The sequence below is a fragment of the Rhinichthys klamathensis genome, unplaced genomic scaffold, assembly GCF_029890125.1.
Source record: "Rhinichthys klamathensis goyatoka isolate OS25496 unplaced genomic scaffold, OSU_Roscu_1.1 h1tg000165l_1, whole genome shotgun sequence".
In the NCBI taxonomy this organism is placed as follows: Eukaryota; Metazoa; Chordata; class Actinopteri; order Cypriniformes; family Leuciscidae; genus Rhinichthys; species Rhinichthys klamathensis.
In genome coordinates this window covers 3265892-3554249 of record NW_026606697.1, presented here as the reverse complement: position 1 = coordinate 3554249, position 288358 = coordinate 3265892, and the positions used below count along the sequence as shown (strand labels likewise).

The window sequence follows — 288358 nt, the reverse complement described above, 5'->3', positions numbered from 1 at the left end:
GAGCACCCGACGGCCAGTTTCTTTACATTTTATTGAATTTAGGTGACAAATCTGTGCCACTTCAGGGTATAAAAAGTGCAGAGAATATGACAGCTTTAATGAAATAAAAAATATCTTCTTTTGAGTTCAACAGAATAATGAAATTCACACAGGTTTGGAACAACTTGAGGGGGAGTAAATGATGACAGAATTTTCATTTTCGGGTGAACTATCCCTTTAAGTGAGCATATAGAGTTGAATAGCTGTATACTCAATTCATTGGCTTTTTAAAGGCACCCTAATCACCTTCTCTTTCACAACTATTGAAAGAAGAAACATTTTCAGCAGAAAACTGACATTCCACAAATTGTCAGACAACAAAGCTAGCTGTCAGTTTTATAACACCAAGGTCGTGCGATTGCATGAAACGTGGTGCTCTTAGCTCAAACTCAAACACTGACATTGAAAAGCACGTTCCAGAAACTACACACAGAATCACGACAAAGACCAATAACCTCACGACACCACAATTGAATAATACACAAGAGCCTCAGCCTACCCATAACTTATCCCTAAAAGCAGAGGGAAATGATGGTGAATAACACTGATGTAGAAGCACCTAACCAATGGTTGCAAGTCTAAACTTGACAGAAACTGTAAACTTGTCCCTCAAATCTGATTGGTTGATTGGACTGTTGTTCCAGGATCAACAAACATGTTGTACTGTGAAATCAGGTTCGCCGGTACTCTGCACAATGACAACGAAATACCAAATTAAATATTATATTAGCCTTTTATATGATCTAACCAGAAGTTCAAACAGCAAACTATAATTTAAATAATATTGCAAGAGCAAATAGTATCAGGCATAGATGAGGACAAGAAAACAGTGAAGTATCATTTAGAACACAAAGTCGATCAAACAGGAGTTAATCTTGAAAAGCAGAAATTCTCATTTAAAGGGGTATGACATGTATTTGCCCGTGTGACGTCTCAGATCCAGCTATATTTAAAAAAATGAAGTTTTTGGAGCTTGATTGAATAAATCCTTCGTTTATGATAAGGAGGACATTTTAAACTATGAAAATTGCAGGATTTTTTAATGGTACAAAACCCTCTTATATGTCAAAAGACCCCGTCATGTCATGACCCCTTTAAAAGAAAAATGGAAAAAGAAAAACTATCAAATGAGTCACTAAAGCAAAAGTAAGGCAAAACAAATGCTAAGAAATACTTAAATATCACGAGTAACATTTTACAATAAGGTCTCATTTGCTGACACTAACTACATACCATAACATGAACTAACAATGAGCAATACATCTACAACATTCATTATTCTTAATTTCAACAATTACATTATTCAAATCGAATCGTATCGGTTAACATTAGTTAATGCATTATGAAAAGTAACACAAACAACTTTATTTATATCTTTAACATTATGCTAATAATTAATACTACATATTTCATAAATTCTGTAAAAACTCATGTTAGCGAAAATGTTAACAGACTTTATTGTAAAGTGTTAACAATTCATTCATCTTTCAATTCAATTTTTCACTCACATTGTTATGCTGACAATTTATAATGCAAAAAAGGTATTAATTTAATGCAAAATAGAAGCATTTTCACAAGTGGACTGAAGGCATATAATTAAACAAGCCAAATTATTTAATAACCAAACAGACAGGGTCAGGAGGTGTAGTGGTTTGTGAATAATGGGTAATCCAATGGTTTATACCTCAATACCTCAACTGACAAATATGTACGAAATACAGACATGACTTCATGCGGCAAAGGCAACCGAGAGCGATGGGCTCACAACGGTGACACTGTCATTATTTTTCTCCGTGGGAAAGAACACTGCCTAGAGATAATGCCTCGTATGCCACTGTAACGAAAAAGCATAAAACAACAACGGCTGGAAACTCTTCCATCATCGTGTCCCTCATTGCACCGTCATCAGAAAGGCGGCAAATACCGTGAAATGCAGCGCTTCAGTTCCTAAAGATAAACTGTCTTCACAGACTGTGAATCTATTAAGATCTTGGGAAATGTGCACTCAGCAAGAGCACCTTCATTACCGACAACACGGTCTCTTCCACTCCTTCAATATCACCACCGTCTGTTTTCATACGACAGCACAAGAGATATAATGCTGCTTTTTTGGGGGGCAAAAAATAGAGTGTGAATCACCACACAATAGGAGGCGATATTTCAAACTTAATGGGAAAGTTAGAGGACAACTGAAAAGAAATCAAGTCACACTTAAAAATGTCTGAATGCCATGGCATTAGATACAACATTTCAAACCAACTGGCTTCTGCAAAACAAATGATTGTAACTTCACTCTTCTGAGCCATTTTACAATTACTTTTAAACAACTGGTCTCAATGTGATGCTCAATTTCAATTTAAAAAGTACACAATGAAACTGTTTGTTCAAAAATTTAAATTTAAATAATAAGTCAATACGCCTGTGTGTCTCTCGTTATATCAGTAAATATAGATTTTTTTTTTTAATAAAGTAGAGTAAATGGAGAAACTCCGGCTATGTGGAGGAGAATCTGCTGGTAAAAACACGACAGAGCTTGTAATAAAACAAGAATCAACATTGGCTTTGCTTTTCGGAGATGGCGAGAACTGAGGAATTTGAGATGTTGTAAAAGTGACACGGAGATGATGGTGTTTTTATTACTCAACAGGTGAGAAAGGTATTTTATTGAGCAGATAAACTGCCATATGTAGCTCTCTAATTTCATTGTAAAGCATTATCTATCGTGAAGGGTCGTTTCATTATGATTGTTGTAGCGCTGTGCTGCCTGAAATTAATTTATTTTTAAGAAAGTACCGTGTCTATTAATGGGTAAAGCTACAGTAACGTCTTCAGCTAGTCAGCTTGAGATCCTTTCATCTAAACTGGTTATGTCTCTTACTCTTTAGCCAGAATATCAGTTATTAAAAAAAATTTGCAATATGTTTGACCATAAGTCTGGCAATCGCCATGATAACTTTGTAACATCATTCATTTAAAAATGTCAGTGTTTCCAATAAGTCAGACCAGCAGCATAAAATATTGCACTTACATGCTCTAGATGTCATCATTTGGGGATTTCCATGCGTTGCCGCGAACCATATTCATCAGCAGCGCCGAAGCACAACCAAAACAATGTTCTTCTGCAAAATGCATGCAGTTTTGCTAGGGCCAAAAGTTACATAAGCTGCGTCCCAATTCAGAGGCTCGGATCGAGTGTTGCGAAATGGGACGGTCTGGCTTGCGGAGGACTGCTCTTGTCTCCATAGCCAGAGACGCATTTGGCCTTCGAAGGATGCAGCCTCTGAATTTGGACACCGCTATTGCGTTTCTTTAATAAAATTAAATGATATAAAATGGAAAAACAATACGTAAAAGCATTATATAAAATAAAACAACATATGAAGTGAAAACAAAATATAAACTTAAAATATAAAATAAAAACAGTTTCATACTTCGTTATCCTTAGATCATTGTGTGACATCATTGTCCAAATACATTTTCAGGCCCACTATACACCAGGGCTAAAATGTAGCCTTTCAAATAAACTATATTATAGATTTAGTTATAGTTTTAGTTTATATAATATTTTCTTCCACTGTAAAATAATCACGTATGTTCATAAACATATTGCTAAAGACTTTAAAATTACTGTAATTTGACGCACAGGCAAATCTAAGCGTTCCAGAGACCCGTCTGCTGAAAGGTCACCGCAGGACAACGTCCAATGAGCTCCTTCCTTAGAGAAAGTTCCCTGAAATCTACTTCCCCAAACTGTGCAGAAACTCAATATCGAGCCACACTGGCAATTCTACAACTCTCTCAGGACTGTTGTGGTGGTAGAATATATATATATAGTTTCAATGTCAGTCTGCATGAAACATTGCATTTTAGCCTCGGCTTCCCTTGGTATTCATGTATGCAGAAACAGAGTACAAACAAGAGACTGATAGAGAAAGCAAGAAAATATCAAATTTAAACAGATGGTGTATAGCCTCTTCCAGGTGTATGAACCTGGTGAAAGACTTTTCAAGCTGCATTCCTGGTTTTCTCTCAGCTTCATTTTCTGAAAAATCAATGTCCTCCCTTTTTAAAAAAAAATTAATTTCGAATATAATAAAATAACTGAAAGAATATGACTAGTCATATGCCCTGTTTTTTATAAGAAGGGCCAGGTGTGATATTTAAATACATGAATTTACATGCATTCTCTTGTGTGATCACGTTCAAAAATCACGTGTCTAGTATCTGTAAAACCTAATTTTTCCATCTTAAAAATATATCTAAATTACGCCACATGCTCTCATTGACAAATGCGGAACAATTAGTTCATGCGTTCATGACATCAAGGCTAGATTATTGTAATGCTCTACTGGGTGGTTGCCCTGCATGCTTAATAAACAAACTACAGCTAGTTCAAAACGCACGCAGCAGCTCGAGTTCTTACCAGAACCAGGGAAATATGACCATATTAGCCCGGTTCTGTCAACACTGCATTGGCTGCCTATTAAACATCGTATAAATGTTAAAATATTGTTGATTACTTAGGGTGTATTCACACCAGGAAAGTCCGATAGTTCACTTGCTTTGGTCCGGACCAAAAATTTTTTTTTTTTTTTTTTTTTTTTGGTACGGTTCGCGTTCACACTGCTCTTTTTGCAAGTGAACCAAAATTTGTAAACAAAACCACACGTGTGCTAAGGTCGTCCATTCATTGGACAAGGATTCTCAAGTAGGGAAATCAGGAAGTGCAAAAAAGGCTTAACGTAAATTAACGCAGCATCATCCTTGTATTGTAGTAACTATTACATTATATGAACTGCAAATGCTTTTTTTGCATCTATGCGCGATTAGACTAAAGAGAACGCTCTGTATGTGAATGTCCTGATGCACACACTCATTCATTCATTCCATTCCAATGTTGATAGTTGTAGGTTACAGTTTGACAAGAGTTTACAGTGTGACAAAAGCATGTTGTGTTTTATTGCGAGTGTACACAAATATAAGTAAACACTTTGCAGGTTTAATGATATGTATGAACAAAATGACGGAGTATGTTTTTTATGTTTCCACTGTTCGATCGCGCCCGCGTCTCTCTCTCTCTCACACACACACACACACACACACACACACAGTTCGATCGCGGCCGCGCCTCTGCGCACACACTCCAGCATTGCAATCTTGACATTGCAGCCTGTTCATTATGCGGTCACACCAAACGCGAATAGAGCGTCAAATTCGCGTCTAGTTCGACGCTAGTCCAAAGCGAATAGGACGCGCGTATAAAGCAAACGTTTGAAGTGAACGCGCGTTCGTTCAGAGCTAATAGCCGATGGTACAGATTATGTGTCCCTAAAGAACCCGCGTATCTAACAGTAGTTCCGCATTACATTAATTAATTTGCACGCGAGTTTTATTTATTTTAATACCGTGTATTCTCCGTGTAAATTCGTGCACCGAACAGTGACGCCCGTACCGTTTCGGTTCAATACGAATACATTTACTGTCAGTGGCGTAGCGTCTGGGCATGCAGGGTATGCACGTGCAAATGGGCCCGGGCCGATAGGGGGCCCGCCCATGGGGAACTTTTAATTAAAACGAGTTAATTCATTTTTAAAGTGTAGCCACAATAAATATATTTTTTGTATGCATGTCATTTGTAATAATTTCTTGTTTCTCCATAATGTCTAATTTCTCCGTCATTTCTTTTGTGCATTTATTATGCGTTTATTATTTTTTGCACCCCGCGGCTGCTGAGAACTGTACCGTCATTTTTTACGGCATCGCCGCGACAAATTAAAAAAAGAAAACACAGTGTGAGAGAGGTTACTAGACGCTAGCAAATTGAACATTAAAGGATGGAAAAATACAAACATAAAAGTGGGGCCTTAAAGAGAAAAAAGAAGGTGGAGAAGTTAGTTGCGACGCAAAAACTACCTAAAATAGACCGGTTTAGTTCTCTTTCTTACCATCTCTACTGTTGCTTCAGCGGAGCCCTCATTTTCAAAACTGAAGCTAATAAACAGACTATCGGGACTGGCAATTATTTCCATCGAGAATGCACAAAGCCATGAATTAAACACCAATGACATCGTGCTCGTGGATGAATTTGCCGAAAGAAAGGCCCGGAGAAGGCAACTAAATGAGTAAGTAGGCTAGTTTTATGTTTTTTACATTTTGGGCCGCGGTGCCAAGATCAGTAGTTTATTATTGACATTGGCTGAGCCTTGGTTGGTTTTAGACTTGTTTTTGTTCCGTTCTGGTTGTGAAAAGTTGTTGGGTAGAGTGTTTTTTATGGTATTGTTTGGTATGGTATTTTCTTGATACACTACAGTGAACGTCTATAAATGCAACATGACATCATGACTTTGCGTAAACATACACGCCACTTTCAAGTCAAGTGGCGTGTTATCTATACGCATTTTGAGCTATCCGCGTGTAACGTTATGTCCACGCCGAAACGAACCGTCATCTTTTGCGTGTATGTGTACGCCGTTAAGTGTCCGAGCGAAACGAAGCAAAATTAATATCTACATCTGTGGAGCAATATTTTTTTTCCTAGGATGGTAGGGGAAGACTCATAAATGGTATTAACCCCAGTGACGGGTAGGTTTAGGGACGGGGTTGGGGTAGGTCATATATTTATATACAGTAATATAACGTTAAGTCAACGGCGTTGATAAACACGCTGAAAAGCGATTATGCGTGTTGAGCACGCCAAAAATGGAAATACGAATTGGCGTGTCATGCATACGCCATTTCATGAGATCAGTCTGATAAATGAATCTCAATGTACTTCGGGGGCAGGGTAAGGGGGGCCCGTACAATTTTTTTTTGCATATGGGCCCGGGACTGACACACACGACGTGCAGAAAGACGCGCAACAGATGTAATGTAGTAGGCTACAACAGATCACTTTCCCATAACGCAACTCCGACTACGGAAGCATTTTAACTCAAAGGCGCAGTGCTTTCTTGCAATTGGGTCGGTTCATGTTTACACCGTAAACGAACCGTACCAGAGTTCATTTGGAACCGTACCGAGACCACCTCTTCAGCTGGGACTCGGTTCGGTTGTTTGGTCCGCACCTGAGTTCGATTGCTGTATTCACACCTGCCCAAAAGGTCCCACTAAGGGGGGAAACGAACTAGAGTTCGATTCAATCGAACCAAACAAGGCAGGTGTGAATACACCCTTAGAAAGCACTAAATGGTTTAGCTCCGCAGTACTTGAGCGAGCTCTTAACGCATTATAGTCCTTCACTCCTATTGCGTTCTCGAAATTCCAGCCAGTTGATAATATCTAGAATATCAAAATCGACTGCTGGCGGTAGATCCTTTTCCTATTTAGCACCAAAACTCTGGAACAATCTTCCTAACATTGTCCGGGAAGCAGACACACTCTGTCAGTTCAAAGCTAGACTAAAAACACATCTCTTTGGCTTAGCATACACATAACACACTATAGACTTCATTCAAAATTAGGCTGCACAGTTTAGATCAGCCGGAACCGGGAACACGTCCCGTAAATCCTGATGTACTTGGTACATCATAAGAAGGATGGCGTCTACGCTAATATTAGTCTCTCTGTTTATCCCGAGGGACCCTCTATGGTGGACCTGCGCTTGGACCCATCCCAAAGCATCCTGAAGTGCCAGCCTCATCAGCCCTGTGAAGGCCTCATCGACACGACAGCCATCGGCACTGATCCTCAACAACTCGTCTCCATACCGGTGTGATGACTATGACTTCCAACCAGATGGAAATGGATAAATACTCTAAATGTTCCGATCCAATCTGACTTGTAATGCTGCCCGAATCATGCACTGTTCCTTCGTTGGCCAGAAGAGAACTGGCCCCCGACTGAGTCTGGTTTCTCCCAAGGTTTTTTTCTCCATTCTGTCACTGATGGAGTTTTGGTTCCTTGGCAATGGCAAACGTTGCCTTGGCTTTTGGCTTGCTTAGTTGGAGACATTTAATATTCAACAATATTATTGATCTGCCTTACTTAAGGTGGACGATGATGCAATTTTCTTCTAGAAACAAACTTTGTTGTATTATTTTCATGTTATCACTGTGAAGCTGCTTTGATACAATCTGTATCTAAATAAAGGTGACTTGACTTGAATAGCATCACACGAGAATATGAATACACCAAATGTTCATTTCTGTGCATTTATTAGCAACATATTAATTTCTGCCGAAATGTTGAATGATCCAGCTGACAATTTGTTCACTTACCGTATTTTAAAGAATAAGCCAAGTTATATTTTTCAGTCATCTAAAATGTGCTGCGACTTACATGTTCCAAAGTGACTTGTGTTTTTGTATAGCGCATATCCCACACGTGGGTAGTATTGGTTTAGGCTTGGTTTGTTTGTTTGTTTGTTTATTAAGTTAACGCCATGTTAGCATCAAGGCTATTTACATGGCAAACACAAGGTCAATATCACAATCCATAAACTTGACATTTCAACTTGACATAAGATAGAAAATCTAAAATGCATTTGGGTGACGCGTGAAAATTCCATGTAAACATATTTCTGAATAAAAGCATTTTCTGTTTATAATTAATAATTAAATGTTTATGATTGCCACTATGTTTGCTTTGTACTTATATTTCTAATTTCTGTTCTGATTACCGTTAAATTGAACGAATTTGTTGGAGTGATTAGAACTATATTTCATTTTATTTACCAGTATTTAACATCATTTCTGAATGTATATACTTTTATACTAATGCAACTACTTTAGCGTTGTTGTTTTTTTCTCTCAACAATGCAATTTGAAACAAAAGTTGCAATTGTCTTTTCTTCCCTGTTGTGACAAAACCCTGTGTTTTGCTTCTCAAACAAGAAAAAAAAAAGAAAAGAAAAGAAAAGAAAAAAGGTAGGGTGGGACTTGATTTTGTCCAGTAATTGATTGTCTCGTTGGATGGTTGTGGTTTGCTATTGGTCGATCACATGTGAGGAGGTTGTCCCGTAGTAAACGCATCATCAGTCAAGTTATTTTTATTAAAGATGACCAGGGCACATGATTTTTAATAATAATAAAGCGCACACATAAATCATTTATAATAAATACTGCAATATTCCATAAAAAAAGAATGGCAATTTTGATTTCATTGTGACTAAGATTTCACACTTTCACAGATTCCACACTTTGATGACATAATGCTACATTTACAAATAATAGCCTACTCTGTTGTGAAGGCCGCATTAAAGCAGCCTCGGCAAAAAGTCCACGGAGAGCACTTAAAAGCACCCTTCTGAAACCCATGACGACAAATGGGACACTAGTGTTTTTATCTTCACAGTCAAGTACACAAAGTACACTATTTAGGACATTTCCATACTTAGGAGGAACGGGATCTTCTGACTTAGGTCAGTAATCAACCATGCACCTACAAAACCAATGTTCAATCACTACTCTTATTATGCCCAAAAAATATGCCTGAATAAAGATGCAAATTCTACCAGGTCCAAAAAAAACAAAACAAAAAAAAGCCTGATGTTTATGTTCATCTATCCAAATGAATCATTACCAGTTCCTTCCCTACAGGTCGCCTGCAGAGTTTTCTTCACCCAACAGGTCGATATTAATAACAAAAATTGCAGTCTTCGGTTCATTTGCTTGCATTGATACTTCATGTCAACAATGTACTCTCACCGGGTTAAATCAAGCATGACAAAAGCAGAACAGCTTTACTCATCAAGATAAGCACTCGCATTCATTTGGATTTAATTAAGATTTGACTAAGAGAAGCTTTCGTGACAATTCATGCAATAGATGGAGTTTTGCTTCGTTAATGCATTTTTTACAGCTCTCCGTTCAAAAGCTTTGGGCAAGCTTTTGAAAAAGACAGATGCTCAAAAGAGATAGAAAACAGACCGACAAAAAGAAAGCAAAGCAAAGCATAGAACAGTGCTTTGAAATACAGAGCCGAAAAGCAAAAGACCTCTCCATACTGTTTCAATGTGATTTACAAACATCAAATAATGATAACTATAACCGCTTAAAAGATTCGGGCGAGTAAGGTTTTTCGTTTCTTATTCAAAATCACATTGAATGGACACAGCACACACACACACACACACACACACACACACACACACACACGCAAAGGTTTAGGGTAAGTTAGATTTGAATTTGAACTTATATAAATTACATTAAAATATAATACAATATAATTTTTTTTAAATCTAATAATATTTTACAATATTACTGTTTTTACTGTATTTTTGATTTATAAACTCTTACCGACTCTATTTTCCGATTTGTTAAGTACACCTGTATGAAGCAAGAGATAACATGCGATTCAGTGTTCTGTTAACAGTATCTGTATCTTCTGAAGAATCCCAAGCCTGCAAAGAATGATTCTATGGGCACAACCTCTAAAATATTCACAAGATCGAAAAGAAAGGGGAGAACAGATACACGTCGTGACATGCTACTGTGGCTGAACAAGAGACCGCAATGGTACTGTCAAATCCTCAAGTGTTCTTGCTTGGCCCAGTTTTGTCAACGCTCACAAATTTCAAAAGATGAGCCGTCAGCTTACTTGTACTGAAATGAATAAATAGTAGGGTGCGTGAACAGGAAAGAATTTCAAATACAAACGTAAATGTAAAATCTTTATATCATAACACCTCTCCCTGGTGGTCAAACACTGGAAACACAATTTAGAACAAAAGGAGAGGACATAGGCTACTTCTTCAAGTGCACCTATTATGCTTTTTCAGACATTACCTTTTCACACAGTGTGTAATATAGCTGTTTGTGAATGTAAAAGGTCTACAAAGTTTTAAAGATCAAAATGCACGAGAAATAAGGTTATTGTCTCCAAAAAGAAAGAATTGATTCTGAAGTGCTGAAACGAGTCGTCAGTAATTCGTCTCTCTTCTTGTTACATGCCGAAGTAACAACGTAACACATTTGCATAATGCCAGTCTATGGTCTTCATTGGCTGTCAGCGAACGTCGGCTACTTTGACTCTCAAACAAACACTGTAGTTGAAGCTGAGACTGGAAGAGCATAGTTCATGTTGTCGACGTGTCGAGACGACGCTGTTTTCAGCGCTGTCAATCCACTTTGATTCACATCAAAAGGATCAGGGGCCTCATTTATAAAACTTTGCGTAGGATTTGCGTCAGAAGTGGCGTACGGATTGAAACATAGGACGTGCGTACGCACAGAAATATTCGGATTTATAAAACCGTGCGCACGCACATCCTACGCATTTTTCCCTTAATAAATCACAATCAATTCTAAATTTTGTGGCTTCATGTCACGCCCATAGTTGCCCATAAATAGTCCGTGAAACGCCCATAAGTTAATATTCATCGATTGCAAAATCATGGCAAACATAGAGAGGAAATCAAAAAAACGTAACTTCACTCAATGTGAAGTAGAAGTTATCGTTGGCGAGGTGGAAAAGAGGAGTAAAATGTTGTTTGGAGGGCACAGTGTGGGCATATATAGGCTACTAATGCCAAAAAGGCACTTGAGTGGCAAAAGGTTGCAGACCGTAAATGCTGTAAATGCTGTAGCCTCACAACCTCGGACTGTGGCCGAAATAAAAAAGAAATGACAAGCTACAGATGTCGGTTATAATCTACTTGGAAATGGGAAATAGTTCAGCGCAAATGTAATTTCTTGGAGCTTTCTGAATGGATGAGACATAGGTCTACGTCATACGTTATTTTATCAAAAATAAAACAAACTAAAGGCATATGCATGAATACCATGATTTCGTAGCTGATGAAGTCATTTTTACTATGAAAACAACTTTCCCCAGTGGACAAATAATACATCTATCTATCTATCTATCTATCTATCTATCTATCTATCTATCTATCTATCTATCTATCTATCTATCTAATTGCATCTATATCTGCTCCGCCTGACGGACACATTGGCGAGAATATCAGTTTTGTACATTATTTCGTTCTGTTTACCATCTTATTTATGAGGATGAATTGTAAAATGCCAATATTATTGCAGAACATATTTCACTTTTATTTTTGCAAATATGTGTTAATTTGCATTTCTGTTGCAGATCGATCAAACGGGTGTTCGTGTAGGCTGTTAATTGTAAGACTTGCTTTGTGAAGTTATTTATGATTTATGAGAGGCAGTATTGCCATTTCTTTTACACAACGGTCTACAGTTTCACACACTTTCACGTGTTTCTTCCATCTGCCGACGGTGTCGCCATTTCTCAGTTCACCCGTTTTTGTGCGTACGCCTGGGCCTGGGTCAGAGCATAGACAGTAAAAGAAATGGACAGAGCGATCTCATTGGAACTCAGTTGAGACAGTTGAAGCCCACTTTTAGCGATTTTTGAGAACTTCCGTTCCTGACGCGCAGACTCAGACCGACTCAAACTAAGCTTGATGACGTGAGCAACCTGTCTGACAGACGTTAATCTTCTAGTAGCTGTGCGTGAAAATTGCCAACGTTAATCTTGCAGAGACGGGGAACTTGAGCAAAGAGTCCTTTATCGTGAGTGAGCAGGAGTAAGTATTCCTTTGCTTTTATGGACTCATTATCTATGGGCTTCTCCCTTGACGGGACGTCCCCCCGATTGCCTGCGAGCTTCTCCTCCTGTCTGTACGGTAATTTCTGTACAGCGCGACAGAGAGTCGAGTGGTTATGACGCAATCGTTAGCCTATTTTTACTAAAACTGTTTCTACGGGGCCATAATGTAACATAGAAGGTAATGGAGCCATTTATACATTGTCGTGTTTCTTTAGAAATAAATAATGGACAAATGGAGTCTTTAAACGCCTCAGATGTAAAGTTATTCGCTGTCAAAGTGACGCCAAAATGAATGGTAGTCAATGGAAATGCTAACGCAAGTGAAGTTCTGCTACAAGATGGCGGTACCCGGCCGGCTTCAACTTCCGGTCGATGGATTACCCCCTTGGGTCAGAGCTTGCGTGAAGGACCGCACATTTTACCGTCAAGTTTGCTTTTTATAAATACCAATTATTGCGTAGAGAGCGGCGTACGCCTTCTTTTGTGCGTACGCAACGTTTATAAATGAGGCCCCAGGACTCGCTGGAATTTATACGGAAATACAGACGCCATCGTTCCTGTTCGTATCAAGTGCTGAGGAAGCCTCCGGTTCTGAAATTTAGGTATGTTAATTAGGGCTGTCAATCTTCCTCTATAATACTATTCGAATTCCATTCCTTATTTAATTTAATATTCGAATAATATTCGAATATTAAATGCTCAAATTCATCCTATTATTAATATTTACGACATTACTCAGGCTTATGGATCGCCAATGCCAATAGCATGTGGTTGTTGTTACACGTTCTGTCCACTAGAGGGATATCTAACATTACAATAAACATTTTATTCGTGCTGAATATGGTTGAAGCGCTACCGATGGTTTTCGGCTAATATCTCCGCTAAAACACCACCAAAAATTCTGAAACTTATATCGTTCTTTTCAGTTCGACTAGACGGTTCCAACGAGTTTGGTGCTCACCGAATCCGTTGAGTTTTCACCAAGATATTTGCGCTTCACGGGCGCTCTTTTACGTTGTTAAACATTTACCATTTTTGACAGTAGGCCTATTGTTATGATGATACAGCGTGGATAACGTGCACAATTGTGTTACGATTCAAAAACGTTATTGTTCATCAGACGAAACAAAAGCATTTTATTTTCACATGTGTGTAAGCCAAGGTGGCGAGAAAGGCAAGATTCCATATAAAAAAAATTAATGAATGGGAATAGGAGCAGGCTTCACTCAATGATTAAACTTAAACTTTAAGAATGCTGGCCTGATGATTAGAATATATAACGTTAAACAGGAAAGAGGCCGCACTATGCATACATTTTTTTATTTGCACAAACGCGTTTCGGCGCGTGCCTTCTTGAAACGCGTTTGTGCAAATAAAACAATTTATGCATAGTCCGGCCTCTTTCCTGTTTATATATATAAAAAAAATATATATATACATAAAAAAACAATATTCGAATAGTAACTTCAGCATTCGAATAGTATTGATTTTTTTAATATTCGAATTATATTCTAATTTCGGAATTCGTTCCAACAGCCCTAATGTTAATAGGCGTCTGTTTCTGACATGTGCTGTAAGTGGTAGACCAATCACAACACAGACTGGGGCCTTTTGGCCAATCAGAGCAGAGAAGAGTCTTGGAAAGGAGGGGTTTAGAGAGACTGAATCTTTGAATGAACCGTTTTCAGACTCTCTGAGAAATGAGGTGATGTGCAATTATGGCAAGCCGTTTAACTTTTATTCATTTCCAGGATATGAATCCTTGACATCAACAATTAAATTTTCACTAGTTAAAATGATAATTATTGATATCAGGAATAATATTTCTACTAGTAACAATTATGGCAAGCCATTTTAGCTTAAATTGTACACAGCCTTACTCGTCGTAATTACGTTTTTATAAGTAAGAATTCAATTAGAGAGCTCTACAATTCAATTCTTACTAGTAACAACTCAATTGCAGAGCTCTTTAATTAAATTACAGAGCTCTGCAATTATACATATCTTTAATTTGTTTTTTTACTAGTAAGAATTGAATTAGAGAGCTCTGTAATTGCATTCTTACTAGTAACAATTCAATTGTAGAGCTCTGTAATTAAAAATGAATGGAAGTCAATGGAGACATGACTAGTAAAAATTAATTTGTAGAGCTCTCCAATTGTAATTGTTACTAGTAAGAATTGAATTAGAGAGCTCTGCAATTGTAATTCTTACTAGTAAAAACGTAATTACGACGAGTAAGGCTGTGTACAATTTAAGCTAAAATGGCTTGCCATAAACAATGGCAATTTTGGATATCAGGAATTACATTTTCACTAGTAACAATGCTAATTCTTGATATCAACAATTGAATTTCAACTAGTTAAAACTATAATTCTTGATATCTGTAATTGTATTTTCACTAGTGAAATGTCACCATAGGCTGCCATTCAAAATCAATTCTTGATATCAAGAATTGATTTCTTACTAGTTGAAATTCCAATTTCACATATCAGAAATACAATTCTTACTAGTAAAAACCTTTATTTTTGATACCAAGAATTAAATTGTCACTAGTTGAAATGTCTATTCTTGATATCAACAATTGAATTGTTGATATAAAAAAATGTAATTGTTGATATCAAAAATGTAATTCTTGATATCAACAATTCATATCCTGGAAATGAATAAAAGTTAAAACGGCTTATGAGAAGATTAAAGTGTTTTTGACCTTGGATGCATGTAAACCTATTGTAGGAGACCTTCAAAATCAAATTAGGGAACCTTTTAAATAGCATAATTGGGGAATTACATTGTGTAAACATATTCAGTTTCTACATTCAGCATAAACAAATTCAAGCACATTTCCGCATTAAAGTAAAAAAAAAAAAAAAAAACAGGTAATTGTGAGATAAAAAGTTAATAAAGTCACGTTGTCACACTTGCGAGAAATACATTTCCAACTATGAGAAAAATAAGTTACCTTGTGTTTGTAAGATATTAAAGCAACTACAAAATATAAAAGCTGCCATTACAATAAATATAGCCACAATTACCTTTTAAAAGCCTGTAGTGGAAATGCTTAAATAATTCTAATATCACTTAAAGCTGAAGAGTTTATCTTTTCCAATGTCATACAAATGTTCTTCCACACATATATATATTTCAGATGTTGATTTCCTCTGTAGAGCTTTAAAAACATTGCATTTATCTGAGCTTGAGTTTAAGGCAGGATTATCTGTTTGTCTGAACAATGGCAGGAGTGTTTGGGAAAGAAATTGCACATTGCATCTTTGAATAGATACAGAAATAAAGAGAATAAAAAGAAAACACAACTCTAAGTGAGGCGTTTAAAAAAATCATTCATTTATTTACAAACGGCAGAGTGGATTGAAAGACCCCCAGAAAGATTGTCAAATTGTCATAAAACATTTGTCCATCAGTGAATTGCATCGCACATTAATCCAAAACAACAAGCATGCACATTATTCTCTGACTCTGAGTCACCAAAATAGATTCGATTATAAAATATATCTCTCAGTATAAACATCAGACTTGTTTGTAATCACAATCAACATCTGTGTAGCGATTCTCGTGTTTACAGGTGATGTTTCAATAAGCTAAACAGTGCTCAGCTACTTTTTTCACATTTGCAAAAATAGATTTGAATGTCTTGCTCCTCCACACTGTTAATATGACGTTCAATAAACGCAAGTCAGGTGCAGATATTTAGCTTGCAACTAACTAGATTAAAGAAAGAACACTGAACTCGGTGACAGAAAAAAAGAGGAAAAAACCCCTCTCTAGTAAAATTAATGAATGCAGAAACTTCAAAGAAAGAAAGTGAGAATAACATATTGGACAGGAATGGGTGACAAGCTTCCGACACATATTCACTAAAAACATTCTTCATCTAAAAGTTACACCAGCAATCAATCACAGCGCTGACAGCAAGCCTGTCGTCACCAGAGCACCTGTGTGTTCAGCTTTCCTTAAACATTCACAACTCAACATCCCATAGTGCAGTGTAACCACCCAGCATCTCATGACTCTATCAAACCAATCTGGAACAATGAGTGAATTTCCACAGATAATTTAAAAAGTTTACCTTCTTCAACATGTATTTTCAGTATCAGGGCATTTTTTTTAATAATAGTTTAATTAAATTATCTAATAACAGGATTACATATGCAAAGCAAAGCAAAGCGGATAAATAGATGAATTAAAAACACGGGAATAGGAAAGAACACAAACACAACAATGGCGCCCTCTGTTGACCGTAACGTGCGCAAGCAACTAGACTAAAGCAGCATTCAGTGTAGCCAGTCACAGGCAAACAGTGCTTACATCCAGCATTCTCGAGGTGCAAACACGTTGATACAGTCATGTTCACTATGGCACACTTAAAACACAGACTTCTTTCAATGCTAGAGACTAGTAAACCAGATCACTGTAGTACCTTGGACAAGTTGCGATCAATTCCTATCATAACTTTGGCTGTTCAACTGAAGATAAATGTTTTCTTTGTAGAGAGCCAAATAAGAAATTATTTTGGGAACGAATAAAATAGACACCCCAAAACAAACCTCTTACTTGGCACTAGATGGAAATCCCTGATTTGATCCTGTTTGTGAGACTATTGCTTAAAATGTTTGCATGGTCTCTCACAACACAGATCGACCCTATGCTACACATAATGAATGTCAGGGCAAGCCATACCAATATATTAAGTAGATGATAGCTCTATATACTGTCTCTATATACTCTGCTTTCACATTTAATGAGAACTGAAACCAAAAACAACTACATAACATTTTATGTTCTGCACAAAGCAGCCTCTACTCTGAGTAGCAAGCCGCATTTGCCAACTTAAAGGGATAGTTCACACGAAAATTAAAATTAAAAAATGTACTCACCCTCATTTTGATCTTTCTTCCATAGAACACTAAAGATGATGTTATAGAAATTTCCAAATGAGGTAAATTTGAATATGTGCCACACAAATGAGTGGAATATAGCACATATGAACTATAATTTTTCACTTATATGGAAAAAGCAGCATGAACATTCTGACTAACATCTCCTTTTGTGGTCTTCTACAGAAGAAACGACATGAGAGTGACTAAATATTAATAATGTCAGAATTTCATTTTTTTGGGTGAACTACACCAATAAGCAGTTATGCGAGTTATATTTGGTGATTCTATATCAATCATCATCCGAACATCCATATGTCACCAGTGTAGCAGCATGCAGTTCAGTGGTTTGAGTTTTCACAAACACTCCACGGTGAAGGAACCCACTTAAAAAATTCATGAGATCATGACTATCTCCTTTGTAATGTATAAAAGATCTATAAAAAAAGCTTAGCATTTCGATTTAGAACGTAAAACGTATCGGTTAAAGAACGCACGGTTTACTTCTCTGATATAGGTAGTTGCAGTTTGTTTATGACTACACAGTAACGTCTTGAATAGAAAGTGTTGGAATTTCCACCAATTCTAAAGCACAAGCGTTGAATCGACCTCAATATCCTCCAGTGCTACCAACTAAATTAACAATGAAATTCCTATGTTGACGTAAAAAGAATATATTTAGCTCTGCATTAAATATGAATGAAATACCATTGGCCAAAACCTATCACTGAATATCCTGAAATTGTACAAATGATCTCTATACAGTATAAACAGTAATTGGTATTAGGGTGTTTTTTTTTTGTTTTTTTTAATGAAAGAACGGCCATAGCAGGACCTACCAATGCGCTAAAAAGACCTCATTATTTGAAACGTTGTGCTTGAGGCCACAATTCTGTCTAGACTTACACAGAAAGCTGTGTGCTCAGGGCAATTCAACTTCTGATACACACTCACTAAATCTTGTTATTCTAATAGGTCAAGGTCTATTGCTCCAATAGTGTACCTAAACACATTTATCTAAATTTAAGCCTACTGAATTGAGTGATGCGATTTCTAGACAATAAAAAACAAGAGTAAAACAAACAAAAACATATCTGTAACGTCTGGAAAAACAAATGTCGTCTTCAAGTAAGGGCACCAGACCAATGTATGTGTATGTGAGCAAGATTCTAATATCAGAACAGAAAAATAGGGAGTTTTGCATTTAAGAAATGCACATTTCAGTGTACAAATCATCCCAGGAAACCCGTAAAAGTGTCTGATCTTTATCCCCAGCACCAATCTCATGATAAACACATGGAAATGTTGTCATTTAAACATGCAGACGCATATAATCAACTTGTCTTTATCAAACGCAGGCCTGAAAGTCACTTGATAACGCAACGTCGGCTGAATGGTAAAAAGAACTTCCAGTGAAACCTGAGGATGTTTTGCTTTCCACCGAGTTCTTCCCAGCACCTCACGGAGGCCGTGTATTTTCATACCTGTTCTCCAGCAGTCCCTCGCTCTCCTGGTGAAACCAGCAACTAAACCTTTTCAAATGGCTGGAGAGAAGGAATGGATGCAACGCAGGATGGAGGTAGGGACGGATCAGGCACAGATGGATCCATGCGTGGAGGTCAGGGTGCAGACGGGTGTGGGCAAACCGTAGAAGAGCGGGTCAGTCATGCGGAAGAGGAGGAGGAAGAAGAGAACGACCCCCAGCACGTAGAAAGAGAGAATCGTGACGCGGTTCGGGTGGTCCAGGGCCGTGCCGAGAGCTGGAAAACCCATGTAGTTGCAGAAGGAATGGCACAGCACAGGACCCACCAGATGACCTAGAGACACACAAACAGGAATAGATAGTTGCATTTATTTACAATTCGTTTGTCACAAATATAGTTATATCAGAACTACAATAAATGTTGCCAGGTCAAAACAATTTCCAGGTCACAAAAAAATAAGAAATTAGATTACACAAAGAAAACAAAGCATTGTATATTATTTAAATCATTTCTTCCCCAATTACTATTACTGTCTAATACAAACTAAATTGCAATTCTCAATTTACAGAAAGAATTTATCATGTCTTCACACAATTATATTTTTAATAAAACCAGCATAAAGGCGATACCACAAATACTTCCTTCCAGCATAATTCCTATCTAAATGATGATCACTGTCAGTAATACAAACTAAAAGTTATTCTTATTAACTGTAATTCTCAATTTACAGTAAGAATCATCATCATGTCTAGATGTAATATTTTTAATAGAAGTGGCATAAAAGGAATACCACAAAAAAAATCATGATGTATATTATATTATTTTTAAATACAAGACAATTTAATGCATATACAATTTTAAGTGCATTGGTCGTGAGATTTTTTTGCATTACGCAAGTCAATGTGCTTAATTGTCACAATACAAAAATGATCTATCAAAAAATCAAATTAATTTTACTTTTACTCCTCTTGTGAAGTAGTATTAAAGATAAATCACAGATGCACCTGTCCTGATGAATATAAAGGCGGTATAAGCTCCAAATACTGCCGTGTAGGAGAACTGGAACACTGAAAGGGACACACAAACAAACATAGACATGAGTAATTATGTCTCGCGGGCGGCATTACTCGCACTAAGGATGATGGTAAACTAATGACTCGGTTACCTGCAGAGAGGAAAATCCCTGAGACAGTGCCCTGTCTGAACCGAAGGAGCTCGATTACATGGTGAAAATGAGCTGCAGTCACACGCAAACAGAGAGAGAGAGAGAGAGAGAAAAACAGACAAGACAGACGGAGGAAGAAAAAAAGGTTAACCTTACAATAACAGTCTACAAAGCAACGCAAATAAAATTTGATGGTTAGCCAAATACACATTAATAAATAAGACACATAAATAAGACATGAGTGTGTTGATTTTCATGCTCAGGTTCCCAATTACCAGGCATCAAGTACCGAGTATCTACAATAATTTCCCTGGAGTTTTCAAATCTGCTTTTAGTAATTGCTATTATTGCAGCAATGTTTGTTACATTAAAACTTGCAATGAAATAAAAATGTAACAGTTTGGAATAATTAAGATTTCATGTTATTGAACTATGCCATATAACTATGGCTGCATTTATTTGATTAAAAAAACCAGTAACATTGTGAAATAGTATTACAATAATTGTGAATAAAATAATACATTTTATATTTATATATATTTAATTTATTGCTTTGATAATAAAGCTGAATTTTCAGCAGCCATTGCTCCTGAATGATTTCTGAAGAATCGTGTGACAGAAGACTGATGTAAAAGGCGGTTGAAAATTCAGCTTTGCCACAGGAATAAATTACATTTTAAAATATATTAAATATTATTTGGCAATATTTTCCTCATCTGCATGGCCTTGACAAAAAAAGTCAGAGAAAGTTATTACACTTGATAAAAAACTAACAAGAAATGCTCTGATAAATAGATAACATTAAGATGTGTATCAAGAAAGTAGATGACTAAAATCATTAATCTTTAGCGCATGAGTCCCACACACTCTAAAGATCACATTGCTTAATCAGCCATCAATAAGTTATATGGATTAAATTATTTATCAGCAATTCATTGATTGTTGATTAATCGTTAGCATCCCGAGTCACCACTCACCAACACCAAAGAAGAGCGGGCATGTGAAGATTGCGGTGGAGGGGCCGGCGCAGGGGACCAGCATGGGAAGCATGCATGCCCGAAAAACCAGCTCCTCTGTCAGTGGCGCTACAACCTGGTTCCTCAGCCAGCGCATGTCGCTCAGACACAGCGTCCAGAAGCATGGGTCTGCAAAAACATGACGGATCAATCACATTTACAACAATGACACTAAAGCCTTTCTGATTCTTTTACGGCAACAAAGATCAATCTAGTTGACTGATAGTTGGCCGCCTATTCCACTTCCCCAAAACAGATTTTGAATTTATTTAAGGGTACAGATTCAACTCCCTGACAGTAATCATTTACAATAGTTTAGCATCATGACGGCTCACTAACATTATAAAAATCCCAAAATAGCTTTATAAATAGAGAGATTCACAGGAGAACTCACTGGAAGAGGAAAAGGCTGCTTACCGACTACAACTTTTATCCCATCAATGAACCCCCAGGGGCAATCCATGGTTAGCTGGATCAGAGGGCCCAGAAACAGCACCTGACAGAGAGGAAAGTGATAAAATGATCAAATAAAACAGCAAAAATCTGCCAGGTCAGATGTCCGATGTAATCTCTTCTGCAATTTGAAGGAATTTGGATAACACTTTGCTTTAGGCCCAAGGAAAACTGTTGTTTGCTTGTTGTTTAATACCAAGTACAGACTTTGTCATTTACTTACCATGGTCAGTACGAGCGGTAGGATGACAGCAGGAACGAGCCCCTCCAACCGGATCCCCATAAGGGCCAATAATGAGGGACCAGGCTATAGGGGAAATCAAACACGTCTGATGTTTCACCATCAAATGAGATTAAGCGCAAAGCCAAAAGCAAAATGTTTCACAATAAAATAATAAAAAATAACGTTTTATTTTATTATAACTATATAAACAGGATTGTATGATGCAGCGAGATCTTGAACCACAGATCATATAATAAGGAAACAATGTCAGAAATTTCAAATTGATGTTTTTACTCATCTGATTCATTTGGTTAGCATTTCAAAGCTTTAAAACAAGTCTCTTTACAACATCCCTCTATACCCAACACCTTTTGACATATTAAAGTTCACATAACCTGAAATGTTTAAAGTCGGCATGAAATATAGCCGTTACACTCGTAAACAGCTTCGCGAACAAGAAAAAAATGAGGGGCGGGACTTGATTTTTGTCCATTGGAAATTGATGTTTTAAATCAGCACAAATTGAAATTATGGATAAGAAAAAAGGTTTAAGCCACCAGGAGTCTAAATTAGGAAAATGATGAGGGGAAACCTGCAAAAAATAAAGATATGTATGCAGCGATCATTATCATCTCATTATGAGTATAATTTTATGCATATACCTAAATAGGCTAATATCAGTTATGTTGCTTGCTATGCAATTACACATAGGGCAACAAAATTCCTTTTTCTGTCCAACTAGCTTACGCAACCAGACAGAAAAATGACATGTTTGTAACATCATAGTGTTATATTTTTTTAAACAAACGTAATGTCACTAATTATATTCATATTTTTACTTCACTGTTGTGCATTTTTGGGGGATTTATGTTTTTTTTTTTTTTTACTTTGCCTCAATTTGTAATAATTTAAATATATACATTTATATAAAATAGCAAAAAACAAATGTTTTGTTAAATTTACTTCTCAATTTAATTTTCATTCATGGCAAAGTGCCATGGTTAAAATTAAAATAACATGAATTTTCAACTACAGCCACTAGATGACAGCACTATTCTCAAGTTTATCATTTAGATGTATGTTTATACATTATAAAATCATTATTATAACAACAACATAACATTTTAGCATATTTTTTTTTACTAAAGAGTATCATTTTGTTGTAGTTATGTCAACATTGGAGGAGTTCTGACCTAATGGTTAAAGAGTCGGCTTGTTATTTCCTTTATTTAACCAGGAGAATCACATCGAGATATTACTCTCTTCTTCCAGAGAGACCTGCGACCTTGTAACCTGAAGGTCGCAGGTTCGAGTCTCAGTACCGGCAGGAAATGTGGGTGGGGGGCGCTCTCTTACACTCTTATTATCCACAACTGAGATTGGCACCTTATAATTAATAATTAATAATAATAATTCATTACATTTATATAGCGCTTTTCTAGACACTCAAAGCGCTTCACATGGAAGGGGGGAATCTCCTCAAAACACCACCAATGTGCAGCATCAACTTGGATGATGCGACGGCAGCCATAGTGCGCCAGAACGCTCACCACACACCAGCTTACTGGTGGAGAGGAGACAGAGTGATGAAGCCAATCAGTGTATATATATATATATATATATATATATATGGGGATTATTAGGAGGCCATGATGGACAGAAGCCACTGGGCAAATTTGGCCAGGATGCCGGGGTTACACCCCTACTCTTTCGAAAGACATCCGGGGATTTTTAATGACCACAGAGAGTCAGGACCTCGGTTTAACGTCTCATCCGAAGGACGGTGCTCTTTGACAGTATAGTGTCCCCGTTACTATACTGGGGCGTTAGGACCCACCAGACCACAGGGTGAGTGCCCCCTGCTGGCCTCACTAACCCCCAATCACTCCCCAGGCGCCACAGCAGTTTGACCGGGGTGCCATACAAGCTAGAACCGCCACTGATAAATACTACAATATTCCATACAAAATGTGAATTGTCAATTTTAATTTCAGCAAACACATCCAGCAACTGTAAGATTAAACATCTGTGTTGCAGTACACTAACCTGGATGCCTGTGAATTCTTTCCATGCCCACACAAACAGTGGAGACAGAGCTGACACAATCAGTACACTAGTGAAGCGCCTCTTTATCACTGCAGGATGATCCCTGTGGGTGCAAACAACCATACAAAAACAGGCAGTGTTGTTTTAATGCATTCCTCAGTAATACGTTTGCATCATCTAACCAGCAGCTTATGTTACAGTAGGGGTGGGGAAAAGACAAGCTTCACATACGGCTGCCACAACAAATTATCGACAAAAATAAATAAATAAAGACAAGAAATATAGCTAAATAAATCGTTTAGAACGCTCCATTCGACCTGCATTTTTAACATTCTATTCGAACAGCAATATTGAAATGTTTTCGACTCAAACAATACTGAACGTTCGATTCATGCTGTATTTGAACATTCGATTCAAACGGTATTTAGAACATTCGAATTATATAATATGATTTAAGCGTCGAATCGAACGATGATAGTCAAACAAGATTGTCTAGTTAGGGACCTCAGTATGTTTTGTGACACAGACAAAGTCTACAAGCCACATACCTTGGTAAATCGCTTTTCCAAACGTATAAACTTCCGACATAGGAGCACGCGAGCAGTAAACAGGAGAGGATTGACACCCAGCAAAGCCCATCAGGAACAGCCGCCACATTAGCATGGAGTTGTTGAATTGAATGAAACCCTGCCGTCAAACCATCGTCGTCTTTCATGGCGAAACCGACAGGGGCTGAAAACCACAAGACGCGCTGAAAAACTGCAGGTGTGGGTGACACATTAAACACCGCACACGGGATTTTGTTTTTAATCCTAGATAAGTGTATGTCCGCAATGGAGGTATTCTGGAAAGAAGCTGAGAACAGACTGTTTTGGCGCCACAGGATGACGCCATCAATGCGAGACGGTCCTGCTGGCCCATATCCCATATTTCCATTCACAACTCGTGACAGCTGCTGATGATGATACAGTCACTGTACATTAAATGGGGTAAAGGAAAACGACGGATAGTTTATAAAACTCATAACTGGGACGCTATGACGCTATAACCTAATATGTTTTGAATAAATCAATTTCCCACCGTGCAATAAAAAAATATTTTATAATTATATAGGCCTGCATGTATGCATTCTGTATCCTACGCCATTCCTGGCATAATTGTATCTGTATAGATTATTTGGTGCATGCATATTTTGACTGCTTGTCTATGTCTATTGTCAAGTGGTCTCCCCAAAACGTTTTTGGATTTCCATAAAGACATAACTCTTGTCAACAAGTCACACGTTTTTAGCTGTTAATTAGCTATTGATTCTGTTGTGAAAATGATATAATGATATTATAATTATTTGTTGTTGTATTATAAAATGTATAATGGTTTTATTATTATTATTATATGCTTGCAAACCGTACAGAGTTGAAATTATTTGATATACAACTTTGAAAATTATAGTTATGTAGCTTTCTTGAATAACATGCGCATCATCGCGCAAAGATTGTCGTCTTAATTAAGAGGTGAGTGACAGCACTGTCACTAGCACTGCATATATTACAGGTGTAAAGGACTGTTCCACAGGTGTAGGGATACACCGTGTATCCCTAAATGTGGAGAATGCGGAGGATTCCACGAGCTGTCAGATCCCTCGCTCGAGCGTCACTGAGCGCGTATTACTATTAACAGCAGTGCTGTGTGGCGGTGCCAACCCCACGAACGCCATCCTGAGGTGAAATCACGAAGCCTACGCTTAACTCATGAATATTAATTACGCCGAGTAATCTTCTAATGGCGAAGCCTGATTTTAGAATATGAATTAGCCTCTGCTGACGTCGCGCTTTAACAGTCCACTGGCGAGGGTTCTGCTCGTGAATATTAATAAGCCTCCTACCGTATTAGGATTCGTTAATTCACTTCCGGGGGCGGGGCTTAAGCGTGTCGTGGCACCCGAGGCGCATGATGTGGGCGAGGGCAAAACCCTTCCTCGGATTTCTCTACCGACAGAGAGAACTGCGAGGAAGAGATGAGATGGGCGTGACAACGGAGTGTCTGGACTAGACTGAAAACACTCTTCTCCTGGATTAAGATCCGCGCTGGTTTCCGTGCAACTGATGACAACGGAGTGTGGCAATGCAAACCACACGACGTGATGCGCGTGCCATCCAGTTTAACACCGCGAGTGATGAATTAACAGCACGACGCCCAGTTTTACGGCCACACGGGGATTGACAAGCCAAGGATATTCAAGGCAGGGGTCTATAACATCATCAGGTGCGTATTCGGATAGTTTTTCCCCCCTTGTTCTGGCACCAAAATATTTTCCTCTTTTTATTCGATCACTTAAATAGTCCTCTCGTTCAGTGTCCATGTCTAGATGCGTGCGTTCTTCTGTAGTTGGTTATTATTTTATTTCTAAGCAATAATTATTTTTTATTTAAAGTGTTTTATTTAAATTATACGAATTATAATGAAACTGTACTATTTATAATGAATGAAATCAATAATGTATTTATTTTCTGCGGAATCCCTTGTGTACTTCCCGGGCCTCATATAGGCAGCTGTGAAATGGCTCAGTATAAAAAGAGCATCTCAGTTCTAGTGGGATACAATTGGCTTGTAGTGATGATTCTGATGAATAACAAATAGGTCTAGTAGGCTAATATGTAACATGCATTTTTTTAAAACAGTCTTTACTCACGGATTAAAAATTAAAATGGGAGTAATGCAAGTGTGACACTTACATCAAGGTGACACCTTATAAATTAATCATTATTAAAAAAAAAGTATTGCCAGACCTTCACATTTCATCTATAGTAGGCTAAACGTCTCGCGTGCGTGCGTGCGTGCGTGCGTGTGTGTTTCCCGGGGTGAATCAGTAGGCCTAAGATTAGGCTACGTCGTGAAATTCGAATTAGACATCGAACTATAATTCGGATTTTAGAATTCGAATCTTTGGATTCAGAGACGCAATCCGCTGCAATCTGTCGTGTGAGAGCACGGGCTGGTCCACGGGTCACGCTGTCTCGAGTAAATGAGCAGAATACGAGCAATGCAATTACATAATCCTGCTTATAGTTTCTGATGTCTCACTATTGCTTTTTCTATTGTTTTGTTTGTCATTCAAATAAGTTGTAAGAAAGATAGCTCAGCAATTGTTTAACTAAAATTAACAAACCATCCAATTAATTAATTATAACAAATATTATAATAAAAAAAATACATTCTCAATTTTTAATGTTCACTCAACATTCTGTGATTGAATTTAACCACATTGTTGTGCAATTTAGATTTTTTTTTCATTATCTGTCCTATAAATGTAAGAGATTATTGTACAGATAATGAAAAATGAGGGGCCTGTTGTAAATCTTTGCACAAGTAACATCACAGAATGTTGAGTGAACATTAAAAAGAAATAATGTATTTGTTTTTAAATCATTGTTATAATTAATTAATTGGATGGTTTTGTTCATTTTAGTTAATAAATTGCTGGGCTAGCTATTGTTTACAACTTTGAATGACCAATAAAACAGTAGAAAAAGCATTAAATAGATAGACATTCCGATAAGCACAGCATAAATGAATCTTTCAAATAATAAACGATCAATATTTGTCTCATAAACCTTCAGGTAAGCTACAGTAATTTGTTCATGTTCAGATCAAAATACATGCTTAATCAATCTGATCTCATAAACCTTTCCCATTTACTTATTGTCTGACACAACATATTGAACATTCATTTAATAAAAAGATGCTTTGATTTAGATGTCTCCTTCATTCTCTGATGTTTATGGATGGGGAGTAGCCACATCCAAAACCAAAAATAAGTCTTAATAATAATTTAGATTTCCAGCCAACATCTTTAAAACAATATAGGCCTACTGCACATTTACTAGAAAAGGATAATGAGTTTCCAGTGAAATCTAGAAACAATATCTTGTTATTTTGAATGTCAAGTACCGGTAGATCTGTTTTGTTTTAAGGAAAACGAGACAAACATGATGATGATTAAGAAAACGATTTTGTTTTTCCCATTGTCAGCCACGTCTGAGAGGAGACATTTCTCAATTATCATTAGTTTGAAAGGGATGAGTGCTCATTTAACCGAATTGAACATCATTTTTAAATCTAGTTATTTCTTAATACTTCTTAATGTCTGAAAATCCCCATCAATCCCTCAGACTCTTTGTATGGATTTTTAGAAAGTGATGTTATGAGGTTGGGAAAGTGCAACGAAGTTTGCTTGTGTTGTTGAGGTGTGGGAAAATTATTACATGTCTGTTTAGTGTGCGCCTCAGTAATGCTTTTTTAATATTATCAGTTTGAAGTTGAAATATTCCTTTTCATTCATCTGTAGTGATTGTTTATGACTTCCCAGATTGTCTTTATGCGCTTCATAGTAATGCCCCTTGGAATTGAGAATTGGAATTGTTGGAAAAAAAACATCATTATTATTCATTTGAATCATTAACGAACGTCTTTGCAATGTCACATAGGTGACCCATATACGATTTTGCTGACGTGCGCCTGTGAATGCTGATGTGCTGTTAGAACAGGAAGGGTGTAAATGATAGAGCTTCTGCGGAGGTCCCTGCTCTGAAGGTCACTATCATGTTTCACAATCACGGGGAGACGATGCCAACGTGTTCTCGCTCTTTCTCTCGTTCCCTCCCTTCGGTGGCTGCAGCTCTTTCAACCGCTCGTCCAGACAGGAGCAGCGGGGTCAGACAGCACTGTAGGACACTCACTCCATCATGAGTCGCACACACACACACACCTGCTGCAGACCACAGCTATGACATCCATTCAACAAGCTGCTGCGGAGTCGGAGATAAGGACATTATATAGTGTAGTGTGCAACACTGTTATATAGATGGTGTTTTCGCATTAATTATGCAATATGCACCACTGTTGTAATGGTGCAGACTGCAGTCCATTCAGCTCATCACCAGAACAAATAAATGGTGTTATTCTGTTAAAAGACAACGCAAAAGACAACATGGTGCTAATGTAGGACATAGTGTACTGTGCATACAAGAGATTTCTATCTTCATCACAGTATTGCAAATATTTATTTAGCCTAACGATTTATAAGAAAAGCCCTCAAAGATAGAATATACATAACTTTTTTGTCTGATTTGTTTATCTTGGAAAATGAATTGCGAAAGAGAACGTCACAAGACACAAATATTAAAATTAAAAGGTACACTAGCATGCAAAAGTTTGGGGTCAGTTATTTCGAGCAGTTACGGTTTCCACAAAAAAAAATATTAAAGTGCCCATATTATGCTTTTTCAGCTATTACCTTTCATGCAATGTGTAATATAAAGCAAAAGGTCTGCAAAGTTTTAAAGATCAAATTGCATAAGTTATTGTCTCACAAAAAAAATGCCGAAATGAGTAATTGGTTTTTCATTAGTAATTCCAGTGTTTCTTTCGTAACTTACATACATAACGATGTAACACATTTGCATAATGCTCACCTATGCTCTTCACTGGCGGCTCGTGGACAACATCTACTCGACCTCAAACACTGTAGCTGGTTCGTGTTGTGTACATGTCGAGAAGATGCTGTTTTCTGCTCTCCAAAAGCAAATTCTCTTTGTAAAGTATTATAAAGGATAAGGATGTGAAGAGTCAGTGGTTAAAATGACCACAGTGATACAACACCAGTATAATCTTCTGACGATTTTAACGATCGAAATGGGATTTACAAAATGCTTATCCAATAAAGATGGGACATAACCCACTTTATTTGGACCAACTTGCTCCTCAGAATCCCAGCAACCTGTAATTATGATCAATTATTGATGTGTGTAATTTCTACCGGTTGTTCAAAACACGTAGTTTTGTGTTTTATATTGTGAAGGTCTCCAGCTAACCGGCTAACTCACGTTATTACGGTCTTACTGAAACACTTCTGTGGGCCACTATTACCTAAAACTGTCTATTTATGCAAATTTTCCATTGTTGTAACTGTAATGATAAAGGATGGAGCAAGATTTGATGGGCTAACGTATGGTTATTGATACAGTTAATACAGTTCCCACATGTGCAGCGCAATAAATTAAAAATATATACATCGGTTTATTGATGGAATTAATCTGGAATTACTGAATTACAGGAATTACTGATGGTGAGGAATGACAGCTGCAACATCTTATAATGTACCTCATACTGAGTAGCGTATCACTGAGAAAGGTCCTGCTCGAGTCGTCCTTGCGATGGAGGTTCGGGTTTAATAAATAGTTCTTCCAATCGGACTCGCGCTCGGATTGATATGGTAAAACCGACGCCATCGTTACTGTCTTTACAGTGTGTGCAATCTCTGAGGATTTAGAAAGTCTCCGGAACCGAAGTTCAGTGACGGTAGTGGGCGTTTAGTTTCTGACACACGCTGTAAGCGGTTGACCAATCAACAACCTGTAAACCTGTTGTAGGAGATCTCCAAAACAAAATTAGGAACCTTTAAATTAGCATAATAGGGGCACTTTAAGCAGCACTGTTTAACTGTTTTCAACAATAATACCAAATGTTAATTGAGCAACAAATTAGTGTTATGGGTAGTCAGGCGAGGGAGAGGAGATTTGCATCTAAATGCAGCGAAATGACTAACAAAACAAAGAAGAAAATCAACAGCTAATAAACAACAGCTTTACAACACACAAAGACAAGAACTGACAAAACTGAACTGAAAACACAGGTTTAAGTACATTGGGAAGGTGAGGGATTTGTCCTCTCCATTTAATCCATCCAAGTTATGCACACACATTAGGAGAAGTGTTTCATGAGAAACAAAATAGCAGAGGAAACCAAGGGAACAAAGAACACAGGAACTAGCTAAACACAAGAACAGAAACCGAGAACTAAACCTGACCATTGGCATTTGATTTCTGAAGGATCATGTGACACTGAAGACGGGAGTAATGATGCTGAAAATTCAGCTTTGTCATAATAGGCATATATATATATATATACACAAAAAATGATTCCTATTATGACAAAGCTGAATTTTCAGCCTCATTACTCCCATCTTCAGTGTCACATGATCCTTCAGAAATCAAATGCCAATGGTCAGGTTTAGTTCTCGGTTTCTGTTCTTGTGTTTAGCTAGTTCCTGTATATATATATATATATATATATATATATATAATTATATGTATATATATATATATATATATAATTATATATATATATATATATATATATAGGCTATATATTAAAATAAAAACAGTTGTTTTAAATTGTAATAATAATTCATAATATTATTGTTTCACTATATTTTTTTAGCATTAGAGACTTAGGGTACATTTACACGACTACAATGTACTAAAAACTTTGCGTTTTTTTGCTTTTAGAGAGGACAGTGTTGTCAAAACGACCCCCGGTCACACGAATGATGATAACCATATGTTTTTCAATAACTTGCTCTTTGAATCCCGTTTTCAAAAGTTTGCGTTTTCAGGCAACCAAGATGCCATTGTTGTGTAAATGAACGTCCAAAACACATAAAAAGTGTTTAGTTGAAATAGGTGTCGTTGTAAATGCCCCCTTATTTCAAAAACATTTAAAAATCATACTGACCCAAGACCTTTGAATGGTAGTGTATATATATACAATATAACAGGCTTACAGGGTTACAGTGATGGACAGTCACTCAGCAGACATTTTAAACAATATCTAATAGCTATTATAACTATAAACCTCAAGTAAGGGTTAACGTACAGCGAGTCATTATTACAAAATAAAACCGTGACAGGGTAATCGGGACGTACCATCTTGAATTTATTTTGCAATAATGACATACTGATTGTACATACTTTACCTAAAAAATGTTTTATGTGGGGACATCTAAATTTGAAGATTTTATTTAAGTCAAAAATATTATTTAGCATCACTAAACCACCTAAATAAATTAGATTACACCAATAAAACTAAAGGGTTAGATCAGGTAGAAGTAGTAACAATGGTAGGTTTCCACTTTTTACTACTTTTTACTACAATTAAATAAACAATATTACTCTTATTATGTGTAGAACAAAGAGACCACTGAGAGATTTCAAACCTGTGGAAATTGCTTGTTATACAAATATATTTGACCATAAATTGGTGCAATTCAGAAGCAAGTACTCCAGAGAGCTGTGCAATCATAAACAATAAAAGACCATTGTAGACACATATATCATTGTATCATTGGATTTATGAGATGCCAACTGACTCCTTCACTTTACAATAGAATCTCAAATGTGTAAAAGCATAACAGAAATACTATTGTTTGCAGACAGAACAACAATGCAGACAGAAATTTTTGCAGCCCTACAAGTATTCAAGATGTGTCCATTCCACAAAAAAAGCTGCGAAATAGCTAATGATCTGCTGAAAAGCAGATATAGATTTTGAAGAATTGAGTTTGGCAAGTCCGGACTCGAGTAAGCCTCATAAGTTATTCGTGAGATCATTTCCTTGCGCGTGTATATTTAGAACTCACTTCATCTGGCTCCTGATATAGATGGATGAGGCAGACTCGCTCTCTGTCTACCCCGCTCACACTCATACACACGGTCTCACACACCACACTCGCTCACCCCGCTGCAGAGGATTGTGGGAATAAGGAGAGAAGGTGATGGGAGATGATACAGTAAGACATAAAATCAGACCGAATGGAGGATGTGGTGATCTGAGAAGGGTAGATGAAGGGAATAAAGAAGGTGAAGTACCTGCACTATGGGACTTGAGCCTTTTAATAAAGGCACTAGAAGTAAATGAATTATTAATAAGCGGCATAATAATGTGTAGAGAACAGTTAGAGCTCAGAGACGGTGCTTGTCATTTTATTACCGCCATGCACTATACGCTAAAGTTGTTGTGTCTGGAAAGATCTCATTCCATAATGGCGCGTCTTCACCTGCATTCCTGTTGATCTTCTTCCCTATATCTCTCTCGTTCCCTCTTTCCTCCCCTAGGTTGCGGGCTGATTAGAAATTGCGTGGCACAGAACAGGCAATCCATCACCCTGCCAAACCTAAGCACACACACACACACACACATGCGCAATCTCTTCGTAACAGTGCTTGTTCATCTCTAGTAATCTTCTGTTATCTACAATCTGCTGTTTTGTAAGCACTATATATGTAGTACACCTTCTCCTCTCCCCTTCATCACCTGCACCACCATGCTTTTTCTATTTTTGTCCTCTCTCAATTTCCCTCCCTCTCCTTGCTCGCCCCCTCATCCTCCAAGTCCACCTCTCACCATTGCACACCCACAGTCATGCAGTGCCATAATAGCGCAGAGATTGGCTCATCTGTGCTGTCCGTCATCTCTAAACCAGTGTGATTCCTGTGAAGGCGAGGTTCAGATTCATTTGCTGCATAAGGGAGCCTGGAAGAAGGAAATGGACATATAACCAGTTGCTGTAAATGTTTGTGCACTGCAAAGGTTTTACATAATTGTTTTATATTGTTAATTTACTTCAACTCTACACAAACAGTTCTGCTAAAAAACAAAACAAAACTGCACCGCAAGATGCTTATAATTAAAAAAATGAATAAGAGTGAACATACAATTGCATTGTTTTTTTTTATTTTATTTAGTGCTACAGTGAGGAAGCTTCTTATTAGACATTTTCCAGACAAAAGTAATTGAAATTAGACTGTAGATCCTTATCCTCAACAGGGTCAAGTTCAACTGATATTTATGTTTTTATGAATCATTTTCTTAGGGTACGTTTACACGACATCTATATGCTTAAAATGGAGAAGTTTTTCCTTTGAGTTTTCCGTGTATTGACGAAAATAACTAAAAACTGTATTCTGCCGCCAGGCCGTTAGATGGCGATTAAACACTATAGACTGAACATGTAATACGTATGTGCATGACGTCATCCCCGTTTTCAAAAGTTTGCGTTTTCAGGCATCCACTACGCCGTTCTCATGTAAACAAACAGACAAAACGCATACAATTTTTAAGTTTTTACTTGACTTGGTGTCGTGTAAACAGCCCCGTAGACAAGCGAATCTACTGAAGGCTACGTAATAGCTAGGTAGTTTATTCATTCACAAAACGTGCACATTCAAAATGAATCTTATGCTTAATATGATGAAAATGGCTTTGTTAATGTTTCACCTCAACACATTGACAGTTACGAATTAAATTGCACGATTCACAGAAATGATATTTTTTCAATTCAAAATAGCGAAATAAGACAAACGTTAATTAGTTTGCATCCCTGATTATTTCTGTTGGTTGTTTAACATTTCTATTGTAAAACAGCTGTCAAATATTAATTGTTTAGTTAAGCTACGTCTTATCTCACACTTTTTGACCGTTAACTGAAGTGTGGCACTGGATATCGATACAATGGGGAAAAACCGCCATATAGATATTTTTTATATTATCTCATAATTTATTATGCTGCTGTCACTTTAAGAGCTGATGCACGGATCCATTATACTGTTACACATACTTTTTGTTTCATTCACTTGAAACATAATTGAATGGTTTACATGAATACTGGTCAAGACCAGCATATTGACATTATTTTGTGTGTATTTGACTGTTTAAGCAAAATAAGCAGCGAAAAATAACTAAATTTTGTACTGAGAGGCGGCTTTATATGTGCGAACTTTGGGTGTGAGCACAAAATCTGCGGGAATGTGTAAAATTATGTGTGCACAATACATTCAATCCCACATCAAAAATTAAAGCCCTGTAAACCAACTATATTCATCCAGAACAAATGAAATGAGTGAGAGAGGAGAGGCGGTTTGTGTGTCAAATCGCTGTCGGAGAGATGAGAGAATTATTATTATTATTATTTTTTGACAGTAGTCTTTTTCCCTGAACATAGCACATACCAAACCGTACCGAAACTGAGATACTGTGATAAAAACGGGAACGTGAGTAATTTGAACAGTTACACCCCTTATTGGGCAGACAGACTGAGAAACACGGCAACAGACAGATAGATAGATAAATAAATATATATATATATCAATGTTTTCCCCCAAATAACACACATTAGGCACTTAAAGTAATGACCACACCAATTTATCTAACAGTCAGTATCGAACCATTGAAATGCCACTGCTATGACTGTGTTTCCAAGTCTGTATGAAAAACAACAATAAAGTCCTTTGCGCTGGAGCACTGTGTGTTTGCAGAGAGGTTGTTACTCTCCTGGGATTGGTTAAATCTCCTGTTCCCGACAGGTTGTCAATTGATGGTTGGCTGCTCGTTGACTTCAAAACACTGCAGAGACAGCCACACTATCTCAGGCTGTTCTCACAGGATCAGCCGTTACATAAATACATAACAGCTGATCCATGATACGCCTGTTATTGTTCGTTACAGGTGAAGTAGCTGGTGTGGAGGAAGGGTTGGGAGGCAGATAATAATAATCATGCCGTTTTTCCATTTCCTCTCCCTATTGCGCTTATTAGATAAAGTTGTCATTTCACTGTGAGAAAACAAGAAAATGTGAACAATAATCTCAGTCTCGCATTCTTCCCTTCGCTGTCTCTCATAGCTGCGAGTTGTTCTTGTGGATATGGTTTTGGAAGGGAGCTCCGAAGCTCTTTGCCCTCCTCCGTCCCTGGAGCTGCGCCCATCATGCAACAAGAACCAGCCGTCTCCTCCTCTGGGATCAGGATCTCAGTCCCATGATGCTCTCTGCCCTGAGGACAAGGAGCCCATCAAGTACGGGGAGCTGATAGTGCTGGGGTAAGACAAAGTCCACAGCAACCCCTGAGGGATTTATAGTAATATTAAAAGGATGAAATTAATTAAGCTATCTATATATCTATATATAAAAGAAGTCTCTTGTGCTCACCAAGGGTGCATTTATTTGATAAAAAAAAATGATATTATGAAATATTAGTACAATTTAAAATAACTGTTTTCTATTTGAATATATTTTTAAAACGTTATTTATTCCTGTGATGCAAAGCTGAATTTTCAGCATCATTACTCCAGTTTAAATGTGTCACATGATCCTTCAGAAATCATTCTAATATGCTGATTTGCTGCTCTAAGTAAATGGGGTCCAATGTAGCAAAGTATCTTCTCAACAAAAAAAAAAGAAAGTCATAAAGACATGATGTCATTTACCACAGAAAATTTCAAATTTCAACTTAAAAAGCAAACATTGTAGTAGCCAATACCATAAGGCAGGAGGTAAAGTCTAATAATAAATAAATAAATATTAAAATTCACATAGAGCCACGACACCTAAACATCGTCCATGTTAACTAACTTGAGTGATAGAATTGACTACTAACCTTGTAAGTTATATCCATTATTACATCATGATCATGTAAAGCTGGTAAACCCTGTAACTTTGATGATATGCGGAAGGATAACGGAAAAGTTGGTGAAGTTAAATCACCTAAAACAAAGACAATGTTTTAGACAAGTCAAGTAATACATTTTTATCAATTTTCAATTCGTTGCATTAACAAAACAAAAAAAAACATGACATTAGTGCTTTAAAACTCTCTGTACTCTCTTGCCTTAGATTTCCATTGTTAGTGCATTAAAATGGTAATTAATCAAAATGATTAATATTATACCAAACAGTTTGTTGAGTCCAGAACATGCATTGTTGCAAATAAAAGGACACCATAAAATGATTCCAAAGAGATTAAGTATTTAATGGATTGTGTCTGAACATAGTTGGTTCTGATTAAATAAAACCGTTGACATCAGCAACATCATTCAGGTTTTAACTGTACCCACACGAGTTAGAACTGTACAATACTGTCTCAGATTCCTGAAATCCATTTATCAAAATTACAGCTGCTCCACTCAGCCAGCGTTTTGCTGAATGCAGGAGTTCAGTGGGAGTTCAAGGGTAAAATTACCCTCAAATAAATATGACTTCAATTAACATCTTTTCTCACGGATGAACGAACACCACGTCATCCGGGCCAATTGGTTCCCCTGGTGTACCTGCAGCCGGTTTCCCTGCCTTATCTTTAGATTTCAGCTGCGGATGCAAAACACTTCATTTGACTGCCAACAAAGATGTCATTCAAATCACACAGCCATGGAGCGGAGCAGTGAATGTTTTCAGTGCCAGGAAGGGGAAGAAGTTTAACCCCTGAGCTACAAGAAGTGGGAAAGAGAAAGCACATAGTGATGCTTGTATTCCCTGCAAACGTGTTCATCTGTTTTGAATCTATATTCAAATATGTCAGGGAAATAAAATCTTCAGTAAAATTTGACAAAAATGTTTGTTGACAGACTATCATAATATTCAGAAATGTTTCTTGAGCGGCAAATCAGCACATTAGAATGATTTCTGAAGGATCATGTGACACTGAAGACTGGAGTAATGATCAGCTTTGCCTCACAGGAATAAATGACATTTTAAAATATATTCAAATAGAAAATAAAAGATACAAATCTTACCTACCCCAAACATTTGATCTGTAAGGGTAAATGAGGTTAATCAGCTACAGTAAAGTAAACCCAAAACAAACATAATATGATTATTTACATTTGCAAAGACAATTAAAGGTGACATAATTTACATAAATTAAAGACAATTTTGAGGTGAACTCAAAAGTAAAATTAGTCTATCACAGCTTGACATGTTTTTGTTATTTTTGCACATTATCAACAATTTTAAAATGATGTTTTTGCAGGCTAAGATTAACTAAACTGGCCTGCATTTCTCAAAAGCAATCGTGAGCCTAAGTTGATCGTAGAACAATTGCCACCAATGGTCTCCATGAACTAGGGGTGGGGGAAAAAATCGATTCTTAGATGCATCGCGAATCGCGATGCGGACGTGGACGATTCTGAATCGATTTACAAATATCAAAAATCGATTTTCAAAAAAAAATTTGTTTTATATATATATATATATATATATATTTATAATAACGTAATATTGACGGAACGCAAAAGACGGAATCCTAAAGCGCGGAAGTGCAGTGCCCGGACCATCTGTGGGCGTGCACATAACAGAGACGCGATGGCTGAGCGCGAAATCCAAAGACCCTCCTCGTTAAAAGCAGACGTGGAAATATTTTGGCTTCTATGAAGTTGAAGGGGGAAAGGAGCTGGACAAGAGCCACACTGTTTGTAAGCTTTGTAAAATAAAACTAAAATATCTCGGAAACACGACAAATATGAGAAGCCATATGGCACGTTTCCACCCAGAGGAGGAAAAACACTCGGCTGTACCGGTCGTTGTTATATTATTAATTTACTACAAGTATGCTGCTAGTTCAGGCACACATTTATTTTCCTGTTGGTTCTTTGTAATGTTAATAAAATATATTGTACGTTAATTCTTTATGGGTCATTACTTGGTACTTTTAAACCAAAGTATTTTTACTAGTCACACAATCACACAAAAAAAAGATTCAGATAATCGATAATCGCTTTAGCATCGAATCGCAGCCCTCTGAATCGGAATCGAATCGTGAGGTGCCTAGCGATTCCCACCCCTACTATGAACAATTTAGGCTTATGATGCTTTTGGGAAACTCAGCCTTGGGCAAATTAGCGTGAGAACGCAATTCCAGAAAAGCTAAAAGCGCCGACGGGAGTGGAAAATTAAAGAACACAGACGCAGCCGGATCATTTCCATAATGACCAACCCGATCTACCAAGAGCAGTGCAAATTAGTGTCTGGTTTAAGACAATGCTTTTTTGGGCAGTAAATAATGGCACAAATACCAGTAAATGGACTAGTGCAAACCTTAGTGAATCACCTTGAGTGATTCATTTAAATACTCTCCTCCCATAAATGTTACGTCTGAAAGGGAAACTCCTACTAATGCATATGCAATAACGTCAGCCACAAAAATAACCCTGTCCACGCCTTTTCAGCGCTCATTTTTCACTGCGTGCCTTACTGTCTTTAGTAACTCCTGACAGTATTTTTTTAACGGCAATAGAGGGTTTGCGCTGGTGCAAGCTGTTAGTAAAATTTTGGCCGATAACCCTTTGTATTTGAAAGCCGATGTATTGGTGAAAAATCTAAATCCAATTAAATAAAAAAAATTGACAGCCTGATTAATTTTTTTTTATAATTCTTACCATTAAAAACCATGACCCATGCACACAATTATAATGTTCTCATTATAATTTTATGTAGCCTATATGACAGACTTAACCTTATTTTCCTTTTTGAAGTGATTTCAATCATATTTCAAGCAATTCAAAACCATCATGGCGAACGGTGCACATCTAAAGTTTCTCAGCTGAAGGAAATAATCCATTATTTATCGGCTTTAATATATCGGCCAAATTTTCTTACCGGCCCGATAACGGTAACATATATCAGCGAATACCAATATGGTGGCCAATATGTCACAAGATACAACAGCTGAAACAAAAAAACTGTAAAAATTAACACTGCCTCCCAGTGAGATGAAAGGAGATATAGAGAGCTCATTTAAGTGTCTGGACTATTGATCGTTGTCTAGATGAATTATAAGATGGCTTCGCCTCCTCATTGACAGACTCTCAAAGGCCTGCATCAGCCATTTTGTGGACGGATCATGACTCCTGTCATAGTATCGACGGAGAGATAGATTAATGCCACTTAATTATTTTTAAGTACACGCCAATGCTCTTAAGTGAAAAGAAGTCATTCATGCCTAGTTTTTTTTTTTTTTTTGCCATCCCCAAGACAATAGTCTGTCCTCAATCTGTCAGCTCTATCAAAATCAGACAGCGGGCGAGGTGCTGCTTCTAAATTAAGCATCAGATGTGTTTTCATTAATTCATTCTATATTGTTCAAAGCATTTGCAAAGCTTAGATTGTACTATTGTGGATTTGCTACCCGCAGGCATAATGGTTCGCTAGCTAGCGGGGATAAGGGCCGCAGGAGGAGTCGGCTGGCCCTTTACAAACGGCCCAAAGCCAATGGCGTCAAACCTGATGTCATCCACAATGTCTCCACACCTCTGGTGTCCAAGGTAAAAGCTTTTGCATAAATTCCTTGCTATTTCTATGCCTGGTTTAAAAATATAAAAGTGTTTAAAGTTAAATAAGTGCCCCTATTATGCTATTTTACAGGTTCCTCATTTTGTTTTGAAGGTCTCATACAATAGGTTTACATGCATTCAATGTCAAAAACACTTTAATTTTCTCATAATATACACTGCACATCACCTCCTTTCTCACAGTGTCTGAAACGATTCAATCAAGGATTCAGTCTCTCTAAACTCCTCCTTTCTAAGACTACTCTGCTCTGATTGGTCAGATGGCCCAGTCTGTTGTGATTGGTCCACTCTGCTCTGATTGGTCAGAAGGCCCAGTCTGTTGTGATTGGTCTACTCTGCTCTGATTGGTCAGATGGTCCAGTCTGTTGTAGGGGTGTAACGGTACATGTATTCGTATTGAACCGTTTCGGTTCGAGGCTTCCGGTTCGGTACGCATACAAACCGAACGATTCCCTGGACCATTTTTCCTGCCGACAAAATTCGCGCTGGCGCGATCACCACAACGTTGCGCAACATCAAATGGCAAGCGTAATGAAACCGGAACGAAACTGCGCTATTGTGCTTCACGGACCGTTTATCAGTTCGGAGCAGAGCAGCAACATCTGTGCAGCGTGAGCCGATCTCGATCAAGCGACACTGTTACAACTGTTACAACACAGCGCCAAGAGATCCAATAAAGAAAACATTTGAGTTCGCCACTGAAATAATAACATCGCTGCGAGATCTAGTGAGAAGCATTCAAATTTCTCCGTTATTAACCGTAGATCTCTATTAGATCAAACAGCGCTGACGTGGACACCAGGAGAAACATTGTGCCGTGAATGAACTAGTAATACTTTACGTCCACAGACCAGCAACATTCACCATGGATTTAATATAGTAGGCTAACACTAACTGTAACCAGTTTGGCTGGAATAGTGAAATGCTTTCAAGTATCAAGTATTCAACACATCTTTTTCCAGCACTTCAAAACTCAAATATTATATAAATAAATAGCCTATTGAAGAGTTCAGATGCAAAAGCCTCTATAAGTGCCATTTGAAATTTTCTTCTAGAAATTAGAATGATCATTTTTATGAAGCTTGTACATTTAAGTTCAGTAATTTCACTCAAAAGACAATTAATAGGCAATCTTCATTGCCATTTGAGTGAAATTACTGAACTTAAATATACAAGCTTGATAAAAATGATCATTCTAAGAAAATTTCAAATGGCTTTTGCATCTGAACTCTTCATATATTTAAATGTTATTTTTAATGTGATGACCAAAACATTATTTGTTCATCCTTCAAAGATGACACCCATTTATAAACCTGAAAGTTTCAAGATGTAGGAAAACTCACTTATTTAAAAAATATTTTTTCTTTTAACAAATAGGAAATTTCTCTGGCATTTCTTACTTTTTGGCTGTATCGAAAACGTACCGAACCGTGACTTTAAAACCGAGGTACGTACCGAACCGTGATTTTTGTGTACCGTTACACCCCTAGTCTGTTGTGATTGGCCTACTCTGCTCTGATTGGTCAGATGGTCCAGTCTGTTGTGATTGGTGTACTCTGCTCTGATTGGTCAGACGGCTCAGTCTGTTGTGATTGGTCTACTCTGCTCTGATTGGTCAGATGGCCCAGTCTGTTGTGATTGGTCTACTCTGCTCTGATTGGTCAGACGGCTCAGTCTGTTGTGATTGGTCTACTCTGCTCTGATTGGTCAGACGGCTCAGTTTGTTGTGATTGGTCTACTCTGCTCTGATTGGTCAGACGGCCCAGTCTGTTGTGATTGGTCTACTCTGCTCTGATTGGTCAGACGGCCCAGTCTGTTGTGATTGGTGTACTCTGCTCTGATTGGTCAGACGGCTCAGTCTGTTGTGATTGGTCTACTCTGCTCTGATTGGTCAGATGGCCCAGTCTGTTGTGATTGGTCTACTCTGCTCTGATTGGTCAGACGGCTCAGTCTGTTGTGATTGGTCTACTCTGCTCTGATTGGTCAGACGGCTCAGTCTGTTGTGATTGGTCTACTCTGCTCTGATTGGTCAGACGGCTGAGTCTGTTGTGATTGGTCTACTCTGCTCTGATTGGTCAGATGGTCCAGTCTGTTGTGAGTGGTCTACTCTGCTCTGATTGGTCAGACGGCTCAGTCTGTTGTGATTGGTCTATTCTGCTCTGATTGGTCAGACGGCTTAGTCTGTTGTGATTGGTCTACCTCTTACAGGGCGTGTCGAAAACGAAACGTCTATTAGCATATCTGAATTACAGCTTCAGAGGCTTCCGCAGTACTTAATCCACAATGATACGAACAGTAAGAATGGCGTCAAATTTACCGGTTCAATTCGAACCCAAGTCCGCATCCTTTTGAAGTTCATGGGGTATTTGCTTTCACAGTGCAGAAAACAGTGTCTTCTCGACAGGTTGACAACATGAACCACACTCTTCCAGGCCTCATCAGCTACAACTTCAGTGTTTGAGGGTCAAAGTAGACGTTGCACAAGGCACTCAATGCAGACCATAGACTGGCATTATGCAAATTTGTTACAAACCTACGTAGGTTCGTACAGGAAGTAAGACTGGAATTACTGACGAGTTGTTTCAGGAGAAAATAACTCCATTTATACTTTGATATTTAAAACTTCGCAGACCTTTTACATTCACAAACAGCGATATTACACACTGCATAAAAGGTAATATCCGAAAAAGCATAATAGGGGAACTTTACTGTCTTAATACTGACACTTGATAGGACAAAATACTATATCTCACAGAAAAAACTTTGGATGCCATTTTTTATGTCTTCCAAAAGATGTGAAATCTGTTCCAGCATAAGTGTCCTCTTGACCCACCCACTAAATTCTGTAAGAGTTATTGCATAACATTGCAACCAACCAAGTGTTTTGCCAATCTATTGCATAAGGTTAGGGAACCTGAAAGTACCTTATGTTCCTCTGACTTGTTAAAGGATGCATAATGCAACAAAGGCCATTAGTCAAAGAGTTGTTTGTTTGTGTGTGTGTGTGTGTGTGTGTGTGTGTGTGTGTGTGTGTGTGTGTGTGTGTGTGTGTGTGTGTGTGTGTGTGTGTGTGTGTGTGTGTGTGTGTTTGCAGGCCCTAAGCAACAAAAGCCAACACAGCATCTCCTACACATTGTCCCGGAGTCATTCTGTTATAGTGGAATATACACATGACCCCAACACCGACATGTTTCAGGTGAGCAGAAGAGAATTCTTTCATTAAATATGTCTACAAATACATTTAAACTAATTGAATACTGTCTTACTATATTTGTGGCCTCAATGATGTACAGTGTCTTTGTTTTTTCAACAAATGTTCACCCAAAAATGAACATGTTGGCATCATTTATTCACCCTCATGTCATTCCAAATCTGAATAACTTCCTTTCTTCCTTTCTTTGAGACACAGAAAAGAAGCCAAAAATCAAGCTGATAATAATAAACCTGATAATATATAACTGATACAGTAATAACAATATGTAAATATTTTAATTCTACATTTAAAAAAAAAAAAAAAAATTAAGACCAAAAAATAAAATCAATATTCATTCAGGCATTATAGCCTTACAGTATGAAAGATGGATGTTCATTTGAAATTTGCTGAAGATTATGTTTAACACTGTTATTAAATAATTATCAATAATACAAATTAAATGTAAGTAAGCATTAAGGTGTCAGAAATCAAAGTGTAAAAATAGGAGGAAATGAGCATGCACAATTAATATCCAATATTGATTGATTGCAATAACTTTACAGTAAGGCCCTGTTAGTTAACACTGGTTAATGCATTAACTAACAATATAAGCAACACATTTGTTACAGTGTTTATTATTCTTTGTTAATGTTAGTTAATGTTAGCTCAGGTCCATTAAATACTTCTAATTTAAACAATGCATTAGTAAATAATTAACATTACCTAAGATACTCACCGAGGCTGCATTTATTTGATCAAAAATACAGTAGAAACTGTAATATTGTGAAATTATATTTACATATTTAAATATGTTCAGATGTAATTTATTACTGTGATGGCAACAAAAAATGTTTCTGAATAATATCTCTCAAAACAACAAATCTTTGGAACCGAGTGTGACGTGTTAAATTACAGTGAAGCTTTCAAGCTTCAAAAATAACACCGAAGCACCAAAAACACATCATAAAAGTAGTTATTTAAATTGCACGGAAAAGAGAAACCAGAACATTATGAAACATTTTTTGTTTGTTTGTGTTGTTTACAAAGGAAAGAAAGTCAAAAACATAAGGCTGAGTAAATAATGAGACGAATCCTTTTATATCTCACTTACTCTCGTCAATGTTTCTTTAGATCGGCCGTTCCACAGAGAGCATGATAGACTTCGTGGTGACAGACACAGCAGGCAGTGGCACTGGAGGACAAGGGCAGGGGGGCGCAAACGGAGAGGGAGGACAGTCGGCCCAGAGCACCATCTCCCGCTACGCTTGCCGCATCATGTGTGAGCGTAGTGCTCCGTACACAGCACGAATATATGCAGCGGGCTTTGACTCTTCCAAAAACATCTTCCTTGGGGTGAGTCATAACACGGCCTACTGAGTCATAACCACGATTTCTAATGCATGAATCTTTGCCAAAGTATAGAAGACAACTCGGCTCAATATGATTATTTACACTGATGTCAAAGAAAGTCACACAGACGAAGAGGACACATTATTTTCCTACTGTTTTGCATGTTGAAGTCTGTTTGTGTTGCCTTAAAGGGATAGTTCACCCAAAAATGAAAATTCTGTCATCATTTACTCACCATCATGTCGTTCCGAACCCGTAAGGCTTTCTTTCATCTTCGGAAATGATGAGTAAATGATGACAGAATTTTCATTTTTGGGTGAACTATCCCTTTAATAGGCAATGAGAATTAGGGTGTGTTCACACTTGGCAGGTTTGGTTAGATTAAAACGAACTCTGGTGCGATTGCTCTTTTAGTGCGGTTCATTTGAATGTGTGAACGCTGCCATCCGAGCCCTGGTGTGCACCAAACAAGCGGATCGAGTTGAGACCCACGGAACCAAAGACATCTAAACGAACCAAAAACAGGATGTGATGTCACAAGATGTGACCTTAAAAGTGACAGAATGCAAAAGCATACATGGACTGTGTCCGAAACAGGTGGTTGCCAGTCAGAAGAAAATAGCACACCTCTCCTCTACAAGCATCATTGCTGTCCATAGTTCAAACAGTGTTTGATGGGTTACTTAGTGCAAAGGGTTTGTTTAAACAGGTTTGTTGTCTTAGCAAACACCGCTAATTACATTCTGTAGGTCTATATTTACAACATTAATAGATGCATTTACATCACAGACATCAGTGTAAACATTCTCAGTGTAGCTTATTGTTTATTGAGAAGCAACCAGTGAAAGCAGATAAAACCATCCATCATTCATGTCCTCTCAACCGTAGATATATTATACATTAGCGGTGTGAGAAACTAGATTGAGTTCATGAGAACGAGACAAGATTTTTACACAGTGTTTTTAAGAAATCCTCGATTACTAAATACATAGAAAATAGTCTGCAGGTGCATTTGAAATGTTTTAACTAATCATCTTGTAATGAATGTCATTTCAGTTCTGCTTTCTGAGTATGAATTATCATATGCAGTCAAAGACAACAATACTCAAGCACTGTAAAAGGTTTTGCCACAAACTCGACAGACTGTCTCCTGTATGATTTCACACGAGTCTCTTCAGACTTAGAACTGTACATGATTTATGAGCTTCTAAAACTTTTGACCTCCTACCTAACTGAACTCCTTTCCACAAATTAGGGGCTTTCGCACAGGAGGAACATTTTCATAGTTCCGAGAACTATAGGTGGAAGTTCACGGTTTTGGGTGTGTTCGCACCGCAGGAACTAGGAACTAAAATTTTTTGTTCTAGGAACTCCTTTTGGGGGAACTAATTTAGCTCATACTTCAGAGTCGGGTCTAAACCAGCACTATAGGAACTACCAGTGACATTAGTGTACGCTGATTGGCCGAACACACGCGGAACACCAGCACCCGCCATTTAAAAAAAAGATGTGTAAACACACAGATTATAGCCTATATATTTACTCCAGAAACTAACTCTACGAACATGTAAAACAGTGATAGATGGGCCTCTTAACCTTTACGCTGAGGAGAAAATCCAACGCAACTTTGAGGAGACCAAAAAGGGAGACACTGGACATCAACCACACGGCATACGCTTATAACTTTTCATTACTGTCTACTTTCTATGTATAACAGTTCTATCTAATAACGTAATAGACAGAACTGTTAGACAGATCGTAAACGAGTGAACATGGAGGATGCGAGCACTGTGAGCTCAGGCTTTGCTATTATCAGCGCCGTCAGAATAAAGGTCCATCGCGCTGTCAAAATAAAAGTCACAACAACAATTGCGGCTTACACGTTACTTCATAGTTCCTACTGGCGGTGCGAATGCAACCAAAAAAAATTTTCCTAGGGGAACCATTAGTTCTCGGAGAACCACCCTAGTGGTTAGTTCCTAGAACTATCCGGTGCGAAAGCCCCTATTGATCATAGAAATAAATAACAGTCTTAAGTGCAAACAATAAGTGCAACCACAATCAAAGTACTCTCTCAATATTCAAAGTGCAAAATCTGCAAATAGAGACCAAATTTTTCTTCAAGCATGATACAAAGCTAAGAGATGGTTACGACTACACCGCCCAGCCTAAGATAGCTTTCATATTGGGAGATATTTCTCTTTTTAAGTCATTAGAGGATATTTATATGGGCCTCTCTACGCAAGCCATCCGCCATATTGGAACAGTCAAAGCCAGTCGATGAACATTCGAGAGCAAAAATGACCATAGTATAAAAACCTGTAATATTAAGTTAATACATATAAAAACACAAACCAACACATTCTCACCATCTTATTTCTTTGAGAGTTTAAATCACGGCGGTTTCACCCGCAGAAGATGCCCAATAATGTGCCATCATTGATTCTTGCTGTTAGTGACGACACGTTGACCGTTCCAAGATGGCGATGTGCCGACGTGTCTGGAGCGGTCGAATGCGGGATCTACATGCTCACAACCACCAGGAATTGAAACACTAGAACATGCAGATACAAAAAAATGTGCTGAATTCTGAAGAGACGTATCATTTATAACAAACAGCAGGCACATTATGGAGGTTTACACTTCCCGCTGTCACAGACGGAGATGCTTAAGATCAAAATGACTCATTTCCCACCAGGCCACATCGCTACTCACATTTCATGCGCTTAATTAAATGATCGGCAAGTTTATGTGACTCAAAGCGACAGTTCACCCAAAAATTAAAATTCTGCCATTACCTAATCATCCCCATGTCAATCCAGATCTGTATGACTTCTGCAGAACACGAAACAAGATATTTTGAAGAATGTTGCTCGTACAATTAAAGTCAATGGGGTCCAAGATAACACTGAACCCCATTGACTTTCATCGTATAGACAAGAAAAATGACACGAGGTTGTAGGAAGTAAGAATATCTTGCATTAATCCATTAGTATTTGTATGCTTTCATTCCAGGCCTTTTCAAATTGTGACCTTAATATTTCCTTTGACCTTGATTTAAGGCCAATTCAATAGTGAAGATCTACGCTTCTCTTTTACTCTGAGAAAATACACGGACACCTCGAGGACGGTAATGGTCCAGTTGACGGCAGTGATGCATGACATATCAACACACGGCTTCGGCCTCACACAAATGTCCTTGACAGGCTCTCTGCCCACTGCTGTTCTGCGGAGGTGGAAAGAGAACGAGAGAGAAAGAATGGATACTGTATTCCAGTCGGGTATAAATATTTTAGACTCCCACTTTATAATGCAACTCCAAGTAGTAGGTGTGTTGTGTAATAGCCAGCGGCTATAAACGGAAAGCCTACAGTGTCTGTCTGTGCAGTATAATCCTCTAAGCTTGGTTAATAGTCAGTGATTTATTATATAACACACGACTTATATTACAAACAGAACCGTTATTAATCTGACAGTAAGACACGACACGATTTGAGTTCATCTTGATACTCTAGAGATTAGTGAAATCCTCTTGATGTGCTTGATTTCCAGGAGCGAGCTGCTAAATGGAGGACCTCAGATGGTTTGATGGATGGACTAACAACCAATGGGGTGCTGGTAATGCACCCGGCAGGGGAGTTCGTATCCGAGCCCGCTCCAGGGGTGTGGAGGGAAATCTCAGTGTGTGGGAATGTGTTCGCCCTTCGAGAGACACGGTCCGCCCAGCAGAGAGGAAAACTGGTGAGAATTTGCTAATATCAGTAATGTATCGGCAGTAAAAAAGTTTAAAAGGTACACTGCGGAACATCTGCGGTTGAAGGTTTGAGGTCAGTAAGATTTCTTTTGAAAGGAATTAATACTTGTATTCATCAAGGATGCATTAAATTGATCAAAAGTGACTTTTGTAAGACACTTTCGAATTCTATATCAAATAAATGCTGTTCTTTTGAACTAAGTATGAATTAAAGAATCCTGATTTTTTTTTTTTAACAAGGATTCCACAAAAACATGAAGCAGCATAACTGTTTTCAACATTGATAACTGTAATAAATGTTTCTTGAGCAGCAAATCATATTAGAATGATTTCTGAAGGATCATGTGACACTGAAGACTGGAGTAATGATGCTGAAAATTCAGCTTTTTTGATTTTTAAGATATATTAAATTGTAAATAAATTGTAATTATTTATATTTCACAATATTACTGTTTTTACTGTATTTTGATCAAATAAGTGCAGCCTTGGTGAGCAGTAGAGACTTTCAAAAACCGTAAAAAAAACCCAAACTTTTGAACAGTACTGTATATAAAACAATGACAAAATTTTTAGGGTGGCATTTCAACTATCCACTATGGCCGATACACTTTCAAACGTGAAGGCTTTTTAAACGTTGCTTAATCCAAGGTTAAAGAGGCCAAGAAAGGGAATTCTTGACCAAGTTTGCTCGTCATTTTAATTCTAGTTTCTTACAGACACATTTGAATAGCACTTCTTCAGCATCCTGTTTGCTACATCAGACTCAGGAATTCAGTTTGTATTTTATTCTCAGTTTCTATGATTTCTGAATGTCTGAGCAAGCAAGTAACCAGAACTGTTTTTCTTTAACTGAAACGAAGCAAACACGAAAGGATGTAAGAATACAATCAAATCGAACATGACAACTCTGAATAAGGCAAGAACAGTTTTGAGTCAAGATTTATTAATTTCTAACAAAAAATTAAACCAATTTATCTTTAAGTTTACATAAATCATTTTTTTTTTACATTAAACGTGCACTATGTAACTTTTGGCCCGCTTGTGGTAAAAAAAGAAAACTGCATGCATTTTGCAGAAGAACATTGTTTTGGTTGTGCTTTGCATGACTGTGTGGATGAAAATGGCTATCCACTGCTCACAAAACATTCACTACTATAAGAGATATGACCAGTTTAGATGGAAAGGATCTCAAGCTGACTAGCTGAAGACGTTAGCTTTACCCATTAGACACAGTACAGCACTACAACAACCTAAATGAAATGACCCTGCTTTACAATGAACTCTGTTAGAGAGCGACATATGGCAGTTTATCTGTTCAATAAAATACCTTTCTCACCTGAGTAATAAACACACCATCTCCACATCGCTTTTACAACATTTCAAATCCCTGTTTCTCGCCATCTCCAAAAAGCTTAGCCAATGTTGATTCTTGTTTTATTACGAGCTCTGTCGTAATACTAAACTTTAAAAAGCTTAGTGTCTGAAGTAGCATGGCTCTATCATCTGTTAAATGGCACAAATGAGTTGGATATTATGGCACATTAGCTGCCAGTTTCAGGCTCAAAAGTCAAGTCAAGTCAAGTCAAGGTTTATTTATATAGCACAAGTTTAACACAACCGTAGTTGATCCAAAGTGCTTTACAGTATAATAAAAATAAAATAGAAAAAGAAAAAGAGAAAAGAAAAAGTAGTAAACAAAAGGCAAAAAATAGATAAAATGAAGGATCAAACCATTCAGTTTATACAAACAGCACATACATAACGTAGAACACCAAATTATTTAAAATTTACTCAAATGCGAGAGAGTAAAAATGGGTCTTTAAGCTGGATTTAAAAGCAACCAGAGATGGAGAGGTCCTAATAGTTAAAGGTAAATTGTTCCAGAGCTTTGGGGCAACTACAGAGAAAGCTCGGTCACCTTTTGATTTACACCGAGAGCGTGGGACAGATAAGAGTGACTGATCACAAGATCTTAGTGACCTAGAGGCTGTGTATGGCCTAATAAGATCACAAATATAATCTGGTGCCGAACTATGTAGGGCCTTGTATGCAAAAATAAGGATCTTAAAATCGACTCTAAATTTTATTGGTAGCCAATGCAATGAGGCAAGAACAGGGGAGATGTGATCCCTTTTCCTAGCTCCTGTCAACAATCTGGCTGCTGAATTTTGAACCATTTGTAACCGAGACAGTGTAGTTTGAGGTAGGCCAATATACAGAGAATTGCAGTAGTCCAATCGAGAGGAAATTAGCGCATGAATCACAATTTCAAGGTCTTTACTAGATAGAAAGTTTTTCACTTTTGCTATAGATCGTAGTTGAAAAAAGCTACTCTTTACAACTGCATTTACGTGCTTATCAAATTGGAGAAGAGGGTCAAAAAAAGACTCCAAGATTTTTTGCATGATTGTGTAAGTTATTACTTAAAGGACCTAACTGTGTTTTAATGGAGTTGTTGGTAGCAGCAGGACCCAGTAAAAGCACTTCGGTTTTATTTTCATTCAGTTGCAGTGAGTTATTTGTCATCCAGGTCTTGACTTCGTTAAGGCATGTAAAGAGGTTGTCTAATGAAAAGTCATTTCCTGATTTGATTGGGAGATATAATTGGAGGTCGTCGGCGTAACAGTGATAATTTATGTTATATTTTTTGAATATTGAGCCTAAAGGTAACATGTAGAGGGAAAACAAAAGGGGTCAGGTCACCCAAATATGTACATTCTGTCATCCTTTGTCATTCCAAACCTGATTTTTTCTTTCTTTCTGTGGAACACAAAGCATGTCCTGAGTGAATATATATGTGTGTGTGTTTACCTCACAGGTAGAGAACGAGTCAAACATGCTGCAGGATGGTTCTCTCATCGATCTCTGCGGGGCCACTCTGCTTTGGCGGACCCCTAGCGGTCTTCGTCACACCCCGACTCTCAAACAGCTGGAGTCTCTACGTCAGGAACTAAACGCAGCCCGTCCCCAGTGCCCCGTGGGCTTCAACACGCTCGCCTTCCCCAGCCTGGCACAGCGCGCCACCATCGACAAGAAACAGCCCTGGGTCTATATGAACTGCGGACACGTGCACGGATACCACAACTGGGGCTTTCGTAAGGAGAAAGCGGGATCCTCCGCGGTGGCATTAACCGGAGGAGGAGGAGGCACGGCTCCGGCTACGACCGGAGATCGCGAGTGTCCCATGTGCAGAGGGGTTGGTCCCTACGTGCCCCTCTGGCTCGGGTGCGAGGGGGGCCTGTACCTGGATGCAGGGCCCCCGACACATGCGTTCTGCCCCTGCGGTCACGTGTGCTCGGAAAAGACGGTGCAAGGCTGGAGTCAGATCCCACTGCCGCACGGAACGCATGCCTTCCACGCTGCTTGTCCTTTCTGTGGAACGTGGCTGACCGGGGAACAGGGCCACATCAAACTCATCTTCCAAGGGCCCGTCGACTGAGAGGAGCAGTGAGATGTCGAGACTGAATCACAGAAACTGAGAGTTTGGACTGTGGAGGGTGGACACAAAAGGAAGAGCTTGTGAAAAAGGCAAGGATGACAAAAAGGGAATATACTTTGTTATGCGATGGAGAATGTGTAAATAAAAGTGATGAAATAAAAGTTGAAAACATGGAATCATTGTGTGTAAGAAGAAGTGAATGGAAATACATATGCATACATTTGCATATGTAAAATCTTCTTGGATGGCCTTCAATTATATAATGTGTCATATGTTGACAACGCAACTGCAGTCAGCATTCAGCAACTGGGTTAAACACATCTGGGTCACGTTTCACCCCCTAAATCACGAAGAAAGAAGTATTATAGGACCATTAAGACTTTGCATTGTGGCATTTGAGAAATTGAAAATAGAAAAAGCACATTTCCCATTTCCCAAGTAATTTTTAATGAAATATGATCTGTCCCTGCACTGAAAGTCCAGGTAACCAAAAATTAAAAGATCCAAAAAATGTCATAAAGACATCATAAAACAAATCTGTATGAACCAAGCAGTTTAATCTAAGTCTTGTGAAAAGATACGGTTGCTTTATATGATGAACAGATTTATTTTAGGCTTTTATTTACATATAAAAAATAAAAATAAACTTATTTTTTTGAAATATATTAATTTGTGTTTCAAAGATGAACCAAAGTCTAATGGGCTTGGTACAACCTGAGAGTAAATGACATTTGTGGGTGAACTATCCCTTTAAGAGTCCTAAAAATAGCTTATGCTTATTTCTTTCTTCTATGGGGTGAAATCTGACCCAGACAAGCTTTTGATAGTGAAATTCACATAATCAGCAATTCAAGATTTTGTGCTAGAGAGAAAGCGAGAAAAAATAAAGAGGAAAAAGACAAAGCTATCAACCAGCTCTCAGCCAGAAAACAAGTTTAAATTTAGCATCCATGTGTGTGTGTGTGAGAACTATACAGGAATGCTCAGATCTCTACATTTTTCAGGGTCTCACTTAGGGATTCTGATGAGCTGGCACAATGAGAAATTAGGGAGAGGGATGCTGCATTCGCTCTTACCCTCTCTCTCTCTCTCAGGGGAGTCTGAGCAGAGCGGTACAATCCTGCATACTGACTGCAGCTACTCTAACTGCCTATAAATAACTCAAGGTCATTTGCTCACCCCTTCTACACATGCACACGCCTCCCTCCAAATGTGTGTCTGTGCACAGACAAAAACTGGCTCACAAGATATAGTAAATCCATCACTAAATCAAATATGACTTCAAATGGTTTCTATTTATGATGTAAAGTCATACTGTGAGTCTGTCTGGAACAGTGTTGTTATTGTTAACTAGTACATTAATCAATTAATCTATCCACTCTCCATACCGCTTAGGGTCACAGGAGAGCTGCCGCACTCACATGTTTACAGTATTTTTCCAATTCATCTGCAGTTTATTCCATGTTTTTGTGAGAGAAACTGAAGCATCCGGAGGAAACCCACGCTTGCAAAGGAAAACATGCAAACTCGCTATTGAAATTGTTGGATACACTTTATTTTAAGGTGTCTTTGTTACAGTGTAACTATACATTTAAGAACCAAGTAATATTAATTAACAACATGTACTTACTATGAAATGAGGGTTAGTTGCATGTAATTATGCATAACTAACTGTTATTAATACAGTAAGGACATGTAACGTGTAACAAGGACATGGTAAAATAAAAAGTGTTAGCAAATTGTTTTTGGCAATTGAAATGAAGCCGAAATAAAATAAATATTAGATGAAAAACGAATTCTAAAAATTTTATAAAAATTAAAGCTATATAGAAAGCTATATATATATATATATATACACACATAAAATATGATATATATGAAGTGTGTGTGTATATATATATGTTTTTATGCACATATAATATATATGCACACATTTCATAGATATTTATATATATATATATATATACACACACTTCATATATATATATATATATATATAATAGATATTTTGTGAAATGTTCATTGATTTTTTATTTTTACATTCTGACACTACTTTCATGACAACTATCCACATTTCCTCACCCAATTCTCATTACAATAATGCATCCAGATGTTTTAATGTTGAGTTTGTCTGTAATTCTCATTATTCTAAATAATGGTCTTCATTACTTTCTACATTATACTGTAATTCAATGATGTGAATCATCCAGTCCAGACAAAATGATTTGTATCATTAAAATCGCCATGAATATTTTGTGCTTCTGGGGTGAAACATGCCACGTTCATGTTCTCGACAGGTTTTTATGAGATTCAACTTTCAAAAATGAGCAGTCATCACATTTCCAACTAGCACAGGAAGTGATACTTACCTCACCACCCACACAATAGTACTCTTCACACAACAGAAAAGCAAGCAGGAAAAGTCATCTTTAAGTCTCATGTTGATCATTTTATTATATATATTTATAATATGTACAGAGAAGAGAAAACGAGATCAAACCCAGCTATGAAACAGCACCGGGTTGAGCAAGCAAAAGGGGGGATAGAGAAAGAGCGTGTATATTAGACAGGGAAACTACTAAAGAGCTGCTTGCCATTTTACCATCGCCGTGTCTTAATTCAAATAAATGAGATGTGCAAATGACATGGGTAAAAAGTAAAAATGAAGACGCACATTCATAAGCAACGACCCCCCCCCCCCCCCCCCAACCCCCATAACCCTTCATCTTTCCTCTAACCCAACACATTACCACAAAACTGTAAATTCATAGATCAAAAGACAGCAATCCATCTGAGAAAACAGAATGCATCCAAAAAAAGCACTTGTTTAGTGTGAATGAACGCAAATGAGACTTTCATATACTGCTTATTTTCACGCAGATGTAACGCAGGATCCACAACGGCCCCGTTTTTAAAAATCAAAGGAATGTTCCCAAACGCAGTTTCTGCAGTTGCCCCTTCCCAGCCATTGCACGCGCACCCATACCCCTGCTACTGCTCCCTCCAACCCGACAACACCAGTTCACTTACAAAAAGTACAAGCAAATCCACCACACAACATTAGTGATGAGAATGTGCGGTTATGTTAGCATTAGCAGATGTCAGTGGTGTGAGAACAATTACACTGGCTCAGTGAGTGAAAGTGATCTAATGCCACGATGGCAAGACTATCCTAATTAAGACAGAGTGACGCACTAATACTAGTGAAGTTCACAAACTATCTACATTTTCTAGATCCACGTTGTACATGATAAAAAAACATTCATCAGGCCAATCGTTTGCAAATAAGAGGTCGAACCATGTGGAGGGGCTTTAGGTTGCCATGTGGGATCCATAAGAACCTCTTGGATCGCCAAAGGCAACATCTGAATGACACCCTTATTTTAAGAAAGGTCCATCAGTAGGTAGATTGGAAAACTATAATCTATGTGTACGAATATTTTTCATTAAAGAACATGGGAGGTCATATCCGGTCTGCGACACTGGACCAGTCAATCCCAATACTCCTAGATGTAATACACAAAATTCCCACACAAACACACAGCACACTGAACCGGATGCATGGAACAACCACGCTTTCATTGGTGGCGAAATTAAGGCCCTTTACAAATATATTTACCGTATGTAAATAAACACAAAGCACACGCAATGCATGATGGACCATTTTTGGCAGCAGCGAGAACTACGGGTTGGCTTTAATTGAAGTCTGGCTCAATGTGATGGTAAAATTGCACACTTGAGGTTTCAAACCGAAGCCACAAAACTTGCTGACCACAGGAGGAAACGACCTCAACGCGAGTCAAGATGGCGTTCGTTCATTCGCTTTGAACTTGTGATGGCCGAACACTCAAAAGTAGCAGAGGTCGTTGAGGTAATAGAGGGAACAGTAGCTTTCATCATCGACCAACCTAAAGCCTAGACCCCCGTAATCCTGATTATGATCAAAAACCCAACTCTATCTGTATCGTTCCCCAACCAACAATGCCATTGACAGCAGTAAGCCTTTGTACAAGCCTTCATTAGAAAAAAAAAAACCTAAAAGAAAAAAAAACAAACAAACAACAAAATCAAATCAGTCTTAAAAATCACCATAATAACGATAATATACTAGTAGGATGTGAACAAGTAGAGAATATTGCCGACTTTGTATGCGGTTGACTTCCTGTCGACTCAGCCTCAGAAGCCATGCTTTCGCACACAAAACCTCATTCAAGTGACAATGTGTGAGAGATTTAGAAATACTAGAGAGATAGGTAAACTTTCTGAACGCAACCTCGCTAGTCGTTTTAAAAGGAGGATTTGAGGATCGCCCCTAGATCTGCTCTCATTATAGACATCTATACATGGACATATGGCTGTACCAAAGCTCCACTTTAAGTACAGGGGGGCGTGACTCTGGATGTGGGCGGGGTTATTCATGTGCACAGGGAGGAAAAAGGGGTGAGGTGTCTTACAAAAGGGGATAATAATAAAAACAAGAAGACTATGATGTCATAAATGAAGCCATAAGGCTGTTAGAGGTTGGCTCTTAATGCAGTGGTTCCTCCCGTGAGAATGCTGTTTTTTTTGGTGTGTGTGAGAAAATGTGTTTGAGGGGGAAAGGGATGGTTTTGTGTGCATGTGTGTGTGTGTGTGTTCAGGCTCTTCAACAGCAGCCGCCGCCAGACTGCCGCACAGGAGTGCTCTCGATCTTCAGGTTGGGCTTGTCTCCTCCAGTTGTGGCTCCAGGGCCCATGCGCTTCTTGATCTCGGCAGCCATAGTCATGAAGGCCTGCTCCACATTTGTGGCATTCTTAGCGCTCGTCTCAAGGAAGGGGATTGCTAAAGAGTCGGCAAATTCCTGGAAGGTAAAGAGAACCAGAGTGAGACACTTCAGAACGCTTTTTTATTTTGCCCAACCTCATGCTTGGCACTTCTGTAAAAAGGCCCATTCATACCAAGCATGACAATACTGTCACAATTAAAATACATTTTAAAAATACTTCTAAATGTAAGAGAATAGCAGAGTCCACACCAGAACTATAATGATAACGACAGAGATTTTCACAATGATTTTTTTCCAGCTGATGAATGATAAAAAATCTTGGCAGCCAATCAGAATCCATCCTGCTTTAAAGAGCTTGAGCATTTAAAGTGACAGACGACATAACTGCAGCTTACAATAAACAGAATGATAACGTGCGTTGGACGCTAATACAGTTATAGTTATCTTTATAGTTATTGTTCTTGGTGTGAACAGGCCCACTGAAGTGCCTTGAAACGCGCAGAGGTATTCAGTGTGTGTGTTGGGTGTAATTACCACTGAAACATGAAGACAGGGTGGGACATGGAGCAGCCCCTCCCCTTTTTTAAAATAGCCAATAGCATTTCATTTATATCACAGCTTGGTCAGAGCCGTTGAGGTTGGCAAAACCACATTTGACAGCTTATGAAAGCCACAGTTTAATAGAGTCCCCTTTTAGATGTAATATGAAACTGTTACTAACAACACAGTGATCATAATCATGCTTTATGCTGGTGCAGTGCACGATGTTCTCTCTTCTACTCGTCAGTGCTGTTTCTAATGTTGAGTCTGTCCGGAACAGCGTGTGCGCTGCGGCGGTTTGCATGACACTAACCTGACACCAGACTTCACTCGCATATTTACACTGTCTGAATCGTTCCCTGTCCCCTATATAGTGCACTGTGTGCCATTCACCATGTAGAAAATAGTAAATGTGTGAACAAGTGACCGATTTCAGCAGAAGCTTCAGCATCTATTTATAATGTAGAGGCAGAGCTTCAGACAGAATCTAGAGAGCATTTGATTGGACAGAAAATCTGATGAGAAGCTAAAGTGCAGAGTGATGTCATTAAAATCATCCATATTGGCAGAAGTGAGCGACTAAGTTTTAAATGCTTAAATCTTCTAAATGCACATTTTGACATGGTTTTGAAGCACAGTGAGGCTAACGTTCATACTAAAAGTCAAACAACGTACATTGATTTCACGAGGACTAGCGCTAACGTTATTTAAAAGTCGCCAGCCAGAGCCAGCATTTTTTATAGTTTTCACAAAGTTCTCATGCGACATTTCATTCAGTAGTTTATGTCTGTTCATAATTTCCCACCATAAAATGTTGTAAGTGGTTGCGAGGGTGTTGCTATGCGGATGCTAAAATGTTCAGAGTGGCTGTTCATGCATTGCCATGCTGTTGCTAGGGTGCCCTGGTTGGTTGCTAGATGGTTACTTACTGGCCAAAACCAAAATGGGCTCACTGCCAAGTCTTCATGCTATTCTGGCCTCTAAACAAGTGTGGTTGCCTCTTTCAGTGCAAGGCTATGGGATTTTTGGGCCTGTTTTTATCTGCTACCAGGTAAAGTCATAAATCCCAACGCTGAGAACAAGCCCCACAATTTGACATATAATTCACGTTCGTAAAACAAATGGTGCAAGACGGGTAAAATATTAGGTTGGGGGTTTATTCAAATCTCCAACAGTTAGCATGAAAAGCAGGATTAGAGATGGAAAGTATTATGCTACCAATGTCACAAAAATGGGAAGCAATTGGGCTTGTAAAGGTCACTAGTTTTGATAAAAAAGAGAACAGATATTTAAACTCAGCCACTAACACAGATTAGACATGTCTATTTCGACGGATTAGTACCTTGGCTGTTGTGTAGTCCACTACTTTCTTGGTGGTGAGATCACATTTGTTCCCCACCAGAAGCTTGTTGACATTCTCGCTTGCATAGCGGTCTATTTCCTGTAGCCACTGTTTCACATTGTTATACGATTCCTTTAGAGAGAGCAGGACAGAGAAAATAACTTTCATGTGATGATAAAGCAATGTTGTTATTGTTAACTAACTTGAAAAATATCAATAAGTATTTTAATAGTACATAAATGATACTAAACTAACACTGGTATATTAACACAAATTTCTTTGACAAGCAGGTCATCAAGTAAGAGAGGATAACATCAGCACAGTTTGCACAGCGATCAGTACCACAGAAATATGTGGGAAATATCTCTGTGATTTGAAAATTTCCATTTTTATAGATGTCAAGACATCAGATATTTTCACTACATGGTTTTCATAATAATGATATATCGCGACATCTATAGAAATCTTGAAAAAAGATCCTCCGGCGTCGAATATGAATGAAACATAAATGACATGTGAGGGTTTAGCTCTCCATAATGCTCACGTCGCCCTATTTGGGGTAAAAATAGAAAAAACACTGTCCTCTAAAAATATTTGTCCGAATGAGCACACGAAAAGCCCTGAGGGATGTAAATATAATAAAACGCAGAAAGGCGTCAGCATTTAACGGTTAATGTAACATTTCCTGTTTCAGGACTAGCAAAATAATGGTAACTTACTCTCTGTACAGTGGCCGAGATAAGAGACACAGGTTGGTGAACAGTTTGGTGGTATTGTCTCGTTTTGCGGCAAGTCCTGCATACTAGGGTGATTAATGAGTAATTTCCACGGAACCAAAAAAACTTCCACACCGGTGAGCCATAACTTTCTTAGAGTGCGGGTAGAGCGTCTCATCTGTCATATCCGACGACATGCTTTTGCGTGGCAGTAGCAGCTGCACTCTGTGACTGCTTGTGTTTTATGACAGGTGGCAACCAGCCTCAGGGTGCTATACTGACACCTACTGTACGCTGAGAAGTCAACCAGATACTGCCGCTTGATCATTTACGGGCCACATTATCACACGTGTACTCTTCATTTGAAATATTACGGTTATCTGCTGTGTGAGAACTGAACTGAGCTGGACGATGACAATTTTTTGCAGAACTGCTTTATAGATGAAATTAACTAATTTGATGATCTTTACAACGGAACTGAATCGACACTGAACTGACTTCAGATGAACAGCAGCCGAAATGCATAATTTTCCTGTTTTCACAGTAAAGGCTCGTACACAGCGGGACGAATATCGGCGCGCGTTATTCGGCAGCGTTTTTCAACGCGTTTTTTGTGTTCACACCCAAGCGATTTTGGCTGACGATGAGCCGAGTGAACATGCAAATTCATTCCCTGACATTAGATGGCGCCCATTTGCTCTGCAATACCACTCCATAACAGTTCTCTTTTATCAAGGTTTTTGTAGTCGCTGTCGCGTTTGTCATATAGTTCTTTATGTTCCGACACCAGCAGCTCTACATTCATCTTGCCTTGCATCTTCCTCGTCTTATTTCTTCCCGGCAGTGTAGACGCTTGGCGTATATCTTCTTCGCCGTTACGTATGTGTGCTCGGCAAGACCGTTTTGTGTTTGAGCGCCCCCAAGTTGTGTTTTACTGTAACTTCAGAAGCTCCAGATACGTGAGCAAAGGCGCCAATCTCATTGGTCGGATAGTTTTTGACGCGGCGCGTCAAACTAAAAAAACAAACCCGAGGCGTTTTTAAACAAATGACGCTTTTACGCGTGGCGTTTTTCGTGTCGGTGTGCACACTCATTGGCGCGCGTGAAATTCGTCCCGGTGTGAACAGGCCTTAAAGCTGCTCTGAAACTATCTGTATTGTATAAAGCGCTGTATAAATAAAGGTGTCTTGACTATGGCGACACCCCTAATTAACGCGATAAAGATATTTAAATTTTTTAAATATCACGGTTATCGTCAATACCGGTATATCACAACACCACTATAGACAGCAATTCATTATTGATTCTGTTGCAAAGTGTGCCTTGTTAAATTTGGGACAAACAAGGAAGGAGAACATCTGATGATGTCTCACCTGATCCGTGACATCATAAACCACAATGATACCGTGAGCCCCTCGATAGTAACTGGAGGTGATGGTTCGAAATCGTTCTTGCCCTGCAGTGTCCCACTATGAGAGAGAAAGAAAAAAAAACAAAGAAAAGAAGATAATTTATAGTAAAGTCAAACCATGCATGTTTGTATTAAACCATTTGGCCACATTTTCACATGTACAATGCAATGAGTTACTAGATTTGTCTATTGTTCCAAGAAACAAGGTCATCCTAATGTACTGGTGTGCATACTAGTGACTGTCATGCTGTTGCAGAACTTGTTAAAAATGACTATTCAGTGTGTAATTTATGGACTTACAATCTGTAGCTTAATGGTTTTGCCATCAAGTTCAATCGTGCGGATCTTGAAGTCCACGCCTATGGTGCTGATGTAGCTCTCGGTGTATGTGTCATCCTGCAGGATCAAAACACACACAGAAAAGAGAATGAAAACTAATCTGTGCAGTGTGCCTATTTACATTTGTGGATATAAAATAATCTACTATAAATACATTCAGTCAATTCTATAGCATTTCGTAGACTGCATGACTTCCAACGATCTTTTAATTGACATTTGGCAGCAAAAGCTGACAAAACAAGCCATCTGTGCCTTTACTCACAGCAAATCTCAACAGAAGACACGACTTTCCAACTCCAGAGTCGCCGATGAGGAGCAGTTTGAACAGGTAGTCGCTAAAATGGAGAAACACAATAGCAGTTTATTAAAATACATCAACAGGAATATATACAATTTCAGTTTCGGAACAAATTTAACCTTCTTATGACATTCACCGGTCAGATGAGTTATCACATTATAGACTTTATTCACAGCAGCGCCATCTATGATTTGTAACGGGAATGAAAGTGAGGCTGTGAGGGATAGACATCTCTTCTTCAGTGGGTTGTACTGTTATTTCATGACTTTTTGGATTGTTCTGCAGATGAAATATCTTTACAAGACATTTCAGAAGAGAAAGAATCCCAGACAACATGAGGTGTGGAAAATTATAAGTGATCTAGAAGAGTTATATTACAGCGGCTGCCATTGAAAACACAGTAAGTTTATCCCTCACAGCCTCGCCTCATACCTGTCATGGCGCTGCTCTGAATAAGGTCTAAAAATACGTCAGGTTTTATTGCATCACTACAGTACACTCTTATTTTAGCATTGTTTAAATAATTATTTTTAGCATTATTTTACTATTATAATATTTGATGATATTTTGAATTAGGTTTTATTTTATTTTAAAAGTTTTTGAAATTTTGTTATGCTTTTTTTATTTTTATATATTTCTATTTAGTTTTATTTCCGTTTTAGTTACTGTAGAACTTCAACTTATTTCAGTTAATTCGGTTTCAATTCTAATTTGTTTACATTGTTTAAATGAACTTTTGTTTTTCATCAAATATTAATACTTTTACTTTTCACTATTTCAGTTCATTTGGTTTCAAACAATACTAATTTTTGTTTACGACGTTATATACATTTACATTTTTTTTTCCATCTAATATTTATGTTTTATTTCTGCTTCATTTCAATTATGGAAAATAATTCATAATACTTTTATTTTTCATTATCAATGACAGCAATGCTACAGTAGTTCCATTACTGATGATAGCCTAATTAAACATGACAGATCTAACAGGTTGTTTCGCTCATGTGAACATTAAACTAATTCTCTTCTTGCACACACACCTTAAGACCGACAGCAAACATGTTGGTATTGTCAAGAGTTCTGTGTGTAAACGGACTTTTAGGAATGGTGTTAGTCCAGTTATGTTAAAATATTAACGACACTACATCTCATAGTATTGAAATAATCATATAGCACACCACATCTCGCTCTTAACTGATCTAATAAATAGGTGCCATTAGTATTGCTATAATGTTAACTGGTTTGAAAAGACAACTACATCAGATTACAAGTTGCAAAATCAACAGCCATTTCCAAGAACTGATGGTGAAGAAGGTTCAAAACAAAATCAGCATATAAACAAAGTATCCCCTGCCACCAGCTCAAAATACAGCTGAGAGAATCTAATTCCAACGATGACAGTCTGTCGCAACGGTTTCTGAGTTCAAGTACTAACATTAGACGAGCTGAGAAACGTTTTATCACGTGAAGCAATCTTGACTGAGTCTATGTCAAGAGGAAAACAAGGTACAAACAATAAGAAAAACCATCATCTCAGACAAGAAAAGCATTTATTTTATTGTTTTAACAATTGAATTTTAAAGCAAGCACTCTGGCAATGAAAACAAACTGGATAGTAGTGGGTTTACAAATGTCAATGGCCAGTGATGATCCAGATATATTTTGATATATAGGCCAATACAATTTAAATATTGACTTTTACAAATTAGGCAACTGGAATGTAGGCCTACTTATTAATATTGTAAAGTGTATTAACTTTGCCATTCCACAATACAGAAATGAAGTGAAATTGTTTGAGAATCCTGACAGGGTCTGACAGAATAACATCAGCTCAACCAATGGCAGGAGCTTGAGGCGGGGACTATCTGTTCAACTGACCAATGGCAAACAGGGGAGTGTTGGAAACATGTTTGTGGTCTTTGTTGCCAGTGAATTAGCATTTGAAATAGTGCTGATAGATATAGAGACCAAGCAATAAATCTCGGTTTTTCCATCACTGGGTAGTGGGTATCCATGCAATATTCATAATTAACTTCCCTTCAATTCATAACACGTCTTCATTTATACAGACCAATAAAGTTGGCCACATGCTACTAAGAAATCAGGAAAAATACGAAGCTTCTCCTCTTCGTGACCTCTTCCAGCTGTAACGCTGACTTTCAATTCACAGGCCTAGTGAAAAACACATGACTCTTGAATGCCTCACAATGACAAGCTCGAGTCGTGTATGGTTCAAAGCACCGTGTGCATAATTATGCGATATGCAATATTGACAGCTGGATTCAGCCTCACTACAGACTAATGACGTCACTCCGTCGCAACACACCACACCAAAAATTACGTCACGCAGTACGGCAAATGCAGAAATTACGTGCGATAAAAACCAAATAGCGACGGTTTTTAAATTAAGACGTTTAATAATGAACAATGTCATAATTTAGAGTAGGAAACTTTCTAAATAGAGGCTTTAAATGGGTAAATGGCCTCTGAATTCGCAGTTAAAACACCGGACGTTGTTAGCCGTTAAGGCTAGACAAAGCTACACGCACTGACGCTTCATGATTATGCAAACACTGACATCCGCAACACAAGTCTAAGCGTCAAATACTCACTATTCTGGATTCATGGTGTGTTTGTGTCGTTGTCGTTGTGTTCAGCAGGAGATCGGACTCTTTTCTCTGCGAGCAGACGCGATAATGATGAAGAGGATGACTTGTACGTCTGGAATACCGAGAAACTGGGGGCCGCTTTCTCTGATTTACCCCCTCCAATCACACCTCAACACTGTCTTCTCGTTTGATTCAGTCACTTGACGGACATTACTGACCATATAACGCAAAACACTGTTATTTTGTTCTGCTTTCTTCCTTCCTTCCGATCTGCCCCTCGCTCGAAGTACAAGATGGCTGCGCAGGTGCGGCAGTGACATCAGATGACGTGGCATTACGGACTGATCTCAAAGACACATCCCAGAGATTCAAGATATTCTGGAAATATTTCAACTTGGATTTTTTTTTTTTTATTGCATATGATTACATTTCTAAATTACCCACATCAATTGGTGCTGTATCATATTTTCATATTTTCCCACCTCAAACATTAAAGACCTTTTATTATTTATTTATTTTTATTCTCAACCCCATGGCGAGACAAACTTTGTTTAAAAAGGATTTTACACAAAACTTGTTATAAAACAAGCATCTACCTACTGCTCATGTGTCCCTCATAACAATTGAATGACTTCAAATGTAACATTTATGCTAATTTTCATATTTGTTCAAAAGTTAAAAATGGATAAATTGTGTGTGTGGTCTCTCTATTTTGTTTTTTACCCTCTGAGCCCCTTCATTTCTGGGTCACACTTGGTACCTTTGTGCTCAAAAGTGACGGAAGCCTTGAAATGTAACTTTTTTTTATCTCCAGGAAAATCAATGCAATATTTTTGTTCAATAATATTTTTTGATTATTATTTAGAATTTTGAGGGGATTTTATAATGCTATGCAATATTTATAAAATTGTATGAGCTATTTTTTTCCATTAAAATTATTTAAAAAATTTAAATTGTTGATTTTATTTTACACATTTGCAAGATCGTGCTCTTACAATTTAATAGAGTCTGCTCTGTCTATTTTGCACGTAAAATGATTAACCCCTTCGTTGCTGTGTTTTTTTTTTTTTTGTATTGTGGTTGATTAGTAGTTTGCACCACCAAAAGATTCTCTGAGTTTTTGTATTTTTTTTCGTATTTCTCATTTATTTCCTGTCTGTCATTTTTGACCTCGAAAGTCATCCCATTCCAATGAAGCAAAACAACCAATGTCAGCTATTTTTGACCGCAAAGTGTTACTTTTTATTTTTCACGATTCTCCCACAATTCTGAATTGACAACTAAACAAAATAACATGACGCTCTCATTGTAATAATAACATTGATGAAATCTGAACTCCTGCAATCTATTTAAAAATCTATTTACTTCATTTTTTTTAAATCGTTATGGGTGATTCAATGACTCGCTAATACAGACTTCATAATTGGTTTCATAAATGGATGAATCAGTGATTTTGATGATTCAATGACTAATACATTTGTTCAGAAGTCTTGTCGCCACCTGGTCTAACGATGTAATCAATCTTTATTTGAAGCAGTAACTGTCAAAAGATGATTTACTCCATTTCTTTTCTCAACATCAGTGTTTATATCAAAACTATAAACTTTTGTCCCACTATATCTGTGATAATTTGAATTATTGTAAGATAGAAGTAATGATACTGTGTGTTTGAATAGACTGTTTGTGAAGCCGTTTCATAAGACAACTCTCTCAGGTTCAACAGCAGCGCCAACACAGATCTCAATGTTCACTGTGATCGTACTTGTCAACAACAACAACAACAAAAAATCATTTTCATTTTCTTAAAATTTCCTGAGCTGTTTAATTTGTGATGTCTGGCATTTTCCAAACCTTTCAACATTTGGTATCTTTTGATATACAAATCACAAAAATACAACATTTACAGTGTAATAAAAATATGAATCGCAATGAATTAAAAACAGTTCTCTCGTTTCCTTCTAGCAATGGAAATGATATAGTTTTATATGCAAAGTTTTATGTCATTAGAAGAACTGAAATCTCATCGTAATACTTTAATATGGCCTAGTGTGGATCACACACACTTAATTGCACCGCAGACGTCCCTCCTCATCCAGGGACACGCACAGCCACCAACAGGTTACACCTCAGTCTCCAGGGCCTCTGTGCTGTCCCGGTGACCGCTGGCCTCCTCCAGCCCCAGGCTGATGTCGTGGGACTCCCTGCTGGCCTCCAGGGGTGGAAGAGCAGACAGAAGCGCTTTGAGGCTCTGGCCCAGCTCTCCAAAACCTGGCCTCTGAGAGGGATCTCTGTGCCAGCAGCTCAACATAACCTCATATCTGACAGAGAAAGAGTCAAAGGAAAAATGTAGGGAAAAAAAGAAATCATAAAAAGCACTACAAGACTGAATCATCTTCCAGATCTGCAGTTTAAAAACTACTCTTGCCATTTATGTTTCTAGACCATGCACAAAACATTATTATATATGCCCTGATTTAGTAATCAGCTTCATAGGCACACAGTAACTGCTGTGACGAAGGATTCCTAACAGACCTAAACTGTACTTACTAACCTTGATTTCATTGTAAGTCTTGCAACAGACAATTGTTGGTAAAGACTTAGTCACAGTTTCCTGATAAAGAGTAGTCTAATAATCTTTTTTTTTTAATGTAAAATAGGCAAATTCCTTACAATTTGCTGTCAATGTCCCCTTGTGTGAGACGGTGTCCTTTTTCCAGGAAGTCCAGGAGCTCATAATTGGAGACACCTGGATAAGGTGTCTTCCCCCTGGATGTGATCTCCCACATGGTTATTCCGAAAGACCACTGTGAGACATAAGGAAGATCACAGTTGATAAAATTGCTTGAAGGATGTTGGTGGGTGAATCTCACAAAAAACATGACCGGGTCATACCCCCCCAAAAAATCTATTTCATTTCAACTTTAAAAAAAATAATAATTCTGTTTATAGGACCATTTCCACCCAAATAGTTCATTTTTCTTTAAAAAAAAAAACAAGTTTGTTAATGTTGTAAAATGTTTTATTATATATACAGTATACACAATATTTATATATAAATTGCATTAATCTGCTCAGTGTTTAATATTCAAAATATAATTTCTATGTAGGCTACCCCATGTTCTTGAAGGGTTTTTGAGAGATTCACCAGTGGGGAATTTGTAAAAACATAAAGTACCTATTTCCCTTATTTCTACAATAAAGCAAAAAAACAAAAAAAGAAAGAAAGAAAGAAAGAAGGAAAGAAGACTTCATGTCATCAATAGTATTACACAAACTATACGTGTGAGTGTTGAAAAGTAATGTATTAAAGGGGCTACATCTTTATGTAAGAGTTTTCATGTATTAATCGCTTTCTTACTGCCAATGTATGAACAGCTTGTAACAAAACTTAAAAAACGAGAGCCTGTCTATGAAAGACTCTAGATGATTTTTATGTGAAAGACTCGTGACGTTTTTGCCGGGAAAATCAGATGTGACGTTTGCACTCAAGAACGTCTCTTCCATTCTGACACATGAAATGACTTAGGCTTACAATGTTAATGTTAATGTCGAAAGAGCTATTCTGTACTGTAATGTCAATTTGTCATGCAAAGAAAAGGGATTAATTCAAACTATAGTTCCACATAGTCAGATCTATATAGTCTCAAATATACTTTAGAATCAAATTATCATAAACAGTGTCATTTTAATTAGGCAACTTCATCTGTTGACATGATGCCGGTGAATTGCAGAGCTTGTACAAACATATTCACATCGCTATGATCAGATGCTTTCTGAACCGCTGTCTTTTTTGTTGTGTTTATATTGTTATTGAGAGGACAATTAGGCTACAGCACAATTACAAATTCATCTAAACGTAGCTCTCAGCAGGACGGCATCGGGCTGTTCGTTAACAGTATGTCGCTGCAAAGGTATTTCCAACTTCTTTCATTTTACTTATAGGCTAAGAACGAAAAAGAACTTCGCCGCGAGTATATCGGGGCTTTGAATCATGTTCAGTCTCTTGTGTGCAAGTTTCTGGCTGCAGTTCACTTAACGCCCACTGGTGTCGCTATTAGCAAGGGTTTCTGAATCTACACACAGTTATAGCCATAGATATACATAATAAAGGCTAGATGTCTCGTCCGCGCTGCTGGCCAATGGAGGTCGACGTCCGCACCTGGCGGCCATCTTGTCACGGGCAGCTCGCTCACTCGTAACATTGTGTTTTAATGGTGCATGTACTTTTTAAATAACCATAACTTGCTCAATTTTCTACCAATTTTCAAACGGTTTGGTTTGTTATAAACGTCAAAGATGTAGTTATGACACTGCACACTTAGTGTATCAATTAGTGTATCAATAAATAATCATCCAGAATTATAGCCACGTTCATAACGTTTGTAAGAAACCAAACCGTTGGTAAATCCGTCAAGATTTCAACGAGATAAGAGTATTTGTGTTCGTGCTGATCACTCATCTTACATCAGGTACCACAGAGCCCGCCAGAAAGCTTGCCTGTGACAAGATGGCCGCCGGTGATGACGACAGAGACTCCGCCGTAAGACATCTAGCCTTTATTATGGAAATCTATGGTTATAGCCCCTTTAATACTGTATTGGATGAGAAAATAGGACTGACCACATCACTCTTGGTGGTGAATATGTTGTCAGACACACTCTCTATTGCCATCCACCTTACAGGCAATTTAATGGTCCAGTTCTTATGCCTATAGTAGTTACTTGAATAGATCTGCTTAGACAGGCCAAAGTCAGCCACACAAACACGCAGGTCATCCCCCAACCTGTAAAAAGTGATTTTGGGATTTTGGGAAACAAGGGATTTTGTTCATTAGGCGTGGCTTCTCAAAGACAATGGGAGTATTAACAGGATGTTGTTGTAAAATGTGCTCTGTGTTTCCCTCCTGTGGACTCACATGCAATTGCGGGCAGCCAGATCTCTGTGTAAGAAACCCTGAAGGCTGAGATACTCCATTCCTGCAGCAATGTCAATCATAAAATGTAGAAGTCTCTGATAAGGCAAACACTGCAGAGAAGAGGTCAGTTTAAATAATAGGAACATATATGATCAGATTTGTGGTTATTTTACACTTAAACTTTTATATAAAAAGCAAGAGTCAAAAAGACAAGTCCATAAGAAGGGGTTGTAAATGAGTTTTTCTCGGTATGAGAGACTCACCATGGGAGCATCTCCATAGCGGGTTGCTTTGAGGAAGCTGTGTAGGTCTCTGTGCTTCATGAATGGAAGAATAACAAGCGGTACAATGATGGAGGACTCTGGATCTCGCTCTAGCGCAACCCCTGTTGGACGCAATAACCTCATAAAATCTGTTCATCTCTAGAGAAACTCCATGATGGACTTATAAACGATAATACTGTCTTATCCACCTTATTTTGCGACGTGAAAGTAAGCTATTTTCTGTGAATGTCCGAGACTTCTTATTCATTAGCCGCTAAATCATATGTCTGTACTTAGATGCCACATTCGACCACTCAAGACTTCGCCATTTTGGAACAGTTAAAGAAGTTTTTTGACTTTTAAGTATTAATATGTGAGCCTACTGTTATAAATAAGCTAGTGTGCTATAAGGTGAAAAATAAGGTGGATACATGCACTACAGTAACTATCTAGCTCTATCCCTCCCAGTCAAAAGTGACCCTGACTGGCTGCTGATTATCACAGTATTGGAAAGATGCCAAGTACATTATTACACATTAGAGTTGCCATGATCCATTTAACTCTTACAATGATACAATTATAATTAGTTGATATAATTCAGCAGGTCAAAGACACACAGGAGGTAAAAGTCAACCGAATCCCACTGTTACTGTGGAACTAGTGGAAGTTCACACTTTGCCCTCAGCTTGGACAGACCCACAGGCCCACAGATGACCAGTTGCCATGGAAACGGCTGTGCCATTTGAAATCAGGTTATCCAAAATGTTCCACTCCCGCTAGACATAAATTATACATTTTAGCCTAGATACCAAACAGTAAATAATGTAATTCAACAGAGACATACCAAGCAATTTAACGACATTCACATGATCAAAATGCTTCATAATTTCTGCCTCCTTGAGGAAGGACTCCAGGTCTTCTTTACTGTAGATGGGTTCTGCAATTCAACAGAAAACGCATGAAAGAGGTTGATTTAATAACCGTGTAAACGACATTGTCTCAAGCTAGTGATTTATTCTAAATAAAGACAATACTTTGTAATGTATTATCAGAAATGTTCACTGTCACTTGCTCTTTGCACTACCTTTTGAGGTTTTCACAGCCACTCTGATATCTTGTCCTTTTTGAGGGGAAAATATGCCTTCATAAACGGCCCCAAATTCTCCTGCAGATATATAGAGAAACTCCAGTATGAGAGTCTAAAATTAATTTACAGACTGAAAGATGACACTCAAACAGTTTTCCAATTGAATGTGAACCTTATGCAACTTAAAATAAAATAACTTTTATAATGATAATAATAAATAATAAAGTTATTACAAATATTTGACTTTTTTTATAACTTATATGAATGTATATGTGGAAGTGTAGGCCTACTACCAATCAGTTAGGACTCTTAAATAAATAGAAAGTTGAAAAGAAGAGCGTTTATTTGAAATGGAAATAATTTGTAACTAGGGATGTCCCGATCAGGTTTTTTTGCACTCGAGTCCGAGTCCGAGTCATTTGATTTTGAGTATCTACCGATACCGAGTCCCGATCCGATACTTATATAATACATAAAAAAAAATAAAGAAGAGAGAAAAAACAGATCCAGGATGTTCCTTATTTTTTTATTTAATTCACCTTATTTTAACATTCAACAACTCTGTTAACAAACAGAGCACTTCTGTGAGGTAGCTTGAACAATCAAGTAATAAATAACATAAAATCTTCACTTTTGGACTTTAGTGCAACAGTAAATATAGAAAAAGTCTAATATAAAAACAAATAGCACCTCAACTTAAAATACCCGGCAGGCATGTAAACAAAAAATAAAAATGTTTTAAAAGTGTATAAAAAAATAATGAGAATATAATATAGGCCTACATTCAGGGACGTGCACAGGAATTTTGTGGGGCAGTTGCTCTGACCTGAAAAAGGGGCACAACCCCCCCCCCCCCCAAAAAAACTCACGGGCTATATGAAGGAATATATTAAATTAAATTTTGCCCATACAAATTGCCTTATCTGATCGTGTTTATGTCCAAACGCAATGCCTCATATTATGGTCTTATTATTATTTATGAAGATTGCAAAACGTCAGAGATGACAGGTTTATGATATACAACTTTGTAAACAGTATACAAAATGTATTAACAATATGTTAAATGTCACCAAAATACACATGAGAAAAAGAGTTCCTCATATTATTGTTTATTGTCTTTTTTAATTATTATTATTTATTTATTTTTTAATTTGAAAATAAATAATCTGGATTGAATTGACAGATGGGGAAAAACTCGCTTCTAATAAAAATAAAAAAAACGCTTAGATTTCGGGAAAAAATACAATCCTTTTTTTAACCTTTTGGCTTCCCGTACATTCAATTGTGCTTTTTGCTCGAATTCAGTTCTGATGGTACGTATGGTAACTGGGCAACTACGCATGATTTGTAGTATGATTGCGTAAAGGGAACAGGAATTCCGGTAGGGAACAGAATCGACTGCTAAACCCAGTGCCGATCCTGACCTCCCCCTGGGGCCCTAAGCAAAATTCTGCTAAGGGGCCCTCTACCTGACCCGTGATGTCGTGAGCTATGTAAACCATTTGCCATTGCCACAGTCGCACCTGACACTTCAGTGCTCCCAATACAATCCTCCCTCCTTTAAACAAAACAGTCAAAGAATAAGTACAACAATAGTATAGAACAGAATGAGGTTCAAACAAACAATATTTATTGAATAGAGTATTTTCTATAGAATGTTAAGATAACAAGTGAATATTATTAAGTAAGTGAATATTAACGTAAACATAAATAAGAAGAAAATAATAAATTATAACCCTGAGCTTTGGCTTTTGGGATTAACTTTGGTTCTCTCTACAGCCTGGGCACTTTCGGCATCAGTATGATTTTTTTATTTTTTATTATGCATGTTGAAGCAATTCTTGATTTATGGTTATTATTTACTGAGGGATGTGCATCCATATTGACCAGTGTGTCCAGCTAATCAACATTTTAAATTCAATATAGCCTATAAATCAATAGTCAATCAATGTCAAATTGTCAATACATTGCTTTCTATCTTGCATAATCAGTGTAGTTGTTTAGTTTAACACTGAGACTAGATAATCAGTGTCTTGTTTTAAAAGTATAATGTGTACTTTGATTGGGAGTGCCATCATTCACGTGCATGTATTGTACAGTATGTCTGGTCTCCACATATTTCTGCTTGAAAAATGCGCGTTTCATTTCATGCACGCGCATTTGAACGCACGATAACACACACGACGTGGTTATGTGTTCTGAGCTGCAGTAAACAAACACCGTTGCACTTTGTCGTTTATCAAAAACAAACGTAATAAATAATTGTATTTTACTCTCACTTTTGTCAGGCACAAAGTGATGCAAGAGATGCACTGCCTGCCCAGCTAGGTTAGCAAGACCGAAAAACATCAAACTTTGCTGACATCAAACTTAGAGAGGAGAGAACACAAGTTTACCTGATTGTTGTTCCCGCAATTCACTCTCATGGTTTTTTTCTTCTTCCTCTTTTCGTGACCAGAAGGATAGTTTCGCTTCATTTTGTCATGGATGTTGTACACATTAATTGACGCGCTATGACACGAGATGGAGGCGGGGCCTTAAGTAATTTGCGTGGCCCTACGCCGGTCTCGTGCAGTCAATGGTCGCGTGCAGCGCTACAGCCATGTAAACAGTTTGCCCTTCCCTTACTGACTTTCACTTTCGGCGAATGGAAGTGAATGAGGCTTTGCGATTATTTTTTTTATTTTTTTTTATATAGGCCTACGTGAAATTCTGCATCCATTGTACGATTTTTTTTTTTTTTTTTTTTTTTTTTTGGAAGGGCAACCTGAGTCGAGAAGGGCATATGGGCAGTTGCCCGGGCAACCTGAGCAACCCCCCTGTGCACGTCCCTGCCTACATTAGGGGTGTAACAGTTCACAAAATTTGCGGTTCGGTTCGATAGGATACAGCAAAAAGAAAGAAATGCCAGAGAAATTTCCTATTTATTAAAAGAAAAACTATTTTTGTAGTTTTCCTACATCTTGAAACTTTCAGGTTTATAAATGGGGGTAATCTTTGAAGGATGAACAAATAATGTTTTGGTAATCACATTAAAAATAACATTTAAATATATATTTATATAATATTTGAGTTTTGAAGTGCAACATTAAATCCATGTTCATTCACGGCACAATGTTTCTCCTGCTGTCCACGTCAGCGCTGTTTGATCTAATAGAGATCTACGGTTAATAACGGAGAAATGTGAATGCTTCTCAGTTCTCACTAGATCTCGCAGCGATGTTATTACTTCAGTGGCGAATTCAAATGTTTTCTTCACTGGATCTCTTCGCTTGATCTCGCGCTGCACAGATGTTGCTGGTCCGAACTGATAATGGTCCGTTAAGCACAATGTAATGAGAAGCGCAGTTTCGTTCTGCTTTCATTACGTTTGCCATAATGTTGCGCAACGTTGTGGTGATCGCGCCAGCGCGGATTTTGTCTGCAGGAAAAATGGTCCTAGGAATCGTTCGGTATGCGTACCGAACCGGAAGCCTCGTACCGAAACGGTTCAATAATTATGAATACATGTACCGTTACACCCCTAATTTACATATATCCGAGTCCTGATCGGGAGGTAACGTCCGCTTCCGATCGAGTCTGAAACCACGTGATCGGGCCCGATTTCCGATCGCGTGATCGGATCGGGACATCCCTATTTGTAACATTATAAATGACCCCAAAACTTTTGAACAGTAGAGTTTATCTTAGGTCTTATAACTGGTTACCATTTCATTTAGGTTTATATAATCTCACATTTTGGTCGTCATTTATGATTTTAGATCCAGTAGTGGCTACAACTGATGTCTGGGGGGAATTGGTTATTAATGACCCTACAAGTTTGAATAAACCATCAAAATAGAGGAAAATATTTTGTATTTGCATGTGTTCATAATTCCTTTGTATGACAGCCTGGCCAGAAATATGGCATGTTTCACCGCGTTATCACAAATTAAATAAAAATGACACAACTACGCATTAAGCTTACAATCTTAAACTTAAAAATCGTTTTAATTGTTTGAATAAAGGGTAAAGATGTCAATTTTCCTATGCCGGACATCACTTTTGGCCACTATTGTATATGTGTAATGCTGCTAACAAGAGACCTAAGGCAAATTTAAGTCAGTTTATACCTTTCCCAAGTATTCGACACATCGTCAACTTTGTGCGTTCCACCAGCACATCTCGAAGACCACACAGCATATCACTCATTCCTTCCAGCATCTGAACTGAGCCTGACACTGACAGACAGGTGGAGACACAGGAGAAAATGAAGCGTGAAGCATGAGAATAATGTCTGGGTTAATAAACCAATTATCTAAAATATGACAGGTCTGTCTTAAACTGTGCTCAGAGTTGCCAAGATCCCAAAGCCGGCATTCTCACCAAATCATAGACCTAATCATTTTATGATGTTATACTCTTAAGACCCATTCACACCAAGAATGATAACTATAAAGATAGCTATATTAATGCCGCGCACAATATAGTTCTGTTTATTCGAAACATTTGCTGCAGTTTCCTCGTCTGCAGCTTTAAATGTTCGAGCTCTTCAAAGCCGGATAGATTCTGATTAGCTCTCAATGTTTTTACCATTTATCAGCTAAAAAAATCATTCTGAGAGTGATTCCATCGTTCCTCTGTGCCATTATAGTTAGTGGTGGTGTGGACTTTTATATTTAAAGCTGCCGTCGGCAACAATTTTTTGATCATATTCAGTGAAATCGACACTATAATCTGACAGAACAACATAAATAAAGTGGTTTTAGAAAAAAACCCGAGCTTCTAACTCCACCTGGAGCGTGTTATTTGTTTTGCAAAAATCCACAGCTCCCGGTTCATCATGTCCAATCAGCGCAGGGGGGTGTGAGATCTGACTGTCAATCACAGATCGGGCACACGCCACCCCTCGCGCACGTTACAATCACATGTACACGCCTGAAGTTCGCGGAAGTTCGCGCAGTAACGAAGAGTGATGGCGGAAAATCAAGTACGCTCATTTAGAGTATAAATGACGTTAGCAATTGCAATCTATCGGTAGATTAGCCAGGACAGCATACCTCCAAATACTCCATGGTGTTGATGGATGCTGATGAGACGGGCGCGTTCCAGGGCTCTCAAGTTTTGAAGACAGGTAAGAGCGACACCCAGCCGACGGGGGGTTGGATACATTTTTGTCATTGATTGTTGCGTTAAATCTTACCCAGATACAATAGTGCTATTTTCTGATTGGCTATTGTGTAGCTCGACGAACAACACCAGAGGAAACACGCTTGATTCATGCCGGTTCCACAGTGAGAGCGGCGCGGCCAGAGTTTTGGGCGCTGCGGCATATTAAATATATTTCAAATAGTTTTTCAGCGTGAGAAAAACAATGTGTGGCAGGAGAGCGTGACAAAAGACCGAAATGAGTGACTGTCACGCTCAATGCGTGACACTTGAGAGTCCTGGCGTTCACTGAAAATCTGGTGCACACGCACTGACGAGCATGAACTGGGTGGGAGGGTATCCGTTGATAGTGGGCATGAGAGTTGTAAACATTCAAAATCGTCGTTAATGTACATGGCTTCACCCCGTGCTGTTTTCACTCGGGTTAGCTAAACGCTAGCTAAATAAATACTATTGTATTATGTGACATAGTTGCCTAGACAACGGATAACGTTACAACAAAATAACAGACTCAACGTGATAGACACTTCTACTTGATTAACGTTCAAACATCAGCTATTATTCAATGAACATAAAAAAATAATAATAATAAGCAAGATAAAACACACATCGTGCAGCTCTTCTACCAGGAGTTGATTCAAAATTGTGCTCGCGCGATTAGAATGTGCGCGTCCGGTGTGCGATACCTGGAGTTGTCCTAGACGTGGCGCGACGTGGCGCGACGCGGCGCTGCGCTTCTCGTCCGGTGTGCGACCCACTTTAGCGTCCTTGATGTGAACAGGCCTTTACTGTGTGAAAACTATGTAAAGATTTCATGACATTTCAACTATTTAAATAAACATGAAATAATGTTAAAGTTCTTCTAAAGGTCCCTTGGTGTTTTCTAAATATGCTGAGAATAAATTATTAAAATTGAAGTATTTTCAACCCGATCTCACGGCAATTCGTACGAATTTAACGAGGTGGCTAATTCGTACGGATTCATTCGACCTCACTCGTTTCGTACGGATTCATTCGACCTCACTCGTACCAATTCGTACGATTTTTGCTTATTCGCACATATTTTACGAGTTACCAAATTTGGATGAATTCGTACGGATGACCTACTCCTGACCCCGCCCCTAAACCTACCCCTCCCGTGGGTTTAGACAAATCGTACGAATTCGTACGACCGAATTGGCCACCTTTTAATCACTCGTACGAATTCGTACGAATTGGTCGTGTGATAGCGTTAGTATTTTCACTGCTGGTAACATACTTGGTCTGAGGTTAATGAAAGTACAGAAATGAATTGAAACAGTGACTTATCACACTCTAAAAAATGCTGGGTTGTTTTAACCCAAATTTGGGTCAGATATGGACAAACCCAACTATTAGGTTAAAAATTGTATTTAAAAAATGTAACCAAACGGCTAGGTTCGTCCATATTTGACCCAAATTTTGGGTTGAAACAACCCAGCATTTTTTGGAGTGTACTTGTGCATTCCTGCTGAAGTGGGTCAGTATGCAGTCGCTCACATCCACAATCCCACTGAGACGCTCCCTCTCCATGTGTTGTACTTCTGGGAGGATGAGGCATATATTCGCCACTCTGATTTGCTTCATTTTTGCTGCCCGCCCAATAAGCTGCATGAAAATAATTATTTTAATTGTGGAAACAGAATTTGACAGCTGTGGATTTGCAAGACCCCAAATTATACTCTTACTGTATAAGGCTGAAACTATTTTTGTAAATAGAATTGTTTCTATTTATATTTTTCTTAAGGATTTTTAGGAGAAACACAACTGAACTGAGTTATGAAAGAGCAACATTCATACATTTTATACAACATTTATCCTAAGCATTCATGCATTATAAGGAGCTGAAACAGATGAAGACTCACTATTGACTAGCTCAGGGTCAGCTGTGTGTTCTTGTTGTTTAGGACGTTGATATCGAGTCACACCAGACCTGGATATGAGCTCTGTTTCTTGACCCCCACTGAACACACACACACACACACACACACACACACACACACACACACACACACACACACACACACACACACACACACACACACACACACACACACACACACACACACACACACACACACACACACACACACACACACACACACACACACACACACACACACACACACACACACAAATCAGTAACAAAACAGTCAATATATATTGTATGCAAACAATTCCCTTCCCTTAAAATCGAACTATTGTCATGCAAACTAGTTTTAGCTCAGAGCCACAAACAGACTAAACAAATGTAAAGCTATAGAACCAGAGAAGAGTCTGTATTGTAGAATCAACCAATCACATGCTTCCCAGGTCAAACTGGACAATTCTTTGTTATTATTCATTGTATATAATCTGTTTACAATGTACAGTGTATCATTACATCTCTTACAGTCATAATATACTGCTTTTACAAACATTTAGAATAAAAGCAGGATAAAATTATCATTATCCCAGAGATTTTGAAGTATTGAGATGCAAACATCTGCATTTTCAAAGAATTTTACCTGAGCTTGTGACGCCTTACAAAGATGAATAGAGCAGCTATGAGAAGAAACAGGACGCCACACACTGGAACAGCAGTTAGGACAGAGAAGAGGCCCGGTCTGGAATCAGCATTTGGGTCAGGAATGAAATCAGCTTTTGAGTTAGGACTGGAACCTGCCATTGGGACAGACCTGGAATCAGCTTTTGGGACAGGATTGGAATCGGCTTTTGGGACAGGACTGGAATCGGATTTTGGGACAGGACTGGAATCAGCTTTTGGGTCATGAGTGGGCTTTGTGAATGAATCTCTTCCTGAAACACACACATAAACATAGTTGCTGTAGTATTAGCTCAAAGGGGAAATATGAATAATTAATCATAACTTATTATAATTAATTATTCATATTTGGATCAGATAATCGGATTAACTTGATGTAGTTAAATTAATATTACAATCAATTAATCAGTTCATCCAGCGAACACTCAGTATTGATTATTTATTAATTCTAAGAAAGGGTATTTTTCATGGTCACATGTACAGCTCTTAGAGCGTGTAGCAAGACCAGGAATCGTTTAAGGCAGATTCAGGGAACTCACATGTGTCGCACAAAGTTTTATGAACTAAATCACAAACACATAACTAATCTAAACAAATACATACACACAAATCACACATAAGTGAAAAGTGAATGACCGGACAGAACAGGGGGAATGAAGCAACGAAAAGAGTCATTTAACCACATGAAAGAATCATCTTAGAGGATTTCACCGCTTATCCTAAACCTCCCCTTGTGACAAAGAAGTGTGCTTCATTGTATTGAAAGTACTTTTTGTGTACTTCAAATCTTACAAGTATACCTTTTAAAAAGTGCCCTTACAGATAATATAATATAATATAATGAAAATGAAAGGCCACTTAAGTATACTTAAAGCTGCTGTAGGTAGCTTTTGTAAAAAATATTTTTTACATATTTGTTAAAACTGTCATTATGTCCTGACAGTAGAATATGAGACAGATAATCTGTGAAAAAATCAAGCTCTTCTGGCTCCTCCCAGTGGTCCTATTGCCATTTGCAGAAATACACGCTCCCGGTCAGAAACAACCAATCAGAGCCAGGAGGAATGTCTTAGCAGTGTCAATCACGCTCGTGTACGCGCTGATCACACCCCTCTCTTAAACAGCGCGAGCCGTCGTTCAAACTCAAGATTGCCGGCGTGCTGCAGCTGTGCTTATGACGGAGAAACAACCTAAACTGCCAATTCTCGAGTGACACCTGCTCATAAAACAAAGAGGTAAAAGGAAAAAGACTGATGACGATAATAACATGTAGATAAAATGTCACGCACTCTGCTAAGCAACAATTGAAACCTGTTAATTCACTGGCTTGTCATGTTGCTGAAATAATGTACTAGCACACCTTATCTAGCATTATATATCGCTAGAATAATTACTTACATACTGTAACGTTAATTACCGTTATATTACCGTTATCTTACTAGCTATTTATAACTTATAGAAAGAGTGCAACGTTATAAAGTTACATGTAGGCTATTGGAAAATACATAATGATTTGAGGACCAAGTTTGTAGTCAAAGTATGGGCAGGCCATAGTCAATGAAAAGCATATTGTTGACGTTTAGTCCCTATTAGTGAATGTGCCATATAACTTTTTATCCGCCGTTATCGGTGGCCCTGTTTACTAGCCTGCGCGTTCACGACAGGCTCCGCTGTGGAGGACGAGCTGTGGAGGGAGGGCTGTAGCGCAGCAGAGAGCAAGGGGGCTGGACCTGTAAGTTGTGCTTGTTCAAATTTTCAGGCTAAGTCAACGTTTTCTCAAAACTCCCTACTGCAGCTTTAAAGAGAATACACTTTTATGACAATATTTCTTAACTCAAATAAGTGCATTTTTTAAAAATGAGAAAGTTACTTCAAGAAAGGGATCTGTGCTGGGGCTTTTTTAACCTCTGAGGATGGTCTCTCCTCCCAGGGGCCAGAGAGCGATAGTTGCAAAAGTTTTTTCTTCCCTATTCTGACGTACACTCACCTAAAGGATTATTAGGAACACCATACTAATACTGTGTTTGACCCCCTTTCACCTTCAGAACTGCCTTAATTCTACGTGGCATTGATTCAACAAGGTGCTGAAAGCATTCTTCAGAAATGTTGGCCCATATTGATAGGATAGCATCTTGCAGTTGATGGAGATTTGTGGGATGCACATCCAGGGCACGAAGCTCCCGTCCCACCACATCCCAAAGATGCTCTATTGGGTTGAGATCTGGTGACTGTGGGATCTGGTGACTGTGGGACTGTGAACTCATTGTCATGTTCAAGAAACCAATTTGAAATGATTCGAGCTTTGTGCATTATCCTGCTGGAAGTAGCCATCAGAGGATGGGTACATGGTGGCCATAAAGGGATGGACATGGTCAGAAACAATGCTCAGGTAGGCCGTGGCATTTAAACGATGCCCAATTGGCACTAAGGGGCCTAAAGTGTGCCAAGTGTCCCCCACACCATTACACCACCACCACCAGCCTGCACAGTGGTAACAAGGCATGATGGATCCATGTTCTCATTCTGTTTACGCCAAATTCTGACTCTACCATCTGAATGTCTCAACAGAAATCGAGACTCATCAGACCAGGCAACATTTTTCCAGTCTTCAGTTCAGGAGATTGTCTTGACCAGGAGCACACCCCTAAATGCATTGAAGCAACTGCCATGTGATTGGTTGATTAGATAATTGCATTAATGAGAAATTGAACAGGTGTTCCTAATAATCCTTTAGGTGAGTGTATATCCTAATGAAACGACTTCTCGAACAAGAAAAAATGTTGGGCAGGACTTGATTTTGTTCATGGGGAATTGATTGGATCATTGTGGTTTGCTATTGGTCGATATCATGTGAGTGACAGGTTGCCCCGCCCTCACGCCAGTAAACACATCATATCATCAGAGAAGAGATGTCACAGAAAGAGGGAGGGGAAGTCGTTTTTAATAAAGAGATTTTGATTAAAGATTTGGGCATATTAATAAAAAAAAAAAAAAAAAGGTAAATCATAATAAATACTGCAGTATTACATAAAAAAGGAGTCAAATTTGATTTCATTTTTACTTTAATAAGGGTAGTTCACCCAAAATCTTTACTATAACCTTCACCCGTATGCTTCTTTTTTTTCAGTGAAAAGCAAAATCAGTCCAAGCTGCTCTTTTACAAACAACAAAAGTGGGTGGTCATTTAAACGAGCACAATAAAAAAAAAATTCCATACAAATTTATTCTTGCTTGAAAAGCCATTTCACTCTGATATAAGAGTTTCATGCCAACTTAATTTTTTTTTTTTGTATGAGTATGTTAACCCCCCCTTAAATATAGAATCTGCTTAGATCGAACACAAGATGCTTGACTCATAAATAAATGTTTTACCTTTGCAACTGTTTCCGTCAGTTTTGTATTCTGCACCACAGACACATGACCCCTGCGGTGGTGGACCCCACGTCCCGTTTGATCGACACTCCATCTGCGGGCTAGAGATCTCCACAGAACCGTTCACACACACTCCTCTCCTCAAACCTCCTGCTACCGTTTCCTCAAATTCCATTTGGTTCCATGCAAATGCTGGACATTTCATGAAGAACACCTGGATCGAAGCAATGTAAGTGCACTTACCGCGGTAAGAAAATCCCAGGTGAAAGCCATTCTGAGAGATCTTTCCCAAATGAAGGGCCTTAGCATGGCTCAGGTCCTCATCCCGAGGAACAGTATCGGCAGGAAATGGATGACCGACTGTGATCCTGAGAACAGGTCTTCGTGCTCCTCTAAAGTGTTTCTGAGGTTGGTTAGATTCTTGCACATAGATATATAGAGGCTGCTGGTCCTCTTGGGCAAAACTTAAGTCAAGTAGAAACTCTTGGGCATCTTGTTTGGGGATCCAGTTGGTCCATAATGTTTTGGTATTTGTTGTGAAATCGGGGTTACAAGCTTGGTAGATAGAGTGTGCATAGTCCTTTCCAAGCTGCATTTGTGTTTCCTTCCACTTACATTGACCAAAAGAGAAGCGAATTGGTATTTTGATTACAGGTTTTTTTGTTTTTTTTTGGGTTTTTTTTTACATATAGGCCCTACCTATATTAAATAATTCATCTGTTAACATGTTTTAGCTTGTCTATTATATGTACATAAAATACACACTACTATTCAAAAGTTTGAGGTCAATAAGATTATTTCTTTTTTGAAAGAAATACTTTAATTCATAAGGGAGCATTACATTGATCAAAAAGACATTTATAGTGTTACAAAACATTTCTATTTCAAATAAATGATATTCTTTTTTTTAACATTCTATTCAAAGAATCTTAAAAAAATCGTGTATCACGATTTCCAGAAAAATATGAAACCGTTTACAGAAACTGTTTTCAACATTGACAATTGTAATAAATGTTTCTTGAGCAGCAAATAAGCATATACGAATGATTTCTGAAGGATCATGTGACAATGGGGACTGGAGTAAAGAGGCTGAAAATTCAGCTTTGATCACAGGAATAAATAACATTTTAAAACAATAATTAAAATATCAAAATATTTCACAATATTACTATTTTATTGCATTTTTATAAAATAAATGCAGGCAGCCTTGGTGAGCACAAGAGACTAAAAACCTTTTTTTTTTTTTAAATGACTGACCCAAAACATTTGAACTGTAGTGTATTGTATTTATATTTGTATAAATTAAACAAATAGTAATAAAAGTAGCGTATACAAATATTTATGAAAATGGGTAATTCCCAGAAATGGGTGCCTTTTTTATTGTGAAAAGAGTCATTTTCTTTCTTAACACTTGATCAGAAAAATATGTTTTTTAGATGTTAATAGATGGCTCTTCATATAAATGTGTATATTGTATATTATATATATATATATATATATACATATATATATATATATATAATGATAGCTATTCCTTAAACAGAGTCGACAGTTTACCTTAAACTACTAGCCAATGCCATGCTAGCCATACTAGCAACTAGTCATAACTCAATGACCACAATGGATTTATTATAGATAGAATTATTACTGATATTTCTACAGACATCCTGCTGTTATATATAAAATAGTTGGGCATGGAATTTTTGTAGAAGTATTAAGAAAATGCACACCCTATTATAAAACATAGTCAAATTTGCCAGCCTTTCATTGTTTAAAGTCATTGTTTATAGGAAGAAAAAAACGCACCCTTGTTGTGGAATAACTCATTAGCCTATTTAAAATATTAAATAAATAAACTGCCACTTACAGCTTTTGTTGGTGAAAATGTCCATTGTAGTTTGCTCTGTTCGCTTGAATCAAAGATTTCTTCTAAAAAAAAATAAATTTTTATATTTATTTATTTCATTTCCATAATAAAAGCACTGATGTGAAACCTCAGTCTTACCTCTGATCGGTGTTAACTGTGCTGTGGTGACAATCCATAAAATGCTAAATAAAAATAATAACATATTGAAAACCAGGTTCATTTTTGTCTTCTTCCTTTATACTGACAAGCATAGAGGTTTGTATTTTTTCTCCTTTACTTCCTAATAGAGTCGAAAGTTTCAGTTCAGAGTTAACATTTGCGCATGTGCGAATGAATCATCGTTTAAAAAAGAAATCATATTGACTTTTGCTATGATAGGCTATTGTTTTTAAATAAACCCAGTTTCATTTCTGATATATTATTTTAATTTGATTCGAATTCATAAATAATTTGATATGATAAATTATGATAAAGGCAAAAGTCGTTTTAACGGTGTGATTCAGTGTGGCTGACAAAAGAAAAAATGACTCAATAATGATTCAGTTCTTTTTCTCGGTCCTGGTTAAGCAATGCTTTTTTTTTTTTTTTTTTTGTAGAGATGTTTTGTATATATAGTTTTAGAGAACTCGCCTTTGATTATGAAGTGAAACTTCTAGTTAGGGCTCTGCTAAATCTGCACTTTCTGTTACTGGGAACCGTTGGGAGTCTTGGGAACTTCTGCACGTACTGATGAGGACCGCATGCTTCCTTTAACTAAACCGCAGAATAGTTAACATGTAGACTACTTTTGTACATAGATGTTTTGTTCAATCACAACCGAGTTTGGATGCAAAAGAGTCTTAAAACAATTTTATTTCCCAAAGACATGTCAACTGTATTGTATTAGCTGACATCAGGACTTTTCAAAAGCAATTCACTGTTCAACCCAATACAAATAACATGAAATAATAACATTTCAAACAAAGTGTAAACAGGGCCGAAGATAATATCAATGCAAAGAGCTGAAAAATCTCTAAAACAACCAGTCACTCAAAAATAACCATCACACACACACACACACGCACGGACACACACACACTTACACTTTAAGGGAGAAATTCTTGGTTATTCACTGCTGAGAGTACATCTACTTCTGCATTCTGTACCATTCATGGATGAAATATGATGTTACACAATTATAATCCCCAAAATTACTTTTTTCATTCAGGTATTTTAAAACAAAATTCTAACACTCAAAGTGCATGCACACACTCTCTTTAAACGATTCTATGCATTTAACATGTCCTATGTTATTGGAGGCTCTTTCCTGTAACAGTATTTGGTGATTTCAGGCAATATATGGAGACATTTTGTGCCAAATTTTGTCTGTGTTGTCGATATTTATTTTTTAATGTTTTAATTTTTGCTGCATTTTAGGTCATTTAAACATATGACTTGCATAACAATGAAATCACCTCGTTAAAATTGCCTGATCCTTCTTTCAAACTCTGCAAACGTATGATATTTGACCTAGTTTGACATGAGATATCCTAAAATCACTCTGCAGCAAATGACTTGTACACACAAGTTAAACAATGAAGTAAATAACACTGCAAAGGCCACATGACCTATATTATTTTTTTACTGAAAACGTAAAACAAGAAGTGTTGTCAGAACACCATTGACCAACTCTCTATTTAACTTTTTCAAACTAAATATTCTGAGACTAAAATGTCTCTAAAAGGAAACAACTCTTAATTGATCTGAAATGAGCATTCATGCTGCTCAAACCTTTCAACATGAGGACTGAAGATTAATCTAGTCACAGTCTCCTTGTCATATGTTGTAATGTCTGGTCCACACACACCTCAATAGTCCATGAGGTCAGTGTTTAAAGGGACAGTCCTGTATAAAAGCAGGTGCACCGCATCCCTCACTGTAACACACACTTCTCTTTCCGACTTCCATACTTCCTGCGTCTCATTTCTAGACCTCTCTCCAACCTCTCGTCCTCTTCAAGAGCCCTTGAGGATGAGAACACAGAGAAAGTCAAAAAAGGAGAGAAAAAGAAAGAATGAGAATAAGTCAGAGATCAGTCTTCCGCCGGAACTAGACGCGCGTACGGCCGTTACTGGAAGCCAGTGATTATAGTTTATAAACTTATATATATATATATATATATGGATATTTTTCTTAAGAAAAACGTATCACTTCGCTTCAGAAGGCCTTTATTAACCACCTGGAGCCATATGGATTACTTTTATGATCGATGGATGCATTTTTACAGGATTCAAAATCTCAGGGACTACTCACTCCCATAATAAAGCTGGGAAGAGCCAGGATATTTTTTTAATATAACCTGTGTTTGGCTGAATGAAGAAAGTCATATACACATACGATGGCTTGAGGGTGAGTAAATTATGGGATAATTGTCATTTTTGGTTGAACTAACCCTTTAAAACTCTGATATTCTGGCTGTTTTACACAGAAGAGTTAGACCAGGAATTGACAGAAAGTACAGAGTATATGTTGTTATTTGAATGAACCTCACCCTCTCTCTTTGGCATCTATGTCATGAACAAGCTCGTCCCTCTTGTTGACTAAAGACACCAGCTCCTGCAACAACAGCTGCTCTCTGGTTTTATGAGCCTGGGTTTTCTTCCATTCTTCAAAAGAAAGACAAAAATATGGATAATGAAGATATTTAGCCACATGCTACTGATGAAACTACTTTATGTGTGGCAAAACATCTTTAATATGTACAGTATATGTATATGTATATGTAAAACATGCAGATGCGTATATTCTCGGTCGGTCACAGTGATTTTGCCAAGTAAGACATGTTCCTGGATCAACATATTTAGTGGATCCTGGAACAACATTCCTGCCTGAAAATGTTGTCCTAATCCTATCCATACCTAGCCTTGGAAAACCCAGACAACTTCCAACAAATTTAGATTTGCTCTGAAAGTTAGTCTGGCAAAGAGCTCATTCAAGCCCATTTCCAATCCGTCGAAATCGAGGCACCAATCAGAAACGTTGGGGCGGGCTTTACACGATGACGACAGCGCTGGGATTTTGAAGCAGATTTTGTAGCCTACATTACAAAGATGGATGCCGGCGTCGAACATCACTCGTTCGAATCAGCTATCGCATCTGTTTTAAGCGATTTGAACGTTTCCTTTTTGTTAAAAACCGAGCAAAGAACAACACTCGGAGATGTTTCTCCGCCGCTCTGCATACGTCATCTCCTTCATCGCTCTGATTGGTTTTAGGTCTATCCGCGACGTCCGTTGGTGACGCCCCTCTGGAAATGATTCGTCTATGACGCTTTGCCAGACCATAACTCAGTTACAACTGAGAATGGTCTGGTTTTAACCAGGCTACTCCATACCCACAACTTATACCTAAAATCATATGGAAATGATAGGCAAATAACACTGATGTAGGAGCACCTAACCCTGGTTGTAAGCCTAAACTTGACAGAAACTGTAAACTTGTCCCTCAAATCTGATTGGTTGTTTGGAATGATGTTCCAGGATCAAAAAAGATGTTGTACTTGATGAAATCACGTTCACCAATTCTTAGATATAGTTCTCCATTTTACCAACAGTCGTACCTTCCACAGCCATTAGATCTTGCAGTTCTTTCTTCAGCAGCTCAAACCTTCTCTCCAAATCTTGCTCTTCTTGTCTGTCACACAGAAGAAATGATAATGTTCAAATGATGCCTTAGAGGCCATCATCTAAATGAGTAAAGTGACTGAGAATAAGTGTGAAAAGACATACAATAACTGTAGCTGGTCTTGTCTCCTGATCAAAGCGTTCTTCTTGTTGACCAGGGTAAACCACTCCTGAATGAGTATCTCTTCTTCTACACGATCACTACCTGGAAGTGCATGATAAAAGCATTTAAATTGATTCAATTGATAGCAAAGCTAAATTTTCATCATCTTAACACCAGTCTTCAGAAATCATTCTAATATGCTGAGAAACAAAATTTCTTCTTGTTATCAATGTTGAAAACAATTGTGCCAAAAAAAAAAAGGAATTTTCAGGATCCTTTGATGAATAGAAAGTTCAAATAAACAGCAATTATTTGAAACAGAAATCATTACTCCCACGTTTGATACATTTTTCATCCTTGCTTAAATAATAATTAATTTCTTTAAAAAAAAATCACTGACCCCAAACTTTTGAACAGTAGTGTACACTACCTTTCAAAGGTTTGTGGTCTATTTAACAACGAATCCTGGGGAACGGTTTGCATAGTTTAAACGGTTTACACAAAAATAATAAAGGTGCAGTAAGCGATTCCTGAGAAACACTGTTGATGTTTGAAATCAAACTAAACAAACACACACACTCCTCCCTTCATTGCTCTGCCCTCAAAATGCACAAACACTCAATGCAAGAGTGGATGTCACTATATTATAGCTCAAGTGAAGCAAAATCATGCTTAAAGAACCAATGCAGGAAAATATAGTTAATATGCGCAAACAGCGGGAAACTCTGTATATTTGTGCAGTGTGCGTATGTCAAAAAATCAATTCCGATTTTAAGCTTGTGACATAAACGCGCACACCAACCCGATCTTTATTAAGTGTTCATGTAGGCTAAACACTACGCTCGGATTCATCAATTGGAATTAATTCAGTTCCGATTGAAAAAAGGTGTGCATGTAAACATAGCCACAAGATCGTTTGAATGGATTGGCCGAGATTTCAATTGAGCACCAAATCTGTTGCAAATTGGATTACTTCAAGAAGAGTTTTCAGCAGCCAAAGCAAGAAAGGTCCTCTTTTAAATGGTGAGTCAACTGTATTAATTCATTACATCTGTCTTAAGGCAACAGTATAGGTCAATATGTGATAAATTGGCTTTTTTGTTTTGTTTTTTAACGTAGGGGGCAGCATATTCCTTTTTTGCCCAGAGCACGGATTGTCTTCCCCTGGCCCTGGACTTGACTATAGTCTATCTTCAAACCTCCCTCTTGCTCACTTTCTGTCCTCCCCCATCATGAGTGGACACGCCCCCTACTGCTGATTGGACAAGTTGTGCTGCTCAGTGCGATCCACTTTCAACAGCATTTCTCAGAAATCACTTACTGCACCTTTAAACAGCACAGTTGATTTTTTAAACATTGGTAATAAGAAATATTATATATATACTGTATATACAGTATGATTTATGTTTTTTTAAGTTATACAATTTTTGAGCTTTGATTTGGTGCTTGGTAAAAATAGGCACTCTAACTACTGTACTCATTGACTTACCAGATTCCATAAGTCTTCTGAGTTTCTTCTCCACAATGTCTGCTCTGCGATCTATCTGCCTCTGTTCAGCATCCAGCGCCTGCATCTCACCAAGTACATATTGACTGATATCCTGCAAATAGAAATAAAACCCATGTATATGCATTTGCAACTTTTTCAAATATTGGTTTGGAGCTAACATGTATAAACCAAACTATGAAAGACTTATTAGTTTAGGCAATGTTTCAACTGATGTTAATCATCAAGTCACAAATAGAAAATCAATGAATGACCTGGTTGTCTCCTGCAGTGGCCTCTTCAACAATTTCTACGTTTCCAATTAAAAGCAAGACAGAAGAACATGATCAACAACATTTCACAATAGTTTACAATACAAAAACTGAATTTTTTTCAGAAATTCTTACACTCTGCAGAAAACATGTTCAGCCTAGGTTATCAATTTGACAGTGTAAAAAAGTCTTTGAAAGGCGTGTTCTGAGTTAAATCTTACGGGACTCTGAACCTCCTCTGGCTGCCTCGGTTTCTGCTTGGACTGATGCAGTCTGGGTAAAAACATCATAATGTACAGCAGCTCAGTAATATAATACTGTTTATACAGATTAACCATGAAAATTGAAAAAAAATTACTCAAAAAGACGAAAAAAATATATAGTACACTATACATAATACAACCCAGCTTCAAAAACAATATATCTCTCATTTATTACAATTTAAAAGAAATGTTTTCTATTTCAGTATCTTTTGAAATGTAATTTATTCCTGTGATGTCAAAGCTGAATTTTCATTACTCCAGTCTTTAGCATCACACGATCCTTCAGAAATCATTCCAATATGCTAATTTGATGATTTGTGGAGAAGCATGTGATGTTGTAGACTGAAGTAATGGCTGCTAAATGACTGCTTTTAACTAGTAGAGTATGTTTTTAATGTTATACCTCTGTACTGCTCTGCTGTTCGTGTGGTTCGGGCTCATCCAGTGACTCTCCCCGCAGCTTCGATCTGCGTTTTTTTACAAGATCTGCATCCTTGACGTGAGAAAAAGCTTTTGAGGCGTGAGTTCTGGGTGGTGCCACCGGAGGCTGTGCAGACCCTGAACCTCCATCCTGGCTCAGGCCCTGTGTTCGCTTCATTCTTGGAGGTGGGACCAAGGCACCGACCTTTCCCTCCCTTTCAGGGAAGCTTCCATTGGTCTCTAGAGTGAGTCCGCTGCTCTGAAGCCTTTCGGCACAGTAGCGAGCAGCGGCTTCAGGATCGGCTTCCTCCCTCTTTTCACCAACAGCATAACTGGACTCGCTGCTGTTCTTCTCGATCTGAATGACACTGAGCTCCTGGCCCATGAAACAGGTGCGGATCTGGTTGAGATACGTCATCACGATGAGCCTGTCGGGAACTGCCAGCAGCACCATGTCAGTGGGCTCTATCAGCCTGGAGATGCCGAGTTCAGCAAAGCCATCAAATGCCTACGAATAGAAAAATCTTTATTTTTTACCATTTCCTGATCACAGGGAGAAAAAAACAGTCATTATCAATTATTAAAAGGGGTGGATCACCTTCTTGTTGTTGCGTTTAATGTCATACGGATCCAGCATTTCATAATTCCTAAAGACAAAATAGCAAACAAACATGATATTGAATAAGATTGAGTTGATCAAATATACATAAACCATTTAACATGTATGCCTTCTTCCACATTAAAACACCCACACTTTATTTGGATGGAAGTGATGCAGGATGGCACAGAAAGCAAGGCCGTTTCTCCACGAGGTGCTGAAATTTGTTATTCGCACACCCTTGTAACCTTGTGTGACCTTTTGGCACCATTCCAACAGAGACTGGCTTGAATTCACCAAGGTCGTAATCTGGATTTGAACGCAGAACAAATTAACCACCTGCTCATTAATATGGTAACAATCAACATAATAAAAAAGCAGTAGATCCATCAACCTCTATTTCACTGGTCGGCGATGTGTGAGCTGTGAAACTTCCCTGAAGGTCCATGGCATCTGCTGCAGCTCTACGTTTATTACGAACAGGCACTGTGGGCTCAGTATTAGCCTTTCCTGAAACCTGAAGCTGATTGGCTGATTGGCTGACGTCTTCTGGGAAAGAGGCACTTAAACGTTTCTTCACGCGAGGCATTGGAACAGGAAAACTTGAGGAGTCTTCAGCTGCTTCTTGTCTAGATAAAAGAAACAAAAGAAATATTAAACAAAACTGCTGATTTCTACATCTAAATAAACCAATATTGCAAAAGCTATTCCAACTCATGTAAATACATCTCTTTCAAGCATAAAAATAAATTCAGAATTAGTTTCACAAAGCATGACATCAAAATTAAACAAACGAGCACCAATGTCTTTATCTTTATCATACATTCATTTATTTTATTTACATTTAGCAATTTTTTCATAAAGACAAACAGTTTAACTTAAAGGTCAAACCATTAATGACTAAATTAACCATACATTGGCATTGTTTTTGAAACCCCAACATTGAGGAAGCAACATTATTGGTCAAAAGACAGAGCACCTCTAGTGACCAGTTACAGCACTTATAGAAAATAAAAATGTGCAAGTGTAATGTCTACAAATGGGACAGTCGGTCCTACAAAACTTACCCCGACACATCTAAGACAACGCCTGAGTCATCTAAAGTGTCCATGCTCAAATCAACCTCATTATCTCCAGAATGTACAGCATCCTTTTCTTCCTCAACACTTTGATCTTTTTCAATTTGTTGCTCTTTCACAGGAGACTTCTCCCCATTTTCCTCACAATGTTCACCAAGTGGAGCACCAGTCTTGTGTATTTCACTGTTTACTGTCACATCAGGAACTATCTGTCCAGTGAGGTCTAAACCGGACTCCTTTTTGTTTAGCTCTAGTTCTTTTGCAATTGTGGTGGATGAATCCTCAAGGCTGTTAATCCCTGATTCTGCCCTCACCTGCATGGGCACTTCGACGGAACATTGTTTATTGTCTGAGAGAGGAAGGACTTCTACGTTAAGAGAATCTACAGGAGGAGGTGGACAAGTCAAGGGATCAGTGAGATCATCTGGAAATGAGCAACTTAGTCGTTTCTTTACACGTGGTACTGGGACTGGCAGAGTTGAATCTTGATGGTCTTCTGTTGGGAGAACAATGTTGTCTGAATCTGCTTGAGACACAAGGGTGGATGAAGGGGCTGGGAGATCATCTGGAAAAGAACCACTGAGACGTTTCTTTAAACGTGGTACTGGGACTGGCAGAGTTGAATCTTGATGGTCTTCTGTTGGGAGAACAATGTTGTCTGAATCTGCTTGAGACACAAGGGTGGATGAAGGGGCTGGGAGATCATCTGGGAAAGAACCACTGAGACGTTTCTTTGAACGTGGTACTGGGACTGGCAGAGTTGAATCTTGATGGTCTTCTGTTGGGAGAACAATGTTGTCTGAATCTGCTTGAGACACAAGGGTGGATAAAGAGGCTGGGAGATCATCTGGGAAAGAACCACTGAGTCGTTTCTTTATACGTGGCACTGGGACTGGCAGAGTTGAATCTTGATGGTCTTCTGTTGGGAGAACAATGTTGTCTGAATCTGCTTGAGACACAAGGGTGGATGAAGGGGCTGGGAGATCATCTGGGAAAGAACCACTGAGACGTTTCTTTGAACGTGGTACTGGGACTGGCAGAGTTGAATCTTGATGGTCTTCTGTTGGGAGAACAATGTTGTCTGAATCTGCTTGAGACACAAGGGTGGATGAAGGGGCTGGGAGATCATCTGGGAAAGAACCACTGAGTCGTTTCTTTATACGTGGTACTGGGACTGGCAGAGTTAAATCTTGATGGTCTTCTGTTTGGAGAACAATGTTGTCTGAATCTGCTTGAGACACAAGGGTGGATGAAGGGGCTGGGAGATCATCTGGAAAAGAACCACTGAGACGTTTCTTTGAACGTGGTACTGGGACTGGCAGAGTTGAATCTTGATGGTCTTCTGTTTGGAGAACAATGTTGTCTGAATCTGCTTGAGACACAATGGTGGTTGGAGGGGCTGGGAGATCATCTGGAAAAGAACCACTGAGACGTTTCTTTGAACGTGGTACTGGGACTGGCAGAGTTGAATCTTGATGGTCTTCTGTTGGGAGAACAATGTTGTCTGAATCTGCTTGAGACACAAGGGTGGATAAAGAGGCTGGGAGATCATCTGGAAAAGAACCACTGAGGCGTTTCTTTATACGTGGCACTGGGACTGGCAGTGTTGAATCTTTATGGTCTTCTGTTTGGCGAACAATGTTGTCTGAATCTGCTTGAGAGACAAGGGTGGATAAAGGGGCTGGGAGATCATCTGGAAAAGAACCACTGAGACGTTTCTTTATACATGGCATTTTCACTGGCAGACTTGAATCCTGTTGGTCTTCTGTTTGAAGAGCAATGTTATCTGAATCTGCTTCAGAAGGAGGTGTGGATGAAGGGTCTGGGAGATCATCTGTAAAAGAACCACTGAAACGTTTCTTCACACGTGCCATTGGAACTGGAAGATAAATGCATTTGTTTCGCATTTTCACTTCAGACATATCAGGAACATTCAAATCCAGCTGTACCTGATCTTTCATGTTCAGTTCATTACCAGCTTCGGCCTTTCTTGTCTCTTCAGACAGAGACATATCGCTGATGACAGAAGACAACATGCTCTTTATTTCAAACTCTTCATTGGCATCATTTATGCTGGTTTGAGCTTTACTCTTCCGCCTTTGAGGAGCACACACTTGTGTGACTTTTGGAGGCAATAGGGGAACGTTTTCTCCATCGTTGCTATGACAGGATGCTATAATTTCTTGGGGTGTGGGCTTCTCTTTGGGTGCTGGTGAACAAATCTCAATTTTGGATACCTTTAACTCATTTTCAGCTGCTTCTTTCACTGAAGTATCTACAGGAAAATAAGCACTTTCGCGTTTCTTGGTCCGTGACAATGGGACAGGTACATGCGTTTCTAAAGATGTACCTTCATCTGCCGTAGTTGATGAACTTTGGATGGTGGTGAGGGCTGTAACTGGCTGTACACTGTGTGAAGTACTCTGAGAATTCTGTCCAGTTTGTTTTATGACACAGATGTTGTCACTTTGAGCATTTGGTTCAGCTGGATTGGAAACTGGTGTTGATAACAGAATGTTCTCTTGAAGAATATCCTGCCTCTTGCTCCTTCTTGGTGGCAAAAGTTCTTCTGAAGTTGAAACATCAGTCTGTTCTGCAACAGTCTTTGGGTTATTAGGATTATTTAAAAACAGTAAAGACATAGGTGTTTCTTCATCCAGCAATTCGTCCTTAGTCCTTTGGATGAAAAGAGAGACTTCTTGCACAATATGCTGTTGTGGCCTTAAGGACAAAAATACAGTGTCACTACATTCATTTTTGTTTTGAGATAAGTAACGAATACTGCTTTCCAATGACACACTTATAAACCACAGCCAACAGATACATACTTTTTTATCAAGCAACATTACCACAGCTTAAAGTACAGCCATCAGAAATGGCATACCTTTGCAACATGCAACGAGTAAATTAAAGTCACAACAGATGCAGATTTTGTAATAACAGCACAGATATCACAATCTTAGCTAAACAAACAAATGTCTTTAAGGGTGCAGTGTATTTGTTGTTGTTGTTGTTGTTGTTTTAAAATACTTTCTCTTCCCAGTTATATGTGAAGATATAACAGTAAGTAAAAACTGTGGCTCTTTCAAAATAGTTCCTGTCTGCTAATGGTATTATTTGAATGCTGACAACTCATTGGGCCACAATCATTATTTCTCCAATTCCATTTTGCGCCACTAGGGGCATTAAAATGGCACAGTGCACCTTTAGGGCAAAAAGCAGAATTAAACACATGGACAATTTGTCTTTCTTTCTTTTTTAATTACAGCCATTTCACTGCAAAATGTGTGCCAATGTGAGGAGGAAACCGCTAAAATAAAATAAAACATAATATAGCCATGCTGCTGTTTGCAGGACTGACGTTGTTGGGTTTGAATGCAACACTCTTGATTAACTCACCCCTCCTCTTGAAATATTGTGGTGGACACCTCATCCCTCAATGTCTCAAACATTTTACTTTCTGTCACAATCTCATCATTACAGGTTTCCTCTTGAACATATGTTATACCCCCTTGAATCAAGGAGTCAGCACATGTGTTATCCTTCTCTTCTTTAGTTATCTCATGAAGGTCAGCCTCCGTCAGGGGGGGCCACTTCCGCATTAGGCAAAATTCTTCATCTTCAACAAACCAGCTTTCAGATTCTTTTGATGACAGTGATGTTTCTGAACAACCACTAACCAAACGCCACATGTAGGGTTCAGCAGAATCGAACACCTCAGGCTCTGCTGCCTCCAATGACTGATAACTTCCACTAGCTATGCGAGTCCCGCTGCCCTCGAGATCCACAGAGGATGAAAGGCTGTTGAGAGGATCTAAAGCGTCCGTTACCGATCCAGAGCTAGAGGGCTGCAATATTGCTGCAACGGTCTCATAACTAAAAGAAAGCAACACTTAAAATGTGAAAAGTAAAAAAAAAAAAAAAAAAAAAACAGTTTTCCTAACAATAAACGGCAAAATATGATATTACTGTAAATGAAAATAAATTGCTCTAACAAAAGAAAACATTTGTATATGGTTAGGAGTCATTTTATTGATTTCTCATTACATTTATATAAATCTTACAAAACTTAAAACAAAACAAAAAACATTGACCTACATAGATTTTAAGTGTTTTTCTCCAACAAATATTCATCCCAACATGCTCAATTTTTTCACTCAGTTATGTTATTCGATCTTACCCTCTGTGAAAGACATCAACTATACTCTGAACAAGACCAGAAGATTCTTCCTTTTCTGTGGAAGTATCCTCTGCCTCCAAAACCTCCCATCCTAACATTAGAGCAGTCTCTCCTGGCTCTGCGGTATCATGGGTTTTACTAGTGGACTGCTCCCCGACATGTTGCTCCTCTAAAAGAGACTTCTCCTGATGGTTTTCAATACTGATACAGAATAGTTCACGAGTTAAAAGTGAAGTCTGCAGGGTCTGTGATGCAATTCACATGCACCATGCGTATCTCTCGTACACACACCCAAAATCTTTAGGGTACACCATACAGTGAGATGATATAATAGTGTTAGTGCGAAACTCATAGCCAGTTAATTCAAATCATGTTGAGGCATATTTTATTGGATTATTTTGAATGACACAATGGGTGTTGTCTTTACATGAACAAGCTTGCATAAAGCTTCCATAAAGCCAAAACAATGTCAAGATCATTATAATATAATTTAATATAATATAATATAATATAATATAATATAATATAATATAATATAATATAATATAATATAATATAATATAATAAAGTAGTAAAACAACTGTAAGAAATGTGGTCTGCAGTTACGTAAAGCAAATCAAACAATGTCAAAATCTATTGCAAATGCAGCAACAGAACACAAATAAAAAACATGCCATGTAACTCACCCTTCAACCAAGGGCATCTTGTGAAAACGTCCTATTTCTTTAGGATTATCTTTAAAAAAAATACATTTAAAAAATCTTAACATTTCTGAGAATACATTTTGTTTAATGTTAAAGCCTAACTCTAATGTTGGGTATCTTACCAGTTCCTGTTATGTCCAGTGATTGATTCCTTTCTGATTCTATGTATTGAGTAAATTTGGCATCAAATTCAATGTGTTCTTGTGGTAGACTTGATGGAAAAAATGCATATGTAGAAGCATGTGGGAAATCAGGAAGCCTCGCTTCAACTGGAGAACATGACACTTCAGTGGCCAGGTTATTGAAACCTATTTCATCATTTGCAGGGAATGAAGCTTCTGAAGATGGCAAGACAAATGTCATCACATGCTCTTCTTGTTTTAGACTTTCTGAGCATGGAAAACCATAATTGTTGGCCTTATTAGGGCAGGTAGGAGTAAGCAAGAACATAGTTTTTGAATACTCTTCATAATCCTTTGTACAACTTAAAAAGAAAACTGGTCTTTCTTTAAGAGGTTTGACCCATATAGGCTTCTGAGCGGACCATATCCTTTCTTGAGACTCTTCTATGGGCATAAGTTTTACTGTAGGAACACCTTCGATACAAGAAAGAATTGGGCAAGAATGCAAAATGCTGACTATGTCTGGTTCTTTACTGAGATAGAAGCCCTCCACTTTAACCTGAGGAACAGAGGGAAAACCAGGTATGCATGCTTCTCTCGGGCAGGTGGGCACTAGTGTAAACATCCTCTGCAAAATATATTTGTCTGTTTCTTCATATGGAGTTGCTAAATTAAACTGGAAAAGCAGTTCTGATCTGGTTCTCAATGGACTCTTCAACAGGGGTGTTTCATCTGCAAACCATGGTCCTGTGTTTATTCTCTCATATGATGAGAATCCCATGATTCTTGAAGCCTTCGGAACACACTGATGAAGATCAACCATATTGGGAGGAAGTGTAGCTTTGCGCTTAGGTGCATATGGAAATCCTGGTATTCTTGCCTTTGATGGACAGGTTGGAGCCAATGCAAACATTATTTTAGTTAATTCACTGAGCCAATCTACTCTGTCAACAAGAACAACAGGTTGTTTTTTAAAAGATGCATTGCACAATGTTTTCTTGTCAATAGACCAATCTAAATGCTCTCTTTTAGCAGAAAATCCAATAACAATTGACTTCTCCGGGCAAGCTGGAAGCATGCAAAGCATTATTGGTTCGGGCACAGATGGAAACCCTGGAATACAGACCACTGATGGACATGTAGGTGCCAGAGCATACATTCTATGACCATTTTCTTTCCATTTCTTGTCCATGTCCAAAACAACAGGGAGTTTCTTTAATTGACTTGACCACAAAATGACTGTACTCATAGGCCAATCGGACGTCTTTGGGATCTGGATGCTCGGACAACCAGCTACATTTGAAACCTTTGGGCAAGAGGGACAAATGTTTTGCATGTTCAGCTCCATCTGTGACTTAGGTTGTGGTCTAGATGGAAAGCCAGGAATACATGACGCTTGTGGGCATGTTGGTGCCAGAGCTATAATCTGTGAGTCTTTTTCATCTGTACTGGGATCAAAAATACCAGTCTGTCTATCTTTGAGTACATTGCAAAAGATTATTGATTGATAACTAATGCACTCCTTGCTTTCAAGGACCCTTAGAGATGGACATCCAGGGATTCTAGAAAGCACCGGACAGGATGGGAGAAGCTCCAACATATTTGGCTCAATTTGGGTTTCAGGGGTAGAATCTGGAATTTGTGCAGCGTTTTCAGAAATGAAGTTTAATATCTCATTCGCAGGCTTGGAATCATCCCTTTGTTTAGAATCAGCAACTGTAGACTCTTGAATGTCTAATTTATCACATGATTGAGTAATTATTTCTTCACTGTTTGATGCAGATGGAAAATCAGGATTAAGTGTTGAAGATGGGACTGTGGCCACCATCATTACAGGGATCTCTAAATACTCAACTGGGCTATCAATGTCTAAAACTTGCTTTGGCTCAGGAAGTTCTTCCAATAATGATGTTTCAATGCTCAGCCACTCCTTGTGATGCTTTTCTTCTGGAACTGGGGTCTGTGAAGATGTGTCTACAACAATGGATGTTTCTGGGCAAGATGGACATGGGGCCTCTGTGAGTCTTTTAGCAGATGCAAAGCCAGGAATTCTTGCTTCATTTGGACATATGCATGTCAGGGACACCATTTTTGCCTCAAAGGGGGATTTGTCGAAATATGGCATAAACAAAATATTTTTTGTTGATCTACATGGCTCATCCCAAATTACACTTAAATCAGTTGGCCAGTTGATTAGGTCTGTTTTGCATATGCTTGACAGCGCTGTAGATGGACATCCAAAAACTCTTGAGAACAGTGGACATGATGGAAGAAGATCTACCATGTTTGGTACACACTCTTGTTGCAGTCCTGTAGGTCGATCTTTTGCTGTAGAAGGGACCAGACTATTGTGATCTTCTGTAGTCTCTTCTTCTTTCTGTAAAGCGTCAACAAACTGTTCTGTTCTGTCTTGTGCAGCCCATAATATACCTTCAACCACGTCCACGTTTTCAGTCAGAGTGTCTCCGTAGTTTTCAGAAGGTGGAATCTGAGCACTTATGCTTTGACAGCTGAGAAAAATAAGCATATAATCAGATCTCATATGACAATACAAGACAATTTGACTGCATGCGTCATTCCATTTGCTGGCAGCCAATTAACTGTTTCAATGAACGTGTCCTCCTGAACACTTCATGAACTAACTGATGGGCTCAACAACTACAGCAGGCCTAAATTGTCTTCACTACACATCGTTTGCTGTGCCTAGTTTTCACACCATTAGGCATTTATCAATTTAAAGGCATGGTTGACCCAAAAATGAAAGGGTCAACTTTGTAGGGTCTACTGACTAAATAAGAAATTCATACAGGTTTGGAACAGCATTTTTCCTTTTGGGGTGAACTATGCCTTTAAGAGCACAGTGGATAAATGTTATGCAGACGGGAAAATTCTGATGCAATTAGGGCAAGGCAAAGCAATAAATTAATACTCTATCTTATGTTTCCTTGCCAAACTCACCTCTCCTCAACAGTCAGTAATAGTGGCATGTCTGGTATGGAGTGCCACATTCTGAAATGCATTTTCCTAGAAACAAGTGTCAAAGTATTTCATGCACTATCCACTGATAAGCAATTCAAAATGAACTTCTCAACTTCTGAACTTACCCCCTCTCCAGAATTCCCTTTTGTCCTTCCTCACACCTTGCCCAAAAGTTCACATTCTCCTTGGTCTTCTCTAATGCAAAACTACTGCCAGACTGTTTTGCACTGGACAGGTCCATTTCAATTTCTGCTGGACCAAGTACAGCTAAAGTTTCTTGTTTATGGCAAACATCTTCTATTGACGCTTGGCTATTATTTGTCTGATAAAGAATATGTGGAGATTCAAAACATGTGGATGGAAAGCCAGGGACACTGGACCGCTTTGCACAGGATGTCAGCATCATAGCCATGTCTTCTACGTCTGAATTCAGGTGATTGTCATATGTTTGATTCAAGTTTGTTAAGGAAGAACATACCATATCAGACTCATTCTTTGAGGTCCTCCTGTACAGTTGCTTTGCATCCACAGGCCATGCACTTGAATCCATTGCTTCATTTCCTAAATCAACAGATGGCATACCTAATACTTTTGTAAAATGTGAACAAGATGGCATGAGGGAAACCATATCTGGTGCCTTCTTAGTTTTTAGTTTTGGGGCAGATGGGAAGCCGGGTAATTTAGCACTGGTTGCACAACTTGGGCGCAAAGCTACCATATCCCTAATGATAGCTTTATCATTCATTTCTCTGTACTGAGGTGGAACTGCTTGCATGGACTGACATTTTCTGCTTAATTGTTTAACCCATAATGGCCTTTCATTTTCAGGCCACTGGAATTCCACTTCAGATATTACACTTGATAGCATCCCAGGCACATTTGAAAATGTTGGGCAAGAAGGGAAAAGATAAAGCATTAATTTGGGCTTTGGTGCAGATGGAAAGCCAGGAACACTTGCTTTCACTGGACAACTTGGCAAAATAGCATACATTTCTTTAAAACTCTCTTTGTTCTGATTATAAATGTTTAACCTGTCAGATGTGAACATTGGCGAACACCTTCTCGCAAAAAAGGCTTTCTCCTTAAAAGGCCAATTATTTACCATAGCCTTATCAATTTTGCTTGGGTCTAAAGAGGGGAAGCCTGGAGTTTTAGCTGTCTGAGGGCATGTTGACAGAGTACCAGACGTTATTTGTGTTTTAGGCACGAGCCACGGTGCAGAAGGAAATCCAGGTTTTCTTGCTTTTCTAGGGCAAGATGGTATCAATGACAGCATATTGTTAAAAATAGATTTGTTTTCTGTAACTTCATACTGCGCTGGATATGGACAGATTAAATGACATGGCTGAGATGTTAGTGTCTTCATCCAAAATGGTTTAATGTCCTTTGGCCACTGCTTAAGTGAATCTGATGTGCTTGGAAGAATTTGTATAGTTGATATTCCAAGGACACAAGAGGCTGTTGGAGATGAAGGTAGGAGTTTTGTCATACAGAATGCAGTGTCTTGTTTTCGTTTTGGTGCAGATGGAAAACCAGGAGTCCTCGCTTTTCTTGGGCAAGATGGTACTAAGCTCACTATCCCGGTTAACTGGTCCTCTTTCAATATGTTTACAACTTGAGGCAAACTGGACTGGTTCTTTTGTGCTATTATCAGAGATGTTTCATTGTTGGTCGGCCATTGTTGGATGATATTTTGACTGCCAAGTTCTTTTGCAGACGGAAATCCAGCAATGCAGGAAACTTTAGGACAACATGGTGAAATCCTGACCATACTTAGTGGAACTGGTTTTGGAGCAGATGGAAATCCTGAAATCCTGGGTGCTTCCGCACAAGATGACCTCAACGCAACCATATTTCTTGCAGTTTCAGAATCCACCTTCATTGAAGATGCTGGCAAAATCTGTTTCTTACTTTTCTTAAAATAAAATACTAAATTCTCTTTAGGCCAGATTTCATCTGTGCAAGTGATTGGATATCTTGAAGGAAAACCTGGAACTACAGAGACATCTGGACATAATGGTAGAAGACTGACCATATTGTAAGGCAAAGATGGGAATCCAGGAATGCTGGCAGTTCTTGGGCAAGTTAAATGTAGTGATATCATATTTTCCACAGGGATCCCATCATACAATGAGCAATCCATATCTTGAATACATTTTGCTGGTTTCTCTTTTTGAATGTACTCTTTCAGTATCTTCACAGACCCTTCCCAAGGCCACTTAGTGTCTTGAAAGTTAATAGATGGCATCCCAGGTACAAAAGCAGTTTTCGGACAGGCTGGAAGAAGATACATCATGCTGGGAACAGATGGAGAACTGTCGATTAGGGGGAGAACACTTAATTCCTGGTTCATTCTAGGTAGTCCATCTACAAACAAGTCTCCTTTTTGATTTTCAACTGTTTTATCAACCAATATGGATGGTGACCAAGGAGAATGTGATACTTTTGGGCAAGAGGGCAGCAAAGCGGCCATGCTTTTGGCGCTGAGGGACAGGGACATTAGAACAGAGATCAGAGGGAGGATGTAAAATGGATTTATAAATAATAATAATAAGCGAATGGACCGCAACACATATTAATATAGCATAATAAGCATAAAATGTAACACAGTAACTATATACTACCAAATTTGACGGACGCATGCAGAACATACTTACCCTTCATCAATTTGATCTGACTGGGACATTTCTGGATTTGAGAGCAGTTGTGGCACAGGTTCTTCTTGCTCTTGTATTTCCGCTGATTGAAAGCTACTTTGAAACGGCTCTGTTTTGTCTTTACAAGGAATCATCTTGTCTTCTGTCTGCTCATGTGCAGCTGGGAGTAAAACGGCCTGCTCAGCAGAGCTCTGTGAAAACTCTGACTGATTGATCTGGACCTTAGTTAATGGGGCGGCAAATGTAGGGGCTGGAGCAGGTTCTGGGACAGTTTCGAGGGCTGCAGTAGTGGATACTCTAACGGTATCAGACAGCTCTGGTTTTGGCAGCTCAAAATGTGAGACATCAGTGACATTGGGTGACATATGTTCAGTGGGCAGCAGAGAGGTCATACTCTCTGGTCTAAGAAGAAAACACATCAGAACTGATGAGGAGTGATGAGATGATACCAAGGAAAAGTTTAAATTATACTGCATGGCATCACCTTAAACCAATGTCAATTACCTTTCTCTGAATCAATAGTGTTAATGAAACACCATGCTGAAATGCAAAGTCATTTTAAACCAATTTTAAACAACAATTGTTTCATGCCCCGCTTGGTATGAAGATAAAAATGCTCATTTATTATTTTTTCCTCCATTCATCATGGTGGAACTTGTGTTTTAACATGCAAATTAATACAAAAAGCAAATTAAGGGACTTTGACCCTGAATTTACACCAAAAGAAACCCAATAGCCTCAAAATGTCAATAACCATTTCTATGAAATTAAAAACTGGTTTGTTGCTTTAGTCACCTTGTGGGAAGTGTTTTTTTTTTTTTACTAAATTTATATAATTTTGGTTTTAATGCAGGGTTAAAGTCCTCACAAATGTAAGTGGCCATAAAAATGTATGCAATACAGGAAACCCCATTCAGGATAATTCTAAAAAATATATAAAAATAAATAAAAGTAAATAAATAAAATAAAGAATGGAATGGAATGAAATGAAATAAAACAAAATAAAATAAAATAATAGAAAAAATAAAGAATACAATAAAATAAATAAAAGTAAATGAATCAAATAAAATATAAAATGGAATTAAATGAAAAAAAATAAAAATAATAATAATAGAAAAAATAAAGAATAAAATAAAATAAATAAATAAATAAAATAAAATATAAAATGGAATGAAATTAAATGAAATAAAAAAGGAATAGAAAAAATAAAGAATAAAATAAAATAAAATAAAATAAATAAATAAAATAAAATATAAAATGGAATGAAAAAAATAAAAATAAATAATAATAGAAAAAATAAAGAATAAAATAAAATACAATAAAATACAATATTAATAAGAAAATAATAATACAAATAAAATAAAAAATATAAAGTAAAGTAAAGAATGAAATTAAATGAAATACAATAAAATACAATAAAATAAGAAAATATAAAATATAAAATATAAAATAAAATAAAGAATGAAATTAAATAATAATATAAATAATAATATTTATATAAAATAATAATATAAAATAAAAAATAGATTAGGTTGTTATTTTTGCATCCAAAAAAAAAAAAAAAAGTGTTCACAATAAAGTCATCCATAGTAGTAAATGCAACACTAAAGTATTCCAGATATTAATACCAAATTGTCAGTGCATTACTGATGTCAACAAACAACTTCACTCCATCAATGCACTTGCTATTGACATCAACCAATTTTCTGCATATTACTCACCCTCTTGCAGGCCGGACAACCTCAAGTCCAAAAACAGGCCGTTGCTTGTCCATAGAGTTGTTTGGTCTTTGGCTGGCTATACTGATGACTCCGGCTCTGCGAGGGTGAGGTTCGTGGTTCTGAGGAACATCTGAAGGTTTGGCGCTTGCATCCTCATCAGCTGCAGAGATATTCACAGAGATCACAAAAGAATTACTAATATGTCAAGGGAGATTTATTTATTTATAAATGTATAAACAATGAGCAATAGCAATAAGAGCAGCTGTAGTGAATACTCACCAGTACACACAGTATTGGGATATTCCTCTTCTGGTAGTACACTTAACTGTCTGTGTGTCTCTGAAATATAATATAATATATATAATATAACATACAGTATAATTTTTTATATATTTTACAAAATATTAAGCACAAAAGAGGAGGCATCATTCAACAAGCATTCTACTGATGCATTATCTGTTCCATCTGCTAAAGTTAACAGCACACAATATGGAATGGAGAGAAAGCTCAAGTCTTGTACATTTTTGTTAAGGTACCCATATGCTTGCAAGATCAGTATAATAAATCCAAATCATGCAAATTACATGTACGGTACCTAATTTATCATGTGAACTATGCATCTGCTATGATGTTCAAATATTTGGGGCCAGTAAGATTTTTTTTAAAGACAATACTTTTATTCAGCAAGAATGCTGAATAAAGAAATGTATAATTTTACGAAACATTTCTATTTCAAATCAATTCTGTTAGTAGTTTTCTTTTCAGCATATTGCAATGATTTCCGAAGGATCATGTGATGCTAAAGACTGGAGTAATGATACTGACAATTCAGCCTTGTCATAACAGCAATAAATTACTTTTTGCAATTTTAAAATAGAAAACAGGTTTTTAAAAATCATGTAATCTTTCACAATATTACTGTTTACACTGTATTTTTCGATCAGATAAATGCAGCCCTGGTGAACATAAATACAAACCAACCCCAAACTTTTGAACACTAGGGTGTTACTGGGTAGTTTTTTTTTTCATGTGTCCTCCAGGGGGCATAGCATCATGTAATTTAAGACTTATTGCATATGAGTTATCCGATTGTTATTAATAACCCTGTTTCATTTCTCTTTTTGTACTATTGAAACTCCTGTATGTTTATGGGAAACGCAACACTAGAATACCAGTAATACTCAAAAACTAGAATAAAACTTAAAATAATTGTTTAACTGAATGTTGCTAGTATCAAAAACATTGTATCAGTTAGTCAGAAATACTGTTTTTAGCAGTTTTATAGTTATGATGGATGTATGCAATCCACTGGGAAGAATGGAATGTGTGGCCCTTCTGACCCTGTGCTGTTATGCAAGAAATGTTGGAGTGTAATCTAAAACAGATCTCACTAGCTCAAGCCATGTTTAAATCTGTTGATCAATGTAAAACACACAATAACTATAATGAACACACACAGAATGAGAATGAAACACAGATAAAGGTGAGTACCTGTGAGTGAGTCAGAGGAAGGGACTGAAATGGAGGCAATAACAGGGGCTAGAGTGGATGTTTGTGTGTGAATGTGGGGGTCAGGGATCATGGAAGAGGGTGAAGGAAGAATGAAAGGAGAGGTTGGAGCATCTACAGGAGAAGGGGCTATTGGCCTGCGCACATTAGGTCTAACCACTGTGGGCACAACCTTATGTCTCCATTCGGACGTCTGGACCTCTGGGAGAGGCTCTGGGGTTGGCAATGACCAGATGAGAAAGGAAGATGATAGAAAAAGGAGAGAAGGATTACAAAGGAAGAATGGTTGAGAAGGATGAGATGAGTGCAGAGAGGTAAAAAATTAAAAGGTTTGGGTTCACCCAAAAAAACATACAAATTATATGCAAAATATATGAGAGTATGCATCTGTACTCTACTGCTATTTCTACAGTTCCTAGATGTGCAACACTGAATATCCACTGAATCTGTGGAAGCAAATTTGTCAAGCAAAATAAAATGAACTGAAAATGTTTTATATAATATATATATAAATAAAGTAAATTAAGTTTATTTAAATAAAAAGTGTATTATTTTATTATTATATATAATAGTATTATTATATAGGCTATATATAAAAATAAAATATATTATATTAGTATATAATAAAGTAAAATTATTAATTGTAAACAAAATAAAATTATTTATTTATTTTAATAACTAGCGAAATACCTTTCATTTGAGATCTTGTTGAATGGCAGCCACCAAAAATGCAATTCTTGAAAATGTAATGCATTAAAATAAGGGTTATTATAGTTAACTAAAACTAAAATCATTAAATAAAAAATAAACAACTTATTTTATTTCAGCTATTTGCCAAAGCAACATTTCTCATTTTCTCTAAGAATAAAAAAAAAAAAAAAATCAAGCACAAAAATTACCAAAAAACTAAATGACTAATACTTGTTTCAATTCAAAAGAAAACAGAAAATACATTTAAAAAATATAATAGTAACTCAATGATAATAAATTAACACGGATTAAAATGCAAGCACTGTTGATGCAATGCATTGTTTTTTGTTGTTGTTTTTTAAATTTGTGCGATTCAACATATTTTGTTATCATATTTTGTCATAATTTTACTGCCATAGGCTCATTTAATTCCCTTCTTTTCAAAAGCCAACAGGTTCGGAATATTATAAGGGTGAGTAAATGACAATTTTCATTTTTGAATAAACTATTCAGACAGCGAGGATTAAAGCTTTCACAATATTCATGCTCCATTGAAAGAGCAAACGAAACCCTTTCACAATGCAGATGAATGTTTTCATCTTAAACTCAAAAGATGAAAACTGATCAATTCAACAGTTTAACACGTGCAAACGAGTTTAGAACAGTCGTCCTAGAGTCTTTGTTTGTTCTCTACCTGAGTCAGAGACAACAGATGCTGTGACCACAGGACCAACATCAGGAGAGGAGCATAGAGGAGCACCAGAATCAGTTGGATGAGGAGAAACACAGGGATAAAGGGTGGACCGAGAGCTAGATGAGGCAGCAGGAGCAATAGAGAGAGAAACCAATGATGCTGAAGGAGGAGCGAGGATGGCGGCAGACATGGTTTGAGAGCCAGAAGTAGAGACAGACTCGGCACTGAGCATCTCAGAGGAAGGAGCTACACTGGGAGACGTTACACCAGGATTGGGAGTAATAGCAGAAACCTCCATTGGCTGAGGAAGCACATGGGATGAAGACAATGCAGGAAGTGAGGAGTTAATCGAGTTTGGATGACGCTGCGGGTTAATGTGTTCTGCAGAGGTGAAGGGAGCAGGACATAGAGCAGGGTGCAGCTTGGGAGACCTCCACTCTTTTTGCCAAGATGCTGGTGTTGACCATGGTAAATAACAGAGGTTGATGAATGGCAGAGTGCATGTATAAACAGACAGGGATACAAGAGGGAGAAGAAAGAAAAAAGACATTTATAATGTTACCAAAGATTTCCATTTCAAATGCTGTTCTGTGGAACTTTCTATTAATGAAACAATGCTGAAAAAAATGCATCACAGTTTCCACAAAAATATTATGCATTCATAATATTTTCAACATTGATAATAATAATAGGAAATGTAACTTGAGAAAAAATAGCATCAGCATTTCTGAAGGATCGTGTGACACTGAAGACTGGAGAAATGAAGCTGAAAATTCAGCTTTGTTATCACAGGAATTAAGGGAATTTTAAAATTAAAATAGAATAAAAATAGATTTTTTTCTATTTCACAATATTACCGTTTTTACGGCATTTTTTTAAATCAAATAAATCAGGCATGGTGAACAAGAGAGACTCTTTCAAAAACATAAATCTTACCAAAAATTTGAACGGTAGTGTATCTGGTAAAATTTGATTCAAGTTTTAGGAGTATACAAGCCTTAAAGCTAACAGACATGGACTAAAAGCCATGAATCTCTTATTTTGAATTCATGAGGTCCTAACAGCGAATATGCATCTTTTTAGAAATAATTTTTTTAGAATGCCAGGTACTAAATATGAAAAATGTGGGTTCAAAACGAACTTTAAAATCAAATTCCATCTCATTTAAAAACGGTGTTAAATACGAACATCTGCCCATGTACCTGTCTCAGTGGCAGAGGGCATGCTCGAGGGCTTTGTGAGGGCGGAGCCTGGCTCAGCCAATGAGGCGCGGTAGATTTTTGAGGCCCGTGGTGCAGGTTGAGTCATTGAACCATGAGGGGAGGAGCCAAATTCAAAGGAGGAGGGGTCAAAAACAGAAGGGGAGGAGCGAGAAGAGGGGAAGCTTTGAGGTCTCGAGGTCTTGCTACGAGCGGCAGATAAAGTGGCTAAATCAGAGGAGGAAAAAAATGAGACAGAAAGGAGAAGAATGAAGAAAACAAGATTGAATGGAAGTGCAAATAAGCAAAAATACGTTACACAGTTAAAGGCACAGTATGTAAGTTTCGCCAATAGAGGTCGATTATTCAAAACAATAACAAAGGCGTAGCTTGATGACACCATGAATGAGTGAGGAATCTACAGCCGATGGAAAGCTATCCGACGAGACTCAGGCAGAAATCATGTTCACGGATGAGCTAATGTATTAAATGTTTTATTAACGTAACTGTGGTATGTCATATCCACTGTGATATGACGTCACTGACGGGCGATGCATTGACACAGGTTAAAATAGCTGATTTCTCTGGATTTAAACATTGTTGAAAACACTTCTGATAATGTAAGTACACAAGTCAACAAAATATATAACACTTTTCAAGTGGTTTTTGGATATTTTAATCCAAAAATCTTACATATTGTGCCTTTAATTCTAGCTACAAAACAATTATTTACAAGCTACAGCCACCATCTTTTCGGGCAACACTCATTACCTGTCTGGGTTACATCTGGAAGAGGGGTCGGCTGAGGGGATGAGGAGGATTGAGCAGAAGAAGAGGAGGAATGAGAGAAGGGTATGCTAATCCCAGGAAGAAAAGAGAGGGGCTGCGGGAGAGGGACTGAACCGCCCTCAGAAGAGCGACTGCTCTCCAGTAACTCAGAGATAGCAAGACCTCCAGACGGCCTTTGAGGGACAGTTACAGCAACTTATAGGAAGAAGGAAAAACGACAGTATGATGAGAGGTAGAGGGGGGAAAAAGGACAAAGAATGTAAAGCTACAGCTTTTGTAAATCTGTTGATGTGTGCGTTTTAATGAAGGCAAAAAACACACATTGTATAAAAGTAAATAAGGTTCATTAGATCAAGTTGTGACAGAGCATGAATGCTCAAAGTCAGGAGCGTAATATACAGCTAGCTTGATGAACAGATTCACAGGGTGCTTCATCAGTTGCTATGGGGATCTGGCTGTTGCTTCAATGAACAGCAGCTGTAAAATGTACTTGTTTTTTTTATGGGGCAGTTTTCCAAAAGTCAATTAAGACTCCTTTTAATGAACCTAGAAGTCAAGTATGTAAAAAAAAAAACTAATTGTATAAATGTTCAAAACATGAAACCTCTCCAGAATAAGGAACTATTTCAGAAACAAATATTTCTAATACATTTCTTGTTTAAGTCTCTTACGTTATTTATTAGGTCTTTAGAATTGTATGCAGTTATTCATGCAGGAATTTCATGTAGATATTCAGCATAAATTCAGTTAAAAAAAGAAATAGTCAAAATGTAAGATATAAAGTCAAACTGTGAGATATAAAGTTCTGATTGCAAGATATAGAGACTTTATGAGACACACTTGGTTCCAAAGTTTGGGGTTAATAAGATTTTTTTTTAAAGAAACAAATTAATACAACTTATTAATTACTACAATTAAAGACATTTATTATTGTAACAAAATATTTCTATTTTAAGGAAATGCTGTTTATTTTGAACTTTAAATCCTGAAAAAAAGCAACATATTCAAAATTGATTAAAAAAATTGTTTCGTGAGCACAAAAGCAGCATTCAAGAATGATTTCTGAAGGATCATGTGACACTGAAGACTGGACTGAAAAATTCAGCACTGCCATCACTGGAATAAATTACATTTTAAAATATAATATAACAAACATTGATCAAACAAATGCAGCCTTTGTGAGCATAAGAGACTTTTAAAAAAAACAATTAAAAAATCTTACCGACCCCAAACTTTTAAAATGTGGTGTATAAAGTTATTTTATTTACTCCAAAAGGCGAAAATGTGCTTCGATGGTAACATTCAGTTCTTTAGGTCTAAAATATTTTGTAATTAATTGCTTAATGCACCTTTAAACCAAACTATCTAAAAATATGAATGATGGAAACATGTACTGTAAGTAATAACACAGTAGAGTGAGTGTGTGGGTGATCTCTGAGGTATGGAGATGCATTGCCCCGGGTGGATGAGTGTTTGTACCTGAGCCAGTCGGCGGATGGAAGATTTTGGGCAGGGCAGGTGGATGAGCGCGTGTGAATGCGGGTACAGTGAAGGCGTACGGGGAGGCTCGTGTCTGCGGGACACGGAGGGGTTGGACACGGGAAGTGGAGAGGATCGGGACAGAAGGGTCAAGAGCGGTGCATGACAGGGGGTACTGGAGAGGAACGTTAGGTGTAATGAAGGAACAGCTCATCCGATCCGGTTCAGAATGAGCTGAGAGAAATGATGATGATGAGCATGGAGAGGAACAGACAAAAACAGAGGAAGTGAGAGTGGATGTGTAGTTATTTAAGTAGAGTTAAGAGCTAGCTGACCAAAGAAAAAAATGTATTCCATGAAGACAAAGAGGAACTTAAAGGGGACCTATTATGCAAAATTCACTTTTGCATGGTGTTTGGACATAAATGTGTGTTGGCAGTGTGTGTACTGTACACAACCACCCTACAGTGATAAAAACCCACCCACTCCTTTTTTTAAAATCCCCATAAATCATAAGCAGCGTCTCCCAACGACCTGTTTTCAGAATGCGGCTTTAGTGACGTCACTACAGCCACAGGCCCCGCCCACGATTGTTGACAGACACTGCCGTTTTAACATAGAACCGCCCTGGGGTGCGTTTCCCGAAAGCATCGTTAGCCAACTGTGGTCGCAAGTTCCGTCGTTACCAATAGAGTTCAATGGGAATTGCGACCAACTTGCGACCATAGTTGGCTAAAGACGCTTTCGGGAAACGCACCCCTGATCAAGTTCACATAGATATACATAATAATGGCTAGATGTCTCGTCCGCGCTGCTGGCCAATGGAGGTCGACGTCCGCACCTGGCGGCCATCTTGTCACAGGCAGCTCCCTCACTCGTAACATTGTGTTTTAATGGTGCATGTACTTTTTAAATAAACATAACTTTCTCAATTTTCTACAGTTAACCGTCTAACCGTAGTTATGACACTGCACACTTATGAATAATAAGTGTATCAATAAATAATCATCCAGAATTATAGCCACGTTAATAACGTTTGTAAGAAACCAAACCGTTTGTAAATCCGTCAAGATTTCAACGAGATAAGAGTATTTGTGTTCGTGCTGATCACTCATCTTACATCAGGAACCACAGAGCCCGCCAGAAAGCTTGCCTGTGACAAGATGGCCGCCGGTGATGACGATAGAGACTCCGCCGTAAGACATCTAGCCTTTATTATGGATATTGTACACATCCGCCATTGCTGCACTGACGAGAATGTCTCCCAAGCGTTGTAACATCCCAAGGATGTAGCAGTGCCAACTGTTCGTGATCCAGCTACACATCTAAAAGTAAGTATTACGCGTTTGTTTTCCAAATTGCCTTTGAATTTGTCAAGCTCATAATAACATATTAGACTTATAATAAAGTTTGTGATAGCACCATGAGTCCAGCTATGTTGTTATTTTTTTATCGCGCTGATAGTGGAATCTTTATTTGTAAAGGACAGCACATCAGAACAGAGCAGCCAAACAAGAGAGATATTGCTTGCCAGACAGACGCAAAAAAGTCTGAAAAGTGGGGCGGGAGCAGCAGCTCATTAGCATTTAAAGGGAAACACACTAAACCGGTGCGTTTTTGCACAAGCCCAAATTTGGCAATTTTAAAATGCTATAAAAAATGATCTGTGGTGTATTTTGAGCTAAGACTTCACATACACACTCTGGGGACATCAAATAATTGTTTTCAATCTTGTGAAAGGGGGCATAATAGGTCCCCTTTAAATGAGCAAGGAATAATTCAGAAGAGAAGAAAATGAGTGAAACCAGGAAGAGATGCAGATCTCAGATAAACTGTCACATTCACAAAGTTATGAGCACTGGTATGCTGAGCTCATGGGAATGTGTTTCTCTGACAGATACAAAACAAGCCTAAGAATCCAGTCTACCCAAACGCTGAATAGCAACACGAGTTAGAAAATGCATTTCTCAGTATCTGATAAAACGTAAAGGTGACGTGAAACAAGAATATATTCAATTTGAAATAGTTGATGTGATATTCATGATCTTTGGTTATACGTTTTTAGAACTAGTAACAATATTGTGTTTAATTTAAACTAATATACACTTAAAAATAACCCAAACTTTGGCTTTACATTATTTACAACGGTGAAATGGTTCTAGTACATGCACAACATTTACAAAAATACCCATGGTTTATATATAAAATATTATTAATATAAAATATAAACAATAAGTAAAACATGAATGTATGGATGGATGGATTCAAAATAATGCAAATGAATGGATATCAGCCAACAGTTATCACTATCAAGCCTACATTTTTTTAATCATTTACTAATCTGAAACCGTCATGATACAAATCGAGCGGTATAAAATTTGTACTTTAACGCCCCATAATATTTCAATTGAATGTTCTCATACCAAAAATAAATTGTTAATTCTAGTTTAAAGGAAATGAAATATGCCAGTGACGAGTGGAAAAAGCCAGTAGCACCTCAATGCAGTACATAAGATCCACAGGGAGGAGTCGGATCAAGATCCGAGGGGTGGAGATGGGTAGGATTAGGGGTGGGTTTAGGGATTAGGGGGCGGAGATGGGTAGGTTTAGGTATATGTAAGGTGGGAGGAGTTGGATCTGGATCCGACTCCTCCCCGTGGATTTCATGTTCTGCAGTGAGGACCATCTCGAAAAAGCAGCCAGAGCAGTTAGTAAGCTACCTGTGTCAGAGGGACCCGTGTCTACAGCAGGTCTCCAGGCCGTGTCATGTATTCTCCTAGCAGGAGGAAGAGGAGCTGAGCACACACCAAAAGAACAGAGCGACAGAAGGAAAAAGAAAGAGACCATTTGAGAAAAGAATGACAAAAAGTCTACTATGTGAATGAGACTAAATATTTTGAGATTCTATGTTTGTCATGGCCAAAGCTACTTTTGAATCTGAAATACAGCATTAAACTAGAGCAAACATTAAATCAACTCAACACGACCAAAAACAGCAGATCTAAAAACAGCAGACAACCACCAGGCTATCTAACCCCGAGCCAATTCACCTAAAAAAAAGGAAACAATGCATAAAAACTTGCAAATAACATTTTTAGAACAGGAAAGGCCTGTTTCTAAACTTGTTTCCACACTTCTGGTTTTAGCTTAAAGTTGCATTAGTATGTGGGGGTTTATGTCAGTATTACCTATCACTGCAGTGGCCATTTTCACTGCTGCACTCAGTCTTTTGTCCTCCTCTTCATCACTGTCATTGAAGTCCTCCAGGTTTCCAATGTCAGACTGCTTCAAACTCATCAGACTCGCCAAACTTTGCATGTCTTCATCACTGAATACAGAATACAGCACTAACACTTAAAGCAGTGGTTCTCAACCTTTCTGACTCCAAAGCCCCCCATTGTCCACAACAATATTTAAATATTCTTGAAATCACACCTTTATACTTGGGCTTTCTCATATATCCAGCTTTTTTTTTTTTTTTTAAGACTGAGGTGGGAACCCTAGTTGTTAAGAGTGTGAATAAAATAAGAAATATCTTGATTTTTAGTAATTTTATCTTATTTTAATGTGTGTTTTGTTTTGTTTTAAAGTCTTCTTGAGGCCCTCTGGTTGATATCCACTGACTTAAAGTCACCATGAAATCATAATTGACCATTTTTAAAAATCTAATATTGCAGTATTCTTTATAAATGATTTATCTGTGCAGATAATATATTTTTTACTCATGTGCCCTCGTAAACTTTAATTAAAGTGGTCATGAGAAATCAAATATGCCTTGATATTTTGATATATAAGAGATCTTTGTATTAATTAAAGCAAATTTGTCGACAACAGGATAAATAGAAGAGTGAAAGAACGTTAGCTTTGACGCGTCCCGTAAAACAGCTTGTTAGCGTCTCTCTACAGACTTCAGAAGGATCCAGCATAGGAAACAAGGGGATGGTTTATTTTAATTGCGTCCCAGATCGCATCTGTGGATTATATGAGCATTTTTTTTTTGTCAACGAGGCACAGTGTAACGCAGAGTTCGCAAATCAACTTTTGTTGAAAGATGAAGCCGTCAGCAGTATAGGATCTGACAGCAGCTCCATCACAAACTGTAAGTAGATGGTTTCATAATGCTTTGTCTGTAAATGATGATTTTATAGGGATAATGTTTTACTTTACAAACTCATGTGCAATAGCGAGTAGGCATTGATATTGTTTACTATGCAGTGACGTTAGCCTAGGGCTGCACGATTAATCGAAATTAAACCGCATGCAATTTGGCAAAGGCAGCTATTTTTTTAATGCGCAGCTTGTCAGTGAAGCACGGCTCTGTGAACAGTAGTAAATGCTGCTCCATCTGAAAGCCAGAGGGCGCTCTCACGCAGAAACTACAAATATGCCCCTCAGAAGCACGATAACGCACGTCGTTCCAGGAAATCCCAATGGGCATACTATCCCTCAATTCACTTTGATTGATTAAACATGACTAATAAACACACGACTTCGACATTATATGGTTTATCTGAGCTTTTCAAGCCTTCTCGGGTATTTTCATGATAATTAAGTATATTTATACTTCAATGCTTATCGACAGTGGCGGTCTTAACATAGAGGCATAGGTAGGCGGCTGCTTGGGGCCCCCTACCAGCGGTCGTAGTAGGGGGGCCCCCATCCAACCTCAAAAAAAAAAAAAAATAGAAAAGAAAAGAAAAAGCCCCTTATCATCATGAACGCTTCAAAAGCATAGTAAATGTTATTAATATTCTTAAGAAATACGTTGAAATGTTAAAGTAGTAGTTAAAATGTCAGTTCCAGTTCATGGTTATCTGTCCCTACACATAACACCCCCTACTTTCACAATAAAATGGACTAGTCCGTAACGGTGCGTGGGGCGAAACCGCGAAAGATAAACATGACAGGAGGACTGGGAAGTACACAACGAAGCAAGACGAGTCTAAATGCGAAAATGAAACGAAGTTACCCAAGCGGCTCAAATAAAAGAAAAAAAGACGCCGATGTGTATTTGGCAACGCTGCCAAAAATGACAAACTTTTTTACGCCTACTGTTGGGGATACATGCCGCTACAGCAGCAGCTGTGAAGTGACGCGAGTTGAGGATAACGTGTATACATCCTGTTAGACAGAAAGGGCGAAAGTAAATATGACATTTATTATGGGTTTATCTGATGATTGTTTTAAGTTCACGTAAATTAAAAGTTGTTATATATTTTTTGAAACCTAATAAATGTAAAAAAAAAAAAATTGCTTTCAATTACACTGTAATGTTGGATGGCTATAATTAATGTTTAAAATTAGGGGAAACAATATTTTTTATCCAGACATCAAAAGCTGTATTAGTATCAGTGATATCGACCTTCATTCATAAAAAGATGCCATTAAACAAGTATTTAAAATATACTATCTTTATGTTGTCTCTACATTCATTTGTAGATTAACTGTGAAATTATTACATTATAAAATATATAAACTAATACAAACCTATAAAAATGTTTGTTTGTAGAATGTTTGAAATGTCAATCTCATGTGCAATGCCAATTCCAACCTCACTCACTCATACATTGCAAAGTCAATTATTCATCTTGGCAATATTTGCTAAGTATATGGCTGTTTGTGGGGGTTTACCCTAACTACTTGTCTTGCTGGTTATATTTGATATTGATTTGATCTTAAAAAAAGAATAAACAGTGCTGGGTTTCCTGGCATTTTGGCAAAGTTATCTGAAACCTTATTCGCTGTTGGGGAAGGTTTTTTTTTCTCCTCTCCAACCTTTACTTCCCCGTAGATTAGCTTTTCCTACCATTCAGTCGGTACATTTTTTTTTCATTCTCATAAAGATGGGATGGGGGGGGGGGGGGGGGGGGGGGTTCCCATACATACCTTCGCTTTGGGCCCCCAATTTGCTAAATCCGCCACTGCTTATCGACATAGCCTTTATCACTGTATAGAGTACTGTGAAATAACATGTTGTGTGCCTTATTCTGTGTAAGAAGCCACATCATCTCACATAAGGATGTTTTCAAACACTTTGAAGCAAATTATGAATGTTATGAAGCGAGTTTGGAGTAAAAATGTGTGAAAATTATATGAAAATCATGTTTTCCTGCATAGATTTTTTTTTTGTGCAAAAAAACTTCATTAACATTATAAATGAACCTTGAGGGACATATTAGAAATAATTTTTAAAAATCCAAGTCATGACCCCTTTAAAATAACTTCCCCTCCCTCTTGCAGCAACATCTCTTCTCTTCTCTGATGACCTGTTTACTGGTGTGAGGGCGGGGCAACCTGTCGACCAATAGCAAACCACAACCATCTTATCAATTCCCGATGGACAAAATCATTTCCCATCCTACATTTTTTCTTGTTCGAGAAGCCGGCTTCCTAAAACAGACTATAGATCAGTAAAGTAAATAAAATTCTATTGGACACTGTATGTGTCTTGTGCTTGGACTGATGTTTCTGCATCATTACACAGATCTAGGATCAGAAACACTCCTTCCTAGTGAAACAATGAAAACATCAGAACTCACGTAGCTTTGCCCTCCTTCAGGAAGATACAGGACAGGGTGAGTTTAAGCTTGGCATCCAGCACTTTCACAGACAGAGGCTTTAACGTAAGCACCAGGTCAAACTGAGCCGGGGTAGCACTCGCATACTTCTTCATGTTCACATCTACTGATGCTAAAACTTTCCTGTGGCCCTTTGTTTCCTGTGGATGTTGAGATGAGATGGGGTTAGATTGCTTAAAAAGAGAACAGCGTACTGGCAAATCGAGGCCAAAATGTTGCAAAAACGCAGTACAGATAAATGTGACAACCTAAGCTTGTTAAACAGCACAAAAAGAGTCAAAACAGAAATGCTAAAATTGCTAACAGTACCTTTAATAAACAGGGTGAGATTATAAATCAGACATACTCACATTCTCTATGATAAATGTCCAGTCTTTGTCCTCAAATTCATCTGCATTTGGATCCTATAGGGAAAGTGAAAATTGCCGATGTTGGTTTCATTATTTTACCTCATGTTTTCAAATTTCAATAATGGACAACAGACATAAATCTGAATAATATTTATATAACGATGACAAAATTCAGGTTTACAACTTAACATAAGTTTATTATTAGTATATTTAAGAATAGTCAGTCACAAATGACCTTCATTTTACAGAGCCCTGGCCTAAAGGGACAAGGTGATGGAAACAAATATGACATGGGAGTGAAAAAAAAAAATTCAATGCATTTGCGATTTCTCAGGGGAATGCAAACATTTAGCGAGCGATTTTAAAGTTTCTCGGGGGAACGCAAAACATTTGCGAGAGAATGCAAAAGCATTGACATATACGTTTTCCTTCCATCTTATATTTCTTTCCATCACCATGTCCCTTTAGGGGCTCCGTACCATTTCCTGTCATATACATTACCATTCAAAAGTTCAGGGTTGGTAAGATTTTTGAATGTCTCTTATGCTTACCAAGAATACACTTAGATCAAAAATACAGTAAAAACAGTAATATTGTAAAAAAAAATATATAAAATTTTTATTTAAAATAACCGCTTACTGGTTTAATATATTTTAAAATGTCATTTATTTCTGTGACGACATCATTACGCCAGTCTTCAGTGTCACATGATCCTTCAAAAATCATTATAATATGCTGATTTGACGTTCAAGAAACACACTATTATTTTCAATGTTGAAAACAGTCGTGCAGCTTAAAGTTTTTGTATAAACTGTGAGACTTATTTCAGGATTCTCTGATTCAAAAGAGCAGCATTTGTTTGAAATAGGCTTTTTTGTAACAATGTAAAAGTCTTTACTGTCAGTTTTGAATTTAATATGTCCCTGCTGAATAAAATAAAAAATATTACTGGCCCCAAACTTTTGATTGGTGGTGTAAATGGATTTTTTTTAAAATGGTAATGCTTGCTGTACCTTAAAGAGAGTGACTGTGATGTCCACGCTCTCAGGGACCTGCCAAACCACAGTCCCCCTGTATGGGTTCTTGATCCCCGGTTGCCAGCCATGAAGCTGATGATCACAATGAGAATACTGCTATTAACACAGCTGGTGATACCCAAACATATGTTAACACAATGAAAAAATAAAGTCTTAACATGCAAAATGATTATGCATGTTCTTTCATGAACAAAATCACGATGTATGAAAGGATTAGAATTCAATGCAATCATTCCACTGTATTTGTGAAACGAGCAGAACTATTTGTGTTGAAAGTATAATGACATCCCATTGCCACCAATTGTTTTGTGTGTGCTATAGGAGGGAGTATTTCCTTCTACTGTGCAAACATCAATATTTTCAATGCGGTTACTAATGACACAAATATTGAGAGTTATATTCCTCTTTAAATTTCATAAAGATTCAATTTAAAGAACACATCATGACTTTAATAGCACAATTCTATTTAAACATAACCTAAAACATGATTGAATAACTATTATGTGCTGTTCTGCATTTATAATCGTGCTCTATCTTTACCATTCAAATAGCTACTAAAACATTAGCTATTTAAATTAGTTTGTTAGCACTACCTTTGATTAATATATATCACTTGTTTCAGTCTTATTTGTATCACTTTGGATAAATGTGTCTTGTAGATGAATAATCGTCAAATAACCACAGTCATATCTTTACATAGTACTTGAAAGTTATAAATGTGGAAACAGTTACAGTAACACCTCTTACCTTGGTGCAGATGCGTCTGTTTCGCCTGGTCCAAACCACTCGCAGTTTATCTGGCTGCCTGTGAATAACGAATAACAAACAATATAACACAAGCACAGTGCAGAAACACAAATTAAAGTCTCATTTAGCTTGATTAGTGAGCATGTAACATTGCTTAAAGCTATATTGCCCTTCACAAAGAACTGAAATTTGAAATGACGCATAAAACTGTGAAAATATCATTAGGATTTTCAGTCATACACTTAAGGGTATTGCTTTATGGAGGTTAAGCGTGTAGAAGGGGACTACCATCACGCGCACTCAGTTTGGTTATTAGGTTACTCATCTGACCCACATACAGGAAAGCATTATCCAGCTTCATTGCATGGAATGCTGCAGCTTCTTCAAGAGCAAGTAAAACACACTTATTCCTGTTCTAACAGGCTAACGTTGTGTGCAATGTGAGTGAGTAACCACAGATACATTTTTTTTTTAAGTAACTGAAAGACCAATCATGGGATGACAGGCCAACAAGACAGGCCAACATCCACCACATGACTCATTTTAAAGGGTTAGTTCACCCAAAAATGAAAAATCTGCGATTAATTACTCACCCTCATGTCTTTACCAACCTGTAAGACTTTTGTTCATCTTCGGAACACAAATGATGATATTTTAATGAAATCTGAGAGATTTCGGTCTCTTCACTACCACTACCACTTTGACGCTCCAAAAAGTTCATAAAGAGATCATAAAACTAATCCCTACAAATGTAGCAGTTTATAACCAATGAGGTGCAATCTCGTGTTACGCATCACGTTTGAGCTTCTGCAAGAACCAATGAGGTTCATTCTCGTGTTACGCAGCACGTTTGAGCTTCAGCAAGAACCAATGAGGTTCATTCTCGTGTTACGCAGCATGTTTGAGCTTCAGCAAGAACCAATGAGGTTCATTCTCGTGTTACACATCAGGTTTGAGCTTCTGCAAGAACCAATGAGGTTCATTCTCATGTTATGCAGCACGTTTGAGCTTCAGCAAGAACCAATGAGGTTCATTCTTGTGTTACGCATCACGTTTGAGCTTCTGCAAGAACCAATGAGGTTCATTCTCGTGTTACGCATCACGTTTGAGCTTCAGCAAGAACCAATGAGGTTCATTCTTGTGTTACGCATCACGTTTGAGCTTCTGCAAGAACCAATGAGGTTCATTCTCGTGTTACGCATCACGTTTGAGCTTCAGCAAGAACCAATGAGGTTCATTCTCGTGTTACGCATCACGTTTGAGCTTCAGCAAGAACCAATGAGGTTCATTCTCGTGTTACGCATCACGTTTGAGCTTCAGCAAGAACCAATGAGGTTCATTCTCGTGTTACGCATCACGTTTGAGCTTCAGCAAGAACCAATGAGGTTCATTCTCGTGTTACGCATCACGTTTGAGCTTCAGCAAGAACCAATGAGGTTCATTCTCGTGTTACGCAGCACGTTTGAGCTTCAGCAAGAACCAATGAGGTTCATTCTCGTGTTACGCAGCACGTTTGAGCTTCAGCAAGAACCAATGAGGTTCATTCTCGTGTTACGCATCACGTTTGAGCTTCAGCAAGAACCAATGAGGTTCATTCTTGTGTTACGCATCACGTTTGAGCTTCAGCAAGAACCAATGAGGTTCATTCTCGTGTTACGCAGCACGTTTGAGCTTCAGCAAGAACCAATGAGGTTCATTCTCGTGTTACGCAGCACGTTTGAGCTTTAGCAAGAACCAATGAGGTTCATTCTCGTGTTACGCAGCATGTTTGAGCTTTAGCAAGAACCAATGAGGTTCATTCTTGTGTTACGCAGCACGTTTGAACTTTAGCAAGAACCAATGAGGTTCATTCTCATGTTACGCAGCATGTTTGAGCTTCAGCAAGAACAAATGAGGTTCATTCTCGCCTGATGTCCATTGTCTGTATATGTCAGGAATTATAGCCTTAAATAGGACACTATTTGAGGGGACAGCCATTTGTAGTGGTGTCTGAAACCATAGTGGACATAATTGAGTGCACTCATTCAATCCCACAATGCACCGCAATAACGAGCGTACAACCGATGTAAGCTCAACGGCTAGATAATACCCATAATATACACTCCTTCAAGCTCAATTCATATGGATTAGATTTACGATCTCTTTATGAACTTTTTGAAGCGTCAAAGGAGGGACAGGAATCATTCAGATTTCATTTAAAAGATCTTTATTTGTGTTTCGAAGATGAACGAAAGGGTTTTAAATGACATGAGGGTGAATAATTTATGACAATTTTTTTCTTCCTTTTTGGGTGAAAACCCTTCAAAATATGTCCATTCCTAAATTTGAAAACAGCACAGCATATAACTAAACAAACAAATTAGAAGGGTCATATCTTGAGGAATCTTTTAGGATAAAAGAGTTCATTGTACTAAGAAAACATACTGTAATTTTCATCTCAAAACTTTCTCCCCAGTTCAAACAGACCATTTATTGAAACAATGTTTCATTCTATTCTCACAACTTTCTGACATCAGACAGATGAATACTTGGCCGCCCACATTTAAACGCCAACAATAACCTATTCTGTATGATTAAAATCAGAGATTAACAATATTTTTGCATAAATTTTGATGCAAAAAAAACCTTACAACTAACATTATAAATGGACATCAGGCAAAAATAAAATAGTAATAACAATAAATATATTGACTTAATTAAAATATGTACCTATTCAAAAGAGAAGTGCAAGTTAATTGTAAGCTACAGTGACTGAGGTGTGAGGTGGGTTTCCTTTAAGCGTGATTGTGGGAAGTATAACCTGAGACTTGCTCTACTTTACCCCTGTGCGTTTGTCAAACTCTCTCTCTCTCTCTACTCTCTCTCTCTCTCTCTCTCTCTCTCTCTCTCTCTCTCTCTCTCTCTCTCTCTCTCTCTCTCTCTCTCTCTCTCTCTCTCTCTCTCTCTCTCTCTCTCTCTCTCTCTCTCTCTCTCTCTCTCTCTCTCTCTCTCTCTCTCTCTCTCTCTCTCTCTCTCTCTCTCTCTCTCTCTCTCTCTCTCTCTCTCTCTCTCTCTCTCTCTCTCTCTCTCTCTCTCTCTCTCTCTCTCTCTCTCTCTCTCTCTCTCTCTCTCTCTCTCTCTCTCTCTCTCAATGGAGGGTGTGGTCTCTCTTTACACTAGCTGTTTAACTTCTACGCCATTTCCTCATGGAAGTGTTTTGCTTCCAGTGTCTAAATTTTTACCACTTTTCTGTTTGTTTTTTTGCCAAATTACCTTTAATCTATTTCTCAAAAGCTATGCTTGAGTACTAGTTTTGACATGACAAAAGTGAAACAATGTTGATTTTGTTTGCATTATTAATGCAATAACTCAAAAGTACAAGCTATGACCAACCATAAACTATTTACATGCAAATGACTATGCAGTTATGCAAATCTCATAGGCCGTTCCTATAATCTTGGAATATGATTTGCCTTAAAGGACCGTTTCCAGGCATCCCATGCAAGCCACCTGTTACATCTATCACTCAATAGCACACCTAGAAAAGTGCTGATCAGACAAATAAAAGGGACATAACGTGCTTTTATAAAATAATTTCCTCAAACTGATGAAAACCAAACGATGGACAGTAGACTATGCCTACGCATGTTAACGGGGTTTTTGAAGTCATAATAAAGGAAAGGAAAGGTGGAGAGAGAGAATCATGGGCCTCTGGGTCTCGTATTGCAGGTCAGTGTCAGCAACAGCTGTGTGAATGGATGCAAGAGGCCAAGCGACTTGGTAACAGTCATGGGGTTAACAGAAATAGACAGGGAAATGGCACATGGATTGATATAAAGCTGCTGAAGCACTGTGTGCTACCTTTATAAAACTGCATACGAAGAAATCAGGTTTAATGCCCACTATTTACACTTCAGGTATTAGATGGTGCCATGTATACACATTTTCTTTTTTTAATGTTATGTAAAATAACACTAAGATCAACTTACCGAGACTGTTTTAGTTGTAGACAGTCTTGTAACACTGACCACATTTGACATTCATAGCCGAGTCATTTAACTGATAGAATCAAACAGCTGTTCTGAGGTCAGTCATGGAGTCACGAAGTCATGTGACTACACAAGACACACTGTCAATGGCCACAGAAGTCAGATGACATCAGCAGAGCAGCTAGTCAAATACATCCAATCTCCTACATTTTGATGAATATAGGGGGAGACCGGGGAGTGTTGTAAGTAACACAGGGTCAGTTGTAACAGTTTGACAAGTCAGAAAAGAGCTTTGGTGATGCCATCAATATTAGACACGCGCATAACTTTTTTGAGCTCACATGAGAAGTAGCATGTTACTGTTAGCAACACTGTACATTTTATGAACAAAAAGACAGATTTTTCTAAATTTATCACGATTATTTTTTGCTTAGCAATCATTGCATTGTAGATACAGTTATTTGACTTGCATCTAAAGTAGCTTTTCTATAGTTTAATTTGATGCTTTGGATTCATGCTAACTTCAAACCCATGCTATTAAGTTATGGCTGTTAGGGGTGGGGATGAAAATCACGTGAGTTTTTTGTTGTGCATTGAGGAATTTATGTAGTATAAATGTTTCCATCATATGCACGTCTTCTTATCAGATAAAAGCATTAATCGCCTCAGTTGAGCACATACGTTGTTTTTTGTGCACATTTTTAGAATGTATGCACATCTCTGTGTTTCCATCCAGCGATTTCCCAAAATTCACATAAAATAGGTGGATGGCAATATAGCTAGTGTAGTGAGCGAACTGTTATGTGACAGGAATACAGCACACACACACAAACACACAATTGTTTTGTGCTAAATTTAAAGTCCTTAAAGAAATACAATACAATGTTTTTTGTTACTTTAAGTTTCTCACTTTAGTAAAACTGATTCTTCAATAACATTCTTGCATAATTTTAGATTGTGTGGATCTTATTTCAGCAAATTAGCTCTCATTGTTACATCTTTCCCCAGCAACTCAGCCCAGTAGCGGGGTAGGTTGTAACAACAAAACTCTTTGTGTTTGACATTAACTCACATAATTTGTGATTGTGTTGTACATGTCCAAGAGAGTTATATTTGTAGCTGACAAATGTGGCTACCATTTAGCAAAGTTTGAGAGATATAGCACAAATAACCACAGAGTAACCGATGCTCAAACAAATGGTGTTACTTTCATTCCAGGTCTCCCCCTATACTGAAATATGCTAATATTACTCAATGTTCCATAAAATACACTATCATTAATGTTAGTATGTTTTTTTTTAACGAAACTATACTTTTATTCAACATGGAATGGAGTGACTGAAAAAAAGAGACAGTAAAGTCTTCTATTCCACATAATTGCAGTTCTTTTAAACTTTCTATTCATCAAATGATCCTGAATGAAGGATCACGGTTTCCACAGAAATATTAAGCAGCACAACTATTTTCAGCATTGATAATAATAAGAAATGTTTCTTGAGAAGCAAATCAGCATATTCGAATGACACTGAAGACTGGAGTAATGATGCTGAAAATTCAGCTTTGCATCACAGGAATAAAATACATTTAAAAAATATTCAAATAGAAAACAGGTATTTTAAATTGCAATATTATTAAAATAAGTCTCAACCGTCAAAAAAAGACAACATGCAGTGTAGAGTCTCAATGTGAACTTGCTTCTGCCAACAATAAAGGCATGTCTACACCATATGATACAATGCTTTCTATGGCTTGTTGCTATTTTTCCATAAAAAACAAAACAAATTAAATAAAAAAAAACATTGACATACTTTCTAATCATTCAAATCCAGTCATTCCACATACTACAAATTCTTCTAGCCACATTTTTCTTTACACAGACTGTATGATGAAATGTAGAGTATGGACTTGCACATGTTTGAGTATAAAGTTATCATTCGTGCCAATTATCATTCGCGATGCGCGATTATCATTCGCGCTTAAAATTATAATTCGTGCCAGTCTCTATTAAGTTGCTGAACGATGTGAAATAAAACTGTGTGAGCACTTCAGCACTTTACCTGTGATCTCAGTGCAATAGGGCAATGTGCAATATATATACTAGCACCTTAGCATATGAACTTTACAAAAACTTCAATACAATGGAGTAATTTCCAACAACCATACTAGCGCTTAAGCACTTGCACTTTAATCCATGGAATTGTGCTGTCAATTATGTCTCTTTTTCTTTTGTCTATATTTGCTTCTGTTTGTAATTTGTGATGTTTTGTATGATGTTCATTTTATGAAACAACTCTGCACTGCGCCCAAGCAAAATTTCCCCTCGGGGACAATAAAGTTAACTCAACTCAACTCAAAGTAAGACCTGGAAACTATTTGTTTTTTGGAAATTATCTGTTGCAGAAAACAAGAGCATTATATGACAAGTTATTAATAATGTTAATGATATAATAATAATCTAATTAATTTTTGTTCAATAACCTGAATCTGAAATAATCTCAATGCATTTAACAAATAAAGGACACTATCACAATATAGAGACATAGACCTAAGTGTCACATGCAAGGTCATTTTGTACTTGTCACACTGTCAATCAAGTCACTTGACTTTATCTTTATCTTTGAGTTTCTCTTTCTACTAAATCTAAAAAATATTATCATAATCATATATTTCCATGCTTGAAAATAGTTTTAGACAAAAATAAACTGCTCTTAATGAACAAACTGGACAGGATAGTAGCCTAAAGGAAAAACCTTTAAAACTGTTTAAATCAACTTCATGCAGTTGAGCAAGAGTGCGAAGAGCTTCAATTTAAACAAAAGCTAGCAAATTTTGAGAAAGATAATTTTTTAAATGGTGAAATACATGGCTGTGGTAAGTGCTCAGAGCTTCATTTATCAACATTTGTAGGACCCTCCCATCTGCAAAAACATCACATTAAAAGTGTCCACTGAAGCTGCGAATGACTGTCCTTGAAGATGCGCTTCAAGTGGAACCGGAGAACTGAAAGTAAAACGGAAGTAAGCGAAGGTAGCCTACTGTAGGTGACTCATAACAAAACTCACTACTACTACTAGCCTACTACAAAAAAGTACTTGGCAGAGTAACAAGCCCTATAGTTCATTCCTGAACTTTTAACTAACCACACCACTCAGTAAACTACACCATCCCTAACGTTACACTGCAAGCGCACGAGCTTCGCTGTTTATAATGTTCTAATTTTATAGCGTCGCGTATAACGCTTGGTGTCACTGCAGCTACGTCAGACTTTAAAAGAAACGTTAAACACATGATACTGTATTTATTATGCATTTATAACGACAACACATGACAATGAAAAGCAAAATCGCATTTCTTACCACTTCTTAGTGCACTCTACGGTGAGTTCTTGAAAGGACGCGGCAAACTGAAACTTCGTCGCTCTTTTTCCAGCGCGCTGAAGTCTCTTCCAAACCGATGTCATGATTACAGCACTTGAATTAGACGATTCCTTACAGAAGAGAATGGTGAATTAAAAAGACATCGTGGGAATTGCTGTGTCACTTCGCCTAGCCCCGATGTCTCAGGGATGGCAGCTCCGCGCGCCACCGCCGCCTCATACACACACACACACACACACACACACACACACGCGCGCTCCAAATGTCAAAGTGAAGATAAGCGCAGACAGATCAGAGGAAACATAACCAAACACTTGCGATGAACTGACATATCCTGCACTCCCATGGACGAGTGGCTGGGAGAACAGAAACGCTGGGTCACCACCAGGCTATATTATTCAGTCATTTATCCAACTGGCTTATTATTCAATTATCGAAGTGTTATATTATGAAAAATAGCCTTATCGCACTATTATTGTAGCCATTTTGATAGGCATATTAATACAATAGGGCTGAGGTTTTGATTACAGATCAATTACAGAAATGATTGTTTGCGGTTTTGCAAGTTGTTTAACATCTTCCTGTCTTGGGAATTCTGGCCTGCAAACTAAAATTCAGATTTTGGGTAAGCAGTAATCTATTAATATAGCTAATAGAAGTGGCCAAAAGATATCCGCCCCTGGAAAATTGTCATCTTCCCCAAGTTTTACCCAAATATAAAAATAATAATTATATATATATATATATATATATATATATATATATATATATATATATATATATATATATATATATATATATATATATATATATATATATATATATATATATATATATAAATTTCTAACATTTTGCTGGTTTATTCAGAATTGTAGGGTCATTAAAAACAAATATCCTCTCCGAACATCAACACCGAACAACAACTTTTTTGCCTCATGAAACAATTCAAGAAACAGCACATATCATGATTTTGTGCTAAATAATTATTTTTTTTATGTTTCACAAACTTTTAAACTGTAGTGTACAAATTATATTATCAACATAATTTAGGTGAAGCATGATATATATATATATATATAAATATATAAACTGTTTTACGGTTTCACAGTCTGAAAAGAAAATTAGGCTGTTTATTGCCATGGGATTCACTGCCATGCATGTTAAATGAAATATAAAAATATTAAGAGGAGCAAAACATGTGATGGAGTGAAAGATAGCACAGATTTTCCCTGCTGGGTAAGGTGAAGTAATATTTCATTGTGCTGGCTTACCTTGCCGTGGGAAGCAGTTTGTCTTCTTGAAGAGAATGGAGGTTGGCAGGGCTATTCAAAACACACTGTTGAAGGTTAAAGGTCACCATTTGTGAGCAGTTTTTACTGTGCTTCAAACAATAGCATAAAACCGCTTACTAATGTTAACAGGAGTGAAATATTATTTTGCATTACTTCTATATCTGATACAGTTGACTGTTAGGTTCAGTACAGCACAGTCATACTGTTTGAACAATGTTTAGGTGTGGCAGAAACAGCAGGTATATTGTGCAGCAGGTAGCCTGATATTATGTTATTATGATGACCTGAGATCAGTTTTGCAGACATCATGATCTGAGCTGATTCTAGATCAGTGTCTGATCAGGCTCAAACTTGCCCTGCCCTGAGTTCAGATAAGCTTTGGAAAGTGTGCCAAGTCCAAAACCAATCTTGGCACGTCAAGCAAGATACAAATCTCTGAAGCTCTGCATTGTTGCAGTCATTGAAAATGATGCCCCAAATTAATCCAACGAGATCCCCAATCCAAAACGCCTAATATAAAGCATGCCAAAACAGGGTGCAAAATGGTGAAGTTGGTGCGGTTAACTTGTTCTATGAGCAATTTCTCTTCTGAAGCCCTTTCTGGGATATGACAACAGATTCATTAAGTCAGTTTAATTTGTTCATCAATCCAAGAATAACAGAGCGATGAAAGATGGATAGGGAAAGGGAAGAGAGAGACGTAATGAAAACTCACACGGATCACGAATAAGGTTCCTGCTCATACACTTCCTGTTAATTGAGCGTGTCGTTGTCTCAGTATTTCCTGTTTTCCTGTAGCATTGACCTCTCCATGCCCAAGTACCAACTGCAGGAAATGTTCTAAAAAAAGACAAACCTAAACAAAGCAGAGCGCCATTGGTATACATTTCTTAAAATACAGTATATTTCCATCCTTTAACCATTTCAGCCGTGAAGATCACGATTTATAAAACGTACACTACCGTTCAAAAGTTTGGGAATTGAATTGATCAAAAGTAGGGCTGGGTATTGATTCAGATGTTCAAATTCGATTCGATTTACAAGCTCACAGTTCGATTCAATTTCGATTCTCGATTCGACTATAATGAATATAGATGTAATACAAATCTCAGTCTAAATATCAGTTATCATTTTTTAGACAATTTTTTATTACATTGATCTCACCTAAATGTTTGTTTTTACAATGGGGTAATTTTTTTTTAAGAGTTTATGCAACACACGGAAGCTTGATTTCAATCTTTGAATTAAATTGAAAAAAGTAGCACAAATAAATACAATAGAATAGGCCTAAAGACACAAATAAAGAGACATAAAAAGAAAACTTTTTGGGTAGGTCAGAAATACTACAGAAACTGAATAAAGTAATCCAATGTAAAATAACACTGGATAGTCTTTTAGTCCTGACTGAATTAAATACATAGGCTATTAATTCTGATTCCTTACAATTAATGCTATATTATGTTGTTTTGACAACAAAATTAATGACAGACACATATGGCTGCGTTCACTTTAAGAACTAGTGCACGGATCCATTACTGTTTCATTATACTGTCTGTCACACGCGTTTTATGCTTATTTAAGACAATCGACTGTCTACGAGGTTACTCACCAAGACCAGAGTTTTGACATCATTTAGCGTGTTTTTAACTGTTAAAGCGATATAATCTACGAAAAAGAACTTTTGTTACTGGCGAGCTGTTTGTGAGGCGGATTTAGGCTTTACTGTATGTGCACGCAATGAAAAACATGCGCGAGTGCGCCGCGAGCACAGGATAGTTTAAAATTGCTTGAATGTTTAAACTGGTAAAACTTAAAAAAGCACGCAGCACCGCGAGCCCTGAATATGGAAAAAATCGATTCGTGGCCGTTGAGAATCGATTTTGAATCGACCACATTTTAAAAAACGATTAATCGAAAAATCGATTTTTTTGCCCAGCCCTAATCAAAAGTGATGGTAAAGACATTTACATTGTTACCAAAAAGTCCATTTCAAATAAATGTTGTTTTTTATATTTCTATTCATTAAAGAATCCTGAAAAATAGTTTCCAGAAACTATTTTTTTTTTCAACATTGATGATAATCAGAAATGTTTCTTGAGCAGCAAATCATCATATTTGAATGATTTCTGAAGGATCATGTGACACTGAAGACTGGAGTAATGATGCTGAATATTCAGCTTTACTTATATGGTCATAAGACATTTTATTAAAATCCACTCCACTTAAAAAGAGAAACACCTTACTGACCCCCGAACTTTTGAACTGTATACTAATGATATTAGCAGCATAACGATTTGAGAGCAGCATGAATTTCTTAATTTCTCAGCAGACTCTGACCATTTCATTAAACGAGATTCGATAAGAGCAGCACCCGAGATGACACGAACTTCAAATGTCTGTCAAGACCCGATAGTCACGTTCTCCAGCTTGATTTGAGAATGATCCAAAGAGCATCTTGTGCTTCAATTGAAGCAAAAACATCTGACCTTCTGAACAGAGGAATCCTCAGCATGCCACAAATGTACTTACATTTCACTAGTGACCTAGAAATATGTCTGATTCACTTAACATTTCTTTCTGTAAAAATCTCAATCTTAAAAAAACTCATTCAATAAGATCTTGAATTTTTCTTCTTAGCAATTCTTACAAATGTAAAGATAAATCAGATCAGTCAAAGTAACTGATTTGAACAATGAAGAAACTGATCAAAAACTCTCTTTTTTTTTAGGAAGGACATTTGAGACTCGCCACAAACCCACAGTCCCGATGTCCAATCTCTCATATGTAACATACCGAGAGCACAGTCTGACAATATGACCTTCATTTCACAGGAAAGTAACATTTCGTGATCGTTCGAAATACATCTCTCTCTCTAGGTGTGGAAAACTACATTGTGGTAATGTTACTCCATCTGTTCAAGATCAGAGATAACATTTAAACCACCATGATAAATATAGACATGCATGTAACACCTGCTGACTGTCAATCTGAAAGAAAGAGCAGTTGACAGGGTGAAACCATTAGACACTATGGTAAAAAGGTCATATGAATATACAGGCAAGCTACATTGGTGAAAAATGTGTTAACGCCGATTTGAATGTTAAAAGTTTGATTTAATGAGCGTTCAAAGAACTGCTGAGGATTGAAAAAGTTTGAGGCCAGCAGGTTTAGGAAAATGTTGTTTATGCCTCATGGTCCTCACAGTAAACAAGCGGGGAAGCCCCTATCATTTCTGCAACTCCTCTGGGAAGTTCACGTCACGCCTCTTTCGGTCAAGGACTCGTGTACTGTGTTTGTTAACAGATGTCAGCAGGTCTGCCATTAGGATAATGTGAGGGGATGCAATCTTACTTGCTATTTTTAACCTTTCTTGGGTCTTAAAATGACAGCTTATTAAACTAACATTTCATTCATGTGACAAAAAATTGGTTGATGTTTTATTACCCAGCACTGCACCAGCTTTACTTCAGTCCTGGTCCCCCTCCCCCTCTCTCTCTCACACACACACACACACACACACACGCACACACAAGAAGCATGTAACGATTTTAAAATGCACCCTGCGCTTCAGCACAAGTAGGCTATACTGCAGAATTGGACAGTAAATGACTGAAGACCATAATAGGAGTGTATGACCTCATTTGCAGAGTGTGTTTATGTCAGACTGGCAGAGGAGAGGCAGTGCTGGGCACAGATTCTGAGTCACCATCCCACACAAAGACACACACCTGCTCCCTGTTGTAACTATGAAGAACAACATGTTAAACACGAACATCTCAATTTGAATAGATTTATTGTAAGAGGCTGAATGTGGTCAAATAAATACTAGAGGGATAGTTCACCCAAAAATGAAAATTCTGTCGTCATTTACTCACCCCTCGGGTTGTTCCAAACCTGTAAAAAAGTCTTTCTTCTGTTGAACGCAAAGGAAGATATTTTGAAGAATGTTTGTAACCAAACAGTTGTGGGGCACCATTGACTCCCATAGTATGAGTAGGAGAAAAAAATACCATGGAAGTCAATGGTGCCCCGCAACTGTTCTTCAAAATATCTTCCTTTGTGTTCAACAGAAGAAAGAAATTCACACAGGTTTGGTAAACGTATTTATTTACTTTTTATTTGGATGAATTTGTGCACTTTTATTTGATGAAAAAAGCATCCAACATGTGTGAAACTTACATGAGATGTGCTTTAACCCTTGTTTTGCAAATCATTATTACATATTCGGGTCTTTAGCGACCCGGATTTATATCTAACATGGATGGCTCTCTAACTGTCACAATAGTACAAAACTCTCTTGATATTTTTATATCAGTTACACAAAAGAATAAAATAAAGCATATTCTATTACATTTTGGAACTTGGAAGGGTTCAATTTGAGCAGATGCTTTTTACCATCATCATTGTCATCGTCAGAGCTCATCTACTCAGTACATTCAGCATCTGGCTCATATTCGCAATCTCAACCATATTCTCAAAACTATCATTGTCAACATTTTCAAAATCAATAGTTTGTTCGCTGACACCTTCTTCAACAGATCAAGCTTAAAGTGACAGTGACGCTAATATCTGATCGCGTACAGTTCTTAAGGGGACATGGTGGTGGAAAAAAATTGAGAGATGGGAGGAAAAATTATAATTCTTTCGCAAATGTTTTGCGTTCCCTTGAGAAACTTTGCATTCGCTCGCGAAACTATATAATCTTGTTTACACCGAGTAAAAAGGTAATTGCGACTTTATATCTCGCAATTCTGAAATTTTTATCGCAATTCTGACTTTTTCTCGCAATTGTGTTTACATCTCACAATTCTGACATTCTGACTCGCAATTGCGAATTATAAATTCAGAATTGCGATAAAAAATTCAGAATTGCGAGATATAAAGACACAATTACCTTTTTTATTTTTTATTCAGTGGTGGAAACAATATTCCATAGTTTTGAAAAGTCTCAATTCTGACTTTTTTCTCAGAATTTATATCTCACGATTATGACTTTATAACATGCAATTGCGAGTTTATATCTCACAATTCTGAGAGAAATAAAGTCCAAAATTCTAGAATTACAAGATAAAAAGTCACAATTATCTTTTTAAATGTTTTATTCTGTGGCAGAAACAAATTTCTGCGTTTGCTCACAAAACTCTTCGCGAGTGAACGCCAAGTTTCTCGGGGGAACACAAAACCTTTGCGAGAGAACGCAAAAGCATTGCCAAATCATTTTTCCTCCTATCTCTTTTTTTTTTCTTCTTCATCACCATGTCCCTTTAGGCGCTCTGTACTTTGGGGGCTCCGTAGACTTCTTTCAAAATCATTTCAAATTCTTACCAACCCCAAACTTTTCAACAGTAATTACTCTCTTTTTCAAAAATATTGTAAAATTAAACACATATAATAATGAATGACTAAGTGTGCCCAAACTTTGACTGGTAGCATGTTTGACAATATTGGTTTTCAAATATTTATAATGAATAATAAATTCATAATCTTTGAATATATATTTTTATATTCATATAATCTGTATTGTAAATGTAACTTGTTTATTAAACAGATAATAAATATAAATGCATGTACCACTCAGACTAATCCAAAGAGTATTGAAGAAAATAAACAAATAGGGCCACCTAGTGTTTGCCAGCTTCTAGTTATTAAAGCTAGTATTGCATGTTATGGAGGCACACCATTCCTGGATATCATTTATACTTTTTACAATGTCCACTTTCATTATATCAGTTATGTAGTGGTAGTGGGAGTGGATGGACACAGATCCGGTTGCATAAACATAAACCCTGTATGGTAAGATTGTGTCTTAAGTATTATTATGACCAACTAGCGTTGAGTCAAGGGGCAATCAGTTTTACTTTCTAGTATCAAATTAGACCAATGTATGTTTTTATATAACTGACTTGAAACAGTTATGAACAGTCTTAAAGAAAAAAATGTGATGATCAAGTTGTGAGACTAGTCTTAGCCGTTTATGCAACCGGCCCCTGGGGAGGAGTTTGGTCTTAGTGAAGGGGAAACATTTTCTTTGGAGGTCGCCATGGGTGGCACGTCAAAGTTTGGTGGCAGCTCTACTGTTGGAGTGGCAAGTGAGTCTGAGAAAGTAGGGGAGATGGTGGATATAGGAAGAGTGTAATGAGGTTCCTCTTGTGGACCTGCCATGTCCCCACTGAGCACAAGCTCATCCAAACCCTCCCCCTTCAGCTCACCCTGCCACGGTGGTCCAGAGAAAAAATGCAGAATGGCTTGAACCTGCTGGAGTTCCCAGAAGCTTTCCAGAACGACAAGCAGGACAATCAGCCCAAGCATCAGGTAACCTAAATGATGATTCAATAAATGAATAAATTACATCATGCATTGGTTTGTTGAATTAACATGTTTTTTTTTTTAAATCCTAAAAGGAAGTGTTGGGACTTACAGGAGGTTGCGAACTCCAGCACCTGACGTGCTGCTTGGCTTTGCGTCCTCCCAGGCAGGTAGTCACCCAGTCCAGTTGTGCTGAGTGAGATAAAACAAAAATACAGCGACTCCAGGTAACTCCAGTGGTTCTCCAGCAGACACAGGGCACCAGCAGGTAGAAGAAAGAACAATGTCGCTGTGCAAAAGGCAAGGACACTGCAGTGCAGCAACGCAGCATGGTTGCGAGACAGTCCCCAGAAGACTTGAAGGTTCTGAATAGGAGTGTGTGTTACCCGGGGCAGAAGGGCACGAGTGAGGCAGGACAGCAGCAGCATGGTGAATGGGATGCCCACAAGACAGTAAACAACACAGAACACACGGCCCTCATCCGAAAGGGGCACAGTGGTGCCATAACCTGCAAATAAATGATACAGTGCAAACTTGTATAAAGTGTGAAGATATCAGGGACTTTGAAGATATCTTTCCTTTTTGACAATTATTAACAAATGTGAGGGTCAAAATTACACTGTATGGTATACTGATAGACCAAATCAATGTCAAACTAATCAAATTTCATTCATTCGATTATCAGTCATTCTTTAGTTAAGATTGAATATAAAAATGCATACATTAAAAAAAAGATAAAGCTTCTATTGAGTGTGGACTGAAATATTAAGATACAAATAAATAAAGTAAAAAATAAACTATAAATAAATCATGCATTTTCTAAGTTGACTGATTTAACAAGTTTTAAAATATAAATAAATAATATATTTTGTATTGAGTGTGTAGACTTAAATATTGAGATTAAAATAAAGAAATAGGCTAGTTTTAACTATCAACTATAAATCAAGCATGCATTTGGTTTGTTGACTAATTAAAGAAACAATTTATGCTCAATCCTACAAGTTCTTAAGGATAAATAAATAAATTCCAAAGAATAAAACAAACAAACAAATGTTTTGTAGGCTACTGAGTGTGTAGATTTAATAATATTTTTAATTATTTTGAACTAAACTATACATGCATTGGTTGACTGTATACTAAAATAAGTTCTAAAGGATAAATAAATTATAAAGGATAAACAATGTTTTGGGTTATTTTAAGGTGACAGTTACATTGTATGCTAATTAAGTACTGAGTAGCCTTATATTAAATAACTACTAGACTTCCGGTTATGGTTAGGGTTTGGTTGAGGGTCAGTTACTTGTAATTATGCATAATTTACTGCTATGACTACAGTAAGTACACCGTACACGTAATAATTAATTAATATTCAAAATGATTTGTTTTGCTTAAAAAGCTACATCGTGCATTGGTTGACTGGATCAATTGTTCGAAAGAAGAAAGGAAAAAATAAAAAAATAAATACATAATGTTTAAATAAATAACTACACTGTCGCATCTTGGCTGTAAACACCACAGTACACATTAGCAATTTAATACATGACATTGGTCCACCACGTCCACAAGTGAGATAAGATAATTGGAATATTAGATGCGGTTATTATTAATGTTTGTGAATTGTGTTCAATAAATTCATAGCGTTAGTTTCCAATTTCAAACATCCAGCCAACATCTTAACTGCTATCTGACTGCTCACCTGTGGTCGTGAGGAAGGTAATGACAAAAAACAGCGACGACGTAAAGTCGAAGTTGCATTCAACGCTGTCGGATTTCAGTGCGGCCACGCCACGTTTACTCGCAGAAAGCACGTTCATTAACAAACTGTCCAAACTGCTTTTCTCAACACACGGGTTCTCTGTCAAAAAAAGAGCTTTTAGTTCACGGACCTCTTGAACGAGTAAATTCTCCTCAGGTTGCTCCAATATCATCAAAACAACAGCACCGAGGATGATATAGAGGCCATACGCCATCATCATGAAGATGAACGCGTGAGCGCGCAGAAAAGTCCGAGCTTTATCCGCAAAAATAGCCATTATTAAACTAGTTTTGTTTGTGTATTCTCTCAGGATGGTAGAATATGGGGTGCTGCATGTGTAACCAAACCTGGGCTCTGACATGGAAAGTTCAACACCACACTGAAAGTTTAATGCAACAGGTTAGCGGACATCTGTGACACCATCAGCCTTCTCAGGTCTAGTACAACAGAACATAAACCAAACTTTTTTGGTTGCCCCAACAGGTTCAAAAGTGAGATTGCACTTTAGTCCAGTTGTCATCAGAACATAACTTTATATCTTAAAGGATTTTTATTTTTATTCTGACATTTAGCTACTCACCATGTTGCTCCAAACCCATTTGATTTTCAATGGAAAATTAAGACACTCACTCCTTCACCAGTTGTTGACAGTTGGTATGAGGTGTTTGTGTTGATATGCTGTGTTTGGTTTTCGCCATATGTGGCTCTTTGCATTATGGCTAAACATCTCCACTTTGGTCTCATCCAAAGAACATTGTTCCAGAAGTCTTGTGGTTTGTTCAAATAAAACTTTGTTGCCATTTTCTTTTTAGAGAGAAGCAGCTTTCTCCTGGCAACCCTTCCAAACATGCCATAAGTTCAGTCTTTTTCTATTTGTACTGTCATGAACTTTAAAATGTAACATGCCTACTGAGGCCTGAGTCTGACGTGTAGCTCTTGTTTTTTTTTTTTTGCTCTGAGCATTGCACGGTCTGACCTTGGGGTGAAATTTTTGACCTTGGGTCTTGAATGTATTCCATTTGGGAGTAATCTTCCACACTGTAGAATGATGGACTGCAAATTGTTCGGAAATGACATTTGATAAGCAGCGCCTGACTACTACTTTCCCTCTTAATTCCTATGGAAGCAGTAAGGGTGTACTTAGTTTATCACGCATGGCTTCTTCATTTTGGCCTAGCTTTTGTTAAATAAACCGGTGTAATATGTCATGTGTTGTTGTTGTATGAGGTATCTGAGGTTGTATTTACCTAATTTTAAGACCTACCAAGGACCAGATGATTTATTATGTCCTGTCTGATACATAGAAATCAAAAGGGTGTACTTTCTTTTTCACATTACTATATTGTTGCGGACAATGGGAGGGACAAAAAGTCAAAAAGGTTGAGATTCACTGCTCTAAAGGGGCATAGTAATGGGGAACAAATATATATATTTAATGGCTTTTGCGTTCAATCGCAATAGTTTTGCATATCGTGTTGTGTTTACTCAAGAAACTTTGCATTTCAACATTCGTGATTAAATAACTAATTTTATGGGTGAACTGTCCTTTTAAAAACATTTAACACGATTTAAGAATTATTCTCTAAAACAATGGAAACATCTCTTTTTTTATTAAATTTTTAACAACTCATTTAGGGTAATGCATTAAGCACAGTTTTTGCTTAATTAAAGGGGAAAATTTGTCCCAAAAAATTAAATCTTTGCCATTATAACAGTAGTTTAAATACAAAATAAAAATATATTGCGAGTACATTAGAAAATGTATTTATTTTTATAGGCCTAAATCAATACAAAAAAGTTCAACATGTAAAAAAAAAAAGGTTGGAACAAAATTACATACATAAATACCCTAATAAACAAGGCGATTGTATAGCAGTGTTTGTAGATTCATCCTGCTATAAATACAGTAAATATAATCTTCAACTCTATTTGGTTTCAAGTTCTATTATACTATTTGCAGTAGATGGTGACATAACTATGAGATAATTCAAAGTTATTGCTACTGATCAGAAGAGTTAGAGTAAAAACACCGGTTATTCATTCAAAATTTCCCCAAAATAATACTTGCCTTATTTGCATAGAGCATATAGAATTTTCCTCTGTAGTTACTAAGATGCAGTCAAATGATGAGATGTCACTGAGTTCACGTTTCTCTAAACGTCACATACATCGTCCTTGGATTTTAAAGAGGCAGATGAAGCGAGTAGTGGGAACACGTCCAGCGGCGCACAGGTTTGCTGACCCTCCCGATGACTGGTAGCTTGTGGGCGTAGGCACGAGGTGGGAGGGAAGTAAGAGGCGGAGTTGGAGTAAAGCTCGTCTGGAAGCGGCGTCCCTGACAGCGTCGTCCCATCTGCCGCCCGCCAATGATGAAAGCGAATGCCGGAGGTCCAGCCTGAGGCGGCGGAAAACGGGCTTTAGGGAAAATATCTCGGGATTGGCTGGTTGAACGTCCTGGACGGGATGAGGATGACCTGGAACGTGAGACGGAAGATGAGGAGGAGGAAGAGCGGGTAAGAGATCTGCAGACACGGGACAAAAAGAGACCACCGGTGAGAAAACGCCTTTTGACCTTTTAAACCTTCGTTAAACAATTTTAAGCGTTTTAAATGACAAGACTTGCTAAAGTAGTGTTGGTCAGTATCATTTAAAGGGTTAGTTCACCCAAAAATTTAAATTCTGTCATCAATTACTCACTCTCATGTCGTTCCAAACCCGTAAGACTTTCGTTCATTCCGAAGAAGAACGAAGGTCTTACGGGTTTGGAACGACATGAGGGTGAGAAATTAATGACAGAATTTAAATTTTTGGGTGAACTAACCCTTTAAGGCAGGACTTAAAGGTCAAAAGGTCAACAGAGTGCAACAGCGCTTGCCCACTTTTTCAGTGGCCTTGGTTCCGGAAGAATTTTTCCCATTAATTTCCCCCAAAGGGACTTACAAAAGAAAGAAGTCTTTGTTTCAGCCATTAACCAAACCAACCAGTAACGAGGTGAATCACAATCTTACAAACTTTGATTTGAAGCAAAAAAAAAAAAATCAATATCAGAAAAAGGTAAAACACTGTTCAGTTTTCACTAAATGTTTTTAATAAGGGAAAGAACTACAATCCCATGATGCATTGTGAATGACAAATCAAATCAAAAACGATGGAGATATGTACTTTTGATTTAAAGATGTTGATATAAATAGGGAGACTGACTCTGTTATGGCATCTTTTGGTGCAATTTGCTTGTGCGGCTCTCTGATTGGTGGATATTTATTTGCAGAATCATGGGTAATGTAGTTTTCCACCAGGAATTCTACTGCATATACAAATTAACAACCTTGTAGCTCACATTAGGTCTATTTTTAAAGGTTTATAAGTTATCATTAACAATCAGTTCCCCTATGGAAAAAATGAATAGGAGTTTTACTTCCAGAACCTGACTGTTGCACTCAAGTGGTTTGACTCGTACCTCCCCGGGCCGGTGGCAGCCAGGCTGGGTGGTTGTGGTTCCGTACGTGGGCTTCCATCTTGCCGTGGGCTTATGTTCATACTGGCCGTGAGTTGGGGCATTTTGCGTGTACTCTCAAGATTAGGGGCAACACTCACTGGCTCTTTCCTGCCCTCTAGCGGTTGGCAGGAACCTGCAGGTGGGGCGCCAGCTAGTGGCGGGTCAGTGCTGAAGCGTACAGCCAGACTGTCTCCAAAAAAAGAGTAAAGTTCACAGTACATGGCAGGAAGAGATACAGGAGTCCACTCTTCCCATGGGCAGCCAGCTTCACCTGCTTGTAGATGACTTGCAATGCCGAGAGGAGGTTCAGAAAGGGGTTCAGGCGGTGGGCTGAAGCCAGGTGAGCTTTCTCTGAACCCCACAGCCCCCGAGGCAGTGCCCGGGAGAGCAGCAGCACCTGCTTCTGTTGCTAAGGTCAAACTGAGTGCCTTCATCTTCAGCAAACGTTCTACCGCCACCTTCAGGCAGGAGATAAAGTGGTCAATTGAGGTTTAGATGAGAGACATTAGGGTTGGGCTAATAGACTGTTGTTTAGAAGAAAGGGCTGCATAATTAATCAAGATTTTGATATGACTTCTACAGGCTGTAATTTAATTAAATGAATATATGAGCTGCTTGTTTCAGAGTGAAGCACTGTGTTCTTTTACATGCAAGCACCTCATAAATCTAGTGTTCTCAGGTTCTTAGAGGGGTTTGGTTTGCACTAAATGCTATTACACAAAACCTCCATCTTTGCAAGCGCTGAGTTTGTTTGGGTCGATTATAATGTGCATTTGGAAACACAAAATGGGCCAGCCATCTTCCCAAATTTGCAATAATAGACTGTTAACAAAATAGAAGCTTTGAGAGCTCCCCATACTTTTCCACCAAAATAAAAGCTTAATGTAGAAATTAAGACAGCTATGAAATAAATATCAGTATTGTCATTTTAGATTGCAAAATATATATATTTTTTTTCTGAAATTTTTTTTTTTTTGTATTTCACAATGACATTACAATAGTAATATTTCTTGTTTTATATTTTTTCATTTAGTAGTAATAATAATAATAATAATTATATTATTTCACAGTAAAAGTCTTATGTTGATATATAATAATTTAAGCCAATGTAATGTAATTTAATAAAAATAATAATGAGTAAAATTCTTTATTTATTATATATTTATATATTTTAAAAGAAAATAACTAAATGTTTTGGCTTCATATTGTGGAGATTTCATATTGCAATAATTTGTATTATTATTTTATTTTATAGTACGATTATTATTATAATATAGTCATATTGATTATATATATATATATATATACATTTTTAAAAATGGCCAAATTGTGCAGCCCTAATAGAAGGTGTCATGAAGACTACATACTGCATTTCAAAATATAACAATGTACTTGAATAAATCAATGAATGTACATCAACATCCTGGAAAGAAACATGTGCACCATAGTCAATGTTTAAAGTATTTTACTTACCAGAATGGCTCCATAGACTTTGTGTCCGTCTGCTTTCACCTGAGCGTTAGACACAGAGTAATCATCTAACACAGCTTGTAAATTCGACCAGTAGGCAGGGAGGTGAGGATACAGCACACGTTCAACAGCCTGTGGCAAACACACACACACACAAACTGTATGACATTTAGGAGTAAGAAGTGTATTTGTGGGTGTTGTGCTGTCTGCGGTTTACCTTCCAGCCGAGAGCATGCAGACCCACTACAGCGCCGTAGTGGGAACAGAGAGGTCGAACTGGGTCAGAAAGAACTTTCTGCAGAGACAGAAGGATCTGATGGTACAGCCCACTCACAAGATCCCCATGTGTCCTACGAGTCAACATGGGGAAAACCACCAGTCAAACCACTTTTATGAAATGGGTAAATTGATTAATTAAAGATTCAAGACAAAAAAACAATATTTTACTGTAGGATGCTCAAGAAATACCAGAAAATATGGCTGAGTAGAAGGGCTGCGTAGTCTCTCAGGGTCCAGTGATCATTGAGGGGGTTGATGGAGGCAGCCAGAGGCTCCAGGATGCAGTACATGACACTAGACACCAGACTTCGCACATATGAGCCCAGATACAGGTACGGGTTCTGCACCAAACTCTTCACCATGTGTAATAGCCTGTTTAACTGGTCCAGATCATGACTTACCGACTTTACCTAAGAAAAAGACAGAATCATGTTTACACCTGATATTAAGATGCGTTTTGGTCGCCTCGGATCACAAGTAGATGAGGGAGACACATTCCCTTTTACACCTGGTGTTTTAATCTGTCTCTTTTGTCCACTTTCAACCACTTCTGTCCTGATTTCTATGAGGAGAGGGTCTATGGGTGGGTAAATATACTGTATGGGCTTTTTCAGATCTTTCAATCTAATGGACAAAATAAGCTCACGTAATTTACGTAAGAATGCGCCCGGAGACGACGGAAAAACACACGGAGAGCAGCAGCTTTCATTTCCGCTCTGACAGCCGCAAGACCAGCCGAACACTGTGAGCGAGTGTTAGAAATCAGGAATGTTCGGTCTTTTGTGGGTGTTTGAACCCATGCGACCACATGAGAGTTTACACAACGAAAGCAATCTGGTCGAATGCGTTTTCTACTAACTCTGGAAGTGGTCAAAAGTGAACAGGGCCATAGACTATAATATGGTTCAAATAACCAGTGGTCATGTAACAAGATTCACTAACTTTTACAGCGATTACAAAAAAGGCATTATTACACAAGGTAAAAATTAATGAATGCATTTTTACATCCTGGACAAAACGTACCCCACTGATGACGTAAACGAAGTAAGGCAGGAGGGCAGCGATCTTCGAATTGGACTGGAGGTCTAGCAAAGCCACCTGATGGACAAAGTAAAACATTATTATACTAGCAAAACAAAACAAAACTGCTCAGTATCAGCTGTGCTCTGATGTATATTTTAATGTTTTAAAATGTACATTTGTGAAATAAGCGCACTACAGTAAAGTACACGTGTCTGTAAGATTTCTTTCTTAAATATTATTACAATTTAAAATATTTACTGTTTTCTATTTTAATATATTTATTCCTGTGATGCAAAGCTGAATTTTCAGCATCATTACTCCAGTCTTTATTGTCACATGATCCTTCAGAAATCATTCTAATAAGCCGATTTAATGCTCACGAAACATTTCTACCAATAATTTAAAAAAAAATTACAGACCCCAAACTTTTAAAAGGTAGTGTAGGTACCTTCATGAGATGTGGGTCCTCTCCTAAAATGGCTCGCGTTATTTGTTGGTAATACTTCAGAAGATCCTCTGATAGAGACTGAACCGCAGTGGGCACTAACAAGAAACAAGCTGTTATGTTATAATAAAACCAACACAGAATAGAGCTGAGAAATTAATTGAATATTTACAGTATATTATTTTGATGATGATAATGGATGATGTGATGTGAAATGGTTAATGTGCCTTTTTAGATTGATTCAATACTGTATTTTTGTAGTATATAATGGTTTTGCTTATATTAGGGGATTTGAATTAAATGTATTATAATTGATTAGCTTCACCATATATATATATATATATATATAAAAAGCCCAGACCTGATACAAATTAAACTGACAAATAATTTTAAATAAACAGCAATTCAAATATTTTGAGGTTTACCTGTGCCTTGAGATTCGAGATTGCCTTTCCCGTCAAGATATGACACATTCACTGCAGATGAGACAAAACAGACTACATGAATCTTTTTAAAAATTGCAGGATCATAAATTTCACTAATGATACCCGCCTTACCTCGAACCAGCGTTTCTGCACAGCCTTTAGGGATGTTGGTAGCAAGTGCCAACTCCACCAGATTTACCTCCCGATCCTCTACAAAGAAAAGCTCTCCTTCCTTCAGTGGACGGAACGGTAAGGCGTCTTGCGCACCGTAGCCGCAAACTGTCTGTAATATGTACAGCAAGTGTAATGTTGCTCTCCATATGTTAAAGTGTATCAAACAACACCATAATGCACATTTACATTAAAAACGAATTCAAAGAGATACCTCAGTATTGCTCCACCGTAGAGCTCTATTGAAGTCTTCCACGCATAGTTTCCTTCTCTTTGCATGTCTCATAAACTGTGAGCTGTTCTGTAAAGGGACAAACAGATGAAAATGTACAGACTTGGGTTGCTTGCTTCTTTGCAGAATGTTCGATATCTTTCCTTACAAATACTTTAGAGGAATAAAAACACATGCATGCAAAACATCAACAAAAGTTAAGCTGAAAACAAGTGACCATGTCACATTTTAGAGACAGAATCACACATCAACACAGCTTTAAAGCAATGGATGTATAAAAGCAGGCAAAACACGAAAAGCATTGATGTTGATGTCAAATAACAGTCATAAAAGCTTCAGATGGAAACTTTCTTAAATAACAGCACATATCAGAATTGCTTTAAAATTATAATCAGACACGTGCATAATGTATGGAAACATACAATGCTTGCACAACATCTGCAACTGCAAATGACAGACGTGGAGATGTAAGTGGGAAAGCTGGCATGGAACAAAAAGCTTCATACGGTAACATGCAATGCATGTAAATGTATTATAAACCCCAAGATGAAAACATGAACTGATATGCGACCTGTGTTGCCTCTCTGAGTCGGTAACACACATCCTCAGCCAACAGAGCTGCCACCTCTTCGCTTAGCTCCACTCCGGTGCTCTCGGCCATCAGTTTGATGGATTCCCGGGGCACCTCGGCGAAGCGCCGTTCCTCCGCCATCTTCCCCTTAGAGAGATCACTAAATAAATACGCTGTGAAGTACAGTAAAGGTTTAGAGCTAAAGCGTGGCATCAGTCTCTATTCAACTCTCCTCGCTAGGCTGCCTTAGCACACTTGTAATGGGGCTAGAAATCACGCACCGTACCTTCTTATTGGCGATTGGTGACGTATTAGTTCATAAATGCAAAGTACTTTCTATTTTACAAGCGTTATGTGCCTATATTAGCACAAGCAGCTAAGCTCTCCAGACTGTTTATATACAACACACTGGTGAACTTGAAGGAAGCGCCTGATTGGCCGTGAGTTTCACGCATGCGCACGCGTTCTTACGACCGCTGGCGATTTTGATTCAACGTAGCAACCGAGTCTTTTGAATCGGTTCAGTAAAGATCGTTGACCCCTTTTTGCAGTTTGCATTTTCTGCCAGGTTGTCCACGAGTCAGTGCTGAGAAGGTCCGCGGTAAAGTACAATTTACAAAATATTTAGAAATAAGTCTTAAATTTGACATGGACGCTTTTTTCTTAAGACTGATCAGAAATTAGAAGTCAGCAAATTTCGCCCAAATAAAACCCTGAAGTGTGGCCCAGATTAGATCGTGTTTGCCAGCCCACTTCCTTTTTAGCTAGAACTAAACTTCACTCATAGTGATCCAAATAATAAGTGGCATGTGAAACCTATTATCTATTTACACATTCATAATTGGTTCTTTACTTTACAGTCTCTGTGAAAACATATAGCCACCTTTAAGGGGGTTCTGTGCACCAAAGCTAGAAAACCTCTTCAATAAATGTCTTTACATCATTTAATCAGTAAGTGCATCATATTTCCATACTCAAGGTAGAAATTAATACCAATTTAAGAAAAATTAGTAGCTTCTATAATCCTTACCTAAAACTTCACAGTACTTTCTACAGACATACCAATAAGTTTAGACAAAGCAGCTTTCAAATGTTCACCATTTGTCACATTTCTAGAAAAGCCAAAAGCGCAACAAATCCTTTTAGGAAGTTTTATTGAGATCCAAAGATGCTGATGTTACTAAAATAACTTAAGTCATTTAGTTTTAAAATCACTTACTTAGCAAACATTCATAGTCAAATCAGTCATATATACACAAGTAAAATAAAGTCTCAATTACAGACTTAGTTCAGTCTGTCAAAAATAAGTGGCCTCTGAAGTACAAGACAGACTTGAATTAAGAAGATAAAAGCAAACACTTGAGAATCAGTCTCAAAAGCAGTTAAAAACAAGTGGCAAAAAGACTGTACACTTACTAATAAAAACAGGTTAAATATAAATTTGGCACATTAGTCACAGTTAAAAGTTTATAGCGGTTAACTTCTGGGATCCCACCACAGGATTCACACTAGAGCGTCTTGAGGACCAGCATTGGTAGCTTTCTCCAACATCTGGAGCCTGAGGGCCAGAGGTAGCAGCAGGTCATTCAGATGTTGGCTGCTGAAGGTGAACGCATTGTTGGCCACCGCTTCCACTGACGGTGGCGTGATCGGACCAGAGCCGTCGGGGAACACCGGCGAGGCCAAAGCAGATGGAGGCGGAGATGGAGACGAACACATGTCCGAGACTGGCGAAATCGATCCGCCGTTGGGCATCTGATGAGGCCAGGATGTGCGGTTCAAGTTGACGCCTTTGATTGTATTGGGAAGCCCATGCTGGAACCGGCAACGGGTGCCATACAGACAGAAACCAAAAGCGCTAAAGGTGCGACAGAGGGCACCGCGAGGCTTCCACTCTTGGGATTGTGACGGAGACGGCCAGGTTCGCTCTTCCTCCCCACCGTCTGATTCAGAGCCACCCTCGACATGAAGGAAATGGCATCTGGTGCCGAAAGGGCAAACCCCGAACGCACGATAGGTACGGCACGGTACATTCCTGCGCCGGGGACGGACGGGCCTTTGCTCTTTAAGGTTGTGCACAAACAGACAACGCGTGCCATAAACGCAGTAGCCGGCGGTGTGGTAGGTACGACACAGCTCGGTTTTGTACTTGGGGTGGCGGGAGGGTACGTGGAGATCGTGAAGGCCGTGGGCAAACTGGCAGCGTTCGGCATACTTGCAGGTACCCGTCTCAGCATAGCGGCTGCACAGTTCGGTCTTGTAGCGGGTGGAGCAGAGCCAGGGGGTCATCGGAGGGGATGATGGAGACTCAACCAGGGGAAGCAAAGCCTCGGCAAGGGACAGGCTCCCTCGCCCTAAACCCTCTGCCTCAGGGAAGAAAGCCTCATTCAGGCCTTCAGTAGGGAACAGAAACAGGTCATCTTGACTGGTCTAGAATGAGAGGAAAGAAAGTTCTTTAGGGTTTCTAGGAGTATAAGCATTTAGTCATACATGAATAAACACCACTGCCTAGAAACCACAGTAGATCTATTTTTATTAGTCATTTTAACATTTGGTTTCACTTTATGATGGTCTCTTTAACACATTCTGTTGTATACAAATAACGTTGCACCAACAGGTCTACTAACTCTCATTAGAGTGTTGGTAGACTGGTAGGGTTAGAATAAGTTGACATGTAGTTACAAAGTTACTTATAGTCAGTAGAGTGTCTGTTGGAGGAGAATCACAATAAATAGATACATCTACTAATATTCTAATGAGAGTTAGTTGACAGACATGTAGTTGTAAAGTTACATAGTCAACAGAATGTTCAAAGGGGACCATTAAAATAAAGTGTTACCACATTTTAACTAGAAATTGTAATAATCATCTCAGTGAGTCCTATTACAGTTACTCACAGCATTTGTTTGAGGGTTAAGACATTTTAGTAATAAAATCAAAACAAGTGGTGCCATGCATGAATCTTAAAAACAAACAACTTACCTCAAACATTGCTGTGCGTTTTTGGACTGCTTTACAAAACTCAACTCAAAACGAGGGCTGTGTCGTTCAAAAAGTGACGTTAAAGCAACCAAAACACCTGACTGACCTCCGGACAAACACTCGACTCCGTTGCCTTATCCCAGGTGGAAGACGCAGACTAAACCCTGTGACTGGCAAGTCCCACGTAGCAACAACTGTTCGGCCTTTGGTTTTAAAGCCGGATTCCATTCCCGCGTTCCATTTAAAATGTGATTCAGCTGTGAAGCGTGAACATTCGAATCAGCCAATCAGGTTTCACGTAAGCGGCCGTCAATCTAATTTGGAAGTGATGATGCTTTTGTCTGCTGCGTGCGGGTGTTTTGAATTTGATCAAATTTGGGATATCGCCGCTGCCTTGTAGGATTTACTGGAATAAACATTTGACAAGGAGTTTGTTAGCCGACTTCAAAGAGCAAACTCTGAATATACAAGCATGCCCATCCTGTATCAATTACCGCTTCACACCTCGAGCTGTTAATTGAGCGTTTGTCTGTGAGTCTTTGTGTTATGCTTATTGTGAGGCTTTAGATGAGGATGTACATTTACTCCAGTCCGCACACAACAAACAATCGAGCATTACAATCTTAAATATCCCACTGAACTGATTTGAAAAGGAAACAATAAAAGATAAACTTAATAGGAGATATTTAAAAATAAAAACATTTTTACAAAATCCATTTGCTATATAAAAGTTATAAATTGAAAAAAAATTTAAATTGAAAACTTCGACTGAATGGATGAGCCTCTGGCCTTAAATCATAATAGATTTTTAGATTGATTTTTATATATAAATATTAATTATATTTTATATTGTTTTTGTGGAAAATGTGCATTTTCAATGTTACATCTTTAGATCATTTAAAGTTACAAAATCGTACAAACATATTGAACCGACTGTATGCCCGCAGACACCCTTTAATTTTTGCAGCTTGGAAGAAGCTTGCTGATGTCAAACCAGTATTTATCCATAGTAGGCACACCGTAACTTTAAACATTTCCCCCCCCCCTGTATTGATTTTCGTCTCCTTAATTTGTTACTTGAGGTTCTGAATTAGACTGTTCGGACCTGGGAGTGACCTGACCATGTTTGTAGTTTTTAACACTTTTTATTCATGTTTGTAGTTCTAGATCCCCCAAAGCGTAATGGGTTGTGGGCAATATAACCCATTATAGTGAGTACGGATCCACACTTTGAAAATACCAGAAATAGTAGACCATCCAGGGACTTCTGGCATACTCTTTTCATCATACTATGCTTTGAGACACACTTATTGTAATCTCACATACTGTTTAGGATGGATAGTATGACCATTGGGACGCAGGGAATATTTCTCAAAATTGAAGCTTGTAAAAAATTACCTTCACTACTCCACAATGAATTAGGGAACTGTTAAATGGACTTGCTTTTCAACATTAACAGAGAACCTGTCCTGACCTGCCCAGCAGATGAAGAAGTTATTGAAGACTTTGCTTCAAAAAACAAAGAAACAAAAGCAGAAGAGTGCCTCTCTACGAGGTCAGGGCCATGATAGCATGCTTAATAAAGGAATAAGACTTGGTCCATTCTTTAGATAATATATTTTACCTTAGTTAAAGTTTAAGTATAGGCCCCGTTAGGGCTTAGACTAAACCACGATTAGGCCTTAGTTCAAATTAGGGCATTTAAGCTTTTATAAAGGTGCTTTGGTATAAAAACAAAACAAACTTTATTGGTGTGATTCAGAGACAAAAACAATGGCACTGACATATTTTAAGATATGCCAGTGAAAATTGCTTTCAGTTAAAACAACTCAAACAAGTATTTTAGTCTGGGACTAGACTTAATCCTTGTCAGTGAATCCAGGTGTATTGTAAAAATATACAAATAAGAGATGTTGTTGTTGTTGTTTTTATTCTGAAAGGTAGGTAGGTGTGTGTGTGTGTGTGTGTGTGTGTGTGTGTGTGTGTGTGTTGGGGGGGGGGGGGGGGGAGGTTTCAATTAAGGATTATCAGCTGCTTCAAGTCCCTGTTGGTCCTGACCCATCTCTTGTCTGCCACACATGATGGTCAATGGCATCCTCCAACAAAATGGATCATCAGATATGCCAGAAAAATTGTGGCAGAGTGGCTGACATTCTCCATGCAGCGCAATAACACCTTATCTGAGGAAATAAAAACAAAGACACTCACGTTAGGATAAATAATAGATAATACATGTGCATGTGATGTGTGTGTGTCCGCTCATACTCTCTGGGTTACTCAGAGTCTTGTGGATGATTTCTGAAGCTGAGATCTCTCACGCTACTTTTCACGCTCTCACGCCACACATCCATTTTCTCACGCAGAGAAAAATTGCGAAGCAAAGAGGACACACTGACACCAACAGACAAGATAGAGCTGGTTACTTTTGATATGAAACAAATTCTCAGCTCTCAGATTCTGTCAATTGTATTACGAAATTCAAACAATACCGTTTTGGCGCTTTTAAATGCGACAGCACGCGAACCGATCATCTCTCTTTACTAGCCTACTAGTTAATAGTAAATAAACACGAATGATCAATAGGTAGCCTATGTTGAAAGATACAGTAGGCAACAATTTACCGATATTGCCTCATACATAATATCAACCAATCAGTGTTTTTCAACCGCGGAAAGAGGTCAATAAAACAGCTGGAGTGACAGTGTGTCATAACGTTACATTTACTACCTCAGGAAAGCCATTTAATAACCATAGCACGTAAGTTGGCTAGAAAAATGAGTATTTTATAATATATTTAGTATTAGTAGCCTATAAATTGTGCTTAATATGTGTATTATATTACATATTTATTATATTTTTTACTTATATCATTAAAATATTATAAAGTTGTTGTAGCCTAATAAAAACCGCATGAGGCCTATATTTAATTTGAGTTGTTATTTTTACCCTTTAATAATAGGCCTACCAGCTGATAGGGCTCTCTGTAGCCTATGTTTACAGCATTAGGTGAGATTTTCTTTCTTGAGTAAAATTAACATCTACTGTAGGCCACCTAATAGGCTATGTATTCAAATTGAATCAAGATCGGAATAAAACCACAATAATTAAATTGAAATTGAAAAATTTGTATCAAGCAATAATAAAAGCAGTAGCCTACCAATTAGGCTATTGCACCATGCTCACTATGTTTAGTTAGGCTACCAAAGGTTTTGACAATCACGATGGCCTACACTTATTGTGATGCAATAAAGTTTTTTTTTTTTTTTTTTACATTCCGCCAAACTCAAAAGTTGGCAGCCCAGGGGGAATAAGTCCTTGCTGATTTCAAACCTATGTTCTCCATTGCCAGCACACCATAGTAAATGATGTTCATGTCTTGGTAATATTTTGCCCTTGTGTCGATCTTTCCTTGTAGACATTACTTGTATGCTTCTGACAGTGACAGAAAAACAACTGCATTGTGTTTTGATTCTTGTTCATAGGATTGCATTATTACTCTCACATAGTTTGGTATTACATGTGTTGTAGATTTACTCATTTCCTATGAAGACATTGGGCTAGACCTCGGTGACAGCTGTCCAGTGCACTCTACATTTGCATTATGCTAAGCTTCAGTTTGAAAATGCTTTGAGGGAAATGGTTTAGTAAGACTGAAAGCTCTGTAGTCACTTGGTCGTTGGATCAGTGGTTACAGGATCGCATTCATTGCCACTGCTGCCCCCTGCTGGCTCACTCAGACACCATCCTCTTCTCTGAGATGCTGTTGATGTCAAACTTCAGTTAAGTTACACATCTCTGTTTTCTGTGGACATGACGTCTAATGTCTTTGGTACTGTCAGATGTTGTTGTCAAACTGTATCTGATAATGTCAGATGTACAGTAAGTGTAAACTGTTTCTGATACACACACTGTGTGACTGACTGTCTGTACGGAGTGTCTAACATTACTGTTAACTTACTTGGTTTACGCATATTTTAAGAGAATACATTTTACGTGGGATATTAGGTGTCATGGCGAAAATTTAAATGGATACCTGGTCTTATCGCATCAGCTTGTCGGAAAATGTGTTAACGGCAGTATGAACTGATGGCGGTATCTATGGACTTTTAAGATAATTAGCTAACGTTAGTTATTTTGATTGCTGGCGTTTTACTCCATTTTAATATCCTAATGTTAGTGAGAAAAAAAACACATTAGATATCAATCAGCATATGCGATGCACATACAGTAGGTTATGATAATCTTTAATAGCTTCTTTAAGGCATCTTGATTAAAACAGCTCATGATTTAATGAAGCACGTTTAAAAGACATGGACCGGAAGCATTGCAACCTGTTTTACAGAATACGGAAGTTTGTTGCACATAACCAGAAAGGTTTATCCACGCTTGTGTGTAGCCTATCCACAGCCTTGTTTTCGTGCGCGAAAATACCACGAATAAGGTCCGCTGCAAGTGCAAATAAATCAATACCCATGTAATTGTTCTAAAGAAAGATGAAAATTTGCCTGTTTAGGACCACAAACAAAAAAATCTTTATTTTCTTATCACAAGATACATTAAAGGATACAGAGACACTGGAATATTAAAAAAAAAAGTTTGAGTTGTGAGTTGAAAGAAACTTGTCATTGATTTGACAAAGCTGAAATCCTTCACACCCTTGAATCAAACCCTAAAATCAACCAGTCTTCCCTCCCCAACTTTTCCCATTATGGAGATTCATGTTAACATGTATTTTTTTTTTTCACGCTTTGCCAAAATATTGTAGGGTCACAAACCCCCCTTCATAAAAAACTGGTGACACTTAAAAGGGGACAGGTTAACATTTATTTGTGTCTTTAGTGTGCAGTGCACGCTCCATTTGTTTAAGAAACATTACAAAACCCCTAATGGGGGGAACAATTTACAATGAAATTTTGTGTTGATGAACCTCAGCAAACCAGGAAATCTGTCAAAATGCTCAACCGTTCAGCTAAAAAAAAAAAAAAAAAAGAAATGACAAGAAAAAAGCTTAATCATAAGGCGGAAATATGTATCAATATTACCCTATAGTTGAGCCATGACAAGGAAACCTCAAAACAGCTTTTCTATCTCTCACCAGATCCAGTTTACAAAAAAACAAAACAAAAAAAAAACTCATATGGGGGTTGGGAGAAGTATGAATCAACATCAGCCTATATCGAGTCATTACTAGAAAAACTCAAAAACCTCTTTTCCCTCTCTCATTATCTACAATTGCTATAATTAGCTTCCCAGTAGCTCACAAGACCATTATAACACAAATGCTAGTGCGTCAACATGTTTGGAAAAAGAGCAGAAGTGAAAAACAAATTTTTATGGCTTTGTTCAAGTCGTTGATGGAAAAAGCTCAATTATTGAGGTACAAAACAGGCCAAACTGACTGCAACATCCAACCTCCTATTAGAGACCACCTCAAACCTAGATTCGCCTTACATTCATGAACACCTTCAACACTTTACTAAAACCAGAAAGCCTTTCTAAATCATCAAAAATGTGTTTTCATTATAAGACAAGCTTTTCAGCTAGAATCCTACAAGACCTTCAAATATCACTGACTGGATTTTTGGATCCATAATCACAATAAACAATATATTGTCTGAGAAACCAGGTCGCGATCAATAAACACCAACCCAACTGCAGATCCGTTGTAATACTTTTGCTGTAATGCCTTCCATCTCTCACAATTCAGCTAGGCCTGAAAGGCTGAAATAAAAGGAGCAGCGCAATCATTTATTTGTTGTCTATTTAGCATGAAAAAGGGTGATTTTTGTTTTGAACACAGGCGACCTAAGAAATTAAGAAAATGATGGTAAAAAGACCACATACTCCCTCACACATTTAAATCCCACTTTCCATACATACAAGAATCAAACTCTTGAAAAATCTTGTTGATATTTATACAAATAACGACAAAACCGGAGAAAAATAAAGTGTGCTTTTACACCATCTTAGAATGAACATGATTCACTTTAAATTACACAGTTAAAAGAATTTGCCATTAAAAAAAGCAACGGGACAGCAGGGCATCGAACCCTTAAACTTTACCACTGGGAGTAAAACGCTATGAATTCTGGTGTATGCTGGTGTAAGAGTATGCGGTACGCCATTTTCCCGTGAGCGTGGTTGTGCATGTGGGATTCTGGGGGGACAACAGAAGACGAGGAATGAGGAAGAACAGCTGATGATTGGTGGGTTTAACATGCTCTGGCAATGGATGTGGTCTACTGGAACATCGCTCAGTCCTCCAACACAATTGGCTCACTGGTGCTGGAAGGTAAGATGGGTACGGGAAGTGGCCGGGGTGGCACGGGAAGTTTGACTCTGACCGGAAGGTGTGGTTTTCTGGCCGCCCGCCTCATTTCTGCCTGAGTGAGGTGTTTCCTCAGGGCTCTGTGAATCACACACTTGGAATTAGTCCCAGGTAAAAGCAAAACATGACATTAAGATGTTTTTGAAACATACCTGGTGTCTTTCGTAGCCACAAACACCACAGGATTTGGAGCATCTCCTTGACTGACCTTCTGCCTCTTAATGACTGACTGGTTGGCTGCTCTCATTCCCGATGCGAACGGCCTTCCATTGGTGGAGAAAGAATGACCTCCAGCCTGTAGCCAATGAGAGCGCTTAGATCTATGCACACTATTTTCGACCTGTGAGAAGGTTAATGTATATTTGTAAGGAATACTCACGTTGTCGAAGGGCCTCTTGCCCAGTAGGGCGGATGCGCTTCGAGGCTGGTTGACCTGGTTACGGTTGATTGGTGTTGGAGCACCTCGAGGTGCTTTGAGTTTCAAAGGAGCTTGAATAGCTGAAGAAAAGAGCATAATAACCCTTAATATTCAAACATGAACTCAAATCGATCTGTTCTAAATTATTATTATTATTTTTTTTTTCAAGAAACACTGTGCCAAACAATTTAATTCACTTTTATGTCTAATTTTCCCACCATTAAAGGGATAGGCTAGTTCACCCAAAAATGAAAATTCTGTCATCAGTTACTCACCCTCATGTCGACTTTCATTAATTTTCGAAACACGAACTTGACTGATGACTGAATGAATTAATGATTTCTGTTCCTCCATTGACAGCTATGCAACTACCAATTTGATGCATCAAAAAGTTCATAAAGAGATCATAAAACTAATCCATATGAACTGAGCGGTTTAGTCCGAATTTTCTGAAGAGACTCGATCGCTTTATGTGATGAACAGATTGAATTTAGGCTTTTATTCACATATAGATAGATAAATAGAACTTCAACTGTACTTGCTTGATGCGCGAGAACAAAACTTGTGGAAGCTCAAACATGCTGCGTAACACGAGAATGAACCTCATTGGTTCTCGCACGTCAAGCGAACATGCTTGAGCTTCTGTTTATCACACCTGATGTGTGTGTTGATGAATGTTTATATTTAAATAACAGCCTAAATTCAATCTGTTCATCATATAAAGTGATCGAGTCTCTTAAAAAATTTGGACTAAACCGCTCGATTCATATGGATTAGTTTTACGATCTCTTTACTTTTTGAGGCGGTAATGTGGTAGTTGCATAGCTGTCAATGGAGGGACAGAAATCTCTCAGATTTCATTCAAATATATTCATTTGTGTTCCAATAATGAATGCGAGTCTTACGGGTTTGAAATGACATGAGGGTGAGTAATTGATGACAATTTTTATTTTTGGGGGAACTAACCCTTTAAAGGTGATGTGTGTAATTTAATGTTAAAACAACGCTTTGATATCACTATTTTTGGTTTTGATGTAATGCTAAAGCCATACCCAATTCTTTAACTATATTGATGAGGGACGGTCGAGGAATAGTGCGGTTCTTCATAGCACTCTTTGCTGCTTTAGGAAGTCTTATCATACCTAAAAGAGAAAAAGAGGCATTCAAAGAGAATCTGGAGATAAAAGCAATAAAAATCCCTAGATGAAAAATCCTAAAAATCCCCAGAAGAAAACAACAACAACAAATGTTTGCTCACACTCTGCTTTGACAGCATTGGAGTTAATGGAAGCGTAGGGGCGACGGGCTGCTCGGCGGGACTGCAGGATGTCCTGGCACACCCGACGGGCGATTCGAGTGAGTTTGGTGGTCTGCAAGATGAAGGTCTGCCGATTTTTAGCCAGAAGTTTAGCTCTTCCCGCACTGCTGGTAAACGGGGACATGCCCTGTACCTCCTGGCGGGTCATGTGACCACGTGGAGCTGCATCCTATTGGAAAGATACATCATGCTCATCGTTTGGTTTGGTAATTTTCTGTTTTCCATTTAGTATAAAAAAAACCAAAACAGTCTCTTTAAAACGTTTGGCCTGAAATAAACAAGGCAGCAAGAAAATTAATGAAACTTACAAGATATATTTCCTTTTAATTTTTTGTAAGCATTAAAGCCTAATATTTTTATAATAGAGTAATCATTGTCAATAGGTACATGAAGGAAAAAGACAGGATTCACATACTGAGCCAGTTCTTGTGGCGCCCTCTAGTTGAGTGGGGGTCTTAAGACCACCATACTTCTTCCAGTAAATCCAACAGGAAGCACAGAGTCTGCACTGCATGTTGGGAGGGCCCCATGCATACCACTGCTGAGACTGGGCAGCTGGAGGAGTAACAAGTACAATCGATGAATACACTGATTTTAATATACAGGATGTTTGAGCTTATATCTAAATAGAAGCCATGGATGTGTACAGTGACTTGAGTTCACTCACTATGGCAGCTTTCACAACTGAGGCCTTTCTGGTAGCCTGTGGCACCATTTATGCCAGGTTTATTTCCAGGTGCCATGATCTGATTGGGGTTGGGCTTGGTGCTGAAGGAGAAAACAAAATTTAGATTCCCAAAAAGCAGACACAAACATACAACAGGAAAGAGTCTGATAAGTTGGTTTCATACAGCAAAAAAACCCCTAATCTTAATATTTTTTTTTCAAACTGTACACCAGAATAGGTAACATAAATAGCTACTTTTCATGCTATGATCATTTTATGTTCAACAATAAGAAATTCATACTTTTATTCAGCAAGAATGCGTTAAATTAATCAAGAGTGAGTCAGAGAAGACGTCTACATTGTTACAAAGAAAAATCTATATAACTGGTGTTCTTTTGAGCTTTCTATTCATCAAATAATCCTGAAAAAAAGTATCACGGTTTTTACCTAAATAATAAGCAGCACAATCATTTTTTAAATATTGATAATGAGAAGAAATATGTCATGAGCAGCAAATCCATCACATTAGAATGATTTCTGAAGGATCATGTGACACTGAAGACTGGAGTAATGATGCTGAAAATTCCGCTTTGCATCACAGGAATAAATTGCATTTTAAAATATATTAAAACAGAAAATCATTATTTTACATTTCACTGTATTTTTGTTCAAATAAATGCAGTCTAGATGAGCATAAGATACTTATTTCAAAACATTACAGACTCCAGACTCTTGATCGGTTATTCTCTCTCTAAATTACATGGGATTTGTGCATTTATTAATGAAAAAGAAAACTAACGATTTGTGCCATATATTTGGAAAGTGCCATTTATATTCAGAAGTGCAGTGACACTAAATACTCACTAGGTGGGGATGTACACCTGCTTCAGCTTGCTGTCAGCCTCTGCTGCCTTTAGTCTTTTCTGGTGGGTAAAACAATTAACTTGATTCAGAAACACATTCATATGCATGACGAAAAGTATATTTTTAAAAGCATGCAAAGCTTCTTACCTGCTGAATGTAACGGTCAGTAGTCTTCCACATGTAGTAGAATTGGACCACACTAGCTAATGACTTCCAGGGCAACTGCAGTTCAACAACAAATGTACATTTAAATCGTTTGAACTTTCCCAAATAGTGCAGTTTGTGTGAGAGCAAATGGTCAATTATGGTGTTGTAAACTCACAAAGTCTTGACGAATGTCATTGAAGTCTTTGCCGTATTTCTCCAGAGCCTCCTCGAACAGCATGGCTTCTGAAGCGCTCCACTCCTCCATCTCGTCCCTGCACAGCACCGGGCCACCCTGCGGCACCAGCGTGGACATGGCCTTTGCCAGGTCGTAGCCGTTCTTCTGAAGAGTGTCCATGGCGTGAAACTACGGACAAAAAGGACAGTGTGAATGTATGTCAGATGTAGGTTTTTCACGGTACCAAAATTTCAGTAGTCGGTGCTAATACCAGTCAAATTTCAAGGTTCTCAATTTCGGTACCAGAGTAAAAACGGCTGAATTAAATACTTTAAAAAAATTGTCCCGTTTTGTTTCGTCAGTTGGTTATCACAGTCAATCATCGCAGTCTCCGATTCAATCGCGCATTTAAAGGGTCATTGTTCCGGTTTAAAAAGAAAAGTTGAACCAATGTCATGAAAAGAAAAAACTAAACTTGTATTGAGATTGTGACTGGGACTGGGAAACAAAGCAATAGAAGAGCCTCCCTTTATAATCACTAAGACTGTCAATCTCTAAAGTTCAAGCTCACTGAATTACGCACTCTTGTGAAAACTCCCATTATGATAAAAAAAAGAAGTCTTAATTATACAATAAATATTTTATTTACATAATGTTTACACTTTTTTGGTCATAATAACCTTGTGCGTTTTCAGTGTTGTTTAGCGGATTCTGACTAACTTACTGAATAGCACCTCTGATTGGCCACTGCATTCACACGCTTACAATGCTCAACACTGGTAAAAGCACGCTGTAAATAGAAACCTCTGACACTCAGAGAGCGCTCAAACAAACACGAACGAGAGCATTTGAAAGCAGCATCTATCAGCATGCACCGAATATACCCCGGTACTCATTTGTTTCATAGAACCGGTATGTTCTGAAAACCCTACACAACCCCTACAGTGTGAGTGAATGAATGAGGAATGCACTTTTATGAGTAGTTAAGGAAGAGAGTGATTGAATGCATCCATTCTCTCACCAGTGTGATGTCTCTAGATGCAGCCGCTGCGCTCATGTGCAGACTGGGTTGGCGGATTGAACTGCTGCAGTCTAGTGCACGTGCAAATGTACCAACAGCCCTAAAACGAACATAAAAACAAATCAAATCATGCTACTTTTAAAAGAAGCAAAAATGGTCAGTCAAAAAAGAAAAGAAGGGAAATACTAACCGTGCCACTACCAGGAACTGGTCTATTTGCGGATCCTTCAGCTGGTTATCAGGATCCCAAACCTTTGTCTCAAGCTTCTCCTGCACTCGACTGTCTAATTCAACTGATGAGATGGAAAACATTGTATTTACTAATTAACTTAATCGGTTTTGAATTAGACCTTCAACATCCAACAAGAAACTTTTCCTAAAATGTGTTAATACAATATTGTAATAAGAATCATGTCCAAGTTTTCAACATCAAAAGGACCATGTTTTAGTAATACCAATGCGTAGAGACATTTAAACCCTTCTGACCTTCAGCCAGTTTGTCAGGGATCTCTGCCTGGTATTTGGAGCCCACTCTGATCTCCCCCTGGTCAGCCAGCAGGGTCTTCTGCACCGGGTCAAACACCAGAGAGTAGAAGAAACAGTCCTGCAGAACAAACACACACGTTAGACAACACAAACACTTGATGCACTTGCCTCATTTTAAGTCAACATAAGGTGCTCACTTTGATGTAAAAGAGAAAATATCTAACAGCAAGAAGAAAAAAAATTACCATCCATTCAAAAGTTTTGGGATCAGTGAAAGATTTTAAATACTTTGGGTCTCATTCATGAAACATTCGTAAATATACGAGTAAATATGCGAGTGATTTGCACGTAAAGAGACCTTCCCGAAAACTCTTCTCCTGATTCACAAATACTTCGTAAACGTCAGATGTGATAGTGAAATGTGTGTGTGTGTGTTAATGAATTCCAATCAGTCGTAAATGGGATGCGCGTGCACGTTCATTCTCAATTACCATAAATCCCGCCCATTAAATCTGACTGACAACTACTGTATATATGGGCATCATATTATGACATGAATGCGAATGAAAAAAATAAAATCTCAGATGTAGAAATTGAAGTTTTATTTTCAGAAGTTCATTCAAAACGCCACATTTTATTTTCAAGCGTACATAGTGGCGTATCGGGTCCTAAAAAAAAAGGAAGTTTGGCAGCATATTACAGATGCAGTTAATGGAGTTCCATCTGTTAATCGAACATTCCCAGAAGTGAGAAGAAAATGGTTCGACATTAAGCTTGAGAGCAAAAAACGAATTAGTTCACTTTGGAAAAATAGTATTCAAACTGGAGAAGGACCACCATCGCAGATGCTATTACTGGCTCTCATAATAAGAAAAACCATATGTAATTACTATATATAATATTTTTTCAAAATGCTGTGCAAATATGTACCCGATTAAGGTGAATTAAAATGCAGCCTTATTAATGAGCAAAACGCTCGGGTGTTAAGCGCACTATTTACGCGTGGCTGGGAGCAGGTGTAGATTTCTTGTGTACCAACTAACATTTGGAAAATACGAACATTTTAATGAATCCGAAAACTTACGCCAGAACCACTTTACACACGATTTACACAAAAATTTGTTCTGCTCGTGTTTCATGAATGAGACCCATTATCATCACTGAAACATTAAATTGATCAAAAGGGAAAGAAAACATTTATAATGTTATAAAAGATTTTCTATTAATTTAATAATAACCTAAATCACAAAAATAATAAGCAGCACCTGTTTTTAACATTAATAACGTTGTTTCTTGAGCACCAAATCAGCATTAGAATGATTTCTGTAGGATCAGGTGACACTGCTGAAAAATCAGCTTTTTGTTTACAACCGAAAATGTTGCGAAAATATATAAATTATTTTTGTAATAAACACACAAAAAAGGAAAGTTAGCAAAAAGGTGAAAACATGACAGACCTTTTGACTCGGGATGTTCATATTAGGTTTTTTCCCTAACGACAAACGAAGCTCGTTAACCGATCATTAACCGCTAACAGACAAGATTGTTAAATTAGAATTAAATTAGAATGGATATGTGCCTGTGACCCATTAAAAATAACAAAATTTGTTTTCCAGGAGGGGTTAAGGTTTACATGTGCAAATAGCAGCATAAACAACAGAATATGAGGATTCACACACCGTCACATCACGCAGATGCAGCACTTAGAATGAAACCGTATATAAAAGGAATAAAAATGCAAACGCAAAATATATTTCAGTTACTTAAAGGTAGGGTAGGCAATTTTAGAGAGGCTAGCAATAGCAAGCTAGCTTTAAAAGCAAGAGACTACACAGTGAGTGCTCTTGCACTGCAGGTGGACACTTACCTCTCTCTCTAAGTAGCCAGTTAAAACATCAGTCTCATTCAAAAGTGTGACGTTGCATTTTCCTCTGCATAAAAACAATAATACACAGTATAAACAGGACTATCAATACAAATCAAATACCTTACATATGGAGCCCGAGTCTGAGTTCTGATGGGATTATATCATTCAATCCTCAGATGTGTGTGTCTGTAAACGGCGTGAGTGTATTTACCGTATGTGCGTGGCCGGTAGAGACTCGAACTGTCGAGACAGGAACAGTTCTCTGTGCTTAAGCTGGTGTTTCTGCGGTTCTGAGGTTGAAGGCTGCTTGGACTCCTCTTCAAAGTCTCCTAAAATACACACACACACAAACATGAGTGTGATGCTAATGGCCTCAATTAGGTCTGATGTGAACCAGCTCCCTTTCAGAACACACACACACAGACCAAATCTTAAATTTACACATCACTTTAGGTTATTAGTAATGGTTGCAATCAATTTCACACTCATTCAGAAACAACTAAATTGAATATCCTTCATGAGATCTGTTGACTTATAAGGGAAGCAAACCATTATTATTGCAGGTCAACTCAAAATGACTTGAATGCATTTTAAAAACATTTCTTTTGGCAGATTTACAATGGCGATCGAGATATTTCTTAAATAGATACTCGTATTAAGATGAGGAGACCTGGCAGGACTTTATCAGACGATCTGACCAGACTCCACCCCTGCACGGAGCCAAAGGAAACCCTGTCAATGAAGAGGGCGGGATATCAGACCACACCCCTTTCCATTAACCCCTCCTGCCACCCCGGTGGCCCTGCCCCCTCCTTTCTCTCCCCTTGGCCAATGCGTCCCTGCCAGCTTTACTGGGAAACCCTGTGCAACAAACCTGAGGCGCCCATCCCCCCATTGAGCAACAACCCCCCCCATGCACAAGTACGCATTTAAAAAAAAAATGCCACAAGCTCTCTTTCTCACACACACACACACACACACACACACACACACAAGCAGACAAGCGCTCAAGACATATACGACAAATCCATCATACATGCACAGCCTCAGAGCCAAATGCACGCGCACACATACATGCATTTAATAACACTTTCACTCTTTGACAAAGACACCAGCCAGACAGTGTTAACCTAGTGTTAACCCTTTGAGCGCCATGGCCCGGTGGGTCCCATGAAGGCTCTTTTGTTCCAAGAGCACAGGGCGGATGGCAGCTGAGGATAAGCACAGAGGAGCCCATTCAGGGGTGGGGTGGGGGTAGAAGGAGGAAGATGGGCAGAAGGTAGAGAGAGGAGGAGGTGATGTAAATGGGAGCCCTGATCTTGTGTAACAGGGCAGTGTTGGTGCTGTAGACGGCCACAACATAAAGAGGAGGATTCGTTCAGTATTAAACAGGCAGCCAAGCAGACACTGACCTCTCATGACCGCAAAGGATTTGAACACTAACTGCCCATGTCAACGCAATAACCTTCTCGACCCAAACCTGACCCTACTCTGGAATGGATAGGTTAATGCACTGCACTGACATAATTACAACTGGTTTACGGCAGTTCACGTACACTGAATTTACATAAAAATGAACCACTGCTGCATGCATGTAGGTGAGATGAAGCATCTTTATCAAACATGTGGGATGCCTGCAGCTGTGATATAATGAATGTACATTTAGGGATGTGCAAAAGTAGATATTAGCAGCGTCTCATTTCGAAGGCTGCATCCTCCCGAGGGCGTATTTGTCGGCTGCATACGTCACTGAGGCGGCTTCATTTCAGCAAACTGACAACTACAGACCTTATCAGATGCTTTTCACAGAGCACACTTGCATAGGACGTGATAGTGTTCAAAAACCACTAGACAGAGAGTAACAGAGGGCATCGGTTTCCATGTACATTTTTAGATGTTGAGTTTACTAATGAGCATTCGCACCACTCATTGTGCGATGAGTTGGCCAAAGACCTGTAGATTTACCTGTGTGTGTGCATAGACTAACAATAGCATGAAATGAATCCAAGAGCACAAGTCATTTCAATAGGGAAACTAACGGTACGGATCCACTTTTGCGACACAACTGTCGCGTGGTGTCGCGACGCCTCCCCACATTTGTACGTTGATGGGCGTTCCTCAAGTTTACCGCTATGGGCGTGGTTTTTGTAGTAGGACGTCTAGAACAAATGGGACCCGCGAGAGACTTCCCCAGTCTCCATGTGCTCTACTTCTATTGGATAGACGCGTCGCGTTCAACGGATTCATTTGCATATTAAATATGGGCATCGGCCAGCTTTTTTGACACGCAGCATTTTTCCAAATGCAGCGCCGCCTTCCCGGGATGGTTTGCGGGTGCGTTAAAGTCGCTCGACGTCACCCATAGGAATAAAGTTGAGTGCAGCGCGACAAGTGTCGCACGGACAAGTGGATCCGCACCGTGACAGTTACTCAACAAAATATAAGGATAAATATCGATAACCTTTTTTTTGCACAAAACCAAGAGTCCTCTAAACAATGGATGTGCTGATAACACTTCTGCTAAGTCCTTCTGTTTCTGTTGGGTGACTAGTTAACCATCTTGTCCATCCCTAATTATAATGGAAGTGATCTAGTTTTTTTGCCTGTATAGATTGGTGTCCTTCTGCTAAGTCCTTCTGATTTCGACTTGTTGGCATGTACACCTGCAGAACTCCACAGAAACCTCCACAGATTTCTGAAGAACAGAAATGCATGTTATTTTAAAATTCTACAAATGCACTGCCCCTTTGTCTGTCCAATTAGTGAATAAGTAAATATTTTGTCTAATTGATTACACCCTCAATCATCAATACAAGAGTGTAGTACACTAAATATGGTAAAATTCTTAGTGGAGCTTAAAGTAGGCATGAAATTAGAGATGCACCGATTGATCGGCTGGTGACCGGAATTGGCCGGTTTTCACCGGCGACTGGGCGGTCAGTCTGACATATGCCGATTTTATGCCGGTCAAAATGCACTCGGGCTGCGCATGATTAACATTGCGCAACATCAGCATCACACGTGCACACGGGAACGCACATGTAGGAAACCTTGTGAATTACGGCCGTTTCACACCACAAGCGTGAGTGGCGCGCATTTTTTTCCGAGTGCATGTTAATCAATAAGTGCATTCACACCAGGAGCAGGAGCGTCGCATGAGCAGCAGTGAAGCGGTTTCGGCGCCGAGTCTATTTTTGCTGCACTGCTCACGCTCAATTAAAGTGAAAGCACACTTTGGATGGATAAAATAAATATGATTTCACACAAAAAGTGCCCAAAAATGCACAGAATTTGCATGTTTAGTGTGTTTTAACAAGAACTGGAGTAGGCTGTCAGATAATGTACCCATTTAAAATTTATTATAAATTTATTATTGTTTTTATTATTCAGTTTGGGTAAAAGTATATGGTGTTTTATAAATAAAAAAAAAATATAGAAAATAAATATTTGTGTTATTTAAAATAAAAAAGTGCTTAGAAAAAATAAAATCGGTATCGGCACGTCAAACTCAATGAAAATCGGAATCGGCCTAGAAAATTGTAATCGGTGCATCTCTACATGAAATGGAAATTGCAATAATCTTTTCTTCCTTATAGTGACGTATATCTGAGTGAAATGGAGAGGGAAAGAAAATGTAAGGTGGGACTTGATTTTGTCCATTGGGAATTGACTGGATCATTGACGTTTGCTAATTGCAGCAATCTCATGTGAGTGAAAGGTAGCCATTATTGTTCCGATTCATGCTGGTGCACTTCAGAAAAAGAAAGGAATAGTCGATCTTGATTTCATGCTATCATTAAATCTATTCTGCAATATTCCACAGATTTTCCCTCAAACAAGTAGAAATTTAATTCTTAGACTCATTATAGGTCATAAAATTATACAGTAGTATGGTCAACAAAAACCATAGGGAGATCAGGGATTTGCTTCTCCATCCAGATTGAAGACATAAAATGTATAAAATACATGGCTATATAATATGCAAGTCTGACTTAATTTATACATTGGATTGATCCTCTTTGGTGCCTTAAAATCAGCACCCAGTGTGCCCGTCAAAGCTGTAAATCCCGGTTGGTGTTTCAATGCAAATAGTACATCTACATAGTGACGCTTTATCTTAAGTGTGAAGACGAGACGTGAACTCAAGAGAAGACTGAAACAGTTGGGTACTCACTTGCATTGCTATCGGCCAAAGTGTTGAGGTTGGCAGATATATCTCTCCGCCTGAAGAGACAGACCACCTTGGCTTCTACATTTCCATTGGCAGTCTTAGGGGAGACAAGCAGCAAGAAACAGTGTGAGAAAGACTAAACACAAAAAGAACATACAGCCATTTTCTCTACACAATGTGTGAAATAAGTACTTCAAGTGCTATTACTGTCTTCATGTCATGGACTTGTGAAACCCCATAGTTTTAGTATAACTTTAGAGGAACTACTTTCATCAAGTCAAAGTGGGACTGAATGACACTGCCTATGATTTACAAGAAACTGCATCAATATTTAAGCACTAAAGTAAAAAGTTGTGAGTCCTGTTAATAACGACATTTCTACTCATTTTCCAGCACTGAAAATGAACCACTCTATATGGAAATCTTACTCAATGCAACATGGCGTGGGTTAGCGTTGTGTATATCCAAGACAAAACTGAATTGTGACTAACATATATACATATTGAACAAAGACATCACTTCCATTAGTTTACCCATCCTCCTGAGCTTCACAGCCCTTCAAAATGAGGTTACATAAAAGTGTTTTTAATCCCTGCTCCAGGAAACAGGCCTGTGTCATTCTCAGCATTATATAAGTCTCTTATGGCTGGGTCTTCATCTCAACCAGCCCAGTGTGCATCGGCAGACAACAGCATGATGGCTGAGCATTAGCAATGCACAACAGAGGGGAGCAGGTGACAGAGACAGTCTGTTACGCTGTCATGAGTGACAATGCATTAGCGGAGAGCTGGCATATGTCAATCATCCATGTACAGTGTAATGTTCAAATCTCTGCACATGCCGATTGATGATGTATGATAAATGATTGGCAGACATCAAAAGCCCCAACCAATCACAGTCAGTCTGACTCGAGTCTAGGCTAATTCATGCTGGTCAAAAATAGCTTAAGGCCAAATTAAAGCAAAAGGAAACAATAAAAACCTGCGTGCATCAAGGAAAAGGAAGCAAAAGCAAAAATTTTTCTTTAAGATTACGTTAAGTGATTAGATTGAACATGTTCCAAAACTCACCTTGTTGAGTTCTTCTATTCGGCGGATCAGATATGGGTTACTGGAGGAGTTTTCAAAATACACATAATCTGCAGTAGACAAAAAAAAAAACCCATCTGTAAGTGACACATCACTGAGTTTCATTTCTTAAAGACATGCATGTGTATATATGTGTATATATCAGATTCCAAAAGGTTTGAAATACTTCGTAATTTGACTAGTTACTTTTTTATTGATTACATAATTACATTTTTCATAATTACATTATTCACACAATGGCAGTAAAATAAATCATTCAGAATTTATTGATTCGCACTAATCCTTTTTCATGTTTTAAATTTTCCTTTCTAAAAAAACAACATATCGCTAATATACATTCAGAAAGTCTTCTAGTTTTGTGAAATTGCACACAAACACAAGCCACTAGTCAGGTGGCTATAATTACATGGAAAATTGAAAGGCCACAAAGGATTTCACAACTGGATTTACAGAAATCATTTCACTTTTAAGTGTTTTCTCAACAATGCAGCATTGCATTTCTAATCAGCTCCTGACGAACATTAATTATTATTTGAATTAGCACTCAGCAAGTCATTTAACAATGTCTTTGGGAGGCTTTTGTCTTTCAAACACATTTGTATTAGAATTTGTATCATTTCAAAATTATTTATTTATTTTAAATTTTTATGATTTATTTAATCATTAGCTTTTCATTAAACTCACAAACCCCCTGCAGTTACACCTACACAGAAACCCTGACGTAATGTTTAATGCACTCATATTTTCTTTCTCTTTGTATTGTTATATCAATATGGTACAAGATTATCCTATTAAGTTCAATGTGATAAACGAGTTAGGTCAAAAGTAATTTAAAAGTAGTGTAATGTGTAATGAATTGAGTTACTAACTTACATTTTTGTCATGTCATTTGGAATCAGTAAACGACTACAATTTGTGATTGATCTACCCAGCAGTGACTATGCATGTGCATATATTAGGAATGCTAATTATTAATCAACGATCAATTAATTGTCGACAATAATTTGATTAAATTCATCATTAGAGTGCATAGTTTTGAGGTGTGCAAAACACGTGCAGCAGACACACGAGGAAAAGCGAGCGCGCCGTAGTTACATATTTTAAATGTGTTAATGTCTTCAAGCTATGCAATGGATTAGGTAGGCTACTAGCCATTTATTTTGAAACATAATTAACTAAGGGTCCAAAAACCCTCCAAACAAGTGATTTTACTGATCATAATAAGATCAAGTAATAAGATCCTAGCCCACATTTCCTAAAAGCATCGTAAGCCTAAGTAGATCATAGAACCACTGTTGCCACCAATGGTCTCCACGATCATCATCTTATCTCACAAAGCTTTTGAGAAACGCAGCCCTGGTTGATGAGTGATTCCAGCACTGTTTCAGCTGTGCACTCCTATTCTATGGTGCACGGTGCAAATGGTGCAAAACCTGTCAATCTGAGCGATCAAACCAATCCAAGCGCGCTCCAGCTGTAACAGTGTCTGATTGGTCTCTACACATCGGCCACACCCACCCACCACACACAAACAAAAAAGTGGCACAGAAGCATCATGTGTAGTGTTTACCCATGCATCAGCGGCACTTTTTCATAGTTTGGTCTCTAACTGAAACAAATATGCCTGTTGTATTCTGCTAGTTGAGACCGTTTCAACGATCTTTAACACAAGTCTAAGATATATGACACAAGTCTATCTGTTAATGTACGATGATTTGACAGATCACATTTTCATGTAAAGCAGTTTATTTTTTAGAGCACATAAATTAAAAGTTTAGCTAAATTAAAAGCACTTGTTAAGTGATGGTCACTTTCCCTATATTCACAGCCCAGCTTCTAAGCTTTAAAACGACACCTATTTTACGTTGGTTAAGCAAGTGGTTGATAACTTATTAGTACTCGAGTCGTTTGAGACCTGTCAATGATCGAAGTTGACAAAAATGCCCATCCCTATTTCAGACTCTAATGTTGAATGACAAAATAACTTTATAAAATTCATACACTACACGGTTGGGTACATTATGCATAAGCACATAGCATACTAGTGAGTCATTTGGGACAAAACTGTACAACTTGACCAAATGTACCCCAAATGGAAAAATAGGAGAAATGAGCATGACAATTAAATATCCAATATCGATCAATTTAAAAAAAAAAGAAGAAAATAGTCTATATAATATCAGCCGATAAGTGATATGGTTCCAATATGTTGTGCATTCTTAATGATCATTCCAATTCCAACGAACAGGAACACCTGTTATTCACAAAGTTCTACACAACCCTTTTCATGTGGAGTATTCTAGTTGATTTGAATAATGCTTCCATCTACCAACAGGAAAGCACAGTCTATTCAAATCTAAAGACGTGGGGGGGAAATAGACAGATTCCATCACTAAACCCATGAACAATCCAATAATTTGCACTTTTTTGCAAGAGATCCATAATCATAGAAAGTGACATGAGCAATGGTATGGGTCAATATTGAGAGCACATACGACGAGGCACGGTCAACAGCCTGTACACTGACTGAACACATCACTTCGGTTATGTAATCACTCTCTCTCTTCAGGTCTGAGTTGGTCAGCTCTAGTCTGGACGTTTTGGTAGACGTCGTTGATCTTTGATCGGACTAACGCTTTCTTTTCTCACCTCTACTCAGCCATGTTCTTAAACTGTGCCACAAGGGATAAATCAAAATGGAGGTCTCTCTCCCAAGTTCATGAGCTTCATCAATCAGAGAGACTGAGTCACATGGATCAATAATTTCCCTTAAGGAGAAACAGGGTCTAACCATCTGCTCTTCAAGCAGGGATGTGCTGTTTTGTTAGCTCTCATGGCATCTGGTATTCAGAGACATCTAAAAATCCACTGAGGCTTGGAGATACTGACAGGGACAAAAATAGTATTCAAGTAAACCTATAGGTGAAATGCATAATTTCTGCGTTACTAGCATTACTAAACAAAATATCAAAAATAAATGATGGTTTTCAAACAGGTTTCCTGAACAATCCCCTGCTCTGCCATTGGTCAGAGAAACAGATCCAGTCCCGTTTTAAACTCACAACATCTGCTAAGCCAGTGTTATTACACGGCTCTGTGGAACGCTTGATTCTGATTGGTCAATCGTACTGAAAACAGATAACACATCTAATCCGGGTTACTGAATTCAGCAGCGCTATACGCTTAACGCTTGCTAGGAATGTTTTTTTCCTTGTGGAAGTTTTGCGTTCGGTAAGCTAATAAAATATTTAGACTCAGATCAATATTTCATGTCTAATTGTTTACTTATGTGGCAAGTAGCCGTGTAATAAGCGGGGTGATGTACATCAAGCAGGTTGTTAACGCAGAATAAACCCCTTCAGGCAAGTCCCGATCACCCTGTCGGGGTTTATTCTGCGATAACAACCGGATAGACGTACATTATCCCTTACTTGATGACTTGGGCTGGTCAAGATGAACATTCCTGTTTCCAACCATTTTAGTGAATTTCTCTAGGGTAAAATAAGTGTTCATTTCAATTCAGCATTTCTCTTTTGTCATCAATATTTGCATTACATTTATTGTCATTACATTCCTTTAGCTCAAACAGTAGAGCATAATAGTGCCAGCAACGTCAAGGTCTTTGGGTTCAATTTCCAGGGGAATGCATGAATGATAAAATGTACAACTTGAATGCAATGTCAGTCGCTTTGGATAAAAGCATCCGCTCTGCTCTAGTATCAAAATTGGCCATTCAAAAACTCCATTCTGCTTGACCACTAGGGAAAAAGCTAACTAAATAAAGTCACTGTGTTGTTTGATATGATAAAAATATCTGTCTAGCTCATATAGAGCAGGATCCTTATTTACCAGACCACACAATGTCACCTGATATATGCATTTGCCAACACGCACATGACCAGAATTTTCTGCCTGCATCACTACACAAGTATCCTCTTTGCATCTTTATTAGAAGTCTCAATTAACACCCCATGATAAACAATGAAAGCTTCACTGAACCAAAACCGTCTCAATTAAAGTCCTGGTTTGAAACACTTCAATTGTCTCTTGCTGACAAACAGTGCAGTTGCATCTTGCCTTGTTTGAACTTAATGTTTGAACAAAGGAGGAGAGGAAGCCTTATCCTTTAGCGTGCTTACTGTTACAGTAACATTTGCTAGTAACTGAACAGTGTGGCATGTTTGCATTATAGGAGAGCGACATTCAAACCAAGAGTTCAGAGGCACAAGTGTCCCGGACAAAGATGATATAAACATGGATTCTAGTGGTCAAACAATATGGATCTCTCAAAGCCCAATGTCAATACACATATAGATTACATTTATTCATTTCAGATGCTTTTATTCAAAGCGACTTACAAATGAGGAATACAACGAATCAATGATATCTAGACACCAGTGTTCGAGAGGGTCGACAGGTATATAACGCCTCAACGCATTCAAATTATTGCATTCAAATTATTGCATATATAAAAGTTGCAATGTGACAGAAGTACCGACAGATATTTTCTTCTGTATTGTGCAGTACATCCAAGAAAAAAGGATTAACGAAAAATAAATGATGGTTGGATGGAGGCAGATTTGAATGCGAGCTTGCAGTTGATTGTAATAAAGGGGCGGGGTTTAAACAGACTAAATGATTGTAGAAGTCTGTCATACGTCACCAGAAGTCGGTTGTTTCACTGAAGGTTTTCATTACATATTATATAATATATATATTATACATAAAATTTTCATAAAAAAACAAACAAACATGCACAGATGAATCGTTCTTAATAAGATCAATAATGTGAAATTAAAAAATATAAATTTCTTTTCATGCAGACTTTAAACACTTTTGGATATCGGCCAATCAGACAGAGTTATTGTCAGATGCCGACTTTCTCAAAATGGGCAAATATCAAACTGATAATTCAGCAGAGTGTAGCACTACTCAGCAGATACTGGCTGATATGTTGTTCTATCACTAATGTATTCTATAAAGCCTAAAGACAAAAACACACTCTGATCAGATGGGTAAAATAAAGAGCACTGGGACAGCATTTGAGTCACAAAGCTTCAGATTCACAGAGGTGAAACGTAGGGATGCAAGGGCTTGGGGCCAGAATATAAGGTCAAGTTTAATGACCTTAAACCTTCCACAACACTAGCAAACAAACAGTAAAATGCATTGAAGTATCCGGCAAACCATGCAAAAACCATCATTACATTACAATCCAACATTGGATGATAACCAGCCTCTTAAAGGGTTAGTTCACCCAAAAATTAATTCTGTCATTCATTACTCACCCTGATGTCGTTCCAAACCCGTAAGACTTTCGTTCATCTTCGAAAAACACAAATTAAGATATTTTCGATGAAATCTAAGAGCTTTCTGCCCCTAGACAGTCTACTCAAACACCACCTTGACGTTTCAAAAAGTTCACGAAGAGACTAAAAAGTGGACCAAACCGCTCAATTTATATGGGTTCGTTTTACATCTCTTTATGAACTGTTTGAAGCGTCATAGTGGTAGTTGCGTAGCTGTCAATGGAGGAACGGAAAGCTCTCAGATTTCATTAAAAAGATCTTCATTTTTGTTCTGAGATGAATGAATGGTGAGTAATTAATGACAGAATTTGCATTTTTGGGTGAACTGTCCCTTTAATTGTATAAAACATTTTAAATGACATATGTTGTGAGCAGATGCAGACTTTGCCTTCCTCTGAACCCAGTCTTGATACACTCTAATACATTTTGACAAGCGTGTAATAACTGAGTTTTTCTTCCAGAACTTCCCATCAAACCCTGCCTGATCAAACTGCAACTGCAATAAAGCATCGATCAGCAGCATCTGCTGAAGCAACACAGCCTGATTGTCGTGACCTATTTACAGTCGATTCCCGGATTTAAGAAAATAAAAGCACTAATAATGCACACCATGGCACTCTGCAGTCAATGACGTCAACGCGCATGCAATATTATTAGAAGGTAACGTTAAAATGGATTTCAATAAACAGTGAGGATGAGCATCTCTGACAATAGATGACAGCATACAGTAGATATGACAATGGGTATATATTGCATACTAAAAACTGTAGCTGGATGGATTTACTAATGCAACTATATCAGCTTATTTCAAATAAGCATCTTCTGCACGTGTATGATCATAGAAATAATTCTCGATCCATAAATGCACGTATAAACTGAACTATTCGTTTCTCTTCTCTGAACTCTTTTTCACGAACACCAAATCTAGGTTCAAGTTGAAAATGTCTAAATTTCCATCTGATATCAGTATAAATGAACAATTATTTGACTTTGTTTCTTTTCAAACAGGAAACAAAACCGAAAGTCCTTGCATCCCGTTCTACTGTGAGTCTCCCATAAGCACTCCATATAATTCAGCTGTCAGAAGTTTGACAGAATGGCACGGTTCAGGGAACGTGTACGACAAAAACTTGAATGAAAGTCTTGAAAAAGTGAGTAAAAACCATCATGAGTGAATAAACTAACGGACGGGTTTCCTCATAATTAGCTCATTTGCTTGCGGTGGCTAATTACTTGAATCATAACTACGAAAGAGTTTGCGACCCAATGCAAGTTTTCATATCCAAGTCATTTTAAAAGTGACCTTTAATACATATATAAATAAAGAAAATTGAGTTAACCCAAAAGCCGCCGTAATGAAACTAGCCTAGCTCGCTTAGCAACGGGATTCCGCTCATTGTAACTAAGGCGGAAACAGCCGCTCGCGCTAATGCTAATGCTAACCCCCGCGAGCCTGCTGCTAGTGTTAGCTTCAACAATAATACTCACCTCCAACTCGGTACATGTTGGCCGCCATTCTCTCACTCTCCTAAACAAACACAAGAATCACGGATTCCCTCGTCGTGTAGACAAAATGTGTATCCAAAACTGGTGCTGGTTCTTTTGATCCTCGCGTGTGCTGGCGTACTTCCCCCCGTCGCGAGACAAAGCCGGGACCCGGCACGGCGCTGCCGCTCTGGCGGGTAAAAGTTTAAAGTTTCCGCTACAATGTTTCTCCGGATGGTAAAAAAATCGCGTCTTTGTTTCGGCGCTGCGATAAAACTCCCATCGAAGCCCCTCTCAGACATTCACACTTCACACGAGCCCTTGATAGCCAGCCTATCTCTCTCTTTCTCTCTCTCTCACTCCACTCTTCCTCCCATCCTCCGCTCCCTGCTTCATCCTCCTCTTCTTCACCTCCGCTCTGTTTCACACACACATACACGAGCGCGCGCGCACCCCTTCTCCAACGTCATCTTCGGAAGCTAACGTCATTTAGAATTCGGCGAACTCCTGTAAGACAGAAACTTGAGCTCCCGCTTTTTTTAAATGAAGATTATTATGTAAAATGTTATTTTTCTAAGAAGCATATTGGGGAACATTTGGGGCACCAAGCTAATGTGGCGAGACTTGTATCACTTTATTGATTGTCATTGATTTATTATTATTTTATTATTATTACGAATTTTATGTGCACGAATTAACACCGGTATATATGAACGACACATACTGTTACAGAAGTAGTTAAAATAATATAAGGTTGTAAAAATAATAACCTTATATTATTTTAACTACTGCGAAACACACTTTTCAGATCTATAATATATATATATAGGGCTTAAATGGATAACATATAAACAGTGTAAAGGTGAATTACAATAAATTACACACACACACATATATATATATATATATACTGTGTGTATATATATATATATATATTCTCCATACAAAGTCCCCTGTAATCACTCTTTACTTTCTAGCAATAAACAAGAACACATTTGTTTTGCGTATAGTTTAAAGTATATTAATGGATCTGAGGATATCAATAAAGAGTTTATTTATTCGTTCAAACGTTTCCTACCAGCTGAAGGAAGAAACACACTGACATCTATAAAAGGTTCAATACATTAAATTTACACCGAAAATGTATTTTTCTAGATTTTATGCAGATATTTGTTTGTATGATATATCAAGTCGCTCAAACGATCAGCAGTGTTCATCTGAGAACATAAGGAAGAACCAGGTTAGGAGTGGAAACTGGTGCAATACTTCCCTCTATTGATTTACAGGCGGCATCACAGTCTCACATTTATATATATATAAAAGAAACTCTTGCTAGGTGGCGTTGCGTGATATTAAAACCATTTCACTTCTGGAATCACATTAATTGCGAAACTGGAAGTACACACAGACAAAAAGCATTCTTATCTTAAAATTTATTGATTGATTAAAAATAACAAAAATTTCACATTGTTAACAAGCTGAGAAAAGCTGACTTGATCCATACAAGACCAGTCTTTTGGAAGTTTTTGGACAGAGGACATTTTCCTGACAGCTAATAAAGCAATGATTATCCTGCTGCTCTTGACACAATGCTTCACAGAGACACATGACTTATGGCTAATAATGTAATGACACAATTATGCATGTAGTATTTAATGAAAAAACAACAGCAACAACAAAAAAAAAAAAACAGGTTATTAAAATAAACACATGAAAGGCATTATGAAGTAAACAAGCACATGTAAACTTGGAAGTACACTGAACATGATAAAGCATGATAAATGTGGAAACTAGAGATTATTTTATTTCATTTAATACATCATTCTCTCATCATGCACTGAAATGACAAAAATGTCACTATTGTGAGATTTATTTATTTTGCCAAATGTGTGAATTTCATATAAACTCTCAAGGCCTCATAATTAAAAGAGAAAAATCTGTAATACATTTTTTGCATTAAGAACATAAAACATACTTTTCATCATTCTTTTTACCACCACAATTCTTTAGCTTTTTTTATATAATCATTTTATATTCTTTTTGGTTTTGAAGTGCAATATGACATTTCTTTTTAAAAAAAAGAACCCCAAAAACAAATATCAGACACAATATGTTTTTTTGGGCCATTAGTTTAGCCTCAACAGGGTAAAGTCAGTTCATGAAGAAGTGTAGGTAGTGAATAGCCATGCATTACATCTGACTTGTCAATGGTCAAACAACATTGTGACATGTTTTACAAAAGCTGGCATAACCTTCCAAATGCTTCATGATGGTGCGAGAAGATATTTCCTCCTTGTTTCATTTCCTAGAATATCTTCATGCCTTTTTCTCACTCTCTTGATTCCTGGTATCTGTCTCTCTATGTGCCGTTTTCTGGAGAATTAGAGGAAGAGCGGACAGTAGAGGAAGAAGCTAGATGATCTTTACTGTCTCCAGTCCCCGCCCCTTTAACTCGCCACTGAAGAATGCAGGTGTCTTTCCCGCCCAATGACAGGAGGTGACTGTCATTATGCGTGAAACGAACGTTGGTCACATGACTGCCATGGCCCTCATACTTATAACTTGGAGCCTGACAGAGAAATCGGGGAATAAATTGTTGATGTCTTGCTGTATAAGCAAACACTTTTTTTTAATCTGATACAGTACATTTTCTAACTTGGCAGAACATACAATATCTGGCCTTTTAATACAATGTTAAGCATACAGAGTCTAATAAGGTTTGTGTTCAATGGGATTGGCAGTGACTGACCTTTAGTTTGGGACATGGATACTGGAACAAATGCACCTTACAGAAGTCATCGGCCACTGCCACCATACTCTTATTGTGCGAGCGACACAAGGCATTGATGTCTGTCCCATCTGATCCCTCGAGCCACACACCTAGACAGCATGACATAATTACATTTCATTACACTGTGGAATACACTGCATGCACATGCAGCTGGTGCATACATACTACTACTCATAATGAGTTAGATTTTAAGGTACACTACGTAACTTTTTTTTGTTCAAAATTAACGAAAATTAAACTATGAATCAATAGATCAACTGCGGCAACGCCTCCAAGACGCTTGAAGAAATTTTCCTGAAAGTGTACCTGGACAAAAGCTGTTTTAAGCGCAAAGGGTGGCCACACCAAATATTGATTTGATTTAGTTAATAGAAGTTAATCGATAAATAAAATATATTTATGACATTATTTTTGAAAGCATCCTCACTTTATAGCATTTTTACACAAGTGTCTGAAACGTTTCACAGCACTGTAGCTTTGCAGGAAGCTTTCTTCAAGCGTCTAGGAAACATTGCTGCAGTTCTTCTGGATTTAGTCTCAGTTTTTTTCTGTTTCTACATGTAATCCCAGATGGACTCGATGATGATGAGATCAGATCATACCGGCTGTTGTCAGACTCCTTGTGCATGCAAAAATCTCACTGGATTATTACTATTAATAAGTTAACAAAAAGAATGTTTAGGATGTAATCTGATATTTCCTACTTTCCCAGTTGGTGAAAAGACTATCGTGGCTACGACTTTTGCACAGTACTGTATATATTTATATATAAACATATATATATACAGGTCCTTCTCAAAAAATTAGCATATTGTGATAAAGTTCATTATTTTCCATAATGTAATCATAAAAATTAAACTTTCATATATTTTAGATTCATTGCACACCAACTGAAATATTTCAGGTCTTTTATTGTTTTAATACTGATGATTTTGGCATACAGCTCATGAAAACCCAAAATTCCTGTCTCAAAAAATTAGCATATTTCATCCGACCAATAAAATAAGTGTTTTTAATAAAATTTTACAAAAGTCAACCTTCAAATAATTATGTTCAGTTATGCACTCAATAGTCAATACTTGGTCGGGAATCCTTTTGCAGAAATGACTGCTTCAATGCGGCGTGGCATGGAGGCAATCAGCCTGTGGCACTGCTGAGGTGTTATGGAGGCCCAGGATGCTTCGATAGCGGCCTTAAGCTCATCCAGAGTGTTGGGTCTTGCGTCTCTCAACTTTCTCTTCACAATATCCCACAGATTCTCTATGGGGTTCAGGTCAGGAGAGTTGGCAGGCCAATTGAGCACAGTAATACCATGGTCAGTAAACCATTTACCAGTGGTTTTGGCACTGTGAACAGGTGCCAGGTCGTGCTGAAAAATGAAATCTTCATCTCCATAAAGCTTTTCAGCAGATGGAAGCATGAAGTGCTCCAAAATCTCCTGATAGCTAGCTGCATTGACCCTGCCCTTGATAAAACACAGTGCACCAACACCAGCAGCTGACATGGCACCCCAGACCATCACTGACTGTGGGTACTTGACACTGGACTTCAGGCATTTTGGCATTTCCTTCTCCCCAGTCTTCCTCCAGACTCTGGCACCTTGATTTCCGAATGACATGCAAAACTGAGCAACAGTCCAGTGCTGCTTCTCTGTAGCCCAGGTCAGGCGCTTCTGCCGCTGTTTCTGGTTCAAAAGTGGCTTGACCTGGGGAATGCGGCACCTGTAGCCCATTTCCTGCACACGCCTGTGCACGGTGGCTCTGGATGTTTCTACTCCAGACTCAGTCCACTGCTTCCGCAGGTCCCCCAAGGTCTGGAATCGGTCCTTCTCCACAATCTTCCTCAGGGTCCGGTCACCTCTTCTCGTTGTGCAGCGTTTTTTTGCCACACTTTTTCTTTCCCACAGACTTCCCACTGAGGTGCCTGGATACAGCACTCTGGGAACAGCCTATTTGTTCAGAAATTTCTTTCTGTCTTACCCTCTTGCTTGAGGGTGTCAATGATGGCCTTCTGGACAGCAGTCAGGTCGGCAGTCTTACCCATGATTGCGGTTTTGAGTAATGAAACAGGCTGGGAGTTTTTAAAAGCCTCAGGAATCTTTTGCAGGTGTTTAGAGTTAATTAGTTGATTCAGATGATTAGGTTAATAGCTCGTTTAGAGACCCTTTTCATGATATGCTAATTTTTTGAGACAGGAATTTTGGGTTTTCATGAGCTGTATGCCAAAATCATCAGTATTAAAACAATAAAAGACCTGAAATATTTCAGTTGGTGTGCAATGAATCTAAAATATATGAAAGTTTAATTTTTATCATTACATTATGGAAAATAATGAACTTTATCACAATATGCTAATTTTTTGAGAAGGACCTGTATACACAGTACACACACATATATTATGTAAACACAAACTTTTATTTTGGATGCGATTAATCGTGATTAATCGTATGACAGCCCTAATATATATATATATATATACAATCCCATGTGGTCTGTTTTACTCCAAATTTTAGAGTAAAAAAAACAAAAAAAACACAGCCAGCATAAATAACAAGTAAAATATACTGATAACACTGATAACAAACAATAATAAAAAATAAAAGACTTTCTCTCACCCATGACATGGAATCCAAGCACACAGGTATAGGACGCCCACTCTCGATCTTTACTTTCAAACCGGTTCCTCAACAGCTTGCAGCCGCTTGCAACATCCCCTTTTTACACAAACATTAACATTTAAATGTATTTTAAATGATATCTCTCATTGTCTTCTATGGATATGTCTCTGTATATCATGCACACAAGCCTTACAGTATAGAATTTCATAATCGCCGGAGTTAGACATGATGTATTTTCCATCTTTGGACCAGTCGAGGTGAGTAATGAAACTGGAGTGCCCCTGAAGTTACATTTAGGGAAGAGATATATCCGCATGACTGATAGTGCACTTTAACACAACCCCTATAAACAACAAACCACCATAAAACAGTTTTACATCATTTAGGATACTGTCCCAGCATGCTTTACTTACTGTGCACTTTCCGAATCGCACGTAGCGTCGACCACCGTCAGTGACGTTGTAAATGTAGATGAAGTTATCATGGGAACCAACCGCCAAAAAGCTGCCATCTATGTTTGGGTGAGCAGTAAAATAAAAGTTCCTGATTGTTAACAGGCTTATGAGAACTGCAGACCGCATTCAAACACATGCCCTATATTTTACAAACATAACGATAAGGAAGAGTGAGGCCATGGCTTTTTTTTTTGTACAGTGATTTTGTTGACCTCTGACCTGGTGAGTATCTCATTACAGACAACTGCTCGTTCCCATCAGTCAGGTCTGACACCACTTCTTTGGTTTGCAGATCCAGTACAACCCATCTGTATAGGTAAGGGGTTTAAACCACCAGAAAGCGATTAAAAAGGGAACATTTCACAAGCTCACCGTAAAACTGAAGCTGTAATTGTTATCGGCTGTGCTGTAAATAAATGTTTTACCTTCCAGTGCTCAGTCCAACAGAGACAAGAGCTCCATTTGGGCAGAAATCAGCACACAGACCAGATTCCTAGAGAGATGAATGAATAATTGCAAATTCATTTTCACATTACAATACATTTATGTTAATATTGTGTGGGTGTTTAAAGATGCACAAGTTTCCCACATAAGAGTTTTACACCTTAATAAATCAATAATAACATTGGCAAAATGTTTAAAATTGTATATACTCATAGGGGTTTCTGTGTTATCTGGCATAGACAAAAAACTGTATTTGAACTACTGTTCAAACATGTCTTGTCAGTAAGTGTCAGCAAGAACACATTAAATTGATCAAAATTGACTAAATCCATTTATATTGTTACAAAAGATTAATCAAAGAATCTTGAAAAAAGATGTTTGATTTCTGAAGGATCATGCGACACTGAAGACTAAAGTAATGGCTTCAGAAAATTCTGCTTTTCCATCAACTGGATTTTTTTTAACTTCTAATATTTCACCCTTGGACTTCTTAAAAAAAAAAACATTAAAACAAATATTACCAACCCCAAATGTTTGAACAGTAAAAAAATATAAAACAGTTATTTTAAAATGTAAAACCTTTCTTAAAAGGTCTTAACAACCCCAAACTTTTGAGTGGTAGTGTAAGCGTGTTGAGATCACATGACCAGCCAAATACTGTTTATCTCAAAAACACCCATATTATCAAATGACCAAATACTTTCAGCTGTGCATTTCTACCAATTTGTTTTGCATCCATGCCAAAAGTTGTTGATGACACACAAAAAACACTTAGATGCCATTTACACGACACCGATTAAAAGCAGTTATCGTCTCTGTGCAAACTACAAAAACACGAATTTGTGAAACCGGTGACATCATGCGCGATCAGTCTATAGGCGCAGAGTGTTTCTTTACAAAGTGACATCGCCAACTACTGGCGTTGCATGAATAATACAGTGTTTTTAGGCGTTTTCTCGGATCAGTGTGAACGGGGATCGGTTTGACAACAGTGTCGTCTGTACGCCAAACCTTTGAAAAACGCAAAGGTTTTTAGTACATCGCTGTACTGTAAACATACCGTGTGCCTTAATTTACAGTTCAAATTTTCTGTGACCATTCTGACCTCTAGTGGTGTGCACCAGTCCAGTTTGTGGTCCTCTGCGTTCCACACACACACTTGACGATCATTTCCACAGGTAAGAAAGATGTTCTGGGAGGGGTGCGTGGCCAGACCCCACGTTTCATCCACATGTCCCTAACAATTGAATGAATTGACCATTTTTAGATTCACCTAGGACTACAAGATCAAAACTAGCTAATCCGGTACAAATGCTTAAGACAACTAGAGGCAACTGAACGATGTATATTTGCATATGAATCCAATCCATCTACCTGTACAATGGCCACAAACCCATCTGAAAATGTTCCTCTCAGGATTGCGTTTCGTGTCGTGCCAACGAGCAGCTCCTCTCCATCTACATCTGCAATGGTGCGGACTGCACCAAATTTCTCGGGAATCTAGTAGAACAAAGATCATTTTTAAACGACACTGCACTTTCATATATTGGTATGGCTACAAACACGCAGTTTTAAAGATAAAACAGACTCGTGTTTCACCTCACACTCTCTTTCAGGCGCAAGGTCGGCGCTCCAGCGGATGATCTTGCGGTCCTTGCCTCCACCGCTGAGTAAAGCTCCACCCTGCAGGAGGCACATCGTGAAAACGCTGCCTTCGTGAGCACGAGTCTGCTTCATGATCTGCAATGTCTCTACAGGCGGGGAGAGCAGAACAGGTGGATTAGTGCATTTGAAGAGATTGACAGAATCTAGTAGAATAGTTTCAAATAATGAAAAAAGACTATATTAAAGCCATATTTTAGTTCAAAATCTATTGAAAGCATATGTGGCATACTGTTGTTTACCATAAAGCATAAATTCTAGTTTTAAATGTAAAGTAAAATCTATTGTACACACAGTAATACTTCTGTATCGACACGGTTGCCAGGTCTGAGCAACAAAACTAGCCAATTGGCCAATCAAAATTAGCCCAAAAATAACCCAATATGATTTTCTCCATCAGTGGCCGAATTCTTTGCTGATTTTGTACGTCAACCCATGGCAACAACTTAAAAGTTGCCCAATTCCAGGGGGAATAAATAAAATGAATAGCTTTAAATGCTACAAATGAAGTTAATCATCAAAACATAATAACTGAATATGCGAATGATGGATGTTTATGTAGAGATTTGCTAACGATTAAGAAAAGGTACAATGTAACAGATCATTCTTCATTGTTCGATCATTTCTTCTGTATTGTGAAGAATCATTTTGCACACCCTTTGCTCCTTTTCCTAATGTTTTGATATCAGCAGCGGATTTTCCCCACGTGAGAATGTTCCCCTCGGAGTCTCCCGTCAACACATCACCCGTAAGACTGAACACGAAGCACATGATGAACTTGGGCTTTTTGTATTTCTGTTAAACAGACAATAAACAAAATCAAATACCAAACAAAGAGTGAATACATAGCTGAATGCATTATGAAGCGGTTCTCTACTCAATGCTAATCATAAACTAGATATTACTGTAAAATAGTAGCTAAGTAAAATGATGATCTGCCATAGTACCACGGTATTGTGAGTTTTTAATTTATAGAATTCTTCCCTTTTCGAGCATGGAAAAGCACATGATTGTGAAATTACAGTGGAGGACAGTCAACTTGGTGGCAAAAATATGGACTCACTCCAAAGATGCCCTGTTTCTTGGTCATTGTGAAACCGCTCATGGTCCAGAAGTAGACGTGGGACTTGCCGCAGGAGATGATGTTGTTGGTGTCTGTAGGGCTGAATTCCACAGCCAAGACGGCCTCATTAGTGCTCTGAAACACACACACACACACACACGCACGTGAAGACATAGTTTTCCACAGTATACATGACTGTGCCAGTGGCTCTGTGTTATTACAGGAGAAAAGCTGCAATTCAACTATAAACATCCAGTCAATCTTCAGCTCACGTCAGTTTAATGACAGACAATTACTGTAATTGTCCTGTATTATTAAAAAGTGTAATCCAGAAACTGTAAATACCTCTTCAAAGCTCAGCAGAATATAATGTAATTGCTTATGATTTCTAAACTGTTCAGGCTCTTTAATTTTGTACAGCAACCATTTTTTGGGTTTTCATCTTGTTTCCAGAATTTCACCAAACATACTTCTGAAATGCTTGTGAAATTCTGAACGATATTGAACTCATTGCGAATGACTTTATAAAAATAAACCAACTCATACTGAGATGAAAATCTAGATTAACTCAGTCAGCAAACAGAACTCCCTTGACAAAGCGTTGTGCTATTCCAAGTCCAACTACTTCCTAAATCCATTACTAGCAGCACAGCCCAAAAATAAAACACGAGGAAGAAAAATTACTTCATACAAATGGCCAGTCTTTAAAGCGCAAGCGAACACTCACACAAATCTACTGTAAAATATTTAGCCGCTCCCATAGCAACCCCGCTCAAACCGCTCGTGCAAAAGTAGGAAGAAATATTTAGGACAAAGGGTCACACAGAGAAAGAAACTATCCACACATTTTTTTGTGTGTAAAAAAAAAAAGTATTTTCAAGTATGTGCTTGAAAAAAATATTGTTCGGCTACTAAAAATGAGAACTTGATCCATGTAGCTTTATGTAGATATTACAATGGTAGAAACTATTGAGCATGTGTGTGTGTGCGTGTGCATCAGTGTGTGTGTGTGTGTGTGAACAAACCTTGACTTCAGCGTGCTTTATATTTTTATTCCAGTCCCACACAGAAAGCATGTGTTCATTGGAATCATCAATCACACAAAGGAATGTACCAGCATCCTATAGCAAGAAAAAAGAGAAAGGAATATATATATATTGAAATATATTTTAATAGTAAATAAATAAACATTGAAATATGTATGTATGATCAATGTTTATTCATTTACGATTAAAATGCTACTATTCCGAAAGACTATCACATGCTAGAAGTCAATGTTTCTAGTCTATAAAGGCTTCATAAACCAAAACTCTAGATCCTTGATTATGGTATTATTTTACATATTTTATTTATTCATTTCTTTTTTGATATTTTATATTCTTTGCACATGTGAACAGCCCTCTATTCTCTCTGTCTGCTGTGTTTCAACAGGAAAGAATGCAAAATGGGAGGCAATACTCACTGAATTGGAAAATGCTACGGATCCGACACCTCGCTCAAATGTGCCGAGGCCGATCTGCTGCAGTGTCACTAGCGTGTTGGAGTCCCAAATGTGCACAAAGGGCTGAAAATGCTGACAAACACACATAAGCGCACAAAAAACGTAAGCAGGTAATTGATGCATAGCATGAAAATTTTTTTCTTTCTTCTTTTTTATGAATGTAAAACAGACTTGCACCATTTCTTTACATTTTGTTCATGATTTTAATCAATGTCAACCAACATACTAATCTCATTAATCGGTGGAATGTGATTTATTCACCTTGCCATCTTTGTCTACCCCTGCGGTCTGTCCAGATGCTACACGCACCTTGTCCGGGTGGATGGCAAGACTACAGGCCAAAAAGTACGAGAAAAAGTAAGGACATATTAATCAGAGAAAAAAATGAGGTGCTCATCTAAACAACTCTCTTAACTCACCATCTGACACAGTCTGTGTGCTTGCGATAATGTCTTTGTGTTTGGTTGCTGATGTGATACAGGACCACCACGCACGCAATAAAATAAACTGCTTCTCCAGACGGCAACAGGTAAAGGTTTGCTCGACAGTCCCGTCCCCTGTAACCATAGCTGGAAATAAAAGGTCAAGGAACATTTGCTAGTAGCCATGTATTATATAAAGGTCTAATATATGAATTTGTCTAATTCACTGTGTTTGGCCATGTGAGGTAAAAAAATATGTATGTATGCAGGGCCAGCCATTAAATTTGCTCACCAGCCATTTCCAAAGTCACTGGCCACAATTTTGACATTGATACCATGGGGCAAACTGGCATATAGATTTTTTTAAATATTATCTTGTAATTTGGCAGCGGGTATATTAGGCTGCTGTCACTTTAAGACCTGACGCACGGATCCATTATACTGTTACACATGCATTTTTTTTCTCAACTGTTTACGTTCACTTAAAACATAACTGACTGTTTACGTGAATACTTGCAAAGACCGGCATTTTGACATTATTTGACAGCAAAAAATAACTTAAAGGGGTCATATAATGCCATTTTTGTACAAGCTAGTATGATTCTTTAGGGTCTAAATTAAAAGTTTGTAATATACTTTAATTACAAATTCTCATTAGTATTGTAAGAAAACACCTATTTTACTTGGTCAAAAACAGCTCTGTTTTCAGCACGCTGTTTCAGTGCATATGACTTTAAATGATAATGAGCTTTGCTCACCCCGCCCCTCTGTTCTGTGCGTACACCGTTTGTAACACAATAACCATAACGTGTTGTTCAGTATAAATGTGGGATTATGAATTATATTAAAGAACATCATACATAGAAAACATGCCGTAATGTACCCTAAGTGTAAACCTTAGACGCATTCATTGTGAAGCGTGCAGCTAGCGATTTGCAAAGATTAATATAAATATTAATATAAAGTTTAATAAAACGTTACACTCACTTCAGTTGTTCTAGAGGTTCAGGAGGAACACGAATAGCTGGTACCGATCCTTTTTTCATGAGCAGCTTCTTAGCAAAACCAGCTTTATACTGACCCTCGTTTATAAAGCAGTCTGGTGAGAAATGATTCGCGCAAACATGAGAGCATTGACGTTGCTCGTGGGGAATATTCCCTTCGAAAACAAACTCAGCCACTGCGTCTTCAGCGGTTCGGATTTAGGAACATTAAAATGACTGCTGTGTTCGTTATTACACCCAAGAACAGAACACCACAATCGCTTAGACGCCATTCTGCTCATAGACAGTGCTCCAGCATATCAACAATGACCGCGCCGGTCCGCGCAGACTATGATTGACAGCTGGCTCACGAGCGAGGGCGGGTCTGTGTTGAAACGCTGCTGTCATTCAACAATCGTGGGAGGGGCGTTCGACCGTGTGACGTCACACGCTCGAACGGCTCGATTTGAGACAGGGGAAAACATATGAGGAGATTAAAACAAAAACACTGGATGGATTTTTATCATTTTATGATGGTTGTGTACAGGCACTGCCAACACACATTTCAGTACAATCAACTTGTAAAAGTGCATGTACCATTATATGACCCCTTTAATTTAGTATTGTGAGGCGGCTTTATGTGCGCGCATTTTGGGTGCGAGCACAAAATCTGTGGAAATTAGTCAAATTATGTGCAATCCCACGCAGAAACTCAAGCCCTGTAACACCAACAATATTCATCCGGAGCAAATGAAACGAGTAAGTGAGGAGAGGCGGGTTTGTGTGTCAATTTGCTGTCAGAGAGAGAGAGAGAGAGAGAGAGAGAGAGAGCGCAGCTGGTATCGTGTATCTATTCTGCGGAAAATGAGAATTGGAAGCGTTTCAGATATTTCAGTATCGATATGTATCAAAAATCTATATTTTTGACAACACTACATTGCACTTAGTTTATTATTTCAAATGCCTTTTTAAAAAACTACAATTGAAAAATGTATGTAAACTAAACCCGCCAAAGTGTATTACAACGCCAGTGCTGAAATCCATATTACATATTTTAAGTTATTTGATGTTATAATTACTTCAGAATTAATTTTTATGACAGTAAATACATTTTTAATAAAATGTATTTTCAAATGTAATACATTAATAAAAATATCAATGCTAAAAGACAATAACAAAAGAATTGTTTTAGGATACACCCAGTCGAGATCCAGTTTCTGTGAGGGAAGATCAATTTTCAGCTCCTCGTAGTTCAGAATGTCTGAAGGAATGTACATGGTGATTGGTCGTCCACGGATAAACATCTTGATTGACTGACCTGTAAGCAAAATGAATGTGACTTGAGACACAAGAACGCACAACGTGAAAATGTGAAAAATTGACAACGAGCACTATAGTTTGTATAGTTTGTAGAGTACAACATATCATATAACCTACAAAACTATTTTTTTTTAAATACGATTTTGTTTTACGCAAATATTTTTAGGTAACAATTAGTAAGAATCCAGTCCAATTATATAAACCTACTCTGAGTTCCCCTCCTGGACCCCTGAGAACCTGTTAAAAGATAAAACACAAACAAACATTATCTCTGCGTCTGCAAAACACATTAGGAATTCCTGCAGCCCAAACTGCACTCCAACTAGCTCTACAGGGAGCTCCAATGAGAACACCTCTCTGACTCATCGTCGGCATTGTCTGGACCTGGATTTGGACTGGATCGACAGGGAAAATTCTGTTTTTAACAGGGCTTTTTAAAAGCAGTGAGGCGAGCAAGTCAATCTGCGTGTCAACTGCGATGGAATGACAATAAAAGCAACAGCCAGAAACCAATAAGCAAAGTTTGCATCAAAACATCACTAACCACTGAAGATCTTTATAATATGGGTTGTTTTGACACAAGAGAAAGTGAGAGTATCTCGTGTTCCTCGGATATACGGCTCATGCAGGACCGCTATGTCAATGTTATCAGGGAGATGTCGCCCAGGTGACGCCGAAACAACATTCCATAAATGTGTCAGTTTCATCTCAGAGGGGAAAAACAACACATGTTTGATGTTGAGCGCAGTCACGATGTTTCAAATAAACCCCCCCATTTACTTTTCCCATTCAGTAAAGTGTGCAGGTGAATAAATTATTAAAACGCCACACGCACAACAAAACGAGAAGGCCAAAGGCGGCGCTGTGAAAATGTGGTGTGAATTTCTGGCACGCAGGGAAAAGGAAACACACATCCATCATCCTGGTCAGAAAAGTCGAGTGGTGCGGTTGCGTAACCGGCGAGAGTAACTTTCCAGTGTGAGCACAAGCACTCCTGTGTCTCACTGCTGAAGGAAACATGCATAATGAAGAAACAAACAAATAAATAAAGACTAGACATGATGAGACCACTTTTGGCTTATTATGGTAATTAACATTCGCCTGTGCTCAGTAACACTTACTCATAAATGTTTATATACACAGTGACCTCACTGCATCACATTGCATTTTGGACAGAATCTGTTCCCTAATCTAGAATTTGTATTCTGGGGTCCATGAAGCTACTGCAGGGGGTCTGTGGATGGATACAGTACCATGCAAAAGTAAGATTGTTTTTTTTTTGTTTTTTAAAGAAATTAATACTTTTATTCAGCGAGAATGCATTCAATTCACCAAAAGTGACAGTAAAGACATTTGTAGTGGTACAGAAGATTATTAATTTCAAATAAGTGCTGTCCTTTTGAACTTTTTATTATTAATCAAAGAATCCCGTAAAAAGTTGAGAATTTAACGTGTGCGCAAAACTGGAATATCTCACTAAACATATGTGAATAAAGCACAGTTTCCATCCTATGTGTTCCGAGAACAAAATCGCCACTTCCTTGGAAATGTCCGCAAAATATCTGTCATAAAAATGAAAGATGCTGCAATCGGGGGAAGAAACTGTGGATCGTTTTTCCCACATCATAAGTGACTTGCGTCTCAGAGCGCTCATTTCCCAATATCCCAAAATGCGCATAAAAATAGTTGGATGGAAACACTACTGTGAAGACTGGAGCAATGACTAATGCCTTATTTCACAATATTATTGTTTTTACTGCTTTTTTTTTTTTTGATAAAATAAACAAAGCCTTGGTGAGCCTTCTTTGAACAATAAGTCTTTTGAACGGTAGTCTATATAAACACATATAAACGTATTACTATATATAATATAAGTAATATTATAAGTAATATAATATGAATTAATAAGTAATAATATATTAGTATATTATAAGTAATAATATTAATATAAGTTTTTGTTTTTTAACATAAGTACAAAAATCAGCAGAAAAATTACCACATTTTTAAAAATAATATCATCTTCAGCGGGTCTGCTGCTTCATCATTTGATTGGGTTGCCTCTGTATAGTGTATAACACACTTACATAACCTCATATTATACAGTGGCACAATAAAACCAGGACATGGTAAAGGTACATAATGTAACAATCAGCTTATTGCAGTAACATTATTTATGAAAGTAATTATATAGGCTTAATGAGAAAACCAAGCTTTATTGTATTAGTGGGTCCCTGGGTTGGCGGAGATCACCTTGGTTAAAATGGTAGATGAAGAGCTGAAAAATTGTTCTGAATCCACAGCTGTATGTGTGAGGTGTTGATGAGAGAGATTAAAATATATGATGTTGCTGATTCCTTATATATTATTTTTCCTTAACTTTGGCTGAGGGAAAAACATTTTACTCAAGAAATTGTAACCTGACAATTCTGATTGGATGAAACTGAACAGACAGTGACTACATGATGAGAGACACTCAGAAAGGTTAAAAAGATCTTGTTTTCCTAACACATGACAGCTTTTACAGGAATCAAACACACCGGAAGACATGGGAATAGAAAGGAGCATTGCAAACTGCATAAAAAGTGTGACAATAAGTAACTGACAATCTCTGTATACAGTTCAGAGGTACTGTACACCTGGGGAATTTAGGTAAAAATGGGAAACATCGACCTAATCTGAGTTATGACACAGCTAGGCTGCTGAGGTAAGAATAGTGAAGAAAAAGAAGGAGAGATAAAGTGAGAGATGCCTTACCTGTGCTAGAGATAAGGTCTTTTGCCCGGCTATGGAGACAAACACATCAATGAATTAATCATTTAACATACTGAAAACAGAGAATATATTAAAACATGGAAATCACTTCAGTATAACAATAAATGTAATTCTTTTTTAAAGGCATGCCAGCTTCTTTAGCTATTTGCATCACAAAAAAAAACATACTTCAGTTATGAAACTAAATTATTATTATTATTATAGAAACTAATTAAGATATTTCATACCCATTATACAAGAAATTTCATGATAACAAGATTCTCAGGAAATGCATTCAAATATTAAATATAACGTAATCTGGATCAAAAGCATCTGTAGCATTCTGTCAATTAGTACTAAATCATTTTCACTCATCCTACTTAAAGTGCCCCTTTTATGCTTTTTCAAATATTATCTTTTATGTAGCGTGTAATACAGCTGTTTGTGAATGTAAAAGGTATGCAAAGTTTTAAAGATCAAAGTGCTGGAGTTATTGTCTCCTAAAAGAAAGAATCGATACTGAACTGCCTAAAATGAGTTATCAGTACTTTCAGTCTCACTTCCAGTTACAAACACAACATCTACTCTGACCCTCAAACACAGTAGTTGTAGCTGATGAGGCCTGGAAGAGTTTTTTGTTAACATGTTGAGATGAAATCCACTTTGCATGCTCGCGCTTGAATGGATACAGTAAAATTGATGCCATTGTTACTGTTCGCATCAAACACTGAGGAAGCCTCCGGAGCTGAAGTTCAGATATGGTAATAGGGGTTTCTTTTCCGACTCGCGCTGTAAGCGGTAGACCAATCACAACAGACTGAGCCGTCTAACCAATCAGAGCAGAGTAGACCAATCACAACAGTCTGACCAATCAGAGTAAGCTCGTGCAAATGAGGAGTTTAGAGAGACTGAATCCTTGATTGAACCGTTTCAGACACTGTGAGAAAAGAGATGATGCTGCAATGTATATTATGAGAAAATGAAAGCGTTTTTTGTCTTTGAATGCATGTAACCCTATTGTAAGAAACCTTAGGAACCTTTAAAATAGCATAATAGGGGAACTTTAAGTTAAAAAAATGAAGCACAATGGAGACTAGGTGCCTTACATATTGCCTAAGGGGCTGCACACCTTTCTTCAATTGGCCAACTGATAAAACATGAAAGACCTGGAAAACGCAGTAACGTTTTACATGATATCCAAGCAACGACGGACATAACACAACCAATCCTACATGGAGTAAACTTCACCGACTGTAAAGGATGATTTAGACAAATTTACAACTTAAATAACAGAATCATTGTAAATGCTTGAACAATAAGAGCATCACTGTTTTTCTTTTACAAACCTCTGATAGACTTGCTCCAAAGATATTGTATTTGCATTACCACAACAATCTTTCTGTTGTTTCTATAAACTGAGGGATGAGTCATAACGATTTTCTGTGGTAATCGACAGCATCATAGATTGTGCTGATAGAGCTCAACTTATTTACTCTGAAATATTCCCTTATGATAAGTGATAAGTTCAGAGAATGCTTAAACTGAAAAAAAAAAAAAAAGCGGTTCTCACCTCTCCAGACTTGGAGACCGTGTGAGTAAGTTTGTCGAGGAGGCCGCTTTCTTAGAAAGCCGCAGTTTGGGCTTGTCCTGGGGGTCCTTACTTCTCTCACTGTTCCTCCTGACCCTGCTTTTCAAGAAGAGATATTAGTCAGTTACTCCATGAGGCATGAAATCACATTCACCATTAATCAATGCAGATACGAGCATGCTAACATGAACATCACAGAGCGTGCTTAGTGTGATTTGAGTTTCCCATCAAGTTTGGACAGCATGCAAATGCACCTAATATTAACCCCACTACCCACAATCACCCAGAATCAATCAATCATGCAGACACACACACAAGAAAACCATGCAAATAAATCGGAAATCAGAGTTAATGCCACGTTTGAGTCACAGGGAATTTTTCCCCATATACTTATTGTGTGAGGGAGTATGAGTCTGTGCTCACTGAGGGATTGTTTCCTCTAGCACGCCCTATTTCCTGTTCTTCTGAATACCCTTAGAGGCATCCAATAAAAGCTACATGAAACAGGAAATAACTGTGGTCATGTGATCAATGATGATACTTGCGGTGACAGACAGAGAAGTGAAACGCAGCTGATAAAGGGGACTGTCCACTCTTAAAAATAATGCTGAAGCCTTACTTTCAACACACTGTTTATGGTAGTCGAAATTAGCGATAAAACATTATATCAGCCAGGCTGCTAACTTAGAGATAATGCACAAATGTCTTATAACATTTATAAAATAAATGTTACTTTATTATCATATACGTCTCATTTTCCATCATATCTACTCTACCATTCATTTTTTTTTATAGAAATTAATACTTTTTTTATTCACTAAGGATACATTAAATTGCTCAGAATTGCCAGTAAAGACATTTATAAAGCTACAAAAAGATTTATATTTCAAATAAATGCTGTTCTTTTGAACTTTCTATTCAAAGAATTCTGATAAAAAGTATCAGTTTCAACAAACATATTAAACAGCACAGGTGTTTTTGACATGAAAGAAATGTTTCAAATCAGCTTATTAGAATGATTTCTGAAGAATCATGTGACATTTTAAAATCTATTAAAATAGATTTATTTTTAATTATAATAATATTTAACAATTGACTGATTACATGATTACATTATATTAATATGATTCATATTTTTGATCCAACAAATACAGCCCTGGTGAGCATAAGAGACTTATTTAAAAAAAAAAGGTCCATATATATATATATATATATATATATATATATATATATATATATATATATATATATATATGTGTGTATATAATATTTATACAGAAAGTATAAAATAAAATGTGTGTGTTGTATATGTGTATGTGCATGTTGTATATTTTGTTGAACAATAATAATATAAAGACTTTAAACAGGGTAGATTCAGTTTCCTAACTTAATTTTAATTGTAACATATGGTCAGTGTCTATTTAATCAATGCATGGAACTCGTCATGCATTGAACTTTCAAACAGTGCCAGTGTGGTCCATGGTACAGCATTAGTTTCAGAGTTTGTCTGCACAAAATGTTTTTAAAAACACACAATTGTTTTCATTTAGTGCTAATCCAGCAGAAGAGTGACAAGTTGCAGACCACCATCTGAAATGGTCTCCAAGAATCTTAGGGGCAGGATTTTCAACCTTCTGTCAACATAATCTTGCATTATCTTGTTCACTGTTCAGCTCATAATGTATGTAGTATTTAATTCTGGGTATCCAGGCTCTAAGATTTGAGCATTCGTAAACCACTTTAACATTCTTACAGCATATTTACATACACTGATTGGTCACGTTTAGACATTTTTAACTGTTCCCTCATGCTGAAACTAAACAAAGCATGAATCTTTAACGAAGCATGCATTGTTTATTGTTTTTGTCTGGTGCTCTGTTGCGAAACAATCTGCCGTAACACTCTAGCACCACGTAGCGTGGACTCGATAACCCTTTTGCTTGATATCCATGCAAGGATACCCAGAAGGGACGGCACATAACTATCAGTAAAGCGCTGTTTACATGGAACGAAATCCACCCACAAGAATTATAACATTCCATTTGTGGGAACCAAGAAATACAGAAGTTACACAGACATTTACACACACACCGAAAGACCACCCAAAGCATGCATGCAGATAAATCAGTCAATGAATCAAGAGATTTGCTTTATTTATAAGATTAAGTGAGATTATTCAAAGGGTTAGTTTGATTTTAATGCCCCAGCATGGCTCAATCACGAGCTTTTGTGTTTCTGCAAAACCGCGTTACAGCCAAGATTCCCAGGAGCTGTTCTGACATTCAAACATTTCGACATTCCTGTCACACTGACAGCTTGACGGTTTAGAAATTATCTCATATCTTCCGTATTCACCTAAAGGGGAGTCAACGGGTCTCGATTACACAATATTACAGCTGCATTTATTGAGGAATGATGCACTATTCTCGCAACCGTATTAACGGACAAGCTTGCCTTACCTAGTTAAATCAACACTGCAACTGAACAAACACTTTCTGCCAACGGTCCACCCCTTTCCTATTAAAAACTCAAAGCTAAAATTTCTAGAACTCTGACATCTGCCCCAACAAATCACAAAGCATTTCCAAAGAAGTCAAAGCATGAACTAAACCCAAAAACAAATGTAAAACTCTGTTGGCACAGAGCTGCGTTCTTTAAAAGAGATGAATGAATGCCAGAAGTACAATAATACAGTCAAATTCGTCATCCTGAAGTGCCCTCAGGGATACAAATGTCTGTGTCTCTGGTATTACTACAGTACCGATAACATTACTGTAGCTCAAACTGTAGATCAAATCCATAAACATAAATAAAAAAAGTTATGCTTTTTAAAAATATCTTTTGCAATGTTATTTCAGTTTAAATAAACAGGAACCATGTTTCTATATGTACTTTAATACATATAATATAATAGTTCTCCTGAATATATATTATACAGTATATACTATTTTGAGTATATTCATATATTTTTTTACAACTTATTTTTTCTATTGATTTCAGTGTATCTGTATTGAAACATCTAAAAATGAGATCAGGTGCGTAATCTATTAATTTATTCGTTTTTGAAAATGAAACTGTTATCCTCTCCGTGTAAATAATAAAGTATAATAAATAAACTTGCCTTGCCTAAATGACAAAAACACAAATTTGTGGAAACGGTGACGTCATGAGCATTGCGTGCTCAATGCGTTCATCGTCTTGATCGTATTCACCGCTCTGTAGAAGAATGCAAATGTGCGCATGTGCATAGTGTTTCTTTACAAAGTAACATCGCCAACTACAGGCCTGGAGCGAATAATACAGTGTTTTTAGTCGTTTTCCCGGATCCGTGTGAACGGGAATTGTTTTGACAACGTTGTCTTCTGTACTCGAAACTTTGTCAAAAACTCGTACCCTAAAACTGATGCACTAACATCTCAAGTAAAATCAGAGCTGACCTAAATTGCACGCTCCTGATGATTATCCACTCATGCTTGTATGTAAATAAAGCCCAATCTGGGTGCCAAAACCGGCTCAACAAGCTGTAACTTTGGTTTGTGCAGCAACGCAAGCATTAGTGTTAGGATTAAAACCAAAACCAGAGGCAGTGAATTCAAGCAGCCAGCCAACGCTTGACTCCACTTTTGGGGGTCAACGCACAGTGTTTTCTCATCCTCCTGAATGGAGGAGAGTGGGCCTGCGTGTGGGATGGAGGTCGGCTCTTTTGGGGGTGCCGGCGAGCAGGACGTTGGGGTTTGAGGGCATGAACCCTGACTGTCTTCGCTGCTTTTGCTCAGTTGTTGCTGGAGGGTTCTGATTGTGGTGGGCTGGATGGCGTCTTCTACTAGGGACCTCCAGGTTTGGTCTTCATCGCCATCTTCCTCCTCTCTCCTGAGCTTGGTCGGGGTTTCATTAGCGAAAGGGATGCCTTCAGGTAGTGCATCCTCCAAGGAGAGACTCTGGCTGGTCCGTGTCAGGGCCAGCGGGACGGCATTGTGATTTGGGATCCACGGTTCGGTCTGTGTGCACATGTCGCTAGTGCTCGGTTTGTGGTTGGAAATGGTTTTATCCCCGCCCTCCCCATTTTCAGCTGTGTTTGAGATATGGCTAAAGATACACAAACAAAACAGTGTTTAATTGTGTTTGAGATAAACATTGTCTCAAAATGCTGCCTGTTGGGGGAAAAAATGCTACTTGTTGGTTAAAGTGAACAACAACCCACAAATGTACTCATTCTTATGTTGTTCCAAACATCTATGACTTTCTTTTCATGGAACACATTGGGGTAAAATCACGTTCCGGGGGGAACCGCAATACAACAATTACTTTTAGGGGGCAGGGGCTCATGCCCTCTATGTCTCCAACAGCCCAGAATAGTCTTATAGTCTTTATTCTCATTCAGAGAACCAATGAACCAATCAGAGAGAAGCATAGACATTTAATGCACTATTTTTGAACTCAATACAAGCAAGAGCAACTTAAATTTCATCCTGTTTGTCACACAAAGCTACCACATGACTTCAAAAACTGCTAAAAATTCAATTGGACTACTTTAATGTAATGTTTATGGCAGTGGTTCTTAAAGGGTTAATTCACCCCAAAATGAAAATTCTGTCAGTAATTACTCACCCTCATGTCGTTCCAACCCCGTAAGACTTTCGTTCATCTTCGGAACACAAATTAAGATATTTTTGATTAAATCTGAGAGCTGGATCACTCCTCCATGCACAAAAAGTATTCTCGTCGCTTGATAAACTGAAGATTGAGCCACTGTAGTCACTCGGACTATTTTAACGATGTCTTTCATAACTTTTGGGCCGGTCAGTTTCGATCCCTTAAGAAGCCTATGGAGGAGTGATCCAGCTCTCAGATTTAATCAAAAATATCTTAATTTGTGTTCCGAAGATGAACGAAAGTCTTACGGGGTTGGAACAACATGAGGGTGAGTAATTACTGACAGAATTTTCATTTTTGGGTGAACTAACCCTTTAACCTTCTGATTTGTTGACATTGTTGTCCAACACATTATTTGAAGACCTCCCCATTTACTACCGATTAAACATAAATGGCCATTTTAGATATTATTTTGATACATTTGTTTGTTTTCAGCAGAAAAGTCATACGGTTTGGAACAACATGAGTGTGAGTAAATGATGATAGAAATTTAATTTATGACTGAACTATTCCTTTCATTACTACTTGTCACTAGCCAGTGGTACTGGAACCGGAGTTCCTTGCTCAATGGCACCATGGCAATAGCTCAAGGTTCAGTCCAAGTAGGGTTTACGCCTACAACCTTTCAGGCACAGTTCAAACGAATCACAATACAATAACGGAGGCCTGTGGTAAACTTAAAAGAGGACCTGTAATACCTCACTGAAGTAACAAAAATTATAATAAACACAAACAACACAGTTTTTTCAGTTTTCTCTGGATGCAGCCCAGTGCCCACAATGTCCCAAATGTGAAGTTTGCCAAGGAATGTTGCTCTGCTTCTTTGTATTAAACAGATGTGGGCAGCCAGACTGTTTTTCACAGAGCTTTTCTCTTCTCAGTAACGTCAAGCATATCTGCAACTTCAGCAAGATGTTACTGCATTACATTTGAAGATGACAGTTTACTTTATTTTAACAAATAACTGTGTGACTGTGAGTTAACTGTTTTCTGTTAATCAGCCTTGTACTATAACTCCACATATAATGTTGCTGTGTTACCTTTTAAGCTAATTATTAAAGTAAATAACACTACCCAGAGTCATCTTTACCTGTTGGATGTCAGGTGACATCCATCAAGAGAGCTGGTAGACAGTCTGCAAGGTTTGGAGATCCCATCCACGTAACAGGAATGATTTAACACTCGGGCTGCAGCAGGGTTCACTGATGTTGCACACACGCGCACACACACACACACACACACACACACATGCAATGAGTCTCTATACAACTTTAATTTAGAAAAAAATAAAATCTGTAGCAATACATTTACAACCTGTTGCAAATCTTTACAGTAGCACATTGAAATCATTAACAAACCTCTTACCAGCAATCAGCTGCTGCTTAAGCAGGGGTATCTGTTGATCATGGAGGCGGAGTTTGCGTAAGGCGTCGGCCAATGAGGACTTCAGTAGCGTTATTTCATCTTCCTGTGCTTGGAGGCGCACCTCCATTAAAGACAGCCTGTCTGGACACCCTGTGCTGCTTTCTGCCGACACATCATCTAGATGAAAACAACAAAGCATAAATATAAAGATCTCACAAAGAACACATCTGGGACAAATGTCACCCCCAATTTTTTTTTTTGTAATTATTAAATAAAAAAATATAATAAAGGCAGTGCAACATATACTACCATTTCGTATAATTACTTAAATACGTCACGATTTGAATAAAATATCATTATTTATTTGCATTAAAGTAATGAGATGCAAAGAATCTTAATGGACCTAAAAGGATACATTTTCTTCATGCAAAATTGAATAAGTGTATGAGGTGTAGGATATATATAAACTTATTATAACCTAAAAAATAGCTTCTAAATCACACACAAAAAACAGAATACAGCTTCTTAATGTCTTAAATCCTGGAATGTAATAGAAGCTGCATGAGAGTCATTAAGAGTCTTTAGTGCCTGCTTAAGTGTTCATCCCTCTAGGCCTCAACATACCGAATAAATAGAATGTGTTTGTAGTATTTAAGCAGGGATATATCTCTGTTCTCTGTTACAATAGGCCACATGAAAACAAACAAAAACATTTGCATGCAACTCTACAGGTTCCTCCACTTACTACACATCATAAAAGCAGACACATTAAAGCCTCAAATCAACATTTTTACTCAATGGTTTCAGTTTGGAGTCATGTCTAATAGCTTTGAGGTCATCTATAGACCATTTGGGTGTAACAGGTAAACATGAAGACATGTTTTTTTGGCGGAGACTATCTTATGGCAGAAAGTGACAGTTCTGCAGCAGCAGTCTATGAAAGGCACTTAATAAAAGTATAAAAAAGGTAATTTTGAGCTTAAATCTCACAATTCTGTGGAAAAATTTGAATTGCAAGATTTAAACTCGATATTTTTTCCTCAGAATTGTGATATAAACTCAAAATGACATTTTTTTGTACTTTTATTCAGTGGCTGTCAACAAATACACAATTGTTAGATAAAAATGTTATCGTTTAAATGTTGTTATCTATGAAAATTGTTATAGGTTTAAATATCATTTATGCTGTAATGTTATGTAGATCTATTGTTTACTTCAAATTCATGCTTTAATGGTAGGGTAATCGTCACAAGATTTCTTCAGTTCATTCTTTACATTTAATGGCTTGCAACCATAAACGTCTGCGCTTTGCTTCAAACTGGCCATCTTCGATCACAGTATTCTGTAAAAATGAAGATATTCTTTTTTGCATCTCGATTATGACATCCAAAAGCTCAAGACGATATTTTTTCTCTTAATCCGTGAATCTTGCCCGTTTTCCTCCACTTGTTACCACTGTTTTTCTGCCACCACAATGCACTCACAACTGCAGTGAAGTAACTGTGACGTCTGATCCCAAATTATCTATATGCCAAGTTGACAAAATAATCTTTTAGCAAGTATATCCACCACCAGGATGATAAATTGCTCATTCCAACAACATTTTACTAGTCCAAATTCATCCACAAACAGCCTTGTTAACCGTGTCTTTTTTCAAATAATCAATATTGTGTAAATAATGTGTTCAGCAATTTTTCTACATTTACTTTGCCATCATTAAATTAAATTTAATATACAGACATGTTTTAATCGTACATGTCAAGAGAAGCCTTTCACATTGGTGTCGTGTATGGCTGATAAACTGCATCAAAGTGATAAACACTCTCACAGTCCCGATTTCCAGTCCACACACTGGCCTCACCCCTACACACCCGTTTCCTTATGCTTTGATCACCTGGAATTATTGACTAATCTATTTCTGTCGCAAGATTTTTCAAGCCTGAAGCATTCCTCTTCAGTGATAACCCTTAATTGACCGATTATACACAGAACTGAACTACAGTAGTGAAATACAGTTGAGCCAGCAACTACTGTCTAGACCAAAACAACAAGTTTATTCAAATGTGCTATTCAAATGTTGTGGCATCAATACAATTCAAATCTCATTGGCAGCATCTGTAGCATTCTGTCGTAGCCTGGGAAAACCCAGACAACTTTAGGCAAATTTAGATTTGCTCTGAAAGTTAGTCTGGCAAAGAGCTCATTCAAGCCCATTTCCAATCCGCCGAAATCGAGGCACCAATCAGAAACGTTGGGGCGGGCTTTACACGATGACGACAGCGCTAGGATTTTGAAATGAGATTTTGTAGCCTACATTACAAAGATGGATGCCGCCGTCGAACATCACTCGTTCGAATCAGCTATCGCGTCTGTTTTAAGCGATTTGAACGTTTCCTTTTTGTTAAAACCGAGCAAAGAACAACACTCGGAGATGTTTCTCCGCCGCTCTGCATACGTCATCTCCTTCATCGCTCTGATTGGTTTTAGGTCTATCCGCGACGTCCGTTGGTGACGCCCCTCTGGAAATGATTTGTCTATGACGCTTTGCCAGACCATAACTCAGTTACAACTGAGAATGGTCTGGTTTTAACCAGGCTAATTCTGTCGAGTACCACAGATAATAATTTCAACTTTCCCTTTAGTCTGCATTTAAACGAGCAAAAATTATGTTTACATTAATGCACTTGCAATAGGGGAAAGACATTCCAGAGGTTTTAAGTCACGATGGTCTTTTACATCCTATTGTGACATGTATCCAAGTTAAACAGATTTTGGTCATGGGGAATTGATTGGATGGTTGTGGTTTGCTATTGGTCGATCTCATGTGAGTGACAGGCTGTCCTGCCCTCGTGCCGGGAAACACGCCACCAGAGAAGAGGAGAAATGTCGCTGTAAGAGGCAGGGGAAGTTATTTTGATTAAAGATTATGAGGGCACATGAATTTGAAAAAAAAAAAAAATTATAATGAAGTGCACGGATAAATCATTTATAATAAACACTGCAATATTCCATTAAAAAAAATTGATTTCATGGTGACTTTAAAGGTAGAAATGAAAAGCTCATACAATATGATTCCACACAATAGACTGTTATTTGAGTAAAATTGTCTAAAATTGTCTAAATAAATTGCATTATCAGTTCATGTGTGTGAATTTCTAAGTACTTTATGGATAGTTACATCACATTCTATTCTGTTACACTTTTTGCAAGCAAGCAACTAGTAAGTTTTATCATACTAGTCTTATATGAACATAAAACGAATGTGTAATGTGTTATTTTAATTCTGGTGCAATGCCTTTCCCCATAGACTTTAACAGTAGACTTTAACTTTTATCATGATTTATTTGTACAAACTGAGGGACAAATCTCATGATTTTCTGTGAGATTCCAAATCAATAACATTCCTTTGGAATAATTACAGTCTTAAGGGCTTTTCACACTTGAAATAGTTAACCCTGGGTCATTCTAACCCCCGGGGTAAACTGAATCCTGGGTTATCTTCATGTTTCACTGTGCTCATAATTTACTCGGGGGTTAACAATTAATCCTGGGTATTCATAAGGCTACGTTTCACATTTTACATTCCTAAACCCTGGGTTAACGTTCTTATTTGCATATTTGCAGGGTCAGTGTCATTGATTGGACGAAGGCAGCATGTGACCTGTTTACATAAAAGCTTTAGCATTGCGCATCCTAATTGCCGACTGTACTATTGAGTTTATACAGAATGGATACTTCAGACTATAAATGTAAAAATGAAACGGTCTCCTCTTCACTCAAATTGTCGCGTTTTCTGTTAGCAGTTGACATTTTTCCTCTCAAACGCTGAATTTACCGTTTATATACAATGTGCAGTGTTTCCGTGACTGTACAAAGCATGCAAATATGTACACTATTGGTTGTCTGTTGCTAAGCGTTTAGCTTTAACATTCTAACACCGCATCGTTTCACACTATCCAAGTTTGGCACCGCAAAAGCAGTGCTAACCCCGCTTCTAAATTACAAGTATGAAACGTTCCTTTATCCGGGGTTAAAAGTGGTGTTTAGAACGACGATAACCCGGGGTTAAGCGCAGTGTGAAAAGCCCTTTTGAAGAAAAGATTCTATAGAACCTTGAAGGGTTCTATCAGGAGCTTCATATATAAAAAAAAACTTTTAGGGATTCCATCATGGGATCATTATATGGATTTAGTTTTACTACATTTTTAATTATGAAACAGCTCACACTTTAAAATCTGAAATAACATGTTAAACATTCAAGTATTATGCAATCATTTAAGACATTTCTCCTTAAATAGATCCTGTTTGGCATAAAGTTTCTTCAAAACTAAAAGAATGCAAGGGTTCTGTATAGAACCTTTTTTTCTAAGAGTGTAAATTATAGTCTGACATGGTATAATCTAGGTTTCACTCAAAAAAATGAATGTAGCTCAGCTCTTACAAAGCAAGACGAGACAAGCTGCTGCAAATGATCGAGTCAAATTCTTTAAAATACAACAGGAAGGGCGCACAACCAAATGTCCAGACTTCCTGAACCACATCGTGAGGCGTTTTGTGCTCTTTCAGACGAGGGACAAATAAAATGAAGCCAAAAGTCACACGCATTACTTTAAATTTCTCTTTTTTTCTCTCTCACACACACAGAGTCATAAACAGGGCTATTCAATGCCTCTGGACAAGAACCACGACTCCTCTGCTCTTCTCCCACAATGGGTTCATTGAAGATGTAGAGCGCTCTCATTTAGCTAACATGTTTTTCAGTTTCACAAGACCAACCAGCATCCAAAACCACAAACACACCAAACAGATTTAAACAGGGCCAAAGTGCTATGAGCGCAGCTGCCACAAATATGGACTAATAGTGAATCTACTAAAAGAGCCTGAGATTCATGAAGCGCAATGAATGCTATACATCGTATAATAGCCCTGTTTGCATTAAATAACTTTAATTTATGACTGCATATGGTGACGAGTCACAGTTGTGGACAAAATAAGACTTTTTTTCCCCCTCTATAAAAGGATAGTTCACACACACACACACACACACACACACACACACACACACACACACACACACACACACACACACACACACACACACACACACACACACACACACACACACACACACACACACAGACAAAACAAATCTGTCATTATTTACTCACTCTCACATTGTTTCAAACCTGTAGGCCTAGATCTTTCAATTATTCTTTTTGGGTCACCCATTCCTTTAAACAGTATTTTTCTAGAAGATTTTACTTTACAAAAGGGTTAACAAAGGGAGTTATACTAAACCATAAATGCTTGCCAACTACAGGGCAGCATGGACCATTTAGTCTGACGTTTCAACAAATTTGACACAGTGAACACACAAAAATGAACTAGGATGTGGCAATAGATCTACAGTATATATACATCAAAGTCAACCTCTGGCTGAACTCCGTGTGGTCCAACAGTCTTTTAACAGGCCGAAGACAAGCAGATACATGCGCAAGAAAGATGCAAATGCCTTTTAAGATCTTAAAGTACAGGGATAATTGTAATGCAGATCTGCCAAGATGTCAAAACTTGTCATTCCATGCTGATATCAAATCAGTTTTTATACACGTATTTACTTTAATAACAGACCTAAGTTATAGAAAGGTTTATGAGTGAGCTATAGTGTTAACTTAATATAGTATAATAGTAGTTTTTTTTATTTGATTTAACACAAGTACAAGAATTATCAAATTTAAACATCCCATACAATTTTCCTAAACGCAATAAAAACAAAAAATGGCGCAACTAGTACAAACAGGTCAAAGTTTCCAACATTAAGACCACCTATGTTCTCTCTGTGGTGGAATCAATGCAGTCACAAAACAAAAGGTCCGAGTTGCCAAGTACATTCTGTGTCAGTACAGCGAATTGTAGTGTAACACAATACGAGCCGACTGGTTTGGACCGTAATCAAAAGAAGTGCTCTACTTTTGCATGGTAAAGTTTTCATTTTAGCTGTGTGTGGGGATTATACAGATTCAACTGAGATGCCCAACATATACAGATCCAAACTATAACTCACCATACTGTCTAAACACCAGTTTGAATGAGAACTTACAAATGGCTTATAATGAGAGACAGATGTCTCAAGAATCCAATCTTTCCATATTAACTGAATCCATTCACCTGTTTAATCTGTGAAGTTCCCACATTCTGGTGTAAATCTTCATAACTACTTCTACATGAACAAATGCGGTGTTGATATGATGTTTCTAATATGTTCAGAGTGGTTGTTAAGCATGTCATTGCAGTTGCTAAGGTATTTTGGGTGGTTAAGTGGTTACTTACTGGCCCAAGTCAGAAAAGCCCACCCCAAGTGTCTATGATATTATAGTAATAAGATATGACTGAAGTCCCTCCAGTCAGTCTATGGGATTTCTTGCACATTTTATCATCCACCATGAGAAAAATCGAGTTTGAAAGCTCAGAAAAGTAACAGCTAAGAAAAAGCTGTCCAATTTGAAGTATAATATATCTCCATAGCACAAACAGTGCAAGTTCAGCCCAAGTTTAATACCTGGGGTTTGGTCAAATCACTAACCTTAAGTATGAGCAATAATCATGAATGCTTTAGCATACAGCAGTAATAAATCCAGTACAGAGCCTAAAAAGCTCAGATATCATATGACACAATAATTTCTGCATTTCACAGTGTTTCTTTTATGGTCACTATCTCAAAGTACCGCAATATTCTTTTTAGAATATTACCGTCAATGCAGTGTGTAATATTATAGCTGTTTCTGAATGTAAAATGTCTGCTATGTTTTAAAGATCAAAGGTCAAACAAATAAAGTTATTGTCTAAAAATAGAATTGATTCTGAACTGCTGAAACGAGTCGTCAGTAATTCGTCTCTCTTCTTTTTACATTGGCTGTCAGCGAACAACGTTTACTTTGACCCTCAAACACTGTAGTTGAAGCTGAGACTGGAAGAGCTTAGTTCATGTTGTCGACGTGTCGAGACGACGCTGTTTTCAGCGCTGTGAATCCACTTTGATTCACTTCAAAAGGATCAGGACTCACGCTGGAATTTATACGGAAATACAGACGCCATCGTTCCAGTTCGTATCATTGTGTATCAAGTGCTGAGGAAGCCTCCGGATCTGAAATTTAGGTATGGTAATAGGCGTCTGTTTCTGACATGCGCTGTAAGTGGTAGACCAATCACAACAAACTGGGGCCTTTTGGCCAATCAGAGCAGAGTAGACCAATCAGAGCAGGCTCTTGGAAAGAAGAGGTTTAGAGAGACTGGATCTTTGAATGAACCGTATTCTCTTTGAGAAATTAGGTGATGTGTAATGTATAATAAGAGAAAATTAAAGTGGTTTTTGACCTTGAATGCATGTAAACCTATTGAAGGAGACCTTCAAAATCAAATTAGAAACCTTTAAAATAGCATAATAGGGGCACTTTAAAATGCTACACGACTATCCAAATGTAGTCCTAAATACCTGCTATTATGGTCAAGAAGCACTAATAAAAGAAATTATAAGGTTTTTTTTATTGCACCTATTAAAATCAAGCCAGCCAGAACATAAAAATGCAGAAAATGCCAGTGGGCTGGTAACAGAGTAACTTACAAGGCGGCGATTATGTGGCACAGTCTGTCTGCCATCCGAGAAAAGAGTGGGCGAGAACGGCAGAGATAGCAACAAGAAGTAAAAAGGCTTAAATTGGCCTCCATGAATTTAGAGTGCCGTCATTTTAGAAACCAGAAGCATGAGGGCAATGATAACTTCCTTGTCCTCGTGCTTCTGGTTCTAAAACTGCAGCAGTCTATAAGCTAAAAGTGACAGGATCTTGACTTGTTGGCCAAAGATCAGTCAGTTTGGTCATGTGCAGCCTCCCAGCGAAAAATCACATTTATTGCATATCCAGATTTTATCCAGATGTGTTTTTGAAAGTCAGGACAGCCAAAAAACATGAAATTGGATTTTTTTTCAAATTGGATTCAAAGATTTTTACAGATGCGTCTCAGTCTGGACTTTTGACTTCTGTTTTTTGCGTCACTCATAACATGAAAACTGGTGACGGAAATGCCAGAAGTATTCATACAGTGTTCAAATGGTATGTCCAAAGATTTCGGCATTTTCCTGTGCGATGGAGGAGTTCTGCACCGCGACTCGACATGCCGCTTATTTGGAGAGTGAGATGATTTTGAAAGCCTCGGCACATACGTGGAGATAAGTTTAATATGTCTGGACAGACAAATCTTATTTGATCACTTGCAATTAATAGTGCGGACAGTCATAACTAAACATAGCCTTTCATTAAAGGTCCAATATGTAATAATTTTCTAATAAAATATCCAAAAATCACTTGCACAGTGTGATATATTTCCTGCAGTTGTGTACTTACAATATCCCAAAAGTCTCCAAAGATTTTTTATTTCAGAGAAATTCCAATTTTAAATAAGTGGCCGTCCCGGCCAACAAATGTCGCCTGTCAATGACGCAATATCCGCCTTAACCTCGGTTTCCGCTCGCACTGCCATGGCCATGACGTAACCATGGCGACAGACGTGGACAACTGGTAGTGCGTAACGTTTAGCGGCACGCAGTTCTTGTTTCGTTCAAACATAGACCATGGCAAGCAGACTTTGGGACAAACAAGGAGAACTAAAATGAGGATCAATATCAGCGTGGCGTTTTTGAGATGCCTAGAGCTCCACGTCCGCGACTAACTTGGACTTGACAGAGCTTCACGAGTCACGACTTGACAGCTTTATTAGACAGGTGAGCAAATGTACTACATACAACAAATCAATGTTATAACGTTAGCTCAACATGATGAAATGTTAGAATATGGTCAGTATGTTATTCTAATGTTGATCTAGCTTACCTTGATAGTTTCGTATAGCAAACGAACTAACACGTAGAATAACGTTATAACTTTCAACACACATTTAAATGCAGTTTAGTGTGATAGTGTTACATTAGACCAAGTGAAGCAGCGCTGCATTACCTCACAAGTTTAATTCGTCTAATAAACTGACCTGTGTGTGTAATCCAGCTCTAAATGTCCTTATTCCTTTCTATTCGCGGGACTCGCGTGTAAGTCCCGCGGATAGTATCACTTACAGTGTTATGAAGCAGGTCGCGATTGCTAAAGAGACGATATCTGTCTCTTTCGCAATCGCGACCTGCTTCATAACACTGTAATGTTAAAAAACATGAAGGTTTGCACTCATCCATAAACATTATTATATCCATCAGCTTGACAGCAAGTCCCATCATTCAGCTGTTCACTGCGTCATACACATACGCCTTTGTTATTGTTGGAAACTGTGCCCTCTTGTGGCGAAAAAACTTACATATTGTATCTTTAACACCAAGCCAGTTTCTATCCGAGAGTTTCATATGGTCTGTCGGTTGTGCGCCGAGCCACATCTATCTGGCCAATGTGAGCAGGCCAACTGCACTCCTGTGCACATGAGGAACCAATTAGTGGTTTATGCTCATCTGAGTTTTTTTTTTACTTTTCTTTTTTTTTTTTTTCAGAAGTTTTTGCTTTCTCTCTGCATTTGAAAGATTGCAAATTAGCCTTAAAGGTGAGGAAGGATGTTTGAGAGAACTCTCACTTGCAAGTTTTCTTATTTCTTAACCAGTGTGTTTTATCATTAACTAAAACTATTAAAAAATGTTTCGGTAATTGAAATAAAGCTGAAATAAAAATATATAAATATTTATAAAAAAAAAATTAAAGTTGCTTTTGGTAGGTAACCACATTAAATAATTTTAAATTGAATTAAAATTGCTGAATGACATAAATACAAAGCCAAATAGAGTTATTTTAAAAAAAAATACTAAAAATTAAACTAAAATTAAAATGTAAACTGAAAATATAAAAATAAAATCTTGTCTCTGCAAATCAATTTATTTTTGGTTCATTTTTGTAGTACAGTTAGTTTTCTTTCTTTTAGAAATGTATGGTTTTATTGTTTCATTGGCTTTTGGGTTGCTTAGTTGGGGACATTTAATTTTACATTTAACAATATTATTACAACATTATTTTCCTGTTATCTCTGTAAAACTGCTTTGAAACAATCTGTATTGTAAAAAGCGCTTTATAAATAAAGGTGACTTGACTTGACTTTAGTTAATAGAAATATATATATATTTTTTTACTCATATTTTTCCCCCTGGCAGTTTCTGTTTGAGATAAAACCTTGACACTAGCAAAATGCAAACCCTTAATATTCATAATAAACGTTTGTGAGAGACATCAGTCTCTACATTCTGTCTCTCAGCAGAAAATCTTCAGATAGGTGGAGCCTGAGACGTTGAAATGAGCCCAGTGAGATTTGCAAGGCAGAGAAGCATGCAGTCTGTAAATGTTTATGAACAAAGAGGACTTATTTTGCCGGAAAACATTGGAAACATTAAGCACATTTAGAGTTACATTGATATAAGAGAGAAAGTGACAGAGGAAAAGAACCAGAGATGCAGGCACAACATCAGATTTGTATATTCAAGAAAGAGAAACCAATCTGGATTTGGCCTGCATGGTTTCTTTGAACGTCAAAGCCAACCCATGTCCCAAATTACATTCCCTTATTCCCCTTCCGTTTCCCTAAATGCTCTGCTCTCCCATTCTCGTTAATGCAAACCATATGCAAAAATGTGTTTATCGAGCTATCAAGTTAGTCTAAACAAATAAAAAAAGTGTTGATTGCACAAATGAAACATCATATAAACATCTCTTAACCTACGGGGCTGTTGATTTTAGCAGTAAAATAGTTTAGCAACTTAAAAGCTATATGACATTTCTTACTAGAAAGTTAATAACGGCGCCGTTTTTGAAGCAGATAAACTTAAAGTTAATTGCTATTAGTAGAGACGCTGCCGAACACTGTTGAGAGACGCACAGACTCAGGTAATTCACACAATCTCGAATATCTCTCGCTCTATTAATAACTGCATTAGTCTGCTATCAATGGCTCAAACTTCCGTTACTAGCTCTAAAATTAGGCATGGGATGAGATGTATAAGAAATTAGTCCTACACATAAGACGTTTTATGGACAAAAACCTGACAAATGTCTTGAAATACAACATCTGAACAAGGTCTTGAGGTGAGGTAACCATAAAGCGGAATAATTGATACTTGAATTATTAGAAAATAATGCGTCGCACTGTGGCAGCATTACCACGCCGGGTGTGCATTATTTTCTTATTCAACAACCCATAGTAAATTATTGCTTATCTTATTGCACAACAATTCACTTAATATAGACATTACAACATAAATAATTTATGGTAAAAAAATGCAAGATTCCAAATTCTTCATTCTAGTCTGCAAATAGACGTTTTCAACCGACGTAAGGCCCTGATATACTCACGGCGAAGTTCTTTTCCATTCTTCGCGTAGGGGTAAAAAGAAGTTTGAAATCTGCAAGTAGCGGTATACTGTGTTAGCGGCAGTGTTGGGCAAGTTACTTTTAAAAAGTAATTAGTTACAGTTACTAGTTACTTCTTCCAAAAAGTAACTAAATTAGTTACTCAGTTACAAATTTTAAAAGTAACTAGTTACTTAAGAAAGTAACTATTGCGTTACTTTCAAGTGAAATTAAATTTTAAATGCTCGAATGTGACCCCACCTCTACCCTGTCTGACTATGCGTTATGATGGGTCGTTCACAATTCATGAGCGTTATTAGCCGTGATGGGTCGTTCGCGAATGAGCGTTAGTGATGATGGATCGACTCGTTCGCGAATGAGCTTTTGATGGGTCGTTCGCGATTCGCGAATGAGCCGACTCTAAGAGCCGGCTCTTTTAGGTGAACGTCGGGAGCTGGCTCGCATATCTGAAGAGCCGACTCTATTTTTACAAATTTAGCCTATAGAAATTAAATAATTATGCAATAAAAATTGAAATATTATAGTCAAAGTCATTTAAAGAGCCGCTTGTGAGCCAAAGGAGCCGGCTCTTTTCAGTGAGCTGAGTCAAAAGAGCCGAATGCCCATCACTACTATGCGTGCTTTCGAAAACACCCGCCCAACTCTACCTCTGATTGGCTTACAATGACATTTTACTCTACCTCAGCCAATCGTCAGCATTTATGCACTTGTCTCGTGCTCTGCCCACTAACCAAGGAAGAACATTAAAAAAAGTATTTGCCTCTCGCTCAGAGGTCTAGTTGGTCTGATGAAAAAAAAACAGCTTCATCAGTTATAGTAACGTCACGTGCAGCATTTTTTGGCAGTAACGGTAACGGCGTTATTAAGATGAGAAGAGTAATCAATTAGATTACTCGTTACTGGAAAAAGTAATTTATAACGCCGTTATTTATAACGCCGTTATTCCCACCACTGGTTAGCGGGCACTAATACCTAATGCTGACCACATGGCTACGAGTGGCATTTAGATGAATATGTAAATATGTGCTGCGTCCTTCCCCTTTCAATAACACAATAAACAAACACACAACAAAAAAAGACAGCGGTGGGAAAACAGCATAAGAAAGCATCTGATCATAGCGATGTGGATGTTTGAACCAGCTCTGCAATTCGGCACTCCAGTCAAGTTTATTTATATACTTCATAGAATAGATTGCTTAAAAGCAAGCAGCTTTAAAATATTAAACATGAAAAAAAACCAGTGTCACTTTCAATTAGAATTACAACTTCATTTCCAGTATAAAGCAGCTCTCCAGTGTGTTTATGTTTTTACTCACGGATGTCTCACCTCAAGGGACTGAACAGAAGAAATGAACCAGAAAAGATTTTGATGTGAATGAAGGCGGAGCCTCCGCGCACATTTACCTATTACATAATTGCCATGAACCAATGGTAGTTCGAAGGTGTTCACCAGCTGGAGTGAACTGTTCCGGAAAGTTTCCTTTGGCAAGCTGTTTTAAACTCCCGAAATGAACTTCATTTTGGCCTGATTTTGTTCAAAATAACATCACACCAGTTCATTTTTCGATTTCACTTGAAGTGAAACTTGAAGGGGCCTTAAATCTTACGTAAGGCATTGTACATTACATGTGAAACAGTATGCAGTATGAAATGCTACACATGACTTTATTATGTTTGTCACGTTGTCACATGACCCCATTTTATGCATTTTTAATGTGCATCAAATTGGGTTGTGTCTTTTTCTATACTGTTTACAGTAGTATCCAATAATGAGCCAAGCAGTAGACCTGGTTCATTTGTGGCACTTTGAAAAGAAAGGCCAGGTCAAGTGCATTGCATTGTGGGATACAGTATTCAATGTAGTGTGCACTGTACAAGTATGCTATGATGGACAGATTTGCTATACATTCCTAGGCACAAAAAAACAAATGGGCCAAGCTTAAAATGGCTAAAAACTAAAAGCTTTTAATTGTCTTAACCTCAAATTATTGGTCAGGAAAATTAGCTACATTTAAGCAAATGCACTACTTAAAAAGCAATTGCAGTCTCAGAGAAAACATCAAAGAAAAGACAGAATTAAGTTTTTGTCAGAATATGGGAAATTGTGTGTGTGGAGTGATGAATCACAATGAAACATGAGTTGCTGCATGTTGAGAAATATAATAATAAATGCATCTCTACTATGGAGGAAGAGTGTCATTGATCTGGTATTGGGGCGCTACTTCACTGTGAAGAGTCATTTAATGCTTTGGAGTACAGGAGAATATTGCAGAATGACTTGCTTCCCACAAATGAAAAGTTGTTATAGTAAAGAGGAGTGATAAGATGTTATTTTTCAACAAGACAATGCGCCTGCCAAAAATTGCAAATACAACCAAGTAGTGGCTTGAGAACAAGTCCATCAGGCTCATGTTTTGGCCTTGGGCAGAGTCCAGATTTGAAAATTTGGTCTCACATTAAACTCAAACGAACTGGGAGACATTTTTCAACTACTTATGAACTGTTTCTTTGAAGCCATTAACATTGAGGGGAACAACACTGACTCTTCTTCCTGTAAAAAGCTGTCTGCAAGTTGAGGAAGGCTTTTCCGTGTTACTTTATCTACAGTATTTGTGCAATTCATGCTAATTTCCTGACCAGTGATTTGGGATTAAAATGGTTAAGACCATCAAAAGACCACTAAAAAGTTTGCCATTTGTGGCTTGGCACTTGTTCATATTTTCTTTTTTTTTTGTTGCCCAGGAATGTATATGTGCGTCAACGTCAAGCCGTCTTGACAGACTTGTTTATCAAATATGACAATCAGAAGGAGATATCAAAATAATGTGCAAAGGCTAGCTTGTTCATGTTTTACTGACAATTTCTTGATTGCAGTTTTGAATTCTACTGAACTGTTTTCCAGTCTGAAATGTAAAAAAAAAAAAAAAAAAAACACACACACAAAGAAACAAAAACAAATAACTTACAATCTGAAAAACAATTCAAACAGCTCAGAGTAACTGCGATCCTGAAGCAAAATAACATGCAGAATCTGCAAGCCCAAATAAAACAAAGATATTAAAATAAATGAAACGCTAAAAATAAATTAAACACTCATAAGCGACTGTATTTCAAGCGTGGTTTACAAAACCATACGCTCCATACAAAACAGAACCAACCCTGTGAATCATTTGGTATCGACCAATTGCAGTAACTGATTTTGCAACAATTTAAACAAACCATTAAAAAATCTGGACTTCCACAGACAGAATCTAATATTAGTACATCTGTTTTCACTTTGAGCCATGGTATAATACATGAAAATATCATATCATAAGCCCCGTGTGGTACTTCTCCACTTCAGTCCGCCCACCTGTCGCTGCTCTCTTTCCTGTCAGCGTCGCATTACACCTCTTATGGCGACGGCAAAACTTCCTGTACGCCACTGTCCGCCCCTGCATCTTCATTCTTACTCACAAATTCTCACCTCCCACAATAAGACAAAGAACAAGACAAAACTTGATACAAAAACCTTCATGGCTTATTTGAAGAAACTAGCTGGGAGGTTTTGTAGTGTTTCACCAAACAATTTCGCCAGTTCCGTTTATTTGACTCTACAGGATAAACAGAAACAAATGAGAGAGATTGATACGATCCAAAATGTTCCATTCGAAATTCTTTCGTCCAAACCTTTTCAGATCTGTTTCTGTTCAGTCAAGTGAGTTATGAAAGAAACACTTATGTCTCAACCAAAATTCCAGGATTAAACACGTGCAACTCATGCATTTGATATCTTCCAAACTCTGTACACATTACACAACCAAGATAGAGTTTCAAAATGCTTTTAAGATCAAAGAAACCTTATTTTGACATCTCCATTTCTCGTATCTCATCTAAAATGTAAAACCTAAAATCAATGCATTTACAAACTACCAAACAAAAACTGCTTCCACTGTAACACTTTTAAAACAAATTTTCGGACAAAGCAGAACACTTTGAGACCATGTCAACTTGTCAATCACTGCAGTTGTACCAACCAATTATCTGATATTTTGGCAATCATCTCTTCTGACAAGATCCAGACATTGACACAGAAAGACAAGCTGGGGAAAATTAAGCATCTGTGGTAAAAGCATGATGCCAGAGGGCTTCCGCCATGATATTTACTGCTCTCCACTGGCCCAGCATGTTACCAGACAATAAACAAAACAAAAGCACATGTGGTGTCACTGTTACAGACACCCATTCAATGTGGAAAACCTACACTGCAAGCGATCACAAACTACAACACCCCCATTATTACCAAACCAAGCAAGCTATGGCAAGCAGTTTAAACCTTTACTATTTAAAATAGTTTTTTTTTATCATGTCTTATGGACTCACTTAACTTTGTACAATTTGTTTCTGGACCCACACACCAGAAGGGTCACACCTTGGACTTGTTTTCTCTTGGTTTTTCAGTGACTAATCTTAAAATGTGTGATGCTGCTATTTCTGATGTGGTTTTTTGACTCCCCAAATCTTATCATTCACTGCGTTTTTCTAGATGTTTTAATTCCTCTACTGCCAATGATGTGTATATATCTACCCAAACCCCAAACGCCCTCTCCTCCTGTGTCTATCCTGATGAATTGGTTGATATTTTTTAACGGTAACTGCTACCTTGGACTCAATAGCCCTATTGAGGTTACGGAGGTCCAAGGTGACGAAGAAAGTTCAGCCGAAATAATCGCATTTGGCCCAATAACTCTGTCTTCTGACATTGTCAGTCAGCTTGGTCCCTCTCTTCTAATGTGCGCAACAATGTAAAAAAAAAACCTTGGGGTCATTTTTGATTCCACACTGTGGTTTGATAAGCAGATTAGTGCTGAAGGATCTTGAAACTGTCATTCATGCTTTTATAACATTTAGGTTGGACTATTGTAATTCGCTCTATCTGGGTTTGCCTAAAACAGCCGTAGATTATTCGCAATTGGTACAAAATGCGAATAATCTACTGACAGGCACTAAAAAACGTGAGCACAACACACCTGTGCTTTCTTGTCTTCACTGGGTACCGGTTAAGTTGATTTAAAAATGTTGCTTTTTGTTTTTAAAGCTTTGAATGGACTTGCTCCTCCTCGGTATTTTTGTTATGTTCTTTTACCCCTTACACTGTTTTTTCTAGATCCCTTCGATAATCCAGTTAGTTATTACTCCCAGTTCCTAGTTCATGATTTAAGTTACTCTTCCGTTTCCATGTTTAAATCTTCTTTGGAGAACTATTTGTATTCTTTATGTTTTAATTGAGAGTATACATTTTTCTTAAAAAAAAAAAAAAACTGTTTTAATTCTGTTTTATATTTCTTGAACAGCACCTCGGTTTCAACATCTTTCGTTTTAAAATGTGCTTTCAAAATTGAATTGAATGAATGAATTATGGAAATAATATTAGTTTTTAAAATACTGGTAAGTAATCCTGGTATCTTTTTAAATTTTTACAGTTTATTTTAGTATTTATTCCAGTTTTCCAACTCCTTGTAGCAGTTGAACGGACACTAGTATATTCCAGTTGTTAGAAGCATATTGGATCTTACAAGAAAAGTTTTCAAATTAATTTTGAAGTTGTTATTTGTTCCACATATGACTAGAAAAAACTGTAACTAGTGAGGTAAGAAATGTTACACAAATGTTACACTTTATTTTAAGGTGTCTGTTACAGTGTAATTATACATTTAAGTATTGAGTAAAAATAATTAACTACATACTTACTATAGGGTTAGGGTTAGGAATAGGGGTTGGTTTAGGGTTAGTTGCATGTAATATGCATAATTTACTACTACAGCAACTACATGTAATGTGTAAAAGGACACTGTAAAATAAAGTGTTACTGAAATGTTACTAGCAATACTGGGATAGATAACAGGGTCTCATAAAGAGGTACTAGTATCTAATAAATAAGTTCTAGTAAAACTGTAATAAATACCAGCAGCAAGTTGAATAGTTGTCGCTATTTGGAAAGTGACTATTTGCTAAATAATAAACACTAGTATGTATTATGTAATGAAAAACTACTTAGTAGTGGCTAATTGAAAAGATACTAGTCTCTACTGGGAAAAATTACTAGTATATAAGGGATAGTAGCTAATGAAGAGTTAAGAGCTTTGGATTACTTATAAACCCTAATTGATTGATTTATAAAAGCCAATCATAAAAATTATACTATTCAGTGTTAACAATTAACTGTAAAAACGGCTTGCCATAGAGTGTCAGAAACATTGAAAGTTGGGAAGGAGACAGTTTGATGAGATAACCATGAAGCCCAACAGAGGAAGCGAGACTTGGCTTGAGTTTGTTTGACAAAAATGACGCAATGAACAGCAGCCATTGTTGTTGTGTCAGTGTCATTAAAGACTGAATGACATTCAAACTAAAACATGCTTGGAAAATGTATAGAACAATAGATTTTGAATTAGTTTTATATCCAATAGTACACAAATGGCTGCATATAACAATATTCCCAGAACTAACATAAAAACTTCTGAGTGAAATTCCAGAAATTGACTATGGTAAACAGAGTTGACTACAAAAAACAGTTTCTACTGCTTGTGTTACTTAAAAAGAATAATAAATGAATATGGGACCTTCAGTGTTAGAAGATGTCATAATTTCTCTTACATCTTTTAAATCTTAAATCTAAGTTTAATTTCTTTTTATTGCCAGTGTTCTTAAACAGTCTATTGGTCTCTCAGGCAGACCAGGCCTCTTGTTGTCTGGTTTTAGGGTGGTTTTGTGCACTTTTTCAAACCAGCTTGCCTAGCCAGGCTAGCAGATCAACTGGGACCATAAAACCAGTTTAGGCTTGTTTTACCATTAAATAATATCGCCTAAAGTTGTCGAAGACTGGTTACCGTGGAATTATAATTTTACGAGGGAAGTCTGATAGTGTCAGTTTTTTACTCACACCCTGCATTTATCACACACACCCCCCCCAAAAATCAGTTTTAAATGTTTTGACAGTAAACCAACTTCACATTTGTAAATACTGATAGCATATTGGCATGATTACAAATGTGAACTCAGAAATGTTGTTTCCAAAGCGTTTTTTAGTTGGTCCTACAACAATAAACTCTGTTTATCGTTTATATTTAAATGTTATAGACATAAAGATAAGAAACTCACCAAGGCTATTCGTTGATCCATCCATGTCTGAGTTAAACACTCCTTAAAGATCTCGCAAATATTGGATTAAACTAGTATCCATTGGCAGAAAAGCAATGCATGTCTCTATAAATGCTGTCAACAGCATCGCCAAGAGCTTGCGGGACACTCAGCACACCAACACTCGCGTGGAGGAGCCACTGAAGATTGCAGAAGTTGTCGTAACTGTGAAATCACGAATCCAGGAAATGAGCAGAGAGTGTATCTGTCGCATGAGGCAAGTGCACGATCTCGCGGGCTGGGTTTAACTTACGCCAGGAACCGCGTCCATGTGAAGTTGATTGAGGCCGTGAGATTCCTAAATGTATGCTTCTAACTGCACGAAGCGAAACTGAAATAAGTCTCGCTACTTCGTTGCTGTACAGTTTTCCCCTCTACCAAACCCCGGTTAAAGAAAAAGTAAAAACATAACTTTGACAGCTTCATCTAGTTTCCACCCAATACCGGTCTGCCATCTAGTGCTGATTGCGTGAATAAGAATAACACGGAACCAATGGGAGTGGAACGTTCTTCGTGATGTTTCAGGGGAGGGGAGTTGAACGACGACGCACCAGGAAACCAGCCGGTGCGTGTTTGTTTGAAGGAGACTTGACAGCAGAATGAAATCTGAGTGGATTTAGTGACCGTGAGTATTGATAAAGTAGTATTTAGCGTTTCCTTGCCATTTCATTGTTTTATTGTATAGGCTAATTACATTTATAGAAAAAGTCAGTTGTAAATGTCACAATAATATGATTTAAATTATATAATTACTTCAAAAGGCTATAATTATATTTCTCTGAGACAGACAGACAGACAGACAGACAGACAGACAGACAGATAGATAGATAGATAGATAGATAGATAGATAGATAGATAGATAGATAGATAGATAGATAGATAGATAGATAGATAGATAGACAAATAGATAGACAAATAGATAGACAGACATATAACGATAGATAGATAGATAGATAGACAAATAGATAGACAGACATATAGATAGATAGATAGATAGATAGATAGATAGATAGATAGATAGATAGATAGATAGATGCACAATAATGTGATAATTTATGCATTATATAATTACTTATTAAACCTAAGATTAATGTACGGACAGATAGATAGATAGACTGACAAATAGTTAAATAGATAGACAGACAGATGCACAATAATATGATTGTTTTTGCATTATATAATTACTAGTTAACCTAAGATTAATGGGCATATAGATAGATAGATAGATAGATAGATAGATAGATAGATAGATAGATAGATAGATAGATAGATAGATAGATAGATAGATGATAATGTATTATTATTATTGTATTATAAATGTACTAATTTCTCTAAGATAATATAGACATAAATGGATAAATGATTACATTTAAAATGTATATTAATACTCTGATAGTGATGCTTGTGTATGTTGTTTCCTTTCTAGGTTAATTTCAGTACATTTGTAATTCATCTGCTGTGGTTTGTGATGTCATAATCATGAACGCTCCTCGTCATCTGTTTCGGATCCAGTGCATTGGGTGCGTTGCACGGTTTCTGGGGACGCCTGTACAACGAGTGATCCTGACTGGTGGAGCACATCTGCAAACCCCTGGATCGCAGCACAGCAGTGGCCAGGTATCTGCTTGCCTCTGAATAATGCTGCTTTATGGTCTGTGGGCACCTGCATTAATGCCTGTGTTCTTCTGTCCTTTTTTTCCCCTCCAAGTTTTTGAGGTCATTCCATTGCAGTGCAGTTTGTTCCACGGGTCGTCCAAACCAGCCAGAGTTTGAAAAGGCAGTTGAACATTCAACGCAGCATAAAGAAAAAACTTTGATCACACATGATGATTTATTTGAGCGAGCTACTAAAGACTCAAAGACCAAGGCTGATTTTAACAGGGTCGTGGATGTTTTCAACAAGGCGGACATTCGGCGAAGAGGACATGTGGAGTTTATTTACGCTGCCCTGAAGAAGATGCCAGAATTTGGAGTAGAACGAGACATCGCCGTTTACAACAGACTCCTAGACGTGTTTCCGAAAGAGGTGTTTGTGCCACAGAACTTCATACAGAGGATGTTCAACCACTACCCGCGACAGCAAGAGTGTGGAGTACAGCTGCTGGAGCAGATGGAGAATTATGGTGTGTGTCTGTGTTTTTGTAAGAGAGAAAGCGAAACTGGTGCATTGCTTTAATGATTTCCTTCTTAATTTGAACAGGTATCATACCCAATGTAGAGACCAAGGTTTTATTGGCTCAGATATTCGGGGAAAAGAGTCATCCCATGAGGAAGTACCAGCGTATCATGTACTGGTTTCCCAGATTCAAGCACACAAACCCCTTCCCCGTCCCACACGTGCTCTCCAGTGACCCAGTGGAACTCGCTCGATTCAGTCTTACCCGGATTGCAGATGACCCGGATGCTAAAGTAACAATCTATCAGGTGATCCTTTAATTTACTGCTTTTAGCTGTCATAAAGACCTTAGTTACCATTGCATCACACAAGCAGAACTTGTTCAGAAGTTTGTGGTCTGTAAAATTGTTTAATGTTTTTCAAAGAAGTCTCTTATGCTCAATTTGATTTTTAAATATTATTACAATTCATAACAACTGTTTTCTATTATATAACATTTGAAAATTTAATTTATTCCTGTGATCAAAGCTGAATTTTCAGCATCATTACTCCAGTCTTCAGTGTCACATGATCCTTCAGAAATCATTCTAATGTGATGATTTGATGCTTAAGGATCATTTTTGTTCTTTACAATAAGGTTCTATTTGGTTCCAATTTTACCCCATTTATTAATCGTAGTTAATGTTAGTTATAAATACATCTTTGTTAGCTCGTTATCGCAGGTCCATTTAATAATATTCACAGATACAACTTTTGATTTCAATAATGTACTAGTAAATTTTGAAATGAAAATTAAGTTGTTCCAAACCTGTATGAGTTTATTTCTTCTGCTGAACACAAAAGAATGTATTTTAAATAACTTACAAGACAGTTGACAGCATCCATTGACTTCCATTATAGTTTTTTCCTAATATGGAAGTCAATGGCTACCGTCAATAGTTTGGTTACCAACATTCTTCAAAATATCTTCTTTTGTGTTCACTGTTCAACAGAAGTTAGAAACTCATACAGGTTTGAAACGACTTGAGGGTGTGTGAATGACGACAGAATTTATCCTGAACAGAACGACAGAACTATTGTAGTGAAATAATGTTAACAACTGGAACCTTATTGTAAACTGTTACCAATGTTTCTTATTAATATCAATATTGAAAACATTAATAATTTTGTGGAAACTGTCATACTTTTTTAGGATTAAGTAACGTTATAAATGCCTGTACTGTAATTTTTGATCAATATAATGTGTTCTTGCTGAATAAAAGTATTAATGTTTTTAAAAACAAAACTGACCCAAACTTTTCAACGGTAGTGTATGTTTGAACATTTTCTGGAAATAAAGGCTTTTCAGTCTGATAAATGTGCTTTATTTCATTCTTTGTAGTATCCATCAACAGACATCACAGAGACAGGACAAGAAGTCACACGTCCCCATATTCTAGGTATGTAGCTCTTACCATTAGTGATAATTGAACTTCAACTTTATTTAAGAAATATTCTGGGTTAAATGCATGTCATCTTTATTAAGATAAAGAACTATACGAAAATAGTAAGAACTTTACACTTGCATGTTTGGCGTTCTTGATGCGGTCAAACTTGTATTTGACGTGCAGTATTAAAGTATCACTGTGCTAAGAACCAAATGTAATGCTTTTATAAGAAATATTTCTATTTTGAATTCAAAGTGTAAAACAAGTGACTGGACATCAATTTTTTTAATGGAAATTGCACACAAAACCAAGCCCATTGTTTTTTGCTTGTTATTAGGTATTCAAAGTCCAGACCAGCGCTCTCTTCTGGCTAAACACAATCCCTGCAGGCCTGTGTATGTGGAAGGCCCATTTCCACTGTGGCTCAGGAAGACTTGTGTTCATTATTTCCTACTTAGGGCAGACCCTATACCACCTGAGGAAAAGGTACTATAACTGGGCTAATGATGGCATTTAAAGAATTTCCTTAAAGAGGACTTATTATGCTTTTTTTTTTCATTTTCAACTTTCTTTACTGTGCACTGTTGCTGTTTGAGAATGAAAAGCTCTGCAAAGTTACAACCCAGCCAACATTTCCATGAGGATTTTTGATGGGCTGTCATTTGGGCCCAGGGAAATGTGGCCCTATGTATGTTATCCCATGGGGCACATGATGGGCCCATAGTCTGCTCTAATTGGGGCCTATTTGGAGGTTCATTATATGAGCTCACTTGGGTCCCAAATGGGTGCTAATAATGGTACCAAGGTGGGCTACACACAAAACCCTTATGGGGCCCACATGGCTGATCACACTGGACCCTCTAATGGCCCAATTATATTTTTCTTGTGGGACCACAGTGGGTGAAAATCGGGCCCCATTTATCAATTTCTTTAAAGAGGTGGTATAATGCCCTTTTCACAAGATGTAAAATAAGTCTTTTATGTCCCCAGAGTGTGTATGTGAAGTTATAGCTCAAAATACCCCACATATATTTTTATATAGCATGTTAAAATTGTCACTTTTTGAGGGTGAGCAAAAACGTACTGTTTTTGTGTCTGTCCCTTTAAATGCAAATGAGCTGCTGCTCCCGGCACAGAGGGCGGAGCTTCAAGAGCTCGTGTGTTAGCAGCTCACACAGACACGCACTGAAAATTTCAAAAACTTCCAACAAAACAAAACGTTCCCCGTTCACACAGATCTGCGAAACTGCTGCATCATGCATGCCAGGCCAGTAGTTGGCGATGTCACTTTGTTAAAGAAACACTACGCGCCTATGGAGTGAACACATAATACGTATCCGCATGACGTCACCGTTTTCACAAATTCACATTTTTGTTGTTTTAAACGGAGACGATAAAGGTATAATTTTCAAAAACTTGCACTTTGAAACCCAATTTCAAAAGTTTGCGTTTATAGGCCCCTAAAACGCTGGTGTTGTGTACATGAATGACCAAAACACATAAAAAGTTTTCCGTTTTTAGATGAAAACGGTGTCATGCAAACGGCCCCTAATTCCCACGTGAAGTAAAGGGCTGGTTGAGTCGCGTTAGTAGTGTGTAAAAACTCGTGGTTATGGTAAGGTGGGTGACATTTCTGAAACATGATCAAAGCAGTTGACCAATCACAACACACTTGTCCAGCTGACCAATCAGAGCAAATTGCGCTTTTCAGAAGGAGGGGCTTCATAGAGACAGGATCTAAACAGAGCGTTACTGGGAGACTGGGAAGAGAGGTGCTGCAACAATTTCAAATATGTAATAAATAATGTGTTTTTTAAGAATGAAAACCTATTCTAGTAGATCCCAAAAACAAAATCAAGACTTTGTAAAAGGGCATAATATGGCCTCTTAAATACATAATCCTTAAAAGAATACAACAATAAAATTAAGAATTCATTTACATTCTGGATTATGTATTAGCATCTGATTTTCTTGTAGGTTGAGGAAGACATTGACCCCGAGCTGATTGGTCCGGAGCAGAGTCTCTTCTATCCTCAGCGAGTGGAACTCGACCTGGAAAGAGACATTGGTGATGACGAGAGTTTCAATGTGGATGAAGGTGAGACACACATTGCATTGTCACTTCATTCAAGCCGAGTTGAATGAAGTGATTTGCATATCACCAATTATACACAATGATTTCTGTTCATTTGATCCTGCAGTGGAAGAGGGGCTGGTTTACGCCATGTGTATGACCGGTCAGGGTGACCAAGCCACTCTGTCTCAGTGGATTTCTGGTCTACAGGAGACCTGTCCCATATTGGGCCAGATCCCCACTGTGTTCCGCTTGGAAACTGGACCTCGAGAACTGCAAACCTCGTCAGATGCTCAGCAAACCCCTGAACAAGAGGTTGAAATAGATCAAATTATTGAAGATGAACCACAGCGCTCACAAAGAGTGAACCAGTGAGAGTTGTTTCACAATGCCATGCCATGCATTTTATTAAGACCTCAATTGAGATATACTAGAGTGTGGTAGCATTACATGAATCTAAAATGATTTAATTTAGTTACCATGTACTGAATGATGTTTTACCAGGTCCACACTATTTTTGAATTGAGATCTGTCAACATTATGCAAAGTTGTTTTATGATGTTTAAGTGTAAATGCGTCATGACCTGATCTGGCAGTGTAATAAAAGAAACATTTCTCCAATGATTTGATTTTATGTGCATTTTTTTATATAATATAATTTCAGTTTTTTAGTGCTCATTTTAAATTAAGTATTAGTGTTCAGAACAATTCTAGTTTTACTATTCTAAGAAAAGTAGACCTATATTTTTAGCCAAACTTCTAAGTAATCACTGCAATATTCAGTATCATCTCGGTCATAAAAAGGTGCATATGAAGGGCATGCTAAGCTAATTAACACATTTTAAATTGCAAACAAAAGGTGCAAAATGACTTATTAGGTACAACAGATGCGCACTGAAGAGGGAAGCAGAATTTATTAAAAATGTTACTTGTCCTTGGCTTAGATTGTAAAGAAGACTAACAAACTGTTTGTTGAACTATATGACCTTTGATGATTCTAATCCTTGTGCTTTTTTTCAAACCTGTTTTCTATGTGTATAGATATGTTCAACATAAATTACATTTGATTGTACATTTAAAAACTGTCATGGGGAAGAACAATCAATACCCTATTCAGACAGAAATTCTTAAGATAAAAAAAAAAGAACATCGTGGAAAGGCAAAAAAGGGTAAATGAATGAAGAATAAAAAAAAGATATCAAAATAATATATACATTATGCAGTGCAACATTTTATTACAAAAAGAAAATAACATTTTTAAAAAATGCACAATCTGTACAGATACTGAAAACACATGGTCAAAATGCAATTCTTAAGATATCTACATTTCATTTGTTTGTGCATGTGAGAATGTTTTTACATATCTTATTTTGTAACCTCATTTACAGGTCCTGCAAGGTTCTGAATATTACCAGAATTAAAAAGTACATTTAATGAGGCTCAGTACCACATCAGCAAGAAAAGGGTAGAATCAACATTTCAATATCCTCCCATCACTAAAAAAGATATTAATCTACTACATGATTATAACAAAACTGATAGTACTTACAATTCGTAAGAAAACATAATCAGGAAGATCAATAAGGCAGGAGAAAAATATTTAAAGTTAGGTCTCAGTTGATCAATATAGTATGTATTTAGTGTACAATTGGTATGTGTTTAACAAAAGTAATACCCATAATAATAAATAAATCAGCCATTCCGTGACTCATCTCAGGTTCCGGGCAGAATTAATCATAAAATGAATTATTACTTATTTCCTAAGCCAGACTGAATGTAGATCTCCCTGTTACATGTAGGACCTCAGCATCGCTGTTGAAGCTGGTGTGTGATGAAGTGCTCGCGGACAGCCACCTGTTTATCCCAGGCATCCAGAATGCCTTGACGTTCAAGTTCTCCCAATGATAGTGTATTAGGATGCACCTCCTCAATGTGAGTCTTCGCCCCGTCCAAACTGAGGGAGTACTGCTGCTCTCCACAAACCATACACACCAACAACGGGTTGACAGGATCAGAGTCCATGAGGTAGATGTTTCTCCACTCGGCCTGTGATAAAGGTCCTTCCATTGCATGGTTTGGTGCAACGCTTGACTCCTCTTAAATGTGGTAAAAGATATAGTAATAGCAGTTACCAGATAATCATTTAAACTGTTTGGCAAACTAATGGTGTGTATTAGAAAATTAATTTTAAAAACCTTTGAGTGCAGTTTGACATGGCTCAGCTAAGTAGCCTAGTTGGTCTTCTGATGCTATGCTGTTGGAAAAAGAAAACCAACATTATTATTTTTAATTATTTTAAATAATCTTATTTTTGATAAGATAAATGCAGTCTTGGTGAGCATAAGAGACTTCTTTCAAAACCAACATATATATATCATCTTACTGACCTCAAACTTTTAAACAGTAGTGTAAAAAAGACAACATATTAAAAACAAATAATTTTTTCCTACTACTCACCTCTGAACAACTGCAGATCCGAAACTGGTGGTGTTCTGACCCTAGGAAGATTAAAAGAAAAAGGTAAGGATAATAAACATTATGTCACTTAATTTTCAAACATCACCTGTAGTCAGCCAAATAAACCTTCACTCCAAGGCACCTTCGTCTGCATGTTCCAGATTGTTAAGGACCTTCTGCACCTACTTCAGCGCCTCGTATGCTTCACATCCAAGGCTTTTCAAACAGATTCCAGTTCCTTTCCCCACTGCATTGTTACCCAGAACAACCAGTGGAAGACGACCAGTGCTCACTCGACCACGTGAAACGTAAAATATCACTTAACCAAACCTCTTTCCAGAGACCTTGGCATTGTTGTACATTATCAGTATATGGTTTTCTAATTTACATACATTATATAGCTGATGCTAGTTAATAAATAATCTTCACTGTCAAAGTAACATTACTGGCTGGTGCCCCGCAATAACAAGGAAAAAGTCATTTGACACTCATGCACACCTTAGGTGATGTGTGACCAAAACGCAAAACATATTTAGTGCCATTTAACTGGTGCCTTGTGTGAGGTTAAGTTAAACTGCTACATAGTCTAGAAGTCTAGTTATTTCTGCCACAGACCATTTAAGACACTTTTTTAGCCTACAGTAGTTGTTCAATTTAACCCTTAAATTGCTCCTCTGGGATACAAACATTTGAGGAACTGGGGGAAGGAACAGTAAGTAATGAGGCCCAAACATTTTTTAAAAGAGCCTCATTCACTGCAAATATTCAGGTCAAGTTACTTGGCAGAAAAACTCTTGTATCTCACCATCTTTATCTCAAGTAAAAGTAATCTAAAGCGTACAATACTGAGGTACGTGTTCATACCTTTTGCATGGTAAGTTCAGATATGTATTTTGAAGAAAAACAAGACCATGTATTATTTTACTCCTAATCAATTACAAAACTCATCACCAACATGTTGTCCTGAAAATACTTGCTATGTTTTCCATGACTCTACAGTAAAGCCAGAGCACATATGCCTGGAGGCACTGGGGCCCCACACATGGCCTTTGTACACGGCCCTAAGTCCAAACATGCCTCCAAAATGTTTCTGTGATATTCTGGTGCTGAGGTATGGCTGGGGCCCGACATGGGGCCCTGTGAACACTGCTCACATTCAAAAAAGCCTACCCCCACGTGTCAGTGAAATCCTGGTGCTGAGATATAGCCTGGGCTCCCAGGGGACATAAAGCATGCAGTGTTATTATTAGAGGGTTTTGGTATACTGTGATGTTTGGATGTCAGTGTAAACTCACACTGCTGTATTTTCAGCATCATTACTCCAGTCTTCAGTGTCACATGATCCTTAAGAAGTTATTATAATATTCCAATTTGCTCCTTAAGAAACATTTCTTATAATTATCAATGTTGAAAAGAGTTGTGCTACTTAATATTTTTATGGAAACAATTATATTTTTTTTTTAGGATTCTTTGATGAACAGAACAAAAGGAACAGCCTTTATTTTATATACACTCACCTAAAGGATTATTAGAAACACCATACTAATTCTGTGTTTGACCCCCTTTCGCCTTCAGAACTGCCTTAATTCTACGTGGCATTGATTCAACAAGGTGCTGAAAGCATTCTTTAGAAATGTTGGCCCATATTGATAGGATAGCATCTTGCAGTTGATGGAGATTTGTGGGATGCACATCCAGGGCATGAAGCTCCCGTTCCACCACATCCCTAAGATGCTCTATTGGGTTAAGATCTGGTGACTGTGGGGGCCATTTTAGTACAGTGAACTCATTGTCATATTCAAGAAACCAATTTGAAATGATTCGAGCTTTGTGACATGGTGTATTATCCTACTGGAAGTAGCCATCAGAGGATGGGTACATGGTGGCCATAAAGGGATGGACATGGTCAGAAACAATGCTCAGGTAGGCCGTGGCATTTAAACGATGCCCGATTGGCACTAAGGGGCCTAAAGTGTGCCAAGAAAACATCCCCCACACCAATACACCACCACCACCAGCCTGCACAGTGGTAACAAGGCATGATGGATCCATGTTCTCATTCTGTTTACGCCAAATTCTGACTCTACCATCTGAATGTCTCAACAGAAATCGAGACTCATCAGACCAGGCAACATTTTTCCAGTCTTCAACTGTCCAATTTTGGTGAGCTCTTGCAAATTGTACCCTCTTTCTCCTATTTGTAGTGGAGATGAGTGGTACCCGGTGGGGTCTTCTGCTGTTGTAGCCCATCCGCCTCAAGGTTGTGCGTGTTGTGGCTTCACAAATGCTTTGCTGCATACCTCGGTTGTAACGAGTGGTTATTTCAGTCAAAGTTGCTCTTCTATCAGCTTGAATCATTCGGCCCATTCTCCTCTGACCTCTAGCATCAACAAGGCATTTTTGCCCACAGGACTGGCGCATACTGGATGTTTTTCCCTTTTCACACCATTCTTTGTAAACCCTAGAAATGGTTGTGCGTGAAAATCCCAGTAACTGAGCAGATTGTGAAATACTCTTACCGGCCCGTCTGGCACCAACAACCATGCCACGTTTAAAATTGCTTAAATCACCTTTCTTTCCCATTCTGACATTCAGTTTGGAGTTCAGGAGATTGTCTTGACCAGGACCACACCCCTAAATGCATTGAAGCAACTGCCATGTGATTGGTTGATTAGATAATTGCATTAATGAGAAATTGAACAGGTGTTCCTAATAATCCTTTAGGTGAGTGTACAAATCTTTGGTAACATTATTAATGTCTTTACTGTGACATTTTGATCCATTTAATGCATCCTTGCTGCATAAAAGCATGAATTTCTTTAAAAACAAATCTTACTGACCGCAATCTTTTGAATGGTACTGTATATAAATAAGATCAAATAAATCTATAAAAATGTAATTCTATTACCGATGCCTGGCCTTGTGGAGGGAGTTTTGCCTTCCGAAGCTTTCTTACATTTGCTGCCTTTCTTGCTCTCTGCTCCTGTTTCTTGATCCTCCATTGCATGCGTCTTCTACGTATAACCTCCTGTGGATCATTTTGTGGATTTGGTTTTACCACTATCTGGCTTCTGTGAGTTCTTGATTTATCTGTAGGCTGTGTCTGTGGACCTGCAGATTTGGTGCACCTTCTTCTTGACTTCTGAATGGGGATCTGTCTGCATGTGGAAGTGTCCTGGGACATGGCTAGCAGTGGAGTTGTGCTAGGTGTTTTTTTCTTGGGAGTCTGTAAAAGGAGTGTTGTTTGATTTCAGAAATGATTCTAATGAGTCAGTTCTTGTTAGTGAATCAAACACATACAGCTTTCAACGAAATATTTACACTTGGTATTAAGATGCATTTTGGTCGATAGTATCACAGTAGACAAATTTAATTAAATGATCTCATTATTTGTCAACCAATATTGGTTGACAAATAATGAGATATTTGTCCCCCGTGTTTATTCCTTAAAATAACTAAAACAATTGGTAAATGTAACCATTATGGCCTCACTTGACCCAGACCTGACATCAATGCTAAGCAAACATCAATGCAACTCACCTGTGGAGCCAGTTTGCGAAGAACTGCATTTTTGGCTGCATCTTTGTTGGCTTTTCTGGCCCGCTGTTGTCTCTTCATTAACCTCCAATACTCTCGCTTTCGTTGAAGCTCATCGCTCTCACCAAGCTTCTGATTTTGCGAGGCCTGTGAAAGGTAGGACTGCTTGGGATCTGCTCCATCATCACTGAACGTCTGGGTGTTTCTGCACTGAGGTTGCACAGCCACTAGAGAAAGGGCATGACTTCCATCTGCAGCGCCTTGGCAGAAGTTATAAGACATTTGATGGCTAGTCTCCTGTAAGGTTAATGGTTGAGGACTCAATTTGATATCTGTAAGGCTTGCATCCTCTGAGACGTCACACTCAAATACGACGTTTTGTTGTAAATAAATATTTGGCTTTGCATTTTCAGTTTTAAGAAGGTCATCTTCATTTAGCCGAAGAGGCTCATTTTCACACTTAATATGCATTTCAGTGGCATTATTGTCTTCCGGTGTGCAAACTGATTCCTCCAGAAGCTTTTTCATGGAGGCCACAGCCTGAAGAGTGGTGGCATGATGGTTCGCAGCTGCTGGAGGTCCAATGTGTGACTCTAAGGATGGACAGGGTGACGTTTTGCCATCTTTGACACAGGGAGAAATTTCTGGGATGGAAAATACACCGTGTATAGGAGGACTGATGTGTTCTTTTTTGGGGGTTAGGGCACTGGTTGAAGAGTCACAAACTGTTTTGGTAATGGATGAAGTAATACTGTCCCTTTTGTTGGACTTCTTGTTGTGCTCTCTCTGCTTTAACACCGAAACCTTCGACCTAAGCAGACCATTTCCTAGCCGGGCAGCCCGACTAGCCCTTTGCTCTCGTTTCTTTATCCTCCAGTACTCCCTCAAACGAGCGATCCTTTCTTCTTCTGTTTCGGACTGAATGGTGACTGTCATACTACCCATAACTGCACCTCTGTCTAAGCTAGACTTTACCAGAGAGTTTTGATTAGCCCTGGAAACATTGCATGGAGTGGAAACTAGCTTTGTGACTGGATGAGCATCTGAATATCGGGGCGAACTTACTTGAACTTGGAGTCTTACCTTTCCGATGCATTTCGCATTAGAAAAGTCGTGACTTACAGGTAGAGAAGACTCCGATGTTGTCTTCAAAGTGGAGACCGTCATAGTGCCATCTTCTTGGATAAAACCACCAATTGTGCCAGAGGAACTGGCAAATGCACCTGCTCTGCTCACTTGAGCCCCACGCAACTGATTGAAACTGTTGTGGCAGCGTCTTCCATGATGCTTAAGTGCACCTTGTTCCTTCAATCGTGCCTTCATCGCTGTAGACAGCCTTGCTCTCTGCTCACGCTTTTTAATTCGCCAGTACTCCTTCTGTCTGGCGTGCCGATCCTCGGGAGACTCGACTTTGGAAGCGCCAAAGAAAGAGTTCCTTGTTGGCTTTTGACAAATTCTCTTTTGAGTATGTACAAAATGGGGCACTTTGGAGTTGTTGGGAGCTTGGGTAGTACTCGAGGATGGTTGCAAAATACCAGAGGATGAAGCTGTATGGTTTGGTTTTGTGTCCTGAACATGTAGTTGTGTCCGAGAACCATTAAATTTAGCTCCAAATGACTGTTGATTGAAGCATTTGGGATTCACTGAGTTGAGGTTGATTCCTCTCAAGGCCATACTGTTAGCAGGAGACGAAACATTCACGATACATGAAGATTGTCTTTGTCCGAGACTCCTTTCTCTGTCCCGTGCCAGCTTTGCAGCACGCTTTGCTCTCTGTTCTCGCTTTTTGATGCGCCAGTTCTCTCTACGCTTAGCAGCTATCTCTTCTTCAGTCATAGCCACTCTGGTGTTGTGCTTTGAAGCAAAGGCACATGTTCTTCTCCTAGAGATGTGACTGCGAACGCAACTCTGCTCTTTAAGAACCTTACATTCTGCAGAGGTCAAGGGTCTGAGACAGTTCTGAGGCTTATTTTGGTTGTTGTGCACTGGTAAAACCATGGGTAAATGGCTTTGTGGAGATGCTGCTAATTGTTTACCATTAAGAGATATCATGCTTGTTTTAGTTTTTTGAGTACGAATGCTGTTTGGATGTAGCTCGATGCATGTTGTAGACCCTGAGTAGCCTATTGGACAGAGAGACTCAACTGTTTTAGCATCTGTGTTTGATGACGCTGTAACTGAGGACTTTATTTTTGTATTGCCCATTACACCCTTCAGGGAATTTGTGCTTGTTTCTGGGAATTTAGGTAAGACATGTGTGAGCTTAGTCTTTTCAAACCATTTCTCTTTTTGGCATGGCACCATAGTAGCATTACACTCAGATTCCGATAGACCTGAGCTGGAAGAGTTTCTAGGAGCATCAGTATCTCCAAGTTCATGATTATGTAGAGTGGGATCATTGTCGACTTTGTGAATCTGCAAGGAGGGTTCATCACTAACAGAGGACATGCACAACCCCAGATTTTCATTTCTGATCTTTTTTTTGGCAGATGACTTTCTTGCCCTCTGCTCTCTTTTCTTGCTCCTCCAATACTCCCTTTTGCGGGCGAGAGTGACATCATCAAACTCTGCTGCTGGTTTATAACGACGTTTAGAGAAAGTCTTGCATGACATGGCTGCTGATTGGTTATCAACCGCTGGATTACGTCTTCTTAGGCAGGGCATAACCTGCTCTAAATGGGATTTCTGTGGGGTCACATCTTTCATTTAGGCGAAGCTCAAGGTCTTTCAGTTTAGATTGATTTTGCATGCAGTGCTTGAGGCATACAGTCCATTTTTCAGAAAAACCAAGAGTAGGTGACCTGTAGGGAAAACAAAAACATTTAATGAATTAATCAATTTGAGAAGTTTGATTTGATGAATAATGGGAGACAGATTTATAAAACACATGATCTCAGAATGTTCACTAACTCAACTATAAGTTTGAGGCTACACTTCAGCAACAAAATAATAAAATGGAAAACAATTGGAATTAAAATTGACACAGGTAATTATTTAGAATAGTAAAATAGTTGTACACAATACATATACAGTTAAAAAACAATATATGATTAAAAGCACTGACTTTGATGTTACAGTCAAACATAATTAAAATACATGAGGAATAAAAAAAGGGAGGATGGAGGATGGGGCCCAACAGTGCACTTTGTTGGTGGTTGTGACAAAATCCTTAATTGTGATATACGTGACCATGAAGAAACAATGGGTTCAGGGGTCCCTGTAGTCGTCCACAGGCATGCAACTCAGGTTGGGACCCTCCAGTACATTTAGTCATTTAGCAGATCCTTTCATCCAACGTGATCTACAAATAAGGAACCTTGCCATCAATTTATCATAAGAGCAAAATACACAGGGCATAATGCCTGGTTACAAGTGAAACCTAAAGTAGTACATGTAGATACAACAAATAAGACTCGTATGTGGGGGGTAGAGGAAGTCTGGGGCCCCGGGGGAATGTGCCCCGCATGCTGTGTCTGACTCTGCAATCCTGATACGAATATATAAGGAACATCAGACAAGCACTGCCTTAAGTTTCAAGCATTGACATTAAAGCAATTAAATTTAGATATATGCTTCAGAAAAAGTTGGGACAAATTTTAAGAAACTTTATTCAATACTTTTTGTCACTTTTTTTAGTCAAGAAATATCTGAAGACAACTGGAACTTGTTTCCCAACCATTACAGCATTTAATGGTCGATTTTTTTTACCTCCATCTTGGTACTTTGTGCTTTTCAAGCCAACTTTGCGATTTTGTATTGCAGCATTTTTTATGTTACCGTGAGGAGGAATCATACTTTAGAACTGCTTGGAAGTTGCTTTTTATAAAAACATATGCAAATATGAGTAACTATTAGGGGTGGAACGGTACACAGAAGTCACGGTTCGGTTCATACCTCGGTTCAGACATCACGGTTCGGTACGATTTCGGTACAATGGAGGGAAAAGCAAAACAAAAATGTTTTATTATATAAAGGCATAGAACCAGTTTATTTGTAGTGCACTGACAATAGTTTTATATAATTCGTTTATTAATTAAATTAATGAAAAGACAAAAAGACCTTGCGATATGTTTGGTAATTGTACCTGAATTAATTTAAAATTAATTTGCTATATTTCAGATCAATATATTTGTTTTCCCTAATTTTAATTAACATTATTAATTAACAATGTAACATTATTCTCATCTGAATTATAAATAATTTATTTCTGTTAAAATAATACTACCATTAAAAACATATTCGATTTTCTTTTTTAATCAATGTAGAATGTGTAAGATTAGCGCTCCGAGGACAGGAAATGAAAACCAATGCAATATGATGAACGTCCAAAAGATGGGACCCACAGACTGTTTTGAAATGGAGTCGGATAAATAAGTTTTTCTTTTAAAACAGTGTGTGTGTGTGTGAGTGTGAGTGTGTGTGTGTGTGTGATTTTGGTTGAGTGACAGTTAGATTACAGTTTGACAAGAGTTTACAGTGTGCACAATGTTGTGTTTTATTGCGAGTGTACACAAATATAAGTAAACACTTTGCAGGTTTAATGATCTGTATGAACAAAATTACGGAGTATGTTTTTTTATGTTTCCACTGTTCGGTCGCGCGCCCTCTCTCTCTCTCTCTCTCTCTCTCTCTCTCTCTCTCTCTCTCTCTCTCTCTCTCTCTCTCTCTCTCTCTCTCTCTCTCTCTCTCTCTCTCTCTCTCTCTCTCTCTCTCTCTCTCTCTCTCTCTCTCTCTCTCTCTCTCTCTCTCTCTCTCTCACACACACACACACAGTTCGATCTCGCCTCTCTCTCACACACACACACACAGTCCAGCATTGCAATCTTGACATCGCAGCCTTCATTATGCGGTCACACCAAACACGAATAGAGCGTCAAATTCGCGTCTAGTTCGACGCTAGTCCAAAGCGAATAGGACGCGCGTATAAAGCCAACGTTTGAAGTGAACGCGCGTTCAGAGCTAAGCCGATGGTACAGATTATGTGTCCCTAAAGAACCCGCGTATCTAACAGTAGTTCCGCATTACATTAATTAATTTGCACGCGAGTTTTATTTATTTTTATTCCGTGTATTCTCCGTGTAAATTCGTGCACCGAACCGTGACGCCCGTACCGTTTCGGTTCGATACGAATACATGTACCGTTCCACCCCTAGTAACTATGAATAAATGTAAATATCAGTGTCACACATGGAGCTCACAAGTAATTTACCAAAGTTTGTTTGGTGTTTTATTCTGAGCGGTTGATAACATATTACAAGTATCTGCATATGATTTGCGAAGTGCACTATTGCATGACATTTTGTGAAGCAGCTACTGACAAAACTACTCCTCGTTTATTTCTGGAAGCTTACCTTTATAAAGTATTTATTCCTACCGGCCTCAGTTATTGCAGATGAATCAGCAGATCACTTTAGAAGAAAAAAAAAAAATAGTACAGCAAGATTACAAACTTTAAACTTTCAAACTGTGATACACATGAGAAACAATGACATTGGACGCCAGTAATCTTGAGTCATTTTGAGTGCACAAACAACAAGTTTAGGATTTAAGAACTATGACAAAGAAGATTTTCATCAAATACTTAAATTTCAGTTTGTTCTTCATAGATTCAAACGTCTTCTGGACTACTGTTTTGGTGCACTTTTGGAGCTTGATAGCATTTACGTTCACTGTTTTGGAAAGACCGGCCTGCACTTTCTGCCAAATATTTTTTTTTTCTGTCATCCAAGGAAAAGAGAAAATCTTACAAGTTTTGAACAACATGAGCATGAGTAAACAATGCCCAATTTTAATTTTTATGAAACTATTCATATAAAAGGATCAATTGAAAGAATATAAATAAGCTAATGTGTAGTAAAGGATTACTTAAATGGTTAGTTAATCCAAAAATGAAAATTGTCATTAATTACTCACCCTCGTGTCATTCCAAACCCGTAAGACTTTCGTTCATCTTCTGAACACAAACGAAGCATTGGTTCTTGCTGAAGCTCAAACGTGCTAAGTAACACGAGAATGAACCTCATTGGTTCTTGCTGAAGCTCAAACGTGCTGCGTAACAAAAATGAACCTAATTGGTTCTTGCTGAAGCTCAAACGTGCTGCGTAACATGGGAATGAACCTCATTGGTTCTTGCTGAAGCTCAAACGTGCTGCGTAACATGGGAATGAACCTCATTGGTTCTTGCTGAAGCTCAAACGTGCTGCGTAACAAAAATGAACCTAATTGGTTCTTGCTGAAGCTCAAACGTGCTGCTTAACACGAGATTGAACCTCATTGGTTCTTGCAGAAGCTCAAACATGCTGCGTAACACGAGATTGAACCTCATTGGTTCTTGCAGAAGCTCAAACATGCTGCGTAACACGAGATTGAACCTCATTGGTTCTTGCAGAAGCTCAAACGTACAGCGTAACACGAGAATGAACACTCATTGGTTCTCGCACGTCAATCGAACATGCTTGAGCTTCCGTTTACCAAAACTGATGTGTGAATTTATTAATGTTTATATGTGAATAGAAGCATAAATTAAATCTGTTCAGTGTATAAAGTGATCATGTCTCTTCAGAAAATGTGGACTAAACTGCTCAATTCATATGGATTAGTCTATGAACTTTTTGAAGCGTCAAAGAGGTAATTGCTGTCAACAGAGGAACAGAAAACTCTCAGGTTTGATCAAAATATCTTAATTTGTGTACTGAAGATGAACGAAAGTCTTACAGGTTTGGAATGACTTCATTGTTTGAGTAATTAATGACTGTCCTCATTGGTCCTTTAACTAAACTCAAACAAAGCTCAAATAGGGGACATAAATGTTGCTGTCACTTTAAATCTTGTCTCACAATCACAGGCTGATGATTTCTGTTGCGAGTCCCTTCCCAACTCTCGTTTTGATGTCACATTACGTATTTATTTGTTCAAAAAGGTAAATATTTTTTCAAAAATCATATTAAAAGGAATCCTATAAACACTGGATTGATTTTAATGAGCACGCTGTCTCTATTTCCAGTGTATGACAGAGACAATGTTGTCTTCCCTATCTGCCTATCTCACGAGCTGCTGTCTGTCTGTCTGTCTGCGCGTGGACTGTCGAGTCATTATAGTAAACGCATCCGGCGACAAGAAGACAACAACGAATGCGTGAAGCATGCGTTTGTTTTACCTGGTTGTGACACATAACTTTCTTTAAGCTCGGTCTCAGGACACTGCAGTCTCTTCCCGTTGGACCTTTCTTTCGATCGGTCGGTGCCTTAACAACGCTGAAAGTACCAGGATGTAGGAGCTTTTACAGCATGTGCGGATAGAGTCTTAAAGCAGTAGCGTCCCTCACTCCCTAAAAACAATTACGTTTGCATTTACAGAAAAGAAAATATGAATCAGGTGCAGATGACGCAGCCTATTTTTTTATTTGCTAATATATATATATATATATATATATATATACATATATTTGCTAATATATATATATATATATATATATATATATATATATATATATATATATATATATATATATATATATATATATAAACATTGCATTGCTAAATAAAATAGCATTAAATTACATATCTTTAAGGGTTTTCAGTTTAGGTATGAAAACTGTTTATATAAAGTAAAAAAAATTCATTGTTTAATGTACACTGATATATGGGGGGAAAAAAGATCAAGAAACATATAAATGACATTACACTGTCATTTCATGTAGAATAACTGTATTTTCCAAAAGTCTGTCTGTTAATAATGTAGGCCTACTAGGCATATTTAGAAAAGAAAATATCGTCTATTTTATCCCATTTTATGATTAATATTATTATAATTATAATTAATTAAACATTAGATTGTGTGTACAAAATACCTAACTTTGTTTACAATTTGGTGTAAAATGTAATATTAAGATAAAACAAAACAAATATGGGCCCCCGTGATGCACCCGTCACTACATAATAGCCGCTACTGTCTCTTTAAATTTACCCAGGAGCCCCTAAAGGAGCCCCAGGGGCCCCTAGCTCGGCTCTCCACCCTGAAGACAAGCAGAACATCTAAATACAATCAGGAGACCGCCTAAAGTCACCGACCATTTGACAGATCTTTCCTCCAACTTCGATCTAAACGCGACGTGTATCGTCACGCAAAGTTAAGTTTACTTAAAGCAAAAAGCAAACAGCGGTGAGGCTCCAGTGCAGAGACAGACACTGCACACACTGTAATGGGCGAGTGCGCGTTTCAGATATTTAGTCAACCACCCGACGAATGCATCTACGAAGTCCTCCGGTTGTGACATTTCTACGTACAAAGAAGCGAAACCTGTACGTTAAAATAACACAACACAGGGATGGATGAAGCGGAGTCCAAAGAGTCGGTGCACAAAGCTGAGCAGACAGAATCTCGCTCATTAATAATAAAAGCTGAGGAAGAGGAGGCGACAGCGCAGCGGGGACACTTGGGGGATCTCTCAGCAGGTAAATGTTGTGTTAAGCATTGAAGTTTGACCATTAGATCGACAGCGCTTATGTTTTGAAGCGTTAAAACCCGTGACGAACAATAGCAGGCAGAGGCATGGCCCCTAATCTTTCGGGCTCCACTATAAACAAAGGCAAAATAACCATGCTGCAAATGAGTCCGCGATGCGCTGTCACCATCTAGCGGAAATACAGCGGTACTGCAACCACGCCGCCGCCCCCTGGTTGTGCTCAAAATAAGGCCTGCGGAGTGAGGAAATAACACATTTTCACTTTAAAATTCATTTACAATTATTATAAAATTATGCTAAATTATTATTCGCTTTAATATTTGTCTTACATGAAACATAATTTGAATATTTTCAGCAACAAGTATTACTATAAGTATTACAAGTATTTATACTATTATTATGATTATTAGTAGTAATATTAATAACAACAGCAATCATAATAAATACATTATAATCATTTTAATATATGCTGACCGATTATTTGTAGGTTTATGCACAACATTGGCTTTAATATTGATTTAATATTCATCATGATGATATATGATATCATCATATTTTCCTATAAGTAGCTACTAATTTTGTTATCCTGCTAATTTTCCACCTATCAGCAATAATATTAAAATTAAAATACTACTAAAAATAATAATTTAAATATGTGCTGACAGATTTAATGCAAAATCTCTTAAATAGGCATTTTATATTCATGATGACAACATTTTTAGTATATTTTACAATAAAAAAAACCTTTCATATTTGTCTAATTTTTTTGTTGTTGTTGTTGCTTCTCTTCAGTTGCAACATTTGAGAATGACTTTTAACCTTTTAGCAACAGTCCTATTTATTTATTTTTATTTAGCAAAACCATACAAACAGACACACTAAATATATGACTATTTAAGTAATAATAAATAAATATTTATGTCCAATACAACATATGGAATGTTCTGAATTTACTGAATAGACAGATACGTTTATTAATGTTTATGCACAAAATGCGGGCTGGTGAAAAGATATTTTCACTTTAATATTAATCTCCATCATTACGAGTATTAATATTTATTTTACATTTCCCTGCTGTAATTGAAAACAATGTCATATTTTCCCATGATCATATTTAATATTACCTTACAATTCATCAATAACTCTCTCTTTTTGTGTCCTCCCCAGGTCAAGAGGACGTGACCAATGGTCTCACATCTCATGATAGCCAGGAAGCTCCAGTCACCTCTGTTTGCTCTCCAGGCACCAGTTACTGGTGTGTCACTGAGAATACAGACACCCCTTTCCTTCTGTCCCCCATCCCAGGACCATCTACGCAGGAACCCCCTCCATTTAAGCTCGCGCCCGGCCGAGACCATCGGCGCTATTACCACGAGTACTGGCGCAGCGAGTACCTCATGGACTTCGACCCACAGAGACAGGGGATGATCTGCATGGTGTGTGGCAGTTCACTGGCAACCCTGAAGTTAAGCACCATCAAGAGACACATCAAACAGAGGCATCCGTACTCCCTGCTGTGGACCGAGTCCGATAAGGATGTGATCAGGTCGGGATGGGAGAGTCATTTGAGTCGGGACGACAGCCAGAGGCCGTTATGCCCCGATCCAGATGTTCCTCCAGAGTCAGAGGAGATTTTGGATGTCGACAGGCACTCCACAGGTCTGTTTCTGTGCTAATAATTCTTTGTGCTTCTGTATGTTTTTGTAAAGCCTGAATAACATGGAAACCTCAGAAAAATCAATAATAATAAAATCAATAAATAATAAAAAACAATAATTGATATATCAATAATAAGATATAATATTACAATTATAATTTAGCTTGAAGAAAAATAGTTTTTTTTAGAAACATTACAAATTTATTTATATATTTGTATATTTATTATTATAAATTATATAATTATATTGTATTATGTTATATTACATAATTATATAATTTTCCATATGTTTTTCATGACAATGCAGTGTTATTTTAGTATCATTTGAGATACACATATTGTTTTTATTAATATTATGAATTAGTTTTTATTTTTATATTTTCTGGTTTAATTTTAATTTTATTTCAAATTAAATTAATTATTTAGACATTTTTATGTCATATGTATGTAGTTTTTATGATTTTTTTATTTCAGTTTTGAGCTTTAGTTATTTTAGTACATCAAGTTAAACTAAATGAAAATGATAAATGTTGAAAATGAAGTTTAAATTTTTGTTTCAGGTAACGAAAATACTATAATAACTATATAATTCAATGTGGTTTTATATTAAATATTAATTATAAATATTAGAAACAATCATATTAAAGAATTCTAGAAATATATATATTACATTAAATTACATAATATGTATTATATTACGTGTGTGTGTGTGTGTGTGTGTGTAACTTTATATTTTTCTAGAATTTAGTTTATACATCATGGTAAAAATGTAATTAAATAAAAATCACTTTGTCTGGGCAGGATCATTTTCATTTCTGTGATGAGAATTTGATGAGAATTTAATGAGGATTAAAAACTAAAATGCTTAAACATCCGGATGTGAGAAATGTGATTGAATGTAATTAAATGTCACAAAGCAAAAACCTCAATCTGAAGCTAAAAATGCAACTTTTTTTTTCTTAAACATTTCTTTTTTTATTTCATAACATTTAATTTAGATTCATTTATTTTATAATTACTATTTGTTTATCTCTTTTTGAGATGTTTTCTTTTTTATTGTATTGTGCTTTGAATGTGAGAAAGGCATATTTTTTTATTATTACTATTATTATTTTAATATTATTTTACACTGATCTCTGATCACCAAAATGACATATTTAAGCGCAAGCTCTACACCCTTGCTTCATTTAGTATATGCAGAACTTAGAATTTAGTTTATTGCTTAATTTAGTATATGCATGCAAATGAGCCCCGCCTCCACTCACTCACACCAGCTCAGAGATCCACTCATTGACGTGATTGGTTACAAGGTAGTTTGTGACGTCAGAAACACCAGCGATTTCAAACCGCATTTTGAGATTGTCTTTGGTTCACTGCAGTTTTAAAGAGAAAATACTCAGCAATGGTGTCGACTTATTGTTGAGCATATTAAAATCCCCACATAGACATATAAACAACATTATAAGCTCGATTTTCACAACAGGGGGACTTTAAGATTATGTTTAAACCATTCTTCGTGTCATTCTAGGCAAGCCTGGTGGTGCCGTCTCTCCAGTTCCTCAGGCCCAGTCTGAGTTTAGCAGGGTCACACCATCCCCTCCAGCCTCCCCCGTCCAGGAGCTCGAAGGACCCACAGCTCAGGTGATGGAGCGATACCTAAACGACTCGCTGCACGCCTGGTTCCGCCAGGAGTTCCTGATGGAGTACCAGGCGGAGGAGGGCCGTCTAGTATGCATGGTTTGCAGCTGTCTGTTGCCTTCTCTGCACCTGGATCACATCAAGAGTCACATGCTGGATCTGCACCCCAACTCTCTGCTGTACACCGCTGAGGAAAAGCACTCCATCTTGCAGACCTGGGCCAAGATGCACGGTGAGGGTAAGAGACAAAACTACACAGAGGAATTAAAAAGAGTTTGTATACTAAATATACTAACTGAATACTATTGTAAATAATAGGTTAAAAATATTCCTAAAATGTTGTGGATTCTTTGCATACACAAGGTGTTTAACTGTAAAATCCAATTAAACAGAGGACCAGATAAATGTGGTATTATAGATATTGAATAAAATGCAATATATATATATATACTATATATACAGTATATACTACTGTATATATAGATATATAGATATATAGATATATAGATAGATAGATAGATAGATAGATAGATAGATAGATAGATAGATATTGTATATAGATAAATCTGTTATCAAATTAAACAATTTGGGATAACAGGTTAATTAAATAAAATAAAATACTTTTTTAAAAATAAAAAACTATTTGGAATCTTGGGTCTTCTGTAAATATACATAAATTGTGGTCAAATGTCCTATCGTCTTTGGCTAAATGTTTTTTTTACAGTCTTTAACAAAGATTGCTTCCAGATATCCCTTTTGTAAACCATGGTAAAAAAGCAAAACAAAATAAAGTTTGAGGATTTGGTCAGATAGCCTATTCGACATGCTTCTGTGAAATCTGTTTACTTAAAAAAACATCACTTAAATTGAATACATGTCTTTTTGCATTTCTTTGCTTTTGTCATGCAGAATCGCACTCTTTACAACCTCAAATCAAATCAGAACCACTTACCAAAGAAATAAACGTAGATGGTTCAGCCTCCTTCTTCCCTCTGAACGTGGATCCCATTCAGGGAAACTTAGGGAGTTACACAAGAGGAGATGAGAATCCACCAGACACTGGTCAGAGATCACAGTCTCTACCTTATTATCCCCGAAAGAGAAGACTGAAATACGGCAGCCCCTGGCGTCTCCGCCTGGATTATTTGGTGGCGTACGGTCCTCCGGATAACCCGCTCTGCTACTGCATGGTTTGTTCTGAACACCTGCCTGTGCCGAGAGTCAGCAACTTCCGCAAGCACATCCAGGAGTGCCATCCAGAGACAAGCGGCCTCAGCCGGGGTGAGAGAGATGCTGTGGTCAGCGCCTGGACGAAGGAGGAGAGCATAGACACGGCCACGCTGAAAGGACATGGTAAGCGCAGACAACTGTAGACACATCAGATGTAGAGGAAAAATAGACCAAAAACCAACTATCAAATTAAATGCCATATTGACCATCATTTTGTATTAAAAGAAATAAACATCAGGGCCCATATTCATAAAGAATCTTAATGCAAAGAGTCGCTCCTAGTGACAAAATTCTTAGAAATGTGGGCGTTTACTCTTAAAATTAAAGAAAAAATCCTAGTAAAGAAAAAAGTAATTCAGAAAGTATCTTAACCCTTAAAAGAGGTCTTAAGGTCAAAGTTGTTAGGAGTACGGACGAGGACTTTTAAGAGGCTTAAGAGTTTCTTTAGCAGAGGAGAAAATGGCAGAAAGACGAAGAGGGAGAAGAAATGTGTTGCAGACAATAGATGACAGTGAGTTAATAAGACGCTATAGATTGACATCCGGCCCGAATTTTCCTTTAAGGATGGCCTTGTGTTCATCCACTAACTGGGCTAACCGTAAACACTGTTCCTCTGTCCAGTCGGGCTTTCTCGTCCTTCTTGGTTTTGATTCCATGGTTGTTACATTACATTAAAACCAACATTCAAACCACCACTAATATAGACATGCCAGCAATCAGTGTAATTGAAAAAGAGTGGAACAATTTTTATCATTCTAAGCCAATCAAATACCTTATAGGAAATAAAAAAAAGGATTATATACACATATATAATGTGTGTGTGTGTGTGTGTGTGTGTGTGTGTGAGAGAGAGAGAGGTCAAATAGGAAAAATTACGCATGTAATTTCAAAGTGAAGGCTTAGACCCTATACTTAAAATCACTCTTTTTTTCCTTCTTGGACAACCAACCAATCACAGTCTTCAAAAGATTGTGTCATACATAGCAACGGGGTCAACCCCGCCTCCTCACTAAGATGAACGTTTTTGTCTTTTCCTTACTCAGAGTTGCTCTCAGATCAGTCCCGAATTGCTCTTAAGCTAAGACTCCTACGTAAAAGTTTTTAAACTAAATTAAGAGTTTTCTGAGAGGATTCTTAGGATCTTTATGAATACGGGCCCAGAAGTTAGAACCAAAACATCAGTTTTGTCTTCTTCTCCCATAAAACATCTTTAAAGTACGATTACTTTATCTGAGAAGAAACATGGATTCTCTGAAAACTAAAGGATATTTAGCTTCTGAATTAAATTTAACTTGTTTTAAGGATGTAGAGATATTCAAGATGTGCTTGGTCATAAAAATATGTTCATCAATGTCCTTTAAATTACATATTACATATCACATTATACTGTGTGTTATAGGCTAAAACCACATCTGCTTTCAGTTAGCCTTCGCTTAGCAAGCTAACAGCTGGATAACTAAAGATTTTTAGCATCTCAGGCAAATTTATCTAGTTTTAAGCATGTCAATATATATTTAATAAACTTGATCACAAAAATATGATCATTAATGTCTTTTAAATGACATACTACATTATATTCCAGAAGCTAAAAATAGTCATTTATCTTGTGCTATCATTTGCTTAGCAAGCTAACAGCTCAGAAACTAAACTGGTGTATCTTGTTTTAAGGATGTAAAGATATTCAAGATGTATATTATGTTATATATATTAGGATATACAAGATATATACAAGATATATTTTATATTAAAACATTATATTCCAGTTGCTAATTTATCTTGTGCTTTTTTTTTAGCCTTTTCTTAGCAAGCTAACAGCTTGTAAACTAAACTGGTGTAGGCCTATCTTGTTTTAAGGATGTAGAGATATTCAAGATGTACTTGATCATGAAGATATGTTTAAATTACATATTACATATATCACATTATACTATGCCATAAGCTAAAAACAAATGAAACATCTCTTTCCTAGTGCTTACAGTTAGCCTAAGCTAACAGCTTGAAAACTAAAGATTATTTAGCTTCTCGGGCAAATTTATCTCATTTTAAATGTAAATATATTTAATATACTTAATCATGTCTTTTAATTTAAATGACATAGGCTACGCCTACTACATTATATTCTAGCAGCTAAAAATAATCATTTATCTTGTGCTTTCATGTAGACTGCTTAAGCTAACAGCTTGTAAACTAAAGATTATTTATCTTCGCAGGTACATTTATCTTGTTTTAAGGATGTAAAGATATTCATGATGTACTCTACTTAATAATGAAAATGTTCATAAATGTCCTTTAAATAAGACTTTTATTGCACTCTCTTTCCTTGTGTTTTCAGTTAGCCTGTGCTTAGAAAGCAAACAGCTGACTAGCGTAGCGTAAACTGGTTAAGAAAAGTGTAAAATTGCTTATGGTTCTGATGACAGTATGTTACTGTTTATGAATGAACTAAGTGTTAGCTTTGCATTGTGAAAGGAAAATCATTTTATAAATCAAACATCTTGTTTAAAATCAATAATGTTTATCTTTTTTTCCCTTTTGTTTGGCACCGAAGACCCAAAAAGTGGCCCTGTCACTACAAACACAGCTGTTGACACGCAGGTGTCGCCTGTGAAAACCACAGAGCAAGGAGGTGAAACAGAAGACAGTAATAGCACAAATACCACACCATCAACACAGACGACTGGGCGGCACAGGCACTACCCGGGGAAGGACCAGCGGCGCAATTACCAGGCCCGCTGGAAGATGGACTTCCTGATGGATTACGACTGCAGTAGGCATGGCTTGATCTGCATGGTGTGTGGCGCTACGCTCGCCACGTTAAAGGTCAGCACCATTAAGAGACACATCCTTCAAGTGCACCCACACTCGCTGGACTACAGCCCGGAAGAGAGGCAGCTGGCCCTGCTTTGCTACAACCAGATCTCTGTGCACTTTCATTCGGAGGACTGTTTCTCGGGTTCCAACCACGGCCATAAAGAGAATGCTAATGGTAATGCTTATGTTAATGCCGAATGCACTTCGAGCCAGAGCACTTAATTGAAAGAAAAGTTGTTGGGATGAGTTTTTGACATCCTGTTTTTTGTTTTGCTTCACTCAGGAAGTTTGCTGCGGGGTTAAACCAATTTCTTTCTTTTTTTTTTTGAAGGATGTGACATTGTTGGAGAATAATTGTCCCTTTGTCTCTAACAAAGTGAAAGTGTTTGATACATTTAAAAAGAATATTTATGCTTGATTCACTTTTGAAAGTGAAACCAGTGTAATTTAAAAAGAATTTATGTAGTTCCCAAATAGGTGATTTTACTGAACTTAAATTTTCTTTTCTGTGGATAAGCACTCTTAAATGCATTTGTACATTCATTGCTTTTTTTGTTGACTGCGGCAAGACTGTTGTTGATTTCGCGCGCTTGACATTTTGCATGACGTCACACATTACAGTGGACAATATTATTTTACTCACAGCACTTAAAATGGGTGTTAGGTACAAGTTTCGGGGATTGTTACTAAGCAATCACAGTGGGAGAATAAAATCCATGATTTCAAGTACCATTTTGTCAATCACATTTTGCCATTTTGAAAGAAAAAGCATAAATATAATATATGATTTATAATCTTAATGTTATATAATATTGGTTCAGTTAACCAAAAAGTTATATTGAAATAAAAATAAATAAAAACGTATGAAATTTCTGTTTAGGTAAAGTCTGGTTTCTTTTGAGTGAGATCCTTTTTTCAGGGAGCAGGATTTATTCAACAGTAATTTTCTGTTACTGCATTTATGAATTACAGTCAGTTTGAATATTGAATTTAATCATAAAGGTGCAATTAAATTTAAAAAATTCAAAATTAAATTTTTTATGGAAAGCGCTTTGTGCTCCTCTCTGGTTGTTGAAATGGCGCTATATAAATAAAAATTTAATTGAATTGAAAATGAGACTATGCTGAATGGACAGATAATGCATGTATGCTCTCCTATCTGCCCGTTTCTCACGGTACTGATCCACTTGTGCGACACGACTGAAGCGTGGTGTCGCGACGCCTCCCCAAATTTGTACTTTGATGGGCGTTCCTCAAGTTTGCCGCTATGGGCGTGGTTTTGAGCCAGCGGCCAGTCTAGAACAGAGGACCTGCGAGAGACTTCCCCCCGTCTACATATGCTCTGCTTCTATACACAAGTTTACGCGCCAAATCATGGGCGCCGCCATAACTCTACTTAAATGCACTTCATTTCCGCCGGAAGAGGTTTGCACACAGCGTCTGCCGGTGTACACAGCGACGGTTCCACGACTGGAGATGGCGTTACTATCCCCCACCCGAATTCAGTGCAGAACACTAACATGACGACGTGGCCCAGCATAACGTACAGCGAGATTTGCTCCTACTTCGTGCAATCCATGGCAATAGATGGAAAAGCAATTGGACAATCTGAAAGCCGTCGAGGCATATCAATATCTGCACAGCAACAAAGTCGGTTGTGTCATGTCATACACAGCTAGATAAAACAGACATAACGTGCAAATAACTATCAGTTTATGTCCGTGGTAATAGCAAATGTATCTGTGTGTTACTTTAATGTTTCTTTTAACATAATAACAACAATTGTGGCTAAATAAGTGTTTGCAGTTTATAGCTTAATCAGGGAAGACATTTACATGATTATAGGAAATAAAAGAAGCATGTTGTTGCGGATGGAATACGTGTTTGTATTTGGAAAACGGACTGTAACCTATAACATGACTTACTGCTGAGCTATAAATAAAGACATGATCTCTTTTGCAATTATCCTTATGACTCTGCATTGTTTTACCTGCTGTGTACCAACCAACCATTTTACCGGTTAAAATACCTTTAAATGTCGAAACTAACCCCTTAAAATGCAGTAGCCTATTCTACTTACAACAAAACGATTGAAGCCTCTACTTATTGCAATAAATAATGCAATCACTTTTCGCCACCGTGCCGGATCTCCGGCGTGCGGCCGTGAGAAAAATATTTTCCCGATTCATTTTTGTCCAGCTTTAACGTGTTAAAATATTTAATGCAAACGCAACATCTGTTCTTTCTGTCATCCTTTTGCTAGGGTTATGACCATTCTCTTATTCACGCAAATGCTTTAACCACTCATGCGCGACAAGACAAAAGAGAACGCGCTGTCAGTGAATGTCCTCCTGACGATCCGAACTATATCATAGGCTTCTTAGCTAGAGTGCAAAGTGTGTGTGTGTGTGTGTGTGTGTGAGCCATGATGATAATAATTAGGCGATCGAACTGTGTGTGAGAGAGAGGCGCGGGCGCGATACTGTGTGAGTGTGTTTGTGTGTAAACAATGGAGCGCATGGACCTCTTCGTAGCTGGTTTGCGGTCGTAGAACTCTCTATTACCCCTTTTCCACCAACGCATTTTGAGAGCCGGTTCGGAGCCGGTGCCTGCGCGCGAACCGGTTCTTTGTGTTTCGACAGCCAAAGAACCGGTTCTCGGCCAGGAAAACTGGTTCCAAAGCGGCACCAACTCTTTGCTGGACTAGAACCGTTCTTTTACCACGTCATGCTTACGTCGGGGGCTGGGGGCGGGTTTAGATAATATATTTTCTGACATAATATAGGATTGCAAAGCCAGGAGAAACATTTGCAGAAACACGATGTAGTTGTAGTTGCCATTGTAATTGTTATGCTTGAAGTTGGCGCAAGCGTTTCTAGTTTTTTTTTATCAATTTTTTTTATTGAAAACGTTATGTAGCCTAAACAAAGGAGAAAACAGTCACAATATAGAACAAATAAATGGAAAGAAAAAAAATACACAAGACAGGAGTACATAACTAATCAGAAAAGATTACATATCAAAGGAAAAGATTAAAAGACTTACATATTTCAATTGTTTTTAAAGCCTTCTTGGTTCACGAGTTAGAGATAATCCCAAAGTAATGTTGTACTTGCAAGCGTTTCTAGCTAAGATGTATGGCGACGTACACAGTGACGTAACGACGTCGTTCACTGGGCGCTCTATGGTGGAAAAACAAACAGGTTCTGAGAAGGTTCGCAAGTTGAACCAACTCCGAACCAATTTTGAACCAGCACCAGTTCCGAACCAGTTCGTTTTTGGTGGAAAAGGGGTAAGTCTAACCACTCGTTCAGGTGCTTTCTCGAGTGTTTACAACCAACTATCACACACATCGTTCCCGAACCACCTTTCTTCATGTTGTAATTGTTATGTCACTGCGATATCAGCGCTTTGTCGAAGCTAGCTAGCAAAACAAACCCAGACCGCCAGAACGGAAGTGGGTTGCATCGACGGGAGGAGTTTAGGATGTAGAGCGGAAACGGCTCATAAACTTGTGTATTGGATAGACGCTTCGCGTTTGACGGATTCATTTGCATAAAGCTGGGCATCGGCCAGCTTTTGGACGCGCAGCATTTTTTCAAATGAAGCGCCGCCTTCCCGGGATGCTTTGCGGGCGCGTTAAAGTCGCGTGACGTCACCCATAGGAATAAAGCGGAGCGCGGCGCGACTGAAGTGTTGCACGGACAAGTGGATCAGTACCGTGACTATGGAAAGCCGTTAGGGCCAAAAACACGCGAATTTTAACGCGTATTTCACGCGTATTTCACGCGTAAAATACGTGTATTTTACGCGTGAAATACGCGTTGATTATGTCACGCGTATTTCACGCGTATTTCACGTGTAAAATACACGTAAAATACGCGTGAAATACGCGTTAAAAATCAGTATGAACGGGTCCGTGTCATTGGCTGCTGAAGACTTGGGTCTAACCATTTGTGTGAGCTTAGAGGGGTGTACCTTTCATAGACTAGGCTACCACCAGTTTACATTCTATAGATCAGCTTATTCAGGTTTTTTGTATAACCTATATGAATAATATATTTAAATAGCAGTTTTATGACAATTAATTTTTTTTATGACAATTAATTTTATGACAATTTAGATAAAAATAAAATTAACTTGTTTTTCTCCACTCATGCCTTTTTGTAAATAAACACATTAGTGGACATTCTAGCTTTAACATCAAAGCATTAACGTGTGTGGGGAAATCAGTTACAGTGGAGGTAACCAATGCAGGTTTATGATCACTGCAGGTTTAAGATACAGACCACTGTAATCAATATCTGTCTTTGGAAAACAACGTGAGCTTTTGTTGTGCTTACATTTACAGCTATAGCAAGCAGGGGGCGCTTTTTCAAACCTTTTTGTTCTGAAATTGGGCACTCAGACAAACTGTAATTAGGTATACATGTGATATTATCAATTTAAAGGAATTTAATGACTTAAAGTATTTAAATATGTTATTTAAGGCTTTCAGGATTAGAATGAGAGCTTGTGCTCAGGTCAGGACAGGTATAAGAACTTGATTTGGCTTTCCTGACAGCAGAAGTATTTTACAGGTCACCTTGGTAATTGGTATTAAAGCAATTTATCTGTAAAAATGATTAGACACTTTGGTAAAACACCATATAACATTTAAGTAAACATATAAACATAAAAATCAGTGACGTAACTTTGTTTTAAAAAGTGGGTGGAACAGGTGGGGTGGGGGTTGCTAATAAAATGCTAAATCAGATTTATGCTACAATAACATTACGACGTCCAGCAATCGATTTAAATAGTAGGCTACATGGGGTTTAATTTGTTGTTTAATGAGATGAAGTATAATAATGTATGTTGTCAGTGTGTTGTCTCTAATATTTAATGTTAGAATATTTACTCTGCATTTTCTGTTTCTATAGAAAACCACACACTAATACACCCACAACTAAGTACAACCATTCAATCCTTGTTAATAACTGAGTTGTTGGGGTGACAAATAAACAGGTTACTCTCAAATTTCCAACATATTTTCACCAAGTCTCTTACGGACACCATGTGGCATATTTCATACCTAACCAGCAGTTTACTGAAATGAGACTGCTATAAAGCCAACTCGTTTTTTTTTTTTTCAGTTCCCCACTTACTTTACCTTCCTCAAGCTGACAGAACACATCCAAGCTTGTGATCATAAATTCATACAAATCATCTGCATGATAAAAGGTACTGTGGGTTAGTTTGTTAACATATTACTATTTTAAATCAGAATTGATTTCACTGAAAATTTATTACATTTAGAAAAAAATGAAATGAAGCTGAACTCTGCAGGGCAGAGGGCATTGACCCTTGAGGACCGTGTTTGCCCATTGCATTCGGAGCATTCCAAGTGAACCCTGCTGATGTAAAAAAAAAAAAAGTGTAAAGGGTTAAATTAGCAATTTAAAAGGGTAGTCATTGCAGTGTCACCTGTAAATCTATCTTTGTTATCATGGGCGTCAGTTTGGTTTGAAATGTGCTGGGGACAGAGACGCATTCGGAAGTGCATTTTCAGTGCATTTTCAGAAGTGCTGGGTACAATGACGTATTAATTTTTTTTCTCTCTTTCGGGCAGGTTATGTTTTCAAAGACGATGTCCTGTAGCTCAGGCACGGCCCCACTTTTCAACAGGCCCACCCAAAACTTTCACACACACAAAAAAATCCTTTTACTATATTCTAATTTTGTCAATAATTATAAAAAAAAAATTGCCAAAAGCTCATAATTTGTGCTCAAGCGCACGACCGCACGCATAAAGCTTGCCACAAAGAACCGGTAAAAGTAATGATAATAAATGCGTCTAATACGCTGTGAATGTGAATGTGCATTATACGCCGAGTTTCGGTTAATTTATGAGACGAACTCCAATTCACTCGCCGGCGCCTCCATGTCGTGATTCTGCTATATTTACTTCTTATTTATTAAATAAATCCAGACAATTGGTTCATGAAACATTGATTAAAATTAAGATATAATTAATATAAAACGAAAATAAATGTAAAGAAAGGCAGCTGTTCTGTTTGAGGTCTCTGTGAAAGTTTTAAAGAAGTCTTTTAGTGCCGCTTTCAGAACGCTCACGTCCGTAAACGAGAACTGACACGTTGTTTTTTCCCTCATAAATGCGAACAGAAAAATCAATAAAAAATGTATTATAGTGTTGTTTTTTTTGCTGGGTCAGACAATGATTGCCAAATTTCTCTCTCATATTGCTCCTCATAACCACTGAAAACGGTCCAAAAAATCGAACCAAAAGTCAAATTAATATGGACGGGAGTTAAGTGGTGGGTGCAAAATGACTCATGACGAAATCTGGTGGTACGAAATCACCGCATCCCCGAAATCGACGCCTATGTCTGTTAGCTTTATTTTATTAAAGCCTTCTATGATAAAGTTGATAAATGTCCATGTAATGACACTGTGAATGTGGAAAATAAATTGCATAATAGATATAATTTATTGATCCCAGGTTTAAATTTGGTCATGTCACCATTGCTCACATTTAAGAAAAGAAATAAAAGCGTATGTGAAATCTTAAAAATTAAGATTACTTGTACATATACTCTACTTATGAAACTAAACAGTAGAAAATATAGATTTGAGTATTGCACAGTTTAATTTATTGCATTTGTATTATTGTACTATTAAAGCATTGTATGTTTAAAGATATAAAGGATATGGAGCTAAGATAAAAGGATATTAAGCTGCTGACAAGTCTGAGGTAAGTACAAATTGCCCTGAATATTAGTTAATAATATATGACACTGAGGGAGGACTTGAAATTATGACCTGGAATGGTTTCCTGAGGCTGTATTGCAGAAACAACTTCAGTCAGAGTAATATCTTGTCTTAAGTAACCACTGTGATTTCATTTTGGAACCAATTTAAAACACTGAACTTGTCAGATTATAACTTGGGGCTTAAAGGTATAGTTCACCCATTTACACCCTTATGTTGTTCCAAAGTTTCTTTCTTGTGTGGAAGTTCCATACTATGGAAAAAAATATTATGGAAGTCAATGGGGACCAGCAATGTTTGGTTAACAATAATCTTCAAATATTAGTAACCAAACATTCAAAGAGGCTCATGCATGTTTGAAACAACATGAGGGTGAGTTAATGAAGACAGAATTTTAAATTGAGTGAACAATACCTTTAAGATAGGACGTTTCTGTAATTTGGTCCCTGCAAGCAAGGTTATGTTGTTTTAACAGATATTCATTACAATTGCATTGATCAAGAACCACAGCTGTAAACTTTTCCACAATCAAATGTTAACTTTTAATATTAGAAATCTTGAGTTGGGTTGATTTGTTTTACAGATAAATTCCTACTTTTCCTGTAGCTCAAACCGTAGAATGTTAGCGCTTGCAAAATTCATGCAAGGGTTCGATTCCCAGGGAAAGCAAGAACTGATAAGAACGTAAATGTGTACATTGAAATGCAATGTAAGGCACTTAGGATAAAAGCATCTGCCAAATGCCAGGGACTGCAGATGAAATTTAGCTCTGTAGCTAATTCTGGGACAGTTCTTTACTGTCCATTGTCCCTGTTATAATAATAATAATAATATGTAAATGTACTAATATGCAAAAGGGGGCAATCTTGGTAAAAATATTTGTTCATAAAAATGCAATCTATCTATTTTCTTTGGGCTACACAAGAAAACGACGAAAAAGAAAAAAAGAAATAGGAGGATATTTAATTTTGGTAGCAGTAAAATACTTCTGCTGTCAGGAAAGCCAAATCAAGTTCTTATACCTGTCCTGACCTGAGCACAAGCTCTCATTCTAATCCTGAAAGCCTTAAATAACATATTTAAATACTTTAAGTCATTAAATACCTTTAAATTGATAATATCACCTGTATACCTAATTACAGTTTGTCTGAGTGCCCAATTTCAGAACAAAAAGGTTTGAAAAAGCGCCCCCTGCTTGCTATAGCTGTAAATGTAAGCACAACAAAAGCTCACGTTGTTTTCCAAAGACAGATATTGATTACAGTGGTCTGTATCTTAAACCTGCAGTGATCATAAACCTGCATTGGTTACCTCCACTGTAACTGATTTCCCCACACACGTTAATGCTTTGATGTTAAAGCTAGAATGTCCACTAATGTGTTTATTTACAAAAAGGCATGAGTGGAGAAAAACAAGTTAATTTTATTTTTATCTAAATTGTCATAAAATTAATTGTCATAAAAAAAATTAATTGTCATAAAACTGCTATTTAAATATATTATTCATATAGGTTATACAAAAAACCTGAATAAGCTGATCTATAGAATGTAAACTGGTGGTAGCCTAGTCTATGAAAGGTACACCCCTCTAAGCTCACACAAATGGTTAGACCCAAGTCTTCAGCAGCCAATGACACGGACCCGTTCATACTGATTTTTAACGCGTATTTCACGCGTATTTTACGTGTAAAATACACGTGAAATACGCGTATTTTACACGTGAAATACGCGTTGATTATGTCACGCGTATTTCACGCGTATTTTACGTGTATTTTACACGTGAAATACGCGTGAAATACGCGTGACATAATCAACGCGTATTTCACGCGTAAAATACACGTATTTTACGCGTGAAATACGCGTGAAATACGCGTTAAAATTCGCGTGTTTTTGGCCCTAACGGCTTTCCATACGTGACGGTATGCCCAGCTTTATGCAAATGAATCCGTCAAACGCGACGCGTCTATCCAATAGAAGTAGTCTCTCGAGGGGCCTTTGTTCTAGACTGGCCGCTGGGTCAAAACCACGCCCATAGTGGTAAACTTGAGGAACGCGCATCAACTTACAAATGTGGAGAGGGTGCGACACCTATGGCAAGCCAAGAGGGTCAGAATTACGCTATAGATTAATCGCGTTTACAGCCAAACGCCGTAAAATACGGCGTTTTAAAACGTATTTCGCGCGTTTTTTACGCCGTTGTAATTACAGACGCCGTAAAAAACGCGCGAAATACGTCAATGACGCCGTATTCCACGGCGTTTTATTGTGCATGGAAAGCGCCGCTTTTACGCCGTTCATCTTGCCATATGACGGCGTAAAAAACGCCGTTTTGGTTGAACAGAGCGCGCGTTATTTTACGGCGTTTTGCTAATAGTATAATGAGTCACGCCCACTGTTTTACACAGCCAGTAAGTTTGAACTGTTCTCTCCCAATCAATGATGAACTGAGTCAGACCAATTCAGCACGGATCATTATAGCCAAAGATCATTCGAATCTGTGAATGGTTTATAATTTGTTGTGTATAGCCTACCTACACTCACAATAAAAACAAAACATTGCTTGTATAATGAAGAAAACAAACAGCTTTCCTTTCCGTGAACTTGCCTCTCAAAAGCAATCATTTTCACCATGAATCGAAATAAATTTTGTGTATAGATATAGGCTATTTATTCCTTTTATAGGCTATGATTTTATCCTGTTTTTTTTTCTTGTTCACAGAAGTGCTACAGGTGCATACGATGATGCTTCTGTTCTTTATGCAGCTATTTGTGCATGCAGGCTAAAACTAAACCCCTGGAAAAACATGTTTGTGTGTTTTAATGGGTCACAGACACGTGTAAATTTTAATTTAACAATCTTGTCGGTTAATGAATGGAGATGATCGCGTCGGTTGAAGGTCAACCCCTAAATGAATCCAATTTGTTGATAAAAGGAAACATTTCTAATTTTCGTTTAGTTTAAGTTGTTCAACTAATACTTATATTTTCCTTTATTTCCGGTTTATGTCGATTAGCATAACTGTTTTTAATAGTTTTAGTTTTAGTAAACTAACCCTGAACATCCACAGATCTGTAGCCTAAATTTTGCTATTTTAAGACACTAATATTTACAAATATATATATATATATATATATATATATATATATATATATATATATATATATATATATATATATATATATATATATATATATATGTTTGTCATAAAATAATTTACCAATGCATTATTTTTATAGACTATAACCTAACCTTTTACAGTTTTGGAAAAATAGGCCTACATTTTTTGCCTAATTTTTGCTTAAAAAATAAAGCATTCATAAATTATTTTATGATAAACATATTACTGTCTTAAGTGAACTCGTTTATAGTTATACACTCTAATAATAATAACAATAATAATAATTATTATTATTACATTTCAGACTTTTACATTACATTTAAATGAACAAATTAGAAATGGGTGCATGGAGGAATAGCCTCCCATACTAAAGCGTATGTATAAATCTTGCCGCAAAGCACCGGCAAAAGTAGGCTAATGATAATAAATGTTTCTGAACAAATAACGAGGTATTTTAATTATTTATTAATAAACTAATGTTTTCTAAATCAGGCAGCTAACATATCTCCATCTCCGCTGTAAAGGGGATGCGCCAGAGAGAAATGCACCTTTCATACGGATTATGATTACGATATAAATAATATTCTATAGTAGGCTATATATTTTTATAAATAATTGATATATCCTATATATATATAATATTATATATAGCCTATATACGATATATCTGTGTCTGTGAGGCTATACGCTGTTTTTCAGTTCATTTGAGACGCGATCCAGTTCACGGAGAGCATGAAAGTTATTTTACAAAAGCACATTGTTTTCTTGTTATTGTGAGTTTACACAAATATATTTAGTTGCGAATGATGTATTATTCTTTTCTGTATGACCAGAAATTAGGGAGTATTTTAAGTTGTTTCCATGGTTGTTAGGAAAACGAAAGTGATGCAAGTCACCGGCGCCTCCATGTCATGCAGGCTAAGCGCGCTCCACAATAATGGTGGAATATGCTGGAATAGACGATTTAATATGAATGATGAGCGTCAAAATCTTGTGGTTATTTGTGATAATCCTAGCCTTTTATTATTATTGTCTAAATAATAAATTATTAGACTGACATTGTGACTGACTGACTGACTGTGACTGTATTATGACTGACATTTGACGAATTGCTTTGTTCCTTTCTTGTAAGTTTTGGACAAAAATGTCTTCTAAATATGTAGCCTAAAATGTAATAATAATAATTATTATTATTGTTATTATCATTATTTGAGTGTATAACTATAAACGAGTTCACTTAAGTAATAGGTTAGGCCTATATCATTAAATAATTCATGAATGCTTTATTTTTTAAGCAAAGATTATGCAAAAAATGTAGGCCTGTTTTATCCAAAACTGTAAAAGGTTAGTTAGCCTATAAAAATAATGCATTGTTAAATTATTTTATGACAAACATTTATATATTTGTAAATATTAGTGTCTTAAAATAGCAAAATTTAGGCTACAGATCTGTGGATGTTCAGGGTTAGTTTACTAAAACTAAAACTATTAAAAACAGTTATGCTAATCGACATAAACCGGAAATAAAGGAAAATATAAGTATTAGTTGAACAACTTAAACTAAACGAAAATTAGAAATGTTTCCTTTTATCAACAAATTGGATTCATTTAGGGGTTGACCTTCAACCGACGCGATCATCTCCATTCATTAACCGACAAGATTGTTAAATTAAAATTTACACGTGTCTGTGACCCATTAAAACACACAAACATGTTTTTCCAGGGGTTTAGTTTTAGCCTGCATGCACAAATAGCTGCATAAAGAACAGAAGCATCATCGTATGCACCTGTAGCACTTCTGTGAACAAGAAAAAAAAAAACAGGATAAAATCATAGCCTATAAAAGGAATAAATAGCCTATCTATACACAAAATTTATTTCGATTCATGGTGAAAATGATTGCTTTTGAGAGGCAAGTTCACGGAAAGGAAAGCTGCTTGTTTTCTTCATTATACAAGCAATGTTTTGTTTTTATTGTGAGTGTAGGTAGGCTATACACAACAAATTATAAACCATTCACAGATTCGAATGATCTTTGGCTATAATAATACGTGCTGAATTGGTCTGGTCTGACTCAGTTCATCATTGATTGGGAGAGAACAGTTCAAACTTACTGGCTGTGTAAAACAGTGGGCGTGACTCATTATACTATTAGCAAAATGCCGTAAAATAACGCGCGCTCTGTTCAACCAAAACGGCGTTTTTTACGCCGTCATATGGCAAGATGAACGTCGTAAAAAGCGGCGCTTTCCATGAACAAAAATACGCCGTGGAATACGGCGTCATTGACGTATTTCGCGCGTTTTTTACGGCGTCTGTAATTACAACGGCGTAAAAAACGCGCGAAATACGTTTTAAAACGCCGTATTTTACGGCGTTTGGCTGTAAACGCGATTAATCTATAGCGTAATTCTGACCCTCTTGGCTTGCCATATGCCATAGTATGAAGAGTTGAGCGCGCGTGTGTGTCAATAGTTGAGCGCGCGTGTGTATCAAGAGTTGAGCGCGCGTGTGTATCAAGAGTTGAGCGCGCGTGTGTATCAAGAGTTGAGCGCGCGTGTGTATCAAGAGTTGAGCGCGCGTGTGTCAAGAGTTGAGCGCGCGTGTGTCAAGAGTTGAGCGCGCACAGAATTAAGAGGTTGAGAGAGAGAGAGAGGGACTTGACAGGAGCGCAGAGAATAAGTTTGTGAGAGAGCACCTGAGTAAACTGCGTGAGAGTAGTTATTATTGCACGTTAATATGGATAATAGCAAATACATTTATTGAGCACGGAATCGTTTTTTCTTTGCTCAAACGAATTTTTTTTTTGCGATTGTTAATTTCTGTTCAAAATATAATGCAATGTGCTTGCAAAATATAGTTCTCTGTGCTCAAAACTTACAATTACTCGCTCAGGAATGAGGCACATATATAACGCCATACGTGTCTGGCGACGCGACAAAGTTGAGATCTGTTTAACTTTATGCAAATAGGGAGCGACTTTCGGGAGCGACAACCAATAGGAGCGGAGCGCGTATGATCCTTCTCCACATCATTGGATGTCATTCATAAAGGCAACCAGTAGTGGGAACTCCCACTAGCGACCTCATCGCCAGCCACTGGCGACATGCAGCGACAAAGTCGCTTGTAGTGTGAACCACTTCCTGGTTGCATTTGTTTAAAGATATACTGTCCAGCATGAAATGATCATTTACAAACACTTTTTTTTGCTGATTTGTTACGCCTCGCATAGTTGCACTGGACATTCACATGTTTATGACAAACAGTCATAAAGGTTAAGTTCTCTCTTTAACTCTGTACAGAGTGAACTGAAACTCATGTGTCAGCATTTTCAAGGGGTCGACGTCACACGGGGACAACCTCTTCTTTTAATGCCATTTTTCTTGTCCAAATGCATTTTGGAAGCACTTTATGTGTATATCCCTCACATCTTTATATGGAGATCCCTGTAAGACACATCAAGAATTACACACAAGTTGTGTACACATAAAACATACCAGATTCATCAGATGTATATATGCACACTTCTTGGGTTAACAGCCATTTGGATTATTTGAATATTCCTTTTGAGTTTCCCTTGTGTCATTCACCGCAGTAAATAATAAATGTCCATTCTATTGATATGGAAAGCCTAGTTCTTTAAATGACTACTTGAAAACATTTCCATTCATTTAAATCATGTTGTTCCCTTAACATAAGAAAACAAAAGTTTGGGCCTCCTGCATTCAAAAAATACAGTGAAAACGGTAATATTACAATGTAAAATAATTATATTAGAATTATAAAATATTTTTATTATAGTTAATAATGTATTCCTGTGATGGCAAAGCTGAATTTTCAGCATCATTGCTCCAGTCTTCAGTGTCACATGATCCTTCAGAAATCATTCTAATATGCTGATTTGCGGCTCAAAAAAATATTTATTTTTGATAAATGTATTATTATTATCAGTGTTGAAAACAGCTGTGCTGCTTCATATATTTTAAAACATTTTTAGGACAATTTGATGAATAAAGTTCAAAAATTGTAAACGTCTTAACTGTCAAATTTAATGGACCCTTGCTAAGAGTATTAATAATACACACACACACACACACATACATATATATATATATATATATATAATATAAAGTAATACTCTTATTCAGCAAGGATATATATAGCTTTTGAATGGTAGTGATAGTAATGAATTGCTAGTTCATGAATGTGATGCTAAGATCTACTGAGGGAAAAAACAAGCTCAAACACTAAATGCTTTTGGCATTTTTATTAAGTTCACTTTGACATCATTACAGGGACCACAAGTTTTCCTGTTTGCATCTTTCCCCCTCCTCCCCCCCACAAAAAAAAGCTCCTACATATTAACTTAAACTTAATTCAGAATTAACAAACTAAATGTAGATGTTAGTCACCACATCTAGTCTTCAAGAGTCAAAAGCAAAAACAATGTGACCTCAGTCAACCCTTCTCCGAGAGAAACACAGGAAAGAAACAGCAAACATGCTAAAGAACTACAGGAATAAGTTAAAAAATAATACCCAAATATTAAACTGAAACTCAGTAGAGTAGAGAAGAAAAGATACGGAGACGTAGAACCTAAACAGAGAGGTCTGCATCTATTATAAAAGTAGTTATATAATTATAATTTACCCTTTAATAAAAAATAAAAAAGAAAAAGAAAAAGTGGTAATACAAATTGTCATAGCTTGACCTGTTTCTTCAAAAGCAACACACACACATGTGATCTATCCTGTAGAACATGCCAGTTAAGCAACAATGACAAGACACTTGCGTCCGAATCTGATCATGTGTGTAAACATGCATAAAGGGTATGTGAGAGAGAAAAATTAAAGTTAATTGGAAAGGGGCCGTAAAAAGAAAAAAGAAAAAAAAAGAACAAACTTTTAAAATGCCAATGAACTTGTCAGTGTTTAACATTTCCGATGCTATTTTTCCCAATTTTGACATGCTTCCAACTGCATCAGCTGGAATGTTAAATGGCGCAATAAAACCATTATGAGCTGACAGACTATCTAGTAAAAGCAACAACATGAATGTAACCATAACTATTGATATACGGTGCGTATTCCATTTATCACATTGTAAGCCTTTGCGCAGACGGACTGCTTTTAAACAGGACATCCAAAGCCATTTTTTACCATGCTACCCTTCCCTTACAGAAATCAACTCACCCTTGTATCTTAAAAGCCAACAGTGTTTGCAGTGGGACTTGACTTTTAAGGAAAAACAGTGTCATCACATGTCATTAGTAAGTGTAATAATTTTATCCAGCTTAAATAATGCGATGTTCTTTGCAGTCTTAAACAAAAAACATATGAGATATTTAAACTTCTTCAGTCCCCAAGGTGGTAAACAATGCCCTAAAATGCTGACAAAAAAACATGTTTACCTTTACCTAAAATTACATGAATGATGACCATTGGCCGTGGTTTAACAAAAATCAATGACTTTTGAGGCCAACTTCACATCTCGCACAAGATTATTCCCCTTCTCTCCTATAATTCTGCTGCTCTGGCGATCCTATACATAAAACTCATTCTTAAGGTTATTAATATTTATTGTTACGAAGCCAATGTCAGACAGGGGACTTAAAGCAGCCAACCTAATCGAGATATAATATAATTACTATTATGTGAAGAGTAGTAACGATAACATTTAACATGTGAACCCAACTCCGACGACTGAGTGCAAGAGAGGTGCGAAAGAGAAATATAAGAGCTGTATATTCGTTTTTTTTTTAAATATAAAAAGCAACACTAACTACTTCACAGCAAAGAGCCTGTTGTAATCGAACTATATATACATACACGATATTAAAAACTTTGCCAATAACAGGGAGGATAGTGAACTAGACTGAATTATCACTGCTGGTTGCGTCCCGATCAAAACGTGCAAGACAAGTAAAGTTCAGTGCATTTCAGATTAATACATACACATTTTTCAAAGAACAAACGGGGGGAAAAGTATGTTTCATAACGTTCACTTTTTTTTTTGTCAGCATTTTTCAGTGAAATGTTCATTTTTTTAAAGTACAGAGTCAAACACCTGTCTCTTTATTCATTACTACCGCACCACCCTAACCCAACACTCCCGAAACCAGGTCATAAGTTCAGTCTAGTTCACAGATCCTTCCATACGCTGGCCATCAAAATGGGCATCCAGTGGCATTACATCACTTCCTGTGTTGAAAATCATCAGCTCCCGGAGCCCGAGCTTCTTTTCCTAATGCTCGTTAATAAGCTGCAGTTAACAGTGAATATCAAGAAGCTTTTTAGATTTTACATACTAGCTGGTTCAGTGCAGATGGTTGTTTTAAGGTGTGAGGGTTAAACAGGGGAGGAGAGAAAGGGGGCGGGGCTTAGAGTAAAGGGAGGTGGCTAGAGATAGAAGGATGGTAAACATGGCAACAACTGATCGGAGGAGAGGATCATTCTGCTTTACAGCGCTTCATGGCTCCTGGGAGTTTCTCTTGTAGCCTGAGGGAGACAAAGAACAAGCCTCACTAATTGGCAGCCATTTCCAAGACTCAATTCTTTATAGATGAAGAGCATGCACAGTAAGTGCACATTCTTACTTTATTTTGAATACTTTATTACTCTACTCAAAGCATACTAACTTGGCCATTGTAGTGTTGACTTGAGTGCGTACAATGTCGATGTAACGGTCAATCTGGGTCTGTGGAAAGAACATAGAGATGCTGCATTATAATAAACAATAACGGTAATATTACTGCATGTGCTTCCATGCAAACTTGCTGGCATTACACTAGGATGTTGTGGGTGAATGCTAGGAATATAGTAACTGACACTAACGACTATTTTTTGTGGATATTAGTTTAGTTTAGTTGTACAATACAAATTATATACAATAAAAAGTGCAGGGAGAGGCAGAAAACACATGAGGACTTATTTAAAGCCTCCAATGAAAGTGAAAATAAAAAATATATAAATATTATTGGTTAAATTGATTAATTGCGATTAATAATATCTACCATAAAAGTATGTAAGTGTGTGTGTATGCATGCATGTATTGTGCGTGTATGTATGCATGTATATATATATATATATACACACACACACATATATATATATGTGACATGCGAATAATCGATTTGACAGCACTAAGTATGTAATAATGACTATACATATATATAGTAATATATATGTAATAATGTAATAATGACTATATATATATATATATATACGTATAGTCATTATTACATACTTAGTGCTGTCAATCGATTAATCGCATGTAACATGTATGTATATGTATATATATACGTGTGTGTGTATGTATATGTGTGTGTGTATATATATATTACTCTAAAACAGTTTCTGAGCATCATGACTTTCATTTTCTCACTATGAAGATATTAAAATCTGGGTTACTGCAGTTTTGAGGTCAGTGTATAGTGCTCTGCGCCATTGAGATTAAAGAGACAGTTCAGAGTTTTGTGGCACCATTATGAAGTATCATTATTTCTGTACATTATCTTCATTAGCGCTGTTTAAAATGAAGAAAGGTCAGAAGAGAAAAACTGCATCAGGCACTCATTAACAAATCACAGTTACATAAGAATTTAAAACTTGACAAATGCTTTAAGAAAAGATTATGACAAGTGTTCGGAAAGGGCTTACATAAGAGCCCTCTGGAGCAATAATCATACATAACGATTACTGTTCAGTCTGAGTGGGCCGCTGTTCTCAAACACTAACTGCATGTGTGTCATCTATTAGATGCTTTTCAAAAGCAACTCTGTGCAAGTGTTTCAAAATCACATCATTGTTATATATGAAACTGCATTTTATTGCATAAGTTTCCTCTGTCATTAAAAGATCACTAGTAACAAGAGTAACTTGCAATACTGGTTAGCATAAGAATTAATTAATACATGAAGGCACATGAATAACGTATGCTTATCTGTCCCAATTTGATTTAATTAGTATCGATTGTGATTCACCAGTTTCAAAGAAATGTTATTTGCTTGCTTTTAAATTATATGCCATATAAATTATATACTAATAATATAAATGTATATTGATAATAATAATAACAATAATATCATTATTACTACTACACTATGGTTTAAAAGTTTGGGGTCAGTGGGATTTATTTTGTGTAAAGAAATTAATACTTGTATTCAGCAAGGATGCATTAAATTGATCAACAGTGACAGTAAAGACATTTATAATATCACAAAAGATTTCTATATTCTATTTTATTTCTTTTGAACTAAAAAAAAATCATGGTTTCATAGTTTTCCACAGAGACATCAAATCAGCATATTAGAATGATTTCTGAAGGATCATGTGACTTTGAAGCTTTGTCATCACAGGAATAAATTACATATCAAAATAGAAAACTTCTTTTAAATTGTAATAATATTTCACAATATTACTGTTTTACTGTATTTCTTATCAAATAAATGAAGCCGTGGTAAGAATAAGAGACTTTCAAAACAATTAAAACAATATTACCGACCCTAAACCTTTAAACAGTAGTGCATTATTATCATTATTATACAATCTCTTATTTGGACTACAACAATAAATACTCTTTAAAGAGATGGTTCACCCAAAAATGAAAATGAAATATGAAATGAAAAAAATCCTTTAAAATATCTTATTTTGTGTTCAACAGAAGAAAGAAACTCATTCAGGTTTGGAACAACATGAGGGTGAGTTAGTGATGACAATTTTAATTTTTGGGTGAACTTGAACTATCCCTTTTATGAACACACAATGCATAGTTTGAAAAGCAAAAACATAGATCTAACCTTGTTTTTCTCATAGATGAGCGGTACACTGAAGAGCAGGATGTCAGCTGGAAAAGAAAACACCCAGTATTGGGTGATTATGATTATTCTTAAATTCCACATGGGATAATTCAGAAAAAGTCAAGTCTCTTAAACTCAAATTTAAGTATGGTGCTAAAAGTGGTATATTTGGCCTACCCAGGATGAGGATGGTGATGCCATTGAAGACCGCTCCAACATATGTCAGCAGCCACATAACCACTGCCAGCTGAAAACACAAGGAAAAATGGGTCAAAAGAACAGAAATCCTTTGAATCCCTTTTAAACCACCAAATCTGAGAACACATTTTTCTAAATGAAAAATGATGAAATCAGTGTTTTAATAAAAATCATAGAGCTAATATAGTAAGGGTGATAAAAGAGATAAATGTTCCTTGTTGCTTCTCGTCATTTTTGGAACTTGAATATCCATATAAACATGCTGTATGGAAAAGACATTACATTCTTTAAATTATACCGTTTTTTTTTAAATCCACAGAAGAAAGTTTGGAACAACATGAGGGTAAATAAATTCTGAATGAATTGGAGAGCTATACTTTTAAATCCGTTCATTTCTAACTGACCTTGAGGGAATCCACCAGATCCTCGACCAGAAAGAGGCGGCTCATCTGCTTGAGCGCACGGTTGACGTGTGTGAGACAGGCGTCCACGTGCTTGCGGAAGGTCTCGGGCGGCACGGCGACATCTTTCTCCATCAGAGCTCTGTCACAGGCACAGGGGTCAACCCAATTAACCTTGCCACTGCATACACACACAGCACTGAGCACCACTGCACTCAAAACCAAACCTTACTAACACCGAGCATGACAAGACATGCCAAACTGACCTACAGTATATGAAATGTGTAGCATGTATTTAAAAAAAAACACTTTCTCCTATAAATTCTATTTTTATTATATATTCAATATGGTAACAATTTATATGTTTAATATTTTTATTATTAACAATCACATTATAATATATACATATTATTTATTAAATATATATTTTTACAAATGCAGTTTTTACATATAAAAAACAAAATATTTTTTATTTTATATATATATATATATATATATATATATATATATATATATATAAAAGTAAAATAATTGTATAAAATAAAAAATATAAAAAAACCTGATTTTTTATTATTTCTCATACACAGTGGTGGCCAAAAGTGATGTAGGGTAATTAAAAACTAATATTCCCTCCTGACAAGTTCAATTATTACACCATCAAAATATGGGGAACCCATTATATATATTTTTTAAACATTTTAAATTTTGTTTTAAAAATGTAAATTTAAAAAATTTGTTTAAATACAAAACACTAAATTGGTAAAGGTATTTATCTGACAAAATTAAAGCTTCAGGCTTTATTTAACTATGCCAAAAAAAACTCTCAGGAAAAAGCATACAGTGACTTCAACATAATGAGCTATTAATATTCCATTGGTTCTCTCTTGTTTTTGCATATGCTAATCATTTCTATGTATGACTGTCTGTCTGGCGAAAAATTATGTTTTCAATTTGGCATGTTTCATTGCGTTCTCAAAAATAAAACAATTGACTCCAATCACAACTACGCAATATGCTTATAAATCTTTTTTTATAATATTTGAGGTAAAGGGTGAAGATGTTAACAGGCTGGACATCACTTTTGGCCACTACTGTCTAACAGTACTAGTGGCCCAATGTTTTTTTAAATATACAATAAATATATATATCATCTCTAATAAGACGAAGGTGTTTTCTAAAACATGTACAGGACTCTCACTTGAAAGGGTGTCCATCGGTGGACTTCTGCACAGCCTGGATGACGGACTTGTAGATGCGGAAAGAGATGGTGACACAGAGCAGAGCCAGCAGCAGGTATGAGATCACGCTGATCACGCTAAACGCTGCCAGAGAAAGCAGCAACAGCAGCGACACGCCAAACACCACGCCGGACTTCTTAGGGTCCCGCCAGTGCACCAGGTCGTTCACTGCACGACAGAAAAGGCATGTGAAAAACGTGCGCGTGGTGTGTTTTGATGAACGTAACAGGAAATAAAAACAGCACATGACAAAAATATTGATATCAACTGTTGAATTGGAGCAAAACAATTTAAATCCAGAGTATGCAGCAGTAAAAGCAGGAACACATTTGAATAAGTTATTTTGGTACCTGAACTGTAAAATCATTAGTTCTGTCATAAATAATACAGAGCTCATATTTTCCATACAGCTGCGGTTACATAATGCAGTTTTCGAGTGGCTGGTGATGCGGCGTGAAAGGAACCTTTTAAAGAAGCCTTACATAAATGGCATTCTCCACGTGGAGTGATGCCTTGAGGGTTTCGGCTCTGCGTGTTTCCATTTCTGAGGAAATCAAGGACGCATAAACAGTCTATGGTGGTATTCAAGACATCAAACTTCATAAGTATGTACCACAAAAGAACAGCACAGTACACCCATTTACATATTTATATTTCCTGGCAAAGACTAGATGAGGAATTCATACTTGGCCATGTGTGGGATGAGTCCTGTAACAGAAGACCTTACACGTGCAAGCGTTGGCTGGTTGAAAACACAACCACGTCTTCCACTGTTACTATGTTTGGTCTGTCAGCTTTAATACATCACACCACAGCACAAATATGGCTCTCCCACTCCAAGAGACTGTAAATGCATTCATGCATTCATTTCAAGCAATACATGGTCAGGTACCGCTTTTCTTTTCTTTTCTTTTCAGCGAACGTTTAAACTCTGAAATACACCATAATGCAAATTATTATTTGTAATTAGTTGATGAAAATGACTTAATGAAAATTTTATTAGGGGCAGGAGGGAGATAAATGGTCAAAACTAGCCATGTTAAATAATATTTAACAAGATCCAGTTCAAATGTTTGGGGTCAGAAAGATTTTTTTTTTTCATGTTTTTAAAAGAAGTCTCAGCAAGGCTGCATTAGTTTGATCAGAAATACAGTAAAACAAAAAATGGCTGTCTATAAAGTATAAAGCCATTAAAGAATAAAGACTGTTGTATTTACTTTTGCCAAATAGGTAGGAAAACTTCAATGCCCATAATGCACTGGGCATGTTGCCGTCCGAGGCCACTCCCACCAGTCTGCTATGGATGCACTTAACGCATAGTAGAAAATACTTCTAAGAAAACTTTGTCATAACGGTGTCGACTTGTATAGTTCCCAGATGCAAGAATTCAAAGAGTAAACATTTAGCGGGAGTGACTAACTGTACAATAACTGTTCAGCTAATAACCCTCAGTTGATCTGACTGTCCATGGGCGGAGATACAAAAACGAGGAAGTAAAATAGTTTTCACGAAAGCCCTGGAGCTGTCAAATAAACGTGAATTTCTCGGTCCAGGTAACACAGAGAACATTGTTCATTCACATTTACTACCAACATTGTAACAATACAAAGCTGGTTGAAAATCGGTGAAGCTACACTTGAATATTTTTATGAAAACTGTGATACATTTGAGGATTTTTTTTGATGAATAGAAAGTTCAAAAGAACAGCATTTATTTGAAACAGAAATGTTTTGTAACATTATAAATGTCTTTATCGTTACTTTTGATGAAATGTATGCATCCTTGCTGAATAAAAGTATTAATTTCTTTGACTGACCCCAGACTTTTAGTGCATCTACTTGTTCTTAAATATGGAATTTGTGCCATTTTTGCTTTAAAAAAAAAGTCATGGGACACCAATGTCACCAAAAAACCAGTTCAAAACAAAAGACTAATAATGAAAATTCAGATATTTAAAAATGTGGTATTGTACTCAACCATTTACCATAAACAAACAGGCACATTTAAATCAACATAATTTGGATTATTCATAATTTTGAAATCTAGATGAGCTCTGATCAGTTGTATGCTGTATTTTAAGAGAGGAAGGGAAGGGAAAAAGTAATATAAAAACAAAAACAGTGATAGAGCATCCCGAGGGAAAAAAAAAATGTTTACAACAACAGTCAACGTGACATAACTACAGCACAATGGTGTGTGGCAAATGATTCAGAGCCTGAGAGAGCACTATTGTTTTTGTCCACCCCGACTGCTCGGGGGCTAACACTCAGTGCATGTGAGGGGTTTCCTCCCTGCTCACTGCAGGGGCTTGAGTCCCTCCCAGCATGCTTTGCTAGTGCCCACAGGGAGGCAGCCTAAGCTGAGAACAGTCATTCGTTATCATTCCCTCCCTCCCTCGCAAGGGTTAGTGGACCCAGATACAACAGCATGTCCCAGTGGCTAAGAGTGGCCTCTTTTAGTTCTCGCACAACTCAGCTCTTAAAGGTACATGCACCATCTAATGCATTTGTGCGAATCCGTGTAAGAGTCCACGTGTGTCTGAATCATTTAAGAGTCATGCATGAAATCACGTATTCACAAGATAAAAAAAATCTAGTTTTTACTTATTACAGCGAGTGCTCAGTTGTATGTTTAGAAACGAACAGTGTGAGCCAATTTTCATGCAATGAAAAGCTAATGAGGTCAGTTATTTAAAGGCTATTGGCCATATTTATACACTATGGTCTGTTTCAGTGTTCTTAAAATGTTTGCACTTGCTTCTTATCCTTTTAAAGCCTCAAGTGAAATTAAACTACTACATTTTACAGGCAGAACATATGGAAAAATTCAAATGCCTAACGTGAATATTTATTAGTTTATATACATATGAATTAGAAGTACATAAATGTGTACAGTGATTAGTCAAACCTATGCTTGAGTTAACAACCTCATTATCTACAGATCTGAAGAACCCAAGTGGAAACCAACACACCCATTAAAACAAACATTCACACCACTAGAAAGCTCTCAGTCAGCCGTACTTAAATGATTGACAGCTAAAATACCAAGATACAATCATTGTCAAAAAATGTCAGCCACAGCAAACAAATCAATGAGAGACTGAAAAGTGAGACAAACAATATGCTCTAGATCTGTTAAATAACCCACTTACTGTTACAACTATATCTGGCATCTAGCACAAGAAATGAATTACTGTCTATATGAAAAACTTTACAGCAGGGCTGGAATGAGGCGTTGACGTAATCAATTATGTCGATTGCGTAAATCAGAGGAATGTGTCGATATGTTGCACTGTTTAGTGTTTATATTCCCCAGTGATGGTGGCACCGACTCCCAGGCATGCTAAAAATATGCCGTTATTACAAAAATATCGAGCCCGATCTAAAGTGCAAATTTTTAAACAGAGAAAGAAGAAAATGGTTATCTGCATGCTCTGTAAAACTGAAATGGCATAGCACAGCAGCAAAACTTCTATGCAAGAGAATCTGAAAAGAAACGCCCCGGGGCTCTCCTACCTCAAAACGACGAGACAGCAGTGTAGGTATTTGGACTATTTCTACACAGCACTAGAATATGCTTGTCGGTCCCATATTTTGTGCTTAATACGGCTGTGTTCATAAAGCATTCTGTTTTTTTACGAGCTGCTGTGATTTGAGGCTGTGAGACACGTGACTCAAACATACTCTCTGCAACCGGTAACAAAGCATTTAACGCTGTTGTTTATTTAGTTATATTATTTAATAAATCTAAAAAATTATCGCTAGATTAATCGACTGAAAAAAATAAGTTGTTCCAGCCCTACTTTACAGTAAGGTTAAATTAATATTGCTAACTTTTACAGCATTTATTAATTTCTACATTTAGGAAAACATTTAAGAATGGATTAACAAAAGAATATTTGTATAACAATACAGTACATTAATAAATTAACATTATCCTGTATTAACAAATTCTGCAAAAATGGTCATGATGCATTAACTAATGTTAACTGATACTTATTGTACAGTGTCCCCATATGTGTGAGATAAACAAATACCAAAACAAATACTAGTGTTCATTGTCTTTTTACTACTACATACCCAAGTAACTTTCTTACATATAACATTTTAATGTGGAACTTAGGGCTTTTCAGTTAATCAAAAATTATCTGTGATTAACTAATTGTGAAATGCAAATTTATTCTCCATTAATTTTGTTGATCATAATAACAGGATGTTATGGAGTCCAGAATAGCAGGGCTCAAACATCAGCAATAAAGTAATTGAGGGACACATTCTTAGCTTATTTTGGATGTGTAGCCTACAAAAAGAAAACATACAAATTACAACATGCAGGTTCTATTATAACATATTTCTTTAATAGAAATGAATAATTGTGCTTACAATAATCAAGAGAAATAGTCAACAATAATGACTCAACAATTCTCCCAAAACTAAAGGGGGACAATGTATATATAGTCATTATGGTAAAGGCCAAGCATTTCACCTTTAAGTAAAAAAAAAAAAAAAGCATAAACCGATAATTCTGCATCACTTTCTCTCTAGTGTTACACCAGATCAGTACACACATAACAATAGCCTACTAACTGTCAAATAGAAGATAATGCTACTCCTTTTAAATGACACATTTACCCTGACTTTATTCCCAATGGCCTTTCTGAAGGTTATATAAAAAGATGAAACCTGAGACTAGACATAACCGGTCACCTGACTTCAAGGGCTGTACAAGCCATGCAGCCACCCTGCAGGAGTGTTTATATCCATTCCTTTTAAAATTATACCATCATGTTTTTAAGGTCATGAGACATGGCACAGAAAAAATAGAATTAATTTAATGTCATGGCTAGTCCTAGTTTATGTTTATTCAGTTTTCCTCACAACAAACAAGTCATTTAGAATCTCCATAAGGCTATTGTAATAACTTGAACATTTTTAGTTTTTGCCATCTTTTCAGAAACATACTTATAGGTTAGTGTTGAGTAAATTCAAGTTGAGTTATAAAGAAAAAGAGGTAAGTAAGGTCTAGTGTCTGGGCATACTATGCGTGCAGGGTTAGCAGGCTGCTTGCCCAGAAGAAAGACATGTTACCTGAAAAGTGGGTTAGTATTGCTGTCAAGACATGCTCTGCAAGATGGTAGGCCTCTGCAACCCAAATGTCGATTGCCTCTACCTCTTTGGGAAGTACTGCCTGACACTCGTTTGGAAGAGATTGAGAAGATGAGGTGATTGAAGCCTCAGGATTTGGTGTAGGAATAGGAGCTTTATCAGGCTTTAGGACAGTCTTCATTGTGGGAATATTCTCGTCTTCCTCCTCTTGGCTGCTCCCGAGCTCTTTCAAAGCAGAAATTGTGAGGCGCTCCTGCTCCAAGTCCATGATCATTGCTGGGGAGGATTGAGTGGAAGGAGGAGCATCAGATTTGGAATTCTGGTCTATAGTTTTGTGTCCAGAACTAAACCCCTCAGGTTCCTCATCCTGTCGTGACTTAAGACACTCCCTCATGAAATCCACAAAGCTGTCAGTAGCTGCTGTTACTGAGCATTCTGCTTCAAACGTCTCTGTATCACTCATGGTCTCTGGCGAATCCGGTCTATCTAAAAGATCTTTGGGGGTCACAACTTGAGGTTCAGACTTCGTTATCACTGATCCCTCAGCAACCTCATTTGTTGTAGGCTCAGAAATGTTGTAGTCATTGATTTTGCTAAACTGCTCACTGTGGAAAGAGGGGAATGGTGCAGGTGGGTTCTCTTGAACCGGGGTTTGTCGGTCAATGGACTGCACTGGCAACTCTTCCAGTTCCTGCAAGTTATACGTCTTGATTTCCACTGTTGACTTTTGATCTTCTGAATCAACACTTGGCATTTTGTTTTGGCAGAGTATAGTCTCAATATCATCAGGAATGTCAGATGAAGTTTCAAAAAGGGAAGGCTCAGGCACAGATTCATAGTCTAGTTTGCATTCGTTGGGTGTCTCATCGAAATCAGTGATATTCTCAAAGGATTCTTGAACAGGAGCACTGATATTTTGATTATCTGTAAGACAGTCTGACTTTGAAAGCTCTGTTTTCTCACCTTTACTCTCCTTAACATAAGACAAATTCAGCTGGTCTTTTAAAGCAAGCTCTTCACTGGCGTAATGATCCAGGTATGTCTCTACATCACTGGGCTCATTTGAGGGGCAGCTGATGTCTGGTGGAAGGTCAGAAAGTATTTCTGCAGTCTTGTCAAGCTCTTTATCAAGGGTAGACTCTTTAAAGGGTTCAAAAGACACTAAATTCTGAGACATATGCGACTGCTCTTGAGAGTCCTCGAAATTCAGGCCTCCTGAGTCTGGGGAGGACTGGAGGAAAATGCCACTTTCATAATCATCGTCAATAACCTGGTGTTCAGGAGAGTGCTCAGCATCAGAGTCAGTTTGATTTACCTGAGAGGAAATGTCTTGGTCAGGTTTATGTTCTTCATGTAGAGTTTCCACAGATGCATGTTCTGAAACTTCTGAGTGGTGTTGCTCTGGTGACCCTCTGCCCTCACCTTGCAAAATCTGACACTTTTCACCATCATCCTCCTCACCTTCTACCTCAAACTGTTCTTCTTCCTCATCACTTAGCACTTGTTCCTCAGTTTCAATAACATTAATAATAGGTACCTGAATTGGCGGTTTCTTGTTGTTTGGAATGGTCTCCTCTTCCTTGTGGGTTTTGGTGTCTAGGTCATTGTTTCCCATTATTGGGATGCTCATGGCTTCCTCAATCACTGTATCATCCGACTCCCCAGAGCTGTCTACCTCCTGGATTTCAGCAGGCTCCAAATTTCCTTTCGAAATGTTGGAATATTGTGTAGAACTAGGTTCCATCTGTTGGGATACAGGGGGTAATGGAGACTCAAAGTCTGCAGGAGGAGCAGGGGAGGAAGGAAGCTCTTGGTTGTCTGGGAATATCTGACAGTCTTGAGTGCCTGTATCAGCTTTCTCTTGCTTGTCCCACATATAGGCTGTTGGTAAAAAGTTCAGGTCAAATTCAGAATCTTCCTCAACACTCTCTTGTTTTGATTGCTTGTTGAAATCCTCCTTTGATTGATCAATGTCATCTGCAACTTTGATAGGGCTGTCCATAAACTGATCAGGAACTCCTGCAAAAGGTTCTGGAACTTCACCTGTATCAACATTGTTTGCTTTAATCACTTTGGATGGGCTCTCTTGCACCATGGGGGACATCTCTTGCACCATGGGGGACACATTTTCCTCATCAAGAACTGGATCTTCAATGTTGAAATCTGGTGCAGGAGGTAAGTGAGCTCTCATCCAGTCAGCTGTGTCCTCAAAGTCAGTCATATGCCTTGCCTCACCAAGCACTTCGAAGGGTGATTCAGGAGATTCCTGTTCATTTGACATTGTCCTTTTCTGAAAGGACGAGCGGGAGGAAATTCCATGCAATTCTGTGGGGGATTTCTCATAGTGACGCTCTTTAAAATGTGGAAACCCCCCATCAAAATCATTCTGCTTTGCAGCTAAAGCTTCCAATGCTTTGATTCTCTCAGATACTGGTGAAGTTTTTATAGGTGAGTCCTGCTTTTGAGAGCCAAAAGATGAATCAAAAAGCTCTCGTTTCTCTTTGAAGGTACGGTCTATGTTGTCACCAGGTGATCCTGAAGATTCAATTCCACAAGCAACTGGAGAAAAGGAACTTGACTGAGGAGAAAATTGAAGAGAGGTAGCCAAATTTTCTGAAGGCTTGTCAGAGCCTAGTACAACTCTTTTGTCTGCATCCATCATGAAGCAGGAAAGAGGAGGAAAAGGAGGGTTGGAAATAAAGACAAACTCTACCTTAATTCTGATTTGCTAAAGCAGGGGACCATATTTGAAGCTCAGGTTTGTTTAGGGTTGTCTTTAACAAATTAAGAGCAGTAAAATTTCAAAGCCAAAGATCCCAACAACTTTAGCAATCAGCAGCTACACTGATACTTTATGTAGCATTCCCAAGATGCTTAATTGCTTGCATCCATTTAACTGAAGCTAAAGCGGTCATGCACACACTGCATGGTCCCACATATTAATGGATGGAGTTTGATGTCTGCATGCCAGCTTGATAATGTGCTGATACCATTGAGGAATCTCAATGACACATACAACGCTTCTTAATGCATTTAATTGATCCTATAGGGGCAGATTTACAAATTAATTTAGATGACATCCATAATCAAACAACAACCCCAAAACAAAGAAACAAACAAAACAGACAAACAGAAGTAGTAATCAATATCCTCAGTAAAATAACCAAATAATTTGTTAAATGATTAAAATACTATTATTGTGTAAAATACTACTAAATGGCTGTCTGAGCTATGCCTCAACTGTCTAACCATCTATTAAAATAAAAGAAAGAAGATAAATCAAATCATGGTGTAGATGACACAATGAGGCCAGGATTACAAGAGCACAGGGAATGCAGCAAAGTGAATGCTGGACTGGACACATGCTGAAAATGGAAATCCTGACCATTTTACCATGCAACACAATGGCTGTGTCCGAAAGCTGGAAAATTATGCCTTCACAGGCACTATGTGGAGGTACGCAGGTAACAATGCACATCCAATTACAATGTTTGTGTCACATTCTGTCCACTAAGATGCCTCCATCTCGTTGATCTATGCGTGCAGTTCGGCGATTTGTGGAAAAAGCTAATATGTAGTCTAAAAAGACGCATTAGAAGAGTAAATTAATTCATAAATATCCATTTAAAAAAATTGAGAAATAAGCATTAAAATATTTAAACATATGCATTAATTTGAATTTGCTTGTGTTGTATAAGATGTTACGGTGCCTTGGAAACCTAAGGAGGCACCTTTAAACACAAACATACCCTGTGAAGTCATACACTGACTGGGCTGAGAGGCAGCAAGCCAGTTCCCTTTCGAACACAACCCCTATGTTTTAATGTATGGCCTCATTGATTAGCATAACATTAGCTTTTCAGTCTTGGCTAAATGGTCCTGACTACAGATTAAAAATAATGATAAAAAGGGTCAAACTTATATCGTCCAAAATTATTTTTAAAAAAAGCTGTAAGATTAAGCTATATGCTAAGCAATATTTTTTAATTATAATTTCTTCTGAATCTTCTGTAGGTTGAGATAAAACAGGTTCCAGAGTGACAACCACATTCTAACATTCTAATCATTTTGTTCCTTCCCAAACCTGCCATTTCCTGGTTTTACTTTAAGATATAATCTTTGAATTTGCATGCTCTGGGCATAGTAGTGAAGTAGTGGAAAACTTTCACTGACAGAAACTACAATTTTCCTAAAGCCTTTTGAAAATAAATGCTTCTGAAAATAGATTCAAATTATAATAGTTAACATGTTATTGCTCACTACTGTTTAAACTAACACTTTTGTCCCTACATCTCTTCAAGATTCTGTTAAGGACAAGTGCCTGACACTAATTATGCAAATTAAGCATCACAGTTATGACGTGTCTTTTAAACAGTAATGCAATTCAGACTAGTTTCCTGTAAAAACTTCATTAGGCATGGGAAACAAAGATCCAAGTTTTCCATAATCTAAGTATCTAAACAAAGTTCTAGGTTTTACAGTTTTTTTTTAATAGCGGACTATTAACTGAAATAAATTTCTTCAAGATAACAATGTTCTAAACATTGTTGGGATACTTATATCTAAATATCTCAACATAGTGTGTGATATTTACTCAATCTACCCTTCCTATATATAAATGCTAAAATGATCAAACTCCTGTATGTAAATAGACAAGAAACAAAACAAGAAACAAACACAAACAAAAAGACTAAAACTTGAGGATTTCCTCTTACTCTGTGGTAAAAGACAACATGCAAAAGGCATGGGAAAAGCAGGTGAATATTCAGCCGCAGCAGTCACAGGGAAATAACCCCGAGCAGCGTCCTGTTGCTAGATCCCTCCCCAGTGTCGCTCTACCTTCAGGACCAGTGCGGTGTTGGGGTTGGAGCTCCAAACATGGCTTGCTGTGGGGGAGGGGGGACATCAAGGGCAAGAATCCTCAGGGAAACCAACCTGTTCCATTTTTAGGATTCTGCTCTCGCACAAAGTGAACTTGAACTTCTCTGCTATCTTAAAATAAGGTGGCAATCTTGGGATTAAGCTGGACCCACAGTAACGCTGACCTAAATCATGTTTGCAGTGGGTATAAACTGGAGCCGATTGAATTTCTACCATCTGTGGGGACTTAGCTTTCCCATTTTTAATCAGTGAACAGTGTCAGATGTGGGGTGTCGACAAGATGACAGGGTATACCAATGGTAAAAAGGGGGTAGCCACAAATTGTTGCCAGGATTCATTTAGGTTGTTGACTGGCTAAGTTCAACTTTTTAGAGTGGGAAACCCTATATTACAGGGTATTGTTAGTAAATATCTGGATTTACAGTCAAGAAGAGACCATGTTAGATCTAACAAGGCATTAAAAAATCAGCCACAGAAATGTGGATGACCTCATTTGAAGAACATTCATGAAGTGAATCCAAGTTTGAGGATTTCAGAAACTGTTGAAAACAGAAGGGACTTGGCTGTTATTATGGATTCCAACATGCATGATTGCAAGGGGTCACCATTAGAAACAGCAAGGGTCATGTTACAAGACTTCTGGTCAGGGAGGGTGGTTGCACTGCACAGTACACGGTCAAGTGGCGTGCAGGTGTGAGACTAACTATTAGCTTGATCATCCACTTTTATGTGAGAACTGAGTTATCACGACAGTACATATTGAAGGAGAGGACATTTCCAAATATTCCCCAGAAATGGGTTAGCTTCTAGCATCATAGATAAATACTTAATTCTTTTGGTTTCCGTGAAAACAATCAGTAGATTCCCTCTGTGTCCTCTGCTTCATTTCCTACGCTTAAAAGGAAGAACTCCAAAAGAAGCCACTACTGCGAGCATCTAGTCTGGTATAGAGGAGGAGAGGGTCACTGGCGAGAGGGATGGAGAGTGTCATAGCAGCAGCCCAGCGGGACATAGCATACTTAATAGAACAGATATGACAGAGGAGCATGAAGAGAAAGATAAAAGGTAGAGAAGCAGGCGAGCATCAGAAGAGAACTATACACTTGCCTTGAGGAGACTGAATGAGAGATACAGGCGAAGAAAAAAAGGAATCTGAAAAAATAAAATAGGACAGAAGAATGAGAAGAAAAGTCTCAGTATCCTTCTTATACTCTACATTTGAAAGGGGAAAATGTTAGTGAAATGCCCAGCGAAGCACCTTTTACATCTTAAGAAACTAAAAGAAGAAGAAAACAGCTGATAAAGAACCACCAGCACTTTCCTCGAAAACTTACATGACTTAAAAGGATAGTACTAGGCCAAAAAAGTAAAAATTCTATCATAATTTACTCACCCTTGTGTCGTTCCAAACCTGTACAACTTCTGCGGACCACAAAAGAAGATATTTTGAAGAACGTTGGGGGTCCAAACTACACTGGACCTAATTGACTTTCAATGTATGGAAACAAACAAACGAGACCGGTTTCAAAAAAATCTTTTGTTACACCCAGGTTTGAAATGACATAAATGTGAGTAAATAATGAGAGAATTGCACTCTTTTTTGGAAGCCTATCCCTTTAATCTAAAATTCAAGGAGGTTCTATGAGATTATCAACTGTAATTGCTGTAGTTAAATATTTCTGTGGTGTGACATGCTGTACTCGTCTCTTTCTAAAGCTATTTCAAAAAGCATTCCTCATTTTATGCATACAGCTTATATTTACTTGAAAAACTACACAAGAATACTTCACTTTTAAAAATTCATTTGTAACCCCAGAGAAGGCGAAAAGGTGTATGGAAGTTTTTTCTAAGAAAATCAAATTTACATATTAAATGGTCAAGGTCAAATGCTAAAATAATAAATCAAATAGTCAAATTGGCCTCCCATAGCTCATAACTAACAAGGCTCACAGGACCACTTTATAATATGAGTATCACATTATAGCTTTAATTATTTATGACTGGGTTGTACAGAATTGATCCTTTTAGGGGGGAAAAAATTCATAGTTTATGCAACCTTAAATAGGAAAATGAAATTGCATTTGAGCATCCATTATTACAATTTGATTTATTATTTGAAAATGTGAACATTTGATTTTACCATTTTAAGTTTGTTAGGAAAAAACTTCCATAAATATGATTTTAAATATGTACAAAAAGAAGAAATGGTGATGAGTCAAATTACTTAAAATATAAATTTTTGCTTATACATTAATATAACTTGATGCTTATTAAAAACATAACAAATATATATATAAAAAATGAAAAGTTAATTCATGTTATCCATCAACTACCCATTGGCACTTTTTTACTTAGTAGGAACTAAATCACATACACAACATCCCTCGATGATTCATCTGCATAGATTACTGAACATTACTTACTCACAATATTCAAACGGTGGAACTTTCTCATGGAATTTTCAATGATCCCTCCCATACTTTCTGACATCTATCCCTGCAAAGCACCCACATGTTGCACCATTGTGTTTTGTAACCTGTTAAGGGAAGCCATTTTTAGCCACACTTCAAAATTTCGTGTGGTTTGGAAGCGAACAATATTTGCATTCATCCAGAACTAGCCACTTTCAACAGTTAGGTCAATCATCAAGCTATGGGGGCAACACTAGGTCATCTAAATTCGATTAATATATCTTGGAATCTCAAAAAGAACAGGGAGTGCCACCAGTGAGTGGTGAGAAACAGGTTGATCTAGCACAGCAGTCTTAAGACATGGCAAGCTCTACTGGTCACAAATAAGGAGTGTACCCCTGCTTCACGACATTCTTTGCCCAAACCACACCTAAAAACTTTTAACTAAGTGACACGCCTTGAAACAATGTGGACACCAAAACCCTAACAAATCTACACACCCTCTATCATCTTGATTGAAGTTTTCTTTCCACTGCTTATGAGTCAGCCATATAGAATCTGCTTGATAGCAATAACCATCTGATGCAATTTGGGCATCACAATCTGACATTGATGGTTGGCTGGTAATGTTTAACTGGCAAACATTTAATAAGGAAATAAGGTGAAGGACATGATAGCTAGATACTATCTATTGCAAGGGCAAAGGTTAAATGCACCAAGATGGCTTGTGTTACAGGGCGGCGCTTAAAGTGGGAACAGATTGGCCTCTTGACACTGGAAGTGCCTTGCGTGGCATCTCTGTCATGCCAGTAATATCAGCTCTATTCCTGAGGGGACTGAATCATGACACCCAAAGCTTTAAGACTGCTGCCTCATCAGCTGTGATCAGCTCTGACCTTAGGCATCACACCCAGACAGAAGAGAGAGGCCGATAGAGGCTGACAGTATTGATATAAGATGAGTTTGTCTAGTTGATCGGGTAAAAATATCATGGTCCCATTTAGAATGATGTATTTTTAATGGATTGTTCTGGGTTGAATAAAAGTTAAGGTCTTCCAACAACATCTAGGGGTTGTTGACATGACATGCCTTTTATTGTGGCATGCTACATATCATCTAAAGTTAGCAAAATGCACATGTATATTGGGCGATGTCTACCAAATTGGCATCAGATGATGATGTCTATAGTGAAACATCGCGATGGATTTGCCTGTTTGGCAACATTTTGGATTTAAACCCAATGCAAATAGTTAACCTCACTAACCTGCTAAGAATTAGTTGTGTTTTTCTATTTGTTGTGCGGCCCCGAGTTGGCGCTAATTCTAAAGTGCAAGTAAAATGCGCACGGCATTCATAACGGTGCGTGTCTGTCTAGCAGCAGAGCGTTTATGGAAGCTCAACTTCTATAGGAATTCATTGAAAAGGCTCCCTCTGCTCCGCACCGTTATGAATGGCTGTGCGCATTTTACTTTCGCTTTCTGGCCAGAAACCTTGATATTTAAACTTGTTTTTTGTTCTAACCACTGTCTACCATGGTAAAGCTACGAAGAAGGCATATTTGGTGTAGCTTATTTAATCTAACTTAATTTAAATTATTTTGAAGTTTGTTGCTGTTTTTGTAAGCTTGGTTTAATTCGTGTAAAACATCTAGTAGCCTCAAATTTTTTTTTTTTTTGCACAAAATCTTTACTGTTTAAATTGTGTTAATTGAACTGTTTTGAATGTAATTTGTATTGTGATATTGTAAAATTACCTAGGCTAATATCTAAATGTCTTTTAGCCACTGCACTATCGGCCCAACCCTAATATATATATATCATTATATATAATTAATGACAGAATTTTCAGTTTTGGGTGATCTAACCCTTTAAAATTGTGAGGTAAACGCTATTTTACTTAGTCAAACAATCATACTTAAAAATATGTTTGAGTATGTTGAAAGTTGTTACAACGTTACTCTGTGGCTGGTATGAGACAATTGTTGCACACTGCAGTAAGCTAGATTGATATTAGAAATAGAATATCATATTAATAAAAGCTGGATAACTTGTGTTGCTTAATGGCATGCAAATTCATTTTATGAAAATGCTGAATTATGGCTACTACAAATAAAGCTTCATGTGTTTAATGTTAGCCATTTGACAAAATAGTGTTGTCTCTGAGGCATTGACATGGTACAAATATGTTACTCGCAGTAAATCAAGAAAACGAGATTCAAACAGTAAGACTAACCGTGTTGAGCTATATAACAATGATTCGTTTTCTGTCAATAAAGTTGCTCAACCGTTTCTGCCAAACAGTTGCTCACCTGTCAAATAATACACATAATATATTAAAGTGTCTTTGATGTTTTCATGGTTTCTACGGAAATAAACTCGGAAATCGAGGGTAACGCCCGAGGGATATGACGTCATTGAATAGTGAAGCAATGACAGGCCGTTACACTGGTTAAAATAGCTGATTTCACTGGATTTAAACGTTGTTGGAAACATTTGGGATCATGTAAGTACACAAGTCAACAAAATATATAACATTGTTCTAATGGTTTTTGGAAATTTTAATCCAAAAATCTAACATATTGTGTCTTTAAAAGAAATGGTGAGTAATCAGAATGCCTGAAATTTACAATTTGCCTTATACATTCATTAACTCATTTAAAAGGCAACTATTGCACGCTTGCTCTATAGATTTCCAAATGAAAGTGCGTAACTGATAATTAACAGTCACAGATGCTATCGATGGAGCTTAACCTGAATTTAACCCAGAATACTACATTAAAAACAACACTTGGCGAAGTCTGGCATTATTAACTTCCTTATATACTTATGTAGGTAGAATTTGTGTAACGTTATGATCTGTCCAGTGACAATGGCACCCGCACAGGCATCTCAGAGGGACATACTGCAGCTAAATTTAATCATCTGGTTCAATATGTCACCTTCACATATGGTATCGGTGTTAACAAGCCTGTAAGACAGTCATAATGTCTACATCATTCCAGCAATATTCAGATTCTAACCCCTAACTGAACTCAATGCGCTTAAGCTCAAGAGCCAAACAGCATATGAAGGAGTCAAACATTTTAAACCGTGCTTAAAATTCAGAGAAGGCTGACCGACGTCATGAGTCTTAACTTCCCGTCCTAATTCTATTAGATTCCCAGACGCCTAAATAAAGCCGAACCAAGGAGGACAGAAGCGCTCCATATATGCTGACGACCTAAAAAGCAGTGAACCAACATCCATAGTCAACAAAAACCACACGGTATTGTTTTCACAACGGAAAAACATACAGGGCCCGAACAAAGGACATCGTGTCATTTCAAAGAATGATTGATGGACAAATGGATGGAGCTGCATCTATTAGTGCAATGTTTTTTTTTTTGCTGTTGTTTTTTGCCGTTTCTAAAATATAAAAATGATCGCCTTTAAGATTTTTTACACAGCATGCAAAATGACAAGCGATAAGAAATTATTAACAAAGCCATCAGACTTGACAGTAGCGAATCGGTTCTTTTATATAGTTCGTTTTAAAGAACCGAAAGAACGCCATGACATTATTATTACATCTCAGACTTGGCATTTACATAATTTAAACGTACCAATAGCAATATGTAGGCGTATACTCTTTTTAAAGGCGTTTATTTTAATGTCACATATGTCCTTATTCAGTATGTTGCAACCATTATTCAGTTCATAAAAGTAATTTAGAACCCAAATATGTTGAATTAATTGAACAATTTAAACATTATGGGTTGAATCAAGAACCGATTCAGTTCTGAACATCCAATCGATTCACTGACAAGACCCGACTCAAAATAACGATTCATAATTGGTTCTAGACAGCTCTATTGATTATTCTAGCTTTGTCACGTCGCTAGAAATGTAGATGGGGTGTGTAAGCAGTTTTTCCCTTCATTTACACTGTCCTCCAGTCTCGGATGCATCTGCACTGCAGATGATCAGCTGAGCCGCAACATGTGCCCATTTCAGTTCAAAGCAGTATTATGTGTCCCCATATTTCTCCATGGCCTTTTCCTAAAAATAAACGTCAGGTCAAAGCAGTGGATGAGAACACATTCATTCGGAGTCCCACATCCGCCATGCATGCCATGTTAGGCTATCCCTGCAAAGTGTAGATTCATCAATAATCTTTCTATTATGCCAAAGGGAGGCGATATGGAAAGTGTACGTGAGAAATAAACAGTGCAGGACTCTTGCATAACGCCAGAGAGTTCCAGTATTACCTTCAAGGCATTTTAAACATGTGCATACATTCAAATCGACTGGCTCAGCTCGTATTGTCCTCAAACTCACTATTCAGCGCGACATTTCCATTTAGAATTAGAATGGTACCATTTAGAATGTTAATAAAACAACACACAACCTAAATTGAAAAACAAACAGAACCAACTCAACGACACTGTTGTATGACGTTCACGTTCTCTTACCGGAAAACTTTGAGTCTTTGGCCGTTGCAGAATGTCCATCGTTTAGGCCTTGTGACGACGAAATCTGAGAAGATTGGGTCATTGGGTCTGCCATTTTTGTCGTGTTGCTCTACGGGGTCTGTAGCGCAGAGGTGGTGTCGTTGAGGTTGTGGCTGTTGGTTGTTAATCTGAAGGTTCCCGATTCACCGAGTATTTCCCAACACAGCAGCGGCGTCACCGAGCCTGCACAAGCACATTAGGTGAACCTGCCTGAATGTTGCAGTGGATGGGGGCGGTGTAAGACAGACAGGGCGGGTACAGAGAGAGAGAGAGAGAGAGAGAGAGAGAGAGAGAGAGAGAGAGAGAGAGAGAGAGAGAGAGAGAGAGGTTCGTCATAAAACAATTTTGCTTTCGGAAGCTTCGATATTCTTCCACACGCCTTCCTTTTCCTTCATCTGTCCCATACATTATTATTGTAAACAAATGCTTTCTGTATTAAAGTATGATCTAAAACCTATATCCATACATTATCATCAGTCATTAATCTTAATATCAACCTGAATTGCAATTCCTCTTTCTATTCTGCCGCCTCAAGCATCACAACAGTCGTTATTAACCCTGAAACCTACGAACAGTTTGAATTAGGTTGATGTCTAATCCATCCTCGCCTACTACTGTGTCTAGAAAAGATACAGTAAACACTATGTAACTCTATAGGCCGTGATTATGTAATGGTTTCGCATTTGTCCATTTGTACGCTAAATGCTGGGTCAGTATTTCATTTCTTGTGCAACAGCGCTGTCATTTGGTTGCTAACAGACATGTCTTCTTTTGCATGTTATGATGGGGCACAAGGGGCTCGATTAGACTCTTTTTTACAGTCCATGATTAGACTACATTTCCCTCAGTTTCATACGGTATTTACTTTGGTATCGACAAAAAAAACAATATATATATATATATATATATATATATATATTATAATTGTAGGCCTACATAATAATTAATAAAAAAAAAAAATTAAAATATATAATATATATATATTATATATATATTATATATTTAAATTTTTTTTTTTTAATTAATTATTATGTAGGCCTACAATTATAATGTACGCTAGTTGCAAAAACAGAACCATAATGTTAACCCTCTAGTCAAAATTTTAAGATTTTTCTGAATGGTACAAAATTTGGTAAAGGTTTTGGCAATTGCTGTGTGAACAAAAAAATAATCATCGACATGATTCGGGGTCAGGTCTAAAGGTTAAATGGTCCTGAAAAAATAGTCACACTTGTATTTCATCTATTAGAAATATTTGGTACTGCGCCCAAACAGCCTTACTGAAAGCTAAAAAATTTTTTTTAGATATAGAGTAAAATTGGAAAATATTTCATATAAAAATTGAAAATGGTATTTTTGTGCATTTTTCATAACATTAAATGTAAAAATTATATTACTTTTTTTTAAATTCACTTCGTCAATAATCTGCCAAATGTGCCCTTTTTAAAAGAGACCAATCTTAAGTCTGTGCTCCAGAGCATTCAAGATTTATGACCATTTAAGTTGTAAATATAATTTTCTGATCCAAGTGAATAAATGGATTATAACTACTGCATAAATATAATTTAGTACCATAAAATCCCCTAAAAATACAAAATATTAAATAAAAAACATTATCGAACAAAAAAAATAGTACAATCATTTCATTGAACTAATCTTTTTTTTAAATGTAATTTTTTGACTGACACGCGAACAGTACCAGAGGGTTAAAGTCCACATGAAATCAACATTTTCCGCTTTTAGTATGAATATGTTACTGTTATCTATAAGCTAGTGTGCTCCATAACAATGACAACATTACATTTAGAACGTACAGTCTCTCACATCTGCCCATATGGATCAATGATTTTGATGACATCACTCTGCACTTCAGCTTCTCATCAGATTTTCTGTCCAATCAAATGCTCTCGATTCTGAATCGCCCTCCGCCCCCTACATTATAAGTAGATGCTGAAATTGCTATAATTGGTCACTTGATCACACATTTAGGCCTACTATTTTCTACATGGTGAATTGCACATAGCGCACTATATAGGGGACAGGGAACGATTCAGACAGTGTATACAGTATATGCTTTCATTGGGGCGACTGAAGTCTGGTTTCAGGTTAGGTCATGTGAACCGCCGCAGCGCACACAGTCTGCTCCGGTCCAAAGACAGAGAGTGGATCATATGTGCGAGTCGGCGCAGACCAGAAAACATATCAGACTCATTTGAATTTTGAATCCATTTGAATATAGCACAGAGTGCTGTATTTTAAACCGATATGGACGAGATTAGGAAGATGCTGTGGTACTGAGCTAAACGGCTCTGGCCGAGCAGTGACATAAACTAAACGCTATTTTAAAAAGGGGAGGAGCTGTTGGATATGTCCGGCCCTGCCCTGGCACACTGAATAATGCTGTATGTTTCAATGCACTTCAGTGGGCATTTGTGTCAGGCTAGTATGACCAACTAGCGATTAGTCAAGGAGAATCAGTCTTTTTAGTATAAAATTAGACCAATCTAAATGTTTATGTAGCTGACTTAAAACAGTTATGAACAGTCTTAAAGAAAAAAATGTATGACTAACTTGTAAGACTAGTCTTAGCAATAAAAATGAGGCAATAAAATAACAGACATAATGGACCTGATGGTTGAGAAGAGAACCTACAAGTCAAGGCAGAAGCAAAAGAAAAAACACATTTATTACTACAAAGTGGCACACAAGTTTAGTTACGGAAATCAATTAAAACATTAACGTTTTATACTAGATGCCAGAAAGTATTATAACGCGCACAAATATATATATATATATATATATATATATATATATATATGTATATATATTAGGGCTGTCAAATGATTAATCGTGATTAATCACATCCAAAATAAAAGTTTTTTTTACATAATATATGTGGGTGCACTGTGTATAATTATTTTGTATATATATAAATACACACACGTGCTTGTATATATTTAAGAAATATTTTCATGTATATACTGTATATAGATTTATATATAATTTATATTATATATAAATATAAATATTTTATATATAAATAATATTTTTTTCTTAAATATAGTATATATATATATATACTCCGTCGATATTACATATTATTTACACTCCAGACCAGTTGATGGCGATAATGCACCAAAACCAGGTTTACCAGCAACCGTCTGCCTGCAGTCCCGGAGGCTGCATTTTCAGGACCCCACTTCTAGGACCGCATTTCTAGGACCCTAGTTTTTTTGTGACAGCGCCACCTACCGAGTCGGAGAACCGCAGTCCCAGGAACGCATTTCCAGGACCCTAGTTTTGGAGGAACGAAAAAAGTGCCACCAAGGCAGTATCTCCACCCAGTTTTAACTACATTAGAGTTTTTTAAAAAGTTTTATTACACCCAAATACTACTTTCTTTATTGCAATTAAACCAGGTTCCTAGGAATGTTGAGAAATTGGGTCTAAGTAGCATACTATAATATAACTCAAGTAAAATAAACAAGGAATCATGTTATAGCCTTTTCAGTCACTCGATGGACCACATTTTCAAGTACAGAGGGAAGACAAGGATGACTCAGGGGGTAGATTGATTGTGTATTTTACAAAATAATATATAACACTTGAACTTGAACACACAAAATCTTTTATAAAATAATATATAACAACTGAAATTGAACACACAAAATATTTTACAAAATAATATGTAACAACTGAACTTGAACACACAAAATCTTTTATAAAATAATATATAACAACTGAAATTGAACACACAAAATATTTTACAAAATAATATGTAACAACTGAACTTGAACACACACAAAAACAAATTTGATCATGACGTGAACCACTTCAATGGATGGACAAACACATGGACAACATCATCACTGACTCCTAAGAGAGAGAAAGAGAAGTGAATTAAATAAGGAACATTTAGTTGAACATGTTCTACTCTCTAATTTTAAATTTCATATTTAAAAGATCTTAGTTACCACAGAGTAATGATAATGATAAAAAATAATGATATCAATCTTCATACCAATTACTGTTCATAATACAATTATTGCATACTGTTCAAAGATTTGGAAAAAAAAAATGATTTTGATGTTGTGGGAACAAAGGTTCTAGAAACACTCATGTCAATAAAGCCCATCTGAACTGAGAAAAAAATAATAGAGAGAGATGCAAGAAATCTGAATAGAAATAACATTATTGACACGACTTTTCCTGACCATATATAGGTAGGCCTATACAGTAAATGACACAATCTAACACGTGGGATTTTAACAGTCAATTATTATAATGGCCTCTCTGATATGTCTGACTATTAAAATGTCATATGTCTCAACCAACTTTATAAAACCATGTCAAAATGAAGAGACGTACACATAACATGTATTGTGGGTAACGTTAACAGGCTTACTGTGAGCACGTGACAGTGAAAACATTACGATTATTTTAACTGAATTAAAATGGAAAAACAATGAGTAATTAACAAGCTTTCAGAACGAACATGGTACAGTTTATTGTGCTGTAAGTAAGTCAACACAGGCTTAGCCTATCATGCAACAGCTCCGTTAAATGAACCGTAGTATTTCATTTTCCAGCATTAGAGGCTAGTATATGATGGCTATGCATTCAAGACTGTTTAGCAAATCACCAGCACGTTGGCAACGTTAACTTTCCAATGAAATGCATCACAATTGTTTTTAAAGTTAAACAAATAAAAATTGATTCGCATTTGATACTCACACTCTGAATGTCATCCATTTTCGCTGGTCCTCTAATTCGGTAGGTGGCGTTGTCACTAAAAACCTAGGGTCCTAGAAATGCGGTCCTAGAAGTGGGGTCCTGAAAATGCAGCCTCCGGGACTGCAGGCAGATGCTACTCCATTAATGCGCAAAGATGACGCAGAGGACTACATTTCCCAAAGTGCTTGTAGATAACAGGAGGAAGTACTTTTTATGTCGCTGATATGTTCACAATAGGATAAGCATAACTCAGCCGATTCAACGTTTTGACGCACGAACAGATTGTGTATGTCTCCGGTGTTTTGTAGGAGTGTCCGTCTCTCATCTGCGCGGCAAAAGCACGGGGCAAAACAAAAGCATGTGGATGTAATTTCAACAAAGGTATGTAGTGAGAATGAAGCCAAGCAACGCTTTATTGTTTCGAAAGAAAGCAGAGACCAATCTGCTCACTGTAAAACGCCATTTAAGCTGGAAAAACACCAGAAACTGATATTATAGAATAAGCTAGCTAGCTGAAGCATCATGACGCAGATGATGTCGCCCAGACTCACATGTGTTGCAGTTGCGTTGTTTTCATTGCTCAAATTTCAAACACTGGCTGCTTTAAAAAAAAATAATATCTGGGTTATCGTTATAGTATAGTATACAGTTAGACAGTAATTCAGTATATATTACACTCTAACTAATCATAATTTAACAGGTATTCAACCAGTTAATACACAACCAGTTTTAATGTCATGTTCAGCCAGCCCAAAAGCTTAATTTTGGAATTAAACGTTTACTTGTAATATTTAATGTTAATGTTACATTTTAAGATGTGGTCTCTGGGACACATGTCTCTGGGAATTCCCCTAGCCTAGATTATATTGACTTCGTTCTTGGCCTCTTTTAAACCAATAAGTATCATAGTTTGGACATTTACTAATACATACTTTGGAGTACCATGTCAAAAATAAATAAATGGTAATTATACAGTACCATGGTATATATTAATGTACTTTAGTATAATAGAACTGTAACTATACGATGGCAATGCCGAATAATTATTTCCTAATAAGCAAAGAATAGCCTAAACTGCTGCCCACACTATTAGACAAGACATACATTCTTTGTACTTAAATTAAAAATTAAAACACATTGTGTGTATAATATTTATATTATTTCTTTATTTTTTAAGATTACATCAGACTGGGATTGAACTCAACCACTAGCCATGGGGATTCGGTCGGCTCAGAAGAAGCATTTCCCTCTTCGGGGCATTGATGGAGTGGTGCAGCTTTTCGAGTCCGAGCTTAACAACCCAGAACCAGACTTGGCCCTGCTATCCCTAGTGCTGGGTTTCGTAGAGCACTTTCTCGCTGTCAACAGAGTTGTTCCCGTCAATGTCCCGGGCGTTCGCTTTGAACCTCTTAAACCTGATAGTCCCAACTCTTGCTTCCCCACAGTCGAGCTGAATCTCGTATCTGCCCTTTATGAACGCTTCCTGGCCCAGATTCGTGGTGCCGTGGACATGTCCCAGTACCGCAAACCGACTGGCGGCTCCAGCCGTGAGCTTGTGAAAAAGGTCTCAGATGTGATCTGGAACAGTCTTAGTCGGTCGTATTTCAAGGACAGGGCACATATTCAGTCCCTCTTCAGTCTCATCACAGGTAGACTTTCACACACTGAATGTTTAATGACAAATCAAAAAAATCTGACCATGTATTGTAGATTAATATTGCATCTGTGTCTCTCTTTCTGTAAGGTACAAAGCTGGACAGCTCAGGAGTAGCTTTTGCAGTGGTAGCTGCATGTCAGGTGCTGGGCCTGAAGGATGTTCATCTCGCTCTCTCGGAAGATCATGCCTGGGTCATCTTTGGCAAGGGTGGGGAAGAGACTGCAGAGGTCACATGGCATGGGAAGGGCAACGAAGACAGAAGAGGTCAGACTGTCAGCGCTGGAGTCAATGAAAGGGTACGTAATGTTCTATTATTCATGATAATAAATGTTATTTGTGCACCAAATCAGCATATTCAAATGATTTCTGAAGGATCATGTGACTGAAGACTGAATGAGTGATGATGCTGAAAATTCAGCTTTGCCATCACAGCAATAAGAAATATATTTACATATTTAAATTGTAGTAATAGGCTATTTCACAGTATTACTGTTTTTTTTTTTTTTTTTTTTTTTACTGTATTTTTGATCAAATAACTGAAGTTTTACGACTCCAAACTTTTGAACGGTTGTCTAAATGTGAGACAATTCTTTAACTTTGAGTTTTCATGTTGTAAATCTGTGCTTCATTTATTTTTTTTCTCTTTCTCCTTAGAGCTGGTTATATCTTAAAGGCTCCTACATGAAGTGCAACAGGAATATGGAAGTAGCGTTCATGGTTTGCGCCATCAATCCTTCTCTAGATCTGCACACAGACAGTACAGAGTTACTCCAGCTCCAGCAAGTATGTCTTTTTATTTGTTTTAAACTTTCATTACATCATTCTACGTTTCCTGCATTCTATTGGCTGCTCTATCTATAAATGTCTATTATGTACTGTTCACTGTATCTATGTTTATACATATGCATATTTATCTATCTATTGTCATCCAGATTTTCTTTCTCTCTTCAGAGGCTGTTGTGGCTGCTGTATGATCGAGGTGATTTGGAAAGGTATGACTCGTTTCTTATTAATCAGAGCACTCATTTGATCTGATTATTGTATATAACTCTTTCTGAATGTGTGTTGAAGGTATCCCATGGCAATGGGCACTTTGGCTGACCTTGAAGATCAGGAACCCATGACTGGCAAGGAAAGCCCTCTCTCTATTCACCTTAAGGTATATATGATTACAGCTATATCAATATATACATCACAGATATTTACAAGGTTGTCATTTATTAAAATTGCACTATTCTGTTTTGCTTTCCCTTAGGCTGTTGACTCGGCTAAAAAATATTACAACAACGAGCACATCTACCCTTTCATGTATATAGCAGGGTACTATTACAGGCACAGAAACGTCCAGGAGGCTTTGCGTTCCTGGGCAGAGGCTGCATCAGTAATGCAAGAGTAAGTCAAGCATCATAGAAATCTGACCATGGAATGATATTGATTTTGTTTTTGTTTTTGTTGTGTCTGTTAAAGTAATTCACTTTTGAAAATGCAACATATTCGTTATTTTAATTAGACTTTAACAGCAGAGGGCAGTGTTCATTTGTTACTGGTGCATACATTTTATTGCTTATTAAACTCATTAAAGGGATAGTTCACTTCAAAATGAAAATGCTGTCATCATTTACTCCCCCTCAAGTTTTTTCAAACCTGTATGAATTCCTTTCTTCTGCTGAACACAAAAGGAGATATGTTTAAGAATGTCGGTAACCAAACACTGGATGGACCCCATTGACTTCCATAGTATTTTTTTTTTCCTACTATGGAAGTCGATGGGGTCCATCATCTGTCTGGTTACCGACATTCTTCAAAATATCTTCCTTTGTGTTCAGCAGAAGAAAGAAATTCATACAGGTTTGAAACAACTTGAGGGGGAGTAAATGATGACAGCATTTTCATTTTGAAGTGAACTATTCCTTTAATGCTTGTAATGCATTCCTAAGTAAAGAATTTATGTAAAAAGGCTGAATTTTTTACTACTGCACAGTCATGATTAGATGACAATATGAAAACGCATCAAGCCTCTTAAATGTTCATGCAAAATGGAAAATGTGTTGTTTGCCAGCATTGTCTGTGTTGCCTCATGCTGTTTGTCCTTAGTCTGTAGAAAGCTCATTCCTGTCTTAGCCTTGGCATGGGTCCCTGTCGACAGAAACAATCTGTACTTTCCTCCCTCTAAACACAGTGCAGTGGACGGACAGAGTGCTAAAAATACTTGATTCTAAAGTCCTAAAGGATGTCTGCACAAAGCACGCCTAGAACTACTGCTCACTCCCATCCACTTCCTTTTCCTGCTCTTCCTGTTTCCTCTTCCTTCATGACAACATTAGCTATCTCCTACCCTCTGTCTCTCTGACGTATCTTCATTTTGTTCGTGCATATACACTGCCATTCAAAAGTTTGGGATCAGTACGATTTTTTTTTTAAGTCTCTTCTGCTCACCATGGCTGCATTTATTTGATCCAAAATATATTAAAAACTGTAATTTTGTGAAATATTATTACAATTTAAATTAACTTTTTTCTGTTGTAATATATTTAAGAATGTAATTTATTCCTGTGATGCAAAGCTGAATTTTCAGCATCATTACTCCAGTCTTCAGTGTCACATGATCCTTCAGAAATCAATCTAATGTGCTGATTAGCTGCTGAGGAAACTTATAATCTTATTATCGATGTTGAAAACAAGTTGTGTTGATTTTTTTTTTCAGGATTCTTTGATGAATAGAAAGTTAAAAAGAACAGCATTTATCTGAAATTGAAATCTTTTGTAACATTATAAATGTCTTTACTGTCTCTTTTGATCAATTTAATGCACCCTTGCTGAATAAGTGGTCATTTCTGTATTATGTTACAAAAGCTTTCTATTTCAGATAAATGCTGTTCTTTTGAACTTTTTATTCATCAAGGAATCCTGAAACAAATTGTTTTCAACATTGATAATAGTCATAATCAAAAAAATTCTTGAGCAGCAAATTAGCATATTTAAATGATTTCTGAAGGATCATGTGACTGAAGACTGGAGTAATGATGCTGACACAGAAATAAATTACCGGTACATTTTAAAATATATTCAAATAGAAAACAGTTATTTTTAAATTGTAATAATATTTCACAATATTACCGGTTTTACTGTATTGAGACTTCTTTCAAAAACATTAAAAAATCTTACCGATCCCAAACTTTTGAATGGCAGTGTATGTACACTATATACATGTATAAATGTGTATATATGAAATATTTATATTGTTAAGAACAAAAGATAATATATAATCCCATTATTTTTTATTTTATTTTTTTGGTCTACAGTTACAACTACTGCAGAGAGGATGAGGAGATCTATAAGGAGTTTTTTGACATTGCTAATGATGTCATTCCCACCCTTCTTAAAGAGACAACAACTGCTGCTGAAAGTGGTGGCGAAGGGGCTGATGAAATGGAAAAAGAGGTCTTGTTTAATTAAGCATTATAGAAAACACTTTAAAAAATAAATAAATATATATATTATTTAGAGCAAGGTTGTAAACAAGTCTTTCTCTTGTCCTCTATTCATGCTTTTACCTCAAAGGACCAGCCCAGACAGGTCGCTGCTTTGTCTGCCCTTCAGGACCCAGAGTGCTTTGCTCACTTACTCCGGTTCTATGATGGGATTTGTAAATGGGAAGAAGGAAGTCTCACGCCAGTGCTTCATGTAGGCTGGGCCACCTACCTGGTTCAGTCCCTTAGTCGCTTTGATGCACAGGTAAA

General features: G+C 37.5%; 15 protein-coding genes across 27 annotated transcripts in view; 4 read left to right on the top strand and 11 right to left on the bottom strand.

Annotated features, from left to right (window-relative positions):
- Positions 1-18033: 18033 nt before the first annotated feature.
- rce1a (Ras converting CAAX endopeptidase 1a) lies at positions 18034-24804 on the bottom strand. Its single transcript, XM_056259255.1, has 8 exons — positions 24386-24804; positions 23838-23940; positions 21792-21875; positions 21533-21611; positions 21077-21244; positions 20100-20171; positions 19939-20001; positions 18034-19267 (listed from the first exon to the last, which is right to left on the bottom strand). The coding sequence occupies exons 1-8, from the start codon at positions 24763-24765 to the stop codon at positions 19041-19043; spliced, it is 1176 nt and encodes a 391-aa protein (XP_056115230.1). The 5' UTR covers positions 24766-24804; the 3' UTR covers positions 18034-19040.
- Positions 24805-25775: 971 nt separating this feature from the next.
- peli3 (pellino E3 ubiquitin protein ligase family member 3) lies at positions 25776-51700 on the top strand. The gene is made up of 7 exons (XM_056259254.1): positions 25776-26099; positions 35353-35546; positions 39632-39761; positions 42883-42984; positions 44113-44334; positions 47884-48072; positions 50904-51700. The coding sequence occupies exons 2-7, from the start codon at positions 35374-35376 to the stop codon at positions 51522-51524; spliced, it is 1437 nt and encodes a 478-aa protein (XP_056115229.1). The 5' UTR covers positions 25776-26099; positions 35353-35373; the 3' UTR covers positions 51525-51700.
- Positions 51701-56132: 4432 nt separating this feature from the next.
- On the bottom strand, positions 56133-63861 carry rab1ba (zRAB1B, member RAS oncogene family a). Its single transcript, XM_056259253.1, has 6 exons — positions 63548-63861; positions 60900-60972; positions 60599-60694; positions 60261-60356; positions 58172-58303; positions 56133-56364 (listed from the first exon to the last, which is right to left on the bottom strand). The coding sequence occupies exons 1-6, from the start codon at positions 63559-63561 to the stop codon at positions 56170-56172; spliced, it is 606 nt and encodes a 201-aa protein (XP_056115228.1). The 5' UTR covers positions 63562-63861; the 3' UTR covers positions 56133-56169.
- A 1480-nt stretch (positions 63862-65341) lies between these two features.
- Positions 65342-83093, bottom strand: si:ch73-40a2.1 (tyrosine-protein kinase receptor UFO). 2 transcript variants are annotated; one of them, XM_056259249.1, is made up of 14 exons: positions 82898-83093; positions 82760-82821; positions 80893-81502; positions 77483-77774; positions 76841-76938; positions 76434-76583; positions 73922-74029; positions 69807-69887; positions 69567-69659; positions 68723-68844; positions 68460-68569; positions 68165-68327; positions 66215-66348; positions 65342-65862 (listed from the first exon to the last, which is right to left on the bottom strand). In XM_056259249.1, the coding sequence occupies exons 1-14, from the start codon at positions 82977-82979 to the stop codon at positions 65664-65666; spliced, it is 2304 nt and encodes a 767-aa protein (XP_056115224.1). In that variant the 5' UTR covers positions 82980-83093; the 3' UTR covers positions 65342-65663. The 2 variants fall into 2 exon arrangements, with proteins under 2 accessions (XP_056115224.1, XP_056115225.1); XM_056259250.1 differs by lacking the exon at positions 76434-76583 and having other exon boundaries at positions 82898-83091.
- A 1065-nt stretch (positions 83094-84158) lies between these two features.
- Positions 84159-125685, bottom strand: ehbp1l1a (EH domain binding protein 1-like 1a). Of its 7 annotated transcripts, XM_056259242.1 has the most exons (31): positions 125402-125685; positions 118078-118135; positions 117307-117402; positions 116294-116347; positions 115905-116083; positions 112554-112693; positions 112086-112160; positions 109366-109599; positions 107869-108081; positions 107101-107325; positions 105899-106351; positions 104497-104727; positions 103285-103344; positions 103006-103165; positions 101285-101686; positions 95649-98158; positions 95509-95557; positions 94823-95023; positions 94042-94518; positions 90631-93363; positions 89958-90192; positions 89718-89872; positions 89564-89612; positions 88949-89473; positions 88504-88555; positions 88286-88320; positions 88014-88125; positions 86527-86626; positions 86358-86431; positions 85290-85404; positions 84159-84762 (listed from the first exon to the last, which is right to left on the bottom strand). In XM_056259242.1, the coding sequence occupies exons 1-31, from the start codon at positions 125503-125505 to the stop codon at positions 84672-84674; spliced, it is 10197 nt and encodes a 3398-aa protein (XP_056115217.1). In that variant the 5' UTR covers positions 125506-125685; the 3' UTR covers positions 84159-84671. The 7 variants fall into 7 exon arrangements, with proteins under 7 accessions (XP_056115217.1, XP_056115218.1, XP_056115219.1 ...); XM_056259243.1 differs by lacking the exon at positions 104497-104727 and having other exon boundaries at positions 125402-125684; XM_056259244.1 differs by lacking the exon at positions 109366-109599 and having other exon boundaries at positions 125402-125684.
- A 6597-nt stretch (positions 125686-132282) lies between these two features.
- kcnk7 (potassium channel, subfamily K, member 7) lies at positions 132283-135203 on the bottom strand. Its single transcript, XM_056259112.1, has 3 exons — positions 134717-135203; positions 133133-133528; positions 132283-133031 (listed from the first exon to the last, which is right to left on the bottom strand). Exons 1-3 carry the CDS (start codon positions 135135-135137, stop codon positions 132679-132681), a joined length of 1170 nt encoding a protein of 389 aa, XP_056115087.1. The 5' UTR covers positions 135138-135203; the 3' UTR covers positions 132283-132678.
- Positions 135204-136589: 1386 nt separating this feature from the next.
- taf6l (TAF6-like RNA polymerase II, p300/CBP-associated factor (PCAF)-associated factor) lies at positions 136590-143309 on the bottom strand. Of its 2 annotated transcripts, none has more exons than XM_056259240.1 (12): positions 143175-143309; positions 142889-143061; positions 142300-142386; positions 142047-142197; positions 141915-141965; positions 141493-141587; positions 141045-141119; positions 140211-140431; positions 139960-140092; positions 139746-139874; positions 138234-138730; positions 136590-137298 (listed from the first exon to the last, which is right to left on the bottom strand). In XM_056259240.1, the coding sequence occupies exons 2-12, from the start codon at positions 143027-143029 to the stop codon at positions 136959-136961; spliced, it is 1920 nt and encodes a 639-aa protein (XP_056115215.1). In that variant the 5' UTR covers positions 143030-143061; positions 143175-143309; the 3' UTR covers positions 136590-136958. The 2 variants fall into 2 exon arrangements, with proteins under 2 accessions (XP_056115215.1, XP_056115216.1); XM_056259241.1 differs by having other exon boundaries at positions 136590-137250.
- Positions 143310-144301: 992 nt separating this feature from the next.
- cth1 (cysteine three histidine 1) lies at positions 144302-145909 on the bottom strand. The gene is made up of 2 exons (XM_056259111.1): positions 145871-145909; positions 144302-145318 (listed from the first exon to the last, which is right to left on the bottom strand). Exons 1-2 carry the CDS (start codon positions 145877-145879, stop codon positions 144392-144394), a joined length of 936 nt encoding a protein of 311 aa, XP_056115086.1. The 5' UTR covers positions 145880-145909; the 3' UTR covers positions 144302-144391.
- Positions 145910-151809: 5900 nt separating this feature from the next.
- mta2 (metastasis associated 1 family, member 2) lies at positions 151810-171652 on the bottom strand. The gene is made up of 18 exons (XM_056259239.1): positions 171218-171652; positions 164403-164470; positions 163336-163429; positions 159373-159490; positions 159162-159225; positions 157295-157412; positions 156999-157101; positions 156809-156908; positions 155788-155976; positions 155613-155687; positions 155466-155524; positions 154602-154702; positions 154350-154489; positions 153875-154103; positions 153669-153758; positions 152578-152696; positions 152351-152493; positions 151810-152278 (listed from the first exon to the last, which is right to left on the bottom strand). The coding sequence occupies exons 1-18, from the start codon at positions 171243-171245 to the stop codon at positions 152125-152127; spliced, it is 1992 nt and encodes a 663-aa protein (XP_056115214.1). The 5' UTR covers positions 171246-171652; the 3' UTR covers positions 151810-152124.
- A 980-nt stretch (positions 171653-172632) lies between these two features.
- Positions 172633-213602, bottom strand: eml3 (EMAP like 3). Of its 2 annotated transcripts, XM_056259235.1 has the most exons (24): positions 213369-213602; positions 194830-195006; positions 194555-194666; positions 192451-192897; positions 188794-188907; positions 187227-187255; positions 184680-184709; positions 184350-184470; positions 182167-182316; positions 182009-182078; positions 181709-181819; positions 181272-181367; positions 180247-180381; positions 179840-179978; positions 179121-179272; positions 178896-179021; positions 178627-178758; positions 177503-177570; positions 177297-177385; positions 177036-177133; positions 176816-176903; positions 176620-176718; positions 173964-174094; positions 172633-173783 (listed from the first exon to the last, which is right to left on the bottom strand). In XM_056259235.1, exons 1-24 carry the CDS (start codon positions 213391-213393, stop codon positions 173574-173576), a joined length of 2949 nt encoding a protein of 982 aa, XP_056115210.1. In that variant the 5' UTR covers positions 213394-213602; the 3' UTR covers positions 172633-173573. The 2 variants fall into 2 exon arrangements, with proteins under 2 accessions (XP_056115210.1, XP_056115211.1); XM_056259236.1 differs by lacking the exon at positions 192451-192897 and having other exon boundaries at positions 213369-213600.
- A 277-nt stretch (positions 213603-213879) lies between these two features.
- On the top strand, positions 213880-219645 carry ecsit (ECSIT signaling integrator). The gene is made up of 8 exons (XM_056259238.1): positions 213880-214032; positions 214834-215024; positions 215116-215530; positions 215608-215831; positions 216905-216962; positions 217288-217436; positions 218928-219048; positions 219152-219645. The coding sequence occupies exons 2-8, from the start codon at positions 214887-214889 to the stop codon at positions 219397-219399; spliced, it is 1353 nt and encodes a 450-aa protein (XP_056115213.1). The 5' UTR covers positions 213880-214032; positions 214834-214886; the 3' UTR covers positions 219400-219645.
- A 1111-nt stretch (positions 219646-220756) lies between these two features.
- On the bottom strand, positions 220757-232320 carry si:dkey-28a3.2 (uncharacterized). The gene is made up of 6 exons (XM_056259234.1): positions 232175-232320; positions 225022-227819; positions 224390-224707; positions 221482-221522; positions 221220-221278; positions 220757-221120 (listed from the first exon to the last, which is right to left on the bottom strand). The coding sequence occupies exons 2-6, from the start codon at positions 227722-227724 to the stop codon at positions 220828-220830; spliced, it is 3414 nt and encodes a 1137-aa protein (XP_056115209.1). The 5' UTR covers positions 227725-227819; positions 232175-232320; the 3' UTR covers positions 220757-220827.
- Positions 232321-232997: 677 nt separating this feature from the next.
- On the top strand, positions 232998-241678 carry zfta (zinc finger translocation associated). 2 transcript variants are annotated; one of them, XM_056259233.1, is made up of 5 exons: positions 232998-233471; positions 234650-235141; positions 236668-237009; positions 237687-238130; positions 240556-241678. In XM_056259233.1, the coding sequence occupies exons 1-5, from the start codon at positions 233345-233347 to the stop codon at positions 241038-241040; spliced, it is 1890 nt and encodes a 629-aa protein (XP_056115208.1). In that variant the 5' UTR covers positions 232998-233344; the 3' UTR covers positions 241041-241678. The 2 variants fall into 2 exon arrangements, with proteins under 2 accessions (XP_056115208.1, XP_056115207.1); XM_056259232.1 differs by having other exon boundaries at positions 236668-237015.
- A 13988-nt stretch (positions 241679-255666) lies between these two features.
- Positions 255667-278471, bottom strand: rtn3 (reticulon 3). Of its 2 annotated transcripts, XM_056259230.1 has the most exons (9): positions 278189-278471; positions 272435-272479; positions 266429-269095; positions 261302-261509; positions 260107-260245; positions 259682-259751; positions 259505-259551; positions 257345-257403; positions 255667-257204 (listed from the first exon to the last, which is right to left on the bottom strand). In XM_056259230.1, exons 1-9 carry the CDS (start codon positions 278280-278282, stop codon positions 257156-257158), a joined length of 3378 nt encoding a protein of 1125 aa, XP_056115205.1. In that variant the 5' UTR covers positions 278283-278471; the 3' UTR covers positions 255667-257155. The 2 variants fall into 2 exon arrangements, with proteins under 2 accessions (XP_056115205.1, XP_056115206.1); XM_056259231.1 differs by lacking the exons at positions 266429-269095; positions 272435-272479 and having other exon boundaries at positions 278189-278452.
- A 4713-nt stretch (positions 278472-283184) lies between these two features.
- Positions 283185-288358, top strand: part of men1 (multiple endocrine neoplasia I) — a 6149-nt gene continuing 975 nt past the window's right edge. Inside the window, exons 1-9 of one of the 2 annotated variants that reach the window (XM_056259228.1) lie at positions 283185-283342; positions 284139-284610; positions 284706-284914; positions 285273-285401; positions 285570-285610; positions 285690-285777; positions 285874-286010; positions 287921-288059; positions 288180-288353. In XM_056259228.1, the coding sequence (XP_056115203.1) occupies positions 284175-284610; positions 284706-284914; positions 285273-285401; positions 285570-285610; positions 285690-285777; positions 285874-286010; positions 287921-288059; positions 288180-288353 (1353 nt within the window). In that variant the 5' untranslated portion in view covers positions 283185-283342; positions 284139-284174. Of the gene's footprint in view, positions 283343-283378; positions 283523-284138; positions 284611-284705; positions 284915-285272; positions 285402-285569; positions 285611-285689; positions 285778-285873; positions 286011-287920; positions 288060-288179; positions 288354-288358 lie in introns of those variants that run through there. The other variant, XM_056259229.1, reaches the window with a different exon arrangement.

What these genes read in the sequence shown, in the direction of transcription:
- peli3 (XM_056259254.1), top strand. Translation starts at nt 35,374, where the DNA reads ATGGTTTTGGAAGGGAGCTCCGAAGCTCTTTGCCCTCCTCCGTCCCTG. An exon ending in GGGGAGCTGATAGTGCTGGG is followed by an intron (nt 35,547 to 39,631) that starts GTAAGACAAAGT and finishes TGCTACCCGCAG; the next exon opens with GCATAATGGTTCGCTAGCTA. An exon ending in CCAACACCGACATGTTTCAG is followed by an intron (nt 42,985 to 44,112) that starts GTGAGCAGAAGA and finishes ATGTTTCTTTAG; the next exon opens with ATCGGCCGTTCCACAGAGAG.
- eml3 (XM_056259235.1), bottom strand. Translation starts at nt 213,393, where the DNA reads ATGGATGGATCAACGAATAGCCTTG. An exon ending in CGGTCTCCAAGTCTGGAGAG is followed by an intron (nt 187,256 to 188,793) that starts GTGAGAACCGCT and finishes TTGTCTCCATAG; the next exon opens with CCGGGCAAAAGACCTTATCT. An exon ending in TGCGATTCGGAAAGTGCACA is followed by an intron (nt 176,904 to 177,035) that starts GTAAGTAAAGCA and finishes ATGTAACTTCAG; the next exon opens with GGGCACTCCAGTTTCATTAC.
- rce1a (XM_056259255.1), bottom strand. Translation starts at nt 24,765, where the DNA reads ATGGGATATGGGCCAGCAGGACCGTCTCGCATTGATGGCGTCATCCTG. An exon ending in TGGAAAAGCGATTTACCAAG is followed by an intron (nt 23,941 to 24,385) that starts GTATGTGGCTTG and finishes TTGCACCCACAG; the next exon opens with GGATCATCCTGCAGTGATAA. An exon ending in AAGAATTCACAGGCATCCAG is followed by an intron (nt 21,876 to 23,837) that starts GTTAGTGTACTG and finishes TTTCCCCTATAG; the next exon opens with CCTGGTCCCTCATTATTGGC.
- kcnk7 (XM_056259112.1), bottom strand. Translation starts at nt 135,137, where the DNA reads ATGTCAGAGCCCAGGTTTGGTTACACATGCAGCACCCCATATTCTACC. An exon ending in TACCTTCCTCACGACCACAG is followed by an intron (nt 133,529 to 134,716) that starts GTGAGCAGTCAG and finishes ATTTATTTGCAG; the next exon opens with GTTATGGCACCACTGTGCCC. An exon ending in GCTGGAGTTCGCAACCTCCT is followed by an intron (nt 133,032 to 133,132) that starts GTAAGTCCCAAC and finishes ATCATCATTTAG; the next exon opens with GTTACCTGATGCTTGGGCTG.
- si:dkey-28a3.2 (XM_056259234.1), bottom strand. Translation starts at nt 227,724, where the DNA reads ATGAAAGATGTGACCCCACAGAAATCCCATTTAGAGCAGGTTATGCCC. An exon ending in CTCCACAAGGCCAGGCATCG is followed by an intron (nt 221,523 to 224,389) that starts GTAATAGAATTA and finishes TAATCTTCCTAG; the next exon opens with GGTCAGAACACCACCAGTTT. An exon ending in GGATCTGCAGTTGTTCAGAG is followed by an intron (nt 221,279 to 221,481) that starts GTGAGTAGTAGG and finishes TTTTTCCAACAG; the next exon opens with CATAGCATCAGAAGACCAAC.
- taf6l (XM_056259240.1), bottom strand. Translation starts at nt 143,029, where the DNA reads ATGGCGGAGGAACGGCGCTTCGCCGAGGTGCCCCGGGAATCCATCAAA. An exon ending in TGCAGAAACGCTGGTTCGAG is followed by an intron (nt 141,966 to 142,046) that starts GTAAGGCGGGTA and finishes TCTCATCTGCAG; the next exon opens with TGAATGTGTCATATCTTGAC. An exon ending in AAGTCTATGGAGCCATTCTG is followed by an intron (nt 138,731 to 139,745) that starts GTAAGTAAAATA and finishes TCCTGCCTGAAG; the next exon opens with GTGGCGGTAGAACGTTTGCT.
- ehbp1l1a (XM_056259242.1), bottom strand. Translation starts at nt 125,505, where the DNA reads ATGACATCGGTTTGGAAGAGACTTCAGCGCGCTGGAAAAAGAGCGACG. An exon ending in GTAGAGTGCACTAAGAAGTG is followed by an intron (nt 118,136 to 125,401) that starts GTAAGAAATGCG and finishes CGTTATTCACAG; the next exon opens with GCAGCCAGATAAACTGCGAG. An exon ending in CAAGACCAGCTACAGTTATT is followed by an intron (nt 86,432 to 86,526) that starts GTATGTCTTTTC and finishes TCTGTGTGACAG; the next exon opens with ACAAGAAGAGCAAGATTTGG.
- rab1ba (XM_056259253.1), bottom strand. An exon ending in GTCTTCTGTTGAGATTTGCT is followed by an intron (nt 60,695 to 60,899) that starts GTGAGTAAAGGC and finishes TTGATCCTGCAG; the next exon opens with GATGACACATACACCGAGAG. An exon ending in AAACCATTAAGCTACAGATT is followed by an intron (nt 60,357 to 60,598) that starts GTAAGTCCATAA and finishes TCTCTCTCATAG; the next exon opens with TGGGACACTGCAGGGCAAGA.
- ecsit (XM_056259238.1), top strand. Translation starts at nt 214,887, where the DNA reads ATGAACGCTCCTCGTCATCTGTTTCGGATCCAGTGCATTGGGTGCGTT. An exon ending in CACACGTCCCCATATTCTAG is followed by an intron (nt 216,963 to 217,287) that starts GTATGTAGCTCT and finishes GCTTGTTATTAG; the next exon opens with GTATTCAAAGTCCAGACCAG. An exon ending in GAGTTTCAATGTGGATGAAG is followed by an intron (nt 219,049 to 219,151) that starts GTGAGACACACA and finishes TTGATCCTGCAG; the next exon opens with TGGAAGAGGGGCTGGTTTAC.
- mta2 (XM_056259239.1), bottom strand. Translation starts at nt 171,245, where the DNA reads ATGGCGGCCAACATGTACCGAGTTGGAG. An exon ending in CAGTTGTGAAAGCTGCCATA is followed by an intron (nt 154,490 to 154,601) that starts GTGAGTGAACTC and finishes TTACTCCTCCAG; the next exon opens with CTGCCCAGTCTCAGCAGTGG. An exon ending in CAATGCTGTCAAAGCAGAGT is followed by an intron (nt 153,759 to 153,874) that starts GTGAGCAAACAT and finishes TTTCTCTTTTAG; the next exon opens with GTATGATAAGACTTCCTAAA.
- rtn3 (XM_056259230.1), bottom strand. Translation starts at nt 278,282, where the DNA reads ATGGCAGACCCAATGACCCAATCTTCTCAGATTTCGTCGTCACAAGGC. An exon ending in CAAAGACTCAAAGTTTTCCG is followed by an intron (nt 272,480 to 278,188) that starts GTAAGAGAACGT and finishes TTATTTTTTCAG; the next exon opens with ATTCCTTTTTTTCTTCGCCT. An exon ending in AATACTAACCCACTTTTCAG is followed by an intron (nt 261,510 to 266,428) that starts GTAACATGTCTT and finishes TCTGTCGTGCAG; the next exon opens with TGAACGACCTGGTGCACTGG.
- zfta (XM_056259232.1), top strand. Translation starts at nt 233,345, where the DNA reads ATGGATGAAGCGGAGTCCAAAGAGTCGGTGCACAAAGCTGAGCAGACA. An exon ending in CTTGGGGGATCTCTCAGCAG is followed by an intron (nt 233,472 to 234,649) that starts GTAAATGTTGTG and finishes TGTCCTCCCCAG; the next exon opens with GTCAAGAGGACGTGACCAAT. An exon ending in TGTCGACAGGCACTCCACAG is followed by an intron (nt 235,142 to 236,667) that starts GTCTGTTTCTGT and finishes GTGTCATTCTAG; the next exon opens with GCAAGCCTGGTGGTGCCGTC.
- si:ch73-40a2.1 (XM_056259249.1), bottom strand. Translation starts at nt 82,979, where the DNA reads ATGAACCTGGTTTTCAATATGTTATTATTTTTATTTAGCATTTTATGG. An exon ending in GGCTGTGAAAACCTCAAAAG is followed by an intron (nt 69,660 to 69,806) that starts GTAGTGCAAAGA and finishes GTTGAATTGCAG; the next exon opens with AACCCATCTACAGTAAAGAA. An exon ending in GAATGTCGTTAAATTGCTTG is followed by an intron (nt 68,845 to 69,566) that starts GTATGTCTCTGT and finishes TGCGTCCAACAG; the next exon opens with GGGTTGCGCTAGAGCGAGAT.